Here is a 258,843-nt window from a genome sequence, read left to right on the forward strand (position 1 = left end):
CAAATTAACCCAACCAAGATGGCTGTGGCCATGGAGCGAGCAGGAGGCTTGGGTTTCCCCAGCAATGGAGGAAGCCAAGCTTCCCGCCCTGGCCGGCCCTGGCCTCTGCTCAAGGCTACAAAGTTTCAATTATAGAAGATAAATAAATCCCAGATACCAGGGCCTCCGCTTGGGTCGCCGAGGGGGTGTGGCCAGCCTGCAAACTACCACAGGACCCTTACCCAGGCCACCCCATGCCCCAAGCGAACCCCCACCCTGATCCAGGACACCCTTCAGGGCAAACCAGCCAGCCCCCACCTGGGCACCAGGCCTCTATCCTATCTAATAAAAGAGTAATATGCAAATTGACCATCACTCCAACACACAAGATGGCTGCCCCCTTGTGGTCAAAGATGGCTGTCCCCATGTGGACACAAGATGGTCGTCACAAGATGGCCAGCAGGGGAGGGTAGTTGGGAGGCACCAGGTCTACAAGGGAGGGCAGTTGTGGGCAATCAGGCCAGCAGGGGAGGGCAGTTAGGGGTGACCAGGCTGGCAGAGGAGGGAAGTTGGGGGCGACCGGGCCTGCAGGGAAGGGCAGTTGGGGGGGGACCCAGGCCTGCAGGGTAGGGCAGTTAGGGGCAGTCGGGCTGGCAGGGGAGCAGTTAGGCATCAATCAGGCTGGCAGGGGAGTGGTTAGCGGGTGATGAGGCTGGCAGGAAGAAGCAGTTAGGGGCAATCAGGAAGGCAGGCAAGCGAGCAGTTGGGAGCCAGCAGTCCTGGATTGTGAGAGGGATCAGGCCTAAACAGGCAGTCAGACATCCCTCAAGGGGTCCCAGATTGGAGAGAGTGCAGGCTGGGCTGAGGAACACACCCCCACCCCATGCACGAATTTTGTGCACCGGGCCTCTAGTAGAATATACGATGATAACTGCAACATTCTTAGTGCTTTTCCTTGTAATTCTTTAAATGTCAGCTGTCATAATAGCAATGAACTCCTCTTGATTTATTTCTCCATCACCATCTTTATCAAATTCTTCTATCATAGCCCAAAGTTCTTCATCGCTCATGTTTTCACCCAATTCTCTGGCAACACATCGCAAATTCCTCAGGCTTATTTTACCTGAATCATCATCATCAAATAGCTTAAATGCCTTCAATATTTCTTCATGTGGATATCTTTCCAATATCCAGTCTCACAACTTCGTTAAAATCTTCAAAGGAGCTTTTCCCTGTGGCTTCTCTGTCATAATCTTTAAGAATCTTCAGCACATCAGCTTTTTTTACATCAAACTCCAAGGCTCTCATTGCCACCTTTAATTCATGATAACCTATTGCTTCATCTTTATCCGTGTGAAATAGTTCAAAAGCATCTTTAATTTCTTGTTTCTGTTCTTCAGAGAGTTCTTTTTTTCCTCTTTGTTTTATCTACAAGTTCACTTCTCAGGGCTAAACTCATTTTCTCTTCAGACAGAGACGTTCCTCTCAGGAACGACTTTAACCCCTACTCAAGGTAGCACCACTACCTTGTAATTCTTAATTTCTGGAAAAAAGGCCCTGAATTTTCGTTTTGCTATGAGCCCTACAAATTATGCAGCTAGTCCTGGCTGCAAGCAGGTGAAAGTTTAAGGCAGTGGTCGGCAAACTCATTAGTCAACAGAGCAGCAAACCCCGGCTCGTGAGCCGCAGTTTGCCAACCACTGGTTTAAGGAAAAGCAGGATACTTGCACAGCCTTAAAGCAGCTTCCTAAACACTTGTCAATTAAAAGGGGGGAAATAGTAACTTCACCCGCGGACACCAAATTAACCAAGTGACCAGTGTTAATTACAGGTGCCCCATATGATGGGCTGAGAAAGCAAATCATTTCTGTTATCCTCCACAGAATGATAACACAGACATGCTCACATTGAGAGACATTCCATAAAATACCAGACTATGACTATTAAAAATTGTCAAGGTCATGAGGACAAGAAAAGACTAAGAAACTGTCACCAATGGAAGAAGACAAGGCAAACTAAATGCAAAATGGGATCCCAAATTTGATCCTGAGACAGGAAAAAAAGAGGATTAGCTGAGAAACCAGGGCAATTCGAATATAATCCACAGGTTTGTTAACAGTCCTCAGTCAATATTAGCTTTCTGGTTTCAGGAATTCTATTGTTATGAAAGGTGTTAACGGGAGGGGAAGCTGGGAGAAGGGCGCGAGGGAAAGTCTGAAATTATTTCAAATTTTTTTTGAACTTGAAAGCAATGAAGTGGCCAAAAGGCTGCCCAAGTTTTATTGGGGCTACTGCCCATGACTCTCCATCTGTGAGAAAGACACACTGCAGTGGTGGGAACCACGAGAAGAATGTGAAAGGTTATCAGAAATGGATGGAGGCATGCTCTTCCTCCCAGAGTATGCCTGCACTTTTCCCTTCCCCTCTTCTGCCCCCATAGGCATGCATCTCCCAAACTCTAAGGGTCCCCACTTGCAACCAGTGGAGCAATGAGCAGCAGTAGATCAAAGGGCTAACCCCCTGGACCTGTCCCTAAGGCCCCCTTTTCTCTGACTCTCCAGTGAGCTGACAGCAGCCCCACCTTTCCTCTAATGTTTCTAGAGAACCAGAGCAGCCCGCCCAGTCTCTCTCCTGTTGCTTCTTCTATCCCAGGCCCTTCCTTGTGTCACTGTCCCCAGCTTTAATTAACGTACTCTCAACGTCACCTGGACTCGTGTTATAAAATCTTTCCTGCAGGAAGTCAAGAATCCATGCACTACTGGCTGGCCCAAGGCAGACCCACTCCAGGCCGGTCCTTTTCCAGTAACATTCTCTGGTGACCCAGATGGGATCTTGTTTCCTGAGCCTATGCAACCCCGCTGGCTCCCTTCTCCTACGTCCATAATTGGGAACCCCACCAGTACCAACTGGCGCTGTTTCTCCAGCAACATCGCCAGAACATATGGTGCTGAGACTCGGAGCACCTGATCACCCTTCTCAGACACAGAAAGCCAATTTCTGATTTTGGTTTTATCAACCAAGACTTTGACTGGGATGTCATGGTGTACACTGTAGAGGGACATGCCTAGACTCTGGATGTCACCAGAAAGCTCTAAGAAATGGAGCTTGACTTGGAAGCTGATGAGGGCCCCTTGGGGAAGCGGCTGGGACCTTGCTTATCCACAGGGGTCACGCACTCTTTCCAGGTCTCACTTGCAGAGCCCACCTGCATCGCCACCTCCTGAAAAGAGACTCGACAATTTAACTGAACAGACTTATTCTCAGGACTAAATAATTGAGTCGATGAAATATGGGGCAATTACCAACTTTGCTTCTGGATACAACTCCATGTCAAGATGAGGATGCTTCGGGGATCCTGGCCCATCCCCCCTTTAGAAGGATCAGCTAATAGCCTCTCTGTTCCTGCTCACCCCTGAACCTGTCTCCAAGCATCCAAGTCCCTTGTCTCCCTTAGATCAGGCAGAAGACACTTCCATACCCTATGCAGGCAGGGACCAGGACCCTTGTCAGCAGAAAGCAGTTATTGAAGACAGAGCCCCCCCACTTCCCTCATCACCCCTAAAAGATTTCAGGGATTGCCCTAGCTGGTTTGGCTCAGTGGATAGAGCGTCGGCCTGAGGACTGAAGGGTCCCAGGTTTGATTCCAAACAAGGGCATGTGCCAGGTTGCAGGCTTGATCCCCAGAGTGGGGCGTGCAGGAGGCAGCTGATAAATGATTTCCTCTCATCATTGATGTTTCTATTTCTCTCTCCATCTCCCTTCCTCTCTGAAATCAATAAAAATATTTTTTTTAAAAAAATGATTTCAGGGATGAAAATCTCTGAGGGAGGAATGAAGCAGGAGAGTAAAACGCTAGGAACATTCCTTGGCAAGTGGGGTGGGGAGACTAAGACAACTAAGCAAACTGGCCCAGAAATTTACAGCTACATATGGAAGGTCACTGAACAGAAAGCTCTGTTGCCTAGCAACAGGTAAAACTGGCCCAGGACTCCCCCCTCCCCCCTAGATGGCCTTTCCTCCCCTGGTATATTGCTGGTCATGCAGTTTAGACCTCCTGACCTTTCCTCCCTAGAGATAACATCTAGGCCTCAATTGTATTTCCGTTCCAGGCCCAGAAAAGCAGCAAAACCAGGTGGGCAACACCAGGACCAGCTGCAATGCCTAGTGACCCTCCGCCCTGATGATGACCAACCAGTGGAGACCACAACCCTGAAAGGGCACACCTGGGAAAGCTCAGGAATATTCTATTGAGGTCCTTCCCTAAAACCTCCCCGAAACTCCTAGCCTTTAAAACCCTAAGACCAAGTGTGCTTGCTCTCCGCCTCCCAGGAGCATGCCTGCACCTTTCCCTCCCCCTCTCCTTCCCCACATGCGGCATCTCCTAACTCATGGGAGATCCATAGACCTGCAGCCAGGGAGCAATGGGCCGGGCAGCTCCTCCTGGCCTTACCCCGGAGCCTGTCTCTGAGGCCCCCTTTTCTCTGACTGTCCAGGGAGCTGATAGCAGCCCCACCTTGGCCCATTCTCTCCTATAACATTTCTAGAGAAAGCAGCCCCGCCTAGCTTGCTGTTGCTTCTTCTATCCCAGGCCCTTCCTTGTTTCACTGTCCCCAGTTTTAATAAATGTACTCTCAAAACACACACATACACACACACACACACACACACACACACACACACACACACACACACACAAGACAAAGAAAGAAAAGGATGGAAGAGCAGGCTCCAAATCTGATTGACAAAACAACGGCAGCATTTCAACAAGTAAAAGACACCTCCTACTGCATTCTCCGCTCCTCCACCTACTGGGGCAATGACCCCACCTCCCTGTCTCCCAGATCCTCCTCGCCCTGGTATGATGCCGGCACCCACATGTAGGGGCCCCCGTGATGACAATGATGGGCCCTCCTCCTCCTGGGATGATGCCAGGGGACCCGCTTCTGGAATGAGGCCACACCCATGCCAATGATGCCTGGGCCCCCAATGTTCAGACCTCCCACCCATCCCATGATGGGTACCCACTGGTCCAGAAATGACTCAACCAGACAGATAAGGAGAGAGAGAGCCTCTTTCTTTTCTTTTCTTTCTTTCTTTTTTTTTTTCTTGAGACAGAAGAAGGGAAGAAGAAAAGGTGGGAGCGAGAAAGAGAGAATGAAAGAGAGAGGGGGAAACATCAATTTGTTGTTTCCACTTATTTATGCATTCATTGGTTGCTTCTTGAATGTACCCTGACAAGGGATCAAACCCACAACCTTGACGTATGGGGATGATGCTCTTACCAACTGAGCTACCCAGCCAGGGGGAGCCTTTTTCTATCAGTTTACGTTACTTGTTCTCCTTCTCAGGAGAGCGTGGTGCTGTGACTCTGGGTGCTTTCTAACAGCCTAACAAGGAAGACTCACCGCCTCTTTCTATCAAAGAGAGAATAGTGTGTGTGAGAGAGGCTCATGTGCAGAAGTGACTGCTAGGATGGTTTTGTTTCTTTGTTGCTGTTGTTTTCATTTTAGCCTGGTCAGCCACTAGGATCCCTTCTTAGTAGGTGTCTTTTTTTCCCCTTTAGGATTCACAATTATGAAATATGAAAATGAAATGATCAATTCTTTCAGTTAAAAAAATAAAAATAAAAGCAATGACAATTAAAAACCAATGATAAAGTGCACCACACACAAAGCCAAAGACATGACAGACTGCAGGGAAGGAGGCTTGCAACGCGTCACAGGCAAAGGTCACATCTCCCCAATAGATAAAGAGTCTCTAGAAGAATGTCAATAACGCAGTAAGAGAAAAAGGAAGAAATCATTCAAAGAAAATAATACAATGGCTCTTAAATGTATAAGAATGTCATCAAACTCACTCATGCGAGAAATGCAAATTAAAACTACAGATACCAATTTTCACCTATCAGGTTGGCAAAAATCCAACGGGTCGATAATACACAGTAAGGCTGTAGGCAAAGAGGAATTTTCACACGATCTTTGTAATAGTGTAAATTGGCACAACCCCTTTAGGAAGGCATTTTGGCAGCATCTGTCAGAATTAAGACAAATCCTTTGACCCAACAGTTCCACTTCTACACTTCAGATTGACTTGTACACACCCAAAATGACCCTGTGCACCAGTATGCTCATTGCAACACTGTTTGTAATAGTAAAGTGGATAGAACTCATCAATACTCATCAATGAAGGACTGGTGAAATAAATAAGGTCCCTCCACAATGGAACATCTTGCACGTACACAACTATGAAAAAGAATGAGGACATTTTCCACCTACTAATGAGGACCACTCATTAAGGTGGCGGGCAGATAGTGCACGACATTCTGTGTAAAAAAGAGGAGAACAAGAATCTATAGCTGTATTTGCTTGTATTTTCATAAAGAAACTCTGGAAGAATCTATAAGAAACTAAAAACAGCGTTTCAGAGGAAAGGGAAGGCGGTAGGAACTAGTGATGGGAAATAAGATAAAGAGAGACTCGCACAGTACACGGGCCTGAACAATGAGAATTGTGAGCCGTGTAAATGTATTACTTGTCCAAAATTAAATTAAATACTACAAGGAAATTATCATATAAAGCATGATCACAACCAAAAATAAAATTACACCCTGAGCACAAGAGTCATTCTTTAGAATTAAAGATGTACTTTTAACTTTGTTTTGACAAGACAAAAGGCATGCATAAGACTCAAACATTTCAAGATAAGGTGAGTCATAGAAACACTCATAGTGCTGGACTAAGAAGGCAATGTGACAAAGTAAAATGAAGAGCGTGCCTACAGTACTGGATGCTGGAGAACCAGCTGACTCCCAAACTATGAGAAGTTGTAACGTACATTTTATTTTTATTCCTGTTACGTTACTACGGAAAAAGTAAAAGTTTTTGCTTGTCTGTTTGTTAAGTATAAGGAAGAGAGGAAGGAGGAAAGAAAAGAGGAAGGAAGGAGGAGGGAGGAAGGGCCAATGGGCCCCTTCGGAGGAATGTAAATTGGTGCACCTTTTCTGCAGGGCAATTTTTACAGCATCTATCAACACTTTGAATACACATGCCCTTTGACCCAGAAATCCTTTTCCTGGCAATTTACCCAGTAGATGCATTCCCACAGCTGTGTACTAGTAAAAGGCCATTAATGTGGCATAACGTACACTGAGTGGCCAGATTATTATGATCTCTGAACACATAGTAATCTGGCCACTCAGATTACTATGAAAGATGTACTTTTATATATATTTATGTATTTTAGAGGCCCAGTGCATGAATTTATGCATGGGTGGGGTCTGGCCAGCCTGGCCAGGGGGAGGGGACATGGGCAATTGGCTGGCCTGCCTGCTGGTCGAACTCCTGGTTGAGGGGACAATTTGCATATTAGCCTTTTATTATATAGGATATACACTGAGTGGCCAGATTATGATGCGTTCAGAGATCATAATAATCTGGCCACTCAGTGTATAGTTTATAGAGAAAAAATATGGAAGCTACCCAGATGAGCATCATCAGAAAACAGGTTAAGTCACGGTGTCCCCTCCATGCAGCCCCACCTGGGCAGAATGACGTGGGTGTGTCTGTGCGGAACTGGAAAGATGGCTGTGATGTTAGCGAGTGGAAAAACAACTATACAGAATAATAAACAGCATGGTTCTATCTATGTAGAAAGAAAATATAATAAGGGACAAGCATGGCCATAGGAAATGCCTGGGAGGATCCACAGACATCTGCCAGAGGTAATGGAGGAGCGAGACGGGGACAGGGGTGAGGGGAGGAGGTGGGAGGACCAGGAGGGAAATGATCACCTTCTTGAATAGACTGTGCTCACCATGTGCATGTATTACTCTGTTTTTATTATGATAAAACGCACATAACATCAAGTTTACCTCTTTAGCCATTTTTACGTGTAGAACTCAGTGGCACAAAGTATTGTTGTGCAACCATGCTGACCATCCAACTCCAGAACGTTTCAAATCCCCAAACTGAAACTCTGTCCCCACAAACCACCAACGCCTCGTTTCCTCTCTCCCAGCTCCGGTGACATCTAGTATTCCATCTTCTGTCTTTATAAATTTGTCCATTCTATACCTCGTGCAGGTGGAAACGTACAATATTTGTCCTTCTGTGACTGCTTTGCCTCACCTTTAATTTTTCAAGGTTCATCCGTGTTGTAGCATGTATTGGCATTTCATTCTTTTTAAAGCTGCATCATGTTCCATGTAGGTCTTTGCCACACATAATTCCCCCACTCACCTGTCGAGGGACCCTTGGAGGTTTCCACGTTTGAGCTGTTGTGAATAATGCTGCTGTGAACATGAGTCTCTGCCTTCAAATGTTCTGTCCACTAGAAACTGGAAGGGATGGTAGTTCTATGTTTAATGTTATGAGAACCCGCCATACCGTCTTCTACAGCAGCTGCCTTTTATACTCCCGCCCAGTGCACTGGGGTTCCGATTGCTCCTCATTGTGTGTATTACTTTTATGACTAAAAATGTGTTGAGCCCTAACTGGTTTGGCTCAGTGGATAGAGCGTCGGCCTGCGGACTGAAAGGTCCCAGGTTTGATTCTGGTCAAGGGCATGTACCTGGGTTGCAGGCACATCCCCAGTAGGAGGTGTGCAGGAGGCAGCTGATCGATATTTCTCTCTCATTGATGTTTCTATCTATCCCTCTCCCTTCCTCTCTGTAAAAAATCAATAAAATATATTTAAAAAATAAAAAAGTAAAATTGTGTTGAATTTTTTAGAATCTCACATTTTAACATCAATAAGAAAGTCTCTATTTTTTTCTAATTGAAAATATTGTTAGATTACAAATTACTGGAGGGCAGGGGCCTTTTATCTGTTAATGAATTAGCCATTAGTTTAAAAAAACAACCTGCAGTCAGTGGAGTCCTACAGGCTGAGAACAATGTAAGTAGATCATGGCTCATTCACTCCCCATTGAAGGCATGAGGCCGTGCTAGTTCTGTTTGTACTAAACAGAATGATCTCATGTGCACTGGGGGGAGCAAGGTGCCAAGCCCTGCAGGGGCACCTCCACTTGGTGTAGAAATCGGACACGTACTTTGGTCCTTCTCGCGTGTGTACATGGCAGGGACAAATTATTACAGTGTACACGCATGGCATTTCTTCCAAGGAGAAGGGGCTCCACAGGAAGACGGAGAGGAGAGGAGAGGAGAGGAGAGGAGAGGAGAGGAGAGGAGAGGAGAGGAGAGGAGAGGAGAGGAGAGGAGAGGAGAGGAGAGGAGAGGAGAGGAGAGGAGAGGAGAGGAGAGGAGAGGAGAGGAGAGGAGAGGAGAGGAGAGGAGAGGAGAGGAGAGGAGAGGAGAGGAGAGGAGAGGAGAGGAGAGGAGAGGAGAGGAGAGGAGAGGAGAGGAGAGGAGAGGAGAGGAGAGGAGAGGAGAGGAGAGGAGAGGAGAGGAGAGGAGAGGAGAGGAGAGGAGAGGAGAGGAGAGGAGGTCGAGAATTAAGGAGACAGAGTCTGGAAAAAAGAGAGGGCGGGGCCATTTGCGGCTGGGACAAGAGATGACCTTTTAAAGGAGTTTTGCAGGGGGACCATAGGAGGCAAGTGCCTTCCTTCCGGCCATCTGGCTCGTGAACCTCTGTTTCTGTTAGGGGAAACCCCTCTTAGAGAGCAGAATCCCCTTCGCAACAGGAGCAGAGATCCGAAGCTGCCTTCCCCAGTCACCTGGCAGGGAGGGTACGGACACGTGGCTCCACAAGGGGAGGGACTCACCCAGTGTTTGCAGCAGAAAGTGACCTGAAGCTGATGGTTTGGGGGGTTGTGACTCCTGCAGAGCCTCTCACTGTGAGAGACGGAGTGAGCACCAATGTTGTCTAACGGGAAGCAGCATCCTGACGGAGACACCTGTGCCGAGGGCCTGTCTCCTTATCGCCCTCAGACACCTTCCGTGCAGACCAAGCAAAGACCTGCACTGCTGTCAAAAGTGCAGCCAGCTGTGTGTTTCCTTTGAACTTATCACGGAGCCAAGGCGAGGACATGGGGGCCTGGTTCTATCGGGTTTAAACAACATGCACGTCGGACGTTGAAATGTTGGGGGCGAGTCTCACCAACCTGCTCGCAGGGGCTGCCTGAACAATGAGAATGGCAGGAAGACATTTCCTTCCATTTTACATGTTTCTGTACCGTTCAAAAAAAATGTTTTTTTACCGTATTCATATTTTATTTTTAAATGTTTCAAAAGTTTAAAATAATTATGTAAAAATGTGATTCATCTACAAATATAACAGAGTGCCTACATGAGGGAAATATACAGTGAAATACGCCTCTGGCACAGGCACAGCATTTCCAAGAGCAGGTGGTGAGGAACTGGCCGTCTGCTGAAGTGGGTTCTGAATCCTAAATGCTGGGCTGCTGGAACTGCACATGGTTCCCCCCACCCCTTATTTTTTTAGATTTTAGTTGGCATCTCCTGATGTTATTTTATGTCATTTGTGCAATAAGTGATTATTTTTAACACAATCTTAAACCACCAGCAGAAGAGTAGGTCTGCTTTGCAGAAGGCCAAAGGCAAAGAAGGGACAGGGGTGGGAGAAAGGGCCTCGTTTAGCAGGAAGAGGTGGGAGGTAAAACTAAGTACACACAGAGACCTTCCGTGGCCCAGAGGGTCACCCCCATTGAGAGGGGACTGAAAAGACCATCTCTTGCAAAATCAAAAAGAAGAGAGCACATAAGAAATTGTGGTCAAACCTCAGGGAAGGTAGGGGATGATGGAGGTAAGGGGGAGAGATCAACCAAAGGACTTATATGCATGCATATAAGCCTAATCAATGGACACAGACAACAGGGGGGTGGGGCATGAATGGGAGGTGGGGGGTAATGGGGGAATAAGGACACATATGTAATACCTTAATCAATAAAGAAATTTTTTAAAAAAATAAATTGTGGCACAAGTGTCCACTGATAAGTGAATGGATAAAGAAGATGTAGTACATATATACAATGGAATATTACTCAGCCATTAAAAAGAAGGAAATCCTGCCATTTGAGACTGCATAGATGAACCTAGAGGGCATTACACTAAGTGAAATAAATCAGACAGAGAAAGACAAATACCACACGATTTCACGTATATGTGGAATCTAAAGAACAAAATAAATGAACAAACAAAACAGAAACAAACTTATAGATACAGAGAACAAACTGATAGTTGCCAGGTGGGATTGGGATTGGGGGTCCAGGTGGAAAAAGTGAAGGAATTAAGAAGTACAAACCGTTAGTTACAAAATAGTCACAAGGATGTAAAGTACAGCATAAGGAATATAGTCGATAATATTGTAATATGTATGGTGTCAGGGTAACACTGTGTAAAGTATATGATTGTCTAACCACTATGCTGTTCAGCTGAAACTAATACAGAATAATATTGAATGTAAACTCTAAGTGAAAATTTTTAAAAAGTTTGATATACTCATTCAATGGAATATTACTCGGCAGAGAAAAGAGAAACACTATTGGGACCCATGGCAATGTACAAGAACGTCACAGACATTATGCTGACTGAGAAAGCAAGACATAAAACAGCACACACCACTGGATCAAATCCACATGAAGTTCTAGAAAAGGCAGAACTACGGTGACAGAAGCAGAAGGGACAGAAAGTGAATTTTTGTATATGATGGGAATTTTTGATAATTGATTTTGCTGGTGTTTATACTGCTATACACATTTGTCAAAACTCATCACACTGTATACTTGAAATGGGTGCATTTTATTATATGCAAAATATCTATAATAATAAAAGGGTAATATGCTAATTAGACCAGACATCATTCTGAACGTCTTTCCAAATGAAGCCGGGGCCGAGGGAAGCTGGTGCCAGTAGCTGGGGGTATTCTTGCACAAATTTCGTGCATTGGGCCTCTAGTATCTTAATGGATCTTTAAAAAGTGGAGGAGGGGATTTGGGAGAGAACCAGAATGTTGGGCGCATTTATGCTGTGCATACACTTGGTGTTTTATGAATGAATAATGGAGGGGGCAGCTCTGTTGTTACCCATTTGAATTCAGAACATGACTAGGCAGAAGTAACAGAGCCTGCCTCTGTCTCCTCACAGCTTCAGCCCAGGCACCCAGGGATGCCGGGCAAAGGTAAGTGGCCAGGGGGCCCCTCCCAGACCCCTGCATCAGAGGAGGAGGCATTAGATCATCCCTCAGCAGGGCCCACTGCCCGCCCGGGACTTTGGCCTCTCCCCAGGACAGCACCAGGTGTGAGGCTGGCAGGATTCTCCAGTTTAGTTTCAAGATTTAAAATCTTGAGTCATCCTTACAGGAAAATAGACAAGCAACATCAGGAAAATAATAACCATGAAGGCTGCGGTCAGCTCCACGTTCCATCTCCCTGTGAGGCCTCCGCCCTGTGGGTGGGGACAGAGGCCATGGGGGGCCCTGGCGCCTGCTCTCAACTCAGTTGCTCCCTCTTCCCTGAGGGCAGGAGTCCCCACCAGGTCCCTACCCATTTTTGATCACCTGACTGTCCTTAACACCTGACTTCAGAACACAGGACTGCAGGACAGGTGTGAGGAATGCCTTTCTTATCTGGTCATAAAGAAAAAGGAGTGGTGGGGAGGGAGAGGTTGAGTGAGTTCCAGCTCCAGCCAGTTCCTGGCCACTGGACTGAATGAGAAGTTGGGCCGTGGGCTGAGGGCAAGTTCATGTTCTTATCCAGGGAGTTGAAGGCTGCAGAGGGTTTTTGGTGAGAAGATTCTCAGAAGCCCCAAGATGATCTCAGAAGCCCCAAGATGAATACCAGTTGCAGCGAGATTAAGAAAAAAATCAATAGTAATGATTACTCAGAATAGCAACCTCCATGTATCTGTAACCTTCAGGTTCACACGGTGCCTTCATTTAAACTGTTAACTTGATCTTCACAGCCACTGTGCAGGCGGGAAACGTATTATCCTGGCTCTTCACTAAGGTCATGCTGTGACATTCTGTATCAACTCAGAAAGGCACGCTGAAGCTCTACCAGGGGTCCTCAAACTTTTCAAACAGGGGGCCAGTTCACTGTCCCTCAGACCGTTGGAAGGCCGGACTATAGTTTAAAAGAAAAAACTATGAACAAATTTCTATGCGCACTGCGGGCCCGGGACGAGTCGGCTGCTAAGCAGGACAGGCAGCGGCACCCGGCGGGCCGGATAAATGTCCTCGGCGGGCCGCATGTGGCCCGCAGGCTGCAGTTTGAGGACCCCTGCGAGGAAAGAGGAACGTTTGACGTGGGTGCATGGAACTGGTCACATTATTGAAACCACCCAGCACGTATCTGCGTCTTTGCGATGTTCACAGGGACACCTGGGAGGTCTCCGTGGAGAGTGGCAGGGCCAGGCTGGCGTGGTCTCTCATCTCACCCGCCCTCCCTCACCTCGAGGCTCAGCCTCTTCCTGGGTGACCCAGTCCCTTTCCTTTCTCCTGCGGAAATGCTTGCTATAGACCTAGGAGCTCATAGTTGGTAGGTAACTGCCTTCATTATAATAAAGTTTTTGGTAGAAAAACCACCTAAATTCATGGATCACATTGAGTAATCTCTTGGTTGGCCACACCCTGGGAAAACCAGCCTGCAGACCCAGCTGGACAGCAGCCCTCTGCAGGCAGCACTGGGCTTGAGAACGGTGGCGGGGGCGGGGGGGTGGCCCTCCAACAGGGGAATAACTTACATCCATCCTGCTTCCCAGGGATGCTGGGGACACTGCACTGCCTGGGCAGAGGCTGTCTTTGTATGATATGATATACGAACCATTGTATCGAAGTGCACATGTACTGTCATGGTATAATATTAACAACAACGTCACTCTATTTGTGGGTGACTCCTCTTCTTTCTATGGGGCATTTGAAGCCTCTCTGGGGGGCCAAACCTCATGGAACAGAAATACCCTGCACAGGTGAACACCATAGGTCGTGGGAGATGGGCAGGTGTGTCCTCAAGAAGGGCTCCAGGAATCTGTTGTCTGGGCAGCTTATCTGGGAGACCCACCCACCCAAGGCCCACAGCCCAGGCCATCCTGTGGCTGAGAGATAACTTGGTCTTCTCGCCCAGCCCTTCAACTCCTTCCCACTCTGAGCCCCATAGAACCGACACCAGATATCAAAGACCTAATACCAAAAACACATATGAAATCTATCTATAACTGGTATGTTGATCATGTGTTGAAATCATATTTTCAATATTTGGATTAAAGCAAATGCATTATGAAAACGAATTTCACCAGTGTCTTTTCACTTTTTAAAATGTGGCTCCGAGAAAAATTACAGTTGCATTGGGCTGGGATTGCATGTCCACTGGGTTGGTGTCGGAACAAGGAGGGCACGGAGAGTGCGGGTGACAGTCATCACAGCTGCTCCTCCACCTTCCCCTGCTGTCCCTGAGTGTGTGCACGCGGAAAGGCTGGCACCGGCACACTAACGGTCCTGAAGTTTTCAGATGTAAGGTTCTGGGACCTTTGCCCCAGAATCACCACCCACAGTGGGATAAAGAAATTGGACCTGGAGCAAGTTAAGTGTCGTCCCCTCATGGTCACCCGGCAGACAATCCTGTCCCCAGGAGTTTAGGGACCTCTGTCCCAGCAGCCACTTCCAAATGTCTTCTTAAAATTAGCTTTAACTCTGATGAAACTGTGTTTTTAACAGATGCTTCCTTCCCTTCAGACTCCGCCCAGCTTTCCTCAGCGGCCTAGTGAAAAAGGCCTCTGGTTGCCGCTCCATACAAGAGCCTGGGGTCGGCAGAGTCCAGCTAACGTGCCCTGGGCGGGAGAGCACCAAGCCCAGTGCTGCCCTCTCCTGGGACTCAGCCTGGTGTTGACCTGGGGACAAAGGCCCAGTGAGGGACAGCCATTCACATTGCCAACTGCAAATGGATATGAAAAATTAGCCCAGCCCAGTCAGTGTGGCTCAGTGGCTGAGCATCCACCTATGAACCAGGAAGTCACAGTTCGATTCCTGGTCAGGGCACATACCCAGGTTGCAGGCTCCATCCCCAGTAAGTGGCATGCAGGAGGCAGCTGATCAAATGATTCTCTTTCATCATTGATGTTTCTATCTCTTTCTCCCTCTCCCTTCCTCTCTGAAACCAATCCTATATATTAAAAGGCTGATATGCAAATCGACCAAACCGCAGAACAACCAGTCGCTATGATGCACACTGACCACCAGGGGGCAGATGCTCAATGCAGAAGCTGCCCCCTGGTGGTCAGTGCGCTCCTACAGGGGCGGTGGCGAAAGCCTCTCCAGCCTCCGCTGTAGGCGGGCAGTAAGGAGTGAGGGGTCCCGGACTGTGAGGGCCCTGGACTGCAAGAGGGATGTCCAACTGTTGGCTTAGGCTGGGGGGATTGGCCTAAGCCAGCAGGTGGACATCCCCTGAGGGGTTCCGGACTGCGAGAGGGCGCAGGCTGGGCTGAGGGACCGCACCCCCCCACCACCAGTGCATGAAGCTCATGCACCGGGCCTCTAGTAAAAACATATTTAATAAAAAGAAAAAGAAAAATTAGCCAAGTTTGAGCTCAAATCTTCAAGGGCTGTCAGCTCATCAGCAGCAGCTGGGAGGTCCTGGGAGCTGCCAGCAGCTGCGAGTCGAAGCTCATCCAGCCACATCTCACAGGAGGCACCACACAGTAAATTCTGTTATTTATTTATTTAACATTTTATTTTTATTGATTTTTAGAGAGAGAGGAAGGGACAGGAATAGAGGGAGAGAAACATAGATGTGAGAGAGAAACATCAATGGGCTACCTCCTGCACACTCCCTACCAGGGATTGACCCAAAACCTGGGTATGTGCCCTGACCGAAAATCGAACCAGCAACCTTTCAATGCATCGGAGGCCATCAACCAACTGAGGCACACCAGCCAGGGAAGCACACATACATTCTTATATATCACATATACTTGAGTCTGTTCAGTCCCAATGATTTGATGTCTATTTTTGGACTATATGGAAAATACCACCAAACTATTCTCACTGTTGTAATTTAACTGAGTGTTAACATTAAACTGAGTATTAACTTTTAATCAGTTTATGCTCTTGCTCGCCCAGTCTCTTTTTTTAATCATTCACTGAGGATACTTAACCTTAATGACCAATTAGGAGGGAAAGGAACGAAAGAGGCCCAATCAGACTCAGGGGAGCGGGAGGCCCCACCTTCATGTCAAGGAGCCCACACCGGGTGGGACAGGCAGGCTCCTGGCTGCCCAGGGCTGATAGGAGAAAAAGCGCCTGATCACGACTGGAAGCCACGTCCCCAGGGTCAGATGGTGAGACCCAAAGGAAAGGTGCTACAGAAAACAGACATAGGAACGGAGGCTGTGTTCTGGGGGTTTTTTGGTGGTGCTTTTTTGTTGTTGCTGATGTTGTTGTTAATCCACATCTGCCCTGCCCAGGGTGTGTGCCTGCAACCGAGGAACATGCCCTTGACCAGAATCAAAACACAGACTCTCTATCCATTGAACTGAATGGGCCAGGGTGAGGCTATGGCTTGAAATGCTGTTATGACTAAGTAGGGGAAAAGGGCATCATGAACATTTATGAACACTTATAAGGTATTCAGACTGCATAGGGGACTCGTCCTTGAAGCCCAGTGGTGGATCATATTTGCATGGACATGACTGACAGTAAATCCCTCAGGACAGGAAACTTATGTCCCCTCACCTCTGGGAAGGAGGGTCCACCTCTGCCAGGATTATTAGGACAAATAGGTCAGGGCAGTCTCCCCCGGAGCCCACAGCACAGGATCCTGGGGTTCTCAGAAGGGACCAGGTGGTAATTGCCAATTGTCTCTACACATCAGGGACCACGGCTCAGATCAAAGAAGTGATGGGCATCCCCAGGGTACCAGTTAGGATGGTTTCAGTTGCAAGAAACGAAACCTGGCTCAACTGGCTTAAACAGTGAAAGAAATGCCTGGGCCCAGGTTCCAGAGGAGTGCACGGGGAGGCCCGCCACCACAGCTCACTGATTTCTGAGGACCTGTTTCTTCCCTTGGCTTGGTACTGCCTTCCCCATGGCTGGCGGCATCCTTCGTAAAGGCCGGGACACCCAGAGGATACCTGGGGCTGCATGCTTCCCTTTGGGGTGTAATCATCACGTGGCAGACATTCCTTGCCCCGAAATCCCCAGCAGAAGTCCTGAGGGTCACCCTGGTGAGACCACACTTGCTCACATGTCATCCTGGAGTGGGTAGGACTGGCTTGTCTTGGCAGCTGGAGTCGGAAGGACTAAAGTCCCCACCAGAAACCTGGGGCTGCTGAGATATCACATGGCCATAGCACGGGGCTTCCTGTGGGAACGAAAAGGGAAACAGCCTGGAACCCGGGCCCTGAAGTCTGGAGAGAAATACTTGTGTCACTGGAGAAAATTGGTCCTTTATCTCTTAGACTCATAACATCATTTGTCATTTCTTCCCAATCTCAGGGCTCAAACCCCACCAGCCCCAGAGTAAGGCTATAGAAATGCAGGCCCAGGATATGGGGACCCATTTCAGGAACTAGAGCCCCACACCACACTGAGCCAGGTCCTCGCTGCCTGCTCCGCCAGCCCCTCAATAAAGGGGCACACAGCTCTTAGGGACAGGGGCCATGTAACAGTGTTTTGTCTAGGAAACCATTTGCAACTGTCACAGGAAGAGGTACCCAGTGACACAGGAGGCCCTCCAGGGCTACTGTTCCCCCCAACATGTGTCCAGTTCCTCGGCACCAGGAGGGCAGCTCAGGAGGAACCAAGCAAGGAGGCACCAACCTGGTGTCAGCCCAGCAGCTCTGCAGAAGCAACACCCCACACAGCCTCTCTCTTTCCAAAACATGGTTTTTATTGGCCTATCGCAGCGGTTTTGTGCTCACACAGATCAGCAGCTCTTCCCATGAACTCTGTGGTTTGACAGCAAGTTCTACAGGGTGGGCTGGGGGCTCCCTCTCTCACACAGGGAGTGGGGAGCAGGCAGACCAAGGCTCAGCCCATCAAAGTTTCTCTGCAGTCAGGGTAGACCAGGTGGCCAGAGACCACTGTGTTCACTGGGGATGCCAGAGTTGTGTGCTAGGCGTTCAGAAAATGCCAGCATTATCTAAATGCTTATAATTATGCTCAAGTCAGGCTGCGTTGAGTCCAACACTCCACCTTGGGTCATGATATGGGAGATCTTACCAAGACCCTGGCAATAAAACCCCACAAACAGGCATTTTAAGTGGGGAAATGTTTAAATACACATATTTTGCAATATCCATGAAGGATAAAGGACACCTGTCCCCAGTGTCTCCTTAGCTGCAGCTCTGGTTTCTATTGTTAACAAACTATCTCAAACGTTAGCAGCTGAAGCCCCAGCCCGGTGGTTCAGTTGATTGAAGCATCATCTCATGCACCAAAAAGGTTGCAGGCTCAATTCCCCGCCAGGGCACATACCCAGGGTTCAAACCCCAGTCCCAGTTTGAGTGCGTTTGGGAGCCAACCAGCTGATGTGTCTCTCACCTACTAGTATGTTCATCCCTCCCTCTCTCTCTCTCTCTCTCTTTCTCTCTCGTTCTCCCTTCCCCCTCCTCCCCTCCCACTCTCTAAAAATCAATGGAAAAATATCTTTGAGTGAGCATTACCCCCACCCCCAAAAAAATAATGTATTTGGCAAAAAATTTTTTGTTTGACAAATACCAAGTGTTGACAAAGGAATAGAATTGGAACTCTGATACACTGGCGATGAGAGTATAAAATGGTTCAATTCTGGAGAGCAATTTGGCAAGATCTCATAAGATTAAAGGTAAACATATAGTACAATGCAGCAATTCTAGTCCTTGATTTAGACCCAGAGAAACCCCTGCACAGATGCCCAGGGAAACTGATATGAGAAGGCAAATGGTAGCACTGTTTTTAATTTTCAAAAATTTGAAACCACCTAAGTGTTGCCCAGTAAATCAGATAAACATGTGTGTGGTCATGAATGAGCCACATACAAACATGGAGGAATCACACAACTACAATGCTTATAGTAATTTGTGTGAGAATGCATACAGTGTGAGATCATTTACATAGAGCCTGAGAACCTGCAAACTAGTAGTATGTATCACTTAGAGACGCATACATGTATCATCATAAAACTAAAAAATAATGAGCACTAAATTCAGTCAGTAGTTTCATTCCTCCTGAATGGAACCAGGGGAGAGCAAATCCAGGCCCTAAAATTGTACACTACGTGGTGGGTACATGAATCGTCATTATTTTATTCCTAAACTAGTGGCCCGGTGCATGAATTCATGCACATTGAAAGGAAATTAAATAGTTGGTCTTCAGACATATGCTGTCAATGATGATGCTTTCTTTCTGCTTCAGAGGTACGTTGTACCAATAGTTGGTCTTCAGATACATTTTTCTGGTGTTATGTGCGATTGGTGCCAGCAAGAGCTTTATAGGTATCACGCATATGCAAGTCAACGTTTATTTTTAAATTGCCAGTGTGTGTCATTTGTACTGGCTGGTCAGACGGTTGGATGGACAGTTGGTCACTTAGCCTTTTCTATATATAGATAACCTTTCATATGCCTGAAATAGTTCACATCAAATTGTTATGAAGGCCCACGTTATGCTAAGTGTGTAGCCCAGTGCTGGGGGGCAGTGGGGGTGCCGGATGAATCTGGTAGCTGTAAAACTACCCCTGCTGTGGTCTGCAACAGGGGAGCTGAGACGAACCTGTGGAGACCAACTTCCTGCTTGTCTGCTTCCTGTCCCTGTGAAGTCACCGCACATTGCTTCACTCTGATGCAGCAGTTCCTTCCTCTGCAGCAGTTGGTCCTATTTGCAGATTGGCAGCCCTCACAGTCAGTCTCTCAAAGTCACCAGCTGCCACATGCCCTCCTCAGGTATGGGCCCAGGCCAACCAACCCTTCCAAGCTGAGACACCAGCACCAGCCATGCGGCGTCGCTTCCCCAGAGACCTATCAGCCTCACAGGGTTCCCCTCCATGCTCCTAAAGTTGTTGTTGTTGTTAATCCTCAGCCGAGGGTATTTTTCCATTGGTTTTTAGAGAGATTGAATGGGAGGGGGAGAGACAGAGAGAGAAACATTGATGTGAGAGAGACACATCGATTGGTTGCCTCCTGCACATGCCCCAACCAGGGCCTGAGACTGATCCTGCAAGCAATGTATGTGTCCTTGACCAGAATCAAACCTGGGACCCTTCACTCCGAGGGCCAATGCTCTATCCACTGAGCCAACCCAGCTAGGGCCAAGCTCCTAGTTTTAATAACTCCAACATCTTGTCTGTTTCCCCTGCCTCCATAGTTCCCACCTCCATGAAACCTTAGTGTTTGCTTTGGGCCATTTCAGTTACCCAGTTAACACTTTCCACCTAGTTAACAACTCTTTGACTAAATTTTGTTAAACAGCCCTAACCGGTTTGGCTCAGTGGATAGAGCATTGGCCTGCGGACTAAAGGGTCCTGGGTTCGATTCCAGTCAAGGGCATGTACCTTGATTGCGGGCACACCCCCAGTAGGGGGTGTGCAGGAGGCAGCTGATCTATATTTCTCTCTCATCAATGTTTCTAACTCTCTATCCCCCTCCCTTCCTCTCTGTAAAAAATCAATAAAATATGTTAAAAATTTTTTTTTTGTTAAACACCTGTGATTTCCATCTTCTGACTGGATTCTGATGCAGAGGTTGGTACCAAGAGTGGGGCTTATCTCCCACCCTCTCATGTGTATTTTACCTAACGAGGCATCAGGACTCTTGAGTGAGCAGACTTAACATTACAAGCATTGACAGCTGGCAGCTTGGGGCCTGGGGTCTCAAGGCAGTCATCACATGCTGAAGGTGGAGCCCGCCTCCCTACCCTGGAGACCAGGGCACCACTGTAACAGCACCAGGCTTCTTACACTTGGGGGAGAAATAAACTGTCTTCTCTATTCTTGGTATTTTCTGTCACTAGATTTAACCTAATCCTAATTTATGCAGTGTCTTCTAGACTTGCCTTCAAAGGCAATCCATTCAATTAAATTCTTCATTTCAGATTTAAGAAATAAAGGTATCATTAAGAAAAATTACCTGTCATACTACAGTCAAAAAAGGTATCAGTGTCAAGGAATCAGTGTCAAGTTGAACGTTACCATATTAAGAAAAGTTACCTATATTTACTGGCATGATTAGATTCGTTAGTAAATGCTATTTATGAAGTATCAGGCACTGCACACTTTACGTACATTATTTTAATTAATCCTCATGAAAATCTGGTAACATAAGTACAATTATTATCACCAATCTTTGGACAAGGGAACTGAAGCTCAGAGAGATTAAACTTTGAATGGAAAGTGATTGCCAGATAGTGATTCTCCGTGGACACGACTGCCAAGAAAAGCCAAGTGTCACACCAACTTTATACTCACAAGCTGACAGTATTTCCAGAAAGCTGGCAAGGCCAACCACATGGAGGCTGATGGAGAGCCTGCCAGAAGCTAAGGTCTTAGCCCAAAGAAAATTACCTCCCTTCCAAATCAATAAGGAACACACAGGCCCATCATAGGACTCAACTAATGGGCAGTATTGACTAACGTTCCCAGAAGCTGGCTCCCCAAAATTCATCATTGAAATTTAATTTAATAAAAAAGCCCAGGAAAAGACATCAAGTCAATAGGCACTTGGTTCTCAAAGGCTGAAATCTGAACTCTAATGGTCTTTGTACACAGCACAAGGTCTCCCCGGGATTTCCAAAGGCCCATTATCCCTAATGCTAAACTAAAAAGCAGTTTCACTTTAGGAAACAAATTGGCAACTCAGCTGCCAACTATTATTTTGCAAAGCAGGACACAGTGAGTTGAAAATTATATTTTACCAATTAGCACAGTGAGAAACACTGCTGAGGCGTTCGCCCAAGCCTACAATTAGAAAGCATTTGCTTGCTTCTAGAAATAGAATGAATGGGAGGTAGGCGCCTCTATCTGGGTCTTCAGCAGTGTTACCCTGGGAGGGGAGGCCGAGCTGGAAATGCAGCCGTCCCCAGAACACCACCGTCTCGCTCCTCTGCAGCAGCAGCACTCTGCCTTGCACCCCAGCCTGTTTAGATGAGGTGAGGAAACCCGCATCCTGTCCAAATAGAACAGAAGGCATTTGCACAAAAGCCTTGATTATTAGAAAGGCAAAGGACCAATCAGCAGCTCTAGTGTCTCATTTTCATAGTTATTTTAAACAGCGGTTAATAGTCTGATGTCTCCATCTGCCACAAAGGTAACAGTTTGGGAGGAACACCTCGGCGATCTCCAGCTAGCGAACCCTTCCAAGCTTTCAGGCATCTCAGGGTCCCAGCTGAAACAGAGGGTCGTTAAAGAATTAGAATCTCAGCCTCTCAAGTAGCGGCAAAAGAACAGGGCTAAAGAGAAATGACTCTGACACCTCGGGATAGCTCAGTAGCCTTACTGAAATTTAGAGCGATGAGCAAGATCAGGTCTGAGACAAGAGAAAATCATTGGCAAAGATATTTGCAAATCGGCCTGGCTGGTGTGGCTCAGTGATTGAGCATTGACCCATGAACCAAGAGGTCACAGTTCAATTCCTGGTCAGGGTACATGCCTGGGTTTGGGGCTCGATCCCCAGTAGGGGACATGCAGGAGGCAGCCCATCAATAATCCTTTTTTTTTTCCCCCAGATATTTCCAAATTTTATTTCATCTATTTTTCTTACACAGATTCTCTCATCTTAATGTTTCTATCTCTCTCTCCCTCTCCCTTCCTCTCTCTCTAAAATCAATAAAAAACCTATTTTAAAAAAAAGATATTTGTGAGTCATATGTACTGCACAAACACAGTAGAGAGGGGTTAATAGACCGGGTGTCCCCAGGCCAGTGGATTTTATGGGAAACACCACAGCCCAGCTTTTAGTGAGCATATCACCTTCGGACTCTAAGCAGCTTTAAGTTGCCTGAAGTCAAGAGTAAGGTAGGGTGAGAACAAATCCTTTTATTTCCTTGCCAACCAGGAAATGAACTGTTGAAAGCCCCAGCTTACCAGTAGCCTAAAGCTTAGCCCAGCCTGCAAAGGCAATGGCAACTTGCCAGTAAACAAGAGCATGATTATATAAGCCACTGCAGTGGTTAACCAGGTGGCTCAACACTGACCTGCTTATTCTGACTCCATTGAACTTTTAGACACTAAAGGGGCTTTACCAAGGAAGCAGCAGCTTCATCTCTCAGAAACATTCTGTGTGTGGTGTGTTTGTGCCCACATGCACACATAGGTGCACACATGTACAGGCAAAATGCCTAAGAAGATATGCAAGCTATTGAGTTACCTTTGGGTAATGGAACAGGGAAATGGGAAAGCATGCAAGGCATTCTCTACCTTATATGCTTAATTGTTCAAAAATTTTTCAATTTAAACATTCCAATAAATTTTTCACTTAAAATGACTAAGCCCTAGCCCGTTTAGTACTCAGTGGATAGAGCGTCCGCCTGAGGACTGAAGGGTCCCGGGTTCAATTCCAGTCAAGAGTATGTACCTCAGTTGCAGGCTCCCAGCCCTGCTCGGGGGTATGTGGGAGGCAACCAATCAATGTGCCTCTCACATCAGGGTTTCTCTCTGTCTCTCCCTCTCCCTTCCACTGTCTCTAAAAAATCAATAGAAAAAATATCCTTGGGTGATTAAAAAAAATAAATGACTAAAATACCAATGAGTCAAGAATTCCTAGATAAAAACAGGTTGAAACATTTACCTTAAACTCCCCCTGAAACACCACCAAAATGGCCGTAAGGGACTATTTGTAGAGACACAGCTGTTACCAGACCAAGTGGGGGCCCCTTCCCCACTGGGTGCTGCTGGAGGTAGACTTCTTACATCCCGAGAAAAGGAATTTTCTGAGACTTGCACGGGAGGATGAGATATGGCAGAAAGCTTTATTTCCAGTTATAGAAGTATAATCTTACTAGGTTTCAGTAAAGCTAGAAGCAAAGTTGTTCAGAGCTTCCATTCCATGTGGCAGCCGGGTCCAGTACAGCATCAGGCTAGCTGCAGTCCATTAGTCCACTGTGTGTGGGGTCCGCGTGGTCATGGGCCACATGGGAGAATGCCAGGTAGCCGAGCATGAGCCATGAGCCAAGCATGCCAAGAGGAACCAAGAGAGTGAGTTTCTTTGTTTAGGGGATTATATGTCTCACACCCATTCTGGCCAATGACCTCTGTTCCCAGTTGTGACTGACAAGCACATTGTATTCCCTTTGTCATCTCGTCTTTCCTGGGGATGCATCTATATTCCGTTTCCCTCCCCGTGTTTTGCAGGGACCATGTCTATGTCTGGTCTTCCCTTTGTTCCTTTTCTATTACTAGTAACTAGTCAATTACAATGGTATCACAGTCATCAGACTAGGAGACAAAACCACGGAACTGTGGCAGCGGGATAGCACGTGGGAACAAGGGACCGACCGAGATGGCCGAGGCTAAGCTGGCCCCTGAAAGGCTGTCACTCAAAGTCTAGGAAGCAGTCAGGGCACCTGTGGTGACATTTAAAAACAAAACATTACCTTTAGACATAGCCTCAAGCAATATACAGGTCAGATGATGTTTGGTTTAAAATACTGCGGTAAAAAATGTTACTGTGTGAGGAAGAGAAGCAGATGCGAGAGCAGAATGCTGACTGTTGTTGGAGCTGGATGGAGGGCACCTGGTACCCACGGTTCATTATACTTTTCTATTTTCATATATATTTGAAATCACCACGCCTGTGCCCCATGCTGCAGTCAGGCATGGTCTTCCACGTAGCATCAGACTGGAAGTTTATTTTATAAAGGGTGCAATGGAGGGCCCATGGGTTGGGAAGCAGTAGGCAGAGTTGAGGACAAGTAACATAAAGGCCACCCTCGCTCTGCACAGTAGCTGTGGGTCCGCAAATGTGACCATGTGAGGTGGTCTAATAACCAACAAGTAAGATGGTTGTCCTATGAGCTTTAAAATTTTTTCTCAAAACATTAAATGACAGTTATAAATGTATACGGAAATCAAAAAATAGTTAGGCTACTGTTTACTTAGTACATTAGAAATACTGGGATGGAAGTGTTTTGTGATGGGCTTCTCACATCATACCTTTTTTCACTGCTGTGAACCATCTCTGAGAAGTCCCTGCGTGTGAAATCCCGTCAGTCACTTCCTCTGCGACATCTGCACCCTTTCCTCCCTCATGTTGACAAGGTCACCTTCGCCAACTTCCTCTCACAGCAGCAGCGCCAGCCTTTCCACAGTCAAATACAAGTCAGTTTCTGTTCAGTTTGAATTCTGCCAAACTGTGCATTACTGTCACTTTTTGCTACGATGCTTTCAATTTCTTCCAAGCCTCAGCTGAAGAAATTGTAAAATCTCGTCGTAGCAGCGATAGCCTGTCCAAAAGTCCATGAAAAGTGGAAATAACCTTAGTCCACTGGCCGAATTGATGAGAGTTGTGTTTGATGGTAAAAAAGCAAGTTTTGACCCTTTCGTTCAAGTCCCTAAGAAAATGAGGAGCTAACCCATCAGTGGCACTAAAGGCATTATCTCTGCAGCCCTCTCCATTGCTGGGAGAAAGCCAAGAGCTTTGTCATCTTGAGTGAGCAGAGTAACAGGGGCGCAGCAACCAGCCACCAACAGATGAGAGGAGGGACCTGGGCAGGTCACTGGTGCTGATGCGCATCTGCTCTGTAAATGTGCTTTCTGGACTGAAGAGCTAGCATCTGAGTTAGTACATGTGCCACAGCAACTGAAATTTGAACCACATTGCTGGGAGACTGGGTTATTTACCCAAACGGTGGTATAGAATTTGTGCATGTTGAAGCCACAAAGCAGGAACTACCTGTGCTGGAAACAGAAATACAGGGTGGGGCAAATGTAGGTTTACAGTTGCTTGTATGGAAAATAAACAATAATTAATAAGTAATAAGAATAAACTGTTTTGCATACTCACAGCTGTAAACCTACTTTTGCAGTTGTAAAGTGACCTCTTTCCCGCCAGCCCCACAGATTGGAGTCACACTAAAACCTGACTCTTCTCTGGGGTCACCCTTGCCCAGGGTTTCTCCACTTCAACACTTTTGACATTTTAGTCCGGGTCTTTGTTATGGGGCCCCTGTACACTGTAGGGTGTTCATAGCAACATTTCTCTGGCCAGTAGCATCCCCCAACTGTGACAACCAAAAGTCTCAATATTGCCAATATTTTGATATCTTGCCACAAAAATCACAACTAGTGGAAAAGCACTGCCTGAGACAAAGGCGCCACAGTCCCACCAGCACTTCAGTCTGCTCTTAAATGTGAGATCAAAGAGCACCAGGCAGCCAAGGAAAGCCTAGGCAGGACACAGACCAGAGCAAAAGCCAGACCCAAAAATGGGAACTACTTTAACAAATTAAAATTATCATTAATATTTTTAAAAAAGGTATTGATTGCATCCATGAAATAGGGCATAAAGGACAAGGTCAGAGAAATAAGAATGTATTGAGCAAAAAACTGGGAAATTAGGACTCGTTCAGTAGCTTAGGGAAAAAAGAAAAAGGTGTGGAGGATATCAACGTAAAGGGCTTCGAAGGAGTGAAGTGCTCAGTCCACTGAAAAGTAAACCACCTCTGCACTGTCAAGTCTGCCACACTATGGAGTAAATACCCAAAGCTCCTGGCAAGGAAGACGGGTCACACACACCAAGTCATCAGAAAGGATTCAGACTTCCACCTAACAGTGCCATCAGTTCTCTGAAGGGGAATTATTTCGAACCTAGACTCTATTCAAATTATCAATTAACTGTGAAGACAGAATAAACACACGTTCAGACATACAAGGTCTCAAAAGACTCTTCCTCAGCTCTTTCTCAGGAAGCTGCTAGAGGGCATTCTCCACAAAAACAAGGAAATAAGCCAAAAAAAAAAAAAAAAAAAGGAAAGAAAAATGGGCTCAGAAAATGGGAAATTTAACAAAGGAGGTAAAAGAAATGCCCAGATGAGGACGATTTCAGGACAGATGTACAACTTGTCCAGATGAGGTAAGCTGTGAGGGAGGCTTCCTTCCGCGATGGAGAGAGACCATGCCTATCGCTTTTGATGGTCCCAAGACAAAATCAGACAGACAACTGGGAGTTTTGAGATCAGTTAGTGACAAGAACAAGACAACAAAATGTCAGGAAGTGAGCAGGGCAGAGTCACTGTATGACTCAGCAGCTCTGCACTACCTTTCAAATACTCAGAATATTGATCTTACCAAAATTAAGACCCAGTAATACAGTAATGGAGGGGGGTTAGGGTCTGTGTATGTAGAAGGGAAGGCTTAACATCACTGAGACACAGAGGAGCCAGGGTTGAAAGTGGGGTGGGGGGGTGTGCAGGGAGGAGGGGCAGGGTTTAGGAAAGGAAAAAACAAGGATATTAGATCCATTGTTGTTACAAGCCTTATTGAATCACCTGACTCCTTAATATGCACATAACCTTGATTTAAAAATAACTCACCCCCTACCCCCACCCCTCCTTTCCTGAGCCACAGGGAAAATGTTGGTTACTATTCTCCATTTCACCCCAGGGCAGGCGGTCGGGCTCTGTGAGGTCATACGGGCTCCAGGAGAGGAAGCCAGTATCAAAACTCAGAGGGCCTCCTCCAGGACCCTCAGTTCAGGGTGTAGCACCAGGTTTCCTTTAGCACAGGCCTGGCCTCCTTCCTCAAATAAAGCCACACAAGGCCACCTCCAGCCAGCCCCGAAGACTAACTCGTCTCTCTGCTAGCGCATATTGTGAAAGACAGATGTTTTCCAGGCCCCTTTCATCAGCTGCAAAGTCAGGGTGAGACCTACTGCCAGTCTCAGGGCTAAATGTACATAAAGAGCTTAGTGGAGGGCCTGATGAACATTTACTTAGCGATTCTGTGGAGCATGTACCCAACCAGTGGTCTAATCCCTCAGGCACAAGTCTAATCTCACAGGCACAGTCTGGTTGCCAAAAAGCATCTTCCTAAAACTCGCTCTCAGGGCAGAAACCATCAACCTAGTTTGCAAAGCTACACTTTCCATTTACAGAGATAATGGTCAGGACTAAAGGAACCAATACTGAAAATTTTAAAATGAAGCTGAGCCGGCAATATACACACACACACACACACCTGAGCATTCTTTGTAATAGCAAAGCTGGAAAACAATTATAAAATAGTCCATTCAGTCCTAGCCAGTTTTGGCCTGCAGACCAAAGGGTACCAGGTTGGATTCTGGTCAAGGGCATGTACCTTGGTTGCAGGATCCTCCCCGGCTCAGACCCCGGCCAGGGTACGTGTAGGAGGCAACTAATCGATGTGTTTCTCTCACATCAATGTTTCTGTCTTTTCCTCTCTCTAAAAATCAATGGAAAAATATCAAGTAAGGATTAACAAAACAAAAAAACTCTGTTCAAACAGGGAACTTTGTGGATGTTAAAAACAGTAAAGAGATCTGTATGTGCCAATGTGAAAACGTCTAGGTTATGCTAATATAAGGAAAAATGCATACACCTAAAATTAATACATTATTGAATGTTAACTGTAGTTGAAAAAAATGTAATGTTTTTAAAGGGAAATATGCCACACTTCCAATAGTCCACATGGAGGATGTCATGTGTCGTGAGATCACAGGCACCGTAACAGGGAGGAGTGGGGAACTCGAAGTTGGGTGTAGGTGTCACTTGTTAATGAATAAGGCCAACTAATCAGGAGCCCCGATGCTCCACGTATGAACAAAAACATGACAACAAATTATCTAAAAACTGTAGGCCTTTTTATTCAGTTAAGAGGTAGACAGATGAACATGGAAGGCTGTCCCATCTAACTTGCCCGAAGTTCACACTCCATTCATCCATCCCACACTGCCAGAAATCTTAAAGAAACCACAACTGCCAGAGGCTTTTCTTCCTACTTCTTCATAGCAATAAGTCAGTCAGTCAACTGCTTGCAGGAAGTTACTAATTTAAATTCTTACTGTGCCCAAGAACCTCGTCCCCACAAATGCCACAAATGCCAGCAGAACCTGCCACTGCCAACAGAAGGGCAGAGTGCAAATGACTATTTGTCTAAGAGACTACAAAGGAAGCTTCAGATATGTTTTTGTTGTTAAGTCCCTGTGCGTGTTCAGGCAGAAGCTGGTGACACCCCCAAACAGAGCACACTCACTGTATGTCAAATGGCTCTGAATGGTGTTTAAGAAAACAAAGAAATCACAAGTTATCTTCAGACACAACATTAAAACATAATGGAATTGAAGCCGGGTACAAAAAGTAGATAAATATGTACAGGAAGTCACAGCCAATAGGAACCAGTGGAAACCTGGCTATTTAAATAGCTAATTTTGAGACAAGTCATATTTAGCACAAAAGCAAATGTAGCACAAGTAATACTTTCTCCCACAGCTCCCAAACTGTAAAGATTGTCCTGGGTCTCCTGTATCACTGTAATCGTTCAGAGGAGCAGGGATGCTGCAGTGGTCCAAACACTGGCACGATTCTCATTCCAAGAGGATGACATATTTGAAGAACGCCATGACAGCAGCGCTGATTACACCAGAAATGGGGACCGTGACAAACCAGGCCATGAAAATATTGCGAAAAAGTCGCCAGTCAACAGCCTTTTTGGATCGGAGCCAGCCAACGGACACAACAGAGCCCACCTAGGAGAGAAACAGGCAAGAGAACTGGTTACTAAGTTCCAATGGTACTCTGGTAAAGAGGCGCATGACGTAGGTAAGGAGCCCCAGACTGCTGAACTAGACCAAGCTCATGAGAGCTGGTGTATAACAGGTTAAGGAGATTATCTGTGGGAGGATGAAGGCAATATAAAAACCCAACCATTCAATTTATTAACTGGGATATATTATGGTAGGATAAGAACACTTCCTTTTTCCTTCTGAGCTACTGGAGTTTAATGACATGCACCAATAATAATTTATAAGTTACTTTTAAGTTGTAGGTTTTCCCAAGATCGTTCTATAGGGAGGCTATTAGCTGATCACCTGCTGAGAGATCTTGGAAGAAAAGAGTGACTCACAGGGAAGTGATTCTCCCTTTCCCTGAAGTTACATGATAGGCCACCAAGCAACCCTAGGGCTCAATAGGTTTCTTAGTGCTTCAGTCCTGACAGGCTCTTAATAAACTGCCCTTCAACCGTCACAGACTTGCTGGCTCCACATGAAAGGACTTTTGCATCATTTGGGGAAAATAAGTATTATCTGCTTAAATAAGAGTAAAGAAATTGTAAAATGTAAGGCTTTATATTCTTGACACATGTCCTAAACTTACAACTCTTCAAGATTCCACTGCATAAAAATTTCTAAACCAAAGTATTAAAAAAAAAGCCTAGCCCAGCCAGCGTGGCTCAGCGGTTGAATGTCGACCTATGAACCAGGAGGTCACAGTTCGATACCCGGTCAGGGCACATGCCCGGGTTACAGGATCCATCCCCAGTGTGGGACATGCAGAAGGCAGCCGATCAATGATTCTCTCATCACTGATGTTTCTATATCTCTCTCCCTTCCACTCTGAAATCCATAAAAATACATATATATTTTAAAAGCCTACATATTACCAGAACCATTCAAATGACACCGCACGTGACATAACACTTACTTTACAATGCGTGGTACTGATGGGAAGGCCAATGTTGGATGCAATTACCACAGTAAGGGCAGATGCCAGTTCAATACTGAAGCCACTGTGGACACAAAAAGATGACTTGTTAAGAATGAAACTTGGTTTTTTTGATAAGCTACTGCTACCTCAAAGTTAATGCCAACTTGCTGTGCCCCACTCATGGACCTCTTTAACTGACTATAATTCTTAAAATCTCCCTTCAATCAGGCCATGGGAATTCTCTTCTCCCTCTTCTCTAATATGTGAGGTTTTAAGGTTTTATGGAAGCCCATGAACAACATTCACTTTTATTTTGAAGACTTTTGTTAGATGTCCATCTTGGGTTCCAAATAAAACAAAAGGCACCCAGCCGGCATGGCTCAGTGGTTGAGCGTTGACCAATGAACCAGGAGGTCACGGTATAATTCCCAGTCAGGGCACATGCCTGGGTTGCAGGTTCTATCTCCAGTGTGGGGTGTGCAGGAGGCAGCAGATCAGTGATCCTCTCATCACTGATGTTTCTCTCTCTCTCCCCCTCTCACTTCCTCTCTGAAATCAATAAGATTTAAAAAAAAAAAAGCAACAGACCATCATAAAAAAACAAAGGCTGAGTGTATCTTCCTCAGAAAAAGTTATTGTTGTGAGACCACTGGAGTTGAATATTTGACCAAAATTAGGTTTAAGGGCCAGACAATAAGTAAAACCTAAAAAGTTCACAGCAACAGTGAGATCATCAAGAACTTATACAAACTGGGTCACTTTAACTAAAGAGTGATTAGTGTGGCAGCACCACAGCTGTGTGTACCTCAGTATCAAGACCCCCCTTCCCAGCTTACCTGGAGGGTGTGATCGGCGTCAGATCTTTGCCCATGGTCTGAATGACTCTCCTTCCCCAGACCCACAGACCAATGCAGATGCCAACACCACCATACAGCAGAAGCCATATTGGGGTTGCTTCTTTGGAAGATACATCTCTCCTTTCATAAACCAGATACAGGGCAACCAGAGGGCCAATGGCATTGCTGAAAGAAAAATAAGGGCAAAGATTAACTTTTCAGGCAGAACTAAAAACTGAGTAACTTAATAGCTGTCTTGAATGAAGCCTGGAGCTAATTAGCAAATAGGTCTGTTTCACAGAAAATAATGGAACCCATGTACACAAGAGGAGGAGGAGGAGAGCTACTCTGAGGGGCACCATGCATGTGGGGACTGTCTTCTCATAGGGAGCCTAAAGCAACTCTGGGCTCCTACAGTTTATGAATCACAGAACTAAAGCCAATAGCCTGCAAACTCTATGGTGTCACAAGGCAATGATGTTGTTTTCCATCTTACAGCCCAAAATTTGTTATCAGAGAACTGAGTCCCATCTCCATAGACAAAAAGGCTTTTCTGAACAATATCTGTTTACCACCCACAGAAATCTCTCCAAAGAAAATTTTGCTGCTTGTTTTATTAAGTCAATTAACTGCTACTACCTCATCCTACCTAGATATTCAGTCTCACAGATGGTATAAGCATCACAGCCACAAGCACAGACTTATAAAAATATAAGCAGCTTAAAAATAGAATGAGCGCTAAGATTCAAAGTCACCAACCTGACATCATTGCCACCATGGGCAAATGAGCCAAAGCAGGCCGTGAGGATCTGCAGGAACTGGAAGAGGAGAGACACTTCTGGTTTATCCTGGTCGTTCCATTCTTCGAGAGAGCTACTACTTCCTTTTCTGTCACCCAGACCCATCTCTGCCTTGATGCTCATGTCCATCTCAGAGGCTGAGTGAATGTCAGACACAGCATTGCAGTAGCTGGTGTAACTGTCCATTCGAATTCGCTTCTTGCTGTCTGCATTCGGCCACGTCAGCTTCTCCATCTCCTCACCTTTCTGCTCACCTTCTTTGGCACGGAATGAATCCAGAGGCATGCCACAAATTGCCATGGTATAGGAAGTGTAGCTATTGTTGCGCCTCAAGGGTTTGTCACCAGAGTCTCCCATGCAGTCGCCCACCTTGGCAAGATGCAGCTTGTGCAGCAGCTCTTTGTACAAGCCGGAGTCTTTGTGCACGGTGTGGTACTGATAGTGGCCACTGGAGTTGATCTGGTTACTGACGGCTTGGCTGAACTGAACAAGGTTCCCGTTAGGCAGCTGCACAGCACCTGGCCAAGACCAAAGGACTCATCAATACAAAGAGCATCAGGAGGCACCGGTGAGCCTCTGCACCAGCAGAAAAGTGAAACTGTTTCCCCACCGAGGAAATTCCACTCACCGTTCATGGGCCCATCCAGGCTGGTTTCCTCTTTCAGGTCCACACTGGGAAGCCGTTCTCGCTCCGGCGCTTCCTCCAAGTCTCCCAGCTTGAAGGAGACAGTCCTCTCTTCCACCACAGCCCGCAGGGGCACGGTAGCAGGCCCCACCTCAGAAATGGGACTCCGGATTTCAATGTCACCGAGAGTCAGCTTTGCTTCTTCGTGGTCTTCTTTCAAGCTATTCTTTTTTTCCATTAAGGGGCTTACCGAAGGACTAGACTTTATTTCTCCTAGAAAAGAAATTTTTGTTTGGTTTTGACCAAACCAACTTTTTCCACATCTCCCCTTTCCCCACTTCAAAAAAGTCCATCTCAACATATGTAAATGTAAAATTCAGAATAATCTTCCTGTCTGTTGTATTTGCTGGGAGGAAACCAGCAATGCAGGACGCTTAGTATCAGGGGCTGCAAAGTCTTTCAGTAAAGGACCAAACAGCAAAAGCTTTGTGGGTTCTGTCGTGTCCTTTCCTTTACAATCCTTTACACATAAGCCATGCTTAGTTCGCTGCCGACCTATTCTGTAGTGAAAGGTAACGCAAGCCAAGGCTGGCAACAGATTAAAATTTGAACTGCAGTTAAGTTCATGTTTTTAAAAAAGGAATTCCCCCAAAAGCCCCTCCATGAATTCAAGTGAAGCAACACAGCTCAGTGCAGGCACCTGAAGATGACAACTCTTATTTCCACTTCTATAAAAGAGAGATGTGCCTATGACTAAATTCCACAACCAGGTAGGGGTATTTTCTGTCTAACAAGCCAATGCCCAGAGTTTACATGCTCATTCATGCATCACAGTCAAGCTAGAGTAGGATATAAAACATTAGCGAGACTTGTATCATCTTCTCCCAGACTGAGGGGAAACGAGGTCAGCAAGTACTGAGAGCCTCGTTCCCACTGTGCGCAGGTGCTCAGTGCAGCTGCATGACACAGCACTGCTCCCAAGGCCACTGCAGCCGGTGCTGCCTCCCTTGCAAAGAGCAAACCACATCACCAACTGAGCATTTGCAAATTAAAAGGGCAGAGAAAGATTATATTAAGAGAACTCCACCAGTAAGGAAAGGAATACAAGATTTAAGACTAACCAAAATTTACTTAGTGTTTAATTACAGTACAACACTGTGTGCAGCAATGGCCTAAAAGAAGCCTAAATGACACTTGGAAATGTTCACCTCTAGAATTTGTGCTACAATTCTGAGAACTGTAAAGTCGGATATATACATTAGCCATAGCTTTGAATGTCTAAATATGAAGTTCCACACAGAATTAGGGTAAATGTTTCCTCTATGAAAGCATTTTGTACCTGACCCGTATTTTTCATTAAGGTACCCTTAGTATTCTCACTTAATGTAGTCTTCACCATCTATTTGTCTATTACCGGAAACTGATTAAGGTACAGTTCACTAATATATGCCCAGCTTGTGTCCACAGCATAGGTCCAACATTCCCTCTGACCAGTCTCAGATAATTTTAAGTCAGTAAGGATATACTTTGGTTGATAAACCCATAGCTTCAAATATTCATTTAAAATTTTTGACACTGTCAATATATCCAAATGGTGGAATTTTATAGGTGGCCAAACAAAAAGACGTAACACATTACAAGTTAAATTTTCTGCTACAATGTGATACTTACGTTCAATTTTCCTCTTCATCCTGGGACATACAAAGAACCAGACGATAAGGGCACAGAGAACTGCACATCCCACCGAGATGAGGATGGTGCCCCACAGAGGAAGTTCGTCAAAGCCCAGCACTAGGAGATAAAATGGTGCATCTTGAAAACCCCAGGGCTAAAGCCCTTGCAACAGTGTGTAAACCCTCCTGTGGGGACTCAGGTTCCCATCGCCCTTCAGCAACTGCCAGCTTTAGGTCCACAGGAGCTACTGTGCTCATGGCTATACAGACTTGGGAGGAAAATCTAGTTGTCACCTGACACCCACACCAGTCTGGCCCACTTTAAATACCTACTAGACTGACGTTTCCCAAGTACCTTCACAAACTAGTCTTTTCCCTTTCTTTGCCTTAGACAATGGGGATTACTATACTGAGAATCTACTAGCTCTGAAAATGGAACCACCCCACACCCGTCTCCAGATGGTGGCTGTGCACATTACATAGGAAGGTGCCACAGTCACATCTGTTATACTGATAGAATTCTCTGTGGACTTATCACAGCCATTGTACTATCCTTCAGCAAAATCCTTTAAAACAAGATTATTATCTCTTGGACCAGCCTTGGGCAAACTACGGCCCGCGGGCCGGATCCGGCTATTCTATCCGGTTCTCTTGCTCCCCTCCGCTCCTTTACTTTGAATTTATATTAGTTCACACAAACACTCCATCCATGCTTTTGTTCTGGCCCTCGGGTCCAGTTTAAGAACCCATTGTGGCCCTCAGTCAAAAAGTTTGCCCACCCCTGTCTTAGACTCATCAAACTAAGATACAGAAAACAAGGATATTATCTATCAAAAGATAAGAACAGTTCAAAGGAGTCTTTCACAAAAGGAAAATAACTTAGTGATAGTTGCACTCATAAGCTGTATCTTAGAAACTTGTCTACTTTTTCATAAGGCTCAAGGATCATTAATATTAGCCACCATCTGCTTACCACTGACATGTTAATAGGCTCCAAGCCTATAGTGTATTATTTATGACAGAAGCAAAGCACCATAGAATCTATTAAGCCTAAAAGATGTTATGATTTCTAGTTTATCCAAGAGCTTAGTCACTTATGGTTGTTGTGCTTTCTTTTGCTTATTATGAATTAAATTACTTATAAAATGAAAATTCCATTGGCCCCTCAAAAATGATTACTATTTTAAAGTCATATGTAAATTGAGAACCCTTCAAAATGCCAAGTTTTATAATGACTACAAATCTTTTCATTTCAATTCCCGCTATCAAGCTTGATCATGTAAAGTCACACAAACTATAAGATACATGAAATTCAATCAATATGATCACAATTTAAATTTGCCCACATTCCAAGTTTAAAAAGGGAACTGGAACTGGTTTTTCTTATAAATGATCCACAAAAGGCAAAACAAAAATATCCAAGTTCCTTTTTCAAAAACAACTGAAAATGTTGTTTCTAATTTCACTGAACTATGAGCTCTGCTGCTGCTACATAAACCCCAGTGCTGAAAGCCTCTCGGAGACTTCTTAGGTTAGCATGAACCACTCAATTTAAAGCAATGAAGTGCTGCATGCAGCATTTGGTAAGGTATCTAGTATGCTCTAAGGAAGATCAATATTCTCATAGGTCTTGTAGCTTCCGGATACTGTTCCAGTTCCCATTCCCCTCTCCCTGTGTCCTGGGCAACAACGTACATGTATTTCTTCCAAAGGACAGGAGCACTGACTTAATGGTCAAAGACCCTCATGCCAAATGAACCTAGGCAGCACAACTAAGCTGATCAAGGCAGGTAGAGCCCTGCCGACAAGTTACAAGTTGTCAATCTTTTCCAGTTGCTAAATTAAACATGCATCATAATTTAATCCACTAATTGCCTTAGCCCCAACATGAAGTAATATTTCAATTTTTACATTCTCACAAAGTACTTTTCCTCTTAGTTGCATGAATTCTTCCACATGCACTTAGACCAGGTGTTAAACATCCCAACTCCTCTCATTCAAGCAGGTTTAGGGAAGTAAATTAATACAATAAAAGTAGCTCCATTTGGCAGAGAAAATGAAAATAGCAAGCAAACCAGTGCTAAATGGCTGATTATTGAAGACCAGATATAACTAAGAACTCTTCAGCAGCCAGCAGTTCAGGCCAGTACCAATGCCAATATTTTTGGCATAGGTAGGAGAAAGGGAGGGAGACCATATTATCTTGGGTCCTGTGAAGACTAAAGAGTAAAGGTCTGTAGTGATTTAGAATCTGAGCAGGTCTCTTTGGTTGAAAAACTATCTAGGTTAACTCAGCATACACTAGCCTGCAGCCTTCTGAAATGGGTGCAGGCCAGCCACCTTCTAGGAGATTTCAGCCCTGTAAAGCAAAAAGGGGTAAATTGGGCATTTAATGCAAGTTTTGTAAACAACTTTAAATTCACATCTAAATATTTTGATATATACTTACAAGGTGCTCCAGTATACATGATGGAAAACAGGTTTATCCCAACTGTGCAAGCATAGAAAACTGGCAAAGCTCGCAAACCATTAGGAACTGGATCTGCCTGTAAAATAACGTTAAGATCAATACCCAAAAGCTGTGAAATTAACCCATGTCTATAGAACCTTGTAAAAGGGCAGGTTTAGGAATTCTGGTGCCAATAGCTGTTTCTCCACAGTAGTTCCCAAGCCAGTTGGGCTTGTCCTACACATCTGCTCCTGGAAGTCTGTTCATCGACCAATTTACAGCTACCTGAATTTAAGTTTATGTGCTTTTTGTTTTGAGTTTTTGTTTTATCAAAACAAGTCTAACTATACCAGTAATGTCCCGAAAAATCGGTTAACACTCAGGGTTCCAGATGTAAATCTGAACACACACCTGAAGGCATACTAGACATTTGTTAAGAGATGTCAAGAAACAGACCTTGATATGTTAGAACATTTCTTACCTGCAAAGATTTCTTAAAAATACACTATGTAGTAGAATATACCTATAACCACCACCTTATCTAGACATCTGATAAATACACATTAATGATTTACCCAAGTGCTAAGATAAAAACCAATTGTGCACCAGATTACCCCTCATTCATCAGACTGTGCCAAACACTATTCTTGGCACTGCAATACAGAAGTGAATGAAACAATGTCCCTGCCCTCACAGAACTGACATTTACATTCTAACACAGAATAATGTAAAGTACTGACAAATGCTATGAAGAAAAATAAAGACGGGTAAGGAGAAATGATGGACGGAGGGGTACATTTTAATTCAGGGAAGGGGGTGGAAGAAGAATCAGTGAAGCAAAAACACGAATATTTAAGTCAACAACCATGTACACACTTAGGGGTAGAGAAGGAGCCGGCTATCTGGCTATCCGGTGGGATGGGGGTGGGAATGGAGGGCTGGGGCAGAATATTCTAGATGGTGATGTCAGCAAGTGCAAAGGCCCTGAAACAAAACTTGAAATGTTTAAGAACAGCAAAAAAGCCAGTGTGACTGGAGACAAGAAGAGCTCCACTTACAACAAATGTGTATTAATTTTGCAGGAAAAGACGGAAGTCGAACACTTAAAGAATGAGAGCATGGATCTGAATACATGGGAAGGCTAACCTGTAAAGATGTTACCTATAGGTTTACTACTATCTTGATCACAATCCAAAGGAAAAACTTGGGGAGGAAGAGAAAGGTAAAGACCCAAAAGTTTTCCTAAAGCTTCCAGAATAACCAGTGGGAAGAGGGAGGCACTAGCTTAAGGTCAATGAAACAAGACAAAGTAAAGGTGCCACTCCAAGTCAGTAGAGATGGGCCCTTACTGAAAAGGGCTGAGTTTTAGCTCCCCTATCTACAGGTAAATAGCCAAAATAAAAACAGTGAGTAACATAGAGAACCTAGGGACTGTTAAGCTTCCCCGAGCAATGGGGGTCACACCCCAAGGGCAGTCAATAGGTTATGAACCTGAGGGATATATACATTTTTCTTTTAAGAACTATCCATGATTTGAAGAAAACTCTCCAAGGAACCTAAGACCCCCCCTTCCCCTGCTCCCCAATCAAAACCCATTAGGGTTCCACAGACTTAAGTAGGGACTTCTCATAACAGATTTTCAAATAATATTTGGTATTTTGATATCAAATCAAACTGTACTTGGTTGGTCAAAAAGGAAGTAGTCATGTACTTCTTTTTCTTTTTTTTAATGTACTTTTGTTGATTTCAGAGAGGAAGAGATAGAAACATCAATGATGAGAGAGAATCACAGATCAGCTGCCTCCTGCATGCCTCCTATGGGGATCAAGCCCGAAACCCAGGCACATGCCCTTGATTGGAATTGAATCGGGTACCCTTCAGTCCGCAGGCCAATGTTCTATCCACTGAGCCAAACCAGCTAGGGCTGTATTTATTTTTCTGTATAGCTCAATTACATATGCCAAAGTAATCAGTAATAAATTACCTGGAATGAATGACACTACCACTAGTTTATTATGAAATAACAGGCTCATGGTTTCAAAAAATAAAGAAGTTCATAAGAGTCTAGGTAAAAGGAAAGACCTGAGCAATCTATCTCTCCCTTTTACTCCAGACTTTTCAGTCACTCCTCTTCCCACTGGTTAAAAAGTAAAGAGGGCTAACAATTTTATGAAATACTTATTACCAAATGACCCAATGAACATTCCCTTAAAACTTCATCTGGAAATAACGTGTTTTATTCATTTATGTGGGATGCGAAAGGGGTCTCCATAATCCCCCATCTTCAACCAGAACAGTTCATGTTTTACATATTAAATGTTCCAGTAAGCTTTTGTCTAAAGAAAAAGGTTTCTCTGAGTGTGAAAAGATGTCCTAGATATATTCAATGTGATTCCTAATAGAAGGGAAGGAAAATGCTGAAAGACTTGTTTTAACTAGAATTTAAATACTCAACAGGAAAACCTCCCCTTCCCTTAATCCTGTGTATTGCCCAGTCCTTTTTTATTGTTGTTGTTAATCTTCACCCGAGGATCTTTTTCCATTGATTTTTATGGAGAGTGGGAGAGGGAAAGACAGAGAGAAACACTGATGTGAGAGAAACACATCGATTGGTTGCCTTCCGAATGAGCCCTGACCAGGGCACAGGCTAGGGAGAAGCCTGAAACCAAGTTACATGCCCTTGATGGGAATCGAACCCAGGACCCTTTGGGCCACAGGTCAATGCTCTATCCACTGAGCCAAACCAGCTAAGGCTATTGCCCAGTCCTTAACAGAATTACCTCATCTCCATTCTGCTTTTTCCTACTAGACTACTCAATGCCCTTGCAACAGACATTCAGAGAACGGAAACTTTTTAAAAAGTCATTTCAATGTCAACTTCCAAAACAAAATCTTAAGTTGGAAAATTTTAACAGTCAGGACCCCCAAAAGTTAATCCTCTAAGGATGATTTCTTGAGAGTTAAAACCTAACCAACCAGAAATATTCACACTCATTGCCTGAAAACTCATGTTATTGACAGAATGGACACAGAATATGTGCACAAGTGCATGCCCCAGGGTAGAGGGGTGGGGGAAGGGGGAAGTGAGGAAGTCAATTTTGATTTAAACACTATTTCAATTATTCTTGATCATGTCCACCCTCATACCCATACAACTTAATATAGCCCTGGCCAGTGTGGCACAGTTGGTTGAGCATCAAGGTCCAAAGGTCACAGGTTCAATTCCCAGTCAGGGCACATGCCCAGGTTATGGGCTTAATCCCCAGTAGGGAGCGTGCAGGAGGCAGCAGATCAATGTTTCTCTCTCCCTCTCCCTTCCTCTCTCTACGATCAATAAAAACACTTTTTTTAAAAGAAGTTAATATATCTAACTGAAGCTCTCAATAACTGGGGATAAAAGTACCTAGCATGCATTCCTCAAACAAGAGGTCTGGCATCTCAAAAATCTCTTTGTACCTCAGAGCACTACCATTCCCCACAAAGAAGACAACTTTGTTTTGTCCAGTATCAGATGCATCTGCTTCCCAATAATCAACAGAGACCCAGTGTAAACCTTTATATAAGCAGGAATCCCTAATAAGGGATTCTCTATCAATTCTCCTGGTTCACTGATGCGCAGAAAGCTGTGTGACTCTAATAATAATACTAAGACATCTGGTCTGAGACTACTAGCAAGCCTCCGATTTAAGCATCACATTGTCATATGAGACAGCTATGGAAAGTGGGAAGGTAGATGTAGTCATACCAGCTTGCAGTATAAATACCAAATTCGGAGACAGTTAATATCAATGAACTGTTTACTCTCAAATTATTCCAGGCTACAAATGCTTCAAGTTTTCAAAGCACTGAACTGCTTTATTCTTCCATACTAATGCCAGTCCGTTTCTATAGAGAAGAGGTACAATTCCGTCCCTAGAGAAGCCTACGACCAGACCAAACAAGTAGGTCTGAACATATTCTTACCCCTGGGGATAAAGCTACTTATCTCCCTTCACTCAGATTTCCTCTGCTTAGAAGCATTTTTAAGAACTTACAATGGACAGTTAAAAGCCATTTACTTCAGAAAAAGGACAACTTTGTTTTCTTAGAAAAATCCATTTATTCTCACTGTAACTCAGCCCAATGACAACACCCCTTGTTGTCCACCTTGGAGCGAGCATCAGACTTCTTGATGAAAGAAATGCTATCAGGTCCCTGAAAGGGCATTTTCAAGTGGATAGGAAATGAAATGGTTCTCTGGATTTTTTTTCTGGCCCAGAAAAACAAAACAGTTCTAAGGAATTAGAGTCTAAGTCACAGTGAGAAGCCGAGTTTCCACCTAGAAGTTTATAAACCGGTTATAAGGATAATCAGCTCTACTGAATTAACTATGTAGACCCAAACTACTCCATTTAAGTGGCACTAAGAAAAAGCCATAGGGGACACTGTGAATTGTTGAACCCCAAACTTACAATTCAAAACAGTCTACATGATGGGGGTTTAAAGTAGTAATCTGCATATAGCTGGGCAAAACCACCTTAAATACATTTCCCTGATTTTCCACTCCCTGTCTTTCCTATTCCTTGGCAAACCAAAGCACTCATTCAATTTTCCCTCCTGAACACCCTCTTGGTGAAAGCTTGCTTCTTTCAGAGAACTTAGCAACATACAAAAGGTGCACGGAACAAAGAATTTTCAACTTTCCAAGGCCATATACCTTCACACCAATTACACTGCAAGAATGCTATTGGTCTGAATACCAGACCCACTAAAGGTCATAAAAGGGGGAGAGAAAAATTACCTTACGAAGGATGAATGTCCGAACAAGGTAGAATAAAATTCCGGACATGATACCAGAAAGCAGCGGAGAAACAAACCAAGACATCACTGGAATAGAACACATTAAGAATAAATATCAGCAACTAACAAAAGTCAGGAACCAATAGGCACTTTAAATTTTAGTATTCTGTTCCCAGAACTTTAATCTGTCCCTCCCTTTTACACAATGCTCCCCATACACAATGCCATGGAACATGACAAGAATTAAGAAGCCACTCTGAATTAAACATACCAATTTTTACCAGTTCAGACCACTTGACACCTTTCTGTCCTTGTGCCACAAGGGTGAAACCAATGGTTGCGCCAACGATACAATGGGTTCCAGAAATGGGAAGCTTCAAAAACGAAGCCACTAGTTGCCACACGGCAGAACCTGAAACACAGTAAAGTTTTATTTAGTAAATGACAAAATTCCATTATGTATGCAGTGCATTCTGAAGGAAATCATGTGATAGGAATCTGCTCCCCCAACACGGAGGGGACAACATAGCACAGAACTTACCGAACATGGCACTGACCGAGCCGGCCATCAGCAGATGCTGCTGCGTCGTGTTGTACATGGTCACGTTGATCAGGCCCTCCCTGATGGTCTCACTCACTTTGGCCCCCAGCAGGACGGAGCCCACAGTCTCAAAGATGCTAGCTAAGATGCAGGCCTGCTTCAGGGTCACCACTCCCGAGCCCACAGCCGTGCCAAACGAATTCGCTACGTCATTGGCGCCCACGGAGAAGGCCAGCACGAAGGCGATGACGAAGCCCAGGACCAGCATCCACAGGTACTGCACCAGCGGGCCGGTGGCCGGGGCCACGGTGCTGACCATCAGCGTGGCCGCGGTGCTGGCCACCAGCGTGGCCGCGGTGGACGCCATCCCCAGAGCAGCGGCCTTAACTAACAAGAACTACGGCGCAGCTTTCAAGCGTGTAAACAGAATGAGTATGAGGTATCACAGACGCTCTAATAAATAATATATATTATATAAAATTAAATACTGTAAACTGCGGCAGACACCGGGCCGGCCACTGCTATACGCTGCGGGCGGGCATCTGCGGTCCGGGACGCCTCGAGTTCCGGGGGGCTAGCGGCGCGGCGCGGAAGGCCATGGCGAGGACGCGCGGGGACACGGGCTCATCCTGGGGGGACAGAGAACCACAATGGCGCACGCCCACAGCCCCGGGCTGGGCGCGCGGCCAGCACGTGGCGGGCCCCTCCCCGCGCCCGCCCACCCACCCGCCCTCCGTGGACACCGAAACAGGCCGCTCCCGCGCGCGGGGACCGCCAAAAAGGCCGCGGGCGGGCGGACGCACGAGGCAGGAATCCCGCCCGCCCGGAGAGAAAGCGCCCTTCACCGCGGCACCCCACTCACCACCGGAGACGAGGGCGGACGCAAACGGGGAGGTCCAGGCGGCGAGCACACGACGGGCGGGGTTGGAACCTCCGAGAAGCAGCGCAGTGCCTCAGAAACGGAGAAGAGGAAATTAGCAACATTCGCCAGCGGCCATCACTCTGATGGCACCCGCCGCTGCCGCACTTTATAACCGGCGCGTGGTCCACGTGACCCGTCGCGCGCGCGCGCCACCTCGGAGCTCCGCCCCGGTGACGCACTCTCGCCAGCCGGGCTGGCCCAGCGGGAAAGCTCGACGCCGGCGCTCATTGGCCCGTCGCGCGCCGGAGGCCACGCCCCCACGGGCAGCCGATCATTCCCGGAGGAGACGAGCGGCGGGGCTGGGCCGGGGGTTTCCGCCTTGCCGGTCCTTGCAGCCTGGTGACAGTGGGGGTCGTCTGTGGGGTTCTGAGGCCGCGGTCACGGTCGTTCCTGGTTCCTCCCGCGAGCCCCGATTTATGGAGCAGGTTGCGCCCCAATCCACACTTCGAGTGCATCTAACCGGCCGCGTCGGGAGGCCACACCTGATCGGTGATGCTGCGAATCCAGTTCCCGCACGTTGCCGCCCCTGTGATGCCCTTGGACAGACAGGCGCTGCCCCGTCCCGGAGAAGAGAGGCGCGTTGGCCTCGCTCCCGCATTCGCGCACCGGATGGAGGCAGAGTGGTCAATCCCGAGAATCAGGCCGTCCCCAAGAGCGTACGGGGGCGCCAGGACGCTCCGGGTCACCCACCACCGCGAACGCCAATGTTTTCTGGCGGGGGCGGGGCGAGGAGGAGGACACCAATGCGGAGTCCAGTGCCAGCTCCTGCTCGCTGCACTGCGTCACCAGGAGCGAGTCCCAGAATATCCGACTGCTCCCTCCCGAACGTGCATTTTTAGGATCAGTAGCTGCCTTGTGGCTGGAATTCGGCGTTCAGTAAATGCTAATTACTGTTTTCTCTTTACCTGAATATACGTGTTTTTGGATGTAGAAAAGATGGGACGCCATATTCTCTTTGCATCCCATCGCGGAAGATAAATTGACTTCTGATACCTACGTGGTCTGTAGTGTAGTTTTCACATTAATAACATTGGCTGTGCACATTTGGTGGCATTTTGTCATACAGCTTGAGAATCAGACAACCAATTATGCCATGGGAGAGTAAGGTAGTGGTCTCTTGTCAGGGTGGTAGATTAAAATATTCCAACCAGAGCCTTGCTGATTTGGCTCAGTGGATAGAGCGTGGGCCTGCGGACTGAAGGGTCCCAGGTTCCATTCCGGTCAGGGGCACATGCCTGGGTTCCGGGCTCAATCCCCAGTGGGAGATGTGCAGGAGGCAGCAGATCAATGATTATCTCTCATCATTGATGTTTCTATCTCTCCTCCCTTCCTCTCTGAAATCAGTAAAAATATAGTTTAAAAAAAATTCCAACCAGAATGATCTACCAGGCTTAGAATGTTCTAGAGCCCTCCCCCTTCCTTTGCCATATCTAGCAGCCATGCTCTGAAGAGCAGAAACAAAGACATAAATCTATAAGTCGTTGCTGTGTCTGAACCATCTATGGAGGCTTAAACTCCACCTGAGCATCCCCTGACCTACCTGTGGTGGAGTTGTAGTGAGTAATTTACAAAGTTCCAGAGCCCAAGGTCATGTCTGAAAAAGGAAGTGCATGTCTGGGATCACTGACCCTAGAGGCCAATTCAGATGTAATTCTGGCATCCTCCCTCCACCCTTGCTTCATTTGAAGGTTATGAAAAAGTTGAGCCCTAGCTGGTTTGGCTCAGTGGATAGAGCATCAGACTGAAGGGTCCTGGGTTTGATTCTGATCAAGGGCACATGCCCAGGTTGGAGGCTGGATCCCCAGTAGGGGGCTGCAGGAGGCAGCCAATCAATGATTCTCTCTCATCATTGATGTTTCTATCTCTCCCTTCCTCTCTGAAATAAAAACAACAACATATATTTTTTTAAAGTTGAATAAAAGGACTCATCTGTTAAAGGTCCTTAGAGTTCTGCCATTTAAAACAATTTTTTAAGCAGTTATTTATAAGGAACTTACCTAGAACTCTTCCCAGTATGTTTTTTTCATCTGTCCGTGGGTCTGTGGTATTAACTCCTTAAGTTGGCAAACTTGCTGGACAACCTCTGTGTGAGGCAGTGGGGCAGCCAGCCATTGGAATGTCCATGCAGGTGAATGAGTAATCCACCAAGGTGAGAGCAGTCCAAGCCCCTTAGGTGGGCTTGAGGGAGTGGGAGACTCAATGGGAATCCCCTTGCGTTACAAGTGAATTTTGTCCACGTCTTCAGGCTCTAGAATGATCCTATTCTCCTTCCTGGGACAAGTCAGAATGCCTCTGCCAAGTGGGCCAAGAGGGGAAGCGAGGTTGGAGGTGGGTCCTGACGGCCTCACTTGGGGGAGAATGCCATTAGAGACCTGGATTTGCCTTGGTCCAGATGCCTTCATCGTCCTCTAAGGGAGGAGAGGTGGGGCTCTGCCTGTGTAGAGCAGTTATAGTGCCTTGAAAGGGGGAAAAAAGAGGAGGTCTGAGGACACAGTGACCCTGGTTTCTGACCTCATGGCTGAACGTGGGAAAGAGGGCAGAGATCCTAAGAGTATGTTTCTCTGTTAGAATCAAGGTGTTGACACACCCTTTCTAACACCTTAGTGAGGCCATTTGGTCTAGTGATTAAACACATTGATGGTAAAACCAGACCACCTGCTCTGCTACTCACTAGTCATGTGACTATAGCCCCTTGTGATTTTAATGCCCCTAGTATTTTTGGCTGCTAGAATTAAATAATTTAATTCTTAGTTAACATATAGGTACTAGAGGCCCGATGCATGAAATTCATGAAAGAGTAAGCCTTTCTTCCCCCAGCTGCTGGCACCGGCTTCCCTCACAGCCCTGGCCTCGTCTGGAAGAACGTCTGGTCTAATTATCATATTACGCTTTTATTATTATAGATAGGCTTTAACCAAATGTTTCAAATGCTTTGGTTGTCACGTAGCTTATAGTCAAAGATTAAGAAAGTATGTTAGTCATGTTCTGAAGAACTGCATGTAAAGCAAGATCCAGAAGAAAGGTTTAACAGTAGACTTTGCTCCAGATTGGGGATGGGAACGCTGTGGAGCCAGACCAGGATCAAAGGCAATTCAGAGGCTGTCCCTTAGGACTGTGGGAGCAAGGAGGAGGTAGGGAGGAATAACCAGGGAGGAGAAGGTAGGAGCCTTTATACCCATCCCTGCCGTCCACTTGACTGCAGCCCCGATGAGTGAGGTAGTAATAACTATATGATGCAATTGAATGCCTACTGTGCCAGGCATTGCTTCAGGTGCTCTATGTGCATTACCTCATGTGACATTCTGATGATGTTCTTTTACCTTACTTTACAGGCAAAGAACCTGAGGCACAGACAATGAAGCAACCTTTAAACCAGGGAGGAATCTAGCAAAGTTCAAGTTTCTAAGTGCTTTTCCCCCTGGGTGTCAGTAAGAACAGAGGCAAATGTGATGCCCTTGGGTGTTAACTCTTAATTGCACTTAAGGTAACACATTTACTTCCTCTTCTTTCCTCCTTATTTTTGTTAATTTACTCTGTTGCTTTTACAGCCTATATTTTAAACCTCCTCAAACTGTGCTGGAATAGAAAAGGGTGTTTCTAGGAGGCCTGACTCCAAGATTGTCCCGTTTCCCAGTAAGAAGAGGGAGGAAGCCAGGGCACATGCCCTCTTCGGAAGCGAAGTTGATGCAGTGGCCTGACCATGTCTTAGAGTTACTGGACCATGTCTTAGAGTTCCTGTTCTTTTGAGACTTCTCAAAAAAGGAAATCTATCTTGTACCCACCTATGGTAAAATCCTACAGGCAGTAGGTTCAAAATACTGTCTCAAGGACCACATATCATCACCACCACCACCCTTTCCCACCTGCCAGGTGTGGCCGGCCTCCGTCTTCAAACATTCCTCACTCCCCATGAAACAGGACTGGGCACCCAGTGTCCATGGCTCTGCTCCAGAAGGTCCACTGAAATTTCCAGACAGAGAGAGCATGTGGGGGGAGGCGCTTTCAAGCACCCAGCCAGCCAAGCTATAATGCAGAGACTCACTGGTTGGAGTGGTTTCAGGCCAGCGTCCCACAGCAAAAAAGAGATGGGTTTTGATTGTGCCAGGCAAACTGGTCTGTTCCAGCAACGCAAGGCGTGGGGGACTGGCCCACCCGCCCCAGACTTTATGTGCCTCCTCCCTGACTGCTCATCGCCCTGGTCCCTGCCCTTTGGGGTTTGAATTCACACATTTGGGTGTGATGTGTCGCAGGACCCAGACAGATGGGGCAGAAGCACAGCTGTTAGAGCTTGAAACAGCCCGGTCGCGTCTGGTCCCCCTGAGCCAGCTTCAGGACAGCCCAGTGTTCCTGAACACATCTTTAGAACGACCTCTCTGGAGACCTAAACTGAAACCCTGTTTTCTCCAGCCCGGGTTCTCAGCTCATACCAGGAAAGGAGGGAAGAAAGGCAACTTGCTGGAAACTCAGGAACTGTGTGTAATGAAGATCTTGTGGCAGAAACAGGGAGGGTCAGCTCACTGCCGCCACACCCAGGACATGTGGTTTTAGGCTGAGAAAGTGAGTGGGTAGCAGGACGTGAGTCATTCCCACAGCCGGCCCAGGAGGAGGTAGAGGGTAACAACTTCAGGCACTCCATCACTTTCCCTAGTTCTTCTACTCACTTATTCATTCATTCAACAAATAGTCTGCTATTGGTTTAATCTACCAACAAGATTGACCAGCCCATGCCCTCACAAAACACAAACTCCTTCCACCTGGAATGTCACACTGAAGACCAGCCATAAACATCACCACCAAGGAGGCAAAGTCAACCTTTCTCTCCCACCAGACCGCCCACTCCTGAATCCAGCCACACAGCTCATCTTCCAGGACATCCTTACTTATCCTTCACTCTCCCAGCAAATATTTCCAGAGCACAAGGAATTGTGCCAGGGCACTTGTCCCACAGTCCACCCACGCTGCTCTCCACAGGACCCCCTACCCAGCTCAGAGTCCCTCACTCATCTGCACCCTCAGCTGGAGAAAGCTCTCTGAGGACAGCCCCTCGTGGTTTGATGGACAAAACTGGAGAAAAACTGTCTTGGGGGAGTTACCAGAGTCTGGGCCTGAACCTCAGCTTTGCAGGCCCAGAAATGCAGGTGTTTGAGGGCTCAAGGAGGGACTTGAACTGTTGGGAACTGCCTCATGGGAGACTACAGTTCTGAGCAGAATCTAATTTCCTCATTTTCCGTAGGGAAATCCCTGCCTCTGGCCTTGCTGCTCAAAGGGTAGTCTACCAGCCAGCAGCAAGGAGCTTGCAGAATTCAGGCCCCATCCAGACCTACTGAAGCAGAATCTGCATTTTGACCAGGTCCCCCTGTGATTCACATACACATTGCAGATTGAGAAACAATTGCAGTCATGCTTAATGACGAATATGCTCTGAGAAATGTGTTAACTAGGTGATTACATCATTGTGTGAACAGTGCACTTACACAGACCTGGGTGGTATAGCCTACTACACGCCTGGGCTGTATGGTGTAGCCTATTGCTCCTGGGCTACAAACCTTTAGCCCTTCACAGCTGGTGATGTAGGCAGAGCCAGGGTTCTTACCCATCTTACCGGGAAGTGAGCACCAAGAGCCCTCGGCCACACCGTGAGCAGGAGTCGCCTGGGCCTGGCACAGAGGGCTCTGGAAGGCACTCAGGGAGTGAGTGACCCCAAGCCCAGCATGCTTTGCACAGCCCTGTGTTGCCTCCAGATTTAAACTATGGGAGTGACTCAGGCCAGATAAGGGAGAGAGGAAGGAAGGAGAGAGTCCCTCACTCTCTGGGATGACCTCATTGCAAACATTCAGTCCCATTGTCCCTATAAGAATGCATATTTATCAGACTTATGTTCTATTTAGTTCACACAACGTGGTTACTGGAACTATCAGGCTCACTGATTTGTGCTTGTGCTAAAAACACCACCATACAGGAGAATATAAGTTCAAAGTGCCCCTCCTTAGAACCCCAACTTCCTAATTTAACCCCCAAACAGCTATTCACAGTTCTTGTGAGCTCATCAACTTAAATATGTGTAGATTTTTGTATGTCAATCACACCTCAGTAAAGTGGTTTTTAAAATTTTTCTCCCCTGGCTGCGCAGCTCAGTTGGTTAGAGCGTCATCCCAGTACCCCAAGATTGTGGGTTCAGTTCCCAGTCAGGGCACATACAAGAATAACCAATGAATGCATAGGTAAGTGGAACAACAAATTGATGTCTCTCTCCCTTTCTCTCTCTTCGTGTGTGTGTGTGTGTGTGTGTTCCTCTTCTCTCTAAAAATCAATAAATAAAATAATTTTTAAATTCCTCTGATGCACATAGACCAACACATAAGGTATGTATATATTTTCCTGTACTAGACGCCATTTTTCTTTTTCCATCAAATGAAATTGTGCTGTGCACAGGCATGCAACTTGCTCTTTTCACTTGCCCTTGTCTCAGAAGCTTTTGCTTGTCGTCATACACAGAGCTCCTGATTCTTGTCTCTTCACGTCTGCACAGCAGTCCATGAGAAGGTGTGCATGTCCTAGCATGAGGATCATGAGCTGGTTCACGGGCTCCGTGAATGTTTCCACTTGTGTGGCATTGCCAAACCATGCCAGCTTACACACCCAGCCTGTGTAGACGAGTTTCAAGGCTGGGGGTGCCCAGATCCTCGGGTCACATGTGGTCAGAGCCTTCTGCCCACTCAGCTCCTTTATCAACACCAGCCTCCCTTTTCACTCTCACTCGGAGGGGAAGACTTTTTCTTCCTCATCCCCTTTGTTCTTATCTTTCCTGCACTAACCAATCTCTCCCTTCACACTATCCCTCCCAATTCCATGAAGTCCTCTCCTTAGTCCATCCAGCACAGTTCAGCCCGGCTGCCAGCACCCCCACCCCGCACCCCCAGGTGCATGTTCGAGTTCTCAGTGAGGTCACCCTCACCGTTATATCCTGGCCATTGGAGTTCCTCCCTCCATAGGCCTGTTGGCACAGTGGTTGCTATGGGGCCTGCGTGGGTAACCAGACCCTGAAGATACAGACTCACTCACAACTTTAAGTCCATAGTTACTGGGCGTCTCAGCGCTGGCTGCCAAGAACTCGATGATTAACCCAGTCCTCACCCTCCTTTCCTCTGGGTTACCCACTTTCACGTCCCTTCTGTCTGCTTGTGTCTGACACCTACAAGGCCTGTCCCCACCTGCCATCTGAGGGCATCACTAATGTTCACAACCCCCTGGCCCATTTCTAGCTCCCAGTTCTGAGGGGCCCTGTGACAGGGAAAGGACAGAGGAGTCCACGGGGAAGGGAAAAGGCAGAATTGCTGGTGCTCAGGGTCCCAGAAAGAGCCAGCCTGGCCAGCAGCCTGACTTCTCTCTGCTGCCTCACTGCAAGAGAGGACCACAGGCAGTGGTGGGCCCAGAGCCTGACACAGACAGAGGGGTGCAGGGGCTTGCCTTTTGAGAAACCCAAGACCAGCATCTCCATCTCCCCTCCACCTCCTCTGGCCCTTGGCCCTTTCTCTTCACTCTCCTGTCTCCTCAGCAGGGGCAGTACTTCTCTCACAGCTGTTCCCTTCTGCCTTCAACACCCACGGGCTTCCTTTGGTTCCCACGTTCACATCTGCCTGCCCCCCACTCCTTGAGATAATGGTCTGTTCCTATTAACTTCCTCTCCACCCGCTCCCCTGACCCTAACACTAGCCCGTCCCCACCTGCAGCAGAAACCCCTGTCACCTCCAGCTCCACCACCATAAGGCTGTCTTGCCTGGGGGCCCCTGTGCAGCTGCACTCAGTCTTCTTCCCTGGCTCCGCCTACCACCCAGGGCCTCTCTCCACATCTCCCTCCAGTCTCCCCTCACCCGCTGCTGCCCTAGATCCCCATGTCCACCTCCCAGTCCACAGTTATAAATTCCAGCAAATGTCACACATTTAAAGCAGAGTCTCAGCTTCTCACACGCCTCCCCACGCAGCCTCCCATGACTTCCCTGTATCTCTAAGAGGCTCTGAAACTTCACGGCTCCCTTTTTTAAAAAATCGACTTGAGAGAGAGAGAGAGAGAGAGAGAGAGAGAGAGAGAGAGAGAGAGAGAATAGATTTATTGTTCCACTTACTTATGCATTCATTGGTTGCTTCTTGTATGTGCCCTGACCGGGGATCAAACTGGCCGTATTGGGACAACGCTCTAACCAGCTGAGCTACCTGGCAGGGAAGGAGGCCTTCCTTTGAGCCCTTCAGTTCACATGCTGCAGGAGTTGCCTTGTATTGTTTGTTTTTTGTTCATCTTCACCACAGGATATTTTCCCATCGATTTTGAGAGAGAGAGGAAGGGAGGGGGAGAGACAGAGAGAGAGAGAAAAATCAATGCCAGAGAGACACATCAACCAGGGCCAGGGATCGAGCCTGCAACTGAGGTACCTGCCCTTGACCGGAATCGAACCCAGACCCTTCTGTCCGTGGGCCGACGCTCTATCCACTGAGCCAAACCTGCCAGGGCTGCATGAGTTTTTACAGCCTTCAAAATTTCTCCCAGGTGGGTGCCTCTTGTCAGCTCCCACCGCACCACCTCTCCTGGTTTTGTCCTTCATCCTCACTCCTGAGCACACCCTGGAGGTGCCCCTGTGTGTGGAGTGCAGTCCAGCTCTGCAGACCTTCCCATCAGGAAACCCCCCCCCCCCCCGCCCCCCGCCACCCCGGCTCCTCCTCACCCTCCTCTTCCAGCACCTTCCTGCACACACCCTTTTGCCGGGACCACAGTGGGAGAAGACCGCTTATCTAAGCTCCCCTCCACCATATGGTGTCTGCCCTGAGTTGGGTCTGGCTGCCCAGCCCACCTGGCTTGTGTGCTGTGCTATTGTCAGACGGCCCGGAGCATCTCCGAATCTCTCCATGCCTGCCAGGACCAGGAGGCTCAGGGATGAGACGGGAAGGCAAGTACACAAGGTAGAAAGGGAGCGGAGCCAGGGAGGTAAGTAACATCTGGGAGGAGGGGGGGGTTGGGGAGGGCAGGTTAGACCAAACAAAACCCATCTGCAGGGTGAAGAGGCTGGCGTCCTCGCCCAGAGGCTGCCCACGGCTGCTCCATGGCCCTTCTTTAGGGTTGATCCCTCAGAGGCAGCAGGGGGTCCCCGGGGTCTGGCAGGCTGTAGAAGGGCAGGGTGACCCGATTTCCTTGGCCTGGAGTAGCGGGAGCACCAGCCCCGGGCCCAGCCGAGTCACTTCCGCTTCTCGCCCAGCACTGTTGGTGCCACACCTGGTGTCAGGTGCCCCCACTGGCTCTAGCATCCTGTGAGGTCTAACCAGCAGCTTTTCTCACTCACATTCTAAAGAAAACGTGGGCTCATGACTCTCTCAAAGTCCTCCTGCCGATGACTCTGAAAAAGCAGCCCAAGCAAGTCACCCCAGACTCTGGCTGCACACCCTTCACCTGAAGCATTTGCTGAACCACTGGACACACTGACCCCGGGACAGAAGGACACGGGCTGTTCCAGAGAGGGGGGACAGAGGACATGGAGGAGAAAAGCAAAGAAAGAGGAGGATGCAGTGGGGACCCTGATCAGAGTCCTCCTAAAGCTCCCCACTTGCTGCCCCGCCTTCTATGTCCAGTTCGGACCCCCTACCCCTGACCGCTCAGCTACTCCCCATCCTCCAGCTCAACCCCTTTGCAACCAGCCTCACAGGGGCCACATTCACCTGCTAAAGCCATCGCTTTCATGAAGTCTTACCCCCCCGCCCCCCAACCTTGGCCTGCAAGGCAAATCCAGGGTGGGGCCTCTTCTGCCCACCAGCTTCATTTCCCACTGATTCCCAACAGGAAAAATTTCCTTGGCTCCATCGGGCTCATCACCTCCACATCCCCTCCGTGCATGGAGCACACCTCAGCAGTTACCCCTGCCTCAGGAGTGCCACCTGTCCCCTAGTGCTCCGCAGCCTCGGGGGGAGCCACACAGTCAGCCTATTCCACAGATGGGCTCAGGCTCAGCTCAGCGCGAGCCTCTGCACTGCGCTGTCAGGCCTTCTTGCTTTCCTGGCGTGGAGGAGGTCAGCTCCTGGGAACAGGGCCGTGCTGGCTTCTGTGTGACACAGTGCAAGTGTGCGACTGAGAGCCGGGCTAGGAAAACAGTCCGGAGGAACAGTTGTTGGTCTTTCGTTTAGTTCTAACCTATGGAGCTGCTCAAGTTCACTTTACAAATTAAACATCTCCCCCGCTTGGCAGACAGCACAGTGCTGTCCTCCTGGAAGGCATGCGGTAGGCTGAAAGGACAAGACACCGAGTGAGCGGTGCCCGGACGCAGGCAGAGACCAGCGGGGACCTTCTGGGATGTTCTCACCTGGGTCCTCTCTGAGGTGGCAGGCCCGTTATCGAATCCGATGTGGGGCTGCCACCATCACAGGACAAAGGAGCACAACGCACATCCCCAGTGTGATGAGATTCATGTTTCCTGGCCTGTCATTGCTGACAGTGTTCCTCCCGCAATACTGACCTGTTGGAATGGCGGTGGCGGGCGGGGGCGGGGAGACCACCCTCCCACATGGTCAGGGCGGTCAGGGGAGGCCCAGCCAGAGGGAAAGTGCTCCGAGGCACCGGTTGGTGACTCCCCCCACGTTTGCAATGAGAGCTCCTCTTTGTGCTTGAGGGCCTGGCTTTCCACCTTCCAGGCCCAACAAGCACTTAAAAATAAATGAAAGGAAATTTGAGTGCATCCACCATGGATATTATTTCTTGTCATTTTTGTTTCTGTTACGTGTGTATGTGTGCGTGTGCACGTGTGTGTGCGTGTGAGTGTGTGTGCGTGTGAGTGTGTGTGTGTGTGTGTGAGAGAGAGAGAGAGAGAGAGAGACAGAAAGAGAGAGTCAACTGGGTCATAAGTAAAAAATATTTCTTACCGAGGGTTGTGGTTTAAAAAGTTAAACGTTGCTTTAAGGGGCAGACACCCATTCACCCAACATTACAAATATCAAAACTGTATCTCTTGTTCTGGGGTAAAGAAGAGCCTGCCTGTGCTCTGCACTTCAGGAGCTCTGAGTCGGGGGTGAAAAGACTGTGGCACAGGGACAGGATGTGGCAGCCACCTTGGAAAAGGGGTCCCAGTACTCCCAGAGGAGGTGGCCTTGGCTGGTCCTGCAGGGTGGCCGGGAGGAGAAACACAGAGCTGGTGGGGGAGGGAGTGGGCGTGTGGGTGGGGGAGGGCACAGGGACACTGGTGACAGAGATGAAAAGGTTCGATTGGGCCAGATGATGGTTTTATCCTCTGGGACGATTGCTGTCGTTTAAATGGGGACAATGAGGGATCCCTGGGTCAAAAGGCAGTTTCATTTTTAATTTTTGGAGGAAACTCCCTACTGTTCTCCACAGTGGCTGCATCAGTCTGCAGTCCTACCAGCAGTGCACAAGGATTCCCTTTTCTCCCCATCCTCGCCAGCACCAACTGTTCGTTGATTTATTGATGGTAGCCATTCTGACAGGTGTGAGGTGATACCTCATTGTAGTTTTAATTTGCATCTCTCTGATTATTAGTGACTTTGAACATTTTTTTCATATGTCTACTGGATATATATCCTAAGAAACCCAAAACACCAATCAGAAAGAATGTGTCCACCCCTATGTTCACAGCAGCATAATTTACAATAGCCAAGATCTGGAAACAGCCCAAGTGCCCATTAGTAGATGAATGGATAAAAATGCTGTTGTACATTTACACCATGGAATACCACGTGGCTGTAAAAAGAACTCTTACCCTATGCTAAGTGAAATAAGCCAGTCAGAGAAAGACAAATACCATATGATCTCACTAATATGTGGCATCTAATGAACAAAATAAAGTGACGAACAAAATAGAAGCAGAGGCATGGATACATGGAACAGACTGACAGCTGTCAGAGGGGAGTGCTGTAGGGGCCCTGGATAAAGGAAGGTGAGGTGATTAGCTAAAGAACATATATGCATAGCCCATGGACACAGACAGTGGTTGGGGAGGGCCAAAGGAAGGGGTCCGGGGCTGGGAGGTGGGCAAAGTGGGGGAGTGGGGGGATATCTGCAATATTGTCAATACTAAAGATTTTAAATTAAAATGTTAACATTGAAAAAAAGAAGTGAGGGATGATATGAAGGGTAGCACCTGAGGGCCAGTGTTTCTTTGTTCAAGGACTTTTCCAGGATTGTTAAAATATTCCTATTTTGATTTTCTTCAAGCTTCCGCCTGGTTGTCCAGCCAGGCCCATCTCCCTGCTTTCTCCCTGCTCTCGCCTCTGTTCCCTCTCACACTCCCTGCTGAGCACCAAGCCGGCTGGCTGGAGAGGGGACGAGAACAGGAGAATGTGCTTCCTCCACCCGCTCCTCACACCCCTGGGGCAGCTCTCCGGGGATTTAGAAAGAAACTACGGGGCGTTCTCAGCTCAGCAAACGGGGAGTGGCCTCTTCCTGCTGGTTAGTCTCTGCGGAGAAAGTAGAGGTGGAAGAGCAAAGCAGAGCAACGAAAGGAGCCCTTTCCTTTTCTCTCCCCCTTTGTAGACCCAGAGTACAGTGCCTGCCTCCCCTCGCAATCTTTGAGCCCAGGCATTGAGAAGGGATGGGCAAATATCGTCTCAATGTGCAGTTGCAAAGGGCCAGTGTTAGGGGCTGGGAATCCACCAAGCACACCCAGCCACATGTGGACACCTTCCTCCCAGCAGGGTCCCCCCACCTTGAGTCCCCGAGAGCGTTACACGGGTGCCCTCGGTGTGGTCCGTCTGCGAAGGCTGGTCTCCTTGGCTCCTGCACACCAGGCCCCTCTCCACACCTCTGCTTCCGGCGGAATCTCCAGCTTAGAATTCCTTCGCCCTTTCCCACACCTGCCTCAGTCCTGCCTAAGGTTTGGTTCAGATCTCATATCCTCCAGGAAGCCAACCCACACAAGTGCTCAGAATTCCTAAGATCTCTGTGGCCTTTAAATCTTACCAATAAGGGACTGATTCTTTGCCTTGGCTTCCGCTTCCCGATATTGTTTATCTCTGAGACTGTAGATTCCTGGAACCCAGGGACACTAAATCACACTTCTGTGCCTGCCATCGATCTCGGTACCGAGACCTAATACAGATCAGATACAAAATCTGAGTTCAAGTCCCTTCACATTCCTTAATCTCACTGAGGCACGCTGTCCTCCCATAAAACTAGGATAGAAACAGTACCTACCACTTGGAGATGCTGCAGATGTTAAGTGAAACCGTAAGAAAATGTTTAACGTGCAGCAAGGGGCCGATTGTTTTTACTATCAATTAGCAAGATAGGTGTCAAAGTGCATTCTTTTTTATTTGCTTATTTCTGTGTATACTCAACTTTAGGGTTTTGCCCATCCTTGTTTTATTTATCATTGAAACGTAAACTTCAAAATGTCTCCAAATATCAAGTCAGAACAAAAAGATATTTCAGCAAATATTCTTCCATTCCCTCTGTCCTCCCCATTCTGTTCCCAACGTGCCCTGCAGGTGGCTAACCTCATTCGTCTCTGTGTGTTTTTTCTTTCTTTCTCTTGTCACAGTAAGAAATGTCAAACCTGTAAGAGTTTTTATGAATTTATTTGAGCCAAACTGACGGCAACTTCTCAATGGGTTGAGAAAATGCTCCAGAGAAAGGCAGTTTTCTACCTTATTTTATACATTACAATCAAAGGAGGCCGAGGAGTTACGTGAAATCCCTAGGTGATAGATTAGGGAGGGGAGAAAGCAAAGCAGGGGAAACCTCTGGGGTTGCATAAAATGAATAGACAAATGCTTCCTTTATACAGGTGGGTACCAGATAGTTAACAGCTCACAATTAACATGATAATGACAACAACGAGGGAATTTGTGGTCTCTGCTCCGGTGCAGGTGGTTATGCTTTCAGGAGTCTGAATAAAAGGAAATTACTTTGATATTCCAAAGGTATGTTATCGTAAATGCAAAAAGAGACAACAGACAGGCTCAGTCGAAAAATAAAGATTGACCTTTGTTAGGGAAAAACACCGGCCTAGGACACAAACTGCTTTTTTTTAGTATTTACTTTTATATTTTTATTTATTGATTTTGAGAGAGAGAGAAAGGAAGGAAGAGAAACATCAATTTGTTGTTCCACTTATCTATGCATTCATTGGTTGCTTCTTGTATGTGCCCTGACCAGAGATCAAACCCACAAGGTCGGTGTATCCGACCACGTTGGAACCAACTGACTACCCCGCCAGGGCCTCATGAGGAGCTTTAGTTAGAAAGGTTTCATTTCAGACCATCCTCTGTGGCCACTTTAGGTCTCTGAGTCTGTAAGGCCGACGTGTAGGCCTCCCCTGAACTTGTCAGGGTTAGTGCGTGGCCCCTTTTTCATCCACTGTTTCTTTTTCCTTCAATGAAGGGGTAAATGCCCTTATCTCCTCCTCTGCAATGAGATTCTCGAGCCCGGAGTTTCAGGCCCCTTTGCACGCGCTGCTTTGGAGGTGCTGCGAGCAAGAGCTCCGGGACAATGGGGTTAGTCACGGTGAGGGTGAGCTCATGTCTTCACGTGGCTGGCTCCACCAAAAGCACTCGCTCTGGGTCCCCATGGTGTCACCCTGACTGGTAATGGGGCCACAGCCCAGTTCCCGCTCCTCAGGAGGCCGGGACTTCACTTTGCGCCCCCCTGTGGCGGCTGATCCTCCTACAGCGGGGACAGAGCCAGGTTGCCTGCCTGTGGGATGAAGTTTTTAAAAGCCACCTCATGCTGCACCCTGCAGGTCACACGGGATGGGCAACTCCCTCGTGCTCCTCCCGTCATTTCTTGGTGAGATGTGAGGGATCCCGGTTGAAGGGCTCCTGGGTGCTTCTCAGTAGGACCTCCTTCCAAGGAGGAAAAAACCCAAGTCAATAAAGGTTCCCGGCCACAGGGAGGTGGGCAGAGGAAGCGGGCGCCGCAGCGGCGAGAATTCACTGGAAACGCAGTGGACAGAAGGCCTGTCTCGGAGTCGCGCTGCCCACAGCCAGCTCGGAGGCTGAGTCACTGCTCGGAACAGTAGTGTCCTGTGCTCCAGACGCCGCTTTCTCCAAACAGGATCGGAGGCCAAGGAAGGAAGCGCAGCAGCCGAGGCTGGCAGACCTGGAAGCCCACGTCACCCCACAGATTGCAGCTCGCTGTTTAATATGAAGGGGAGACCTGGAGTCAGCGTCCCAACCCAGGCCATGGCCATGTGGCATTTTGCACAGTCAGAGAAGCAGTTGCATTTAGGAGCTTTTGCACATGGCTTGTCTCTCCCGTCCACTGCAGCCACCCTGCCCCCCCCCCCCATCTCACCCTAAGTGGGCTTCACAATTGAGGGTCCCTGTTGCCTTGCAAGTTATTTGAAATGGCGATCCCTGGACTAACAGCTCCCAGGTCCATTCCTGCTCTGGGGCTCCAGGAGTCTATCCGCCAAGAAACAGATTCTGAACAGAGGCAGCCTGCGCTGGGGTGAGAAGCAAACGACCCTTCGTCCCAGGATCCTCTCACAGGTGAGCATGGCAGGGTGCCAGGGCCCAGCATCTGCCAGGCAGGACCCACACAGCTGTGGGAGAATTCAAAGCAGCTTTTTCACAGCCTCCCAGAGGCTGTGTTTCTCTAGGGCAGCTGCTGCCAGGAAGTTGGCATCCTGCCCAACCTCCAGTGGGCATCCCAGGGGCTAGGTACCCATCTGCCCTGTTTCCTAAGTAGGCAGCTAGGAAAGTGGTTCTCGGGCCCTGGCTGCCCTCTGCCGGGCACACTCAGCAGCTGCTGCGGGGTCGGAGGCAACTGGAAAATCCAGCGGGGAGGGGCGCCTCTCTCCCGGCTCCTCCGCACCTGTGGAGGGGGAAGGCGAAGAGGGGGCCTTCGCTTTCCTGCCACCTTCCCGGGAGGGTGTGTCCTCTCCTGGTGGTATCAGTGTCTTCTAAAGGTCTCTAGTAAGACAGTTTCTGTAAGTCTTCTGTGTTTAACCAAAATGATTTTTCTTAGGGCCTCACACACCGTGCGCTCAGTAAATATTTATTGGATACATAAGCAGGTCAGCTCTTTCCTGCAGGAGAAACTGCTTCGGGCTTTGTTCCAGAGAGCAGTGACAGTTATCACTGAGCCTCTTCCGCAAATTCCTCTGTGGACAGGTGTTTCCGCAGGCTCTCCACACTCCAGGCTGCCTCTCCCAGGCATCGCTGCTGATTCCTCCCATTCCTCCAGTCCCCCGCTCCCCACCAACATACTTTCAAATCATGTCAGAACTAACTGTGTCTCTCTCGCTCTCCTCTTCTCTCTCTCTCTCTCTCTCTCTCTCATTCTCTCTTTCTCTCGCAACATGTCCTCTGTCTCTTTTGGACACCCGGATTCTCATCTGGCCTTTAGTTCATTGGATTTAGAGATATTCTCTCCTTCTGGAAGCAGCCAAAGGTCTGTCTCCCTGGCCCACCCCCATAAGAAGTACCTGTCATTACTTGTAAAGAAGATGGGCCAGTAGGAAGGGCAGACCTCTGGTTTCCATGGGGAGAGCCCGGGTCGGGGCGGCCTGGGCGGCCTGGCTCCGATGGAGCAGCGCAGCAGGATGCTCAGTAAACAGCAGCTTTTTCTCAGGCCTGTCTCAGGTCTCCGTCCCGCAACCTAACCGGCCACAAGCTTGCATTCCTTACGTTTTGTCCTTCTGTGCCTATTTCCCTTACAACTTGTTTTTCCTAATTAAAAATAGGAATCTAACTTTTTTGGGTTTGCTATATAAAATATAGAGTGTTAAAAAGTAAACTGAGGCATATTAAACATTTTAAGAGTGTGAGCAAAAGTTGATTCAAGTCAGAAGCCTCCCACTAAGCAGACAGAAAGGAACGGAGGAGCAGGGCAAAATGAAAGACTTTCATAGGCAGAAGGGAGGGAAACGAGTCCTAATAGGCAGAGACGGTCACTTTTCCTCGGGGAAGTCAGGAGATTCCTGGTTGACTGGTTTGAGATTCCTTTCTGGGAAAGCGGAAACTAATTAAGTCTTGGTTGGGGACATGGGGTTTGGCATCACTGACTATTTTGGGCCTATTGTCTTGTTCTTAACAATTGGTAGGAAAAATTCAAAGGGCTGAACAGCCAGTAAAAAGTTATGCCCACTCTCACTCCTCCCCCCATTTCTCTTCCCCCAGAAAGCCTGCTGCCTTTTCTTGTGGATCTTTATGAACACAGGGCTCCCCGGCGGGTGCTCGGGGAGCTGGCCCCATGCCACCAGGTGGGGGCTGCGACCAGTCATGGGGAGCTTCCAAGCAGGTGTTGGGGTGGGACTGCTCCCCTCATTTGCCTGGGGTTGACATTGAGGGCTATTGTTCTGGCTTTAACTACATGTTGCCAGAACACATCAGTGGTTCTGGGTGCGCTCTGTGGACTGGCAGCGCCAGGGCAGCATCACCTGGGAGCTTGGCAGAAACGCAGGTCCTCGGGCCCCACTCCAGGTCTGTGGGATGAAACTGCAGGGTCAGAGCCCAGAAGCCCGAGGTCTAACAACCCTCAACATGGCTCCACAGACACGCTCCCTGAATTCACATGCCCGTCAGCTATGGTCACGACACATTTTCTAGTCTTACACATTTTTGAAAATCTTCTCCAAATTAAATTCTAAACAAGGGATACCCATTAAATGTTAAGAAGTAAGCGATAAATCTTGTAGCTCAATTACCTGAAAACGAGAAGCAAGTCATTTGATCCTCTGGGCCTTGACTGTTCCACCTGTCACGTAAGAATATTCGTTTAACCTGATGGCTGACCTGGTCCTAAACTCCTTCCCTAAATTCCATTATTAAAAAAATGGCAAAATTTGGACATAAGTGAGGATTAATTAAAAAATGTATAAAATAAGTTATCAGTACACTGATAAATAGTGATATATACTTCTATTCCTCTTTACCCTTTCAGAAGAAGCGAATGCTGATGATGGTTGTTAGGCTGTAGTCCAGGCAGTAGGTACAGCACTTGGCATATAAACTTACTGCATCTGTGCCAACACCAAACAATCAGAAGACAGTTTTTGGCTTTAACCCACTGTGCGCCATAAGCATCTGTAGACGCAAGCGGTGGACCTTCCCCACACCCCACGCACATCTATAAAAAAAAAAATGTTTTCCCTAAGTGGCAGCTCTGATCAACTTTAAAATCATTTTTCATGAGAATTTTCAGCTGAAAATATTCAAGAACACCCGAATTGTGAGTACTATATTTATTTTTATAATATTCATTACAAATTGATTTTTTAAATTAAATTCAAAATATGGTGGCATGTGGGATGGTTTCCGTTTTGGACGCGTGGCAGTTAACTGGCTTAATTTACAGGTGAGCAAACGGGCTCAGGGCCCTCAACGTCTGGCCTGATAAGCACCTGGCAGAAGAGAGGAGCGGCCTGGGCTTGTTTCACTGGCAGCCACATGTGCGGATGTTGGTGCTTATCTGAGCCTCGCCCTGGAGCACTGTGATCCACAGGGCAGAGAGGCTCAGGGGAGCAGGAGGGAGACAAGTCTCAGCCTGAGCCCATCGCACAGACACTCTGCTGGCCTGTGTTGTAGTCTCACTTCCTGGACCAGAGGAATGAGGTCTATTTTGGTTAGAATGGCTGATTGGAGTCTTTCAAGGGGCCTCCTACAGCCACGATAATAACCTAAAATCAATTCTCTACCCTGGGGCACATTGCAGACATTTGTTTCACACAGATGTGCGGGATGCAGTGCTGGAGATTCGCAGCCTCTGCACTATCACCTGGCTGGTCAGTGTAAAAGGCAGCAGTACCGAGAATGAGGGTAAGTGAACACATATTCTGGGTGTGGATCTGCAACCCTGCCCACAGCACTCTGCAGTTTAGGGGTGGCACCTACACTCAAGGGGAGGGACTGTGCAGGGCATTGCAGCAGGGGTGGGGGTCAGGGGGCCACCTAGAACCCTGCCTTCTATCCCCCATAGAGCACGGCCGCAGCCTAGCGTGGGAACCACCATCATCCACGTAGCTGTCACTCGGCCCCTTTGTTTTGGTGTCACCTGCACGAGGACCACAGGGACTGGCACCTCTGACTAGTCATATCTTTCTCCATATAAGCAGTACACGGTCTAAGTTGGGGAAAAGGGAGCTGGTTGGTTTGGGAGCACTGTCCTGTGGTCCAGGTGTAACACCTGGCAAGGAGCTGGGCATGGCGCTGCTGCTCTATGGGGCTGGCTCATGCAAGCTTAGAGGAAGCCATGGTCCCACGAAGTGAGGCAGAGCTGGAAACAGGGTCAGAGGCTCAGAGAAGCGGGCATGCGAGAGGAGACTCCTGAGGACGGGACAGCCACCAGGCGCTTGTCCCCAGGAGGACCTGGAGAACACCTGTCCACCCGAGGACCAAGGCATGTGCTGTGAAAGGGGCCGCCAGCACCAGCAAGCAGCTCAGTGGCGGCTCCTCTCTGGACCAGGGCTGCTGGGGGGAGACGCTGTTACAGAACTGTGCTCCTGACCCTGAGGGGTGGCAGGGTCCTGAAGTAACATAAGCCTGGCGACAGCACTCAGTGCCAGAGACAGGTGCGTGGGATGACTGGAACACGTGGCAAGAGCAGAGGTCACACCTGGCGGCCCGAGGAGTCTGTTTCCAGCGAGAACTGTGAGATGGTGACAGACACCGTGCCCCTGGGACAAGACAGAGCTTATCTCTAGAACCAAAGGGGATCTGGGTGGACAGGAGAGGCTCAGGCAGCCGTCCCAGGAAATGACGGTTCGGTGCCTAGTTTTGGGCCTTTGACCAAAAGGAGGCCAGGCTGCAGGAGGAAGGTCCCACCTCATCGTGGCAAACGCAGTGCTGACGGCCCCTCCGTCCTTCTCCAAGGGCACCTGGGCACCATGTGCTTAGGGAACTGGAGGTGAAGACAGGGGCACAACCAGACATGTTAAGGACTATTGGATGTGAGTTAACACTAAAAACCAGAGATTTCAAGCATCGTCATTCCAGAGGCTGGGTAATAGACAGGGTCCTGGGCCAGGCCCAGGCAGAGCGTGTCCATGTTGGCCATGGATCCGCCTGGCGGTCACTTCCCCACCCACAAATCTGCAAGTGGGAAGGACATGGTTCTTGCACATTGTTGGCTGGCAAGGAAGAACTGTTGTAGAGGAAAGGTCCAATGGAAGCCTCTGAAACTGCTTCACAGACCAAAACAGTATTTCAATGGTGATACCACGCCCGGTAGGGTTTGGCACTGCCTAGTGCCCCCAGAAAGATGAGAGAACCCAGGGGTGGTGGCACCTCCCCCCACCCTTTGAAATCACATCAGCTCTGCACAAACAGAGTGGGCCCACCTTACCCACTCTCTGCAGTTTCAGTTACCCGCAATCGGGGTCCAAAACATTAAATGAAAAATTCCAGAAATAAACACTCCATAAGTTTTAAAATGCATAATAATCTGAGTAACGTGCTGTCCTCTCCCCCATGCAGCTGTGCCCCACTCCATCCTGCCCAGGACATGAGTCGGCCCTTTGTCTAGTGTCTCCACACTGTACGTGCAGCACAATAAGGTATTTTGAAAGAGAAAAACCACATTCACATAACTTTTATTATAGTTTATTGTTACAATTATTCTATTTTATCATCCGTTATTGCTGTTAATCTCTTATTTGTAACTAGAGGCCTGGTGCACAAAATTCATGCACGGGGGGATGGGGGGAGTGTATATCCCTCAGCCCAGCCTGCACGCTCTCCATTCTGGGACCCCTCTCACAATCCAAGACTGCTGGCTACCAACCGCTTGCCTGCCTGATTGCCCCTAACTGCTTCTGCCTGCCAACCTGATCACCCCCTAACCACTCCCCTGCCAGCCTAATCGATGTCTAACTGCTCCCCTGCCAGCCCGATTGTCCCTAACTGCCCTCCCCTGCTGGCCCGGTCACCCCTAACTTCCCTCCCTTGCCGGCCTGATTGCCCACAACTGCCTGCCCCTGCCAGCCATCTTGTGGCGGCCATCTTGTGTGTTGAAGTGATGGTCAATTTGCATATTACCTCTTTATTATATAGGATTAACCTTTATCATAGGTAGGTATGTGTAGGGTTCGACACTATCTGTGGTTTCAGGTGTTCACTGGGGGTCTTGGGATATGTCCTCCAGGGTTCAGGGGGGACCACTGTATTCTAGCAGAAGACAGTGGACAACTGCGAAGAATAGCTCCAGGTGGGGGTCCCTACCATCCCCCACTGAAATCACAGCCTGCCAGAGCTGGTTTGACTCAGTGGATAGAGTGTCAGCCTGTGGACCAAAGGTCCCGGGTCTGATTCCAGTCAATGGCACATACCTCGGTTGCAGGCTCCTCCCCTGCCTGGGGCCCTGGTGCTGGTCAGAGCTCATGCAGGAGGCAACCAGTCAATGTGTTTCTCTCACATCAATGTTTCTCTCTGTCTTTCCCTCTCTCTTCCACTCTCCCTAAAAATCAATGGGAAATTATCCTCAGGTGAGGATTAACAGAGAGAGAGAGAGAGAGAGAGAGAGAGAGAGAGAGAGAGAGAGAGAAATCACATCTTGAAGCGCATCCAGTCAGCTTCCGTAGGGTAGGTATGCAGGATATCAGGTGCCCAGTGTGGTCAGCGATCTGGCAAAAGGGCTCTTCTGCATTCCTCTGGAGGATCAGGAAGGGATGGGGTTAGAATTAGGGCCCTGAGAGCAAGTCTGGGTTAGCTGAAAATACCTTGCAGTGTCCAAGCAGGAGCACACCCGCTGACGTGTTTGCAGGAACGTTTTGCAGATGCACTGGGCTCCCTTGGTCGGTGATTTGTGTTCACTTCTGGTATTCATCGCTCACTCCCACCACAGGATGGACTTGAAGACAATGAAAGGGTTACTTCTGTGTGCCTTTCAGCCAAGACCTAATTTTCTCCCCTGCCTCAGGGCCTGATCCCACCTGCAGATCCCAACCATTCCAAACAGGAAGCCTGCTCCTTCTTCTTACCAAAAACTAAGCTGGGGCTGGGGTGGGGGGTGGGGAGAGAATACAAGGGGGGTCGGACCTCCAGCCTCTTCCTGTCTTCCCATTGTTGGGCCCTTAACTCCCCTGCCCCCATCCCTCTTCAGCAGCTTCCCAGGAATGTTTGACCCTCCACTTCTAAGGCTCCCAGCCTGTGTGGCCCCATTTAACCAGACACCCCCCTCCCTCCATTAACCTGCATTACACTTTAATGTGAGTCCAGCAGACACAGGTAAATGCCCCAGAGCTGCCCACCTTCCTTTAAAAGAATAATCTAACCCTTCTCCTGGATTTGGCTTCTTGCTCAATTTCAGGTCTGAGTAATCCTTCAGGCAGCCCCAGGCATGAGTTATGGTGACCTGGACTCTGGAAAGTGTCTGGTTATTTGACCACTTCTTCTGCATATTCCCTTTCTCTATCATTTGCCTTCCTACCATATGCCAGTCACTGTGCCAGTGCTGAGAATGTCAGGGTATACCTAGACCCACAGCTAACTTCTCCCCAGAAGATGATAGATGGAATATATCCAGTGTTCTGAGATAAAGACTGTGTCAGGGGTCCCCAGGACCACCCAGGCCCAGCAATTCATCAGACAACTCTCCACTATGGTTTATTACATAAAAAGATACAGCGAAAAATCAACGAAGGGAGAGGTGCGGGGAACACCGCGGGGAGGAAACCAGGCTCTCCCAGGTCAGTGAACTGTGACACACGTGTGAGGCATCCACCAGGGTAGTTCATTGGAGGCTCCATGGGTAAGACTTCACTGGGACTGGCCATGTAGCATGCATCCTTTGTCTAGCATATGCCCAAATTCCAGACTCCCAGCAGGAAAGCAGATGACCAGCATAAACTACATTGTACAAACAAGTAGGGGCTGTGAGCCACTCATCAGCCAGGGGACAGTGGGCGCCCTCCCGAAATCAAAGGTTGAGGTGCCACCGAGGGCCAACCTTGCAGGCAGGCCTTCCCAAGGACAGCAGTCTCAGGCCTGTATATTCACTCTTTTCTGCTCAGATTGCCAACTTGGGATTCTACACTCAACGAAAATATGCTTCAAGAATGGAGCAAAACAGAGACATTTTCAGGTTAACAAAATACCGTGTTTTCCCCCAAGAGAGCTTCAGTAAATTATAAAGGATGTACTTCAGACAGAAGGAAAGTGATCCGGAAGGAAAATCAGAAAGGCAGGAAAGCATGAAGAACAAGGATGGTGTGAGACACTTTATGATGTCCACTGGGCTGAAAATGAGATGAACAACACATGGGGGAGGGATGTCAGGTCAATGTATTCTAACATATATGTATGTTTTGAGGGACCATGGAGCTGTTACTTTATTTTATTTTTATTTTAAAATGTATTTTTATTGATTTCAGAGAGGAAGGGAGAGGGAGAGATAGAAACATCAATGATGAGAGAGAATCATTGATCGACTGCCTCCTGCACGCCCCCTACTGGGGATCGAGCCCACAACCCGGGCATGTCATCTTGACCGGAATGGAACCCGGGACCCTTCAGTCTGCAGGCCAATGCTCTAACCACTGAGCAAAACTGGCTAGGGCTGTTACTTCATTTTAGATAGTAATAAATTAATCATGAATGTCAACATATCTAGGGTAAAATTTACTAGGTTAGAAATATAAATCCCACACTGTACAAAGAAAACATATGAATTAGAAAAAATATTTAATCAATCCAAAAGAAGATGGAGAGGAATACAAATGGAAGAGAAGGTAAATATAAAGCACAATATAAGGTAGCCAAAATAATCCAACAGATCGCTGGTTATCATATAAATTGTAATAATATAGATGGAATACAAAGGACTGAAATTTTTCACTTCAGAAAGACAAAGATTTTCAGAATGGATTATAGAAAATAGAACTCTGATATTGTTGACAAGAAACATCTAAATATTTGATTTCCAAAAGATTTAAAGTTAAGAAATGCAAAAGGATATATTTAGACAAACTGACAAAAAAAAGTGTATATAGCCATGTTATTATCAGACTATTTAAGGCAAAAAGTATCACTAGCAATAAAGAGAATCACCACATTGTGATATAAGGTTTAATTCACCAGGAACACAGAACAAATACAAATATGTATGAACCTAACTAAACAGCATCAAAATACCTTACAGAAATACTTTAGAAAAAAATTGGACAGAACACCCTGGCCAGTGTGGCTCAGTAGGTTGAGCATCATCCTGTGCACCGAAGGGTCGCCAGTTCAGTTCCGGGCCAGTTCAATCCCAGGTTGTGGGTTCAATCACTGGTAGGGAGCATACAGGTATCAACTGATCTCACATCAATGTTATTGTTATTTTCCTCTCTCTCCCCCTCTTCCTTCCTCTCTCTCTAAAATCAACAAAAAACATATTTTAAAAATTGACAGGATTACAAGGAGGAAATGCATGATGCTGCCACTCATGGGATATTCTCCACCTCACTTTCTGTCAAACTTGATCATGATGTTACCATATCGACTAAGCTCTGCAGCCAACAAGCTTAACTTTTGGGGAGAAATAGAACAACAGCTGAGAAGTGACACTGTTTTGACTCTCACATAGAACTTTTATGGAAAAAGATTCTACAGAGCATATTTCACCAAAGGACTGCTATCTCTCTCTGACCGCACTACAATTAAATTAGAAAGTATTCACCAACAGAAAATTAGAAAAATGCCATATTTGGAGATTCATGAACTAACTTCTAAATAACTCATGTGCCAAAAAAGAAACCATAGTAGAAATCACTTAGTGTGCAAAAATGAAAAATAATGACAATACACCCTATCGCAGTCTTTAGGTATTTATAGCCTTAAATGCTCATGTATCCCATTTGAGAGGTTGTAAAAAGGACAAATAAATCCACAGAAACCAAAACCTTACTTCGTCCCCTAGTACCGCATTCATTGTTCGTGAGCCAGGCCTTTGGATCCAGCAGAGCCTCAAGTTGCCAGGATGGGACTCCCAGAGCTGGCACCTGGCTCACTATGAGCGATGAGGGGGGAGGCACGCTCACCTTTACCCCAGCTCCAGGACTGGGATACCCTGGTTGTTGGTCCAATGCATAGATTACCACTCTGGGCGGAGGAGGAGGTCCTAGCCCTGAAGGTTGATCCCAAGACCGTGCCAAGGCTGAGGATCTAGGGGGCCATTCTAAACTCCAGCTTGGCGGGACACTTTCAGATGGGATGGTATATGGAAGAAGTAGTGGGTGCCATTATTTGGTCTCGTTGTGTCTCATTCACACTCTCGAATCCCATGTTCTGAGGTGACACTACCCAGAAGCCCACGCTGGGACATCAGGCATTCAGTGAGCCTTTGCACAGCAGTGCTGGCAGAGGCACAGCCACCTGTGGGGCGGGTGTCAGTAACAAGCCACAGTCCCCTCCAGAATAGAAGAGGTCTGATGGAACCAAGTTGCCACCAAACGACTGGCTGGTATCCTCCCAGAGATGGCACCAGGTGGTGGCAGATAAATTTGAGCCAGGTCAGCCTTGAGGAGAGGGAGCCCACGCTGCTGCTCAGTGTAGCAAGTAAACCCTGGAGTTGTACCACACGGCGGCCACGTGAGGCCCCAGCTAAGCCCTCCTGTCTCCTGGGCTCTTGAGTGAGTCTTCACAGGTGGGTGTCCTGGTGGGCACTGACAGGAAACATAGTCTTCATGCCCACATCTGGTGCCCAGTGCATAGATTCCTCCTGAAGTGTCTCCCTTTGAACCGCTGTCTCTAATCTTCCCATCTTACTCCTTCTAGGTCCCTGACCAACTAGCTGAGCCATTCATTGCAGTTCAGAATTCCACACACATACCTACACCCTCAATGATATTTAAAAAGAACAATTCGCTAAATTAAATACTAGTATAGGGAGTACAGTTACCAGTTAAATTGTAGGGTTCATAATTTGAATATAAGGGTCAAGTAACCTGTACTCTCAAGTGGAAATTTATATCAGCTTAACCCACTTCCAATAAATATTATAAATAATGAAATGATGGCTCTGGCCAGGTAACGGTCAGTTGGAGTGTCATCCCATACACCAAAAGGTTGAGGGTTTGATTCCCGGTTAGGGCACATACCTAGGTTAAGGGTTCAATTCTGAGTCGGGGCACGGGAGGCAACCAATGATGTTTCTCTCTCTCTTGCTTTCTCGGTCTCCCTTCCTGTCTCTCTAAAATCAATAAACATTTCCTAGAGTGAGGATTAAAAAATAATTAAATGATGTAAAAGATTTGAAAGTAAATTAGAAAAATAAGAAAACGCTACGTAAAGTAAGTTAATAAAATATTGATGAAGGAATGGGAATAGCTGAGGTATGTATTTTCTTTCCAAAGAAGTGGATAGTGTTGGTGTCATTAGAATATTCCAGGCAACATTGGAAACACTTGACATGGGTAGTCAGACCGAATCCTGCCAACAATCAGACAAGCAAACAGGCTTAGGGAGTGTAAGGATCTTGCCTCCCCCTCCCCCAAACCCATTCCCTCCCCCTAGAAAAATCCTGGAAAAAATGAGCACAAAAATCAGATCCTGGTCTCTTTCAAAGCCTGTGCTCATTCCACTGGAAGCTACACTGTAGATACTGGGTTGGCACCTGCCCCTAATGTCTAAGGAGCAAAGTGGCCCATGGTCACTAGATGGGTATACTTTGGGCTGGACTTCGGTTCACAGTGGGTCCAGTGAGACCCTGGACTGATCTTACGTCCCCATTCACATTAGGCATCCTTCACTGACAGAATTTCCACATTTCTCCCCTTGACCCAAATAAGGGCTTTTGTGAAGGGACAGACCAAGTGGAAGCTCCTGAAACTGCTACCTGCCCCCTCACTACTGAGATACTAAATCAAAAAGTGACTCCCTCCCCCAGGGGAGTCCCAACTAATGGGGCCGCCTTCTACGACTCGGAAGATGATTCCTACCACATCTTCATTTAATACATGTTTGGCTTGAACAAAATCCAGATGGTAGCTTCTCACCAATGCAATTGGGGGTGATGCCAGTGCTCAGTGGGCCCAGGTACAAGCGGGAGAGTGTCCACAGAATAGGCAACGTCTGAGACGGACACCACAGGGCGGGGGGTGGCATCCTTCCTGCATGGGTGCATGACCCTCTCCTCACCGAGGCTGCTCTGGCTATGACACATGATGACCACCTATCAGCCCGCACGGAGCTATGGAACTTCTGGGAAGTGTGCTCAGTCCAGCCACGATGACACATTGCAGAGACATCCCAGTGACCAAGCTGCCCCACTAAGGAGCTTAGAGGAGGAGGAGGAGGAGGAGGAGGAGGAGGAGGAGGAGGAGGAGGAGGAGGAGGGGAGAGAGGTGGAGACTGAAGTCTTTGTGAGCTGACTTGTGTCCCAGGGAACATTTGACAACGTCTGGAGACAGTTTTGAATATCAGGAGTGTGGGTTGGGGTGCTACTGGTACTAGTGGTGGATGCCAGGCATACTGCTAAACATGGCACAATGCCAGGACAACAACCCCCAACCACAGGAATTATCCAGCCGAAAGTGTCGGTAGTGAGCAGGCTGAGGAAGCCATTGTGCTTACTGGCCCTTATGGCAGTTGAGTATTAGGGCTGGAAGGCTGCTTGTCATTCTAGTCCACTTTTGTATTTGTTTTAAATGCTCCCTAGTGAAAAATGTAATGAAATGCAGAGGCCCAAGGAACCAGAATTCTAGGCAACCTCGGTTCTTATTCAGACCTTCCAGGAATCCTCGTGCCTTCTGAAGCCTGGGAACTTGGCCAGACCTGCCAGGAGCCCTGGAAGGGTGTTTTTTCCGGGCCCAACAGAGGCTGCTGGTCCGCTCCACACTCAGCTCGTCTGGACTGGTCTGCTCGTGGTCTCTGTACAGCGCCAGTTGGCTGGGCTGGCGGGTCTAGGCTGCCATGTGGGCTCTGCTCTACTGGACCTCTCACCCTCCACCAAACCAGCCGCTGTCACAGGACAGTGGTGCAGGGCGAGACCGAGCAGAACGCGCCAGACTTCTTGAGGCCCTGTCCTAGCACGGCCTGGGAGTTAGATTCATCCAGGTGTGGTGAGGCCAACAGATCAGGAGACACCTGTCATTGAAAAGGCAGTTTGTGCCCTGGCTGGTTTGGCTCTGTGGATAAAGCATCGACCTGTGGACTGAAGGGTCCCTGGTTCAATTCCAGTCAAGGGCACATGCTGGGTTGCAGGCTCGATCCCCAGTAGGGGGCGTGCAGGAGGCAGCCGATCAATGATTCTCATCATTGATGTTTCTACTCTCTCTTTCTCTCCTTTCCTCTCTGAAAACCAATAAAAATATATTTTAAAAAAGAAAAGGCAGTTTGTTACTCACAGTTCCTAGGAGGAGGGGTCTGCAGGAGGATCACAAGCAGAGAGCGGCGGGGAGGGCGGGGGAGGAGGAGACCTTGGGAAAGGTTTGATCGAAAGAGTGGGTGAGACAGGGTAAGGGGGGTTAAGGAGGTGATGATTGGCCAGCTGGAGTGATTTTAGCAGGTCACAGTGTGGGGTGCCCCAGCTGTCTGTGCCTGACCCGGGCTGTTGGGGCGGATGGACTGGGTGGGTGGGTGTGGGGCACTGATGTCTCAGGAGTGTAAGAGTAGAACAGGCAGGGGGATGGGCTGGTTTGCATGTAAAAGGTGTGCTGGGGCCAGGGAGGGTGTTCCCTTGTCCCAGAGCTCCAGCAATCGGCTGGCCTGAGTCCACAGGCCCCAGATGCCAGGACATCAGACACAGAAACCAGACAATGTGGTTAATACAGACCCAGTCCTGGGACTGGGACTTCGCTTCCACTGCATCCTGTTGGCCAGAGCAGGTCACAAGGCCAGCCCAGATCCGAGAGGTGGGAAAACAGATTTCTCTCTCTATGGGAAAAGCGGCCGTTTCTTTGCAGATGGTGTGGGAGTGGGCAGGAGGCCTGAAGCAATTGCTGCAAACCTTCCATCACGGGACCCAGAGATGCACCCCCCACAGGCCCCTGTGCTTGGATGAAAGGGTGCAGTCAGGGTGAGGATGGGCAAAGGGAGGCCTTGCTGGCGTGGTGGCTTTCTCCAGCGCCACCCCTTTCCCGGCACCTTTAGGAAAGGGCTCGAGCCCTGTCCAGGGCGCCCTGACTACAGAGGAGCAGAGGCCTCTCTACCCCCAGGGCAGCGCCTGGCCCCAGGGCCTCGGGCAGTGGGTGTGGAGGATGTGGACCGAGAGCAGCAGCTGCGGATTCCTGGTCCTCCTGGGGTCTCTGAGTCAGGATCCAGGTCGCTCCCAGCCCCACTCGCCCTGGAGGATCCTGTGGACACTAGACTGGTGTCCATGGTGCTGATATACAGTTTGGTGAGGACACTGAAAGCAGGTCAGCTCTGAACGGGTTGGTGGGTTTTGCTTTATTTACCCTGAGTAAACTTCTAACTCAGGCGCAAGAAAGTGCCATCCTTTCATCTGAACTGGGAGTGAAAGAATAAACTTGTGTTACAGGGACCCTCCCTCACTTCCTCTCTGCACACTCCCAGACACTGCCATAAATGAGCCAGCAGGTGTCGCCAGTGGCCAAAAAAGGATGAATTCCCTCTTTCCCTTGGATCTGGTTTGACACTTTTCACTATTCCTCTCCCTGTTCTCTTATATGAGAACATAAAGCAAAGATTGGAATTTTATCCTGAATAACAAGTTATTTTACATAAAAATAACAGAATTTATGAAACCAATGTACATCACCTTTCCAAATTGAGAAGTTATAGAACAAATACTAATGTTATTGACTTGAGTGCTTCTTTAATAAATCTAAGCCTCGTTCCAAATAAAAAGCATTTTTGTAAAACTGATTAACAAGACACTGCTTGCTTCTAATGCTGGCTGAGTAAGCTCCTCTTGGAACAACTAAATTCCAGGTGATGTACGAAAAGCAACTGTCTGAAGGCATTGAAAAGCATCTGAAAGCAGGCAGATACTGGAGAGGAGTTTGAAATCGTTAGTCTGCTTGGGGTTGGGGTTCTCTTTATTTCCTCTCTTTTTCACTCTGCTGTTTCTTTCTCTGGCCTTGGTGTGTTACTGGAACATACTCTCACAGACCCTCTGAATCATCTGCAGTGCCGTGGATCTGTATCCAGCGTTTTACTGGTTGCTCAGGGTGTTCACTGTACACACATAACTCACCACAAAATTTTAAATTTCAAATCATTGGTTCAGATGAGTCCAGTCCATCTGCTTTCTGTTTCCTTAAAGAGACCTTTACTAAGATGCAAGGGTGTAAACCATTTATAGGTGAATGGAGCTGAAACTTCCCCCCAGTTTTAGTTTTAATTGGTGACTTTAGTTTTCTTATTATTTCAGGTTACTGGCTTTATCAGTTCCAATTATTCATCTCCAGATCTTGGAATATTATTTGATATTGGAATGTCTTATATTCACAAAGGATGTCAGTTAAAGATAAAGATTTCTCAATTAAAAAATGGGCAGAAGACCTGAACAGGCACTTCTCCAAAGAGGACATACAAATGGTCAAGAGACATATGAAAAAATGTTCCAACATCACTAATCATCAGAGAGATGCAAATGAAAAGTGCAATTAGGTACCATCTCACATCTGTCAGAATAGTATCATCAACAAATCAACAAACAAGTGCTGGCGAGAAAGTGGAGAAAAGGGAACCCTTATACACTGTTGATAAGAATGCAGACTAGTACAACCACTATGGAAAACAGTGTGGAGTTTCCTTAAAAAATTAAAAATGGAACTGCCATTTGACCCAGTGATCCCACTTCTAGAAATATAACCTAAGAAGCTTGAAACACCAATAAGAACATATGCACCCCTATGTTCATAGCACTATTTACAATAGCTAAGATCTGGAAACAGCCCAAGTGCCCATCAGTAGATGAGTGGATAAAAAAACCTGTGGTACATTTACACCATAAAATACTATGCAGCTGCAAGAAAAAAGGATATCTTACCCTTTGAGACAGTGCTAAGTGAAATAAGCCAGTCAGAAAGACAAGCATCACATTAATTCATTTATATGTGGAACCTAATGAACAAAATAAACTGACGAACAAAATAGACCCAGAGACATTGAAGTATGCTACAAACAGACTGACATATTTCAGAGAGAAGGAGGTGGAAGTGGGCGAGATTAACCAAAGAACTTACATGCATATAAACTACAGCTGGGTCAGAGAGACCCAGAACATCCAAAAGAAGGCCCAAGGCCCCACAGCAGCCTGCATTACTTCACAGCTGGGCCTCATCTGGGCACCCCCAAACCCCAAACATAGAAGAGGAATCTGTAGATCTCTCCGTAGCTCCTGCTGGGTGGCCTCAGACAGAGGCTAAATTAGCACCTCCTTAGAGATCCAAGAGCCAGTGAACCCATTGGTCAGAGTGGGACCATCCAAATTACAACTCCTCAGATCCATAAGGGACACACTCAGGGGGCAGACTCAGTGAGCACCAAAGTCCCACTGAAGCAAGTCTTGCCCCATAAGGGTGTCTCTAGCACAGAAGTTCTCCCATTGTAGACATAGCTGAATCTCACAGCCAATTGGCCTGGAGGTCAATTCCTCCCAGTGATACCAACAACAATCCAGGCTTAACTACAACAAGACTGTACACACAGCCCACAAAGGGGTGCACCAAGAGTGTCCACCTCAGGTAACTGGGGAGGCTGAGCCACTGGGCCCTATAGGACACCTACCACACAAAGCCACTCTATCAACACAGGGAAGCAGCCAAAATGCAGAGACAAAGAAACAGGTCACAAATGACAGAAATGGAGGAAAGCAAACTAGTGGATATAGAGTTCAAAACCACAGTTATAAGGTTTTTCAAGAATTTTCTAGAAACCACAGATAAATTTAGTGAGACACTTGAGGATATGAAAAAGGATCAACTAGAAATTAAGCATACACTGACTGAAATAAAGAATAATATACAGAGATCCAACAGCAGACTAGAGGATCCCAAGAATCAAGTCAAAGATTTGAAATACAAAGAAGTAAAAAACACCCAACTGGAAAAGCAAAAAGAATAAAGAATCCAAAAATATGAAGATAGTGTAAGGAGCCTCTGGGACAACTTCAAGCGCACCAACATCTGAATTATGGGGGTGCCAGAAGAAGAGAGAGAGCAAGATATTGAAAACCTAATTGAAGAAATAATGACAGAAAACTTCCCCCACCTGGTGAAAGAAATAGACTTACAAGTCCAGAAAGCACAGAGAAGCCCAAACCAAAGGAATCCAAAGAGGACCACACCAAGACATATCATAATTAAAATGCCAAGAGCAAAAGACAAAGAGAGAATATTAAAAGCAGCAAGAGAAAAACAGTTAGTTACCTACAAGGGAGTACCCATACGAATGTCAGCTGATTTCTTAACAGAAACTATGCAGGCCAGAAGGGAGTGGCAAGAAATATTCAAAGTGATGAATAGCAAGAACCTACAACCAAGATTACTTTACCCAGCAAAGCTATCATTCAGAATTGAAGGTCAGATAAAGAACTTCACAGATAAGAAAAAGCTAAAGGAGTTCATCACCACCAAACAAACCAGTATTATATGAAATGCTGAAAGGTATTCTTTAAGAAGAGGAAGAAGAAGAAAAAAGGTAAAGCTAAAAATTATGAACAACAAATACATATCTATCAACAAGTGAATCTAAAAATCAAGTGAATAAAAAATCTGATGAACAGAATAAACTGGTGAATATAATAGAATCAGGGGCATAGAAAGGGAGTGGACTGACAATTCTCAGGGGGAAAGGGGTTTGGGGGGTGCGGGAAGAGACTGGACAAAAATTGTACACCTATGGATGAGGACAGTGTGGGGGGCAGTAAGGGCAGAGGGTGGGATGGGAACCAGGTGGAGGGGAGCTGATGGGCACTTGGGCTGTTTCCAGATCACAATTTCCTTAGCTATGGTGCAAGGAAACAGAAAGCAGTATTCTATGGTGTAAATGTACCACAGGTTTTTTTATCCACTCATCTACTGATGGGCACTTGGGCTGTTTCCAGATCCTAGCTATTGTAAATAGTGCTATGAACATAGGGGTGCATGTTGGTATCACTGGGAGGAATTGACCTCCAGGCCAATTGGCTGTGAGATTCAGCTATGGGGGGAAAAAAGAGGAACAACCATAATAATCTGAACAATAAAGATTTATTAAAAATAAAATAAAAAAAAACCACAAAGAACTTACATGCATATATGCTTAACCCCTGGACACAGACAATAGTGTGGTGAAGGCCTGGGGAGGGGGTGGGAGCCTGGTGGAGGGGACCAAAGGGGGATAAAAGGGGACATCTGTAATACTTTCAACAATGAAGATAAATTATAAAAAGGGTAAAGCTTTCTATTGTATCAGTTAAAAGGGAAGTTTTGTTTTTAAAGCCTATATTTACAAGTAAAATAATTGATATTTTTGTGTGTAATAGAATTTTAATCCTTGAGGAATGGGAATGGCAATGGTTTTTGTTTTTTTAATTTTTTTGTTTTTTTTCTGTTTTGTTAATCCTCATCAGAGAATCTTTTTTCCCATTGATTTTAGAGAGCCTGGAAGACAGGGGCAGGGGGGAGTGAGAGAGAAAGAGAAACATTGATGTGAGAGAGACACACAAATGGTTACTTACCCCATGCATCCCAACCCGGGCCAGGGATCGAACCTACAACCCAGGCAAATGCCCTTGCCCAGGAATCAAACCCACAACCCTTTGGTGTGTGGGTTGAAGCTAATCATGAGCAACACCAGCCAGGATGGAATGGCAGTGGTTTTAATTTTATATATAGTGGGGCTTATTCAGTAGCACTTAAAATTTAAGTGTAAAAGGTGCTTAACCCCACTAATAACCGGAGAAATGTAAATCAGAACCACAAAATGTCACTTCCCCCTGTCAGAATGGCTGTTATCAAAAAGACAAGTAATAAGTGTTGGTGAGGAAGTGGAGAAAAGGAGACCCTTGTGCACTGTTGGTAGGATTGTAAATTGGTGCAGCCACTATAGAAAACAGTATGGAAGTTCCTAAAAAAATTAAAACTAGAACTAGCATGACTCAGCAATTTCACTTCTGGGCATTTGAAGAAACCCAAAACACTAATTAAAAAAAGATATATGTATCCATGAGTTTATTGCAACATTACTTGCCATAGCACAGATATGGAAGCAACCTAAGTGTCCATCAATAGACAATTGGATAAAGAAGATGTGGTACATAACTATAATAATCCTATATAATAAAGAGGTAATATGCAAATTGACCATCACTTCAACACACAAGATGGCTGCCCCCATGTGGTCAAAGATGGCTGCCCCATGTGGACACAAGATGGCCACCACAAGATGGCCAGCAGGGGAGAGCAGTTGCGGGGGACCGGTTTCCCCCAACTTCACTCCTCTGCTGGCCTGGTCACCCCTAACTGCCCTCCCTTGCAGGCCTGGTACACGCATGTGGGTGGGTGGGGACTTAACTCTGGGTCCTGTGGCATGCCCCAGACTCTGACAGGAGGAAGATTTTAATATACATTTTACTAATTTTCTTTCATCTCTGACACTTCTATTATAGAGAAAGAGGAAATAGCAATATTAAAATATTTCCTCTAATTAATCCCCTTTTAATGTGCACAAATTTCATGCACTGGGCCACTAGTAAAAGCATAATATGCTAATTAGACCAGACAGCCAAACAACCATCTGGATGTCATTCTAGACGTCCTTCTGGACGAAGCTGCAGTGGTGGGGGCCGAGGCAGAGGCAGAGGCAGTTAGAGGTGAGCAGTTAGGGATGATCAGGCAGGCAGGCAGAGTGGTTAGGGGCGATCAGGCAGGCAGGCAAGCAGTTAGGGACGATCAGGCAGGCAGAGTGGTTAGGGGCAATGAGGCAGGAAGGCAGAAGTGGTTGGGGCAATCAGGCAAGCAGTTAGGGGTGATCAGACAGGCAACTGAGTAGTTAGGAGCTATCAGGCAGGCAAGCAGAGGTGGTTAGGGGCAATCAGGCAAGCAGGCGAGCAGTTAGGGGCAATCAGACAGGCAGGCAAGTGGTTAGGGGCTACCAAGCAAGCAGGCAGGTGAGTGGTTAGGGGCGATGAGGCAGGCAGGCAGAGTGGTTAGGGACAATCAGGCAGGCAGGCAGAGTGGTTGGGAGACAGTGGTCCCGGATTGTGAGAGGGGTGTCTGACTGCTGGTTTGGGACTAAACCAGCAGTCGGACATCCCCCGAGGGGTCCTGGATTGCTAGAGGGTGCAGGATAGGCTGAGGGACACCTGCCTCCATGCACAGATTTCATGCACCGGGCCTCTAGTATACAATAAAATATTATTCAGCCATAAAAAAGAATGAAATCTTGACATTTGCAACAACATAGATGGTCTTCGAGGGCATGATGCTAAGTGAACTAAGTCAGACAGAGAAAGACAAATACTACATATGATCTCGCTTATATGTGGAATTAAAAAACAAAATACCCTCATAGATACAGAGGACAGATTAGTGTCTACCAGGGATGGGGGATGGTAAAAATGGGTAAAGGGGGTGAAAGGTAAAATAAATACACTGCATTACTGAGCAACACCAGAAAAGCTTACTATTGATTTGTGACAAGCAAAACAACACAAAAACCCACCCGTTTTAAAGAAAAATAAATAAAAAAGCTCAACTCTATGTCAGTTACATATATTCTGACACTAAATAGTGGCAACAAAGCCAGAGAGCCCACTGTTCTTACATCCATGGTCGTACACTGTCCTTTCATTTCTCTAAGGCAGATTCATCCGTCTGTGTAGTGTGGGCAGGACAGGAGGGGAGCGGGTCCCCCGAGTGGGCCCCAGTGGTCTCTGACAGTTGACAGTTGGACAAAGTTCTGAGCAGGAAAGGCCCTTGAATCGTTGAACTTGCTCGTTTCTCTGTCAGGGACACAAGGCTTCCTGAGCTCAGATGCTGTGGGTGGGATTTGAGCTCATCCCATCACATGTGTCACTCAGGGGACTCCAGCACCAGCTGCCACCTCATCAGTCAGGTGCAGGGACTTTCAGGAGCACTTTAACTGGATGGGGTTTGCACATCACCGTGAGCTCTGCAAGTCCACAGGTACTCCACTGTGTGTCCGTTTATTTCTTGTGAGGAGGGCTTTAGTCTACAGTGAGCACTAACATTGTTCCTATAAAAGTACCTGGTATGTCCTTTGAATTGGACTACTTCAGACTGTTTCATCTAGGTTTTTATGTCCTAGTCAGCCCATGAAAGAGGAGAATTTAGCTGTGGTTGCTTCTGAAACATTTTGATGCTGATGAAATTCCTATTCCAGCAAAGTAATTTGGCTAAATATTCCTTCCAAGTGGGTAACTTTGTTTTGAGAATCTAGATAACTCAGGTTTGTTGAATGCATGCTCTCTAGCATTTCAATAACTTGTGAGGAGAGGGCTTTGATTGTTAATTATTGTTGACTTTCTGTTCCTTTAGGGAGTGTGTGAAAGCATCATGTACAGTCTCATGCTAGGGAGGGAAGTGACACACAGAAAAAGGGATTTTAAGAGATTTTTGCACCACTCTTTGCTGAGCATGTTCTTCAGTGATTTCCTGTGGGATTAGCATTTGTCACGGTGAACCAGCCCGGTTCCCTACAAAGAGAGGGAAGAGAAGGCCGAGGTCCCAGGTCCTCTATGACGCTGCCTTTCCTCTGTAGGTGGGACATTGGCATGGTCCTGGAAGCCACTATAAGCACATTTACAACTTAAGACCGAAAGGCACACTGGAAGCAAATATTTCATTATGTACAGAATAAAAGATTACTATCCTGATATAAAAAGAACCCTCAAAAATTGAGAAGACAATCTAAATTATAAAATGGGCACACACACAGAAATCTAAGTCTAGGATATTAAACAAGAAATTCACAGAGAGATACAGATGGGCAGTCAGGAAGAGATGATTAAGATTCCAGATTTACATAAAATCAGGACCCTAGTCCCCCACCCCCACCCCCAGGCAGTCTGAGTAACTGTCTCCAAGCCACAGTTTTCCCCAATTTTAGAATAGTGATTATGATAGTTTCTAATCCCAAAAGTTTAATACAGGTCATGACCCCCCCCCCCCCCCACTCACCCTCCACCTCTGCTGGCACCACAGGGTGGACGGGACCTGATTTCATGAAGGACGTGGCTTAGTCATTTCCTGCTGTGGAGCAATATCCCCACTGGCCTAGTGACAATACACATTCGTGACTATCTGAGAGCTTCTGCAGTAAGGAGCAGGGCATGGTGTAAGTGGTTCCTCTGATTCGGGGCTCACAAGACCAGGATTTTGGCTGAGACTGTGGTCTCTCCTGAGTGTCTAGGAGGAAAGGAGATGCTTCCAATCTCACCCCGGTTGTGGGCAGAATTGGGTTTGCTGCAGGTGTAGGACTGAGGGACTGGATTTCTAGGGGTTGAGACTGCATCTGTGATTCTTGGGGCAGGAATCCTGCACCTGTGGGTGCAGGGTTTGTGTTTCCTCCAGCTCCCACTCTAGCACCCAAACTAGCCGTCCCTGACCAGGCTCTTCATGGACATCCACCCTCTGCCCTCTGCACAGGAGCAGACCCAGGCTCATGCAGCCCAGCCCAGGGCCCTGGGGCCACAGCAGGCAAGTTCCCGTGCCCTTGGCTGCAATGGGTGAGAATCTGCTGCCCGAGCTCCAGCTCCCAGGGATGTCCAGGACACATCCTTCCAGATGGGTGTCAGTGTGACTCATCTTCTGGGCAGCCCCAGGCCATCAGTTTCAATAAAAGTAATTGAGGTAAAATACATGTCACACAAAACTGACCATCTTAGTCGTTCTTACATCTACAGTTCCCTGGTATGACATATATTCGTATATTCTCACTGCTGTGCAACCATCCCCACCCCCACTTCCACAACTTTTTTATCTTGCAAAACGGTAGCACTAAGTCCCCACCCCACTCCCTCCCATCCTCTGGCAGCCACCCTTCCACTTCCCTTGTCTGTGAATATGAGAAAACAGAAATGTCATGAAAGTGGGATCGTCCATATTTGTTCTCCTGTGATGGGATCATTTCCCAAGCACAGTGCCCTCAAGATGCCTGCACTTGGTCCCAGCAGGTGTCAGAATCCCCTCCTTCTGAGGCTAACACTGTGGGAGCAGGTAGTGTTAGGTGGGGGAGGGGAGGACTGGCAGCTCCCCGCCCACTGCCCCTGTTGGCTCCTTCCTTGGAGGCTGAGGTTGTCCTGCAGGGCTGCAGGTTCCCAGCACCACATACCCATCCAGGTCTGGGAGCCAGGAACACACCTCCAGCTGCTCCTGGGGATGAAGTCCTAATCCTGGCCCCACAGACAGCCCTGCAGCTTTCACTCAGCTGGTTTCAATACTGGGCACAAGTCTAATTTTAAACAAAAGTTGAATTTCTAGCATCCAAAGATATTCTATGCATTCAAATATCTCAACCCAGGGCCTTCCATGAGGCAGGAGCAGCCGGTGACCTGGACCCCGAGAATGTCCTCCTGGCCTCTGCCTGTTCCACCTGAGCCTCCTGGGCAGTGTCTGCTCCCCTTCTTGGCTTCCAGGCCCAGAGCAGGGGCAGGTTCTGTCCTCAGCTCAGTGCTCCTGCCTTTCCCTGGAGGAGGCTTGGCTAAACCTAACGGACATCCCCACCCCCACCCAGTAGATTCCATCCTTCTCCAGAAGTCCCCAGGACTCTGAGAAGTTCTGGCCTAAAACCATGAACAGACAGCCACACATCTATGGCCCAACCAAGCTCTTCACATGGGCGATGTGAGGCCAGGGCAGGAGGGGACATTGGCAAGGCCTTCCAAAGTGGCACTTATTCTACTATTCATCCTGTTATGGAGTGCTTCCTACTGTTGGCCAGGCAATAGCCCCCACCCTCAGGTGCTTACAGACACTGGAAAAGGGTGCTTAAATGGGTTTAGAACATGTAGACACACACACACCCCTTGTGATATGCCAAGAGTTCCTTCAATTTTTCAAACATTAACTTTTAACACTCTCCATAACCTCAGAGAGCATAGGTTGTTTCTTATTGCTGAGTTTCTAATGGGGAAACTGAGGCACAAATACCAATGCTCTCAAACTTTGCACTCCTAAAGGACACATATTAACACCACACAAGGTCTGTGGAGCAGGCATCTGGACATGGTATGGTTGGGTACCTCTGCCTCAAGATATCTGTGAAGCAGGAGATGTGTTTCAACTAAGGTTCAATTTGGGACAGATTTCAACACAAGGTAACTCAGATGGTTTTTGTCAGGATGCAGTGTGGACAGCGAATCCGAGTTCCTGCCTGTTGGACGGGGTACTCTCTCAGTTCTCTCCTATGGGGACTCTACGTAGGGCAGCTCAAAACATGGGCGCTTGCTCTCCCCATTCCAGAGATATGACAGACGGACAAAGGCGCATATACAGAAAGAAAGATAGAGGCTGAGAGGAAAAAAGGGACCTCAAGAATGAGAGCACGAGAGAAGTGACAGGACCTGACATCCCATCACCTGGGCTGTACGCTATGTTGTTCAGAAGCCAGTTAATGAGCTCTCAGCGGACACACAAGGCTGTTCCCACCAGGAGGCTGGACTCACTCGAAGCCTCTGTGAAGGCTCCTAACACCTGGGCACACATAAGGAACTGGGTCTGATGCTACGTGTAAAAACACACCACTGCGAAGTTTTAGGCCAGTGAGTGACAATATCTGAATTTCCTGTCACTTCAAACCCTTAAAGGTGCAGACTTGAAAATGAGGCCGACATGAGCAGTGACTTCCCGAGATCTCAGGCTGGATACCTCAGGCCTATTTTCTCAAGTGTTCCATGCTGTGTCCCACTCGTGCTTGTCACGCTTCCACCTCTACGTTTGTTCATCAGATTCATGGGACACCAGCCCACAGGGGTTAGGGGCCTTGTCTCATCCACACCTGATGACTTCCTATGGAAATGGTGTCTAGCATCATCCTCATTGGGCAGCTTGGCAGACTGGGGGACGCCCTGGGAGGCACAGAGGCTTCCTCAGGGCACAGAACAAGTAAGAAAAAGGAGGTGTGAACACAGCTTTCTCTCCCAAGCCAGGGTGCCTCACACATTCCCAGAGAGCTGGGGAGAGGGCTGTGTTGGATACTGATGTACAGGTATGGAGATGACATGGGCCAGGAGGGTGAGAGGCCAACAGCCCACACGGGCCTTTGGGTGGCTCTGATTGGAGGAAGGGGCACAGGTCATGGAACATTGAAGGGGTGACCTCACTTCCTTGGTGAGAGAAACTGGAACCGTGGTAACCAGGTACCCACATTCCAGAGACAACTGCCTTTCCAGCTCACTTGAGTGGAGGGGGTCAGGAGACGAGGATGTCTCTGTGTTGCTTCCCGTTCTTCCGAGGCTCTGGGCAGAAGAAAGCCCAGGCTGAGAGATGTTTCTGTTGCTGTAGAAATAGGCGCAAGCGCTACCACCGATACCCCTCGCCCTCTGGCAGGAGGCACCCACAGGTAACCGAGGGCAGCCCAGGCCAGGCCCATCCAGGCCAGGCGCCAGCTGGGGTCACACCTGGGGAACCCCACACCTCTTGCCCCTCATCCCGGGTATGTGTGTGTGTCCGGGATGGTGAGGGACAGCGTGGGATGAGGGACGCACATCCTGGGCAGGAGCAGGTTGGTAGGTGTCAGAAGCCTGGAGGATGTGTCATGTGAGTGCTGGGGTCGGAGATCTGCTACCCGCTTGGTAGGGTGGGGAGGGGGTACTCAAGGGGTCATCAACTTCCCTCCCTGCATGGAGGTCTTTGCAGATGCCCCTCTCTGCCTGATCTGGGGAGCAGAATGGGTGGCGGGCATCTCCCCCACTGGCACTGCACAGGCAGGCCCCTGATGCCTCCCGGTCCGGTAGCGGGCTCTGTCTTTGCAGAGCTCCAACAAGGACATCCTAGAGGAGCTGCCTGACAGGTTCACTTATGCCATCAACGGGTACAAAGGACAAGTGCGGCAGGCCAGGAAAACCGTCCAGTGCCAAACGGAGGTGAGAGCTGGCCCACACCCAGGACCCTGAGGTGACTGGGGTGGGACCAGAAGTCAGACTCCAATCAGGGGCCTCAAAGATCTCACAGACCCACTCCCAACGAAACCTGTACCTTCAATCCTCCCGACCGGGTCCCTGGTAGGGTAGAAAAGCAATCTTTCTTCATGTGTTTGTTGGGATCACAGAGAAAGCATTTGTTGCTGTCTTTGCCTTATGCTCCTTTCAAATGATTAACTCCCTGCCCCAAGTAACCTGTGGACCAGACCCAGCTCCACTGTCCTTGTAGACCTTCCCCAAGCCTTAAACATCATCCCACTTGATAGTGCTGTGTATTATAAAAAAAAAAAAAAAAAAAAAAAAAAAAAAAAAAAAAGAGGGTTGGGGGTAAGGGAGAAATTAAGGTCTTGAATACATTTCTCTGCGACCTATCATCTCTCAGAGGACGACAAACCATTGCAGTGTGTCCAGGTCAGGAGCTGTGGCCTTACCCAACTCCATATCACCCCAACAAGGGCACAGTTTTCATCAGTGATTCAGGCTTTCACTGTTGCTAGACCTTGACACAAATCAATGCTTGCTGGCTCAGCAGGGCTGCCAGGAACATCCTCACTGTGTCCTGATAGACGAGGCCTGCCATGACACAGGACCCCAGATTGGGTGGAAGGTTCCTGGTGCCTCCTGGCTCAGTACCCACTCTGTCTCTGCAGAGCTCCCAGGAGGACATCATTGAGGTGCTGGCCCAGGGACCCGACTACACCACCTACAGGGTCAGGGTGCAGGTGCACCAGGCTGACGACACAGACCAGTGCCTGTCAGAGGTGAGAGCTGGCCTCGAGGATCTCTACACCCACAACCCCAAGACGACCTGGCAGTGCCCAGACACACACTCAGATCTGCGGAATGCCCGGGGACCCTCCCAGGGCTCCCCCTAGACTGTCCCACAGCCCCATGACAAAGGAATCCGACCCCCACTCCTCCCTCCAGCTACATGGGAGGGTAGAAGGACACTCCTCACATATTTGTAGAAATAGGAGAGAGAGAAATGTGGTTTGACTTCACAGTAGACTCCATGAGAGCTTGGGCATTTCGCTGATTTTGTTGTTTAAACTACCCTTGCCACTCAGCTCCACAGTCCTTGCAGACCTTGTCCAATAGCGGATGTCCTCCCCGCAGCGATGCAGCCCTTCAGTGCTGTTGGACATGGGCCTGATTCAGTGCAGCTGCCATGTCAGCAGGGCTGCGTGGAACACTGAAGTGTGTGGGAATGGACTGTGTTAGGTTGCTCGGGCTGCCATAACATAGGACCACACTGGGTGGTGTCAGCCGCAGACATTCCTTTCCTCACTATTCCGGCGGCTAGGAGTGAGAGAGGAGGCAGTCAGCAGGGCTGGTTTCTCCTGAGGGGTCTCTCCTCAGCTTCTAGATGGCCATCTTCTCTCTGTGTGTCACATGGACTCCCCTCTGCACTGCCATGTGTCCTCCCCTCCTCTTCTAAGGACACTGGTCAGATTAGATTGAGACCCACACCACTCAATTCACTTTACCTTGATTACTTGCTTGAAGACTAACACTCAAATGCGGACACATAATGAAGTTCTAGGGGTTGCAAAGTCATGGGATCAGGGGATCACAATTCAGACCACGGTACATGTAATGTCCTCAGCTGGAGATGGACGCCCACGGCTGGTGGAAGGACGTGCACATGTAAAATTTTAACGGCTGCAGGCAGATTCCAAACCCAAAGGGCTGTAGCAGGGACATAGCCAAAAGCAGTTTCTGACCATGGCTGCTGCCTTGCTCCCAGCCTGGCCCGGGGATTTCTCACTCATTGAAATTTTCACCTGTCCGATGTCAGGTTGTCCAGCTCAATCACAGTGTTCCTTCATTGGCAATTGCCTCCTGGGTACTTTGAGTCACCTGTCACTTTTCAGCCACCACATACATTTGCTCCTTCCCGAGTCCTCTGCTCAGATTACTGCCTGGCGATCACCTTTCTCCAGTCTGCAGTCTTCAAGCATTTGCCACCTTGCGGAATCTGGGATCTCCATAATGAGGGTCTTAAAAATGCCCTTTAATGTAAAAGGATGAAACATAACTTTCTCCTTTGAAGTCAATGGTTTTCATAGGCCATGTCTACCGTGTACACTGTTCCCACGCTGGGGAGGGACAAGGTTCCCACACCCTCTCCACCCATGTCGGGAGCAGGTAAGTCTCCAGTACCTGAGAGGGAATGTCATGCAGGACAGTTCCCAGTTCTGACCTGCATGCCCTTCACCAGACTTTTGATATCCCTCGGCCTCTGTGTTCTCATCTCTATAACGGGGAGGTTTCTAGAGGACTCACAGGGCCCGTGCTCTTCATATAGACTGTTCCTACGAGGGGGGTTGTTGTTCCTCAGCTAAGAAAAAGAAGGGGGAAAAATGGTGAAAATTGTATGAACATGCACGGAACTTCAGTGGCACTTTGAAGACCTAGAACCTCGTTCAGCCTGGGCACTCCTGTCCCTCCTCTTGCACGCGTCCCTGTGGGGCTGGGACCTCCCAAATGGGCTCCAGACCTCAATCCTTGTGGGATTCACGGTCATGCCACTGAATGGATATCCTTCCTTGTCCCACCCAGTGCACGGCTGAGGTAACTGGTAACCTACCTGAGTCCTGCAGGATGCAGGCCCTCCATGAAGGCACCTTGGAGCAAGTGGCCACATCCATGGTCCCAGCTTTCCCGGGGGGAAACGTCCCCCATGTCTCCACCCTGGCCTTCTCCAGAGCCCAAGAGTTCCTGGACGAGCTGTTAACTAGGTGAGCACACACTCGTGACTCTGCCCACTGCTAGCTGTGAGTCTTGAAAATGTCACCACATCTTTCTGAGTCTCAGTATGCTCCTCTGAAAAGTGGGGTGGTTGGGGAGAAACCTCATAGCACTGCTGCGGGGACAAGCCATGGCAGGTCCTACCTGCTCCCTGGCTCTTCGGTCAGGGTTGCTGGCATGCGCCGGTTGTTTGTGGCAATTATTTCACTCTGTCCCATGGAAAGAACGCTGACTCACCCCATCAGCGGCCTGTGGCATCGGAGTTAGGAAAAGAAGCAGTTGGAGATTTCACCTCGCTGCTCCTAGGCCTTGGTGTAGCCACATTGGGGATCTCCGGCGGGTAGCAGGGGCCCCAAGCCCACTCAGAGATGTATGGGATGGTGCTGGCTGGAGTTTATTTACTCGACAATGTGTATTAAGCTCCTACTACAGGCAGGCACGTTTGGAGACACTTAGCCTGACTCAAGGAATGAAGCAGACACAATCCCTGGGCCTCAGTTCTAGGCAGTGGGTCCAGCAGTCACGCTGTCCATCATTCACAGGGCCTGTCCACCATCCATCAGAGCCGATGCCATCAAGGTGTTTGCTACATCTGGAGGCACACCTCCTTATAAGGACCGGGGTGACACACCGCAGGACCAAGCAATAAAGTGAGTGATCTCTGCGTCCAGAAGGAGGGCCCCCTGTGTCAGCAGAGTGGGGACTGTGAGTTGGGGGAGTGCCTTGCAGAACCCTGACCTTACACATCTTCTGATTCCCAAGAAAGGCCCGAGCTCCAGTGGCTTCTATTCCAGGAGGACATGAGTCAAAGAGGACAGAGGATGGGGTCCCTGGTCTTGGAGACCCAGAGGGGAGGCTGGGCTGAGTTGTCCCTCAGAGTCTCCTTCCCCCCAAGACCCATCGCGCTCTGCCTGCCCCTCTCTCCATCCACCTCCCCTGACCACTGTGGCCGGGCTCAAACAGGATTGTGGTGAGCAGGCTGCTCAGGAGTCTGTCTCAGTCCTCAGCCCAGATGCCCAGGGGCATGGAGGGCTGGGGTGGGCAGTGTACAGGACCTTCAGGAGAGCTGCCAGTGGGAAGAAGAGTCTCACACAGACTCCGTGTTAAACAGACTCCGGATCCCACACCTGCTACAAACAGAACAGCCACACAGGGGCTGGGGGTGGCGTGGGGCTGTCCCCTGGATGTGGAGGGGACTGCACAGAGGCTCAGTCCCAAACAAGAGTGCCATGGGAGGGCAGAGTGGAAGGAAAGACCGGGACTCTGACTTTACTGCCCACCTGCCTCTCCCCAGGGCCATTGCTTCGATGGTGGGGACCTGGCTGGACCAGGTCCAGGGTTTGGGGCAGCCCCTTCCTTTTGCCTGGTTCGAGGTGGAGCAGGCCTTGGTGCCCATCAACTACCCTGCCTCACACCTGGTGGGCCACGCCCAAAATCTATGGGTACAGCTGGAGCATCTTGAGCCCACCGAGGCAACTCAGGAAGGTGAGGGGCACTGATAACCTGGACAGATAATCTGGGGAGGGCAGGCTCATGGGCTAGCGTTCCCTTAAAGGCAGAGGCATCTTTCCTGTCTGTGGAAAGTCCCAGGAAAGCCAGGTGTGTGAGTAAATCTGTCTCTCTCTCCTGCTCCAGGTGCACACCCAGAGCTCCAGAGCTCTCCAGAGCCCGAGGAAGGGCCTGCTCAGGGGCCAGAGCCTGGTCCAGCGAGAGGCCCCGCCCTGGCCTGGCCTGGCCTGAGGCAGTACCTGAAGCCATTATGGAGCCAGCTGCTGGCGGCGCTGGAAGCCTTCTCTGGTGCTGTCCTAAGAGTTCTAGGCGATTATCTTAAATAACTAAGAGGAATACACCCCAACTGTATATTTATAATAGTAAATAATGATAATTTCCAATAATACCTAGCTATTTATGTAGGCAATAATCCATTAAGTTAAATACTCTTTTGAATACATAGAAATAAAGTTGTTGATTAAAAACACGTGTAGACCTTATCTATTCATGTACATATACATAATTTCATATATATATATACACACACATATATATATGCACACATACACAATCATACATATGTACTCATATATGCTGACATGGAAGGATGCTCACTGTATAATACAGTTTTAAAATAATTTTTGAAACATTTAATTTTTTCTGATAATTAAGTATAAACTGATAAAATGAAGAAGAAAATCTGGAAATATATGCATCAAAATATGAACACTAGTGAACTGGAGGAAGTGAAGCTACTAGAAGTGACAGTTTCATCTCATTTTCTTATGTATAGTTCCTGGTTTTACACAAGGATCATATATCCAAAATATATTAACATACAGTAGAGAGAGGAATGGGGAGGCAGAGAAACAGCGATGAGAGGTGGATCGGCTGCCTCCCGCCCACCCCCGAATGGAACTGACCGCAAAACCCTGCCAAGCGCCCTAACTGGGAACTTATCCGGAAACCTTTCAGTGCAAGGGGAGATGCCCATCCAAATGAGCCACATCAGCCAGGGCTAGACTAAATATACATTTTTAAAAAACATACTTTGATTGATTTCAGGGAGGGCGAAGGAGAGAGACAGAAACATAAATGATGAGAGAGAATCATTGATCGGCTGCCTCCTTCACAACCCCTATTGGTGATCCAGTCTGCAACCCGGGCATGTGCCCTGACCCGGAATCAAACCAACCATGAACTCCTGCCTGGTTCACAGGCGATCGCTCGACCACTGTGCAACACTGGCCAGACTCAATAATATCTTTCCAAACTTTCCCAAGTGCCAATTTATATCTTGAAATGCTCTCATTAAAAGCCAAAATTACTTAAGGGGCTGCATTCCACTTCCCTCAGTGTTTAGCTTGATCTGCTATTTGAGCAGCAACAACCACCAGGCTAGCTGTTAACAATATTTAAAAGCACTGGGGATAGAAAGAGCATTGCTTTGGTTGCAACAGGAATGATTCAAAACAACTCCCTCCGCTGAACACTTCCTTAATCATTTTCCTTCCCCAGTGAGCCCAGAATTTCACTCACCAGTCAAACTCATCTCAGGAAGAGGCAATGGTTCCACTGGCACAGGACGGTACAGAAACAAGGTACACAGCCCTGCTTCTACCGGAAGGGCCATAGTTCACTGTCACCACTGGAACAATCTATAATTAAAATTAAAACCATTATGTCAAAAAGTTTTAAGCAGGAAAGGAAAAAGGAATGCCATTAGTAGGTGAGTATTTCAAAAGGAGGCATGCTGTGCAAGAGGGATCCATGCAGTGCTGTGGCCCCATCATCCAAAGCTCATCATTCTCACGTGAACACTCTTGCTCGGAGGGGAGACACATTCCCTTTCTTTCATTTCACACTTGCTTTCAAGGGAAACCAGCTGGTCTATACACCAAGCCAACACTCCTCCGTGGGTATCCAACGGGAGAAACCTAAACGTCTACGTGAATTTTAATTTTTACTTAATTTGAATTAATAAAAGTTTAATTTTAAAAAGTTATGTGTGGCGGCCAGGCTGGTGTGGCTCAGTGGTTGAGCGTCAACCCCTGAACCAGGAGGTCCCAGTTTCATTCCCAGTCAGGGCACATACCTGGGTTGCAGTCTAGGGGCTATGTGATCAATGAGGCTCTCTCATCACTGATGTTTCTCTCTCCCCCCACCCGCCTCTCTCTCCCTTCTGTTTCCCTTCCTCCCTCTGAGATCAATAAAAACATATATTTTTAAAAAGTTACATATGGGTAGTATGGGCCCTATTACACAGAATACTTCAAGACACTAGGAAACAGACTTGAAACAGTCATCCCTGAATCTCGGGACACCTTTCCTCCACACGTCCACACAGAAGAAATGTATGGGGCCATTAGTGTTCACAGCAGAAACAGGAAACTCACCATCAGACACTTCCCAACTGCCCTTCCCCTCACCTCCTCCTCCTCCTGGGCTGAGGCACCTCCTTCAGGAGCAGTCTGCCACTAAACTACCCCATGTCCCTTGCAATTTGGCCTGTTCTGGCCAAGGGCTCACGCAAGAGTCTCATAATTGATTTCTGAGACACTATTTTCCTCCCTGATAAAAAGCACAATAGCCAAGAGAGAACTATTTTCCTCTCTTCGATGCCGGGAGCTGTTGCCGCCACTTTGTTGCTGGCAGCTTACCCTGATATCATCGAGCAGCTGAACTCAATATTGGATCCACCTACCTGTGGATTGGTTATTTGGTGAGAAAAACAAATCCCTACTGTGAGTTTCATCAGTATTCTGCTGCTTATGCTTCTCAGCTTCCACACTGAATGAGATCCTTAAAACTCCTGAGGGTGGACAAGGTTGTAGCATTTCACGGTACAGCAAAAAAAAAAAAAAAGTATGGAAGCAGAGAGGAGGACAGAGGAAAGATGGGAGATGCCTGAAAGAACACCAGTCTTCCAGCGACTCCAGAGGGAAACGCTGGGACACGCGGCATGGCAGAGCTCTAAGCTGGGCTGGGAGAGTGTGATGCCAATGAGGATCTCCAAAGGGTGACCAGAGAAAAGGGGTGAGGGGGAGACAAGACTGGAAAAGAGGCTAAGGTCACATGATGGAGGGCCTGGACGGACACACTAAGGATTTTGGACTTATTTCTAAAGGCCATAGGAAACCAGTGTTAGTTTCCATAAGAGACGTGATCACATTTACATTTTCAAAAGATCCTTCGGGCTGCCGGTTGAGAATGGTTAGGGACCCAGCGATACTAGAGGTTGACAGGTCAGAGAGAACACATGGTATCAAGAGGCTCTGAGGCCAATGGGGCTTAGTACTCTCGGTGCTAACCCTGATGGCTTCACACTAGAATCCTTGTATCAGGAATGTCAAGGTTGGACGCTATCACACTCGTGGGACTTGACAGCTTATGTCTAGAAGTTATCATAAAGTAGCAAAATATGCCGTATCTGTTCTCAGACCAAGAGACTCTAAGAACAAAGGGGAGAACTTAGCAAAACCAAGATTTACGAAAGTGGTAAGGAAAAGGGTGTGGACTCAGTTTAAAGACAGAACAATAGTCCAGTGGCACAGACAGAGACGCACGTACAGAGAGAAAGTGAGAGAGAGGCTGAGAGGAAGGAAGGGACCTCAAGAATGAGAGCACGAGAGAAGTGACAGGACCTGACATCCCATCACCTGGGCTGTACGCCATGTTGTTCAGAAGCCAGTTAATGAGCTCTCAGCGGACACACAAGGATGTTCCCACCAGGAGGCTGGACTCACTCGAAGCCTCTGTGAAGGCTCCTAACACCTGGGCACACATAAGGCACTGGGTCTGATGCTACGTGTAAAAAGACACCACTGCGAGGTTTTAGGCCAGTGCGTGACAATATCTGAATTTCCTGTCACTTCAAACCCTTAAAGGTGCAGACTTGAAAATGAGGCCGACATGAGCAGTGACTTCCCTGAGATCTCAGGCTGGATACCTCAGGCCTGTTTTGTCTAGTGTTCCATGCTGTGTTCCACTCATGCTTGTCACGCTTCCACCTCTACGTTTGTTCATCAGATTCATGGGACACCAGCCCACAGGGGTTAGGGGCCTTGTCTCATCCACACCTGATGACTTCCTATGGAAATGGTGTCTAGCATCATCCTCATTGGGCAGCTTGGCAGACTGGGGGACGCCCTGGGAGGCACAGAGGCTTCCTCAGGGCACAGAACAAGTAAGAAAAAGGAGGTGTGAACACAGCTTTCTCTCCCAAGCCAGGGTGCCTCACACATTCCCAGAGAGCTGGGGAGAGGGCTGTGTTGGATACTGATGTACAGGTATGGAGATGACATGGGCCAGGAGGGTGAGAGGCCAACAGCCCACACGGGCCTTTGGGTGGCTCTGATTGGAGGAAGGGGCACAGGTCATGGAACATTGAAGGGGTGACCTCACTTCCTTGGTGAGAGAAACTGGAACCGTGGTAACCAGGTACCCACATTCCAGAGACAACTGCCTTTCCAGCTCACTTGAGTGGAGGGGGTCAGGAGACGAGGATGTCTCTGTGTTGCTTCCCGTTCTTCCGAGGCTCTGGGCAGAAGAAAGCCCAGGCTGAGAGATGTTTCTGTTGCTGTAGAAATAGGCGCAAGCGCTACCACCGATACCCCTCGCCCTCTGGCAGGAGGCACCCACAGGTAACCGAGGGCAGCCCAGGCCAGGCCCATCCAGGCCAGGCGCCAGCTGGGGTCACACCTGGGGAACCCCACACCTCTTGCCCCTCATCCCGGGTATGTGTGTGTGTCCGGGATGGTGAGGGACAGCGTGGGATGAGGGACGCACATCCTGGGCAGGAGCAGGTTGGTAGGTGTCAGAAGCCTGGAGGATGTGTCATGTGAGTGCTGGGGTCGGAGATCTGCTACCCGCTTGGTAGGGTGGGGAGGGGGTACTCAAGGGGTCATCAACTTCCCTCCCTGCATGGAGGTCTTTGCAGATGCCCCTCTCTGCCTGATCTGGGGAGCAGAATGGGTGGCGGGCATCTCCCCCACTGGCACTGCACAGGCAGGCCCCTGATGCCTCCCGGTCCAGTAGCGGGCTCTGTCTTTGCAGAGCTCCAACAAGGACATCCTAGAGGAGCTGCCTGACAGGTTCACTTATGCCATCAACGGGTACAAAGGACAAGTGCGGCAGGCCAGGAAAACCGTCCAGTGCCAAACGGAGGTGAGAGCTGGCCCACACCCAGGACCCTGAGGTGACTGGGGTGGGACCAGAAGTCAGACTCCAATCAGGGGCCTCAAAGATCTCACAGACCCACTCCCAACGAAACCTGTACCTTCAATCCTCCCGACCGGGTCCCTGGTAGGGTAGAAAAGCAATCTTTCTTCATGTGTTTGTTGGGATCACAGAGAAAGCATTTGTTGCTGTCTTTGCCTTATGCTCCTTTCAAATGATTAACTCCCTGCCCCAAGTAACCTGTGGACCAGACCCAGCTCCACTGTCCTTGTAGACCTTCCCCAAGCCTTAAACATCATCCCACTTGATAGTGCTGTGTATTATAAAAAAAAAAAAAAAAAAAAAAAAAAAAGAGGGTTGGGGGTAAGGGAGAAATTAAGGTCTTGAATACATTTCTCTGCGACCTATCATCTCTCAGAGGACGACAAACCATTGCAGTGTGTCCAGGTCAGGAGCTGTGGCCTTACCCAACTCCATATCACCCCAACAAGGGCACAGTTTTCATCAGTGATTCAGGCTTTCACTGTTGCTAGACCTTGACACAAATCAATGCTTGCTGGCTCAGCAGGGCTGCCAGGAACATCCTCACTGTGTCCTGATAGACGAGGCCTGCCATGACACAGGACCCCAGATTGGGTGGAAGGTTCCTGGTGCCTCCTGGCTCAGTACCCACTCTGTCTCTGCAGAGCTCCCAGGAGGACATCATTGAGGTGCTGGCCCAGGGACCCGACTACACCACCTACAGGGTCAGGGTGCAGGTGCACCAGGCTGACGACACAGACCAGTGCCTGTCAGAGGTGAGAGCTGGCCTCGAGGATCTCTACACCCACAACCCCAAGACGACCTGGCAGTGCCCAGACACACACTCAGATCTGCGGAATGCCCGGGGACCCTCCCAGGGCTCCCCCTAGACTGTCCCACAGCCCCATGACAAAGGAATCCGACCCCCACTCCTCCCTCCAGCTACATGGGAGGGTAGAAGGACACTCCTCACATATTTGTAGAAATAGGAGAGAGAGAAATGTGGTTTGACTTCACAGTAGACTCCATGAGAGCTTGGGCATTTCGCTGATTTTGTTGTTTAAACTACCCTTGCCACTCAGCTCCACAGTCCTTGCAGACCTTGTCCAATAGCGGATGTCCTCCCCGCAGCGATGCAGCCCTTCAGTGCTGTTGGACATGGGCCTGATTCAGTGCAGCTGCCATGTCAGCAGGGCTGCGTGGAACACTGAAGTGTGTGGGAATGGACTGTGTTAGGTTGCTCGGGCTGCCATAACATAGGACCACACTGGGTGGTGTCAGCCGCAGACATTCCTTTCCTCACTATTCCGGCGGCTAGGAGTGAGAGAGGAGGCAGTCAGCAGGGCTGGTTTCTCCTGAGGGGTCTCTCCTCAGCTTCTAGATGGCCATCTTCTCTCTGTGTGTCACATGGACTCCCCTCTGCACTGCCATGTGTCCTCCCCTCCTCTTCTAAGGACACTGGTCAGATTAGATTGAGACCCACACCACTCAATTCACTTTACCTTGATTACTTGCTTGAAGACTAACACTCAAATGCGGACACATAATGAAGTTCTAGGGGTTGCAAAGTCATGGGATCAGGGGATCACAATTCAGACCACGGTACATGTAATGTCCTCAGCTGGAGATGGACGCCCACGGCTGGTGGAAGGACGTGCACATGTAAAATTTTAACGGCTGCAGGCAGATTCCAAACCCAAAGGGCTGTAGCAGGGACATAGCCAAAAGCAGTTTCTGACCATGGCTGCTGCCTTGCTCCCAGCCTGGCCCGGGGATTTCTCACTCATTGAAATTTTCACCTGTCCGATGTCAGGTTGTCCAGCTCAATCACAGTGTTCCTTCATTGGCAATTGCCTCCTGGGTACTTTGAGTCACCTGTCACTTTTCAGCCACCACATACATTTGCTCCTTCCCGAGTCCTCTGCTCAGATTACTGCCTGGCGATCACCTTTCTCCAGTCTGCAGTCTTCAAGCATTTGCCACCTTGCGGAATCTGGGATCTCCATAATGAGGGTCTTAAAAATGCCCTTTAATGTAAAAGGATGAAACATAACTTTCTCCTTTGAAGTCAATGGTTTTCATAGGCCATGTCTACCGTGTACACTGTTCCCACGCTGGGGAGGGACAAGGTTCCCACACCCTCTCCACCCATGTCGGGAGCAGGTAAGTCTCCAGTACCTGAGAGGGAATGTCATGCAGGACAGTTCCCAGTTCTGACCTGCATGCCCTTCACCAGACTTTTGATATCCCTCGGCCTCTGTGTTCTCATCTCTATAACGGGGAGGTTTCTAGAGGACTCACAGGGCCCGTGCTCTTCATATAGACTGTTCCTACGAGGGGGGTTGTTGTTCCTCAGCTAAGAAAAAGAAGGGGAAAAAATGGTGAAAATTGTATGAACATGCACGGAACTTCAGTGGCACTTTGAAGACCTAGAACCTCGTTCAGCCTGGGCACTCCTGTCCCTCCTCTTGCACGCGTCCCTGTGGGGCTGGGACCTCCCAAATGGGCTCCAGACCTCAATCCTTGTGGGATTCACGGTCATGCCACTGAATGGATATCCTTCCTTGTCCCACCCAGTGCACGGCTGAGGTAACTGGTAACCTACCTGAGTCCTGCAGGATGCAGGCCCTCCATGAAGGCACCTTGGAGCAAGTGGCCACATCCATGGTCCCAGCTTTCCCGGGGGGAAACGTCCCCCATGTCTCCACCCTGGCCTTCTCCAGAGCCCAAGAGTTCCTGGACGAGCTGTTAACTAGGTGAGCACACACTCGTGACTCTGCCCACTGCTAGCTGTGAGTCTTGAAAATGTCACCACATCTTTCTGAGTCTCAGTATGCTCCTCTGAAAAGTGGGGTGGTTGGGGAGAAACCTCATAGCACTGCTGCGGGGACAAGCCATGGCAGGTCCTACCTGCTCCCTGGCTCTTCGGTCAGGGTTGCTGGCGTGCGCCGGTTGTTTGTGGCAATTATTTCACTCTGTCCCATGGAAAGAACGCTGACTCACCCCATCAGCGGCCTGTGGCATCGGAGTTAGGAAAAGAAGCAGTTGGAGATTTCACCTCGCTGCTCCTAGGCCTTGGTGTAGCCACATTGGGGATCTCCGGCGGGTAGCAGGGGCCCCAAGCCCACTCAGAGATGTATGGGATGGTGCTGGCTGGAGTTTATTTACTCGACAATGTGTATTAAGCTCCTACTACAGGCAGGCACGTTTGGAGACACTTAGCCTGACTCAAGGAATGAAGCAGACACAATCCCTGGGCCTCAGTTCTAGGCAGTGGGTCCAGCAGTCACGCTGTCCATCATTCACAGGGCCTGTCCACCATCCATCAGAGCCGATGCCATCAAGGTGTTTGCTACATCTGGAGGCACACCTCCTTATAAGGACCGGGGTGACACACCGCAGGACCAAGCAATAAAGTGAGTGATCTCTGCGTCCAGAAGGAGGGCCCCCTGTGTCAGCAGAGTGGGGACTGTGAGTTGGGGGAGTGCCTTGCAGAACCCTGACCTTACACATCTTCTGATTCCCAAGAAAGGCCCGAGCTCCAGTGGCTTCTATTCCAGGAGGACATGAGTCAAAGAGGACAGAGGATGGGGTCCCTGGTCTTGGAGACCCAGAGGGGAGGCTGGGCTGAGTTGTCCCTCAGAGTCTCCTTCCCCCCAAGACCCATCGCGCTCTGCCTGCCCCTCTCTCCATCCACCTCCCCTGACCACTGTGGCCGGGCTCAAACAGGATTGTGGTGAGCAGGCTGCTCAGGAGTCTGTCTCAGTCCTCAGCCCAGATGCCCAGGGGCATGGAGGGCTGGGGTGGGCAGTGTACAGGACCTTCAGGAGAGCTGCCAGTGGGAAGAAGAGTCTCACACAGACTCCGTGTTAAACAGACTCCGGATCCCACACCTGCTACAAACAGAACAGCCACACAGGGGCTGGGGGTGGCGTGGGGCTGTCCCCTGGATGTGGAGGGGACTGCACAGAGGCTCAGTCCCAAACAAGAGTGCCATGGGAGGGCAGAGTGGAAGGAAAGACCGGGACTCTGACTTTACTGCCCACCTGCCTCTCCCCAGGGCCATTGCTTCGATGGTGGGGACCTGGCTGGACCAGGTCCAGGGTTTGGGGCAGCCCCTTCCTTTTGCCTGGTTCGAGGTGGAGCAGGCCTTGGTGCCCATCAACTACCCTGCCTCACACCTGGTGGGCCACGCCCAAAATCTATGGGTACAGCTGGAGCATCTTGAGCCCACCGAGGCAACTCAGGAAGGTGAGGGGCACTGATAACCTGGACAGATAATCTGGGGAGGGCAGGCTCATGGGCTAGCGTTCCCTTAAAGGCAGAGGCATCTTTCCTGTCTGTGGAAAGTCCCAGGAAAGCCAGGTGTGTGAGTAAATCTGTCTCTCTCTCCTGCTCCAGGTGCACACCCAGAGCTCCAGAGCTCTCCAGAGCCCGAGGAAGGGCCTGCTCAGGGGCCAGAGCCTGGTCCAGCGAGAGGCCCCGCCCTGGCCTGGCCTGGCCTGAGGCAGTACCTGAAGCCATTATGGAGCCAGCTGCTGGCGGCGCTGGAAGCCTTCTCTGGTGCTGTCCTAAGAGTTCTAGGCGATTATCTTAAATAACTAAGAGGAATACACCCCAACTGTATATTTATAATAGTAAATAATGATAATTTCCAATAATACCTAGCTATTTATGTAGGCAATAATCCATTAAGTTAAATACTCTTTTGAATACATAGAAATAAAGTTGTTGATTAAAAACACGTGTAGACCTTATCTATTCATGTACATATACATAATTTCATATATATATATACACACACATATATATATGCACACATACACAATCATACATATGTACTCATATATGCTGACATGGAAGGATGCTCACTGTATAATACAGTTTTAAAATAATTTTTGAAACATTTAATTTTTTCTGATAATTAAGTATAAACTGATAAAATGAAGAAGAAAATCTGGAAATATATGCATCAAAATATGAACACTAGTGAACTGGAGGAAGTGAAGCTACTAGAAGTGACAGTTTCATCTCATTTTCTTATGTATAGTTCCTGGTTTTACACAAGGATCATATATCCAAAATATATTAACATACAGTAGAGAGAGGAATGGGGAGGCAGAGAAACAGCGATGAGAGGTGGATCGGCTGCCTCCCGCCCACCCCCGAATGGAACTGACCGCAAAACCCTGCCAAGCGCCCTAACTGGGAACTTATCCGGAAACCTTTCAGTGCAAGGGGAGATGCCCATCCAAATGAGCCACATCAGCCAGGGCTAGACTAAATATACATTTTTAAAAAACATACTTTGATTGATTTCAGGGAGGGCGAAGGAGAGAGACAGAAACATAAATGATGAGAGAGAATCATTGATCGGCTGCCTCCTTCACAACCCCTATTGGTGATCCAGTCTGCAACCCGGGCATGTGCCCTGACCCGGAATCAAACCAACCATGAACTCCTGCCTGGTTCACAGGCGATCGCTCGACCACTGTGCAACACTGGCCAGACTCAATAATATCTTTCCAAACTTTCCCAAGTGCCAATTTATATCTTGAAATGCTCTCATTAAAAGCCAAAATTACTTAAGGGGCTGCATTCCACTTCCCTCAGTGTTTAGCTTGATCTGCTATTTGAGCAGCAACAACCACCAGGCTAGCTGTTAACAATATTTAAAAGCACTGGGGATAGAAAGAGCATTGCTTTGGTTGCAACAGGAATGATTCAAAACAACTCCCTCCGCTGAACACTTCCTTAATCATTTTCCTTCCCCAGTGAGCCCAGAATTTCACTCACCAGTCAAACTCATCTCAGGAAGAGGCAATGGTTCCACTGGCACAGGACGGTACAGAAACAAGGTACACAGCCCTGCTTCTACCGGAAGGGCCATAGTTCACTGTCACCACTGGAACAATCTATAATTAAAATTAAAACCATTATGTCAAAAAGTTTTAAGCAGGAAAGGAAAAAGGAATGCCATTAGTAGGTGAGTATTTCAAAAGGAGGCATGCTGTGCAAGAGGGATCCATGCAGTGCTGTGGCCCCATCATCCAAAGCTCATCATTCTCACGTGAACACTCTTGCTCGGAGGGGAGACACATTCCCTTTCTTTCATTTCACACTTGCTTTCAAGGGAAACCAGCTGGTCTATACACCAAGCCAACACTCCTCCGTGGGTATCCAACGGGAGAAACCTAAACGTCTACGTGAATTTTAATTTTTACTTAATTTGAATTAATAAAAGTTTAATTTTAAAAAGTTATGTGTGGCGGCCAGGCTGGTGTGGCTCAGTGGTTGAGCGTCAACCCCTGAACCAGGAGGTCCCAGTTTCATTCCCAGTCAGGGCACATACCTGGGTTGCAGTCTAGGGGCTATGTGATCAATGAGGCTCTCTCATCACTGATGTTTCTCTCTCCCCCCACCCGCCTCTCTCTCCCTTCTGTTTCCCTTCCTCCCTCTGAGATCAATAAAAACATATATTTTTAAAAAGTTACATATGGGTAGTATGGGCCCTATTACACAGAATACTTCAAGACACTAGGAAACAGACTTGAAACAGTCATCCCTGAATCTCGGGACACCTTTCCTCCACACGTCCACACAGAAGAAATGTATGGGGCCATTAGTGTTCACAGCAGAAACAGGAAACTCACCATCAGACACTTCCCAACTGCCCTTCCCCTCACCTCCTCCTCCTCCTGGGCTGAGGCACCTCCTTCAGGAGCAGTCTGCCACTAAACTACCCCATGTCCCTTGCAATTTGGCCTGTTCTGGCCAAGGGCTCACGCAAGAGTCTCATAATTGATTTCTGAGACACTATTTTCCTCCCTGATAAAAAGCACAATAGCCAAGAGAGAACTATTTTCCTCTCTTCGATGCCGGGAGCTGTTGCCGCCACTTTGTTGCTGGCAGCTTACCCTGATATCATCGAGCAGCTGAACTCAATATTGGATCCACCTACCTGTGGATTGGTTATTTGGTGAGAAAAACAAATCCCTACTGTGAGTTTCATCAGTATTCTGCTGCTTATGCTTCTCAGCTTCCACACTGAATGAGATCCTTAAAACTCCTGAGGGTGGACAAGGTTGTAGCATTTCACGGTACAGCAAAAAAAAAAAAAAAAGTATGGAAGCAGAGAGGAGGACAGAGGAAAGATGGGAGATGCCTGAAAGAACACCAGTCTTCCAGCGACTCCAGAGGGAAACGCTGGGACACGCGGCATGGCAGAGCTCTAAGCTGGGCTGGGAGAGTGTGATGCCAATGAGGATCTCCAAAGGGTGACCAGAGAAAAGGGGTGAGGGGGAGACAAGACTGGAAAAGAGGCTAAGGTCACATGATGGAGGGCCTGGACGGACACACTAAGGATTTTGGACTTATTTCTAAAGGCCATAGGAAACCAGTGTTAGTTTCCATAAGAGACGTGATCACATTTACATTTTCAAAAGATCCTTCGGGCTGCCGGTTGAGAATGGTTAGGGACCCAGCGATACTAGAGGTTGACAGGTCAGAGAGAACACATGGTATCAAGAGGCTCTGAGGCCAATGGGGCTTAGTACTCTCGGTGCTAACCCTGATGGCTTCACACTAGAATCCTTGTATCAGGAATGTCAAGGTTGGACGCTATCACACTCGTGGGACTTGACAGCTTATGTCTAGAAGTTATCATAAAGTAGCAAAATATGCCGTATCTGTTCTCAGACCAAGAGACTCTAAGAACAAAGGGGAGAACTTAGCAAAACCAAGATTTACGAAAGTGGTAAGGAAAAGGGTGTGGACTCAGTTTAAAGACAGAACAATAGTCCAGTGGCACAGACAGAGACGCACGTACAGAGAGAAAGTGAGAGAGAGGCTGAGAGGAAGGAAGGGACCTCAAGAATGAGAGCACGAGAGAAGTGACAGGACCTGACATCCCATCACCTGGGCTGTACGCCATGTTGTTCAGAAGCCAGTTAATGAGCTCTCAGCGGACACACAAGGATGTTCCCACCAGGAGGCTGGACTCACTCGAAGCCTCTGTGAAGGCTCCTAACACCTGGGCACACATAAGGCACTGGGTCTGATGCTACGTGTAAAAAGACACCACTGCGAGGTTTTAGGCCAGTGCGTGACAATATCTGAATTTCCTGTCACTTCAAACCCTTAAAGGTGCAGACTTGAAAATGAGGCCGACATGAGCAGTGACTTCCCTGAGATCTCAGGCTGGATACCTCAGGCCTGTTTTGTCTAGTGTTCCATGCTGTGTTCCACTCATGCTTGTCACGCTTCCACCTCTACGTTTGTTCATCAGATTCATGGGACACCAGCCCACAGGGGTTAGGGGCCTTGTCTCATCCACACCTGATGACTTCCTATGGAAATGGTGTCTAGCATCATCCTCATTGGGCAGCTTGGCAGACTGGGGGACGCCCTGGGAGGCACAGAGGCTTCCTCAGGGCACAGAACAAGTAAGAAAAAGGAGGTGTGAACACAGCTTTCTCTCCCAAGCCAGGGTGCCTCACACATTCCCAGAGAGCTGGGGAGAGGGCTGTGTTGGATACTGATGTACAGGTATGGAGATGACATGGGCCAGGAGGGTGAGAGGCCAACAGCCCACACGGGCCTTTGGGTGGCTCTGATTGGAGGAAGGGGCACAGGTCATGGAACATTGAAGGGGTGACCTCACTTCCTTGGTGAGAGAAACTGGAACCGTGGTAACCAGGTACCCACATTCCAGAGACAACTGCCTTTCCAGCTCACTTGAGTGGAGGGGGTCAGGAGACGAGGATGTCTCTGTGTTGCTTCCCGTTCTTCCGAGGCTCTGGGCAGAAGAAAGCCCAGGCTGAGAGATGTTTCTGTTGCTGTAGAAATAGGCGCAAGCGCCACCACCGATACCCCTCGCCCTCTGGCAGGAGGCACCCACAGGTAACCGAGGGCAGCCCAGGCCAGGCCCATCCAGGCCAGGCGCCAGCTGGGGTCACACCTGGGGAACCCCACACCTCTTGCCCCTCATCCCGGGTATGTGTGTGTCCGGGATGGTGAGGGACAGCGTGGGATGAGGGACGCACATCCTGGGCAGGAGCAGGTTGGTAGGTGTCAGAAGCCTGGAGGATGTGTCATGTGAGTGCTGGGGTCGGAGATCTGCTACCCGCTTGGTAGGGTGGGGAGGGGGTACTCAAGGGGTCATCAACTTCCCTCCCTGCATGGAGGTCTTTGCAGATGCCCCTCTCTGCCTGATCTGGGGAGCAGAATGGGTGGCGGGCATCTCCCCAACTGGCACTGCACAGGCAGGCCCCTGATGCCTCCCGGTCCGGTAGCGGGCTCTGTCTTTGCAGAGCTCCAACAAGGACATCCTAGAGGAGCTGCCTGACAGGTTCACTTATGCCATCAACGGGTACAAAGGACAAGTGCGGCAGGCCAGGAAAACCGTCCAGTGCCAAACGGAGGTGAGAGCTGGCCCACACCCAGGACCCTGAGGTGACTGGGGTGGGACCAGAAGTCAGACTCCAATCAGGGGCCTCAAAGATCTCACAGACCCACTCCCAACGAAACCTGTACCTTCAATCCTCCCGACCGGGTCCCTGGTAGGGTAGAAAAGCAATCTTTCTTCATCTGTTTGTTGGGATCATAGAGAAAGCATTTGTTGCTGTCTTTGCCTTATGCTCCTTTCAAGTGATTAACTCCCTGCCCCAAGTAACCTGTGGACCAGACCCAGCTCCACTGTCCTTGTAGACCTTCCCCAAGCCTTAAACATCATCCCACTTGATAGTGCTGTGTATTATAAAAAAAAAAAAAAAAAAAAAAAAAGAGGGTTGGGGGTAAGGGAGAAATTAAGGTCTTGAATACATTTCTCTGCGACCTATCATCTCTCAGAGGACGACAAACCATTGCAGTGTGTCCAGGTCAGGAGCTGTGGCCTTACCCAACTCCATATCACCCCAACAAGGGCACAGTTTTCATCAGTGATTCAGGCTTTCACTGTTGCTAGACCTTGACACAAATCAATGCTTGCTGGCTCAGCAGGGCTGCCAGGAACATCCTCACTGTGTCCTGATAGACGAGGCCTGCCATGACACAGGACCCCAGATTGGGTGGAAGGTTCCTGGTGCCTCCTGGCTCAGTACCCACTCTGTCTCTGCAGAGCTCCCAGGAGGACATCATTGAGGTGCTGGCCCAGGGACCCGACTACACCACCTACAGGGTCAGGGTGCAGGTGCACCAGGCTGACGACACAGACCAGTGCCTGTCAGAGGTGAGAGCTGGCCTCGAGGATCTCTACACCCACAACCCCAAGACGACCTGGCAGTGCCCAGACACACACTCAGATCTGCGGAATGCCCGGGGACCCTCCCAGGGCTCCCCCTAGACTGTCCCACAGCCCCATGACAAAGGAATCCGACCCCCACTCCTCCCTCCAGCTACATGGGAGGGTAGAAGGACACTCCTCACATATTTGTAGAAATAGGAGAGAGAGAAATGTGGTTTGACTTCACAGTAGACTCCATGAGAGCTTGGGCATTTCGCTGATTTTGTTGTTTAAACTACCCTTGCCACTCAGCTCCACAGTCCTTGCAGACCTTGTCCAATAGCGGATGTCCTCCCCGCAGCGATGCAGCCCTTCAGTGCTGTTGGACATGGGCCTGATTCAGTGCAGCTGCCATGTCAGCAGGGCTGCGTGGAACACTGAAGTGTGTGGGAATGGACTGTGTTAGGTTGCTCGGGCTGCCATAACATAGGACCACACTGGGTGGTGTCAGCCGCAGACATTCCTTTCCTCACTATTCCGGCGGCTAGGAGTGAGAGAGGAGGCAGTCAGCAGGGCTGGTTTCTCCTGAGGGGTCTCTCCTCAGCTTCTAGATGGCCATCTTCTCTCTGTGTGTCACATGGACTCCCCTCTGCACTGCCATGTGTCCTCCCCTCCTCTTCTAAGGACACTGGTCAGATTAGATTGAGACCCACACCACTCAATTCACTTTACCTTGATTACTTGCTTGAAGACTAACACTCAAATGCGGACACATAATGAAGTTCTAGGGGTTGCAAAGTCATGGGATCAGGGGATCACAATTCAGACCACGGTACATGTAATGTCCTCAGCTGGAGATGGACGCCCACGGCTGGTGGAAGGACGTGCACATGTAAAATTTTAACGGCTGCAGGCAGATTCCAAACCCAAAGGGCTGTAGCAGGGACATAGCCAAAAGCAGTTTCTGACCATGGCTGCTGCCTTGCTCCCAGCCTGGCCCGGGGATTTCTCACTCATTGAAATTTTCACCTGTCCGATGTCAGGTTGTCCAGCTCAATCACAGTGTTCCTTCATTGGCAATTGCCTCCTGGGTACTTTGAGTCACCTGTCACTTTTCAGCCACCACATACATTTGCTCCTTCCCGAGTCCTCTGCTCAGATTACTGCCTGGCGATCACCTTTCTCCAGTCTGCAGTCTTCAAGCATTTGCCACCTTGCGGAATCTGGGATCTCCATAATGAGGGTCTTAAAAATGCCCTTTAATGTAAAAGGATGAAACATAACTTTCTCCTTTGAAGTCAATGGTTTTCATAGGCCATGTCTACCGTGTACACTGTTCCCACGCTGGGGAGGGACAAGGTTCCCACACCCTCTCCACCCATGTCGGGAGCAGGTAAGTCTCCAGTACCTGAGAGGGAATGTCATGCAGGACAGTTCCCAGTTCTGACCTGCATGCCCTTCACCAGACTTTTGATATCCCTCGGCCTCTGTGTTCTCATCTCTATAACGGGGAGGTTTCTAGAGGACTCACAGGGCCCGTGCTCTTCATATAGACTGTTCCTACGAGGGGGGTTGTTGTTCCTCAGCTAAGAAAAAGAAGGGGAAAAAATGGTGAAAATTGTATGAACATGCACGGAACTTCAGTGGCACTTTGAAGACCTAGAACCTCGTTCAGCCTGGGCACTCCTGTCCCTCCTCTTGCACGCGTCCCTGTGGGGCTGGGACCTCCCAAATGGGCTCCAGACCTCAATCCTTGTGGGATTCACGGTCATGCCACTGAATGGATATCCTTCCTTGTCCCACCCAGTGCACGGCTGAGGTAACTGGTAACCTACCTGAGTCCTGCAGGATGCAGGCCCTCCATGAAGGCACCTTGGAGCAAGTGGCCACATCCATGGTCCCAGCTTTCCCGGGGGGAAACGTCCCCCATGTCTCCACCCTGGCCTTCTCCAGAGCCCAAGAGTTCCTGGACGAGCTGTTAACTAGGTGAGCACACACTCGTGACTCTGCCCACTGCTAGCTGTGAGTCTTGAAAATGTCACCACATCTTTCTGAGTCTCAGTATGCTCCTCTGAAAAGTGGGGTGGTTGGGGAGAAACCTCATAGCACTGCTGCGGGGACAAGCCATGGCAGGTCCTACCTGCTCCCTGGCTCTTCGGTCAGGGTTGCTGGCGTGCGCCGGTTGTTTGTGGCAATTATTTCACTCTGTCCCATGGAAAGAACGCTGACTCACCCCATCAGCGGCCTGTGGCATCGGAGTTAGGAAAAGAAGCAGTTGGAGATTTCACCTCGCTGCTCCTAGGCCTTGGTGTAGCCACATTGGGGATCTCCGGCGGGTAGCAGGGGCCCCAAGCCCACTCAGAGATGTATGGGATGGTGCTGGCTGGAGTTTATTTACTCGACAATGTGTATTAAGCTCCTACTACAGGCAGGCACGTTTGGAGACACTTAGCCTGACTCAAGGAATGAAGCAGACACAATCCCTGGGCCTCAGTTCTAGGCAGTGGGTCCAGCAGTCACGCTGTCCATCATTCACAGGGCCTGTCCACCATCCATCAGAGCCGATGCCATCAAGGTGTTTGCTACATCTGGAGGCACACCTCCTTATAAGGACCGGGGTGACACACCGCAGGACCAAGCAATAAAGTGAGTGATCTCTGCGTCCAGAAGGAGGGCCCCCTGTGTCAGCAGAGTGGGGACTGTGAGTTGGGGGAGTGCCTTGCAGAACCCTGACCTTACACATCTTCTGATTCCCAAGAAAGGCCCGAGCTCCAGTGGCTTCTATTCCAGGAGGACATGAGTCAAAGAGGACAGAGGATGGGGTCCCTGGTCTTGGAGACCCAGAGGGGAGGCTGGGCTGAGTTGTCCCTCAGAGTCTCCTTCCCCCCAAGACCCATCGCGCTCTGCCTGCCCCTCTCTCCATCCACCTCCCCTGACCACTGTGGCCGGGCTCAAACAGGATTGTGGTGAGCAGGCTGCTCAGGAGTCTGTCTCAGTCCTCAGCCCAGATGCCCAGGGGCATGGAGCCCTGGGGTGGGCAGTGTACAGGACCTTCAGGAGAGCTGCCAGTGGGAAGAAGAGTCTCACACAGACTCCGTGTTAAACAGACTCCGGATCCCACACCTGCTACAAACAGAACAGCCACACAGGGGCTGGGGGTGGCGTGGGGCTGTCCCCTGGATGTGGAGGGGACTGCACAGAGGCTCAGTCCCAAACAAGAGTGCCATGGGAGGGCAGAGTGGAAGGAAAGACCGGGACTCTGACTTTACTGCCCACCTGCCTCTCCCCAGGGCCATTGCTTCGATGGTGGGGACCTGGCTGGACCAGGTCCAGGGTTTGGGGCAGCCCCTTCCTTTTGCCTGGTTCGAGGTGGAGCAGGCCTTGGTGCCCATCAACTACCCTGCCTCACACCTGGTGGGCCACGCCCAAAATCTATGGGTACAGCTGGAGCATCTTGAGCCCACCGAGGCAACTCAGGAAGGTGAGGGGCACTGATAACCTGGACAGATAATCTGGGGAGGGCAGGCTCATGGGCTAGCGTTCCCTTAAAGGCAGAGGCATCTTTCCTGTCTGTGGAAAGTCCCAGGAAAGCCAGGTGTGTGAGTAAATCTGTCTCTCTCTCCTGCTCCAGGTGCACACCCAGAGCTCCAGAGCTCTCCAGAGCCCGAGGAAGGGCCTGCTCAGGGGCCAGAGCCTGGTCCAGCGAGAGGCCCCGCCCTGGCCTGGCCTGGCCTGAGGCAGTACCTGAAGCCATTATGGAGCCAGCTGCTGGCGGCGCTGGAAGCCTTCTCTGGTGCTGTCCTAAGAGTTCTAGGCGATTATCTTAAATAACTAAGAGGAATACACCCCAACTGTATATTTATAATAGTAAATAATGATAATTTCCAATAATACCTAGCTATTTATGTAGGCAATAATCCATTAAGTTAAATACTCTTTTGAATACATAGAAATAAAGTTGTTGATTAAAAACACGTGTAGACCTTATCTATTCATGTACATATACATAATTTCATATATATATATACACACACATATATATATGCACACATACACAATCATACATATGTACTCATATATGCTGACATGGAAGGATGCTCACTGTATAATACAGTTTTAAAATAATTTTTGAAACATTTAATTTTTTCTGATAATTAAGTATAAACTGATAAAATGAAGAAGAAAATCTGGAAATATATGCATCAAAATATGAACACTAGTGAACTGGAGGAAGTGAAGCTACTAGAAGTGACAGTTTCATCTCATTTTCTTATGTATAGTTCCTGGTTTTACACAAGGATCATATATCCAAAATATATTAACATACAGTAGAGAGAGGAATGGGGAGGCAGAGAAACAGCAATGAGAGGTGGATCGGCTGCCTCCCGCCCACCCCCGAATGGAACTGACCGCAAAACCCTGCCAAGCGCCCTAACTGGGAACTTATCCGGAAACCTTTCAGTGCAAGGGGAGATGCCCATCCAAATGAGCCACATCAGCCAGGGCTAGACTAAATATACATTTTTAAAAAACATACTTTGATTGATTTCAGGGAGGGCGAAGGAGAGAGACAGAAACATAAATGATGAGAGAGAATCATTGATCGGCTGCCTCCTTCACAACCCCTATTGGTGATCCAGTCTGCAACCCGGGCATGTGCCCTGACCCGGAATCAAACCAACCATGAACTCCTGCCTGGTTCACAGGCGATCGCTCGACCACTGTGCAACACTGGCCAGACTCAATAATATCTTTCCAAACTTTCCCAAGTGCCAATTTATATCTTGAAATGCTCTCATTAAAAGCCAAAATTACTTAAGGGGCTGCATTCCACTTCCCTCAGTGTTTAGCTTGATCTGCTATTTGAGCAGCAACAACCACCAGGCTAGCTGTTAACAATATTTAAAAGCACTGGGGATAGAAAGAGCATTGCTTTGGTTGCAACAGGAATGATTCAAAACAACTCCCTCCGCTGAACACTTCCTTAATCATTTTCCTTCCCCAGTGAGCCCAGAATTTCACTCACCAGTCAAACTCATCTCAGGAAGAGGCAATGGTTCCACTGGCACAGGACGGTACAGAAACAAGGTACACAGCCCTGCTTCTACCGGAAGGGCCATAGTTCACTGTCACCACTGGAACAATCTATAATTAAAATTAAAACCATTATGTCAAAAAGTTTTAAGCAGGAAAGGAAAAAGGAATGCCATTAGTAGGTGAGTATTTCAAAAGGAGGCATGCTGTGCAAGAGGGATCCATGCAGTGCTGTGGCCCCATCATCCAAAGCTCATCATTCTCACGTGAACACTCTTGCTCGGAGGGGAGACACATTCCCTTTCTTTCATTTCACACTTGCTTTCAAGGGAAACCAGCTGGTCTATACACCAAGCCAACACTCCTCCGTGGGTATCCAACGGGAGAAACCTAAACGTCTACGTGAATTTTAATTTTTACTTAATTTGAATTAATAAAAGTTTAATTTTAAAAAGTTATGTGTGGCGGCCAGGCTGGTGTGGCTCAGTGGTTGAGCGTCAACCCCTGAACCAGGAGGTCCCAGTTTCATTCCCAGTCAGGGCACATACCTGGGTTGCAGTCTAGGGGCTATGTGATCAATGAGGCTCTCTCATCACTGATGTTTCTCTCTCCCCCCATCCGCCTCTCTCTCCCTTCTGTTTCCCTTCCTCCCTCTGAGATCAATAAAAACATATATTTTTAAAAAGTTACATATGGGTAGTATGGGCCCTATTACACAGAATACTTCAAGACACTAGGAAACAGACTTGAAACAGTCATCCCTGAATCTCGGGACACCTTTCCTCCACACGTCCACACAGAAGAAATGTATGGGGCCATTAGTGTTCACAGCAGAAACAGGAAACTCACCATCAGACACTTCCCAACTGCCCTTCCCCTCACCTCCTCCTCCTCCTGGGCTGAGGCACCTCCTTCAGGAGCAGTCTGCCACTAAACTACCCCATGTCCCTTGCAATTTGGCCTGTTCTGGCCAAGGGCTCATGCAAGAGTCTCATAATTGATTTCTGAGACACTATTTTCCTCCCTGATAAAAAGCACAATAGCCAAGGGAGAACTATTTTCCTCTCTTCGATGCCGGGAGCTGTTGCCGCCACTTTGTTGCTGGCAGCTTACCCTGATATCATGGAGCAGCTGAACTCAATATTGGATCCACCTACCTGTGGATTGGTTATTTGGTGAGAAAAACAAATCCCTACTGTGAGTTTCATCAGTATTCTGCTGCTTATGCTCTCAGCTTCCACACTGAATGAGATCCTTAAAACTCCTGAGGGTGGACAAGGTTGTAGCATTTCACGGTACAGCAAAAAAAAAAAAAGTATGGAAGCAGAGAGGAGGACAGAGGAAAGATGGGAGATGCCTGAAAGAACACCAGTCTTCCAACGACTCCAGAGGGAAACGCTGGGACACGCGGCATGGCAGAGCTCTAAGCTGGGCTGGGAGAGTGTGATGCCAATGAGGATCTCCAAAGGGTGACCAGAGAAAAGGGGTGAGGGGGAGACAAGACTGGAAAAGAGGCTAAGGTCACATGATGGAGGGCCTGGACGGACACACTAAGGATTTTGGACTTATTTCTAAAGGCCATAGGAAACCAGTGTTAGTTTCCATAAGAGACGTGATCACATTTACATTTTCAAAAGATCCTTCGGGCTGCTGGTTGAGAATGGTTAGGGACCCAGCGATACTAGAGGTTGACAGGTCAGAGAGAACACATGGTATCAAGAGGCTCTGAGGCCAATGGGGCTTAGTACTCTCGGTGCTAACCCTGATGGCTTCACACTAGAATCCTTGTATCAGGAATGTCAAAGTTGGACGCTATCACACTCGTGGGACTTGACAGGTTATGTCTAGAAGTTATCATAAAGTAGCAAAATATGCCGTATCTGTTCTCAGACCAAGAGACTCTAAGAACAAAGGGGAGAACTTAGCAAAACCAAGATTTACTAAAGTGGTAAGGAAAAGGGTGTGGACTCAGTTTAAAGACAGAACAATCGTCCAGTGGCACAGACAGAGACGCACGTACAGAGAGAAAGTGAGAGAGAGGCTGAGAGGAAGGAAGGGACCTCAAGAATGAGAGCACGAGAGAAGTGACAGGACCTGACATCCCATCACCTGGGCTGTACGCCATGTTGTTCAGAAGCCAGTTAATGAGCTCTCAGCGGACACACAAGGCTGTTCCTACCAGGAGGCTGGACTCACTCGAAGCCTCTGTGAAGGCCCCTAACACCTGGGCCCACATAAGGCACTGGGTCTGATGCTATGTGTAAAAAGACACCACTGCGAGGTTTTAGGCCAGTGCGTGACAATATCTGAATTTCCTGTCACTTCAAACCCTTAAAGGTGCAGACTTGAAAATGAGGCCGACATGAGCAGTGACTTCCCTGAGATCTCAGACTGGATACCTCAGGCCTGTTTTGTCTAGTGTTCCATGCTGTGTTCCTCTCGTGCTTGTCACGCTTCCACCTCTATGTTTGTTCATCAGATTCATGGGACACCAGCCCACAGGGGTTAGGGGCCTTGTCTCATCCACACCTGATGACTTCCTATGGAAATGGTGTCTAGCATCATCCTCATTGGGCAGGTGGGAGTTTGGGGGAGGCCCTGATAGGCACAGAGTCTTCCCCAGGACACAGAACATGTAAGAAAAAGGAGTTGTGAACACAGCTTTCTCTCCCAAGCCAGGGTGCCTCACACATTCCCAGAGAGCTGGGGAGAGGGCTGTGTTGGGTATTGGTGTACAGGTATGGAGATAACATGGATGAAGAGAGTGAGAGGTCACCAGCTCAGAAGGGGCTTAGTGTGGCTCTGAATGGAGGAATGGCCCAGGTCAAGGATCCTTGAAGGGGTGACCTCACTTCCTTGGTGCCAGATCCCCAACAGAAATTAGAACCGTGGTAACCAGGTCCCCAATTCTAGAGACAACTGCCTGTCCAGCTCACTTGAGTGGAGAGGATCAAGAGACTAGGATGTCTCTTTGTTGCTTCCCATTCTTCCGAGGCTCTGGGCAGAAGAAAGCCCAGAGTGAGATATGTGTCTGTGGCCGCAGAAATCCAAATCAGCCCCACCACCGACTACCCTGGGCCTCTGGCAGGAAGACCTGTCGGGTCACTGCGGGCATCCCAGGCAGGGAATATCCAAACCAGGCCATAACGTGGGTTTGAGCTGGGAAGGCCCACACTTCTCATTCCTCATCCTGGGTATGTGTTTGTTGGGGGTGGTGAGGGACAGCGTGGGATGAGGGACGCACATCTTGGGCAGGAGCAGGTTGGTAGGTGTCAGAAGCCTGGAGGCTCTGTCATGTTCATGGCCCAGGTCATGGCTCACAGGAAGGGAAGCTGAGTGTTGGGGATGGACTCTAATACCCACTTTTTAATTGGTGGTCTTCACGGGATCATCTCATTCCCTCAATGCCTGGAAGTCATTGTAGATGCCCCTGTCTGCCTGATCTGGGGCACAGAATGGGTGGTGCGCATCTCCCCCACTGGTAATGCCAGGCCCTTGATACCTCCTGGCCGGGGACTGGGCTCTGTCTTTGCAGAGCTCCAGGATGACGTCGTAGAGGAGCAGGTTGACAGGTTCACTGATGCCAGCAACGGGTACAGAGGACAAGTGCGTCAGGCCAGGAAATCCATCCAATGCCAAACTGAGGTGAGAGGTGGCCCACAACCCTGACCCTGAGGTGACTGGGGTGGGACCAGAACTCAGACTCAAATCTGGGGCATTAAATTTCTCACAGACCCACTCCCAAAGGAATCTGTTCCTCCAATCCTCTAGACCTGGTCCCTGGTAGGAAAGAAAAACAGTCTTCGTGTGTTTGTTGGGGTCATAGAGAAAACATTTTTGTTGTATTTGCATTTTTCTCATTTCAAATGTTTAACTCCCTGCCCCAAGTATCCTGTGGACCAATCCCAGCCCAGATGTTCTTGTAGACTTTCTCCAAACCTTACCCATCATCCCACTTAATAGTGCTGTGTATTTCAAAAAAATGGGAAGGGATTAAAGTATTGGATATTTTCTCTGTAATCTAACATTACACAAAACACGGCCAACCACTGAAGAGCGGCCCGGTCAGGAGCTGTGGCCTTACCCATCTCTATATCATCCCACCAAGGATGTCGTTTTCCTCAGTGATTCAGGCTTTCACTGTTGTTAGACCTTGACATGAATCAGTTCTTTCTGGTTCAGCAGGGCTGCTGGGAACATCCTCACTGTGTCCTGATAGACTGTATGGGTGTGGCAGGTCTGCCATTACACAGGGCCACAGATGTGGTGGAAGGTTCCTGACGCCTCCTGGCTCAGTACCCGCTCTGTCTTTGCAGACCTCTAAGGAGGACTTCATGGAGGTAGTGGCCCATGGGCCTGGCTACACCACCTACCAGGTCAGGGTGCAGGTAAACCAGGCCAATGACACCGTCCAGCATCTGTCTGAGGTGAGAGCTGGCCCAGGGTGATCTCTACTTCCAGGACCTCAAGATGACCAGGGAGGTCTGCGAATCCAGACTTCAATCTGCAAACTATCCCAAGACCCTCCTAGGGCTTTCACATTAGGGTGTCCACAGTCCCATGACAAAGCAATCTGGACCTCCACTTCCCCACCAGCTACAGGAAAGAATGGAAAGACACTCCTCACATATTTGTGGGAATTTTAAAGGGAAAAATATGTTGTTAACCTCACAGTAGGCCAGGATCACATGTGTATTTGCTATTCTGTGGTTGTAACTACTCGCCCCAGGTGACCTGTGGAGCAGTCAGCTCCACTGCCCTTGCAGACCTTCTCTAAGCCTCACTCATCATCACACTTGACTGGGTGGTTTGTCAAAACAATGGGAGGAAGCAAAGTATTGGGTACTTTTCTCTGCAACTTGTCATCTCACAGAGCAGGGCACACCACCCTAGACCCACTAGTCAGGAGCTGTGGCCTACTCACCTCCATATCATCCCATAAAGGATGCAGTCTTCCTCAGGGACACAGCCTTGCAGGGTTGGTGACAGTGACATGATGCACCTCTGCTGCCAGTTCAGCAGGGCTGCCGGAACATTCTCACTGTGTCCTAATAGACTGTCCCAGTTTGCCAGGGCTGCCATAGGGCAGAGCCCCAGATGGGGGTGGAAGGTTCCTGAAGCCTATGGGCCCGATACCGGGCTCTGTCTTTGTAGAGCTCCAACCAGGACATGACTGAAGGGCTGATCAAAGGGTTCAACTACTCGACCTCCTTCGAACTGGGGAAGGTGCATCGGGCCACATACAACATCCAGGGCTGGACTCAGGTGAGAACTGTCCTTGAGGGTCTCTACACCCACAAACCTGAGACAACCTGTCAGTGCCTAGAACCCAGACTCAGATCTGGGGACCCCGGAGGCCTTCCCATGGCTCTCCCTGGCATGTGCCTCAGCCTCATGACAGAGGAATCCGGGCCTCCACTCCTCCCTTCAGTTACATGGGAGAGCAGAAAGATGCTCCTCACATACTTGTGGAAATATTAGAGTGAAATAATATTGTTTCACTTCACAGGAGACCAGGAGCACATTTCCATATCGGTTTTTGTTGTTTAAACTACCCTTGCCATGATCCTGTGGAGCAGTCAGCTCCACTATCCTTGCAGACCTGGTCCAATAATGGAGGTCCTTTGCCCAGCGCTGCAGCCCTTCAGTGCTGTTGGACATGGGCCTGATTCAGTGCAGCTGCCATGTCAGCAGGGCTGCGTGGAACACTGAAGTGTGTGGGAATGGACTGTGTTAGGTTGCTCGGGCTGCCATAACATAGGACCACACTAGGTGGTGTCAGCAGCAGACATTCCTTTCCTCACTATTCCGGCGGCTAGGAGTGAGAGAGGAGGCAGTCAGCAGGGCTGGTTTCTCCTGAGGCGTCTCTCCTCAGCTTCTAGATGGCCGTCTTCTCTCTGTGTGTCACATGGACTCCCCTCTGCACTGCCATGTGTCCTCCCCTCCCCTTCTAAGGACACTGGTCAGATTAGATTGAGACCCACACCACTCAATTCACTTTACCTTGATTACTTGCTTGAAGACTAACACTCAAATGCGGACACATAATGAAGTTCTAGGGGTTGCAAAGTCATGGGATCAGGGGATCACAATTCAGACCACAGTACATGTAATGTCCTCAGCTGGAGATGGACGCCCACGGCTGGAGGAAGGATGTGCACATGTAAAATTTTAACGGCTGCAGGCAGATTCCAAACCCAAAGGGCTGTAGCAGGGACATAGCCAAAAGCAGTTTCTGATGATGGCTGCTGCCTTGCTCCCAGCCTGGCCCGGGGATTTCTCACTCATTGAAATTTTCACCTGTCCGCTGTCAGGTTGTCCAACTCAATCACAGTGTTCCTTCATTGGCAATTGCCTCCTGGGTACTTTGAGTCACCTGTCACTTTTCAGCCACCACATACATTTGCTCCTTACTGAGTCCTCTGCTCAGATTACTGCCTGAGGATCACCCTCCTCCGGTCTGGAGTCTGCAAGCATTTGCCACCTTGCAGAATCTGGGTTCTCCAAAATGAGGATCTTAAAATGCCCTTTAATGTAAAAGGATGAAACAAAAGTGTCTTTTTTGAAGTCAATGTTTTCATAGGCCATGTCTATGACACTGTCCCCACACAGGGGATGGGCAAGGTTGCCATCACTTTGCATCCATATCGGGAGCAGATAAGTCTCAAGTAGCCGAGAGAGAATGTTATACAGGACAATTCACAGTTCTGCCCTCATGACCTTGAGGAGACATGTGACATCCCTAAGCCTCTGTGTTCTCATCTCTATAATGGGGATGTTTCTTCAGGCCTCATGGGGACAATGCTCCTCATACAAACTATTAATACAAGGAGGTTGTTGTTCCTCAGCTAAAACAAACAAGCAAAAAACAAGAAACATGCCTAGAAGGTCACAATTGTATGAACATCTTCCACCCACGAACTTAAGTGGAACTTTGAAAACCTAGAACCTCATTCAGCCTGGACACTCCTGTCCCTCCTCTTGCACATGTCCCTGAGGGGCTGGGACTCCTGTGTGAGCTCCAGACCTCCATCCTTCTGGGAGTCTTGGTGATGCCGCTGACTGGATGTCCCTTCTTGTCCCACCCAGTGTGCCGCTGAGTTAACTCTGAGACTACGTGAGGCCTGCAGGATGCGGGCCCTCCAGAAAGGCACCTTGGAGAAGGTGGTGGGGTCCCTTGTCCCAGCTTTCCTAGCTGGAAACATCCACCCATATCTGCACCCTGATGCCCATCCACCTGGCCTTCTCCAGAGCCCAAGGGTTCCTGGACGAGCTGTTAACTAGGAGAGCACGGGGCCCCTCTGTGGCACAGTGGGTACTCTGCCCACTGCTAGCTGTGTGTCTTGACAATGTCAATACATCAGTCTGAGCCTCAGAATGCTCCTCTGGAAAGTGGGTGGTACAGGATCAACCTCATGGGGCTCTTGTAGGCACTGCTGAGGGGACAAGCCATGGCAGGGCTTCCCTGCTGTCTGGCTCTGCAGAAAGGGCTGCTGGACCAGCTGTGGTTGTTCCTGCCGATTATATCTCTCTGTCCCATGGAAGTCCAATAATCCTGCATGAGTGGCCTGTGGCATCTGAGTTTGGAAAAGCACATGGGAAACAACCTGTCAAGCACTTTGAGATTTCAACTAGCTGACCTTTCCTGGTCCTTGGTATAGCCACATGGAGGATGGCAGGAGATAGCAGAGTCCCAGGCCCACTCAGATGGCTAGGATGGTTCTGGTTGGAGCTCATTTACTTGACAATGTGCACTAAGCTCCTACTATAGGCAGGCACTTTTGGAGACACTGACTCAAGGAATGAAGCAGACACAATCTCTGACCTCAGTTCTAGTCATCACGTCAGACAGTCACACTGTCCATCATTCGCAGGTCCTGTCCACCATCCATCAGATTGGATGCCATCAAGGTGTTTTCTACATCTGGAGGGAAACCTCCACATAATGATCGGGGTGACACACCGCAGGAGCAATTAGCAAAGTGAGTGGTCTGTTGGTGCAGAAGGAGGGTCTCCTGTGTTAACAGAGGTGGTTCTTAGGCAGGGCAGGGCCTGGTAAAACCCCAATCTTACACATCTTCTGATTCCCAAGGGAGGGCTGAGCTCTGGTGGCTCCTCCACAAGGAGACATGAGTCAAAGAGGACAGTGGAAGGGGTCCCTGGCCTTGTAGACCCAGAGGGGAAGCTGGGCTGAGTTGTGCCTCAGAGTCCCATCCCCACTACCGACCCACCCACTCTGCCTGCCCCTCTCCACATACATCTCCCCTGACCCCCATGGGTGGACTTAGAACAGGATGGTGGTGAGCAGCCTGCTCACAGTTCTGTCTCAGTCCTCAGCCCAGATGCCCAAGGCTATGGAGGGTTGGAGTGGGCAGTACACGGGACCTTCAGGAGAGCTTCCAGTGGAAAGAAGAGTCTCACACAGACTCCGTGTTAAACCTCCTCGATTCCACAAATGCTCCAACCATGACAGCCACACAGGGGCCAGGGTTGGCATGGGACTATCCTCTGGATGTGGAGGGGCCTGCACAGAGGCTCAGTCCTAAATAAGGGTGCCATGGGAGGGCAGAGTGGAAGGAAAGACCAGGACTCTGACTTTACTGCTCACCTGCCTCTCCCCAGGGCCACCGCTTCTGTGATGGAAACCTGGCCAGACCGGGTACAATATTTGGGCCAGCCCCTCCTTGCCCCCCGGTTCATCCTGAAGCAGGCCTTGTGCTGCACAGCCTCCCTGCCCCATACCCGGTGGGCCTCGTCAGAAGTCTGTGGGTGGAGCTGGAGCATCTAGAGCCCACTGAGGCACAGTGGGAAGGTGAGGAGACTAGAGTCTGGGAAGATGATTAGGTGAGTGGGGCAGGGGGCAGTGGTGTTTCATGGGCCAGACTTCCCTAAAAGGCAGCCACATCTTTCCTGTCTGTAGAAATGCATGGGAAAGTGAGTCTCTTACAATAACCTGTCTCTTTAACCTGCTCCAGAACCACCTCCAGAGCTCAAGCACACTCCAGAGCCAGAGGAAGGGCCTGCTCCTGGGCTAGAGCCTGGTCCAGCTGTGGTAGTGCTGGAGCCATCTGGACTACCAGCTCTGATCCAAATCCCAACAGAGCCATCTCCATCCCCAGCAAATGACTACCCACAGGCTGTGACCCCTAAGCACCTTACAAGGGAGGAGAAGCTTCACATCCTGACCTTCCCTCCAAGACTGGTGGCCGAGCAACTGACAGCAATGGATGCAGTGAGTTTGAGTCTCTCAGAGTGGGTGGGACAGGCTTTCCCTCTGCCCTTGGTTGCCTCGACCTGCCTTTCCCTGATCCCAACTCCTATGATTTTGATGCAAATCGCACCTCCACCACTTTACCACCCATGGGTCCTGGACAACTTTCTCAACCCCCAAGCCTTTACTGTCCACCTGTGGGAAGTGGAGGTGGGCACCCCAGGCCCTGCTGCACAGAGTGGCTATACAGATTAAATGAGGGAGATGAGACAGAAAGCTGGGTGGTATTGACCCGGTTTGTGGGGAGGGGAGCTCGCTGTGTGCAGCCAGATCCATGGGTCGCCCATCCATATGCCCATGATGCTCAACGGCCTCAGCACTTATTAGGCCCCTGATGTGTGTTTAACTATAAGGGAAACAAACAGCTGTGGTTGTAGCTTCCACAGGTGAATGTGCACTGAATGGGGATTTGGACCAGAGGGGTGTCAGATGCTGGACGATGTCCCCTTGGGGTGAGAAGACTTGAACCACTTCCTGGAGCTTGGAGTCACTGAGTGTGGGCTGGAGGCAGATGCTCCTGTCCCTTCCCCACCAGTCTTGGGCCCTGGGTCATCCAGTGCTGGGTGCTCTCGGTAGACAGAGAATGAATCCCATGGACTCCAAGGCTCAGGGACATCCTCAAATTCTTGAGCTTCAGTCTTGACCAGTGAGCCCTTCAGGGACTGGGGACCCTGAGCTGGGGTGTAGCAGGGCTGGGTGACACTCCCCTTTCTTCCCAGGAGCTGTTCAAGAAGGTGCTGCCCCACCAGTTCCTGGGCTCCATCTGGTCCCAGAGGGCCAAGCCAGGCAAGGAGCAGGTGGCATCCACTGTCCGTGCCACTGTCACACAGTTCAATCATGTGGCTACCTGTGTGATCACCACCTGCCTTGGGGACCCAAGCATGATGGCCCAGGACAGGGCCAAAGTGGTGGAGCACTGGATTAAGGTGGCTAAGGTATGTGAGGGGAAGCCCAGCAGCATCCCTGTGCGGATCCTTGAAAAATGCCTCTGCTGCTCAGTCAGCTCTCAGGACTGTGGCCTGAGGTCTGAGCCCCAGCACAGCCTCCAGTTCCTCTCTGCCAGGGTCACTCAGACCTTGAGCCCACGATCCCCTTAGTGGGAGGCTCACTTCCTACCTGGCTCCTTCCTTGGGTTGAGTTGGGATCCTCCTCATTCTGACAGTTGGTCTTTGGGTGCTAATTGTGCCCACCCTGAGCAACTGTCCTATCAATAGGAGCTGTCAATCAAGGGTGCCTGAAGCTACAGCTGCAGCTCCCACCTCACAGCCCATGTCTCCTCTTCCCCAGGAGTGCAGGACCCTAAGGAACTTGTCCTCCCTGCACGGCATCCTGGCCGCTCTGCAGAGTGTGTCCATCCATCATCTGAAGAAGACATGGGGGAAAGTTTCCAGGTGCGTAGGCCTCTCCTATCAGTGGAAGCCTGCTAAGGTGTCTCCCATATGTCTCCCAATGTCCCCTCACCTCCTGGGAGGCAGCCAACCCTGGGGACAAAAACTGGTCTTGTGGGCCGGGTCTCTAAGGCTCCCTGGCCCCACAGGCCACTAACTCTGCTTCAGGAGTCAGTTTCCTTCAATTTCAGAGACTGCATTGAGCCAAATGGGAGATATTCAAGTGTTTCCATCACCAGAACCCTATGCCCAGCTGAAACCCAAACTGGTCAAAACAGAGCTGCTCCATAGAAATAGGAATGGGGATCCAAGTGATCAACATGAGAGTCCTTCCCCAGTCCCACTGAGACCTTCCTGCTCAGAGGAACCCCGTGAAAGCCTCACCGAGGCAGTTTGAAACATGACATTGTCAAAAGGAATTTGCCCTTAACCCTTCTTGCCCATTTTTCCTAAACATGTCTTTCCTCTTTCCCTCCCTTCAGGAGGCGTGCAGTTACAGTGAAAAAAACTGTGTAAGGAAGACAACTCACTGAGCAGGGAACAGTTCATCAAGGTAGAGCGAGCCTGGTGGTCTGCAGAGAGGAGGGCGTGAGGGATGGGGGGACTGCACAGGATGTGGCTTTGGTAGTTTGTTACTTAAAGATTCTCTGGAAATGTTCACCCTCTCGGTCCCAATTACCAGGAAGAGGCATCTGTTTGGTCCATGCTCAGGTGGAACAAAAGAGCTGCTTGGCCTCAGGTCCCACTGGCTGGACCAGAGATAGAGGGGTGTGCTCTCTGAGACTTCCCACTGCACCCCTATAGCACTTGCTACCAGTCAGTCTCCTCGTGATTGACAAGGAAGGGTGACCATCCCATGCTGCAGGCCTCCCAGGGTGGTCATGAGTTCAGGGCAGGAAAGGAGAGTGCAGAGCTCCCTTCCCTGTGCCACCTGGAGGGCTGAGGGTGAAAACAATGATGACAGGAATGACACTGAGTCCTCAGGAGAACCTGTGAGCTAGGTGGAGGTCACCCACTTTCAGAGGAGGGAATGGGTCAGGGAGGCCAGGCCCAGGCCCAATGTCACATACACCGAGTGAGCATTGTAGCTGGGAGGCATCCAGAATCAGAGCATGCTGGAGTCAGGGTGGCACTGGTACCAGCTGACTTAAGTCAGATGTCCAGGGTGTGAGTTCCATGGTGGTGGGGAAATGGGGTGAGGTGAGCATGAGCTCGATGACCCTGCCCTCCACCCTGGCGGAAACAGCCCTCCAGGTTTGCCACTCTGATGCTCTATCTCCAAGGATCCAAGAAGGGGCTGCACAAGAAGGTGAGTGAGCCTGTCTGGGGGATGCTCCGGGGTCAGAGGAGAAGATGTTCTGTGCTCCCCGCTGGAGGCCTCCAAGTCAAGAGAGGGAGGCTTTCTTCCTTCAGCCCCATCTCCTGTGCCCACAGAACCTAAAACCCTTCCTTAGACGTGACCAAGAGGAGGGCCTGGGGGAGCTGAGTGCAGGATGGACATGGGCGTGGGTCTGGCCTGGGAACACAGACCCTGTGATTTGCCCAAAGGAGATCCTGGGAGGTGATCAAGAGGGGTTCCTGGAGATTGAGGGAGGAGGCAATTGAGTGGAGGCCCTAAGGCACCTGGGCCGCTCCACATGGGAACCTTGGAGTGGCCAGGAGGCTGAGGGTGGGAGGCTTTCAGGAGAGGGCCTGTGGGGCACCTGAAAGCAGGGGCTGATCCCACCCTCACCCTCTTTGCCCAGTGTGTTCCCTTCCTCTGAACATACCTGACTCTTCTGCAGAGGATGGATGCCAGGATGAAGGATGATCTGGAGGTGGGTTAACTGGGGCCTGGCCTGGGGTGAGCAGGATTGACCTTGAGGGACAGAGAGCCCCATACTGAGCCCTGAGTTCTCTGCACAGCCTCCCATTGGAGCTGGAGCGACAGGCCCATCATAGCCATCTGTTACACCCTCCTTTGGAGCCCAGAGCCTGGCCTTGATCCAAGTCCTGTCTTTTCCTGTTTCCCATCCCCTCCTGGGTCCTGGTGGTAGTGTAACATGTTAAGGGTGGGCACAGGGAGCTAGTCCTAGCCAGGGGTTTCTTTCTGATGGACCTTAGATGTCTGCCTTTTAGGGGGGTCAGATCAACATAGAAAAAAAAGAAAACATGAGCAGCTGTGCACCTCCTGAGAAGCAGGGGAGGGGAGTGAGAATCAGAGACGCCCTGGCCAGCACACTCCGGAGCTCCACCCCTGCATCTTCCATTTATTGGGAGAGTTTGATAACAGCAGTGGGAGACAACTCCAGTTGATGACTGGGGGCATGGGAGTGGCATCAAGGATAACCTCCTGGATGAAGGGCTGTTGATGCCCATCTCTGAGCACAGGAAGGGCCTGGGTGGAATTAGGGGGAAGGAGGGTGCCCCTGTGTTCAAAGACCGAGGGCTGGGCCCCTGCTTCACTCCCATTCAGGCAGTATCTGCATTCTCTCCTTCCCTCTGGCCCCAGGTGAACAAAGTACTGGAGGAGATAGTGGTGCTGCAGGAGGCCGCCCAGAAATACAAAATACAGCCCAAGGAGCAATTCTGGGCCTGGTTCTGGGCCCTGGAGTGGCTCAGTGAGAATGAGAGGTGAGGCCAGGCAGGAGTTGGACATGGGCAGGGGTGGACTCTTTCTATTGGTTAGTCCAGAGAACCTGTGTCCATGGCTCCCTGATCCCCCACAGACCTTGCTGTGTAGCAATTCCTGGGGCTCCTGACACTGGGAGGGACACCTGAGGCCTGGGAACTCAGGTGCCACTCTGTCCTGCAGTTATATCCGGTCCTGCCAACTGGAGCCACAGTCCTAGGTGGCCAGGAAAAAACGCATCAAAGGAAGTCATTGGTTGACTGCAGATGTGGAAATTATTCTCAACATCATCTCTCTTATAGACTAAATAGAACTAACTATACCTATATTTACATTTATCCTTTCAGATATCCTCATAATACATGTAAATGTACCTGTACCCATAGTTATAAGTCATTTCTTTTGTTATGTTGATGTTTTGTAAAGTATTTAGTAATCTTAAAATTATTTTTGAAAAATAATATCTTCTAGTATCTTTTCTCCTGCTTCATCATAAATTATATAATTTGGCCGTAGTTAATGGACTTAAAATTATTTTGTTCTCTACTTTGTGAATGACTCTTTGATGATCATTGTTGTATAGGTACCTCTGAACATTTAACCAATTCATTTTTAATCATTTCCCGCAAATAAAATTTGTTTCGGAATAGCACATTTTATATTTTAGTATGTATGCATTTTGAATCATTTCATCAAATTCACTTGGAATTTTGATTGGAAACTCTTCAGAATTAGTAGGTTGGGTTAAGAGGAATTCATTCCCTGGATCCTTTATCAGGTATGTATTGAGCACCTCCTATGGGCCAGGCACTAGAAGCACAGTGCTCAACCAAAGAGCAGGTCCTGATGGCAGGTTTGCATCAAACAGTCAAACCAGCCAGCACATGCATAACGTGAAGTCAGGATGTGCTGCGTGCTCTGAACAAAAGGTAAAGCAGAGAAAGAGACAAATGGTGAGGAGGTAATGTTGTGTGTAGGATGATGTGAAGGTTTGTGGGATTGAGGTGATAGCTGAGGCTGCTTTGGGAATATGCATAGATGACCAGCAAAGTGTAAACATTCCAGCTGAGCCCCCAGTTTGGGCTCTGGTTCCAAAGTGCTCTAGGTGGCTCCTGATCTGAGGGAGAAAGTGTATGCAGCCTCACTCTTTACAGAAGGGAAGACAAAGCACCCAGCCCCTGGCCTCTCTGGACCCCTTACCATGAATTAACCTTTCACTGTGGTGCCTATTCTTACTTCACTGCAGTTCCTCCAGTGTGTCATCTTCCTGTAACAAAGCATAGGCAGCAGGTATTCCTGTGTACCTGGCCCTTAGCTATACAAGGACAGTGCACACTGTGTTTAATTCCAAATTCTAAATGGGCCACGTGACTTGCAACGGATCCATCCTCCTGTCTGCCCAGTTCGTGGAACCACACACTGAATGGGTCTCTCCCAAGCATCATCTGTGTTGCCCAGGAAACTACAATTGCTTGTGCTTCCCTTGAGATTTAGGGCATTTGAATTGACTCTCCTATAAGCACCCCCCCAGCCCCCATCACACTGCAAGAACTTGGCTCTTTTATTTCCATCATGCTGCTCCCACACTGAATGGCAGACAAAATGTCTAAGGGCTTAGAATGTGTAGTGTTGGAAGGTCATTATATGGTAGTGAACTAAGAGTTATGACTAAGATAGAGTGAAGGGGGTACCAGTGATGCAGATAGTGAAATCATCAGAGATGAGAGAGGGACTTAGGGGTCTGTGGATGATCACAGTCAGCAGGGCTGAAACAGTCTAAGAACATCACTGTCGCCCTAACCAGTTTGGCTCAGTGGATAGAGCGTCGGCCTGCGGACTGAAGGGTTCCAGGTTAGATTCTGGTCAAGGGCATGTACCTGGGTTGCGAGCACATCCCCAGTAGGGGGCGTGCAGGAGGCAGCTGATCGATGTCTCTCTCTCATCGATGTTTCTAACTCTCTATCCCTCTCTCTTCCTCTCTGTAAAAAATCAATAAAATATATTTAAGAAAAAAAAAAAAAAAAAAAAGAACATCACTGTCCCTCTGTTGGCCTCCTTCTCCTGGTGAGTGACATGCAGGGGTGACCATCCCATGCTGCAGGCCTCACAGGGTGGTCATGAGTTCAGGGCAGGAAAGGACTGTGCAGAGCTCCCTGCCCTGTGCCACCTAAAGGGCTGAGGGTGAGAACAATGATGACAGAATGACACTGAGTCCTCAGGAGAACCTGTGAGCTAGGTGGAGGTCACCCACTTTCCAAGGTGAGAATGGGTCAGGGAGGCCAGGCCCAGGCCCAAGGTCACACACACAGAGTGAGCATTGCAGACGGGAGCCGTCCAGAATCAGAGCATGCTGAAGTCTGGGTGGCACTGGTACCAGCTGACTTGGGTCAGATGTCCAGGGTATGGGGTCAGTTCTAGTGGGGGTAATGGGGTGAGGTACGCATGAGCTCAATGACCCTGTCCTCCACCCTGTCTGAAGCAACCCTCCTCGTGTGTCACTCTGATGCTGAACGTCCGAGGTTCCTAGAAGAGGTTACAGAAGAAGGGGAGTGAGCCTGTCTGGGGGACACTCCAGGATCAGAGGAGAAGGGTCTCTGTGTCCCAAGCTGGAGGCCTCCAAGTCAAGAGAGGGAGGCCCTCCTCCAGCCATGCCTCCTGTTTTCATGGAACCTGAAACACTCCCTTAGAAGTGACCAAAGGGAAAGCTTGGAAGAGGTGGGCACAGGATGGATATGGGGTTGGGGCTGGCCCTGGACCACTGACCTTGTGATTTGCCCAAAGGAGGTCCTGGGGGTGATTATGAGAAGTCTTAGAGAGTGAGGGAAGGCACAATTGAGGGGACAGGAAGGGGGGACAGAAAGCTGAGGGTGGGAGGTTTTCCAGGGAGGGTTTGTGGGTCACCTGAGAGCAGGGGCTCATCCCACCCTCACCCTGTTTACCCAGTGTGTTCCCTTCCGTGGCAAATTTCTGATTGACCTTGTAGATGTTGGACACTAGGATGGAAGATTATCTGGAAGTGGGTGACTTAGGGCCTGACCTGGGGTGACCAGGATTGACCTTTGGAGACACAGAGTCCCCCTATTGAGCCCTCAGTTCTCAGCACAGCCGCCCCTGAGACCTGGTGCAACATGCCCATCAACGTGATCTGTCCCCTTCCTCTGCAGCCCAGAGCCTGACCTAGATCTAAGCCCTGTCTTTCCCTGTTTTCTGCCCCCTTATGGACCTGGTGGTAGTGCAACATGACAAGGGTTGGCGTAGGGGGCTAGTCCTGGCCAGGGGGCTCTTTCCCATGTACTTGGGGGAAGGGGGTGACAACCAGAAAAGCCCTGGCCAGCACATTCCATCCCCTGTGTCTTCCATTTACTGGGAGAGCTTGAGAACAGAAGTGGGAAAACCCTCCAATTGGTGTCTGCGGGTAGGGAATGGCATCAAAGATAATTTCCTGGAAGAAGGACTGTCGATGCCAAACTCTGAGCACAGGTAATGCCTGGATGGAATTAGAAGGAAGAAGGGTGCCCATGTGTGCAAAACCCTGGACCCGGCCCCTGTCCCACACCTCACCCCACCTCAGGCAGTGTATGCATCCTCTCCTTTCCTCTGGGCCCAGAAGCAGAAAGTAATGGAGGAGATAGTGCTGCTGCAGGATGCTGTCCCAAAATATCAAATAGAGCCCCAGGAACAATTTGGGGCCTGGTTCTGGGCCCTGGAGCAGCTCAGGGAGAAGAGGTGAGTCTGGGCAGGAGTTAGGTTGGTCAGTCTAGAGAACCTGTGTCCTTGGCTCCCTGGTCTTCCCAGACCTTGCTGTGTAGCAATTCCTGGGGCTCCTGACACTGGGCGGAACACCTGAGGTGTGGCTCCTGGGAGCTCACAAGTGCCACTCTGTCCTGCAATTACGCCCCATCCTGCCTGCTGGGTCCATCGTCCTAGTTGGACAGAAGAACACTCAAGGTCAAGAACATTGGCATCAGTGAGTGTCCAGGTGGGCAGGGCAACCTGTTCCTCACCAGTGGGGCCACTGCTGGGTCCTCAGGAGACGGGGCCACTTCCTCTGCTCTACAAGGAGGAGCACTTGGGACTCTTCCTGGTGAGCCCTGAAAACCAGGAGGGAGGGGAAAACACCTCACCTTTCTCACAATTCTCCCCAATGCCTCTGTGTCCATGGGAGGGGCAGCAGGATTTTGTCTCCTCCTTTGCAAAAGTCTCGTGGGCTGGACTTCTGTCTATTTGCACCACCTCCCCTCGGCTGGGGGAGTGCAGCTTCCCCTTTGACGGAAAACTGCTTCTTGGACTGGAGCTGAAACACAGATGATGTCTCAGCAGTGCGGACAGAGCTGACCAGTGCAGCTCAGAGGGAAGCAGACCAAAGCAGAGCTATCTCGCCAGAGAGGGGCCTGAAAGTATTCTTGTCGTTATGGGCTGACACGTGTGAAGTGTGTAAGGCAGGCCAGCAGACTAACAACTGTAGAGAGCACCTGGGAAGGCACATGAGCATTTCTTTAATTATTGTCAGGTGAATCCAGTGGCGTTGCCTAAGCCATGTCCTGGAAACATGCTTTGCCAGAGGCAAGAGTGTTGTCAGCTTGACCTTCAGCCCAGGTGCCAGGGGTTGGGTTTTGTTACTTAACTCCAGCCAAGCACCAGGAATGAATACCACTCAGGCCCACCCAAGAATGCACTTAATCTCCTTTGTCTTGACTTTTAGTAAAACTTCCTGTTTTTTGCTGTATTAAACAAACATGCTGTATTGGCTCTGGGTCTCTGTACCTGTCCCTGTCAGAGGACAGTGGTCCCACCCGGCCCCAGCTTTTTCCTTCTATCTCTATGACTGTCTCTTTCTTTCATTTTCTCAATCCCCAGCAGCCCCTACTCAATCCCCAGCAGCCCCTACTCAGGAACTGGATTGCTCTCTAGCCACGCTGGACTCAGAAAAGAGAGAAATATTCACAAACAACTCAGCAAAATCTCATACTGTCATATGAGGCAGAATTTCTTCTTCACCAAGGAACCTTAATTTTTACTTTTTTAAATATATATTTTTATTTATTTTAGAGAGGAAGGGTGAGGGAGAGAGATAGAAACATCAATGATGAGAGAGAATCATTGATTGCCTGCCTTCTGCACACCTCCCACTGGGAATTGAGCCCACAACCCAGGCATGTGACCTTGGCTGGAATTGAACCTGGGACCCTTCAGTCTGCAGGCCAAAGCTCTATGCACTGAGCCAAACTGGCTAGGGCTTAATTTTTACTCTTAAGCGTTTCATCTGGGAACAGACCCACCCCCATTTCCAAGGGTAATGACCTCCAAAGTCAACTGATTGAGGATGTGTTTGGTCAAATAACTGGGTACCATAGCCCAGCCAATTTGACACACAACTCTCACCATCACAAATTGCAGGAATTCCTCATCTCTATGAAGCATTAGGCCCTTCCCTAATACAGGCTTTGCTAATATTTCCTCCATTCCGGGGGTTGTCTGTTTTCTCCTCCTGGTTCCTTTGATGCACAAAAGTCTGGCGCATGCATGAGATCTGTTTTACTTGTGATTTGGAGGTTCTATTTAAGATTTTGCCAATCGAAGATAATGCACGATATGTGCTCCTTTGTTATCTTTTTAGGATTTTATAGTTTGGGCTCTTCAATTTAGGTTTGCTTTCCCAAAGGTGGCGCTAAAGCTCACATTGGTGGATGCTTCTTCGCCTGAATACTAGGGCCAGCTTTCCTCCTGAGCACCTAGCCCTCTGCCTGAGCTCAGGTTTGCTGCAGCCCCTAGGTAGGACACAGAAGGCGCTGGCCACAGGTGGATGTTTGAGTGAAGCTTGCGGGACACTGGGGGTGCTGTGTGCGCATCAGGTGTCCATGTCAACGTGTCCAGAGATGCAGCTAGTAGGAAGATCATCCTTTTTAGACCCTTCCATGGGCCTCCCAGCTGCTCTTCCAGCCTCTTCTTGACCCAGTCATGCTGCACACTAGTAAGACCTCAGGGTGGCGCAAAAGAGAACTCAGCTTCATTGGTGGAGTCCTGCACAGATGGGAAAGCCAAACTCTTCTTCTTCTTCTTATTGTTGTTATTGCTAAAACAGTGCTGACACTCTCCCCCTAGAAACGTGGACACCCACAAAGCCTCTCTAGGTGATGGGTGCTTGTGTAAGACTGTTTCCAGGGGCTGTATGCCAGGGCTGAGCGGGGCTGGAGGTGGTTCAGAGGCATTGCTAGGTCCACGGAGTGGCCTGGGCCCAGGTCTGTCTGCCTGTTACCCTGGGAATGCACTGGATCCCACAGCTCCCATGACCTGCTCGGTGTCCCTGCATGGATGCCGAATTGTTCTTGTTCTCAGTGAATGGTTGTTGGGGGTAAAAGGGACAAAACTAAGGCATGTCTTATGCCACCATGGTGCTGCCTTCCTCTGAAGCTTTTTACCTTTGATAAACGCCATTTCTAAGTATAAACCACTGTTTACAAACCCCATAATATGTCAGTGATTTGTTTTCCCTCTTGAACAATCATCATACTTTTAGTATGCTCACATTGCAATGAGAGCTAAGAACAGAGTAAAGGTCATTGCATAAAACAGGAGACTGTGCATGGGTAAAGAAAATACGCTCACTGCATGTGCCTGACAAAGACTTGTATGGATCTCATGTACTGAATTCCGACAAACAACACACATAAGAAATGGCCAGTAGACTTAACATTTTGTGAAGGTGGTATGCAAATGGAAAATAAGCCCAGTAATTGTGAGATACATCGTCTTACCCACTAGAGTGCCTAACAGTCACAGAACTCATTTGAAGGATTTGAACTTGAATCTGACAGCAAAGGAAGTCATTGAAGGATTGATAGCAGAAGTGGAAATGATTGTGAAAATGATCTCATTTACTGCCCTTGCATTTTCATGGACTTTGTCCTCATGGAAAGTAGGTTTGGATGCAACCTCTGACTTATGGGAACTCTTAGCTCTTAGTAAAAATTTTCTTTAAGGCAATACTAACTATTGTTTTTAAGAACAGCACCATAAGTACCATACATTTTGCTGGGTTGTGTGTACATTTCCACATCTGCAATGCCTGTTTGAATGATAAGAAACTGAAAGATAATAGTGACAGAACTGAATCAGAGGCAAGTCCTCTGAGATACACTCCATAAGAAGCAAGAATATTTAAAACAGGAGGAAGGGTGAAAAGCACCTGATAGAGGCTGGTAGCTGTAAAATTTGAGATGCCCAAAGCAGGTTTCTAAGAATACCAGCACAGCTCTGGCTGGTGTGCCCTCAGCTGGTTGGGCATCATCCCATGAACTGAGAGGTGGCTGGTTCGATTCCCAGTCAGGGCACATGCCTGGATTGTGGCTCAATCCCCAATCTCTCATCTCCCTTCCTCTCTCTCTAAAACATCAATAAACTATTAAAATAAATAAATATACCAGCACAGCGATGGGAGTCAATGGGGCACCAGTGGGAGGATATTTCTGTGTAGTGATTTTCACCTAGTTTGATCAAGTTGCTTCCCTAATGCGTCTTGCTGTTCTCAGCCTGTCAGTAACAACTGTTGTGGCTGGACCAGCCCTTGTGTTTCTTATTATGATTGGAAGATGATTTTTGATCAAAAGCCATTGGGAACATTGTGTGTGGGGAAGACTTATTACTTACAGGCCTGGAAATCACACAGCACACCTAGGGCCACACAGTAAGGTTTGGGGGTGGTAAAAGGAGAGGAGAAAGGGAAGAACTAGGAAAATGTTAAAGTAAGGTAAGAAATGGAAGGTAGAAGCCTAAAAGAAGGAAAAGTAAAATTTGAAGATAAGGTAAAAGGAACTTGTATGTAGTAAAACATTTAATACAAACAATGAAAAACTTTAACAGCTGAAACAATGTAGGAAGTTGTGACTTTTCATAGCACATTAAAATAAGTTGTTTTTCTTAAACTATGTTAGAATGAGATGTTAAAGTGAAGAAAAACGCAAAATGAGGGTAAGGAGTAGCAAGAAGCCAGAAAAAATGGACAGATGAGATTGAATACAGTGGAAAAAGGAATAAATATGAAATAGTAGAGAGCAAGGCAATTCACAGTTCTATAACCATATTGAGAAACAAATAAAGCAAAATAGACCTGTATAGCCCTGACGGGTTTGGCTCAGTGGATAGAGCATCGGCCTTCGGACTCAGGGGTCCTGGGTTCAATTCCCGTCAAGGGCATGTACCTTGGTTGCGGGTGCATACCCAGTGGGGAGTGTGCAGGAGGCGGCTGATGGATGTTCCTCTCTCATTCATGTTTCTTACTCTATTCCTCTCTGTAAAAAATCAATAAAATATATATATATTTTTTAAAAATACACCTGTATAGAAAGAAGAAAACGTGTGGGATGAAGGAGGGAGCAAAAGAGATATTTGTGTGGCTGTGTCTTGCTGCATTAATCTTCTGGTGCATATGTCCAATTAGTCGAGTGGATTTGTCTCTGCATCGCGTGTCTTGCCATAATGCAATTTGATGGCCAGGCATGGGATTTTTTTTTTCTACAAGTACTATTTGGTTCAGAAACTATTACCCAACTTTTAGGTAAAACCTAACCTGCTTGTCTTTCCAGGTAGATAATCTGCACAAACTTCTTTATCCCCATCATCAATGCTTAAATATACTCACAATTTATATCTTAAGAGCAATTTCTTCATCTTTACAATAAAGAAATTGGACTATATATTATTTTTCTTTTTCCAAATAAAAATAGGTTTTTTCATTATGAAAATAATTCATAGTTATAGGTAGAAAAGAAAGGTTAAAATAAGTAAAAATCATGCACATACTAAATTGAAAATAATTATACGTACCTTTATACATCTTTTCAGATATTCTAAACATATATAAATATACATATCCACAATCTGAAAGCATTTTATAGTTTTTTGACAATATATTCTATTTCTAATATTAAAAATATGTCTGCTTGGCCGTTGTTGATAAGTGGTTAGTGTAGAGAGTGCCTGGGAAGGCACATGATCATTTCTTTAATTATTGTCAGAGGAATCCAGTGGTGTTGACAGAGCCAAGTCCTGAAAACACACCGTGCCAGAGGCAAGAGTGTTGTCAGCCTGACCTTCAGCCCAGGCACCAGGGGTTGGGTTTCATTATCTAAATCCAGCCACGCACCAGGAATGAATAAGACTCGGGCCCATCCAAGAATGCACATAATCTTCTTTGTCTTGACCTTTAGTAAAACTTCCTGGTTTTTGCTGTATTTATTGGCTCTGGGTCCCTGTCTTTCTATCTACTGTATTTGTGCCTGTCTCTTTCATTTTCTCAATCCCCCGTCGCCCCTACTCAGGAATCGGACCGCTCTCTAGCCGAACTGGACGGGGAAAAGAGAGAAATATTTATAGGTTAGAGCATCAACCTGAGCACTAGAGGGTCTTGTGTTCGATTCCCAGTCAAGGGCATGTACCTGGGTTGCAGGTTAGATCCTGGCCCGTAGGGGTGCATGCAGGTGTGCACAGCAATCACTGTGTCTCTTTCACATGGATGTATCTCTCTCTCTCTTTCTCTCTCTCTCCCCTCCCCTTCACCCCTTCCCTTCCAGTCTCTCTAAAAATCAATGGAAAAAATACCATTGGGTGAGGATTAACAACAATACAAAAAATTCTGAAAAAAATAGTATCTTCTAGTATGTCATAGTAAGTACCTCTGAACACCTATTCACTAAAAAAAAGATTTTAAAAATTGATTTTTAGGGAGAAAGGAAGGGAGAGGAAGAGAGAGAGAGAAACAGATGTGGGAGGGAATCGTCCATCTGCTGCCTCCTGCATGCCTTCCCTGTCCCCCATGGATCCTACATCCCAGGCAAGTGCTCTGACAGGTAATCAAACCAGCAACCCTTGCTACCCGGGAGGACGCGCAACCAACTGAGCCCGGTGCTGGCCAGGGCTATTCAATTATTTTTGAGTAATTTTTTTGCAAATAGAATTTGTTTCAAAAAATACACATATTCTAAATTTTAGTATGTATGAATTTTAAATCATTTGACCAGGTTTCCTTGGAATTTGATTGGGATCTCATCAAGTTTGTAGCTGGGAATAAGAAGAATTCATTCACTGGCTCCTTTAACAGGTATATATTGAGTGCTTCCTATGGGCCACGCTCTAGAAGTGCAGTGGACAATTCAGAGTTTGCAATGAGGGCACTTTTGCATCCGAGTCAAACCAGCCTGCAAGAAGCTACATAACGTGAAGTCAGGACCTGCCTCTTTGCACTCCTGCTCTGTGCCTTTCCTTGATGCTCATCCCTCCAGGAGCATCCCGCTCCGCCTTCCTGGGCCACGCGCGATGCTGTGTCCTCAAGCCCGGCGGCCCTGCACCTTTGGCCGGGGCCCCAGGGAAACTGGTCCCTCTCTCCGCCCCGCATTGGCAGCTCCTCCCCGAGAGGTGCCTCCTTTCCCGCCCCACTCGTTCTCCCTCCCTTCCTCTGGCTCTGGGACCTCCCCTTCCAGCGTCCCGCGCCTCCCAGCTCCATTCCGGGCGCCCGCTGCGGGGCGCCGCACTGTGTTGCTCCGCTGGCTGCGCCGCCCGCGGCTTGAAAAGAATTTCCAGACCCGCGGCCCGGGGATGGGGCGGGCCCCGCTGCTGCTGCTGCTGCTGCCGCTGCCGCTGTCTTGGCTCTTCGTCCCTGGGCTTCCGAGAAGGGGTGAGTGCACCGGATGGGGGTCTGGGAGAGGGGGCGCCGGGCCCGGGAGCTGGGGGAGGGGGCAGGTGAAGCCGGGGAACGCGAGGGTTCGGGGAGGAGGTCGATGTTGGGAGTTCCGGAGGGGGCGCGGGGCGGAGGGAGGTCAGGGGCAGGATAGGGGTGCGTCCCCCTGCTGGGCAGGTTTGCAAACACCCACTCCCCTAACCCCCCACTAAGGGCTGGTACGCTGAGCAGAGTGCAGGTCTCGCACTAGCCCAGAGTCAGGGTGCCTGGATGGGCCGTGTAGGCGCCTCTGGTGGAACCGGTGGGGGCCACCGAGGGCCCCCTTTCCTCCGGGAGGAGGTCACGCTCTGTGCTGTGAGTTCCCAAGTTTTCCGCCCAGAGGACCGCGCTGGACCCGCTCTGGCAGGAGCTCTGGGGACCGCACACCCACATCTGAGGGACTCGTGCCCACTGTGCCCACTGACGCGCAGGCTGCGGAGTTGGGGTCGCTGTTTGGGCGCGTGGACTAAGGCGGGACCTGGGATGGTTGGCACTCAGGCCGCTCCCACTGGGCCCTCATGGGCAATACTAGCACCCCTCTGCAGGACACCCCGTGGAGGTGCGGGGCCAGGAGAAAGGGGAGCATTCCCTACCCCTGTTAGTGGAAGAGGGGCTCCAGTGCTTGGACAGCATGTAGGTTTATCCCCAGCTCTGCCAGGTGTGCGCACAGGTATTCCAGTGTGGACGCTGGCTGAATGAGCACAGGCCGGTCTGCGGGGCCGGTTCTGCACCCATAGCTGGTTCACGGGTGAGGGGTAAGCAGGTGAGAAAGCTGGTTGCTGATCCACTTCTGGAACCAGGGAGAAACTTAACCAGGCCCTACAAAAAGACAAAGAAATTGGAGGAGGGGAGGGGAGGGGAGGGCGGGCGGGGGGGGGGCGGGGGGAGAAAGGTATGCTAAATAAACACATCCCAGGCATTTTTCCTTGGCTAAACTATTTCCATCCAGCCTCTGGGTTTGTTTGTTTGATGGTGTTTGTTTGTTTGTTTTACCATGAATATGGCTGAGTAGTTTTCACCTATTAGAGTAAAAGGTGTGTTGTTGTTTTTTAAGAATACCGAGTTACAGTTAAGCAATTTACTTAAAACTTTTCCTTTTGAGTTTTTTTTGTGTGTGAAAGCTCAGTTGGTCAAATGAAAAATTCTTAAGCAGTGCCTCCTTTTGCACATTCAGTTACATGGAAGCACTTTATAATTTGGGGCAATTTGAAACAAACATCAAAGAACTAAAACATGCCTGTTCTCCACCCCCCAAACCCTCAAAAATTCCTAGGCATTTCTGCCAGACTCATTTTTCATAATCCGCCAATCTATTATATTTTTCTGCTAGTGAGGGCTGGCCATAAATAGTCTTGGAGGTAATGAATGTGGTGAAAAGTATGTGAAAAATAGTTTTGGTGTCAGATATTAAAAAATAGTGTTTTTCTTTTTCTAAAATTAAAAAAAAAACTATAATAAAAAATCTTTGTAGTTGACAGTCAGCTTTAGTCAGATAAACGTGCAAGGACTGCTAAAATCCATCTAGCAGTGGCCAACTGGCGTGGGTTGAGCGTCACCTATAAACCAGGTCATTCCTGGTCAGGGCACATGCCTGGGTTGCAGGCGGGATCCCCAGTAGGGGGTGGGGGGGAGTTGCTGGAGGCAGCCAATCAAGGATTCTCTTTCATCATTGATGTTTCTCTCTCTCTGTCTTCCTCTATGAAATCAATAAATATATATATATATATTTTTAAATATATTTTATTGATATTTCACAGAGAGGAAGGGAGAGGGATAGAGAGCTAGAAACATCGATGAGAGAGAAACATCGGTCAGCTGCCTCCTGCACACCTCCCACCGGGGATGTGCCCGCAACCAAGGTACATGCCCTTGACCGGAACCGAACCCGGGACCCTTCAGTCCGCAGGCTGACGCTCTATCCACTGAGCCAAACCGGTTCCGGCAATATATATATTTTTAAAAAGGAATCTTAAAAATCAACCCAGTAGGAAGAATGAAAAATGTCTCCAATTTTTCTTGTTCTACCCTTTGCTTCTTTTCTTGAATTTACCTGGGAGATGTCTGATAGTGTTGGAGCTTACCTGTGAAAAGCTTAAAGCAGGGGTCCTCAAACTTTTTAAACAGAGGGCCAGTTCACTGTCCCTCAGACCGTTGGAGGGCCAGACTATAGTTTAAAAAAAAAAACTATGAACAAATTCCTATGCGCACTGCGGGCCCGGGACGAGTCGGCTGCTAAGCAGGACAGACAGTGGCACCTGGCGGGCCGGATAAATGTCCTCGGCGGGCCGCATGTGGCCCTGGGACCGTAGTTTGAGGACCCCTGGCTTAAAGGGTGGGATTCTCACTGGCAGAATTCGAGCAGAAGTCAGAGTGCTGTGCGAAGAGATTAAAAATGGAAATTAGAGTCTCAGTATAGTTTTAAAGATTTTCATATTGCGCGTTGTGGATCCAAGTGGTTTGTGTACCGAGACAGGAGGAGACCGGTGGACTGTGTGTGTAGGTGTAGGTTCTACACTGTAGAAGAATGGGTAATGAACAACTACCCATCACTTTAATCCAGGAATCCTCCCACCCCCATACAGACAAATACCATCCCTCCAAGCTACAGAGAGGCAGAGTGAAACTGCTGACCCAGGAGCATTTCAGTCCTTCCTGCCTGAGAGTCTCTAGTGGGGGTGCTAGTGAGCAGCAAAACCACCCAAACCAGGGCTCTTAGGTCCTGGAAGAGGATAGAGGAGAAATAAAAGTGGGTAACAGTGAGGGCATATCCGGGACCTGGCCCATGAGGAGGCTGTGTATGCAGCTAAACCCAACCTTTAGAACAAATTGGGCTTTAAAACTTCTTAAATTGTAGTGTTAACCTTCCACACTAATGCTGTGACATACAATATATAGTCAAGATTTTCCCAGGGAGAATTTTAATTTGTCCCATTGCTTTTGGCCTTCATAACAACAGCTTCAAATGTTTTTTGGAAGTAAGCAGTGCATATGTCACAAATAAATAATTTATAGAAAATTATTCTGATCCACTTTTTAAAAACTGATTTTGAGAGAGCCAGAGAAACAGAAACATCAATCGGTTGCCTCCCTCACATGCCCTGACCAGGGGATTGAACATGAAACCTGGGAATATGCCCTGAATGGGAATCGAACCCGCCACTTTTTGGTGTACGAGACGACACTACAACCAACTGAGCCACACTGGTCAGGGCCTGATCCACTTTCTTAAAGTGATGAATGGAACACATTTATTTTTTATATTAACAATAACTATGTTTTTCCATCGTATTTTTATTTATTTATTTATAATATTTTTATTGATTTCAGAGAGGAAAGGAGAGGGAGAGAGCGATAGAAACATCAATGATGAGAGAGAATCATTGATCAGTTGCCTCCTGCACGCCCCACACTGGGAATTGAGCCCCCAACCCAGGCATGTGCCCTGATTGGGAATCGAACCGTGACCTCCTGGTTTATAAGTTGACGCTCAACCACTGAGCCACACCAGCCGGGCTTCCGTCGTATTTTTAGAAATAATTTCCAGATAATCCTAGGAGCAGGGCCAGTGAGTTAGTAGCCGGAGTTGGTTCTGAACAGGTTGACTCTTTCCATGCCTGTGAATAGGGAACCTGCTGCCAGCTGGACAAGCTGAGCCAGGGCCTTGGTGTAAATGGGTCCCTCGTCACCTGCAAAGAGTAGCAGCCACTTCCCATATAATAGCCAGAATGAGATTTGAAGATGAGTCTGGCTGCGTTGGCCCTTGTTTAGAATTCTCAGGGGGCTTTTCACTCCTTCCCAGGGTTTGCAAGGACTCTCACTCCTGTGGACTCTTGTCCAGTTACTCCCTCCTGTTCAGGATGCTTCAGTCCCAGTGTCTCCTTCCTAGGGCTTCTGCAGTGGACGTGCTTGCCCTCTGGCCGAATCTTTCCCTTGATCTCTGCTTGCTTGCTCCTTCTGGTTTAGGTTTCAGCTCAGAGGTTGTGCTGAAGAGGCCTTCCCTCACTCCCTCCCCAGCCAGTCACACCTCTCTCTCTCTCTCTCTCTCCATTTTTAATTTCCTAATGACACTGCTCACCACCTGATGGTGGATGGCAGACGCCTAGTCCATCGCAGGTGCTCCGTGGGTGACTGTGGGTAATGTCCAGGGCCAGGCCTCCGTGGCTCACACGTGCTCCTCCCTGTCTCTCTCCCTCCTGACTTTCCAGAAACACAGTTGTTGAGCTCCTGTGCCCTTTTGGGTGTGGGAGGGTCTTGGTTGATGGAAAAATCGCCTTTAATTTTACTGTGATATCAAAGCAATTTCATTACTAGAAATGTTAGGACATCTAGAGAAGATAGATTTTTGGATTCTATTATCACTAATATAGCAATGTTAGCCTACTTTATATTCTCACAACTATTCCAACTGGGAAACAAGTCACAAGCTGCTGTTTTAATGTTGAAAACACAGGTTTAACAGCACCTCCCCAGGAGCAGGTTGCCCAGTGCTCAGGTGGTGGCCCTGAGTGCCTAAACTTTGGCCCATTTGTCACAGATTCCATCTTAACCCAGAGCACAAGGCTGTGCTTACTATGCATCTCAGCAGGAGGTTAATGGTTATAAAAACGGAAAAAAGCCTTTGGCCTGGAATGAAGTGCTTAACAGGGTCTTGGCTCAGGATCTGAGTAGCCAGCAAACCTGTCAGTCCTGCCTGGCAGCCTGTTTTCTCTCTGGTCAGGCGGACTCTTAATTTTTCATGGAATTGTGAGGAGGATGAAATGAGCTAATGGCATGTAATAAGTCCTCCAAAAATATTAACCGTTATTACCAATGGCTTCTTCCATTATTCTGAGCTCAAATTTTGGGGTAATAGTTTTTCCTGGACAGCCAGTGTTGGTGGAGTGGGGGGAAGGTTCTTTTCTCATTGAAATGTATCCTAAATTGCACCTTGAACTGTGAGGGCAGAACTGAGGGCAACGCCCCCGGTTCCCTGTGGGGCAGGGCCCGGGGGTGGGGGGGGGTGGGGGGAGGTCCTGACTTCTGAGTCCCAGCTGTGCTCTTCAGGATTTGGTTTCCTGGTAGTTCCGGTGCGGACCCACCCTTGGCCTGCCGTGACCGCTCCTGCCCTGCCGCCCCCTTACCTTCACTTGCTGGATTCAGACTTAACTCCGTCCAGGAATAGCTTCCTGTCATGTGCTTCTCTGCAAGGTTAAAAATGAAGGCCAATTCCTGCTCTACTCTCCCACACAACTCTGCCAACGTGGGTGTGGTTTTTGAGTGTAAACATCCAGATAATTCTTTTTTTTTTTTTTTTTTAACCAGCCCAAACCAGGTTTTTCAAGTGAAGTCTTCTGGCTGCAGTGGATGGAAAATGTGGCTTTGTCTCTTACATCAGCCTCTGGGTACCTGCCTGGTGTGTGTGTGCCTGGTGTGTTGTATGCCCACAAGCCCTCCTGACCGGATACTTCCTGTTGGTGGCAGGTGTGAGCAGGCTTCCAGGTGTACCTGGGGAAGCCCTGACCCTGCCTCTCGCACTCTGGGCATCTGCTGACCCCTGGCAGGAAGGGAACTTGCTTCCTTTATCCTTTCCTTGTTCAGGCCCCCCTGTGTCCAGCAGGCAATGGTTGGGAATCCCAAAGGATCTTGGGCCAGAGTACTGATGGGACCTGCCACCCTCCCCTTCCTCCCTTGGAGGAGGCCTGAGTTGGCTTCTTCTGAACCGTGGCTGTTGAACGTTGGCTGTTGAACAGCACATGTGGAAGAGCCTTGACTGCAGCCAAGGCCCAGTCTTTTTGTGAGTCTGGGCACCTGGGCAGCTTTTGTGAGTCTGGGCACCTGGGCAGCCTCCTTGGTAACTGTCATTCCCACTCTCTGGGCTTCTTTTCACGGCAGGACGCAGTGGGCCCCGGCCGCAGGTACCATGTTTTAAAGAGATAAAGAAAGGGTGATCAAGTCTTCAACGTTTCACTGAGAAACCTACACTCAATCTAAAGCATTTTATTTCATCCTTTTGCCCATTTCATCCACCGTCAGTGCTTCCTTCTTTACTTAATGGTAAAACGGATATTCCATGAGCATTGGGGTGGCAGGGCTGGGGAAGGAAAAAGGGTAGGGGAAATGAGGGAGGGAGGGAGAGAGAGAAACAGATGCTAACTTTATTTTTGGACAAGGTCATATAAGAAAATTGTTACACCAAAAGCTAAGAATATTTGAGAGACTTCTGGAGAAAGCCCAGTTCATATCCCAGTGCATGGGGGGTTTTATGCTGTTGTCCTCAGTCATTAGTGGTGTCTTTTGGGTATTTCTTAGTCGGTCCCTTCAAAGGTGCTTGCCTATCGTCTGCTGAGCCACCTAAGGCCCCAGCAAGGTCAGGTCACAGGTGATGCCTGTGCTGGCTCCCCAGGGAGGGGCCCATCCTCAGGACTGAGGTCTCAGGTTGGCACTAACAATCAGGCAAATGGGACAGATACGTTTTTTGGGGGGAGGGGTGTTCAGGTACCTCCACATTCGGGAATGGTAAACACCTTAGACTTTGCCTTAGCTGCGGCCTGGCCTCTGGTGAGACACAGGGGAAGCCTTGTTTTGGGGGAGAAGGGATTGTTTTGCTGTTTTAAGCCTTCAGGCTTGTTAAAGCTGCTAATAGACTGGCCTCTTTATGGTTTTGGAAAATGATCCTTTTTACAAGTCAGAACAGGCTGTCTTGGAGGAGCATATTAGAACAGGGACCCAGACTCACTGAATGTTGTTTTCTGTCCAGGGCTGACCGCTGACTGCACTCACGGCCAGCTGATCCATATTCATGGCACCCAGTTCGGCTGCATCTGTAGGCGGGTTTCCACTTGCCCCTGGCTGGCTGCCCCCATACAGGAAGGGGAACCAGCCTGTAAGCCCTTTTACAGCTCTGCCACGTGATTTGCAGATTTGTGGATGAAAACAATGTTCTTTAAAAATCTTTGGAGCAGCCCCGGCTAGTGGCTTAGTTGGTTGGAGTGTCAAGCATGCACCCAAAGATGGTGGGTTTGATTCCTGGTCAGGGCACATACCTAGGTTATGGGTTCTATCCCCAGTGAGGGCACGTACAAATCAATATTCCTCTCCCTTCCTCTCTCTAAATTCAATTTTTAAAAATAAAATAAAAAAACAAAAAGCCCAGCCGGTGTTGCTCAGTGGTTAAGTGTCAGCCAATTCACCAGGAGGAGTGCAGGCTGATCTCTAATATTAAAAAAAAAATCAATAAAATGGTTTGGAGCAAATAAAAAAAAAAAAAGGAAGCGTATTAGGATTAGCATTAAATCGGAAGCTTTCATTTAAGAAAAATAACCACTTTGGGAATACAGAGATGTACATTCTCATCCCAGTTTTGATGTTAGCTGGGAGGACAAGGAGAAAGTCAGCTGTGGATTCAGGGTTTGGGGTGCACATCTCGTTACCCTCCACAGATCCAGTTGCATCTCATTCTTGAGGGGTGGGGAGCCTCTACCCCTTCCCCATCAGAACCTGGCACTGAGGGTAGGAATAAGATAGTTACATTTATCCGAGGAAGGTGGCAAGTCCTAGACCAGGGTGACATCTGCAGGGCAGGACGGTTCCTCAGGCCAAGCACCCTCATGATTTTTGGACCGACAGGTGGCAGGAAGGTTGAGGTCTCTCACGTGAGCCACTCAGGGAGGGATCCCACCATGGTTATCTGGTGGCCAACCAGTCAACATAAAAGCCTCGCTTTCTCTTTTTGTCATTATATTTCGTCTTTCTCACCTACTCTTTTCCTTTATATTTAAGTCTTGTTATAAAATATTAAGAATACGTTAGAGGATATGGAGGATAATGAAAGTCACCTCTGTACTCACCACCAGCATAAGAAACCAGTTAGCAGCCGTACAGGTGACGTCCCCCTTCTCCCCTCTCCATTCTCACCTCCTGTCTCCCCTCCCCCAGAGAAAACCACTTCCCCACATTAGTATTTTATTCCCAGGCATCTCCTATCCTTTGACCACACAGAATTGTACTGGCAACACTCTTAACAGTTGTTTTATACCACGTCAGTTAGGGTTTCCACTTGGCTGCATGTAACAGAAATCCTCACTTCAGTAAACCAAAAGAGAGGTATTTCTCTCATTTGACAAGCAGTCTGAGGGCAGCCAGGCTGGGGTTGGGACAGAGGCTGCAGGATGTGGCTAGGGACTGGCTCTTCCTGGCTCTTTATTCTGCCATCTGTAGTGTGTGGCATTAGAGCTCACTGCCTCAGAATGGCTGCTGCACCTCCGGGCGTTGCATTTGCATTTCAAGTAGAAGAAAGCAGGAAGGACAAAAGACAAACCTTTTAATACGGAGTCTGTTCTTTTTAGGACACAAGACGGTGATAACTTTACAGGAAGCCCCATGCTGCAGACTTGTGCTTAGATTTCCCTGGCCCTCCAAGCTGCAAGAAAGAGGGCAAATCAAGTTGTTAGCTAGACAAGCTGCCTCCCCAAGTGAGATCAGGTCCCATTTGTAGGAAAAGGGGTGTGTGCATTCAGGGGGCTACTAGCAGCTGCTACCATGCCCAGGTTATACAATTTTACAGTAATAGTGTCCTTTCTTCAGCTTGCTTTTCCACTCTGTATTAAGTTTGCTAGATTCATCTGGGCAGAAAAGTGTTGCCCTAGTTCAGTGGTCGGCAAACCACGGCTCGCGAGCCACATGCGGCTCTTTGGCCCCTTGAGTGTGGCTCTTCCACAAAATACCACATGCGGGCGCACGTACAGTGTGATTGAAACTTCGTGGCCCATTCGCCGAAGTCGGTTTTCGGCTCTCAAAAGAAATTTCAATTGTATTGTTGATATTTGGCTCTGTTGACTAATGAGTTTGCCGACCACTGCCCTAGTTGATTTATCTTCATAGGCAATTATGTGACTACTAGAGGCCCGTTGCACGAAGATTCGTGCAATAGGCCTTCCTTCCCCTGGCTGCCGGCACTGGTTTTTCTCTGGCACCCGGGACCCAGGCCTTTGCTCCAGCCACAGCGAGGCTTGGCTTCTCCGCTCTGGCCACAGCAGAGAAGCCAAGCCTCTTCAGTCTTCAATCTTCAGTTGTCTTCAGTCTTCAGTCTTCGCTCTGCACCTGTGTATGCAAATTAACCCTCAATCTTTGTTGTGTTAATTTGCATACTCACTCCTGATTGGCTGGTGGGCGTCACAGCAGTACGGTCAATTTGCATCTTTCTCTTTCATTAGTGTAGATACCATAGTTTACTCACTCTCCTCTTATTGGACATTTCGATTTTTCTAAATTTTTGTATTGCCATGAACATTCTTCTTTTTTAATCCTTTCTTCACAGAGGTTTAATTTTACTATAATAAAATGCACAAATTTTAAATATAAAATTTGATTAGTTTGACAAATATATGTGTCAGTACCACTACTTAAGTCAAGATAGCCATGAACTTGCGTGTGTGTCTCACTGTGGACTGAGAAAGTTGTTAGGGGCAGAAATACTGAGTGGTAGGTTATTTGCACTTTCAGCTTCAATATACCTGGTATATTGCCAAACTTGTTATTCACAGTGGAGAAAGGCTTTCTTCCAAGTATTTCTTCCCAAGAATATTCTAACAGGTCTGGTGTACTCCTCAGGGCGGTTTGTGAAGCATGCTGAGGCCAAATTGGCATCACCTCCTGGCCCTCCCAGGCTTATCACCCAGCACCCATCCTGGTATATGGTTCTTTTTATATATTGCCGAATTCTATTTTCTGATGTTTCATTAAGGATTTTTTGCATCTATAATCATGAAGCCTGTTGATATGTACTGTACTGTGTGTAGTTTTGGTATCAGATCAAAGTAGCTTTATAAAAATAGATTGGGAAATGCCCTCTCCTCTTCTAGTTTCTGGAAGAGATTATGTAGAATTTGTGTTAATTCTTCTTTTGGTGTAATTCTCCAGTGAAACTGTTTTGTGGAGTTCTTCAAATTATGAATTCAATTTCCTTAATAGTTCCTGGGTATTCAAATTATCTATTTCATATTAGGTGAGTTTCTCCTGGCCGGCATGGCTCAGTGGTTGAGCATTTAGGTGAATTCTGGTAGTTTGTGGGTTTTTTAGGAATTAGTTTATTTCTTCTTTGTTGTCAAGTAGAATTGTTCATAGTATTTCTTTTCCTTTTGATGTCTACAGAGTCTGTAATGATATTCCTTATTTCACCCCCACCATTAATAATTTGTGTCTTCTATTTTTTCTTTGTCAGTTTTGCTAGAAATTTGTTGATCTTTTCAAACAACCAGCTCTTTATTTCATTGAATTTCTCTATTTTTCTTTATAAATTTTTATTTCTTATATTTTTTTATTTTTTATGCTTACTTAGGGTTTGTTTTGCATGTTCTGACCTCAGATTACTGAACAAATTTTCCTCTTAGCACTGTGTTAACTGTGTCCCACAAATTTTGATATATTGTATCCTCATTTTCACTCAGTTCAGTATACTTTTTATTTTCCTTGACACTTCCTATTTGAGCCCTAGATTATTTTAGAAGTTTAGTTTGCAGGGATTTGGAGAATTTCCAGTTATTGCTCTGTTTTTAATATCTGATTATTTCCATTGTGGTCAGAGAACACAAACTGTATGATTTTAATTATTTTAAATTTGTTGAGATTTGCTTTATGTTCCAGGATGTAGTTTATCTGCTTTATGTTCCAGAATGTAGTTTATCTTGGTTTATATCCCATTGGCATTTAGAAAAAAATGTGTATTCTGCTGTTGTTGGATTGAATGTTCTATAAATGTAGGCTAGCTTTTTTTTCTTTTTATTAAATTTACTAGAGGCCCGGAGCATGAAATTCACGCACGCGGGAGGAGGTGTCCCTTAGCCCGACCTGCACCCTCTCCAATCTGGGACCCCTCAGCAGATGTCCAACTGCCAGTTTAGGTCCAACCCCTGTGGGATGGGGCCTAAACTGGCAGTTGGACATCCCTCTCACAATCCAGGACTGCTGGTTCCTAACCACTCACCTGCCTGCCTGCCTGATCACCCCTAACAACTCTGCCTGCCTTCCTAATTGCCCCTAACCGCTCTCCCCTGCCGGCCTCATTGCCCCTAACTACCTCTGCCTCGGCCCCACCACCGTGGCTTTGTCTGGAAGGACATCCGGAAGACGTCCAGTCTATCAGATCTAATTAGCATATTACCCTTTTATTAGTATAGATTGGGGTAATAGCGGTTAATAGGTTTCAAGTGTACATTTTTATGATATGTGATCTGTATATTGCATTGTGTGCTCACCATCCAAAGTCAAGTCCTCTTCCATCACCATATATTTGGCTTCCTTTATCTCTTACTACTTCCTTTACCCCCTTTCCCTCTAGTAACCACCATACTGTTGTCTGTGTCTGAGATTTTTTGTTGTTCATTTGTTGCTTTCAGTTTTATATCCCACATAGGAGTGAAAGCACATGGTTCTTAACTTTTTCTGTCTGACATATTTCACTTAGCATGATATTCTCAAGGTCCATCTATGTTGTTGCATAGAGCAGTATTTCATCTTTTCTTATGACTGAGTAATATTCCATTGTATATATGTACCACATTTTCTTTATCCAATCATATATTAAAGGGTACTTCGGTTGTTTCCATGTCTTGGCCATCGTGAATAATGCTGTACTGAATGTAAGAGTTCATATCTTTGAAAATAAATGTTTTCAAATTTTTCAGGTAGATACCCAGAAGAGGGTTTGCTGGATCATATGGTAATTCTATTCTTAATTTTTTGAGGAACCTCCATACTGTTTTCCATAGCGGCTGTATTATGTTCCTTTTTCTCTGCAACCTTTCCAACACTTACTATTACTTGTCCTATTGATTACAGCCATGCTAACAGGTGTGAGGTGGTAACTCACTGTAGTTTTGATTTGCATGTCCCTCATAGCTAATGAAATTGAGCATCTTTTTATATATCTCTTGACATTTATATGTCTTCTTGGGAGAAGTGTCTGTTCAGGTCCTCTGCCCATTTTTTAAATTGGATTGTTTGGTGCTGAGTTGTGTGAGTTTTTTTGTTTTTGTTTTTAATATATTTTTGATATTAACCCCTTCTCAGAGCTGAATAGCTTCAAATATTTTCTCCCATTCAGTTGGTTGCCATTTTGTTTTGTTGGCAGATTCTTTTGCTGTGCAGAAGCTTTTTAGTTTGATATAGTCCCATTCATTTATTTTTGCTTGCTTTATCTTCCCTTGCCTTTGAGGTAATAAAATCTCGTCTAAGACCAAGGTTCATAAAATCTTGTCTAAGACCAAGGTTCATAAAATCTTGTCTAAGACCAAGGTCTATATGTTTAGTACCTATGTATTCTTCTATGTAATTTATTGTTTCAGTTCTTATATTTAGGTCTTTGATCCATTTTGAGTTAGTTTTTATATATGGAGACAAACTGTAGTCTAGTTCCATTTTTTTTGCATGTGGCTCTCCAGTTTTCCCAGTACCATTTATTGAAGAGGCTTTCATTTCTTCATTATATGTGTTTGGCTCCTTTGTAAAACATTATTTGCCCATAAACATGTGTATTTATATCTGGGCTCTCAACTCTGTTTTATTGGCCTGGGTGTCTGTTTTTCAGCCAACATAATGCTGTAGGATTATCATTGCTTTGTAGTATAGTTTGAAATTAGGGAGTGTGATTCCTCTGGGTTTGTTCTTTTTTCTCAGGTTTGCTTGGCTATTCAGGGTGTTGCATTGTTTCATACAAATCTGACGATTTTTTGTTCAGTTTCCATTTGGGATCTGGCCGGGTGGCTCAGTTGGTTTGACTGTCATCCCATGCACCAAAAAAGGTTGCACAATTGATTCTCAGTCAGGATACATACCTAGGTTTCAGGTTCGATCCCAGGTCAGGGAGGGTACTGGACGCAACTGATCTATGTTTTTCGTTCACACATCAATGTCTCACTCTTTCCCTCCCTTCCTCTCTCTCCCTTCTTCTCTTGTAAAATCAATCCAGGTGAGGATTTAAAAAATGTCATTTGGATTTTGATGGGGATTGCATTAAATCTGTATATTGCTTGGGTAATATGGCCATTTTAATTATATGGATTCTTTTAATCCATGAACACGGAGTGTTTTTCCATTTTATTGTATCTTTTTTTAAATATTATTTATTATTGCTTTCAGAGAGGAAGGGAGAGGGAGAGAGAGATAGAAACATTGATGATGAGAGAGACTCATTTTTAGGCTGCCTCCTGCACACCCCATACTGGGGATTAAACCCACAACCCTGGGCATATGCCTTGACCGGGAATCGAACCGTGACCTCCTGGTTCATAGGTCAAAGCTCAACTACTGAGCCACGCCGGCAGAGCTTATTGTGTCTTTTTCAATCTCTTTTAATAATCAGTGTATAGGTCCTTCACATCTTTTAAGTTTATTCCTAGATATTTTATTCTTTTTGTTGTAATTGCAAAGGAATTTTTTTCACTTTCTGAAATTTCATTGTTAGTATATAGGAATGGAGTGGATTTTTTAAAATTGATTTTATAAACTACAACTTTACTGTATTTATTGTTTCTAATAGTTTTTTGGGGGTAGTGTTTTTAGGGTTTTCTATATAAAGAATTATGTCATCAGCAAAAAGTGACACTTTTATTTCTTCATTCCCAGTGTGGATGCCTTTTATTTCTTTCTCTTGCCTGATTGCTCTGGCTAGGACTTCCAGTACTAGGTTGAGTAAGAGTGGTGAGAGTGGACATCCTTGTCTTGTTCCTGGCCATCGAGGAAAAGCATTGAAGTGTTCACCATTGAGGATGATATCAGCTGAGGGTGTGGACTAGCATTAGTGTCCTTGCTTATTTTCTGCCCAGTCTTTGATCAGTTGTTGAGAGAGAGATGTTGGATATCTCCAACTATAATCGTTGATTTTTTAATTTCTCCGTTCAATCCAGCTTCACATATTTTGCATCTCTTTACTCTTGTACATATAGTCATCCCGTAGTAACCATGGGGGATTGGTTTTAGGACTGCCCCCTCCCTTAGTATGCTGAAATGCATGGACGCTCAAGTCCTTTATATTAAGTGATGTAGCATTTGCGTATAATCTCCACACATCATCCCTTATACTTAATTTATTTTTATTTTTTAATCTTTACCTGAGGATATTTTTTCCACTTCTTTTTAGAGAGAAAAAAAGGGAGGTGGGGAGGGAGGGAGAAAGAGAGACACATCAATAGGTTGCACGCACCCTGACAGGGGGTGGGAAGTGAACCTGCAACCCAGGTACATGCTTTTGACCTGGAATCGAACCAAGACTCTTTAGTGGGCAGCCAATGCTCCAAACATTGAGCAACACCAGCCAGGGTATCCCATATACCTTAAATCATCTCTATATTACTTACAATACCTAACACAATGCAAATACTTCTTATACTGTATTATTTAGGGAATAATGAGAAAAAATAGTCTGTACATGTTCAGTACTGATGCAACCATCATAGGTCTAACTACATAGTATGTGTCAGCAGCAAGTGACCTTTTTTTTTCCCCTGAATGTTTTTAGTCCACAGTTGGTTGAATCCATGGATACGATACCCACAGATACAGAGGGCTGGCTGTATTCATTTAACTGCTATTTCTTTTTGGTTGAGTGACTGTTTTATCATTATGTAATGTGCCTTTTTATCTCTGATAATTTTCTTTACTTTGAAACTACTTTATCTGATATTAATATAACCATCCTGCTTTCTTTTGATGAATGGTTACATGATATCTTTTTCTATGCTTTTGTGTTCAACTTGCCTATCCTATATAACAAAAGGCTAATATGCAAATTGTCCCCTTGACCGGGAGTTCGACCAGTTGTTCGACCAGGGGACACAGCTGGCCTGCCAACAACCCACGGACCCTCCCCCCGGCTGGCCGGACCCCAACCATGCACCAATTCGTGCACCAGGCCTCTCGTATAATTATATTTGGAATGAATTGCTTATAAATAGCAGATAATTGGGTCATATTTTTTACTCTAGTCTGCCAATCTCTGTCTTTTAATAAGCATATTTTGATCATTTACCTATAATATTAGGTGTCAATGTTTTAGCAGTTTAAATGAAATATAGAATCCCTACCTCCTTTTATTTTATTTTATTTTTATGATTATTTGTTAAATCCTAACCCGAGGATATGCTTTTCATTAATGAGAGAAAGAGAGAGCAAGGAAGGGAGATGAAGAGAGGGAGAGGGAGGGAGGAAGAGGGCGAGAGAGAAAGAAAGAGCGACGGAGAGAAATCGATATGAGACTCATTGATTGGTTGTCTCGGTGCACTCATCAATGCGCCCTGACTGGGGATCCAACCTGCAACCTGCTTATGTGCCCTGACTGGGAATCAAGTCCCCGTGCACCTAACATTTGCGGGTTCAATTCCCAGCCAACTAAGCCACACTGGCCAGGGCTTGACCAATATCTTTTACTGATTTTTATGATTTTTCCTTCCTTCTAATGACTCAAGTTTCTTTCTTTCATTATTTCCTTTTTTTTTTTTTTTTTTAGACAAGTTCCTTTAGCATAAGTCTTCTGATGACAAATTCTCATAGTTTTCGATCTCTCTGTGTGCTTTCAAATGCCTTTTTCTTTTTCTTTTTTTGTCTTTAATAGTTAAAAGTTTGGCTATGATGTACCTTGGCATTGATATTTTTGGAGTTTGTCTTATTTTGGGTTCACTCAGATGTTTGATTCTGTAGATATATATCTTTTGGCAGATTTGGAAAGTTTTCAGCCAACATTTCTTCAGGTACTTTTTTAGCCTTGCCCTCCCTCTTCTCCTTCAGGGACTCAGATGATACAAATGTTAGGTCTTTAATAATAGTCCTACTGCTTCCAGAGACTGTTCCTTATTTTTCAGTCTCTTTTCTTTCTGTTGTTTAGAATGGATATTTTTCTGATGTTTTATCTTTCAGTTCACTGATCTTTCCTCTGTCCCTCCATTCTGGTTTGAGCCCACCCATTGAGTTGTTTTTTATTTTGACTACTGTATTTTTCCATTCGGTTCTTTTTATGTCTTCTATTTCTTTGCTGAGATTTTTTCCCCCTCTATTTCATGTTCATAATTGCTTGTTGGAGTATTTTTATAATTCCTTTAAAAATTTTTTCAGCCCTGGCTGATGTAGGTCAGTGGTTAGAGTGTTGGCCTGCCCATCAAAGAGTTGTGGGTTCGATTTCCAGTCAAGGGCGAGTATCTGGGTTATGGGTTTGATTTCCGGCCCCAGTAAATGTTTTTGTGTGTTTTTTTCTCTCTCTCTCCTCCCCACTCCCTCCCTTCCTTTCACTCTTTCTAAAAATCAATGGGAAAAATATTCTTGGATGAGGATTAACAACAACAACAACAAAGCTTTTCAGATGATTCTCTGTTGTCTTGGTGTTGATATTTCATTGAGACAAAATTTTTTATTAAAACCTAGAAATTTTGGGTATTATAAGACTTTGGCTCTTATTTAAGTCTTTTATTTTATCTTGTTTCCTCTGACCTGCTCTGGTAGGGAAGGAGGTTATGCTGCCTCTTACTGCCTGGTGGAGGCAGCATAGGTCCCAGCTCAGCCTCCATTGACATCTGAGTGTGGGAGCATCCTCGTCACTGCTGGTCACAGGTGGGGTGGGAGTTCTGGCTGCTTGCAAGGCCTCCACTGTTACCTCCCTGGCTGGGAGGTGTAGGAGAGCCTCGTTACTTTCTGACTGTTCCCTACCCAACCTCCCCTGATATCAGAGGAGGGGAAGGAATGCCCCCACTGGGCAGTGGGGAAAGCCCTGACTCTACTAGGCCTCCTCTGATAGCCACCACAGCGGGGACAAGGCAGGATGCCTCATGCCAGGTGGGTGTGGAAGTTCAAGCTCCCTACTTGGTGTTGACTAACACCAGCCAGTGGGGATGAAAGCCCCAGCTCTCCACTTGGCCCTCTCTGATACCACCCAGTGGAACTGCTGTCACCCCTTCACAGCCTGGTGAGGGTGAAGTCCAGGCTCCCCACTTGACCTTTGCTGTCCTCAGCGGGATGGAGCCATAGATTGTGGGCCAAGAGGAGAGCCGTTTATTATCTAAAAGTCTTCTGTCTTGTTGAGCTACCCCTTTCCTGGCCCTTGGAGAGAACAGACTTGCTTGGGTTTGTTTGTATGTTTGTTTTTTGGTCTCTGCCTATTAGCATTTCCCAAAAGGAAAACCCAGGGAATTCATCTTTATGGTGTTCTTGGGTTCCGAGGTCCTTCATCAGTCTTCCTCCTCTCCAATTTTCAGGGTTTTGAAAAAAAATGTTGTTTTATATATAACTAGTAGCCCGGTGCATGAAATTTGTGCACATTAAAAGGGAATCAATTAGAGGAAATATTTTAATATTGCTATTTGCCCTTTCTCTATAATAGAAGTATCAGAGATGAAAGAAAATTAGTAAAATGTATATGAAAATCTCCCTCCTGTCAGAGTCTGGGGCGCCCCATGGGACCCAGAGTCAAGTTCCCGCTCACCACCCACACTCCTTCGAAAATGCAGGAGACCCAGACCCGGCCGGCCCCACCTCTATTGGGTGAGACCCAGACCAGGCCAGCCCCACCCCCATCAAGCCCCACCAGGCGGGGGGCACAGCCTCAGGTCCCCCGGCTCAGTGCCCGGTGGGGGGCACAGCCTGAGGTCCCCTGTCAAGCTCCATGGGGTAGGGGGCGCGGCCTGAGGTCCCTCGCCCCAGCCAGGTGCCATGTAGCCTCAGGTCCCTGCTGTTCGGTCATGAAGTTACAGCATCCCAGCTAATTTGCATATTCCTCTATTGTATAGATAGCTGGTGTTTTTGTGGGAGGGATAGGAAAAAATTCATCTGTTTTTAGAGGCAATTCTTTGCCTTCTGTCCCTTAGGAAAGACAGACTATATTCTTGCTAAAGTGTTTGGTCTTCCCGAGATGGTCACATTTTAAAAGGAAATACTATTTCTTTAAAAGAATGACTTTTTATTACTAGGAATTCAGGTGTTTGTGAGCCAGAGGCTACGTGTTGGGTGTGGTTTGTGGAGGAAATAAACTCGGAGTCTGAGAGTCGCTCCTGGGACTTGGGAAGGCCATGCCTGGCCCTCAGGGAGAACCAGCAGCAGACTCCCATGGAGAAGCTGCTGCAGGACCCGGGCCAGAAAGTGTTCCGTCAGAGCCTTTCTCTGACACTTGGTGTGCTGCCAGGGGGGAAGGAGAAGGAAGCCCTTGCTTAAGTAAACACATATTCCTATTTCACTGAAGACTGAATAGCCTAAGGCATAATCGGTTCCATGTGTTCAGCATTGATAGTCCACGCATGACTAGTGGCACCTCTGAAATAAGACAGATCGGGTGTTTCACGTTCTGAAATAGTCACTGCCATTTATTGCATGTCTGTACACAGCAAGCATCGTGCACAGTGTTCTGTGTGCACACTTCTGCTCTCACCTCTGAAACATACGTAGGTGTCACCTGTCTGACCTTATAATGAGGAGGCAGAGTCTCAGACGGACAGGTGACTTGCACAAGGTCCTCTGGCCTTCGTGGGGCTGACCTAGGGCTACTCCTTGCCCGTCTGACCTGAGTTCTTGTACTCACCACACTCCTAAGCCGCGTGCGTTCAAACCTGGTTCTGCATGGGGATTCTCAGGCCGGACCCTCAGGCATGCCCAAGCCAAGGCGATTGATTCATTCCCTGGAGCAGGGGAGCTGGTCCTGGCGGTATGATAGAATCACTAGAAGAGATTTCCTAAAAGCCTGATGCTCAGCTGCACTGCTGGCCACTGAACTCCAGCTGTGCGTGAAGCCCAGGATCAGAGCTCTAAATCCTCCCCTGGAGATGCTGGTGTTCTGCTGGTTTGAGAGCTTGGAGGTCCCGGTGGGGTGTCGGTCAGGTTCTGGAACTCTCTTTTCTGGTTGCAGAAAGGACTGGGGGCTGCAGCCTGCTTGAAGAGCTTTCTTTGCAAAGCACTTCTATCGAGAAAATGTCAGATGCCCACGCCAAAAAGTGGGGTTCAGGCTGAAGGGGATGATGAGGGGCTGCCTAAAGCCCTTGGAGGCCCAGGTGGGACTCTGTTCTTTCTTTTTTAAAGCCAATGTGGCAAGTGGGTTCTGCTCAGAGGTCCCAGCACTTCACACGTTCCAGGTGAGGACTCAGAGAGCGGTGGGATGGCCTAATGGGTGTGCTGTGGTTCCTGTGTGCCCGCCCAGACCCGCTCTTGCCCTAACCTGTGAGGGCCAACAGTGAACCCCTAGGGCTATTTTTGCAAACTGATACTAAGTTAGATTTATTTGACTGAGTATATCATCCCACCCCATTATAACTGATCTGAAATGCCAGCATTCTGGGGCATCCTGTGTTTTCTTTTATGGCATCCTGTGTTTTCTTTTATCTGGCAGCCCCGAGCCTGCTGGGCTCCTAGGGGAAATCTGATGCCAGGACTGTGCTTTGTCCCTGTCTTCACTGTGCAGGCATCCCACTGGGTCCTCACTGGCAGCCCTGCCACCACAGGCAGCGGTGCCCCCTCGGGCACTGGCAACCCACACTCCTTTACTGTGAAGCCCCTGTCAGGACAGCTCACTCCAGGCGGCTGAGCTTAATCTCTCCAGCTACCACTTTGGGCACCTCGGGTCACGTGATCTCAGGCTGAAGGTTTTTAGAAAGTATTCTCTCATACATTATTGTCGCTGCTCTTTATCAGGGGAGAATTCTTGGCTTTTGCATAAAGTGAAACAACACTGAGTAGAAAGTTTGTTCTGGGTTTGGCTTCAGCCAGAGGGGTTGGGAGAGGAGTCCTTAAACAGGGACAGGGGAGTGGCCTAGGGACAAGCCGCAAATGGCAGACACCAATCCAGGCACTGTCTCTCTCCGGGGCCTGGGGTGTAGACATAAATGGGATTCCAGAGGCCACGAGCCTTTCTGTAAACACTGATCCACCCCAGAAGGGGCCTCTCTACTCCACTGCAGGCTGCTGGACAGCAAAGCCTGGCTGGCAGGCAGCAAGCTTGGAGCACCGGGCAGCGCCCACCCCTCATCTGCCATCCTGCTCTATGCTCATAAGCTCCACTGGTGAAGCAGAGAACTCCTGGGAGTTCAAAGACACCCCTCACTCCTGCAGCGCCCCCTCAACATCCCTCTCCCTGGTCTCCCGCACTGATGTTAGGTCTGAACTTCAGAGAGTTGGGCTCCTGCCTCTGCCCACCTTGCTATCTGAAAAAGAGCAGGCAGAGGCCCCTTAGGCGGGCCCTTCAGTCCCGCCCTCATCTCACCACTCAGTTCACGGGACTGGAAAGCAGGCTGAGGGCATCGAACACCTGGGGGCACCCTCCATCTTCCCAGGCTCCAGGGCCAGGAGTCCGCTTAGCGCAGCCATGGCACCTGCTGCTCTGGGCCCCATGCCTTCAGCAGCTGCCGCTTCCTGCACCTTCCTTGGGCTGAGATCTGAGTCTTCAGGGGAACTTAGGGAACTCATGCCAGGAGAGGGTGTGGAGGCCAGTCCTAGACAGGTTCCTCAGAGCCCGGATTCTTTGGCCGGAGGCTGGAAGTATATTTATTCCTCTCACTTTTGGCCGGCAGTTACCCTGCTCCAGTGTTGCCGTTCTCTGTGCTTTGTCTAACACACCTCCCTGGTGATCCAGGCACTCGCTCGCTCCCACATCGGCCGGGACCTGCACAGTGCGCTGGGGTCCTGTCATCCATCATCTCCATCCACGAGGGACTGTGATCCTGGCAGGGGAACAGGCTGAAGCACTTCCCCTGAGGACATGTCTCAGTGTGAGGGGCTGGGGGGTCTAACTGCAGAGCTGCTGGCCAACCAATGTTCCAATCCTCCTGCCACTGTTACTGGACGAAGCAGGGTGTCGTTTTCCCTACTGGGGGATGGGGGTAGAGTCCTTATGATATCTGGAGAGAAAGAATTTTCTGAGAGTCGCACAGAATGAGTGATTTATTTGCGTGGAATTATATCCTTGGGTTTCCAAAGTCTCATTTCCCTAAGTCCAGTCCTAGAAGAAGTGTAGGTGGGGTTTCAGTAAAACTAGAAGCACAGCCAGGGTCCAAAGTTTCCATTCCATGTTGTAGCAGGCCCAGGACTGCGTCAGGCTAGCTGCAGTCCATCAGTCTGTTGTATATATGTGTGTTTTTTTTGGGGGGGGTGGGGGGGCACGATTTGTGTCATTTGCTTTCCTCGCTCTACTTTTTGCCTTCTATAAAAGGGACATATATTTAAAGAAAAATAAAAAATAGGGATTTGGAGAAAGCCCCCCACTCCCTAGGGCCTTGGAACTCAGTGAATTGGCAAACATAGGTTTGCCAATGGAAGAGGCAGAGGTGGGCCCGGAGGGCTTCGAAGCCTGTAGAATAGAGTGCACATGGCTTAGGTAAATAGCAGGAGCATTCATTACTGCAGAAAGCACCTCAAACCAGAGAAAGATGGGGGCTGTATGGGACCCAGGCACTGGGCTTTGCCTTCTCCTACTGAGAGCACAGGCCCACACTCCATCAGGCTTGCTGGTGGTCCAGTCACCTTGACCTCCTCTCCCTGGAGTAAATGGACGCTGCAGCCCCAGCACACTCATCTGTCTGGGTGACCGCTCCAGGCTGACCCCCATTCCCCTCCACCACGCATGCAGAGGGCCCTGTCCCTCACTGCCACCTCCGTGTAGGGACCAGCAGCGAGTGTTCTCGGTTCCTTCCAATGAAACCGCTTCTCCTGCACCCGGATTTCACCCTGGGGCATTCCCAGTGCTATAGCCCTGAGAGTGCACCTGGTGTGGGAGAAAGGCGTGTGGACAGGACTCAGTGAGCAGAGCTGTGGCCTTCCGACAAGGCGTGTGTGCAGTCCTGAGGGACTTGGCAGGGAGGGGGCCAGAGGAATACATTCTCGGGGGCCTCCTTCTGCCCTCGGATCTCCTGCTTGTAGTAGCTCCATTATCCAAATAAGTGCTTAGCTGGGTGCTTTTTTTTTCTTTATTAGCTGGATACTTATGCTAGAAATTATTTGCTAGTGATGTGAATTACAAGTTTTAGTTGTTGCTATGCATTCTTTCTTTAAATTGTATTTATTTTTTTCTTGTTTTTAAATTTTTATTGAATGTATGGGGTAACATTAGTTAATGAAATTATATAGGTTTCAAGTGTACAATTCTGTAATACATCATCTGTATGTTGTATTGTGTGTTCACCACCCAAAGTCCAGTCTGGCGTCATGCATTCTTATTCACTGAATTTGGCACAGCCCTAGCAGCGACCACCCAACTCTGCACACCCGCACTCAGGAGCCCAGGAGGGTGTGACATCTTGAATGTGACAGGAGGCACAACCCTTGAGCAGGGATGGAGCCCTTGGTAAACCCCCAGTCACCACCCACAGAATGTCAGGCCTGCGTCTCCTACCTGCCTGTTTCACCAGAATCGTGGTATACATGTTTGAATACATAGCAACCAGCATAGAACATATGCTCCAAAAATGCCATTTCAAAAGCTAGAAGTGCAACTATTGTGAGCCTGAATTTTTAGAAATACTTTTGAGCCAGATTAAATGAAAACGTTTCTAGATCCATTCCAGCTGGCAAGCATTTTGCTCAAAGCTCCAAGTCATTCTGTAGCTGGTGGCATGAGCACACTTTGATCCCCACCCCCACACCCAGGGATGGGTCTCTTTGTGACCAGTAGCAGCCTCCCAAGGCTGTTGGCCAGATTTGTGGGACACTCTTGTGACTGGTCAGGTAGACAGTGATCTCAGGTGCCGTCCCTTCCTGCCATGCTGTTGAGTTGGGTATGAAGGACTTGGAGTGAGTCACAAAAAATCTTTTTCAATGGGGTGTGCGGTTCAGAAGGAGGCACTCCTAGCTGTGCCTCTGTGGTATGTGGATTGTTTTGAGCTAAAGGCAACTTTAGCCCCCTTTAGGCTCCAGGGAAACTTCTGCCCCTCCCTACACTACCTGGAAAAACTTGAATTAGGGCCTTGCCCATAATAAGAAGTTATCAGCCATAGCCTTTTGTAACCTGTTTCTAGGGCAGGACAAACTTCTATTTACTAAACATGTGCTCTTCTTATTGCCCTGCAATGACCCTTTGAAGCCCCCAAGGCACCTCACCTCATCCCTAGCTCAGGAGGCCTCACATACCCGTGTTCTCTTTCTGTCTCTGAACCTCGTGCATGTGGGTCTCGGACTCTCTCATGTATGCGGGTTCCCATACATATGTATGTGTTAAATTTGGTTATTGTCTCATTAATTTGCCTCGTGTCTATTTGATTATTAGTCCAGCCAGAAAAACCTTGAGGGTAGAGGACAGTTTCTCGTACCCCACAGCGGGGAGTATATTGCGTAACGTTAATGCAAAAACATTCAAAACTAAAGAATTTTGTGAGTTTATTTGAGCCAAACTGTCGACAATTGCCAGGAAACAGAATCTCAACAGATTGGGATAATGCTCCCAAGAATGGCGGTTTTTCATCTATTTTTATACATTAGAATCAAAGGAGGGGACATAGGTGGGTTACATGAAATCCATTGATGATAGATTAGAGAGGCGGGAGAAAACAAAGCAGGGAAACCTTTGGGATAGTATAAAGAGTAAAATTATAGACACATACTTCTTTTACTTAGGTGGGTACAGGATAGTTAGCATTGTATAAAGAGTAAAATAATAGACACATACTTCTTTTATTTAGGTAGGTTCAGGATAATTAATAGTCAACAACTAACATGATAACAATAACAATGAAGGAATTTTTGGTCTCTGTCCTGGAGCCCAGGGCATTTGGTTGTGCCCTGAGGGGTCCGAAAAAAAGGGAAGTTACAAATTACCCTGACATTTTGTTTTTTTAATATATTTTTATGGATTTCAGAGAGGAAGGGAGAGGGAGAGAGATAGAAACATCAATGATGAGAATCATTGATCGGCTTCCTCCTGCATGCCCCCCAACTGAGGATTGAGCCCGCAACCCAGGCATGTGCCCTTGACCCGAATTGATCCCAGGACCCTTCAGTCCGCAGGCCAACACTCTATCCACTGAGCCAAACCAGCTAGGGCAGTGGTCGGCAAACTGCGGCTCGCGAGCCGCGGTTTGCCACTCTGTTGACTAATGAGTTTGCCGACCACTGACCTAGACTCTCGATTCCAATAATTACAGGCTGTTGTTGTTCTTTGTGATTAAGCCCCTATCCCAGTGATCGGCAAACTCATTAGTCAACAGAGCGGCAAACTGCGACTCACGAGCCATATGCGGCTCGCGAGCCGCAGTTTGCAGACCACTGAAAGGCTAAAAATCACTGTTCTGTTTTGCAGCTCTCGCTGAGGTGAGGGAAGAAACCACGCCCCGCCTGCCCTTCCCCATCGGCCTGGCTAAGGTTGTGCCATCCTCCTTTCCTCTCTCCCTTGGGGCCCAGCCTTTGGTGGTGGTGTCACCAACCCCACCCAGAAGACTCCGCAGAGGAAATGCAGCCCTTCCCAGCGCGACGTCGGCCAGGTCCAAGCACCTGCCGCCTCTTGCATTTAATCACACGGTTGGCCACATAATGCCATCTGAACACAATGAGGTCAAGTTCAATTGCTCCATCAGCATACCTAACACGTACCAGGACACCCATATTTCTTGGTGGAAGGATGGGAAGGAACTGCTTGGGGCACATCATGCAGTTACTCACTTTTACCCCGATGATGAAGTTACAGCAGTGATCGCATCCTTCAGGTAGGTGTTCTTCCTCTTCCTATTTAAATGTTACGCTGTGACGATTCAAAAGCAAGTGCCTCCTCAATACAAAACAGTCTTGTTTTCTGCCTGTGCAGCTCCATAGGTGCATTCAGGGTGTAGTTTAATACCCAAGAGTCTGCATGGTGGGTCTCTTTCAATTGATCGTAGCCCCACTGGACTATAGTTAGCTCTCAGGTCTGGTGTAGGGGTGACAGCCCTCCCACTGCTCCCTCCCAAGCAAGGCATCCCAGGGGGGCACCGGCCCTCAGGGCCAGGGACTGGGAGGCAGTTCTCAGCAAAAACAGGAGCTGGTGCTCCTGTGGCTGGTAGGCCCCGCGGACCTAGTGACCTGTGATTTGTGGCGAAGGGAACGTTTTTGTGGTTTGTTTTCTGTGCAGTCGAGGGACTTGTGGCGGTTCCCATCACTGAAGCTGGAGGACTTTGCTTTCTTAGTGGAATTTTGTGTGTGAAGATGTAAAGGTCAGTTTGTATCCCTTTTGGTTCCTTGAGCCCTGAGCAGCTGGTGTTTGATAAGCCCCTGCCCACAGCTGTCCTGTGGGGGTCTCACACCTGCTGCTTCTGGCGGCCCTGAAATGGGACTGTACATGGGAAAGCAGCAAAACATATAGAAAATAAGGACATAATCTCTTAAATCAAACCATCAACTGGAAACGTTGTTATTATCCCCAGATCTCTGACACTCTGTGACTTGCTTTATAATCAGAAGACTTCCTTCAGCTCAGTATATACAAGGCTTTGCACATGGGTGACCATGGCATGCCACCTGCACCATTTGATCTGTGACAGGACACCTACCGGTGCATCATTGTGTTTATTTAAGAAAAAAAAAAATTTCATTTTTATTATCATGGTAACATGTACACAAATAAAGGTGACCATTTTAGCCCTTTTTGAGTGATACATCATTGGCACTAAGTACATTCACATTGTGGTGCAGCCATCACCACCATCATTTCTAAAAAGAACTCCTTGCCCATGAAATTCTAACTCCCCATCCTTATCCCCAGCCCCTGGTAACTTCTAGTCTATGTTCATTTTTTATTTCTCTACTCTAGGGACCTCATATAAGTGGAAATGTACAATATGTGTCCTTTATGTATTTCTTTCAAGAGGCCCTAGAGCTTAGCTGCTACGTATGAGCCATTTCTGAGCAGTCCAGCCCAGTTGGGCAGGTCCCAGGGACAGAGGGGCGATGTGTGTCCCTTTAGGATCTTGTCCCGGGGCCAGCCCAGGCGAGGCTGCCCTGCTGTGACGGGCTCTGCAGCTGCTGGCCCTGTGGTCTGCCCAGGTGGTTCCTGTCTAGACGCCACGGTCACAACCTGTATGGGTCCTGTGGTTCTACCTGGATCACATGTTTCTATTTGACCAGAATCTCATGGGACTTTTATACCTTTTTTAAAGCAGGGAATACATGTCGTAGAACATTTTAACTCTTTAAAATTTCTCTCTTGCATTCCAACCCCCAAATCTCTGCCAATGGGTATCTGAGTCACCCATTTCTTGAGTATCTTTCCAGAGACATTCGGTGCTTGGGTTGTGTGTGTGTGTGCCAGGCCCCAGTGTGTATGTTAATCTAATAGAGTGTTACTCACAGCTGGGGTGAATCAGTACCCATGGCTCACATTATTGGGGCCATATAAATGCTGTTTGCAGCTGAATCATGTCATAGATGGTAATCACGTTTATTTCTTAGAATTTTTGTTTTCCTGAAATTAATATTGTTTCCTTGCCTGTTCGTTTAATTTTCTAAGTGTAAATCACACATTCTTCTCGAAACTCTACAGGAAGACAGGCATTTCTTTGGAATGTGTCAAGATTATCAGCTCTGACCTTTTGCTTGGCGATGCCTGCCCTAGAGCCGTCCCCTCTCCTGCTCTGGTCTGGGGTCCAGTTGAGCCATTTTTGTGCTCCTCGTGGGGACCCTCACCCTCTGACTCCCAGCCCCTGCTCCCAGGAGCCCAGGCCCCTGCTTTCACTCCCTCACTTGGCATTAAGCCCATCCTCCACTAGCCTCCTGGGACCTGCATCTGAAAATGCCATGTTTTCCCTACCCTGACCTTGAGGTAGTTTGGCCTGATGCAGAATTCAAAAGGAAAATAATTTCCTGTGGTCACTTGAAAGTCATTGATGTACTCCTGCCTTTTCACTCCCAGATTTGTTCTTGCGGAGTCCAGTGCTATTCTGATTCACGTATGAACCATCTGCTCTTTCTTCTCAAGCTTTGGGGTCTCCACTTGATCTCAAAGTCGTGATATTCCTGGTGAAGCGCCTGATTGGGTCTCTCCCACTGTGCTGCCCACCATGGCGTCTGGTGAGGGAAGACCCATGTCTCCAGAACTGGGCATTTTCTTGAATCTTCACTTTTTCTGGAACTGTTCCTCAGTTGTTGGAATGCTTAGATTGCTATTCTGAACTCAGAGCCTTTCCTGTGGAGCCTGCATGGAGATTGTGCCTGCTGTTTGTGCTGGGGACAGGGCGGGCCTCGGAATACCACTCCTTGTCTCCAGCCCACCCTACCCTGCCTTCAGCATGGGAACCTTTCCTTGGTTGTCTAGAGTAGCACAGAGTTATTTGTGAAAAATCTGTCCTGTGCTATAGATACAATGGATGTGGACTTGCTAATAATTAATGCCAGCACACAGTCCTTCTCCCCAGACCATTGCTAAGCTCTTCCTGACATGAATGTGTCGACTTAAGAAACATTCAAACCTGTAGAGAATTTGTCTTTAAATAATTTTTTATTTTTCAGTTACAGTTTACATACAATATTATATTAGTTTCAGGTCTAAAACCCAGTGATTAAACATTATATAACTTACTAAGTGATCACCCTAATAAATCTAGTACCCACCTGACACCATACAGAGTTATTATTATTGACTATATTCTCTGTGCTGTACTTTACATCCCCATGACTATTCTGTAACTACCAATTTGTTCTTAATCCCTTTACCTTTTCACCTAGCCCTCAACCCCCCTCTCATCTGACAACCATCAAAATGTTCTCTGTATCTATGAGTCTGTTCTTGTTCTGTTTGCTTATTTATTTTGCTTTTTAGATGCAACATATAATATTTGCCTTTGACTTATTTCATTCAGTACAATACCCTCTATGTCAATCCATGTTGTTGCAAATGGCAAGATTTCGGGGTTTTTTTTTTAATGGCTGAATCATATTCCATTGTTTATATATATACCACTTATTTATTCATTCATCTATTTTTTTTAATCCTCACCTGAGGATATTTTTCCATTGATTTTTAGGGAGGGAGAAAAGAAAGGGAAAGTCAGAGAGAAACATTGATGTGAGAGAAACACATCGATTGGTTGCCTCCTGTGTGAGTCTCAACCAGGGCCTAGGCCAGAGAGGAGCCTGCAACTAAGGTATGTGCCCTTTACCGGAATCTACCTGGGACCCTTTGGTCCATAGGCCAGTGTTCTATACACCAAGTCAACCTGGCTAGGACTCATTCATCTATTGATGGACACTTAGGTTCCTTCCTTATCTTGGCTATTGTAAATAATGCTGCAGTGAACATAGGGGTGTGTATGTCCTTTTTTAAAAATATATATTTTTATTGATTTGAGAGAAGAAGGGAGAGGGAGAGAGAGATAGAAACATCAATGATGAGAGAGAATCATTGATCAGCTGCCTTCTACACACCCCCACTGGGGATCAAGCCCGCAACCTGGGCATGTGCCCTTGACCGGAATCGAAACCGTGACCTTTAAGTCTACAGGCTGATGCTCTATCCACTGAGCCAAACCAGCTAGGGCCTCATGACTTTTTGATTTAATGTTTTGGGTTTCTTCAGATAAATACCCAAAAGTGAAATTGCAGGGTCCTTCTTTGTCTCTTGTTATATAGCCTTTGTTTTAAAGTCTCTTTTGTCTGGTATGAGTATTGCTACCTCAACTTGTTGTTTGTTTGATTTCATTTTCATAGAATATCTTTTTCCATACATTTATCCTATGTGTGTCTTTTGATCTGAAGTGAGTCTCTTGTAGACAGCATATGCAAGGGTCTTGTTTTCTTATCTATTCAGTCACTGCATGTCTTTTGATTGGAGCATTTCATCCATTTTCATTTAAAGTAATTGTTACATATGTATTTATTGCCATTTTATTATTCATATTTTTTATCTTCTTCATTTCTGACTGGTTCTTTTTATGCTTTCCACATGTGTTCGTTTGTTTTATGCTATTGACGTTCTCACTAAGTTCCTTGAGCATCCTTATAGCCATTATTTTAAATTCTGTATTTGTTAGTTTGTTTGCCTTGCCTCCATTTCATTTAGTTCCTTTTCTGGATATTTCTCCTGTTCTTTTATTTGGGAACTGTTTCTTTGTCTCCTCATTTTGGCTGCTTCTCTGTGTTTGTTTCTATGTAGTAGGTAGAGCTACTAGGTCTCCTGGTCTTAGTAGAGTGGCTTTATGTAACAAGTGTTCTGTAGGCCCTAGTGGCCAGCCTCCACAGTAACCTGAGCCAGGGGCTCCAGCTGTCCCCCTCCCCCGTACCCCTATGTTAGCTCTGTGCACCCTTCTGTTGTAGTTGAGCCTTGCTTACTGTTGGCACCTCACTGAGAAGGATTGACCCCAGACCAGCTGGGACAACAGCGGAAAAGCTACTGTACTGCACAGCGGCTAACCTCAACAGTGCAAAACTTACTTCATTGAAGCTTTGGTGCTCACCAAGTCCACTTGTGAAGGTGGCTGGGCTGTAATCCAGTGTGACCTGAAGCTGTCCACTGGGTGCACTGGCTCTGGGGCCTCCCAGGAGTTGCAGGCCAAGGTCAGCCTCGCCTGTGCCCTGCCCAGGGCCATCTGGCAAAAGCTACAAAGCTGTCTAAAGATGGCTGCTACTTTGTGTTGGGCTTAGAGGTGTCCAGGAGAAGCCAAGCTGCAAACTGCTGCTGCCTGCCTCTAGTTTGGGGCCTGGGGCCACTTAGCAAGACATATAGGATACCCAGAGGCCAGATGATACTTGTTTGAAAGATTTTAGGAAAGTCCTAATCATGATCCAAGAGAGGTCGTTTGTATGGGAAACCACTGGAAGTGGCTTAGGTGGGCCCGAGTTGCGGGGGACAGCGCCTCAGGGAATCACGAGGGTAGGGGAGAAGAGGGTTGACGAGGTTGATGGAGACTCAGATATGGCTCCCACCTGCTGGCTTTGTCAGGGAGGAACCAGAAAAAGAGCAGATGCCTCTGCCAGCACTCTTGTCTGGGAGAAAGCTGCCTGATGCCAAACATTCAGTTCTTCCCTCTATGTCCCTGCTGCCCCAACACTGGAGCGCAGAGCAAGTGAGTCCTAGTAAATCCATTGGCAGGTCCTTTTAAAAGGACTATCTGGGACTCCCAACAGTCCTCCATCTCACTCAGCCTTAATCCCCACTGGTTTTTACATCCAGAACTTAGGGGGACTTCTCTTCCTGTTACTGGAATCTTGGGTTATGGTGCCTAGTGTGGGTCTGGGACCCCTCACTCCTCAGGAGGGACCTCTACATCCAAGGTATCCCTCATGATTTTTATTCATCACAAGTGGGTGGGGGACCAGCCTGTTCCACATCTCTGCCCCTCTTACTAGTCTCAATATGGCTTCTGTATCTCCATAGTTGTAGGACTTTGTTCAGCTAGACTTCAGGTCGATGATGGTTGTTCTGCAGTTTAGTTGTAATTTTGATGTGGTTGTGGGAGGATTTGAGTACTGCATTTACCTATGCTGCCATCTTGACTGGAACTCTGAGAATTTTTATAAGCATTTATTTGAGCCAAACTGACAACATATGCTGGGGAGCAAGATCTCATGATCCCAAGAGTAACAGTTTTACAGCTTTTTTTTTTTAAATATATTTTTAAGAGAAAGGGAGAGGGAGAGAGAGATAGAAACATCAATGATGAGAGAGAATCATTGATTGACTGCCTTCTGCACACCCCCTACTGGGGATCGAGCCCACAACCTGGGCATGTACCCTTGGCTGGAATCGAACCCGGGACCTTTCAGGCCGACACTTTATCCACTGGGCCAAACCAGCTAGGGCAGTTTTACAGCTTTTTTTAGGCATTTGAAATTAAGGAGGGAACAGATGAAAGATTACATGAAGCCTGGGGGTTGAGGTGGGAGAAACAAGGTAGGGATTGGGTTACAGGATAGTTAACAAGATTATGTGTTCTCTTGAGGATGGTTACAGCTTATTTCAAAGGTGTGATAACCTAGATGCACAGAAATAATGGACATGGCTTTCTTAAGACAAAGATAAAGCTTTTACAGAAAAAGTTACATGCCTGGGGCATGACTACTGCCAGTTAGGAATTTAGAATCAGAACATCCTGTAAGGTTACTTTCCGTAGTGTTAGGTTTAGGACAGGTGATGTGGGCTGTGAAAGAATTCACAACTGAGAGAAGAGATAGATAGATAGATGATAGATAGATAGATAGATAGATAGATAGATAGATAGATAGTTTATTTTACTTTCCCCAAAGGGATAGGGCCAGTACATTGCTAATCAATGCAAGGGCAAGGAACAGAAGCTGCCCCCCACCCCACCCCCGCCACCTTTTAAAGCCTTGGACAAGGAAAGGAGGGGGATTTTCAGGCTGTTGCTGTTGCTAGGTGAAATTGAGCATACATCAGGGGGGTTGACTTTATTAGTTCTTTAGGAGACAATCCGGGCAGCTGTCTAGGGAGGTGTTTTATCAGTATTTTTCCAAAGCCTGTAAAACATTCTTAGAGCAAAAGTTATGAAGAGTTCAAAAAAGGCTTGTTTGAAGAGGAGGGGGAAAGGGAACTTTCTACTAATTATCCCTGGGTTGTAAAGCAGCAGGGAGGAAGGGTATGCAAGAATGTAGCCTTGAAAGTAGCTTATCTTGTCCATCAGTTTGAACAGAGGGGCTGTTGGAATCAGAGGAGCTAACAGTCTTGGGGTTTAATTGCCAGGTGCTTCCCATAAATTGTGGAAGGCTAGAGCAAAAGAAAGGCCTTTTCTTCCATCCTAACGTATAGAACGCCCCCCCCCCCTTTTTTTTGTCCACAAATGGCTGAAGACAGAGTTTGGATCACGTTCCTTGAGTCCCCCTGTTCTAGTCCTGGCCTGAATTTTCCTCACTGGTCAGCTGAAGGTACTCCTGGACTTCTGCAGCCAGGGTGTGATGCTAACATGTTATTTGTGCCTGGTGGTTTCTGGGGCTCCCTGTCTGTGCCTCTGTACAGGTGTGCTTTGCATCTGCCTTGAGCTGCTCCCTGGGGCCCTGCCCTGTATCCCTCTCTGCTTGTCACTTTCTCCCTGGTTGCTGACTCCCTGAGTCATCTGGCAAGCCTGCTGCTGCAATGCTGCGGTCCCAGGCCCAGAGCCAGGTCTTCATAGGCACGGGTGTCCTCAGCCTGTCAGATCTTGTCATTCACTTGTGGAATCCCAGGCTTTGCCTGAAAACAGTGACACCTCTTTTAAAGTGAACTTGTGAACTGTCTGGAAAGGACTTCTCTGCAGTAGCTGTGACCTTAGCTTCCCTTGAAAATGCACTAGACTGACTAGAGGTTTCAGGAGCTGCTGAAACCACTATGCACAATCAGCCACTCGTTATGACTCACAGTGGGCCGCACGCAACTCCGGACACACACTTCTCTCCCTCTTTCTTCAGCCCCTTTCTGTCACCAGACATCCAAGGAGATGATCAGGGGAGCATCAGCCCCTTATTTGGATATACTTATCCTGTGAGGTCTCTTTCTGTCTTTTCTTGAGCCATTCAGCTCCTGCCCCCAAACATGGAGAGATCTAGTCTTGACTTAATCCTGGGTTCTCCCAGGTCCAATGTTCATTCATCAGATGTGTTCCAGATTTAATTTTCTCCTACACAGCAGTGAGGGGGAAGGGGAAGAGAGTACACCTAAGTCAGTGGGGTGCCACTCAGATTGACACATCAGGAAATGCAGGTGACAGGTGACAGTCACACTCCTGGGTCCCCCACTTCCGACTGACACCACTCTTGACATAGAATTGAGTTGCTCTGTTTAGCATAAGCTAGTAGGATTTGCAAAATGACATTGTTGGAGAGAAGTTATACATATATATATATATATATATATATATATATATATATCCTCACCTGAGGATATTTTTCTACTGATTTTTAGAGAGAGTGGAAGAGAGAGGGAAACAGAGAAAAATATCGATATGAGAAAAACACATCGATTGGCTACCTCCTGCATTTGCCCCAACCAGGGCCCGGGTCTGGGCCGGGGAGGAGCCTGCAACCGAGAGGTATGTGACCTTGACCAGAATCATTCCCAGGACCCTTCGGTCCACGGGGCAAGGTTCTATCCACTGAACCAGACCGGCTGAGGTGAGAAGTTATATTTAAAATGTCCAGTGTGTGTTCTGACCCAAGGAGACTGTGGCTCCTCAAGGCCTTGATGGTGCTGTTGCCCCTTGGTGGCTGCTAATCGTTGCCTAGGTCGGTGGGGGCCCCCTTTGCCCTTGCCTGCCCCCCTTTCTCTTTTGAGCTTTAAGCCTCGGCCTTTGACAGGCTGAGGGATGGGTTTTATTTTGCTTTGAATAAATAATTTGTATTGGGGTGCAAGCTTCTAGGCAGGTGGACCCTCCATGCTTTTCTCTTTTCCCCAGTCACGTCTTTGCTGTGTCTGAGTAGCGGAGAGATCAGTGTCTTTGGGCCAATAGACACCCCTCTGTGGGAGAGCATCTGAGAGCGTCTCCAAGTGTCCCTCCTCCCCTCACCCTTCCTACCCCAGCTGAGTGCAGGTGTCACATGCTGCGTAGTTCCTGTTTGTAAACACGCTGGAAAGGTGGAAAGCAGGACTCTCAGTCTCTTAGAACAAAGGCCACCTCTTAATGTCAGAGATTTTATAACATACTAGAGGCCCGGTGCACGAAATTCATGCACGGGGGGTGTGTGTCCCTCAGCCCAGCCTGCACCCTCTCCAATCTGGGACCCCTCGAGGGCTGTCCGACTGCCCATTTAGGCCCGATCCAGGTAGGATTGGGCCTAAACGGGCAGTCAGACATCCCTCTCACAATCCAGGACTGCTGGCTCCCAACTGCTTGCCTGCCTGCCTTCCTGATTGCCCCTAACCGCTTCTGCCTGTCAGCCTGATCACCCCCTAACCACTCCCTTGCCAGCCTGATTGATGCCTCACTGCTCCCCTGCCAGCCTGATCACCCCTAACTGCCCTCCCCTGCAGGCCTGGTCCTCCCCAACTGCCCTTCCCTGCAGGCCCGGTTACCCCCAACTTCACTCCTCTGCTGGCCTGGTCACCCCTAACTGCCCTCCCTTGCAGACCTGGTCCCTCCCAACTGCCCTCCCCTTGCTGGCCATCTTTTGGTGGCCATCTTGTGTCCACATGGGGGCAGTCATCTTTGACCACATGGGGGCAGCCATCTTGTGTGTTGGAGTGATGGTCAATTTGCATATTATTCGTTTATTGGATAGGACTAGAGGCCCGGTGCACAAAAATTCGTGCACTCAAGGGGGTCTCTCAGCCTGGCCTGCACCTTCTCACAATCCGGGACCCCTTGGGTAGGGTCCCTAGGCCTGGCCTGAGATCGGGGCCTATTGGGGTTTTCCTTCCCCTGGCTGCAGGCAACTGGCCCCACCCCCACCACTGCCACTGCTTGCCATCTGTGCAGCGCTGCCCTTCCTCCCCTGCCACCAGTGACCTCCCTCTGCAGGCGACAGGCTGGGGGGCGATGGCTTGGCTGGCCTGGGCCTCCCTCTTTGCTGGGGGGCAGGGCCAGCCCTGTGAGGGCCAACTGGCTACCTGATTGCTGCTAATTGCTCTCCTGCCTACCTGATCAGCCCTAACTGCTGGCCTGCCTACCTGATCGCCCCTAACCACTTGTCTGCCTACCTGATCAGCCCTAACCACTCTCCCTGCCTGCCTGATTGCCCCTAACCACTTGCTTGGGGGTTGGGTCAGCCCGGTGAGGGACCGTCTGCCTACCTGATCACTCCTAACCACTTGTCTGCCTGCCTGATCACCCCTAACCACTCTGCCTGCCTGCCTGCCTGGTTGCCCCTAACCACTTGCTTAGGGGCAGGGCCAGCCTGTGAGGGGCCATGGTGGTCTGGTCGCTGGTCGTTTCCGTCGTGATGCCTCTGGCTTTTTATTATATAGGATAAATTCTCAGGGCATTTGCTTGAAATTTCTTGAAGCAAACAATAGAAATCAATTGCAAAGTTCTAAGAATCGCAGAACGTCCCAACTCTGATGGCATTGCATTGCTAGGTCAAAGTCCTTGACCTGCCCAAACTGCAGTTTCCATTCTGCATTACCTGTACTCCTTCCTCACCTTTGCTTGTTTCAGAACGGCAGCTTGCCGATAATTGTCAAGGTCTCCTAGAAAGTGCCTAGACTGGAGCGGCATCCACTTTCCTTTGAAGATGCACACATACCATTTTGTCTCATTTCCAGCTGCTTCTTTCACCATCTAGTATTTTTGGGATGGTCGTCCACTGCCACATGCCCAGCTTTCAGAGCTGAACAGAAGCTTTCCACTGGACAATTGTGGATTCAGACCGAGTCTACCTCTCCTTACCTGGAAAATAAAGTTTACAAAAAAGCACACATCTATTTTATAACATTCTAACAATAGGGATAAAGTGTCTAATGTGTGAATGATGCTTAAAGGTGATGGATTAGTACAATAGCAAAGAGCTTATCCTTTTTGGGCGAGTCTGGTTTTTGGGGAGTTGGGCCCTTTAAGGGGGTGTCACCCTAGTTTCCTACGCGAATCGTCCGCCTGTCCTGGGCCAGGAGGCGGCGGCCCTCTAACCCTGAACTGACAGCCACACGCTGCCAGTGCTGCCAATCCGCACTCTGGAAGGAGCGAGCCTGCAGCACGTGAGCGAGTGAGTGAAAGCAGCACCGCCCGCAGGTGGCAGGCGCAGCTGAAGCCTGCCGTTCCCTGCCTCTCTCTCCTTGGAATTCCTCCAGAGGAGGCAGGCGAGCTGCATGCGGTCGCGCTGCTCCTCTTTGTGCGTCTGTTCCCCAAATAGGGGCTCCCCATCCCCCACTGCCCGTGCCCCTATGTGGGCTGGGCACTCCATCCACACACAGTACCCCACTGTGGCATCCAGACTGGATGAAGCATCCCCATCCTTGCCCATTGCCTCCACAGCCTGCTCTCAGCGGCTGCCCACCCAGGACTGGGGGATTATGGCAGGGCTGAGGGGACTGGGCGCCGCCATCTTGTGGCTATGGGCACCACCATATTTGTGATGGAGTGATGGTTAATTTGCATATTACCCTTTTATTAGATAGGATAGAGGCCTGGTGCACGGGTGGGGGCCCGCTGGTTTGCCCTGAAGGGTGGGGGTCCTGGATCAGGATGGGGGTTCCCTTGGGGTGTGGGGCGGCCTGGGCAAGGGACCTGTGGTGGTTTATAGGCTGGCCATGCCCCCCGGAAACCCAAGCAGAGGCCCTGGTATCTGGGATTTATTTATCTTCTATATTTGAAACTTTGTAGCCTTCAGCGGAGCCAAGCCTCCTGCTCGCTCCATGGCCGCAGCCATTTTTGTTGGGATTTATTTGTCTTCTATAATTGAAACTTTGTAGCCTTGAGTGGAGGCCTGGGCCTGCCAGGGTGTGTGGAAAGCTTGGCTTCCTCCATCACCAGGGGCAACTCAAGCCTCCTGCTCTCTCCAGCTCCGTGGCTGCCGCCATTTTTGTTGGGATTTATTTATCTCCTATAATTGAAACTTTGTAGCCTTGTGTGGAGTTCAGGGCAGGCCAGGGCAGGAGAAAGCTTGGCTTCCTCCATTGCCGGGGGAAACCCAAGCCTCCTGCTCTCTCCTTGGCCGCAGCTATCTTGGTTGGGTTAATTTGCATACTTGCTCCTGATTGGCTGGTGGGCGTGGCTTGTGGGTGTAGTGGAGGTATGGTCAATTTGCATATTACTCTTTTATTAGATAGGACTAGAGGTCCAGTGCACAAATTCGTGCACAGGTGGGGTCCGGCCGACAGCGGGAGGTTGGCTGGCTGGCCTGCCCCAATTGGGGCCTGATCAGGGCTGGGCTGGCTGGGGGGAGGGGCTGTGGGTGATTGGATGGCGGGCTCGCCCCTGATGGTTGGGGGGCCAATTGGGGGCAGGGCCAGCCATGGGGAAGGGCTGTTGGTGGTGGACCAGCCAGCCCCGCCCTGAATGGGGTGGGGGTGCCAACTGGGGGCCAGCGGCCCGGGGAAGGGCCCATGGTTGGTTGGCCAGCCAGCCCCACTGCCTGATCGGGCCGGTTCACTGGCCACAGTGGACATCATAGCAACCAGTCGTTATGGTCGTTATGGCCGTTATGGTCACTGGCTTTTTATATATATAGATTGTCCAAATGTAATACAAGAAGAACAAAAGAAAGGTGATTTATAATAAAAGAATATGAATGTGAACTTGTTAAGCGGGGGATGGCCACACCAGGTCTGCAGAGACTTGCACCCTGTCTCCCCCCACCGCCCACCCCCCACATGGCAGTTGCAGATGCAGCCTGGATGTCAGTGATCCCTTTTCCAAATGATGACTAGTCCCTGCAAAGTTCCCAACAGGCCACAGGGCCATTGCTGCTCTCTCACTAGCCTCCCCCCTGCCTCCCATTTTCATGGTAATTACAGTCCTGGGAAATTAGGTGGGTGTTAAAGCCAGACAAAATACATGTGTGTATTTAAAGTGGAATGGGTTCTGGTCTCAGAAGGTCATTGGGGATATGGAACAGTTCCTTCTGGCCCCTAAAGGCCATGGAACCCCCTAGTTATAGTGACCACCCCAAACAACCCTACAAATTTGCACTCCAATATAGAGGCTACCATAGAAGTGAAGACAAGTAACAGCACAGAGTAACTTGTATTAAAGAATTGGCCACTGTGGTTGTGGGTGCTGACTTTGCAGTCTTGGGTCCCAAAGCAGTTTGGAGGCAGAATTCCTCTTCCTCAGGAGACCTCAGACTTTGCTCATAGGCCTTCAATGGACTGGATAAGGCCCACTCTTATTATGGAGAGTCATCTGCTTTAGTCGGAGTCTGCTGATTTAAATTTAATCTCATCTGAAAAATACCTTCCCAGAAACATCTAAAGTGGTGTTAGACCAAATATCTGGGCACCGCGACCTAGCCATGTCGATATGTGAGTTGAAGAATGTTCTGTTTCTGTAGTAGGAGCTCGAAGGGTAGTCACCGTAAATATCTTCCTGTGTTTTCTCTGAAGCATAATGAGGGTGCAGCGGTCAGACAGTGGGGCGTATACCTGTAAGACGAACATAAACAGTGAAGAGATCGTGTCTGACCCCATCTACGTCGAGGTACAAGGTAAGTGCAGAGGCCACAGAGCGGCCAGTATTAACTGCTTTGCACATAACACTGCAGCTTGGCAGGCCCATTTGTGATTCTGTGCAAACCTTGCAGACCCATAAGCACTGAGATTGTATAACTTCCTTGTCCTGAGGTTATAATGAAATGAATTCACTTCTTAACATTTTAGCTCCATCCTAGGCACTAGGACTAGGACTGAGATAAAAGAAATTATTGACTTCCTTGTCCTGAGGTTATTTACAATTTTAAAAGTTGATGACTTTTTTTTTTAGGAAGCAAATGCATTCTATTACCCGGCTCTCAGTGTTGGCACCAGGTACCACTCCCTGGCCAGGTGGCAATTTGCTTGTTACTCAGCATCTTCTCTTGTCTTGAGTCTGTGGATGGTGAGAACAGGGAGGGGGTGGTTTTCCTGGAAGGGTCAGTAGCTCGGTCTGGGACTCCTTTCAGGGCCCTAGCGTTTGTCAGGTGTTTGGTTCAGTGCAGTTCTGTGATATGACAAGGCATGAGATGGGTTCAGTGGGGCTGAGAAGTGAGATGTGAGATGAGGAGAAGGCAGTCTCTACCCTGGAGGCACTTGAACTCCAGTGGGGTGTGTGAGCTGATGCACAGGTGAGCTGGGCCACGTGAGCCCAGGTCCCTGGGTCTCCGGGTGTGCATGCCTGGTTCGGCAGTGGCAGGGCCTGGCAAGAAAGGCTTCAAGTAGGAGGCATCTTTATTGTCACCACCCCAGTGGTCGCTCCCCACCCCCCAGGTGCTGCCCTCTGAGATCCCTGCATCCTCGCCTAGCTCTCTGAGGTTCGCATGAGCAGACCATCAGAACACCTTTCTTTCCTGCTTTTTCCTGACCCTCCTCACCACAGGCTGTAGAGCAGGTGATTAGCTTTCTAGGGACTTTTAACGGGAAACGTCTTCCCCTAAAAGGCTCTTCTGCTACCCATTCTTTTGCCAACAGGAGCCTGGTGCTCACTAACGCTGCAGGCGGCCTGGGGGAGCTAGGCCCTCAAGAGTCTCTTTTATTGCTTTGTTCTCAGGTCCATCTCAGACTGGACAAGCTAGTATGTGTCAGAAAGAGTTGGGGGCGGGGCCTCCGCTTTTTGGGGTGGGGGGGAGTCCTACATTTGCTGTTTATCTGGGAAAAATATTTAGAGGACATTTTACTTGTCAGAATCTCAGAAAAAATGCCCAGGGCAGGGACATGTTAGGTCCAAACAGAGTTTGACAAAACTCTGAAGCAGGAAAGAAGTTTTGCCTTTACCACTCCCACATCATTCCTGTTGGGACCAGTTCGTTTGCAGTCCCAAAAGAACACAGTGTAAATGTGTGAGGACAGTTAGCTTCAGCTGATAAATTTTTGGCACACGCCCCAAATAAGTGAGCTATTTGGGTTCCTCTGAGACATTCCTGAAGTGCCCTTCCTTATTACGGCCTTGATCCTGGAACTACAGTTGGAGATCTTGGCTGTGACTGTAACTGTGTCTACAGTGTTTTTCTGAGACTGCGTTTAGCCCTATACTCATGCACAGATTTTAAAATTCCTGACACCCATCTCAAAGCCTCACACACAGTCGGTTGTCCTTAAAAGCAGGCAGACCTGTTGCGTGGCTTGGTTTTTACTGATACTTTGGTGAAGAAGACTGAAAACCTGCCAGCCTGCCACAGTGAGCTGGAGCTGGACTGGAGATCAGCCTGTTCTCTTTCTCACCCAACTTTCAGGGGAGAACTGGCCTTTCAGACCTGAGATGGCGTAGAAGGAAATCTCCTGTGACCATGTTCGAGTAGTTGCCATTCCCCGTAGGCTGTGCCTTTGCTTGTGGATTTGAAACATTCCTTCCCTTAACTCTTCTTTGGCAGGACTTCCTTACTTCACCAGGGAGCCCGAGAGCATGAACGTCACCAGAAACACTGCCTTCAACCTCACCTGTCAGGCCGTGGGCCCACCAGAGCCTGTCGGCATTGTCTGGTTTCAGAACAGCAGCCGTGTGAGTGAACAGCCAGAAAGATCCCCGTCTGTGCTAACTGTCCCTGGTGAGTCTGTGCCGATTTCTTTGTTTCCTCTCTAGTAGTGGGAGGGAGCACACGTTTGCTGAGCACTGCCATGCTCCAGGAGGAGGAAGACCAGTGTGGCAGCCGGGGGGGCGGGAGGGGGAGGTAGATGGGGAGGCAGACAGGGGCAGCCAGGAGTCTCGGGGGGGCGGGAGGGAGAGTTCCCAGGTCAGGGGTGGAAAGTGGCTGAGTACACTGAGAGGGTGTCCATGGATCAGGTGGGGAAGCTGGCGAATGCCCCAGGCAGGGCAGTGGAGCCGGCTCACGGTCCCACAGCAGCTGTGGCCTCACTGGATGGCCGGTCTGGCACCCCAGGAACCACTGATGTGAAGACGCAGTGAGGTTTGACAGCCGCTGGCTTTAGCGCCATCTGTGTGATGGTTACCTCAGACTTTGCTTCTTCTCCATGGGTCATGGGGGTTGTTGTGGGCAGAGTGAGTCATCGTGGGATTGTGGCTGCATTGGCGGTCAAGGGTCACCTTGATTTCTATCTGAATGGAAGTGCCCGACTTTGTCCCAATCCCTCTGACCATGTTCTAGAGTCAGCACCATTGGTGTTCCTGTGCCACGAAAGCTAGCGGGCTCCTCTCTGCACCTCCCATTGCGTCCTTCTGCCACATCTGGCCAGGGAGCCCTGCTGTGGGGAGGAGAACCTTTCCTCTGTCCTCAATAATAATCTGGTCTAATAATCAAATAGTCATGAGGCCGGTTAGCAAAAGAATTATGACCAAGTTTAATACATACTTATGTACTAGTGGCCCAGTGCATGAAATTCGTGCGCTCGGGGCGGGGGACAGGGAGGTCCTCCAGCCTGGCCTGTGTCCTGTCACAGTGCAGGAGCCCCATGATCCAAGAGGTAGGCTCTGCCCACCCATCCGGGGCTCCTCGATGGATTGCCCCAAAGAGGTGAGGCTGGAGCGGGGGAGGCCTGCAGACCCCCGGCTGGGCCTGCGGCGGTGGGGCCTCTCCGAGCACCTGCGGACCCCTGGGCCGGTGCAGGGGGGCGGGGATGCGAACCTCATGTCTCCAGGACAGCACAGGGGCGGAGGCTTAGCCTGCTCATCGGTCGTTATGTGACGGTGTCCTGACCAATTTACATATTATCCTATTATTAGATAGACTAGAGGCCTGGTGCATGAAATTCATGCATGGGGGGGGTCCCCTCAGCCCAGCCTGTACCCTTTCCAATCCGGGACCCCTCAGGAGATGTCCGACTGCCGGTTTAGGCCCGATCCCAGGGATCCGGTTTAGGCCCAGGGATCGGGCCTAAACCAGCAATCGAACATCTCTCTCACAATCCAGGACCACTGACTCCTAACTACTCACCTGCCTGCCTGCCTGATCGCCCCTGACTGCCCCCCCCTGCCAGCATGATCACCCCTAACCACCTCTGCCTGCCGGCCTGATTGCCCTAACTGCCCCCTCTGCTGACCTGGTCACCCCCAACTTCCCCCCTGCCGGCCTGGTCACCCCTAACTGCCCCTGCACTGGCCTGGTCACCGCCAACTACCCCCCCTGCTGGCCTGGTCGTCCCATGCAGCCTGCTGTTCAGTCGTTTGGTCGCCCCTCACTGCACCTGCTGCCGGCCTGGTCGCCCCACGCAGCCTACTGTTCGGTCGTTACTGTGAGGACGTCCTGACCAATTTGCATATTACCCTTTTATTAGTATAGATGGGAACCGGCATGCATGAGAGCCAGAGACCCCACATGCAGGAGGTTCCGAGACAGAAAGGGAACACAGGTATATAGACATCCTGAGCCAGGGGCAAGGTGAGGTGCCTCGGGGGCTTCAAAGGGCCATTGCAGGGAGAGCGCATGTTCAGGAAAGAGAAGTTTGTCCTGGCATATACTAGTAGATAGGTCAGAAGAGGTTGTCTCTGATTGTCTCTTCTTATGGGCAAGGCCCCTAATTCAAGTTTTCTAGGTAGTGGAGGGAGGAGCAGAAGTTTCTTTTGAGCCCACTGCTAAAGTTGCCTTTAGCTCAGAACAATCTACATACCCAAAAGCACACCTTGGGGTGACTCGTTCTGAGCCCCCCACCCCCTAATCCTTCCTTTCTTCATGCATTCAGGACTTCTGTGTACAGAGGGTGTTCCAGGCTCTGAGAACGCGGTGGGTGCTTCTTCGCACCTCACTGCTCCTTCTCTGCCTGTGGTAGGAGTTCTGAAAGTGTGGCACCCTGGTGCTCAGTCCCAGACCCACTTCTGTTCGCCCTGAGAGATGTTCCCGTGGGCCCCTGGCTTTAGCACCATCCATGTGATGGGGACCTCAGACTTTGCTTCTCCAGCCCAGACCTCTTTCCTGAGCTTCAAGTTCATGTAGCCAACTATCTCCTTGGCATGTCCACTTGCTGGCTAAGTAGGCATCTTAAAATGAAATTCTTGATCTTTCCCCAGATTTGTTCCGCTCTGAATTTCTCATCTTAGTAAGTGATACCACCATTTTCCAGTCCTTCCTTTTTCTCATTTTTCATGTGAATGCATTAGCAAGTTGCATCAGTTTTGCTTCTAAGGTACATCCAACATTGTCTTTTCATTGTCCCTGCTGCAGTGTCCTGGTCATGTCACCGCCAGCCCTTGCCAGCTCACTGCAGAGGCTTCCAAGCTGGTCTCATTGCTTCAGCCTTGTCCTCTAATCCTTCCTCCTCGTGGCAGACCCTGTCACTTGCCTGCTGAAAATCCTCCAGTGACTTCCTTTTGTCTTAGCCCGGAGTCCTTGCCTCCACCCAACACTGCAACCCATCCCCATCCCACTCTCTTCTCTGCTGGCTAAGCACCAGTCACACTGGTTGCCTTTCATGTCCTCCTTCTTGCCTCAGGACCTTTGCACTCTCTTTTGTCTGCCAGGGTTCTCCCATCTGCCCTTCGGTCCCTGACACAACTCAAATATCACTTCTTCAGCGATAGGGTTCTCCCATCTGCCCTGGTCACTCTTCACTGTTAGGTTTTTGCTACCTTCTTATTGGCTCCCAATCATGAATTATTGTGGACTTTCTTGCACAATAAGAAAGTACTTGTCAGTCTATAATGACCCTGTTTACTTATGATGTCTTCTTAGAGAATATGCTCAGTAAGGACAAGGTCTTGGTCTTTCCCAAGGCAGTGCCTGACCCATAGTAGCAGTCACTAATATTCATGGCAAGACTGGATCAGCAAGTGAATGCCAGCCCCTAGGTGTTGTCTCTGAATCACTTTTCTAACTCCTGACTCCACCAGGAGTATTATGGTTTTCTCTGTCTTCTACGGCTGGGCAGTAGTGCATTATTTTTTTACCGCTGACAGTATGAAGGTGCTACACTGTGTTATTATCCATTTGTTTGTTGAACATTTGGGATGTTTATGGCTGTTGGTTATTGTGAATAAAGCAGCTATGAATATTTAATGTGCAAGTCTCTTGGGGAACATATATTTTTATTTCCCTTGGATAAATAGCTGAGAGAGCAATGGCTGAGTTGTATCTAGGCATATGTTTAACTTTTAAAGAAACCAAGACTGCCCTACTGCTTTGGCTCAGTAGATAGAGCGTCGGCCTGAGGACTGAAGGGTACCGGGTTTGATTTTAGTCAAGGGCACATGCCCAGGTTGTGGGCTCAATCCCCAGTAGGGGGCGTGCAGGAGGCAGCCGAGCAATGATTCTCTCTCATCATTGATGTTTCTATCTCTTTCTCCCTCTCTAAAATCAATGAAAATATTTAATAAAGAAACCAGGACTCTGTTTTCCAAAGGGTTGTACCATGGTGCATTCCCCACTTTCCTGTTGCTCCATCCACATCCTCCCATCACTTGATAGGGTTCGTCTTTTCACTTTTAGACATTCTAATGGATGTGAAATGGTAGATTATTGTGTTTTCATTTGCACTTCATTCCTCTGATGTCTACTTTTGGATTGGATTTAGAAAAGACTTTTGTGCTTACCCTTTTTGGTGAAGTGCAACTTTGGGTCTTTTGCCTATTTCCATATACATCTTAGAATCAGCTTGACATTTTTTACAAAAATTCTGCTGTGATTTTTGTTTGCAATTGTATTGAATTTATAGATCAATTTAGAGGAAGATGACATTTTACTAATATTGAAATTTCCAGTTCATGAACACAGTCTGTCCATTTACTGGTATTTAGGTCTTTAATTTCTCTCAGTGTTGTTGTTTTTTTAATATATATAGTTTTTGGGGTAGAGATATTAATGTCATTTGTGAAATTTATTTTTAAATATTTTCTGTTTTTGATGCTGGTAAGTAGCCTATTAGATTTCATTTCCCATTTGTTCGCTATTAATATATAGAAAATAAATGGACTTTAGTGTGTTGATCTTATACTTACAACCTTGATACATTCACTTATTAGTTCTGAGTTTTTGTTATTGTAGAATCCTTAGATTTTCTAGAGAGATCTGCCAATAGACATAGTTTTACTTCTACTTTCCCAGTCCTTACCCTTTATCTCTGTGGCTTATTTCCTGTTTCCCTGGCCAGGACCTCCCCAGCATGTGCTGCATGGAAGTGGTGACAGTGGACATCTCTGCTCCCCATAACTGAGTGATGTTAACTGCGGGTAGATGCCCTTCATTTGGGCCAAAGAAGCTTCCTCCTATTACCAGTTGGCTTAAGAAAAAAAAATTGACTGAATGATTTACTGATTTTAGGTGAGGGACTGGTGCGGGGAGAGATCAATTTGTTGTTCCACTTATTTATGCATTCATTAGTTGATTCTTGTATTTTTGTATGTGCCCTGACGGGGGCTCGAACCAACAACCTTGGCATATCTGGATGATGCTCTAACCAACTGAGCTACCTGACCAGGGCATAAAAATTTTAGTTTTATCATGAAGGGTGTCAGATTTTGTCAAGTTTGTTTTCTGCATCTACTGAGATGCTTGTATGGTTTTTCTTTGTTATTCTCTCAGTATAGTAAATTACATCGATTTGCTTTTCAAATGTCAGTTTTGCATTCCTGGGATAAACTCTATCTGGTCTTGACGTATTTTGGTGGATTTGACATTGCGTGAATGATTTTCAAATTTTTGTTTTTTTTCTGTTTCACCCCAAATCTGGGGTAACACTGACTGGATAAGACTGCTGTTACTTCTGACGCTGACAACTTGGAGTGAGTGCACACTGCACAGGCGCAGGGTCAAGTCCTCCACAAGACTACCCTCACTTTACATGCCAGCCACAAGTCTGGGGTGACGGACTATAGTTCTCATGACCACCTCCAGTTGGGTAATTTGCTAGAATAGCCCAGTGTTAACGTATGAAAACATTCAAACTGTAAAGAATTTTTGTGAGTTTATTTGAGCCAATCTGTCGACAATTGCAGGAAGCAAAATCTCAAGATATTGGGATAATGCTCCCAATGGTAGTTTTTCACCTATTTTTATAAATTACCATCAAATGTGGGTATGTAAATGGGTTACATTAAATCCGTTGGTGATAGGTTAGGGAGGTGGGAGAAAGCAAAGAGGGGAAACCTCTGGGATTGGATAAAAAGTAAAATGATAGACACGTGCTTCTTTTACATAGTTAACAGTCAACAATTAACATAGTAACAGTAACAATGAGGGAATTTGTGATCTCCATCCTGGCGCCATTTGTTGTGCTCTGCGGGGGGGTCTGGAAAAAGGGAAGTTACAAGTTACCCTGACATTCCACAGGTATGTTGTTATCTTAGATGCAAAAAGACAATAGGCTGGTAAAGATTGAAGTTGATCTTTGTCAGGGAAGCTACTGGCCTAGGACATGACTACCAACTATTAACTGCTTTTTAATTAAAGGTTTAATTTTAGACCATCCTTTGCAGTTACTTTAGGTCTCTGAGATTACAAGTCTGCCACACAGGCCTTCCCTGAGTTGGTTCGGTTAGCATGTGGCCCCTTTTTGTCCACACCAGAGAACTCAGAAAGTGCTAAACTAACCATTACCAAAGATGCACACAGGGTGAGGTCTGGGAGGGTCCTCATGGAACTAAGGTGTGTCTCCCCCGGGCACATCTGTGTATTCACCTAACAGGAAACTGTCCTGAGCTTCAGGGTCCAGAGATTTCGTTGGGGTTTTGTCACATGGGCACAACTGATGAAACCATTGGCCATGTGACTGAACAGTTTCCAGACCTCCCTCTGCTCCCTAGAGGCTGGAGGTTGGGCTGAAATTCCCAGCCCTCTGGTCAAGTGGTCAGTCATTCTGGTGACCAACCCCCATCCTGAAGCTATCTAGGGACCCACCATGTGTCACCACTCCGGTCAGGAAATTCTAAGCAACGAAAGCCAGTCGAATTCTTTATTCTAAAAAATGCCTATTCAGGAAATTGGTTTATGAGTTGTTTTTGTAATGCCAGTTTAGGTATGTGGGTTTGTTTACCTCATAAAACTAGTTAGGACTGCTCCCCCCTCCTCTCTTTTCTGAAAGCATTTAGTCACATTGGTATTACTTTGAGAAAACATTCCTAAGGTTCAGTGGAGGCTGTAACCTCCTGTGTTTTGGACACTGTTTCTGTAATGCAATGCATAGGTTAGTATATTGATTAATGTTGAGTCTGAGGCTCATTGAAATCCCCAGGTCTTTTTGCTCATTAAATTGCTGCAAAGCCAAAGCTCTCCAGCTCCTTGCCTATTTGTCTTTGAAAGCGCATCCTTTACCCTTATAAAAGTTTAACCCATTGTCCCAGCCTACTGAGCCCATTTCCAACCTTCATTCATTGGATTAGCAGATTTTCTCTCTGCTTTGTGCCAACTGCCGTTTTGTTGTTGATGGAAATCTAGATTCTGATCTAACCAAGAGCTAAGCCAGAGGCCTGTTAATAAAAGCAGCCTCTGAGTTGACCTCAGTTCATTCATTCAGTTCTCTTGGCTACTGTTCAACCCATGATAAGTCTGCTGACTTTTATTTTCTCCATTTATTTCTCCATCTTGTGTTCTGAGACATTCCTTGATACATCAGTCTAGTAACTGTCACAGAAAGACTGGAAATCAGTTTGGAATTCATTTTGAAATCAGGCCTGACTTATTGGTGGTGGGCTGAACTCCTGGATAAGAGAGTTTTCGGCATCACTATAGGCACCAACTTGATACCCTCTTTTTTTAAAAAAAAAAATCTTTATTGTTGAAAGTATTACATATGTCCCCCTTTTTTCTCCATTGACCCCTTCTAGCCTGTCCCCGTACCCCGCACCAGGCCTTCACCACCCTATTGTCTGTGTCCATGGGTTATGCATAAATGGTCTTTGGTTGATCTCTTCCCACCCACCCTCCTATCCCCACCTTCCCTTTGAGATTCAACAGTCTGTTCCATGCTTCTATGTCTCTGGATCTTTTTTGTTCATTGGATTCCACATATAAGTGAGATCATGTGATACTTGTCTTTCTCTGACTGGCTTATTTTACTTAGCATAATACTCTCCATGTCCCTCCATGCTGTCTCAAAGGGGAAGTGATTTTAAGTTTTACTGTGGATTTCCATCTCTCAGTGATTCGGTACTTATCAGAATCAATCTCATTTTCCTTTTGAAAATAGGACAGACTCTGTCCATCTCTGTTTATGTAGAACTTTTCTTCTTCTCTATGTTTTCACAGAAATTAGATGTGTGTTTCTGTAATAACATCTGCATATTAATTATCTTAACACCGAAGGCCACATGTAATTTGTCTCAGCTCAGAGGTATGATTTATTTCCAAGTGGCTAGATACATTCTCACTACTGCCACCTATTTGGGATTTCAAGTTCTTTGCAATCTTTATTGTACTTTCTCTAATTTGATTTCCCCCCCTTTCGTAGAGAAGATTGGTGCAAAATAGGAACTGAGAAGTTTATATCCCAATAATGTGCTTTTCAAAATAACCTTTATGTGTAACTGTGATTGCACGAAGCTACACCTGTGATAAATTTACATAGAACCATGCGTGCGAAAACACGAGCCCAGGTATAATTGGTGAAATCTGAATACCTCTATGGCTGGTACCAGGGTCAGTTTCCTGGTTTGGCTGTAGACTCTAGTTAGGCGAACTGTTCATACTGGGGACATAGGCTGAAGGAAACAGAATTTTCCCTGTATATTTTTTTTAAATGTTTTTATTGATTTTTAGAGAGAGAGGAAGGGAAAGGGATAGAGTGATAGAAACATCAATGAAAAAGAAATTGCATGCCCGCAACTGGGGATTAAGCCTGCAACCCGGGCTGGTGCCCTGACCAGGAATCGAAATGGTGACCTCTTGGTTCCTGGATAGATGCTCAACCACTGAGGCATACCAGCCAGGCTCCCTGTATATTTCTCTACATCTTTCTGTGATCTATAATTAATTCAAAGTAAGATGATTTTAAAGCTTTAGTTTGCATAACTATTAAATTATTTTGTGTTAAAATGTAGAATAATCAGAGAAGTATTTTTACAGCTTTTTACACAATTACAATGAAAACATTGATGTATTTCATTCCTAATTTTTTTTCTGTAAGTATATGTGTGTGTGTATATATATGTGATTTTCCTTCAAGTGAGGATGATAATACTTATGCAGATTAATTCCAGCCCTTTTACTACACAAATAATATGTGAACACATATTCACTGTAAAACATTCAAACCATAGACATAAAGCAAAATGTGAAAATCTCCCTTTTTTCTCTATACTTTCACTACCCTATGCAGTGGAATCTACTGTCAACCCTGCTCTCAGGCTCTTCCCAGTTCTTAAAGTATCCTTATATATGTGCATACACACGAACGGGATACACACATTCATGGCCAAGCCACGTAGCTCTTTCTGAATGTCGCTACTCAAGGGCCTGTCTCATTTGTGGCAGTTGCCACAGTGAGTGGATGGACCGTAATTCACGTAACCATCCCCTTGTTGATGAACATGTAGGTTGTTTTAATTTTTTTCTGTTGCTTATGTAGACATCTTTGTACCCGTATGTGTTTCTTCTCTGAAAAGCTTGCTGGACACCCCGACCTTGTCTTTGCAGTGAGAGCACCTCTTCATAACTCTTGTACCTCCCACCGCATAGTGCAGAACCATCTGCGTGTCTGCCCCTAAGTTATGAACCGGTGTGATTATCATGTATTAATTATTAATTAGCTTAGCCCCATCACCCCACACAGTGCCTGGCATAAGAGAACTGTGTGACTGAATGAATGAATTACTGAACAAACAATGAATGACAAACACTCCCATGTCTTAGGTCCCTTCACTGGAACAAAGAGACACAGTGATAGTAAAGTAACTTGCATTAGTATAATTAGTTTTGCAACTTAGTCTTATCTCTTTTCTCATATATCTCTAGCCAGTTCTGTGAAATTAAAATATATTTTTGTTTTTCTTTAAAATATATTTTTATTGATAGCAGAGAGGAAGAGAGAAATAGAAACAGCAATGATGAGAGAGAATCATTCATCAGTTGCCTCCTGCACGCTTTCTACCCTGGAACAAGCCCACAATCCAGGCATGTACCCTGACCTGGAATCCAACCGTGACCCACTGAGCCACACCGGCCGGGCAGTACAGGGTTTTTTACATCCATTTTGTAGACGCAGAGGGAGAAAGGGCCCAGGGTGCAGTCTTCTGACACAGGACTTGTGCTGGGCCATCAGTCAGACCCAGTCAGCCACTCGGGCTGTGCCCAAGCACCTCAATTTTGTAATGTTGGACAAGAATGACATAGAACATTATCCTTACTTATTCCTGGTTTTGATTTTTCAGGACCTTTGGTGTGGTACCTGAGTCCTCCCAGTAGTTCAGGCCTTTCTGACCTGAGATGCCTTTGGAGATTACATGCTGATGTAAAGCCGGGTGTTAGCAGGGAGACGCAGTTCTGTCCTTTTTTTTTTTTTTTTTAAATTATTTACTGTTGAAAGTATTACACATGTCTCCTTTTTCCCCACAGTTCTGTCTTGAAATTAGCCCCCAAGTAAACCTTTCTGATCCCTGACAGAGAATTCTGCGACCTATGGAAGTGCTTGAAGAGCCCTGATTGTGGAGGCTGCTCAGAGCAAGCACGTTTATGAACAGGAAGGTCACACACCTTGTCCCTTTGATACCAATTTTTTCTCTAGTGATGTAAGAGCTATCTTTAAGAGACAAAGGCAAAGAAGGCCTTTGTCTACAGGACGTTATTCTGAGTTAACAAGCCAGTCTGAAAGAATTCGACACTGTAGGATTCCATTTATATATCAGCCTCAGAATGACCGGGTTATAGTGATGGCAGACAGATGCTCTTGCCGGGGTTAGTTGGAGGAGCATGTTTCTAAAAGGAGTAGCAGGAATGAGCTTCTTTTTGTTAATGGAACAGTTCTGTTTCTGTACACAACCTGTGATAAAATTGCACAGAGCCATACACTTCTCCCTCCCCAAACAAAACGAAAACTGGCGGAATCTGAATCAGGCCTGTATTTTAGTTCATGGTATTGCACCAAGTCAGTTTCCTGGTTTGGGTCAGAGTCCCTTGATTATGTCAGATCTTATCAGCAGGGGAAGCTGAGTAAAGGGTGGACCGGAACTCTGTACTATTTCTGTAATTTCTTATGAATTGAAAATTATTTCAAAACAAAGGGTTTGTGTGTTTTTTTGGTCTTTTTTTTAAAGAACCACTTTGTTAGGGGCAGAATTCAATCCTCCACACCCCCAAATAGCAGGACTGTAAAAAGCATTTGATGCATGGTATTTAACGGTGGGATATATTGATTATGCAGGGGTGGGCAAACAAAAGCATGGATGGAGTGTTTGTGTGAACTAATATAAATTCAAAGTAAAGGAGTGGAGGGGAGAGCAAGAGAACCCTCCGCTCTTTCGGCTCCGCGGGCCGGATAGAACAGCCACCAGCCCGCGGGCCGTAGTTTGCCCACGGCTGGACTAGAGGTTCGGTTCCCCAGCTGTGACATAGAGACTAATGCCACTTCACTGCCATGTGTTCCTAGGCAAGCTACTCCACTGCTTTATATAAAGTAGGGGTAATATATGTCTACTTCATGGACCATTTATGGGGATCCAGTGAAATAACGAACAAAAAGTCCTTGGTACAGAAGCAGCATACAGGAAGGACTCAAATGTGACCCAATGTAAATGTTGCATGCAGTAGTTCCTAACTCACTGTCAATTGTGAGCTACCTTCCTAAGAAGTGTGGTGGACTAATGCTGATCCTTCTGTTCTTAAATACTCGTTTTATATTTAAATCTACATTTAGAAAACAGCTAAGCTAGTTTTTGTTTCAGTTAGGTGGATATACTTAGCAATTAATATTCATTGTAATAACAACAGTAATGTTACTGAACTCAAGGGGTTTGACCAAACTTGGAGTACTGTTATAGCTACCTCTCACCAACACCAGAGAGGTGTTATCAGACAGGACATCCCCCCACCCCGGCCCCTCCCTCCCCCGAGTCAGTGGGAGAGGGCTGTTCCCAACCTTGATCCTTGCTTTCTCACATAAATGAATTTATACGAGAGTCCTTGACTCTGTTGTGAAAAGCCAATTTATTAAAGCAATTAAAGCATGCACCTTTATTGAAAAAGCAAAGCAAGCAAACCTGACTTATGAAGCACAGACGGCTCTCGGCTAATCTGAAGAGCTGGTTGGGTGGGGGTCTGAGGTGCTATGTACCTCCCTGTCTATAGGTCTCAGAATTCCTCTGCTGACTATTTTGGTACAGATTAATTCTCAACATCCCTTTTTTTTTTTTTTTACTTTGTTGTGGCCTTCCCAGAATTCATGAAAAGCACCTGGCAACTTTGCCTTGCCAAGCCTTGAGACTGCTGGCTTCTCTGCTTAGAGGGTAAAACTGCCCTTTTTTTCTTTTCCCCTCACCCCCTCCCTTTCTGCATTCTCTCATCAGGGAGGTTTTTAACCATTTGCTCTGTGTCCTTGACTGGGGAGGATAATGGCTGATTAGTTACAAGCTGGCTGCAGATTGCCCTGCACCTTTGGCTTCCTTCTAACTTTCCTGTCTTAGTTTCCCTATTCCTCCTGCCCTGAATCCTGTAACAGTACTACTCTAGGTAGTTTTATTTACTTGCAGCAAGTAAAGACAAGGACTTCATTTCCAAAGCTGCTCTCCACAAGGGAGGCTGAGCCATTGCTTAGATGTATTATTTGCTCAATTGCGTGTTGATTTCTTCTTTGTAGTTTGGCTACATTTATCAAGTTCCCCCACACGCCTCCAAGCTCATTCTGTTTACAGCTGGTCTGCAAAATACCGTGCTACATTTTAACATTTAGCCAGAATAATGTTTAGTAATAACATTTATAACTGCCCTGACCTTGAGGTCCTTGTCCTATCTAACAGTAACATAACTAGAATTTATGTAAACCAGTTCATTCTCACAGTGCTTTCTGTAAAGATTTACTTTGAACCTTATAGCAAGGCATGATAGGCATTTTTAATACCATTTTACAGATCATAAAAAAATTGGAATGCGTTAGGGACCCCTACATGCTTAATTAAGTTCTAGTCTTTATTTGGCAGCTGCACGATCCTGATAAAACACGTGAGGTCATGTCTTCTGCTCAGAGCTCCAGGTTTCCCACTCACTGAGAGGACAAAGCAAAGGCCTGTCCCACCTGTTTTTCTGCTAGACCCTTCCCTCGCCTCCTGTAAAAGCTTGGCGCATTCCCTCACCCCAACTTTCCTCAGAGGCCATTTCTCAAGGAGCCAGTCTGATCCACATATTGAAAATCACAACCCACTTCTCCACTCACCTCTAGCCCTCTGATCCTCTTCTATCACCTTGAGAGCTCACTTACTTACAAGGTTATTATTTCTCGCCCTTTCCCTCCATGAGAACTTGAGATCCGTAAGGACAAGGGCCTTTGTTTTATTCGTGGGTGCACCCCCATTGCCTGGGACAATGTCTGGCACACTAAGTGAATGAGTTCAGGGCAGACAGTGAGTTCAGAGTGAGTGAGGGTAAGCTCCTTCATTGATGCAGCATATATTGTATTTTTTAAAATTTTTTTATTTTTGCCTCTTTGGCTAGAAAGATAGACACCAGGGGAAAAAATGAGAGGATGGGATTGCTTCATCCAGAACTCAAAAGAATTGACCTAACTGTGCTTAGAAGTTGCTTCCTCAGCAGTTCTGTCTTCCCTCCAGGGAACATCCTGTTACTGAAAGTTCCTTAAAATATCTTTCAGACTTTGTGTCAGAGGCTTTTTTTTTGTTGCTTGTTTTTTAACCAGCAGAGAACCTAGCAAGAGGGGCATAAGCCACCTTGGGGTTGGGTGAGATGTAATGGAGTAAGGGGGGCTCATAGGCAGAGGATAAGGCTCAGAGGCCTGGGGCACTCGGGAGAGTGGGTGGTGGGGCGGAGACTGAGGGCTGGAGCATGTTTTCCCTGGAAAGCCACAAGGGTTTGGGTATAAAACATGCAGGGCTATTCCAGTCTGGTGGTTATTGTGCGTCCAGACAGAGGACAGGGCCGTGTCTCCTGCGCACACCCGTTGCTATGTCCAACCCAGGCTGAGAAATGAGTCTCTTGTTGGGCATCTCGTGCCCAAAGAAGTGTAACTGAATACAGAAAGCAAAGAAGGCTGTATCTGGCCTGCAGTGCCCACCTGGTTTTGGAGAAAGCTCACTGGTTGGGACCAGCTTCCACGCTCTCTGCTGGCATCTGTTAAGCGTCTGATGAGAACTGTTGTCATCAGTGGTTTGGCTCCTTCTGAAAGGGGGTGGTGCCTGGTGCCAGGGATTTTGCTACAGATGGTTTTCCTGACTTTGTGTTCACTCTGTAAGGAAACACAAAGAGGGAAATGGACTTCCCGCTTAACCTGAAGTCATGCCCTGTGATAAGCAGTTTCAGTTCCTGCCTGGATAAACCCTGCAGGCCTGAGGGCGGTTGGGGAACATCTCGGTGAAACCCACCACCCTCCTGATTTACGGGAGGGCCAGCTCTTCCCCTATGTGACTTGTACTTTGTACTCAAGTGTTTACCAAGAGTCTTGGTTTTAGCCTGCAGATGTCTGTTCAAATGCACACACACACACACATGCATGCACGCGCACGCGTGCAGCCACCTCCTGTGTCTTCTGATTGAGCCAAAGCTGATTGATCTAAATATAAGTCAAGTTTTGCAAGTTCATGGAGCCTGGGGATATATGGGCATCTTATCTGAGAGCTTACGACCTGGAAGGTTAAAGTGATACTTCAGCATGAAATCCAGTGCCACAGGCCGACTGAAATAGTGATTGGCAGCCCGGCCTCAGGCACTGACTTGGAGAGGCCAGTGTCTTCATCCTCACCCAGGATGTCTTTCCTAAAACCCAAGCCGGACAAAGTGCCCAAAGTCCAGAAGCCGGGCTAGCTCTTCTGTTCCACATCCTGCTTCCCTATCATTCATTGCTCCCTCACTTTACAAAGGGAAAAAGGCCCCCTCAGACTTATCTCAAGTCATTGTGAGGGCCTCGGTTCTCCAATGCTTTGGTCTAAAGGTCACTGTAAAATTCGTCTTAAAAATGATCGAGAACCCAAGAGTTCTGCCTCTTGATATGTGCTGAATTTGGAATTAAAACGGAAAACTTTTGTAACAAGAATACACAAGCACATATTCCAATAGCTAATAGAGCTAACGACCTCACACAGCGTACAGCCTCTGGAAAATTACATCCGACATTAAAGGAGTTTTCCTTTAGAATGTCAGGACATTATTCAGGGTGGCTGAAATTCCATCCTTTGCAGCCATTTAAATTAGGAACAGTCTGCCCTAACTGGTTTGGCTCAGTGGATGGAGCATGAGCCTGTGGACCGAAGGGTCCCGGGTTCGATTCTGGTCAAGGGCATGTACCTTGGTTGTGGGCACATCCCCAGTGGGGGGCGTGCAGGAGGCAGCTGATCGATGTTTCTCTCTCATTGATGTTTCTATCTCTCTCTCTCTCTCCCTTCCTCTCTGTAAAAAATCAATAAAATATATTTTAAAAAAATTAGGAACAGTCTAAGATGCAAACCTCAAAATGTGTGAGAGGTTACATATATTTTTCAAACTTCTTTGGGGGGAAAATCAAGCAAAAGGTACAAAGACCCCAGAGGCAGGGCTGCCACAGGTGCCCTTATATAGCTGTAGCTGACGGGTTTCAAGGAAACACTTCTCTCCAGGGCAATCAATATTTCCTAAACCACCACACAAGCCATTGGTGGTTTCATCCCTCTATTGAGAGGAGGTGGCCAGCTGGGGAAAGAGCCTGGCTCCTACGGGAACTGTATTTTCTTGGCACCTGCAATTGTCGGGAGAAAAGCCCAACCATCCAGGGAGGATTTTCCTCCAGTCTGATGAAAATACTCCTCATCTTGGAAAGGTAAAGCCCCCAAGATGTCTGTTCGATTCTGACATAACATCTTAGAGAGGAAGCGGTCACCACAGGGTGGTAGGACTGAGGCCCCTCGGTCCGCTGGTCCTCGAGGGGCCGTGTCTGGTCAGCAGATCTCAGTCAACAGGACAGATTCCCATCTGGATGGCAAACAGCGGAACCAGCAGGGATTTCTCTCTGCACTTGGAGCCACTCAGGAGAAGCCCCAGCACAAAAGGGATCCGATTTCCATTTCTTCCTAGATCTGCTGCCAGACAGGGTCTCCGCCTCTTGGCTGAGCGTCTCTTGGTTCATGCCTGGCAGCGTGGTCCTTTTTGGTTTTTAAAACATTTCACTTCTTTGTTCATGACAAGCTTTGAATTTTATAGTTACCAGACGGAACGTTCCCTACACAAGTAGATAGATAGAAGAAAACAAAATAAACTGTTCAGGCAAGAGGCAAGTGGTGGTGTGTTTTCAGGAATCCTGTTTATTTGACTGCCTTCCTCCGGTTTGTGATGTGGACTCTGTGCCAGAGACAGACATAGAGAAGTTTCCAGATTAAAGTAGAGGGCATATATAGCTGTGGTTTTCTTTAAAAATAACCTTTTCCCTCTTTAGAATAGTGTTAGATTTGTAGAAAAATTGTGAAAGTGGTACAGAGAATTCCCACCCCCCACTCTCTGCTTCTACTGACATCTTACCTCAGTGGCACGTTTGTTACAATGAATGAACCAATACGGATGTCCTGTTACCAACTAAAGCCCGAAGTTGGTTCAGACTTACTTTGTTTTTACTTAACCCCTTTGCTGTTCCAGGATTTCATCCGGGATTTAGTTTCCATGTCTCCCTAGGCTCCTCTTGGCTGTGACAGTTTCTCCAACTGTTTTTGTTTTTTAATGGCTTTGACAGTTATTTTAAAATGTATTTTTATTGAATTTATTGGGGTGACATCCTATATAATAAAAGCCTAATATGCTAAGTGTCCATCGACCAGTTGGCCGTTCAACCAATCAAAGCGCAATATGCTAATGATATGCTAAAGCTGCTCAACTGCTTGCTATGACATGCACTGACCACCAGGGGGCAGAGGTTCTGACCTGAATGTTAGCTTGCTGCTGGGGTCTGGCCAATCGGGACTGAGAGGGATAAGCCAGACACGCCCTGAAGCCCTCTCACAACCCCTCCCTGGCTGGCCAACCTCCCGTGTCTCTCCCCAGCCCCGATCATGCACCAGTTGGGACCCTCAGCCTGGCCTGCGCCCTCTCACAATCCAGGACCCCTCAGGATGTCAGAAGGCTGGTTTCAGCCTGATCCCACAGGCCAGGCCAAGGAACCCCCACTGGTGCACAAATTTGTGCACCGGGCCTCTAGTTGGTTAATAAAAGCACATAGGTTTCAGGTATACAATTCTATACTACATCATCTGTATATTGTATTGTATGTTCACCACCCCAAATAAGTCTCCTGCTGTCACCATTTAACCCCTTTACCCTCTATACCTCCTCTCACCCCCCTTCCCTCTGGTAATCACCATTCTCTTATCTGTCTGTGAGGGTTGTTTTTTGTTCAGTTTTACTTTGCTTTAATTCCTTGACCTTTTCCACCTAACCCTCCAACTGTCCTCCTGCTGTCAGAATGACCATTCTGCTGTCAGAATGACCTTGACAGTTTTGAGGACAGAGCAGGTTTTTTTTTTAGAGTGTCCCACGGTTGGACCTGTCTGAAGTTTTTTCTCATGAATAGACTTGGGTTATCGGTTCTGGGGAGGAAGACTACAGAGGGGAAGTGCCATTTGCATCACATCATATAGAGGATGCATTCTGTCAGCGTGACTTACTACTGGTGTTGACCTTGATCATCTGGGTGAGCCAGTGTTTGCCAATTTCTCCACGCTAAAGTTTCCCTTTTATTTTTCTCTCCACACTGTCCTCTTTGGAAGGAAGTCGCTGGGCGCAACCTGCGCTTAAGTAGGGTGAGTGATGATCCCTCCTGAGGGCAGAGGACCCACGTTCATTACTGGGGAGGTTTGTCTGGTCTCCCCCTTTTATTTAATTATTTATTATATCCGTATAGACTCGTGGATATTTGTGTTATACTTTGCGTTACAATCCAATGGCACTTCACTTATTTTCTTGCTCCAGCTGTTCCAGTTGTGGCCATTGGCAATGCTTTCAGTTGCTCCCATGTCTCTGCCGCACCCCCATCTCTCTCTCTGTGTGTGTGTGTGTGTGTGTGTGTGTGTTATATTTTGTCCCAGACTCATCTGACATGTTCTTAGCCCCACCTGAGAATCAGCCATTTTTCCAAGGAGCCCATGTTCCTTTATTGGAAAATGGAATTTGACCAGGGTTACCTCTCTTTCTTTCTGCTTAAAGTTAATGAATCAGAGGTCTTCACACCTTGGAAATGTTAAAAAAAAAAAAATTTATTTAGCGCTGTTATCTCTGTGTGGTAAAAATGCCTCGCGGTGGTATAATAATTCCTTACGAGTTGACTGATTTTTACTAAGGACTCGTTACAGCAGCTCATCTGAAATGTTTTAAACTGGTTTTTACACTGCTGTTTTTGGAATTGTGAAGTGTCCATGGTGTCCTGGGTGGCTATGCCACAGGGGACTATCTGGGGAGCCTCAGAAACCACTTTGCTTAATATTGGGGCCAGCAAGTCCCACCTCCTCATAGAAATCTAAAAATTGAAAACATACTACTTTGTTACCTAATGCCTCGTCATCAGGGAAAATGAAAGGATTTGAATGGAGGAGCTGCCTTTCAGGCCCCTGGTTGCTCCTGGTACCTAGGGCTTAATCCCAGGTGTGTTTTTATTTTTCCCCCCAAAACATCAGAACATTTTAAAAATTAACTTTGCATTTAAGACTTGAAGCAGTGAACCAAGAAGTAACAGCACACCCAGACACCCGCAGGGCTGGTCTCACGCTCTCCTTCCCCTTCAGGTCTGACCGAGACGGCGTTCTTCAGCTGTGAAGCCCACAATGACAAGGGCCTGGCCGTGTCCAAGGGCATTCAGGTCAACATCAAAGGTGAGAAGCAGGGCCAGTCCCTGGGTGGAGTGGTGGGGCGGTGGCCCGGGCTTCCCCACTGACTGCCTTTGTGATCTTGGACAAGTCACCCGACCTCTCTGGCTAGTGTTCCCCTCTGTAAAATGGAGATCATTACACAACCTACCTGGTCTTGAGGCTTAAATGAGATCACACCAGCCAAAGTGCTCACAACAGTGTCTGGCACATAAATTTGGTAAACATTTGCCAGTTTAGCTATGCGGGGTCTGGAAATAAAATAGGCTGAAATGTTTACCATGACCATCTTAGCCCATCTTCACTTCCCTCTTCCAGCCTCAACTAGTCCCCATTAGCCCTTGAAGAGAGCCTGGGTTGGGGCAGCTGCGGTCCTTGGTCCAGGAATGGGCTCCGTCCCTCCCAGGGCAGCTGGGGTGAAGCAGTCCTCCAGCTGCTGCCCTGAGGCGGGTGAAGGCCAGGCCAGGGTCACTCTCCTGCGGGCCCAGCCTCCTGTCTTTCTCTCCTCACCTCCTGTCCCTTTGCTTCTGCTAAGCTGGGGCATGAGGTAATGGAAGGCCCCAGCTGGTGGAGACATTCCAATCCATTGCACTGCCTCTTCCTCCTTTTTCTGTGGGATCAGAGGCATTTAAATCTGAAACCTAAAACGGAAAGGAAAACCTAAAACCTAATAACAAAAACATAAATACTGTCTGTTTATGCCTCTTCAGATCACCTTCCTCACCCGCTCTCACAGAAACTCAGGCAAGTTTTGGGTTTCAGTGTTTGTTCTTAATGAGAGGCCTTTTCGGAAAGTTCACCCCAGGAAAACCCGAGCGCAGCGCATGTGGGCGCCGAGGGATGGGAACTTCCTTCCTCCGGCTCGAAGCCCATCATTACCATTTTCAAAGGACGTGTTGGAATTTCAAAGATTCATGAGTGGGCATACATTTATAAAGTCATTGTCACCAGGTATAAGCATCTTAAAATTTAAAAACCCATGAAAGATGAAGCACTTCTTTAGGTTTGCTTCATACAGACACTCAGCTAAGATTTAAAAAAAATAAATCCTGTTTCCAAAACTCAGGCTTTTGGCTCTTATTTATTTAAAACTTTATGCCAAACCAAGCCTCCCTTCTTCTAGTCTGTTGTTAACTGGAGCATCTGGGACCTAACTCTGATGTGGAAAGGCCGGCCTTTTAGGGCAGTTCTACAACTGCTCTATTAACAGGAGTCGAACAGAATGCTTCTCTTTCCCCTACTCAGCAAGCTGCATGTCTGCTGGTAAAACTGGAACTCCTGAATGTGGCACCCCATGTGTGCTTAACATGGCCCAGCCCTCCTGCCCATCCTGTCCTCACTTCCCCCCTTCACGCCTCCCTACACCTCGCCCGCCCGTGTCACCTCATTTAATCCTCCCCACCGCCCGGTGGAGCAGGGCTGTTACTGTCCCAGTAACAGAAGAGGGAACTGAGTTTTGAGAGGGCTTTCCACTGTGCCCGAGACCACATCGCAGGCCAAGTGACTATCAGACACCCAGCCCCTGCCGGGGCTCACACTGGTCTGCTCGCTGCCTCCACAACCAGCCTCCTGTGTCCTGTGAGCAACATGAGCGCTGGCGTCAGGCAGACCACAGTTCAAGCGTCCGTGCCCCTGCTCTGTGGCCTTCGGCTGGCTTTAACTTCTCTGATCCTCAGTTTCCTCATCTGTAATGAGGACGGTAAGATGACCCCTCTGCTAGGGTTCTAATAATAAGGAAATGAGGTGGAGGCCATGACAGGGCACATGGTAAGCACACAACATCATCTGGCACTATGTTTTATTATGTGTGATTATTAGTCCCCCTCCCCCCCCCACCACACACACACACACATACAGAGCACAGGCAATAGGTTCTTTTACTTGAACTGACTCTCACCTGCTTCCTTGGCCTGGAAATTTCTACCCCCTACACACACACACACACGTGCACCCCATGCTCTGCGGTACCCCTCTCTTCTCCACACTGGGCCCTCTTAGCCTCTGCTCACATGGGTCTCCCCAACTCAGGCAAGAGCCCCGCTAGGACAGGGCTGTGTCTCTTCTTCCCATTTATTGCCCAGCAAGGTGCCTGCACACAGTAGGACCGTGGACGCGAGCTCAGTAAAGGAGCTGGGCCTCTGCACATCCTTTCCCAGCTGAAAGCATTCCCTTCATCAGTGGGCAGAGAAGCAGGCCTGGGTCCCCCTTCCGTGGCAGGCAGAGCACCCCGTCACAGGAAGGCCTGTCTTCAGGCTCACACAGTCAGCCGCAGACATAGGGTGGCTCCTCTTGGAAACTTGTGTCTAATTTTTCTAATCTTAAGAAATGGGAACTGGCATGGTACTGATGTGTCTGTTTGGTCGCTTGGCCTCCTGTGGTGTCTAATGGCGTTTGTGTGTGTCTTTTTCATGTAGTCCTTCCCTCCCCACCAGCTGAAGTCAGCATTCACAACAGGAGCTCACACGGTGTCCTGATATCCTGGGTCCCGGGCTTCGATGGCTACTCCCCGTTCAGCATCTGCAACATTCAGGTAAACAAACCTCCAGGATTCAGAGGGAAGTGCCCGCTTGGTGCCCTGTGGGTCTCCCTCCCTTTTTCTCCCTCCAGCACCTCCGTTGAGAGTCCTGTCCTCCTCCCGGCTCACTGTGCACCTGCACACTCCAGAGCCTGCCTCCTTCCTGTGCATGGCCAGGGCCAGCCAGAGGGAACTGTGAGGCCAGGGAGAATTAATTTTTAAGGTTCAAAAATGCATCCCTAAGGTAGGACTGGCTTGTGACCAGGAGTTCAGGAAGCTAGGTACTCGTAATCCTGGCTCTTCCTGGGCTGGTGGCCATGAATGTAGCACCTTAGCCCATGGTCCCCGGGAGACCTGGGCCTCACAGGCTTTGCAAGTCTTCACCCATTTTAACCACTACCTCCAATGGTAGAAAAGAGAGGTTAGCCATCCTGCAGTGACTCCATGCCAAGAGATATACTCTGCTCTGTTAGTTTTATAAACATGGAAAGTAACCCAGCTGTTTCTTTCCCAAGTGCCCCAGCTCAGGGGCTTTGCAGACTCCCTCACTGAAACCCACACCAGCTCTGCAGGCTCAGCCCCAAGCGGCAGGACCGAGGTCAAGCCTGGGAAGCTTATGCCACAGGCAGTGCTCAGACCCCTCTGTGTGTCTGGAGAGACATTGCGTGTGGGAACAGGTAGTGAGCACATGTGGATTGTTTGCTGAAAACAGGAATGTGATCTGCCTGGTACTTGATCATGCAGTAGGGTCAAGAATTGTTCTTAGTCTCATAAATGTCTCGTCTTATTAGTAAAAATCATGTCAACCTGACGGGCTATTTACACCCACTCACTGTAAGGAAGTGACTTCTAAAGAATTTTGTGTTGACAACCGGATATGGGTTTTTGTTTTGTTGGTGTTTTTTAAAATATATTTTAATTGATTTCAGAGAGGAAGGGAGAGGGGGGGAGAAAGATAGAAACATCAGTGATGAGGAAGAATGATTGATCAGCTGCCTCCTGCAAGCCCGCAACCAGGGCATATGCCCTGACTGGGAAACGAACTGTGACCTCCTGGTTCATAGGTTGACGCTCAACCACTGAGCCACGCCAGCTGGGCAACAACCACATATTTTAATACCAAATGGAATTAGTCTCCCTGCTCTTGTTGCCTCCCACTATTGTCTAACTGCTGCTCCTGCTTTGAAGAGTGAACACATGTATTATCTTTAAAATAGCCTGCCCCTCTCCCCGCCATCCCCAGCCTTGCTAAGTTCTTGCCCTGCTTTGTAAACCTCCCAAGTACTGGTAAGTGTTAGGTCCTTATGTCTACAAAATCCTCACCAGGGCTATTTTTAACAGCTTTTTCTGGAGATATGTTTCACATACCATAATATTCACCCATTTAAAGTGTACAATTCAGTGGTTTTTCCTCACAGAGTTGTGAAACCATCACCACAGTGTAATCATGTCTGAATTCACAAGAGATACTGGGCTGTAGTTTTCTTGTATTGGCTTCTTCTGGTTTTGGTATCAGGATGATACCGGCCTTGTAGAATGAGTTGGGAGGTGTTCCTCCTTTTCTGTTTCTTGGAAGAGTTTGTGAAGGATCGCTGTTCATTCTTTAAATATTTGGTGGAAATCACCAGAGAAGACATTTGGTCCTGAGCTTTCTTTGTGTAGGAAGTTTTTTGATTACTTATTCAATCTTTTTACTTGGTATGGATCTGTTCAGATTTTTCTATTTCTTGAGTCACTTTTGGTAGTTTGTGTGTTTCTAGGAATTTGTCCATTTCCTCTGGGCAATCTGATTTGTTGGTATTCAGTTGTTCATAATATTCAAATTATAATTTTTCTCTTCTTTGAGGCTAGTAGCAATTGCCCCTTTTTCATTCCAGCTTTTAATAATTTGAGTCTTCCCTCTTTTCTTTTCTTGGTCAATCTAGCTGAAGATTTGTCAATTTATTATCTTTGCAAAGAACCAACTTTTGCCTTTGTGAGTTTTTCTGTTCTCTACTTCACTCATTTCTGCCTTAATCTTTACTTTCTTTCTTCTGTTTGCTTAGTTCTCTCTTTTTGTTGTTGTTTCTTACAGTGAAAGGTTAGATGATTGATTTTAAATTTCTTCTTTTTTTATTATGGGCATATATACTATTCATTTCCCTCTAAGCCCTGTGTTAGCTGTATCCCCTAAAGTTTGGTATTTTTCTGCTGTTCTTCAGTTCCTCTCAAGTTTTTTGTCATTTGCCTTGTGGTTTCTTCTTTTCTACTGGTTATTTAGGAATGTGTTGTTTAACTTTCACATGGTTGTGAATTTTTCAAATGTTCTTTCTTTGTTGATTGCTAATGTTATTCCCTTGTGTTCGGAGGATACACTGCTATGGTTTCCATTCTTTTAAATTGATCAAGGCTTGTTTATGGCCAAGCATAACTTCTGCTCTGGGTGGAATGTACTCCATGTGCACTTGGGGGCAGGTATATTTGGCTGGGGCTGGGGCTGGGCAGTTGTTCTGCATCTGTCAGGTTGAGATAGTGTATAGTTCTGTTCAGTTTTACTGTTTCCTTGTTGATCATTTGCTTGGTGGTTCTATCGATTATGGAAAGTGGGGAATTGAGGTCTCAACTGTTATTTTTGAATTGTCTAGTTCTCCCTTCATTTCTCTCAGTTTTTGCTTCATGTATTTCAGGGTTCTGTTTTGGGAACTACGACAGCCTGTTTCCTATTGTAGGGCCATGACTGTCCCCATATAGGGACATAGCTGAGGCATGGACAGCCCCTTAAAAATGTTACCAGTTGCTGAGCTGTTTGTAGAGTCCAAGAGGACATGAGGCTCCTTCCATACAAGGACGGCTGCCTTCAGGGGGACTTTGCGGAAGCACTGCCCCGCCTTGAGAGAAGGGTCTCAGGGTAGACATGAAGTAGAGTGGGCTGGTTGGAAAACAAGGTCGCCCTGAAGGTGGAAGGTGATGACACACAAATTTCACCTGCTCTGTCTCTCTCTTTCTCTCTCTCTCTCTCTCTCTCTCTCTGCACCTTGGCTTTGGGTGGCCATGGCCTGAGTGAACAATCACGCTTTGAGCACCAAGTTGCAGCCTGCCTCGCCTGCCTCAGGTCCTGTGGCACCGGCATGGTTATTCTGTCTTTGCCCCACCAGCCAGCTCTGCCTCTCTTCACCTACTCTCCTTTCCATCTCGGGTAGGGTGACCAGATTTAGCAAATAAGGAGAAAGTAATCTTACAAGTTAAATTACACGAGTCATTTTGTGACATACCCATACATATAATTATTTGTAGTTGACCTGATATTCAAACATAACTGGGTTTTTTACTTTTTCCTGCAGTCCTAACAGGATTAGTCAGGTTGGTTTGAGAAGTTATCATTTATATTCTGCAGATAAATGATATATTCCCATTTCTAAAGGGACCAAGGATAGTTTTGTAGCAGGTTCCCAGTCCATTACAGTTTTAAACTCTGACTCGGTAACAAATGAATGTTCTGGCCGAGATTCAGATCCACACAGAGGAGGACACACCCTCTTGCTTCCTGTGGTCCTGACGTGAATTCCTTTCTTCACCCATTTTTGGGCTGCATACTCCAGGTCTATTTTTAACGGTCCCACGTACTTCTTGCCATCTCATTCCCTCTTTTCCCCCAGGACCCACTGAGAAGGCCTGTTATGGAAACCCTGTCCTCTCCCAGGAACGGCTCTCAAAGCGCATCTTGTGCCTGGAAATGCTCCACGCGTTGCTCCCCAAATGGTGGATGGAGAGCCACAGGCTTCCTCCACCTTGGTCTCCAGCATTGGTCACCAGGAAGGAGGTGCATACTCTAAAGTGAGGAAACAAAGTGACTTCTGCCAACAGCCAGGACCCAGATGAGCATGTAGCTCACTGAGTTTCTTCTGGGGGCTCCTGAGGCCAACTGGGGCTTCTTGTCGCCCAGTGGAGTCTCCAGTTCTTAGAGGGGAGGTGAGGCCCCACCAGCTCAGTATCATGTAGCAGATCTGAAATTCCAAAATGTTATTTGGAATGCCTCTTGGCCTACATTTCGATACCTATATCCTGTAACAACAGCCTCGTGTATTCACACCCGTGATTGCTAGCCCATTACTATGAGGAATAGATACAGGGTTTAAGATTTTTCCCCCAAGTTGCTCTTGGTTACTTCTTTTTTTAATTTAGTATCGTTTTGTCTTTTCTGATTTATAAGTACTCCATATCATAGAAGTTTTGAAAAGTGTGCAGTGAAAAGATACCCAATCTCCCACACCCTCACTCACAGACAGGAGGTGTGCTTACTGGACAAGTGGGAGGTTTTTGGTGGGAATCCCCTCTCCTGCCTGTGCGTACAGAGGACGCCTGGAGAGGGATGTGGAGAGACCGGTGGGATTTATGAAGGATGAAGAGAAGGAACTCAGAGAAAGAGCTGATGTTTTAAAGAGCTTTAGAGAAAAGTTGGTTGGGTGAGGTGCAAATGACCCTTTCCTATGTCTCCCCACTAAAAAATGTCATAAAATCTGAATTATCTGTGTATGCTTTGGGAATGAATTTATATTGGAGTGTAATGAGAGGGGGGAATAATGGAAAACGTGTCCTGGCAAGTGTGGCCAGTTGGTTGGGCATCGTCGTCCCATGCACTGAAAGGTTGCTGGTTTGGTTCCTGGTCAGGGCACATGCCTGAGTGGCAAGCTCATTCCCCCAGTAGGGGCCGTGCAGGAGGCAGCTGATTGATGTTTCACTCTCACATTGATGTTTCTCTCCCTTCTGTTCTCTCTAAAAATCAAGAAAAAAACTTTTTAAAAAATTAAGAACAATGGACAACACTAAAATGTTCTTCAAGGAAGAGCAGAGGGTCCTCAGGTTGCACAATGAAAAGAAAAGCAGATTAAAACAAAATCCAGTATCCCACCTTCTAAAGTAGGATTTGGGAAAGGTTTTCTTTAAAAGTCTAGATAGTAAGTACAGGGTGTCCCCACAAAAATGTATATACACAACGGATAGCTCAATTTTGAAAATGAAATGTATTTTAATAAACATCGCCTTTATTATTATTCACTGTCTGTACTTTTTTAAAAAATATATTTTATTGATATTTTTACAGAGAGGAAGGGAGAGGGATAGAGAGTTAGAAACATCGATGAGGGAGAAACATAGATCAGATGCCTCCTCCACACCCCCTACTGGGGATGTGCCCACAACCAAGGTACATGCCCTTGACTGGAACCTGGGACCCTTCAGTCCGCAGGCTGACGCTCTATCCACTAAGCCAAACCGGTTAGGGCACTGTCTGTACATTTTTGGGGACACCCTATATGTTAGGCTTTACCACCCTGTGTCAGTTGACTTTGTTGCATATCCTGTGAAACAACTGAAAGAAATTGAGACTTGAGGTGGTTCTGAGAGAGGAGGGGCTGTTTTATAATGTGTTATAATAATTGTAATATACCGGTAATCATTTGCTCTGTCGCCTACCACAACGAGAACGCTTATTTTAGGCCTTTTCCTCAGGTCCTCAATTGTTGCTCCGGCAGCATGAGTAACACTCAGTAATGCTGGTGTGTGGCCCGGAAGGAAGCAGGTACTTCCCTCCATGGAGAGGGAGGGCCACGTGCACAGGATGCCTGAGAGCCCCACGTCTGACATTCCCGCCACTTTACTAATGCCCGGTCCACGTCTTCACTTTTCGTTTAGGTCAAGGAAGTGGATCCTCTGAGTAATGGCTCCGTCATGAATTTTAACACCTCTGCTTCTCCACCTCTGTATCAAGTCGAGCAGCTGCAAGCTCTGGCTAACTACAGCATCAGCGTGTCCTGCAGGAATGAGATTGGCTGGTCCACCCAGAGCCCTTGGATCCTGGCCAGCACGACCGAAAAAGGTAATTCCTGGTGTTCAGAATATTACTTCTAATGGCATGTGATTAAGTCCTTCCCAGTGGCCTGATTTAGAGTTTAAATTTTGCTTTCTTGGGTCTTTGTCTCTGGAGGAGAATTTTATGGAGGTGGCCAGTGAAAATGGGAAAGAAACTTATAAACTACATATATGTAATATTCTCTTTTGCATAAAAAGGTAATAGCAGCACACTCTTTATAGCATATATTATTGTTAATTAAAATATAGTAATATAAAGTGTTACTACTCATAGTATCAAACTCAAGAAAACTAATGAATTTAAAGAAGGCTAATGTTCACCAAACCCTATGTGCCAGGGACCATATTAGATGCCTTACATGCATTATTCATTCGATCCTCATAGGAGCCCTAGGGAGTAGATACTGTTACCTCTGTTATCTTACTCATTACATCTTTAAACTTCAAAGAATTTTCTGTGTGCTATCGAATTCTGAGATTTTTTTCCTTTCCTATGAATAAGTAGTGAATTCTGTTAAATTCGAGTCACACAATTTTCATCCTTTCCCAATTAGAGCTCTAGATCACTCAGAACCTCTTATGTGCCCTTAACTCCAGCCTTATACACCCAGTGGTCTAGTCTTAATACAGACAGAGCAACAAGTCCAAATCAGACATTGTTAGGGCTTAATCCTTGCACAAATGAAACTCTAGTGCCAAAATTGTGAAATACCTCCTTTTCTCAAATGAGGAAGAAAAACCTTTGAGAACAGTTTTTATATGCTGTGTTACACTTTCATTGAGTTCAAAATACTTTCTGATTTCTTCTTTGACCCCTTAGTTAGGTGTATAACTTAGTTTCCAAATATTTGGGTATTTGGGGGGTTTCTGGAGATCAGTGTGCTGATTTCTAATTTCATTCTGTTGGGGACAGAGAACATAATCTGTATCACTTGAACCCTTTTAAATTCATTGAGACTTGTTTTATGGTCCATAATATGGTCTATCTTGATCAATGTTTGGTGTGCACTTGAAGAGAATGTGTATTCTGCTTTTTATTAGATGGCATCTACACTAATAAAAGAGTAACATGCTAACTGACCGTACCTTCATGATGCCCACCAGCCAATCAGGAGTGAGTATGCAAATTAACCAAACAAAGATGGCAGGTTAATTTGCATACACAGGCGCCGAGTGGCCAGGGGGTGGGGCGGAACACCCCAGCTGCTCCGGGCCTCTGGGCAGCATGGTAAGGCGGAAAGGCGGCTCTGGGCTGGAGCAGAAAGGCCGCTCCGGCCAGAGCGAAGGCGGTGCCGGCAGCCAGGGGAAAGAAGGCCCATTCTTGCATGAATCTTCGTGCATCGGGCCTCTAGTATTCTATAAATATCAGCTTGCTGAAGTTGATTGATCATGTTTTTCAAATGGTACCTACTTCTATCCATTATTTAGAAAGAAGCGTTGATATCTGCAGTTATACTTGTGGATTTATCTATTTCAGTATGCAGTTCTTCCTTTAGGGAGTATAAACTTTGGTTTTGCTTTTTAATTTATTCAAATATCTGCATTTAAATTGGGGATATTTAACTAATTAAAATGTGTGGCAGGATCTCTCTTTTCCGCATCCAGCACGGAAAGAGAGATGAACCAGTTCTGAGTAGGGGCGGCTGGGGATTGAGAAATAAAAGAAAGAGACAAGACACAAAATGGAAGGAAAAAAACTGGGAACCAGGTGGGACCGCTGCCCTCTTCTGCTGGAGAGACAGTCGACCCAGAGCCGAGGCAGCGTGTTTATTTATATTCCAAATACCAGGGGTTTCACCAAAAGCTTAGGATCAAAGGAGCTTGGGTGGACCCAGGTCCTATTCATTCCCTCATTCCTGGTGCTAGACTGGATTTACATACCAAAGCCCACTCCTGACACCTGGGCAAAGGTAAGAGTCAGTGCTGATAACACATCTGCCTTTTTGGTAAATGTGTATCCAAGACGCGGCTCTGCCTGTTGCCTTGGATTCAGCTGACAATAATTTAAAGAATGCCCATATGCCTTCCCAGGGGGCTCTCTACAAAAATGTAATGTGATTATTTATATTATCTTGCTTACAGCAAATTTCATTTACATCTTTAAACTCTAGGTTTAAAGGTTGAGTTTAAATCTCATGTTTTTATTTTTCTGTCTGTAGCCCTCCTTTTCTTCTTTTGGGTTAATTGAATATTTTTATTCTGTTTTCTCTCTTTTGTTTGCTTATTAGCTATAACTCTTGTTTTCTGTTTTTGTGTGTGTGGTTGCTTTAGGGTTAATGTTTAACTTACCACCGTTTACCATCAAGTGATGTTATACCCCTTCATGGATCATGTTGGACCTTCAAATAGAATACTTCCATTTGCTTCTCTGATATTTGCACTATTGTTGTTATCTTACTTTTACAAAATATGTTATAAGTTCATGCTACATTGTTACATTTTTTGTTCAAACAATCAGTAATTAGGGTGACTTACATAATTATAAAAAATATATAACTATCCACAAAGTAACCATTTCTAATTTTATTCATTTTTTTATGTAGGTCCCATTTTCATTCAGTATCATTTTCCATCTTAAAGTCCTTCATCATTTCTTGTAGTACATATCTGGTGAGAAATCGAGCTTCTGTATGTCTGAGAAAAATATTTTTACTTTTTGATATATTTACTTTGCCTTTCTGAAAGATAGTTTTATTAGATATAGAAGTCTAGGTTCACATATTTTTACTTTCAGTACTTTAAAAATGTTATGTCACTGTCTTCTTTCTTGAGTTATTTCTGATAAGAAATCTACAATCTTTATTTGTTCCTCTGTATGTAATGTATCTGCATGTATTTTGTCTCCGGTTTCCCCTTCATCGTTGACTTTGAACAATTTAATTGTGGTGTGCTTTGGTGTAATTTTTTTTACTTGTGCTTGGGGTTCATTGAATTTCTTAGATCTATATGTTTTTGGTTTGCATCCAATTTGAAAACATTTTAACCATTACTTTTTCAAATTTTTTTTTATTCCACCTCTCTTCTTAGAGGACTCAATTACATGTGTATTCGATCACTTGAAGTTGCCTCATAACTCATGATATTCTGTTAGTTTTCCCCCCTGCTTTTCTATGTGTGTGTTTTTTTTGTTGTTGTTGTTGGGTTTTTTTTGGATGGTTTCTATTGTATTTTCAGGCTTACTGGTCTTTTATTGTGCAGTATCTAATCTGCCATTAATTTTATCTAGTGTATATTTCATTACTCACATTATAATTTTTGTATTTTATTTGTATTTTTCATGTTTCTACTTAACTTTTGGACCATATGGAATGCAGTTATCACTGTTTTAATGTCCTTGATAATTCTAATATCTATGTTATTTCTGGGAAAGTTTTGATTTATTTATATTCCTGCTATGTAGAAGACTTTGCAATTTCTTTGTGTAGCTGGTAGTCTTTGATTGCATTCCCAACATGGTGATTTTATTTAACCTTATGGAATGCTAGATATTTCTGTATTCCTATAAGTATTGAGCTTTGTTTTGGGACATTGTTAATGTATTGGGAAAAGATTGATCCTCTTGGATCTTTTAAAATTTGTGAGGCAGGACAGGAACAGTGCTCAGTCAATTACTAACGACTCTTGAGACAAGACGATTATGTGTACTCTGCCTAGTGATCCTGGTACCATTAGATTTTCCAGTCTGATAGCTGAGAATAGACAGTATTCCTAGCCCTGAGTGAGACCCAGGCACTGTTATCTTTAATTCTTTTATGTATTTCTTTTCCTGTCTCCATCCAGAGAATCCACAGCTTTCTCTTAGGCATTTGTCTTTCTTGGTTTACTCCCTCATTTTCACGGAGCACATTATCCATTAGCTCCAGGGAGAGTATGTAAAATATTAAAACTATGGGAACTTGCATGTCTTCATGTCATACTGGATTGATAATTTTTCCTAATATAGAATTATTTGTTGTAAATTATTTTTCCTCAAAATTTAAAAAGTATATCTGCATTGTTTTTAGCTTCATGAGTCGTTATGGAGAATTCTGATACTTAATTTTTCTATTTGAACTGTTTAGTTTGATTTTTAAAATACTTTCTCTAATCATGGTGCTGTGATGTGGAATTTGTTTGCTATCATCATTTATTTGTCAGCCACCATCAGTGGTTCTTTTGATCTAGAAATGCAAGTGCTTTGGTTTTGAGACTTTAAAAATATATATATTTTTATTGATTTCAGAGAGGAAGGCAGAGGGAGAGAGAGAGAAACATCAATAATGAGAGAGAATCATTGATTGGCTGCCTCCTGCACGGCCCCCACTGGGGATTGAACCCGGAACCCGGGCTAGTGCCCTGATCGGGAATCGAACTGTGGCCTCCTGGTTCATAGATAAAAGCTCAACCACTTAGCCACATTGGCCAGGCTTGAGACTTTTTCTTATACATTTTTTTCTTTGAAAATGTTCTCCTATTTTTCTGACCAGAAATTGTATTAGATAGTTGTTGGACCTCTTTGCTTCCTTAATTTTCTTTTCTCAGGTTGACCTTTTTTCTTTAATTTTTAGTCATGGAAGTTTACTTGATTTCTCTTCTAATTCTTCTATTAAACATTTAATTTTTTTCTTATGTTACTAATAGAGCTTTCTATTTCATTGACAATTCTTTTTTTCAGTTCTCAAGTATGCCAGCCTTTACCTATCTTTGGGCATGTTAATTATCAGGTTGTTTGTTGTAGTTTTCTCTAGTCCCCTATAATGGCTTTATCTCTTCTGCGCTCTCTGTCCTGTGTGTTGTTTTGTCCTGGACATTCATGAAGGAGGCTTCCCTGACCTTTCCTGATCCCCCAGTGTCCACTCCTTCTAAGAGTAGAGAACCAGCAATTTGATTGGACACTGTAAGTGTAGGTGGGGTTTGTAGACGTCTCTGTCAGGTGATTGGTCAGTGACCTTAAGTGTTTAGGTTAGCATACTCCCAAGTATCAATATTGCTTTTCTATCCTCTGGGACTGCTCACTTTCTCTAGAAAAGAAGTCTCCTGTTTGCTGCCTCATGAATAGAAACATGGCTGCCAATGTTCTAGCAGCCAGGTGAGGTGGCGTCTTCTCATTCAGGGCACAGACTTTCACTTATTTTTCCCCACTTGTCAGTCTGACCTCTCATGGTGCCTTCATTCTACGGGTGCCCCTAGTCCAGAGGCTCTTCAGTTCATAGAATAAGGTATCCTGTCTTCTGTGGGATTTGAGGGGAGTTCCTGCCAGATGTGTGGGAATAGGTTGCAGCCTTGGGCAAACTACGGCCCGCGGGCCGGATCCGGCTGTTCTATCCGGTTCTCTTGCTCTCCCCTCCGCTCCTTTACTTTGAATTTATATTAGTTCACACAAACACTCCATCCATGCTTTTGTTCCGGCACTCCGGTCCAATTTAAGAACCCATTGTGGCCCTCGAGTCAAAAAGTTTGCCCACCCCTGGAGAGCTATCAAGGGCTAAGTTCTTCCTAATCAAACTTTCAGTCTTCCAGTTTTAGTACCTGGGCCCACTGCTTCTGAACCTCTCTCCAGGTGCTTTTGGGAGGATCAGCTTGCTGAGTTCATTATACCTTCTTCGTTTCTTTTTCATCTGTCCAATATATGTTAAGATTTCTCTTCTACTGTTGACTTCTCTTTACCTTATGAGTTTATACTGTTTTAAATTCCTTCCTTTGGAGGGAGCAGGTATAAAGACATGTATGTTGAGTGGGCCATGTTTATCCATAAATCCTACAGCAGATTTGGAAATATGTGATTCATTTCCTAGGCACAGCTCAGCTGTATGACATGTCCTGTGCTGAAATTCCTTCTAACTGCTCCTGGATTCAGCAGAGGCGAGGAAGGTTACAGTACCCTTTTGTTTTCAGGTGTATCAGAAATATATTATTTAATCTCCCCTAGGTACTAGTACAGGCAGTTTTGGTCTATAGTATTCCAATTGTCTTTATACTTTCTCTCTAAATAAAACACTTTTTAAATTTCTAAAATGGATCAGTAATGCATACTTGTTGGCAATTTGATCTTTACCTCCACTAGATATTTTTTCATATCAATACACGTGCTCTACCTAATTGGTTTTTGCTGACCAGATTCCATTGGAAAATGTATCAAAATTTCTTATATCACAATTAGCATTATATTTATTCCTTTTTGTTTCTATTTTGTTTCAATGAATATAATACTATCTACAGGAGAATTTTTGTAGATTAAAATACTTGGTCAAAGAACATATTTTCAGTTTTAATAGATAGAGCCAAGCTCTTCCCTTCCAAAAAAAGAATATAGTAATGATCTTGACCTTTTCCCCAAATTATTTTGTACACACACACACACACACACACACACACACTTTCTATTCCAAAGTGCTTTAACTTTTATTATCCTGTGTCCTTGTGAGAGATAACAGACATTTTGGGTATAAAGTGGTTGTATGACTTAGTAGAATTTACTGTGAAACAGAGAATGAAGACCAATGCTAAGTGCTACATTTTACACCTACCCCAGTAATTAACATCTGACCCTCTGACCTCCAATAATGAAGTGTCTGACACATAAAGTAATTTCCTGATTGGTTAGTTCTGTTCAGCCCATCGGTCACTGCAGCTGTGCCGAGTTCCCTGCCCTGTACGTCTCTCGGACCGGACCTGATCTCCAGTCGGTCGGTTGACCTTCTGCCCCACTGGCTTCTGTTGGAGAACCCAGTTCAAGTGTGTCTGCTTTGCTTCTCCTGGCAGAGTCCTTGAGCGCCACTCGCCATCTTCCCTGCCTTCCTCTTCCATATTCTTTCAGTTTGGAAAGTGCTGACTTTTTAAACTCATGTACTATCGCAATGGTCCTTCATGGAGAAGAGGGTGGAAATCTGCTCTTTGTCTCTGTCTCATTTGAGTGCTTTCCTAGAACATTCGAACATCGAACATTCAGAAACCAAAAAGGGAATGAGTATCTGTGTGCTTTTCTTTCTGGTTCTTCATCCTTCTCTCCTTGTCCTTTTTAGCCCCATCGGTATCACCTTTGAACGTCACTGTGTTTCTGAATGAATCTAGTAACAAAGTGGACGTCAGATGGATCGAGCCTCCAATTGAGCGGCAGGATGGGGACCTGGTGGGCTACAGGATATCTCACGTGTGGCACAGTGCGGATGCTTCCGTAAGTCTGAGCGCTGGCAGAGCGCGCTTGTCTCCTCGGATTCGCTGGTTTAGAACTGTTTTAGACGCTTTCGTTTTGCTGTGAGAAGGCCAGGTGTTACTGAGTTAGACAAGGCACTTTTTAGTGGGTTATGAAGAGTGTCATAAAAATTGGAGGTTACTGAAAGTTACATCTTTGGGCCTTTCCTCATTCATCAATTCATTCATTTATTGAGTACTTATGTGTAGAACTCACCTGATTCTTACCTTCAGGGAGTGTGGCTCTTGTAGGAAGTCGTGGAAACTACCCAGGTAACCACAGCAGACGGTTGAGAAGATACAGGGCTTAGCAGGCCAGCCATTTATAGCCTCTTGAAATTCCAGGGACACTTTTCTGAAGAAGACTGCCAGGGAAGAACCCAGCCACCTAGAAAATAGCAAAGGGTAACCTGACTCTGAAGGAGAGGGCTCAGCAAGCAACAGGCCGTCTTGACACAGCTCCATAGAAGCGAAATCAGACACAATTCTCAACCGACCAGAGCAAAGCAGTTGGCACAGCACAGCAGAGAGCTGGAGCATCAGCCTGGTGGCACGGGTTCCCTGTCCCCAAGCTCCGTGGAGCTGTGCCACTAAGCATCCTCCAGTCAAGAGCTCGGCACACTGAGCAGTGAGAACAAACAGCCGATGCTCTCTGCAGGTGCATGGTGGTCTCGCTGCGGCCACCTTGACCGACTTCACTGCCTACGTGACCAACCCCAGTGTGGCTCAGGGTCAGGGGTGATTGGCCTTTCAGTTTGGCCTCCTCAGCAAGGATGCTTGGGACAGTGCATATGCCTCGCCAGTAAAGGTGGGCTTGGAATAATCTTGACATGTGACGATGAAGGAGTTCCAGATGGAGAAAGATCACGTGAGATGAGGCATAATGTGACAGCTTTGGGGGATCATGACTCACTCAAGGCCCTGAAACATGAATATTTTCAGGGGTGTGGTGTGAGGGGAAGCTGGACCAGGAGTCCTGGCCATGTGTGCAGGGCCCTGGACATTGGCCAAGGTGTCTGATAGACTTTGGCAGATGGCAAGGGAGCCAATGAGAACCTTGAACTTAGGAATCCAGTTTGAGAGTTGTATGTTACGAAGATGGCTGATAGGACTAGTACTCTTTTACATATAAGAAAATTGAATTTGTTAAAAGTAACCTTCAGATCTGCCTCTTTCCACCAGAGCATACTGCCAACTGGCAGGTCACTCAGCAGCTTCTCCTGCTGCTCACTGAGAACGTGGAGAAGAGCCCGCACCGCCCAGCAGTGTGACTGGGGAGGGACACACTGGCTGGGAAAGGAGGGCCAGGGTGGAGCAGGGCACCCTTCACCCTGAAGGCACCCTTGATTGCTCTCCCTAAGCTCCTGATTTAAATACTAACCTCATCTAAAAATACCTTCATAGCAACATCCAGCTGAGTATTTGACAACATATCTGTATTTGACCATGGATCTGGGTACCATTAGCACATAAAATTAACCATCAGAATTGTCATGAGTGTTGATTGAATATTAGTCTGTGCTGGGAACTGGGGGATACGTGGAGATGTCAGAATGTCAAATAGTTCCTGCCTTATCGACAAGGATGGCAAGACCCTTCGTAGTTCAGTAAGCACTGTCTGGTGTAGATAATAGTTTCGTTGCATAATAGCAAAAAAAGGCAGAGGGTCTACGTGAGAAACTGTGACTGCTCCCTAAGCTCCAGCCAGTGCCCTTCCAGTGGGAGTGAGTTTTTTAGGCGTGACTCCAGTCGAGCCAGAGAGACATCCTGACTTGGTTACTGTGAGGTATAAAGATCACAGCTGTGTTGAGAATACTTGACCAAAGTCAGAAGTGTGGGGGATGCAGCTGAGTGATGAGGCCTGGGGGGCCGTGGGGCTCAGGTCCCAGACAGGCCCCCTCCTCACTTGGGAGAGGGAGAGGGCTGAGGTCACTCGTACTCCTTTGTGACGGGGTAGACGCTGCACTGGGTTCACCACCAGGACTATCTTTACCACCATCACGAAGAGCCTCCTTGTTTTGTGTTTCACATTCCCGATGGATGTAACCCGGTGACGGGTCAGATTTTTGGCATCCCTGTGGCATTTGTACAGGGCATCACATGAAAGTAACAGCTTCTTGGCAGGAGAGAGGGATGGGGAACAGCTGCGCCCACAAATGATGTCTGAGCTCATTTCAGTCATTTTCAATCTCACATCATCCAACTTTTACCAAAACTGCTATTTTCCAATAGGATAGTTGAGACTTGTTCTTTTTCTTTTGTTGCCTCAGTTTACCTACCAGGAAGCAGACTGTTGGATGTAATAGGTGATTGAAGTAGAGGATACGGAAAGAAGAGGACTTAAGAGTCCATGATTTCTCATGTCTCATAGTAAATGACTGCAGGCTGTTACTTGTACCAGTCAAACCCTGCACTAGAGTTGCAGCCACAAGAGAAGGAGCTTTGCATTTCCTGGTCTTTTGTCCCAGAGCATGTGCAAGGTGCCTGTGGATTATTGCATTTGCACCCTGGCTGGGACAGGGGCATCAAATCTTAGAGAAAAATCTCCTTTTCACAAAGCTCAATTCTTAAGATAGTACATGAAGGCACAATCATTTTGTTTTGAGTCAATGGGAATTTTTTCTTTCTTGGTTGGCAGAAGATAGTGATCATTGGCAGACATTTACGGGCAGGTCCTTTTTTTCCCTCCTCTGGCGTGGATGATAGCTTCTTTATTATTTATTATTATTGTTGTTGATTACAGAGGAAAAGAGAGGGAGAGAGATATAAACATCAATGATGAGAGAGAATCAATGATTGGCTGCCTCATGCATGTCCCCTACTGGGGGTTGAGCCTGCAACCCCGGCATGTGCCCAGCTGGAAATCGAACCATGACCTCCTAGTTCATAGGTCGATGCTCAACCACTGAGCCATGCCAGTTGGGCTGATAGCTCCTTCTTTAGTGGGGGACTCGAGCTGAAGGGGCAGGAGTGCTGAAAGCCCTATGGGTGACACAGCATGGAGCTTAATGCACTCACTGCCACTAACACTCAACTGGGCTGTGCGTTCTTTTCCCCTTTGCCCAGATCATCCCCTCTGCAGTGAGAACAGTGCTGCCAGTTAGGGCTGTGACCTTTCCAATCATTACCTCCTTCCAGATGCTGGGTCATCCCAGTGAGAAGGTCACTTGCATTGAAATCCTGCTGTACGTTGTGCATTGTGATGGTCTTGTGACAACAGAAGGGTCTGTGGTTCACTTTACTTTAGACAAATCCTCTGATGCAGCTGAGCTTCCAGCTCATGAGCTGCAACAGGAGGCAAATAAAATAAAAGATCAGCCAACCCTGGGAGGAGCCTGACCGATGCATCCTTCGTCTCTATTTCTCAAATACCCTTAATTTCTAAGGGGCAAGAGTTAGACTTCATCTCTCCTGGACTTTTATGTCTATTTCCTTCACCAGGTTAGGGAAGTTTTCCATTATTTTTTTCACATACTGGTAGGTTTTTAATTCCTTGCTCTCTTTCTTCTCCTTCTGGCACCCCCATGAATAATGGCACACTTGAAGTTGTCTCAGAGGCTCCTTATACTATCCTCATATATTTGGATTATTAGTTTTTTCTTGCTGTTCTGATAGGGTGTTTTCTGCTTCCTTATCTTCCAAATCTCTGACTTGATCCTCTACTTCATCTACTCCTCTGCTGACTCCCTGTAATGTAGTCTTCATTTCTATTAGCATATTCTTCATTTACGACTCATTATGTTTTCTAGTTCTGTTTTTATGTTCCTCTCTCTTTGTTGAAGTTCTCACTAAATTCATCTATTCTTCCTCTAAGTTCATTGAGCAACCTTATAACCAGTATTTTAAGCTCTGCATCTGGTAAATTGCTTGTCTCCATTTTGTTTACTTCTTTTTCTAGAGTTTTGTTCTGTTCTTTCTTTTGAGATGTTTCTTTGTCTCCTCACTTTGGCAGTCTCTCTGTGTTTGTTTCTGTGTATTAGGTAAAGCTGCTGTGTCTCCCAGGCTTGGTAGAGTGGCCTTACATAGTAGGTGTCCTGTAGGGTCCTGTGGCACAGCTCCCATGATTAATCGAGCTGAGCACCCCAGGTGCACCCCCCGTGTGGGCTATACACCTTCCTATTATAGTTGAGCATTAATTGCTTGACACATCAATGGGAGGGATTTACTCTCTGGCCGATTGGCTGCAAGGACTGGCTGTAACCACAGTGGAGGATCAGCCATGCAGGGGCCCATGCCATCAAGCAGGACTTACTTCACAGGGACTTGGGTGCCTGCTGAGCTTGTCTCTTGAGTGTGTTGCTTGTGGAGGTGGTTAGGAGGTGCTTTGATGTGATCTGAAGCTGTCCAAACGGTGTGCTGGGTCTAGGGCCTCCCTGGTTATGCAGGACAAGGTCAGCCGCTGCCTGTGTCCTGCCACGGGCACTGGCATGAGCTAATCTGCAGATGGCTGCTACTTGTACTGGGCTTGAAGGTGAATGGGAAAGTCTTTGATGAGTGTGGACTAGTGTTTCTTATCTCATTCTCATTCACATAAGGTATCAGTAGACCTTCCATGAGAAAAGAATTCAGTGAGTAAATCAGTTTATAAAATATTACATATTATGTCCTTTCTTGAAGAGCCAAGTGTCTACTGGCAAGTTCAAGGCTCTCTGATGTTCTGCAGTGAAGAGATATGTTTAACTTTGATGTGGGAATTGCCCCGATGTTAGGCACTCAATTTGATCCATGTCATTCTTATAGAGCTCACTGTTGGGGGATTGTGGCTCTAATGCTGGTTTTGCTGTGGTTGGAAGGGTAAAGGTATAGATCGGAGGGAAGTTTCATGGCAGATTATTATGGAGAACCAACTTCTTCAAAGCCCCAGGAAAGCCCCACTGTGTTGGAGGATTCCTTCACTGGCCTAGAACTCTGCCTCCTGACATGCTGCGTTCCTGGGTGTAGGCAAGTGCCCTCCCTCTTCCTTCCCTCCATCCTCCCTCTCACTCACTGTCAAAGGAGGGAAGAGCATTTGAACTGGTGTCATTTTTAGATATGAGGAATAGGCATGGTTCTTGTTAAGCCAGATAGAGGTCTCAAACACTTTAATCAAGGATCCATCAAGGGTGTGCATTTTGCCTAGAGGAGAAACCAACTATGTGTCAGATGAATGTTACAGTTTGGGGAATAGGACAGCCTTGAATGATACAGGACAGCCCTGAGAGATACTACAAGGTCATTTCTGTGAGAAGGATATATATATGGAAAGAAGAACAAATACAGCACCTTGTGGGACATGGTATAGGAATTAAGAAATAGCCTTTGTGCCAGATCACGTGCTAAGTGTTTTCCACGAAGGAACTCACTTAGCTCTTGCAAAAACATGTTGAGGAAGATACTCCTCTTCTCAATGTTCATTTGAGGAAATTGGAGCTCAGAGATGTTGAGTAACTTTCAAAGCTCAGGGTTGGTAGCACTGGGATCAGAACCCAGGTCTGGCTGACTCCAAAGACTGTATTTTTCAGAGCCTCACTGCTCTTTCCCAGATGCCCTTGGTTTTCTTCATACTTCAGTGTCTTGTTCAAATTCCATAGTGTGGCCTCTTAGCAGAAAGAAGTAAGGACAGGACGCATTTGAAGGTGAGAGTTTTGCATTGATGCCTGTGAATTTGAACCCTTTTGAACAAACTACCTTTGTTGTTGTAGCACGACAGAAGCTTTATCTGCTAATCCTTGCCCCACTGAATGGTACAGTTCTTTGAGGCAATAAAAAGGGCCATATTCTCAAATAGAGTTACAAAGATAGGGTTGTGCCTTCTCACAGAGTAGAACATATTAAAGTCTTTTGATAACTGAATACAAGCACTACTACGGTCGCGCTGATGAGCTAATGCCCACGTAACACACAAAAGACATCCTGTTTCAGAAGACATGCTCTTACATTCCCCATCAGGCCAGGTCCACGGGTTTTATCGGCCAGTAAAGTTGTAATCAATGTTGTACTATACTTTCGATTTCATTTCCTGAAAACCCTCTTATATTTTAAGTCCTTAAGGATACGGGCGTGTGTTGGTGAGAAGTGAAAGGTCATTAATGAGAACTATGCAGTCTGCACAGCCTGTGCCCGTGACCAGACCAACTCGTGCCAGGAACATGGCCCCACCTTCTGCAGTCGGCACCACTGAGGGGGATCTTGCACACAGGGTGGCTCCTGCCTGTGTGGGATTTCAAATGGGTTTCTCTGTCTGCTTTAAACATCAAAATTGAAATACTGGAGGATATGGATATGGTCATGCCCCTCTTTATACACTTGGCATTAAAACAATGAATAAGTGACATCACTTTTTAAAAACAGTAATATTTTAAAACTATATTGGAGGTTACCAGGCAGCCGCCATTCCAAGCACTTTACATGGATCATTAGCTCTTTACTCATTTAAGGGACAGGAGGTGGAAATGAAAAAGTCACTCCTCTGAAGAAAATTTTACCCTTTGCAACAGCATGGATGGACCTGGAGAACATGATGCTAAGTGAAATAAGCCAGTCAAAGAAAGAAGAGTCGTATGATTTCACTCATGTGGAGTTTAATGGACAAAATAAACAAACAAACAAAAAACAGAGACAGACTCATAGATAGAGAAAAGACTGACAGCTCTGGGGGTTGGAGTGTTGGGGTGGGTGGAGGAATTGAGTAAAAAAGAAAGAAAAAAGAGGGAACTCATGAGCATGGACAACAGCATGGTGATCGCTGTGGTGGGGAGAAGGGGGATGGGTGGAGGTGGAAGAAGCATAGAGGGGATAAATAGTGATGGAAAAATAAATAGATAAATAGGTAGATTTTTAAAAAGTCATTTCTCTGGGTTTTCATAGTCAGTAATAGGCCCTAAACCAATAGGTATCACAAAGTACTTTGATTTCCAAAAGGATAATTCTGTTGTTAGGATTTCTCTCCTTCTTGGGGTTTAATTTTTTGTTTTGTTTTGTTAAGCCTCACCAGAGGATATTTTTTTCCATTAACTCTTAGAGAGAGCGGAAGAGGAGGGGGAGGGAGTGATAGAGAAACATCCATGTGAGAGAGACACATCTATCGGTTGCCTCAGGCACATGCCCCAACTGGGTTGGGATCCATCCTGCAACCCAGATTTGTGCCTTTGACCAGGAATTGAACCCGAGAATCTCCAGTGTGCAGGCCAACACTCTAACCACTGAGCCATGCCAGCCAGGGCTAGGGATTTAATTCTTTCTCAGTTATGCATTTCCTCTTATTTTGAGCTAATTTCTCTCATACATGATGTCTTGTTTTTGAGTCTTTGTAGACAAAAAGTACCCGTGTTCCTGGTCAGGCAGAAGATCTTCTACGTTGAAGAGCTGTCAAGTGCTAAACTCGGAAGTAGACACATTTTCCTTGCAGCCTGCCTGTCTCACGCAGGGCAGGGCTGCAAGACCGTGGGCTTGGACCAGGGAGTTACTCTCCGTGGTGATTTTCTGTCCTTCACAAATTAGAGAATGGCCAGCTAACCCATCATCAAAACTGGGTTTGGTACTGACTTGTACAAGTAGTAAATAAGTCCTGCAAATCTAATGCATGGTACGTGAACACAGACAACAATATCCTACATAATAAAAGGCAAATATGCAAATGGACCCTAATGACAGAACGACCAGAACGACTGCTCAACCAGTCACTATGAGGTGCACTGACCACCTCTTGGTCCCTTTCCCCAGCCAGCAGGCTCCAATTGCCCAATGGTGAATGGGGAACTGGGGGTGGATGGTGAGGGATGCGGGCGGCACCATGCCAAGGCCCCCGCCCTGCCAGTTGCCCCCCACACAGGGCGACCCACAGCGAGGGCAGGGCTGGCGAGCGGGCGGAACAGCCGACCTCTTGGTTCCTCCCCGCGGCTGGCAGGCTCTGATCACCCAATGGCGAGTGGGGAACTGGGGGTGGGTGGTGGCAGGGGGGCGGGGCTAGCCATGGGCAGCCAGGGAAGATGGCCCTGATCGCAGGCCAGGCCTAGGGATCGTACCCATGCACGAATTTCGTGCACTGGGCCTCTAGTTGTATTATAATCACCATGTTTGCCAAGAGACTAGATCTTAATTATCCAGCTACTAAAAAGAAATTATAATTATGAGACATGTTAGAGGTGTTAACTATGGCTACAATGGCAATTATATAATAACTAGTGGCCCAGTGCATGAAATTCGTGCACATTAAAAGGGAATTAATTAGAGGAAATATCTTAATATTGCTATTTGCCCGTTGCCAGGGTTGGGGACGCGAGCCTCATGTCCCAGGCCCGTTGCCGGGGCAGGGACACAAGCCTTATGTCTCCAGGCCAGCACAGGGGGTAGGGACGCAGCCTGCTGATTGGTCATTACAGGATGGCATCCCAGCCAACTTGCATATTATCCTATTACTAGATAGATATATGTATCAAATCAACATGTTGTACACCTTCAATTTACCCAATAGTACGTCAAATATATTTCAATTTTAGAAAAAAATGGGTTTGTCATAAATAAAATGTTCTGTTATCTCAAAAATTGCTAATTATTCATTTGTTTACTTCACAAAAACACCTATGGCAAGTCTTTTTGCAGCAATAGAGTCCAATGGGATAAAAAACCCAAACGTTTTCAGTCTGTGTTTTCCCTTTTCATTGCTTGTCTGAGGGCTTTCCTGGGTCCCGGTGGTCACTGCCTGTCAGATTTAGAAACAGTCTCTGGGTCGCTGACCCAGGTCCCCACTTGGTCACGAGTGATGGGACTGTCCTCTCCTTAAGGGCTGAGCTTGTTCCACCCTGCACGATGGTTAGAAGTGACTGGCATGAGGCTGAGTGAACAGAAGATGAAGTTACCCCCAAAGCAGGCCCCTCTGTTCACTGGCGACCCATGACATCTGCGGTCCAGGTGACCTGACAGTTCTCTCTCCGTGAAATCAGATTTCCAGAATTCAGGGATGAAGACACAAGGGAGCTTCAACCCCTGTGTTGCTATTTGAACAGCCAGCCCAAACCTGACAGTTAGTTTCCTGCCCCAGAGACGTCATTGCAGTCAAAGTTTGGAAGCAAAGGGGGAAGTGCTGTCTAAACACTTAGTCCTGGTCACTCTTCCAAAAATAATTCCTCCCTCCACCCCCCATGTCTAAATGACTCATTTACATGGCAGTGGCTTTAAAACAAAATAAATAAAAGTAAAACCAGATTTTGGAGAATTGGGCAAATTGTGCATTTGTCACACTGGTAGGGAAAAAATAGTGTCAGTAACCTTCTAGATGGAGGTTTTACAAAATTCTTACAGTGGCCAGGAACAAGCCCACTTGTCCTGGCTCAGGGGAGGCTGGCAGGTGAGCAGGGGCAGGTGCAGTGGCACCTGGGCACGTCCTGTGGTGTTGCAGAGGGGCCTGGGGCCATCCAGCTCTTGTCATCTGGGGGCATCGGCCACATGCCCCTTCTCTTCCAGAGGCATCTGCAGTGCCACCCTAAGTGCTGTGCCCTCACAATGGTGGTTGCTGCCAGCCCGTCCTGCATCCCTGTGTCCCTGTCTCCCTGCACTTTGGTTCCATTGGCTGTGGCCAAGCGAGGAAGGACGCTGTGGAAACACGGCCCCTGGGATGTGGTGGGAGGACTCCCGCAGGAGGAGCTGTGGCGGAGCAGGCGGCGTGCCCCGGGCAGCTCAGTGTTTCATTTCCTTTACTTCCTTGTCCGTCCCCAGGAAGAGCTGTCTGAGGAAGTCGGCCAGGATGGCAGCCATGCTCAGATTCCTGTTCAGGTCCACAATGCCACGTGCACCGTGAGGATCGCCGCCGTCACCACAGGAGGGGTCGGGCCTTTCAGTGACCCCGTGAAAATATTCGTCCCTGCACATGGTGAGAGCCGGGCTCCGTCAGCTGCTGGAGCAGTCCATCCAGGCCACACAGATTGCCAGCTGTGGGATGGACAGCTGGGTTAAGGCTGAAACGTAGAGACCAATTTGCCATGGTAAAGAAACGCGATAGGATCACACCTCAGCGTGAGAGGCCTCCCACTAACGTGACTACGAATGGTTCTAACTTAGTAGGAGGATCAGTCCGCTCAGGATTTGACTTGGTTTCCTGAATGTCGTTAAATGAGATGTGCCGACTGAATGTTGGCAAGGCAGTGTGGCCAACCCTTCGCTCTCTAGAACTGATAGTTGGTTTGCTGTTTTTATCAGTGCTGCTTGTCCCATTGCTGCCCATTCAGGCCTGAGGCGGCTTCATGCTCGCTCAGTCCACAACATGCAGGGTTTCTTGCAGAAGCTGCCCTCAGACGGCCCTGGGCTCCCTGAGCTAAATGCCCGGCCCTGCATTCTGGCTCCTGCGTGTTGTTGGAGTGTTCTTTGGCAAGGTGTCAACGTGTACCCCAAGTGGCCTAAACACTGTGCTTGCTTCCACAGATGAGGGGAGCCCGCTTTGTTCTGACTGTGTCCGGCCCTGGGTTGTTTGATATTAAACTGATGTCATCAACTCCATGCACAGGCATCTGTATCAGTGTGACCTGTGTGTTTACAAGTCCTTGCCAGCACAGCTTTTGTACTCATAGCAAAAGGGACTTGTGAGCAGACTGGTGAGTCTCCAACGGTCTCCTCCAGTGACCCTCTCATAGACTCTCCCTTCAGTGCAGAATTGGAGCCATATATCAGGTCCGGCAGCCCATAACCTCTGCACCTGGGACCATTAGTAACTGGTGATGGGGATGCCAGGCTTATCTGCCTGGTAGAAATTCCGAGTCAACAAGATTCAGATTCTAAATGCACAGGTTAAAAAGTCAGACTTGAAGTCCTGGCCGGTGTTTTCCAGTGGTTAGAGAACCAGCTCGAGCACTGAAGGGTCATGGGTTCAATTCCCGGTCAGGGGCACATACCTGGGTTGCAGGTTTGCTCCCTGGCCCCAGTTGGGGCGCCTGTGGGAGGCAGCTGGTTGATGTGTCTCTGTTGCATCAGTGTTTCTCTCTCTCTCTCCCTCCCTCCCTCCTTTTCTTCCACTCTCTCTGAAGAATAATGGAAAAAATACCCTCTGGTGAGGATTAACAACAAAAAGTCAGAATTATAAAAAGCTTTGCTATACTGGCAGTCCTTGCTTTGCACAATTCCAATATGCATACATTTCAGTTACCATTGTTCAGTGAAATAACTCCGTTCCTTAACAATATGGTTCAAATGTGAGTTACCATCGTATATTAACTGTGAGACCTGCATAAAACACACTTCACTGCCGGCTCTTCAGTGCACAAATCCACATAAGTAACAGGCACATAAGTAACCGGTATGCTACCTCTCAGAGTCTGTCCGTGGCTGGTCACTGTACTTGCATTATTCAATTCACTCACATCCAAGACATATCACCATGCTGCCCCCTTCCATAACTGACAAACCCACGTGACGTCTTAACAAAAATGGATTCGTGAAAGAGAGTTGGCGAACAAAGATGAAAGTGTAGTAAAGAAAGGAAAAATGAGTTGCAGTGAAATTTGAGTTGAACGTATGTGGAATTATGGAAGAAAGAGCTCACGGAGTCTAGATCCACAGCCAGGGACGCAGAGGAGGTGAGCTTGCCCACATGGATGAAGTGATCGTACCCAAAAGGAGAGAGGTGTTCCAGACGGAGGTACCCCGGCAAAGATCTTCACACGAAGGAACTCTGAGATGGACTGTACAGCCTTGAAAGCACAAAGGATAAGTTGTTGGAAGCAGATCCAAACTTAGAATGGAGTGCGACAACGCGCAGGCACAGAAAGTAGATTCTGTCCACGTCACAAGTTACACACTGGAAGGAGGCCACACCACTCTTGATAAGTGTTTACAAAGAAGTAATCGTGCCTAATTCTCCATGTTTCCCGTGTGTTAGTTACAGGGTACCAGGTGAATGTTAATTTGACCATTTTCACTTCCGTATACCTTTGTTGCTGACATGGTTACCATTGATGCCTGAGACCCCTACACAGTCTCAGGACTGCCTGTGTTTGTGGGTCACGGAATCTCGAGGGACTGGTTCTAAAGCTTACGATTACCTGCTCTTCCCCACTACCAGCCAGTGTTTCCTGTGTTTCGGATCCCAAGAGGTGTTCTGAATTGCTTCCATTGTTTTTTTTAACCAGGTTGGGTGGATCTGGCCCCCTCGTCAGCTCCAACACCTGGCAGTACAGACCCCGTGCTCATTGTCCTCGGCTGCTTCTGCGGATTTATTCTGATTGGGCTGGTTTTGTATGTTTCTCTGGCCATCAAAAAAAGAGTCCAGGAGACGAGGTTTGGGTAAGTGTCCCGGTTGAAACATGTTTTGTTTGGCTCTGGCCTGTGTTGCTCAGTAGTTAGAGCACCGGCCCATGCCCCAAAGGGTTGTGGATTCGATTCTCAGTCAAGGGCATGTTCGATCCTCAGCCCTGGTTGGGGTGCATTCGGGAGGCAACCATTCGATGTGTCGCTCTCACATCGATGCTTCTCTCTCTCTCTCTCCCTCCTTCCCTTCCACTCTCTCTAAAATATCAATGGAAAAAATATCCTCGGGTGAGGATTAACAGCAATAAAGAAATGTTCTGTTCAGTGGTGTCGATGAGATAGATGGTTATGCCAAATGACAATGCTTGTCCTGCCGGCCCCCTCCTCAGTATGCAAACTGGGAGCCCTGCCTGTGCTCACTCTGGGCGGGCAGCGTCCTCACTGAGGCCAGTGCTACAGAGGCAGCCACAGGGAAAGCCAGCCCGGTGGGGTCTGCGCAGAGAAGACCACCAACAGGCCTTCACTGCTCAAGCTCAGTTGCTGTTAAGTGAGCACTTTTATTAGAAGCCTTTGAACTGACCCTAATTACGAACAAAAATAAAAGAGAATATGTATGTACAAATAAGAATGTGAGAAGGAAATTCACCAAAGCATTAGCAATTCTGTAATTGTGGGTGATTCTGTGGTTTTTTTCTTTCCTGCGTTTCACACATTTCTGTAGTGATCAATTATTTTTCCAATAGAGAAAACCTTTATATTTTACATTCACGTTTTTAAGAAGCTCTTTTTCTTATTTCCTATAATCTGACTTTCATAACCAAACAGGAGGTGAATATCAAGAACACTGAGAAGCCACGTGGAGGCAGCAGGGAACGCAAGGCTGTGTGTGCCAGCGTTGTTTCTGGGGCTCGTTCCCCCAGTGCCTGTGCAGTGCGTTTGGCTTTCCCTGAAATCCAGCTTGTCACTCAGGGCGGAGGGCAGCTTGGAGTGGGACAGGATGAGGAAGGGCGGGAACTGTGCAGCCTGTCTCACAGCCCCACCCCCTCAGCACCGTGCACTCGCTCTGACACTCCCCGTGGACATGGAGGAGGAGCTCAGCTGTGGAGGCTAGTCTTCCCATCCTGTGTCCATCTCAGTCCTGGTGGTCAAGTACCCACAGTACTTAGCAACTCTATAACTTGAGTATGTAAACTCTAAGAATGATTGTGTTAAAGACACTGACAAAATCTCACCTAAATCCTTGGCATTGGGTTGATTAAAACACACCCCAGATTCTAGGTACAATCTGGGGGCTCATTGCAGAGACCTTGTGCAGAAGGTGCAGGAGTAGCTCATTGAAGACCTACTAGGTGCTGGCACTGTGATAGCCTGGGGTACAGTGGTGAACAAAGCAGGCGCTGCCCCTGCCTTCATGGGACCCACAGTCAGTGGGGAACCAGGCAGCAATCACACAAATTAATATAAAATAGCAACTGTAGCAAGTTCTCTGTCACAGGACCTTCATGAGTATAGAATAGCAGATTGGACTGTGCTAAGGCCGGAAAGACCTCCCAGCAGAGCTGATGATACCTGAGTTAGAAACTGAAGGAAGAGCAGGTGTTGATTGGATGAGAGAAGGGAAGAGCACTTCAGCCAGAAAGAGCAGCACATGTAAAGGCCCAAAGGAGCAGCACCAGCCTGCAGGTGTGACGTCCGGGGTCTGACATTCATTCTGTCACTTGAACAAGTCTTACTTTATCCTTGGCGTTATCTCTATTTTTTAAAAATATATTTTATTGATTTTTTACAGATAGGAAGGGAGAAGGAGAGAGAGTTAGAAACATCGATGAGAGAGAAACATCGATCAGCTGCCTCCTGCACACTCCCTACTGGGTATGTGCCTGCAACCAAGGTACATGCCCTTGACTGGAATAGAACCTGGGACCCTTGAGTCCGCAGGCCGAGGCTCTATCCACTGAGCCAAACTGGTTCAGGCACGTTATCTCTCTCTAAATGGTCTCTGAGGTTATTACCAGTTTAATTGCTGTGATTCTGAATTGAGGCTTTCCGACTCAGTCATTAATGGAGCGGTGCTGAGTCTAAGATGCTGGTGTCCTCAAGCACTAGCGGCACTGTGCAGTATGTGTCATCAAGTGGGCATTTATCGCTATCGCTGAGGAAACAATAATTGATATAGAGGGATACATAGCCCGGCTGGCATGGCTCAGTGGTTGAGCATCGACCATGAACCAGGAGGTTGTGGTTTGATTCCCAGTCAGGGCACATGCCCGGGTTGCAGGCTCGATCCCCAGTGTGGGGCATACAGGAGCAGCCCATCAATCTCTCTCATCATTGATGTTTCTATCTGTCCCTCTCCATTCTTCTGTGAGATTAATAAAAATTTTTTTTTTTAAAAAAAAGAAGGATGCATAGACATATTTTCTTAGACCACCTCAAACGTAGGCTCAGTAAAGACAGAACCTCTGAGATGATGGCCAAAGCTCCTGGTGGTGCTGAGCTCCAGGGGCCTGGTGGGGGCCCCTAAGCGTGCAGCTGAGGGGCGCTGGAGGGGTGGGCGCAGAAGCAGAGGGTGCTGCTTTGCCTTCTGAGGCTTAGCCAAGCATTTAGGAACAGCACATAGCAGTGTTGCTCTTCCCAGTCTTCGGAAGTTCAGTAGCTTTTTGCTTCTTCCGAAGTCTCCCCTAGGCACCCTCTTTTCTTGCTTTTCTTTAGGAAGAAATATTTTCTAGGACAGGACATGTAAAAATATTTTGATTCTGGTTTTAAAATACATGAAGGACAAAGTGCTGGAATGAGACCCCACTCATAACAGCATGAAAACTATCACCTTCTTAGGAATAAACCCAACAGATGTGCAAGAACTTTGTGGAAAAAGTTAGTAGACTTTACCAATAATGTGGAAGAAAAATAAGTGGGGAAGTGTGTACCATGCTCATGGATGAGAGGGTTGTTTTGTTGGAGAGATCGTTTTTTCCTCAGGTTAACCATAAATTCTATATAATCATCATGTCGATTCCTGCAGGGTTGTTGATAAATGGCAAGCTGATTTTAAAAAGCACTTCGAAGAGTGAAAGGAGCAGTGACAGCCGAGGCAGTCAGATCAGCCCCTGCTGTTGCTATAGCCCAGGGTGGGGAACGCTGTTTTTGCCAAGGGCCATTTGGATATTTATAACATCATTCGAGGGCCATACAAAATTATCAACTTGAAAATTAGCCTGCTGCATTTGGTCAGACATTTAATTAACTCACCCCTAATGCCTTGGCAGGGCCAGACCAAATGATTTCATAGGCCTTATACGGCCAGGCGTTCCCCAACCCTACATAGTCTGAGATGTCTGTTTCTTTCACCAGGAATGCCTTCACAGGCGAGGATGTGGAACTGGTGGTCAATTACACAGCAAAGAAGTCCTTCAGTCGGCGAGCCATCGAACTCACCTGTAAGTTGACTTCCATTTCTCTTTTTCGGCAAAAGTTAAAATGGTTAAGAGCAAAGAGGGAACAACAGAATCGTTGACAGGTTTCTCACAAAAGCCAAAGGCATCCAAGAATCGATGTTGTTACCCTGCAAGATGTATTCAGCAAGCGGCAGATAGGTAGTCAGACAGGACACTGTGCCTCCTTGCCGGCCAGCTTGCTGGAAATCTGGGTGAAGTCGATGAGGTGACAGCCTCCAAATGCCTTGACAAGTGGTAGGAGATGTGGGTAGAGGTCAGGGATTTAAAGGAAGCAGCAGAACACCTGACCTGCTCAGAGCTTGACATTTCCTGGCCCCCAACTCAGAACGATATGCTGACGCCCTTGGTATCAATTGTGGTTTGGGCTTTGCTGAATCAGAGTGGGAGTTCTTCTCATTGAACAGGGCGGATAAACACATAGTTCTGTGTTCTCGAATAATTCCAGAAATTGTGTAGAAAATATTATAGGCATCTCTCACTGACACCAGAGAGGTGTTACCAGCCAGGACAGCCCCCCGAGCCCGTGGGAGAGGGCTGTCCTCAACCTTGATCCTTGTCTTCTCATATAAATGAATTGGCGTTGTGAAAAGCCAATTTAGAAGAAGAAGAAAAGGAAAAGAAAAGCCAATTTATTAAAGCAATTAAAGCATGCATCTTTATTGAATAAAGCAGAAACAAAGCAAGCAAACCTATACATCTGGCTCATGAAGCACAGACGGGCTCTCAGCTAATCCGAAGAGCAGGTTGGGTGGGGGTCTGAGGTGTTTATGTACCTCCCTATCTATAGGTCTCAGAATCCCTCTGCTGACTATTTTGGTACAGATTAATTCTCAAGGTCCCTTTTTTTTTTACTTTGTTGTGGCCTTCCCAGAATTCATGAGAAGCACCTGGCAACTTTGCCTTGCCAAACTTTGAGACTGCTGGCTTCGCTACTTAGGGGGTAAAACGGCCCTTTTTTCTTTTCCCCTTTTCCCTCCCTTTCTGCATGCTCTCCTTAGGGAGGTTTTTAACCATTTGCTCTGTGTCGTTGGCCTGGGTCGGGGGGGGGGGGGGGGGGCGGGGGATAATGGCTGGGTAGTTACAAGCTGGCTGCAAATTGCCGGGCACTGTTGGGCCTTGTTTTAACTTTCCTGTATCAGTTTCCCTATTCCTCCTGCCCTGAATCCTGTAACAAAAGTATGTGCAAAGACTTTCCAATTTAAGCTTCTGGATGTTTGCTAAAACACCAAAATAACAAGCCAAATATAAGAATGATGGTATACAGGTTGTGGTGAAATAAAAACTTGTGTGATATAGAATGTTACAATTTCCTTCCTTTTCTAATCTAGAAGTTTGACTTTTAGATGTTATATTTCTTAAATGTTTTTATTGATTTGAGAGAGAGAGAGAGAGGTGTGAGAGAAAGAAACATCGATTAGCTGCCTCCTGCATGGGCTTGATCTTTGAGCTCACAACCCGGGCCTGTGCCCTGACGGAGAATTGAACCGTGACCTCCTGGTTTATGGGTCAACACTCAACCATTGATCCACAGCAGCTGGGCAGATGTTCTTACATTTTAAAAAAATTTTAATTTACACCAATTTTTTTTTCTATATTGGAGGACCATTTGGGTAAATTTTTTTTTACCAAGAGCTTAAAATGTCCAGATTGTCCACATGGTTTTTTGTTGTTTTGTTTTTAATATATTTGTATTGATTTCAGAGAGGAAGGGAGAGGGAGAGAGAGAAACATTAATGATGAAAGAGAATCATTGATTGGCTGCCTCCTCCTGCACGCCCCCCACTGGGGATCGAGCCTGCTACCTGGGCATGTGCTCTGTCAGGAGACAATCGAACCATGACCTCCTGGTTCATAGGTCGACGTTCAACCACTGAGCAACACTGGCAGGGCTGTTGTTTTCTTCCAAAGCCTTGCTCACTGCCTTTCTGGGGCACAAACAGAGTCATTTGCCAAGTAGTCGTTGAATGGGTCTCCCTCCCCTGATTAGTGTTAGCAGTTAGCTCTTACTGCTAACACTTCCTGTCAGTGCTGCACCTTATTACAGAAGATCTTGCTCTCCAGTCCTCCACCAGGTACTGAGATTCGCACTGTCAATGTCAGTGTGATGAGGCTCAGGTACCATGGCAGTGTGTGCTCTGTTTCCTGGGTTTCTGCGCCTCCTTCCCTGGCAGGGAGGAAGGGAAGGGCCCCAGGCTCCTTTGTGACCTGTCCTTAGGGTATAACAGTAAATACTCCACTAGGAAATACCTACTGACTTCTCTTCCTCACTTCGAGTCAGGGGTGAACCTCCCCAGTGGGAATCTGATTGCCAGTTGCTGATCCTGCACATGGGAAGGAGAAATGTGGTTGTGATGTTTAGACATTTTCAGAATTCATCTTGCCTGAAGGATTCATTTTATTTGCTGTAATCATAGTAGAATTAAGTGTGATATTTTATTACTGGCATTTGGGGGAGAAGATCCATGGGATATAAAATGGAAAAAGCATTTAACTATTTTGTGGGGCTTTATATGTAATTTTATTTATATTCCAGTGAAGGGAAGCACACTGATAGCTCATCTGTCCCCTGTCACTTCCTTCCTAGTGAGCAGCTTGGGAGTCAGCGAGGAGCTGCAGCGTAAGCTGGAAGATGTTATGGTTGACAGGAACCTTCTAATTCTTGGAAAAATTCTGGGTGAAGGTAAACAGTTTAATCCTTTTAAAATATGGGATAAGAAAGTAAGCAGTTCACAGTAATTTTTTAAAATGTGTATTTGTTAAATAGAATACCATTTTGTGACTTTAAATGATAATACAAAGAGTTCTATTTTATTATTTAAAACTAGAAGCCTGGTGCATGAATTCGTGTATGGGTGGGTTCCGGCTGGCCCGCCCCATCAGGGTTGGGGGGGGGGCAGTTGGGGGCAGGGTCAGCCTGGGGAAGGGGCCACGGGCAGTTAGCCGGCCAGCCCCGCCCCCTGGTTGAACTCCCAGTCGAGGGAACAATTTGCATATTAGCCTTCTATTATATAGGATGAAAAAGTGAATAGTGATTTTTGAAACTAAGATTGGGCATATGGATGGGGCTCTGTAGTTCCTAGCACACACAGTAGGCCTTGAAAATATGAATTCCCTTCCTCCATTGAAAAGCATGTAATCACTGGTTGGCTTCCTATATAATTTAAATTCATTCCTCTAGTTCTCAAGTTTATAATTTCTGGCACCTTCCTGGTTAAGTAGGGACAAGGGTGAAAATACATATTTAATCTGTCAACCTGATATTCTGATGTTAGGATGAATGATGATGGTGTTCAGAGTTTCTACTTTATGAATTTCAAAAACATTTCCCATGTTGTCCTGTAATAAAGTGACGACCTGAGCGAAGTCCAAGCCAGCCTAGGTGCTGACAAGCGGGAGGGTAGTGCCTGGCTTCTGCCCTGGGTTTCGAGTGTGGATGGCCTGGCAGCTCTGCCTGCTGCTGTGTCTGGGTCCTCTCGGGCCACGTGAAAACGTGGCTCTGGCTCTGTGGTCAGGAGAGATTTTGCACAAGGTCCACATAGGTGTTGTTTTGCTTCACAGGAGAGTTTGGGTCCGTCATGGAAGGAAGTCTTAGTCAGCAAGATGGGACTTCTGAGAAAGTGGCCGTGAAGACCATGAAACGTGAGTTATCTGTCACGCACGAAACCCATTCTAGGTGTGGACAGCTGCTTCGGCGTCTGGTGCTCCATGAGGCCAGGATGGAGTTCAGAGGTCGTGATCTCGGTCACCGATGTCTCAGGAGGCCATCCAGAGCACTGCCTGGTCACAGAGGGACCGTTTCTATAATGAGCTCTTCACACCTGCCCCATTGAGTCCTCACACTCAAGGCAGTAGCATGTCATCCCCTCTCTCTCCCTCCCTCCTCTCTCCCTCTCTCTCACTAATAACTCCAAGTAAGGCATGAATTTCTGGGCAGGGCTGGCCTGGTGGCAGCATGTGACCCCACGACGGTCTCAGTTTGATTCTTCAGGTGTTCAGCTGGGCACCCATAAAGGAGACTCGATGGTGCGGCATGTCGCCTGCAGCTGTCTCCCCCGTGCACTTGGAGGGAGAGGCTTAGTGCTTAGTACATTCACGTTCTTCATATTGCTTCCTCGTTTACCCCCTGTACAAATCCAATACTATTTTCTAAAATTTAAATCAACTGTTTACTGGGCATTAAAGTGTAAGTTAGATTATTAGCATGTCTTGAGACTTTTTAACCAGAATCAGGGGTTGAAGTTTTAATTCATTTATTAAAAGTAACCATCATAACCAGCCAGTCACGTGGGCTGGTGCTTTTTGCCTTTTGTGTATCTGATAATGGCCAGTCTTTATGGAATACTCACCGTGTGCCCAGGGCATTGCAGCCACTCCCCACGTCATCAGTACATCAGGGCCTGGACGTCGGAAGGGCTGGGAAGCAGGTGCAGAGTTCTGCCTGGCGCTGAATCCAGCCCAGAGCCACACTCAGCACTAGTCCTGCCTTCCATTATTTGATTGGAACCTCACAGTGTGCCTGTGGGAAGACTGCTCCCATTGTCCCCACTAACTGAGCAGAAGGTTTAAGGACCTGGCCAGTTGAGCAGCGCCTGGAACCTGTATCCCATCCAGCCTTGGCTCTGCTATTTTTCAACTTAATTAGATTAACTTCATAGGAATTGGATCTGTGCTAATTATCAAAGGTTGAAAGACTCGTCTTTGGCCTCCAATGGCAGGCTCCTCTGCATTTGCCCGGATGTTGGTCCCTCGGGGGAGGGGTTCACAGGCAGACCCCACCCCTTCTGTTCCACCCACCCACCTGCTTGTTTGCAGCAAAGGCTGAAGGTGAGGGCTAAGGGCAAACAGTTTGCAGGCCTATAGAATTATTTTTCACTTTTTTGAAATTTGTTTTTATAGGAAGATTAACAGATCCTAAACGCATAGGATGTACAGACACCTGGCTGGACGCTCTATCTTTGTGCCTGTTAAAGCAGATTCCCTGAGGCACACCTGGCTTTATGTGTGTTTTGGTTTGATTTTAATTGTGGTAAAATACTTGGAACATCCTAAACCATTTTTAAATTCAGAGGCATTAAGTATGTTCATATTATTGTGCAGCCGTCACAACCATCATCTCCCAAATTTTTTCGGCTTAACTAAACTGAAACTTGGTTGGTTAAACAGCCCTTGATCCCCCAGCACTCCCCTTCTACTTCTGTCTATGAATTAGACCGCTCTGCATACCTCATACAAGTGGATCACACAGTGAGTCCTCTTGTCACTAGCTAATGTCACTTAGCACAGTGTAGATTTTTAAATGTCTCTCTCAAGTTGCTTTAATTCCAGAAACTTGGTATGGAAGTGTCTCTAGTTCACAAGGCAGGGCTGAGCAGCCAGACTCAGGCACCATGATTGAGAGAGGCACGTGTTCCTTCTTTCTTTAAGGCCAAACTGATGGCAACAGTTTGGATTTGATGTTAGTTTTTAAAACTAATATACTTTAATTATTAGAGCAGTTTTAGGTTTACAGAAAAACTGGGCAGCAAGTACAGAGTTCCCATGTGTCCTCCCCACACACAGCTTCCTATCATTAACCTCTTGCATGAGTGTGGTGCAGTGTTTACCGTCAACAAATCCATATTCATAAATTTATGACTGACGTCCATAGGTTACATTAGGGTTCACCCTGTGTTGTACATTCTATGGGTTTGACAAGTGCGTAATGTCATGTGTCCACTGTCACAGTGTCCTACAGACGTTTCACCACCCTAAAAATCGCCTGTGCACCCCTTCTTTATCCCCTACCCAGCCCGACAACCACTCATGTGTTTACTATTGCTACAGTTTTGTCTTTTCCTGGTTTTACTTTGAGAGAAGAAAATTGCTGTTGCCCCTCCCCTTCATGGAGCATGTTAATTGTGCCTGAGATTTCCCATCTCTTCTTCCAGTGGACAACTTTTCCCAGCGAGAGATCGAGGAGTTCCTCAGTGAGGCCGCATGCATGAAAGACTTCAGCCACCCCAACGTCATCCGACTCCTAGGTACCTGGAGAAAGGCAGGCCTAGTGGCCAGAGGGGCTCGGCGCACCCACTCTGCGCCAAAGGGAAACCTGGTGTAACCCACAGTGATTGACAACCTGGGGTTTCTTCACCCAAAAGGCTTCTCCTTACTGTTCACATTGTTGGAGGCTTATGGTAAAAGTGGGTAAAAATGGGACATGATTTAATGTCAGAATTTGGCTTTTAGCACCATTCGCTAAAAAACACCAAATGGGGAGATCAGGTTCCAGTGGTTGCTGTTTAAGTGACACTGTTCCGAGAGGGAGAACAGCCTGAGAATAACAATGTTCTGACGACTTATTTTTGCTGCCCTGCAATCTAATACATGCGAAATTCCTTGGGGAGCTTTCAAAGTGTCTTTGACACTCAAGGGAGATGTGAAAACTAATCTTTGGATATAATATTATGTCAAAGAAATGAGTGTTACTCATTTGCAGCTATCGGCTTCAGCAGACAGAGAACAATCGTGCTTTGTAATTGCACCAAAACGTGCAGGCGCTCTGCCAGCGCGGTGTCAGGTGACAGGCTCTCCTTCTAGAATTCCATGGTAGATGGGTTGCAGCCTTTCCCGTGCACAACTGTTAAAATTTAGGGATGTGGATTCTACCTCAAAATACTTTGCGTAGTTGAAGCATTTGGCTTCAGTGCACGTCTTCATACGATTAAGTGTTTCACTCTCACTTGAGAGGAGTTTGCTTCTTGAATTCTGATGCAGTCCCTGCCCCTCACTTGGAATCAGTGTAACGAAAACTCCCCAGGTCTCTGCAGGGCTCTGCTTGTTATAGACTAATTTTTGAGCGCTCTCATGCAAAGACTGGCCCTAACCTGAAAGAAAAAAAATACCGAGATGTGGACCCAGTGTGCGTTCTGTATTCTTGAACTCGGTGTGTGAGTTACGAGCGTTTGTTTTTTTAACTGTTCACTTGGGTGCACGTGGTTTCAATTTGGCCCAGGCTCCTGCCTGCTTTTTCCGGTCACTGCTAACAAGGGCTCTTTGTAAGGAACTCTGCTCTTAATTTCAGGTGTTTGTATAGAAATGGGCTCTCAAGGCACCCCGAAGCCCATGGTGATTTTACCCTTCATGAAATACGGGGACCTACATACCTACTTACTCTATTCCCGACTGGAGACAGGATCAAAGGTAATGAATTACCCGTTGCACTGCCTCTGGACGCTTGACAAGGCCTGGACAAACTCAGCGTCTGACCTTGAATATAAAGGAGGGAGTGCAAGGACTTGAGCCTTTGTGTGGTGCTCCCTGTGCACCCTGGGGGTTGAAATGGGATATCCAACTTCACAGCAGGCCTCCCCACGTCCTGTTATTCCTGTTTATGGGGGGAGGAAGTCAGCTGGGAACACATGCTTGTCCCCCTCACAGTGGAGCCAGGGGGGGGGGCCTTGTGATGTCAGAGTGGCCTCTTTCTTTTGAAGTTGCCTCTCTAGCTTGTTCACTCTGAAATCCCTGGGTGCAGGACCTGTCTCAGTTTTCAGAGGGAAGGTGCCCTGAACCGTTTTTCAGAGACACTGAGAGTGAACTTACTCCCCCATCTTTCTTTTTTGTTTTGTTTTGTTAACCCTCACCCGAGGATATTTCTTCCATTGATTTTTAGATAGAGTAGAACTGAGGGGGGAGGGGAAGAAGGATGGAGAGGAAGAGAGAAAGAGAAACACCTATGTGAGAGAGATACATTGATTGGTTGTCTCCTACACATGCCCCGACCAGGGCCAGGGATTGAACCCACAACCCAGGTATGTGTCCTTGACCAGGAATTGAACCCATGACCCTTCGGTGTGGGGCTGACTCTCTAATCACTGAGCACCACTGGCCAGGGCCCATTTTTCTTTTTATCCTTGGAAACGGAAATCATGTTGGTTGCTGTAACTTTATTGTAAATCTTAAAATCGGGTACTGTGATTCCTCCAGATTTATTCTACTTTCCAGAATTGTTTTTAGCTTTTCTAGTTCTGTTGCCCTTCCATATAATTTTAGAATCAGCTTGTTTATAACAAGAGAAACCAGTACACAGCATTTTACTGACTAATGAATAGTTTCTATTTGCAAAAATACAAGTATATCTCCAGTGTTGGAAAGTAACTCCCATGTATACTTTTGCAGCCATAGGTAATGCTGGAAGTCACAAAGTGCATAGAGAAACTGGAACATCAAGATTTCATTCAAGTCTTTGCTGTCTGTTCAGTCAGTTGGGGGAATAAACACGTTCTGTTCTGCTAGTGCGTCAGGACTAGGACTCGGTTACGTAATGTGCTCCTCCAGCAGGGCCTCGGTGCTGTCTGTCCTCACCCTCCCCTCCATGAATACAGGCTATCATTTCCTTTATTTAGATCTTTATCGTCTTTCATTTTGTACTTGTCAGAGTATAAGTTTTGCACTTCTTTTGTTAAAATTATTCCTAAGTATTTTATTTTTTATTCTTTTGTAGATAAAATTGTTTTCTTGATTTCATTTTCAGAAAGAGTGTTCATTTCTAGTGTATGGAACTACACTGATTTTTGTATATCGATCTAGTGCAGTGGTCGGCAAACTGCGGCTTGCGAGCCACATGCGGCTCTTTGGCCCCTTGAGTGTGGCTCTTCCACAAAATACCACATGCGGGCACACACGTACAGTGCGATTGAAACTTCGTGGCCCATGCGCAGAAGTCAGTTTTCGGCTCTCAAAAGAAATTTCAATCGTTGATATTTGGCTCTGTTGACTAACGAGTTTGCCGACCACTGATCTAGTGTCCTGTAACTTAGTTGAACTCATTTATTAGTCCTACCACACAATTATCTTTTTTTAAAATAATTTTTTATTGATTTTTTTTTTTCTTTAGAGCGAGAGTAAGGAAGAGAGAGAAACATCCTTTAGTTGCTTTCAGCACACACCCTGACTGGGTATTGAATCTGAAACCTGGTCATGTGCCCTGACTGAGAATAGAACTGGTAACCGCTCAGTGCACGGGATGATGCTCAACAAATAGAGCCACACGGGCAAGGCCCACACAATTATCTTTTAAATAACTTTGGTCACAGTTTGCAAGAATGAAATCATGGTTCGAGGAAAAAAATAACACAGATGAATAGTACCTGATACCCATTATGCCTCCATGAATGTTAGTAGACTTGCTATTTCTTATACCCAAATCCTTTCCTGGAAATTAGCATCCAGAAAATTAAAGCCCCAGATATACAGAACACAGCATGGGACTTTCCTCCCTGGTCTGTTTACGTCCTCTTTAACAAGTCCATTATGTAAAGCATAATTAAAGCACTTTGTGTATACAATGTGTGGCCGACACAGGTCTTGGCACGGAGATATAAAGCACTAAAAATTCAGGGCTTTGTTCTCACCACATTGGAAAACCCGTGCCAGATGGAATGAGTCGTGACAAATCCATTGTGCTGGGGAGAGGGTGTTGTGGATGGACCTGCTTGTGGTGGCTGGGAAGTCCCTGAATGCTTTCACTCACGCGCAGTGTCTGCAGAGAGCGCTACTTCTGTCGTCAACCTCAGAATCAGCTCCAACCTGGATGGTCTCTAACACAGCAGCTCGTGTGCTTTCACGCCGTGGAAAAAACGCTAGGCTGCTGGCATTACAGGGGGTCCCAAGGAACAAAAAGGAAAATTCCTGGGATAAGGACCCAAGACCATCCTAATTTCTCTCTAAAAGAAAACTATCTTTTCAAGACATTTCAAAGAGATAGCAGATGTGGGTGCACAACTGGACAGCTACTTTAAAGTGGGCTTTTTGTCTCAAAACATTAGAACCCCCCACCCTCAAAAGCCAGATCCCCCACCCCCCGTGTGGCATGGGTGCTTGGTCCCACCGGCACTCAGGACACGGAAGATCCCACTGGATCTCATGACATGGGAGACGAATGTTATTCACTGTCAATACTTTTAAATATGGGGAGAAGAAAATGTGATATTTTCCAAACAGGTTTAGAGTTTGTTTTTTCATTCCTCTTTTAAAACCTTATTTGTGCTATTAGTGAAACAAATGAAGTTTGTTTCCATGTCTCATGGCCACACATTTCAGAGATAAAAATGCTGTTTTCCTGCAGACGGAGATAACTTGCAGATTTCCTTGTAAAAAAAAAAAATAATATTAATAATAATCTTTCTTCTTGCTTCGTCCCCCAGCACATTCCCGTGCAGACACTGGTGAAGTTCATGGTGGACATTGCCCAGGGGATGGAGTATCTGAGCAACAGGAATTTCCTTCATCGAGACTTAGCTGCTCGAAACTGCATGTGAGGGTCTGGGTGTGTCCTGGGCGGTTAGACTTCATGGTGTTGGTGTTCGTGGTGGGGACACAGTGGGTGGCCTGTCACTGTCACAGTAGGAGGAGAGAGAGTTCTGGAGATGGAATTCCTGTGTCTCTGATGCATGACTGGGTTTGTGCCTGCGGGTTTTCAGTCCCTGCAAAACTTCCTCCTGTGACTTTATTTTCACACTCTCACGCCCTAGGAGGGTGAGGTAAGACCTTTGTGACCCCTGTTCATTGCCATCAGCTGGCTTTGGGCCCAGTTACATGTAAGTCAGCTAATCATGCAGACAGTCATGGAAACCATAAAGGTCTGTCCCTACATCCTCACGATGCTGCCTTGTGAAGACGCCCGTTCTGTGGACACGCCGACCAGAGCAGTAAGGACAGACTAGAACTTGGAGCTCAAGGTCTCCCCACGTCTTCATGCTGAAGCAGCAGAACCATTTTCTGCGGTAGATCTTGAAGACAGTAACTGGGTCTTGACTTAAGTTCACTGTTGCAGGAAGAGGGAAGGTTCCTTAAATGTGTTGCTTTTATTTACTTTTCTTGGCTGGAGAAGTGACAGTGGTGCCTGCCCTCACTCCTCCTAACCAGTGCTCCCCTCCCCAACTCCCTCCCACTTTCACCTCATTTTTGAAAGCCCAGAAGGGTCTTGTTTTTGTTTTTTAATTTAAACAATTTTTCTACCACAGAGGGAGACCTATGAAAATCGTTTTTTCCCCCATCAATGTTTCCTTAACGTTTTTCCTATCAAGAAAGGTGACCAGCTGTCAGTTTGCCCAGAACTAAGGGCTTTCCCAGGACAAGGCATGTCCAGTTTTAAAAGTCGGTGTCGGGCAAACAGGGACAGGTCATCATGCTACCTCCAGACCCCTCATTTCTTCTCTTCCTTCTCCTTTTTGTCTAGGATCTGTTTTAATAGGATGAGCTATCAATGTGATTGTATAACTTTATTTTTTTTTTATTTTATTGATTTTTTACAGAGAGGAAGGAAGAGGGATAGATAGTCAGAAACATCGATGAGAGAGAAACATCGATCAGCTGCCTCTTGCACACCACCTACTGGGGATGTGCCCGCAACCAAGTTACATGCCCTTGACCGGAATCGAACCCGGGACCTTTCAGTCCGCAGGCTGACGCTCTATCCACTGAGCCAAACCGGTTTTGGCATGATTGTATAACTTTAATTTTCTGAGTTACTCCTCAAGTATTACCTGGCTATCTCTGCGGGGAGTCCTGGATCCCCCTCTTGCAGGATGTACTTGCCCACCTTCCCCAGGCTGCCAGGAGGCTCCCTTGGACCACAGAGCCAGTGCTGCATCCATATGTCAGGCATAAAGGCTGCTGGGACACTCGTTGAGTGACCAGAGGCCCTGGGTTTGAGCTGGGCTCCTTCTACGCCTGTGCAACTCCACTGTTCCCTCCTGGTGTCTCCATCCTTGTGCACAGAGGGCCTGGCTGGGTCAGATTCCCACACAGACGAGCAGGGTGCAAAGTTGTCTCTCTGCTGCTCCCCGTCACGTGATGGGCCGTTGTTCCCCAAGCAGGTGGGGCCTGTTTCTTTGGGCTGCTTACTGTGCGTGTGACGCAGACCTGTGCTTCAAGGCTTTGCCTGTCATGGACCTAAGGACTCAAACTCCTCTCTGTAGGTTGCGCGATGACATGACTGTGTGTGTTGCGGACTTTGGCCTCTCTAAGAAGATTTACAGCGGTGATTACTACCGCCAAGGCCGAATTGCTAAGATGCCTGTGAAGTGGATCGCCATCGAGAGCCTTGCGGACCGAGTCTACACCAGTAAAAGTGACGTGGTAGGTACAGTTTTACTGGGACCTTGAGTTTTGCAGAGGAAGCATGCTGAACGAAGTGACTTAGCTGGTGTTGCCAAATATTTCACTGTGATAAACTGAGGGCCGGGTGTGTGCTCGCATCTCTTATTTATTGGTAGGCACCGTAATTCAGGTGCAACTCCAGATTCTGGTGAAGTCTCCTGACATTCAAAAGATCTGTCTTTGCACAGGCCCTTAATTTATTCCCATTTTCCTCTGCGACACTATTATGACTTATTGCCCACAACTAAGCTATCTCATATTCATATTAAATTCAGCAAGTTCATTCAGTGGCTCTGTGGGACCAACATGATGTACAAAAGGTGCTGTGTGGTTACGCCCTCAACCAGAGACGAGGAGAGAAAACACTTGACAACAGTGGGACTGAGCATCGATTTGGCAGGAGGCTCTGGCTGCCCTTGTCAGATTTCCCGTAACAGCGTTAGTAGCAAATGGGCACAGTGACGTTCCAACCACGTTACTGCCGTGTTGGGAGAGCAGCATGTCTCAGTCATAATTGTCAGCTTTGTGCACAGTCATCAGGGCTTTAAGGAAATGACCTTTCCCAATGAAAAAGTCCATTCAGACTTTCTGAAAAGACTCAGATCTTACTTCTTGTTGCTTTGTTCTCAGTGGGCATTTGGCGTGACCATGTGGGAAATTGCAACTCGGGGGATGACGCCCTACCCCGGAGTCCAGAACCATGAGATGTACGACTATCTCCTCCACGGCCACAGGCTGAAGCAGCCGGAGGACTGCCTGGACGAACTGTGAGTGAACCGCTGGATGTGACCAGGCACCCTGCGTGGGCTGGCCAGTGGGTCTGCAAAGACCTAGGGACACGGCCAGACAGGGGGACGGGGTGCTTTTAGCCAGGCCGCATGTGCAGGGGTGGCACGTCCAGGCCAAAGCCTTTCTGGTATGAGAGGTGGTGTGTGCACATGTTCTGCAGGTCTGCAGGCACCCCTGGGAAATGCATTCTAGATAAATGGGTCAACTTTACTGCATATGAGGTACCTGGTCACCTGCCCTCTTGTGCTGCCGTCATCCTTCTCTTCCTGTACAGTATTTCAGACAGACAAATCGCAGTAATATCCTAAGTCAGGAAATTTAGAAACCTAAGCCTGTGGCTCTGAGGTCAGGCTGGTCATCAGAATTGTGTGGGGGACAGTCTAACAGCACGATTCCTCAGCCCCATGCCTGGACGCTGAGGTTGTGGAAACAAAGTGGGCCAGAAGTGCATGTCTTAAGACACTGGGCGACCAGGTGCTCCGACCGGCCTGAGAGCCCCAGCTCAGCGTGCACAGCCCGTGCGGGACAGGCCCCTCCTCTCTAGGGTGGGTGGTATGGGGAGAGGCCCGGGCCTCTGAGTCACTGAGGCCAGGTGCGGCCTCCACCTACCCACAGGGGAGGCCATCGCAGCTGACTCGACTTATGTGCCTCAGTATCAGCCACAAATAAAGTCCAGTCGCATATTCTTCAGAGCTATTGGGAGGGTTGAAGAAAGTGTGTGGAGCGCTCAGCCTGCAGGAGGCACAGAGCAAGTGTCACATCGTGGTGCCGATTCATAACGTAACATCACACCCACCAACCTGCCCAAACACCTTGCTGACCTTCTTCAGCTGACTTCTTGTGGCATTGCCTCTACCTCCCTAGTGTCGAGTCTCTTCCCCACCTAACAGGGGTTACCGACATTATCTCCGTATTCAGCAAGATTTCAGGACCTTGGGTCTGCACAGGTTCAGGCTTGGAAGGCGGGTGGGTGGTGGGACCCCCCACTATGTCACACACACTCACTGTGGTCTTGCTTCCTCACTTAGGGGAGGGCTAGGTTAGGGGGCATGCAGGCTCCCCTATCTCGTCCAAGCCAAACAGAAAACTTTTATTTTTTTTAACAGAAGAAAATCAAATTTTAATACATGTGCATGGAAAACTCACATAAGCAGGAAAATCCCCAGAAGGAAACTTGATGGATCAGAGCCGCAGGCTGTTTGGTCGTGGTGGCTGCTGTGGTTATAAATTACAATATTAAGAACAGAAACAAAAAATGTTAAGCCCTTTAACAACATTGTGAAATTCTAGTTCAGTTAGATCTGGGGTTTCATGGTGGTTTTTGAAAGAGCCACGTGAATGAAATGTTTGCTTCTAAAAAGGAGGAACCATTTCAGCCAGACAGCGTTGAATGAAGCATTTTGTGGCTCTTTTTCTCTTGGCTTCCGTCTTGCGCCACAGGCAGTTGGTCTTTGCAGTGATTACCTTGGGTCTTAGCAAGGTCTGAGCTGTGTCACACTGTGGTTTTCCAGTGTTTTACGCAGAGCCAGACGAGGAATGCTGACCCGCGTTTCTGAGTATTTTTAGGTGAGAGTCGCAGAGTCAGCACGCGCCGCGTGGCCAGGAGGTCAGGCGGATCAGGCGGCCCTGTGGTCCCCACCCCAGCTGGCTCTGCACCTCAGGCTTGAACCAGGCCTTCTTCTTGGGCCCCTGTCCCATCTGGATGCTGGTCAACATGATATGACGTGCGCCTCTGTTTCATATCAGGGATGTTTTCTTTTAAAAACGAGACACACTTCTGAGCTTCTCATCTCATTTGCTGTCTAACCTTAGCCGAGGTGAGTTCATGCCTACGTTACTTGCCCCTGAGTCTTTTTCAAGTCAGTTCTAAGACGTAAGGGTGTAAGTAACGGAGCCCACTGTATGTCCTGCCCTCTGAGGCTGCCTCTGCTCACGGTGTCACCACTCCAAGTGACCAGGCGGCAGGCCTGTTCCCCTGGCCCAAGAGGCCTCTCTGTATGATTCCTCGTAGTCTCGTAGGACATTCCTCAGCTGAGCTATGACCTCCTGGCTGTGGCCCTCAGGCACTCCCACCACTGGCCGCTGTGGTTCCTGCACCAGCCCTCATTCCCCTCTGATACTTGGGAGCCACCTTGTTCTTTCTTTATTCCACTGGGTCCCATCAACTTTATCCCACTGATGTCCTTCAGAGTCCCCCTGCCCTCTGACCCCACCCTAATACCATCAAATCAGAGAAGCCCAAGCTGGCGGGGCCTGGCATGAGGAAATGGTGGCACAGTGGCATCACAGTATGAACTGAATAAGGACCGCAGCTCACACCACCTTCTCCCTCTCAGAAACCCTCCACTACTTACGGATCAGTCCCTCCACTTCCACCTGTGGCAGCTCAGGCCCCAGGCAGGAGAGCAAGGGGGCTCCTCCCTTCGGCCAACTGTCAGCACTCAGACCCTGCCCCACACTGCAAGGCACATGTTATTTCTCTGAGCAGATGGGAGGCGCCCAGCCATCCTCAGAGCCAGGGAGAAGCAGGTGCCTAACAAATATGGATAAATCCAGAAATCTATAAATTTTTAAAATTTGTATTATTGCATCTCTTTAACTCCTTTGTGAAAAGTTGTGGTAAAATGCACAGAACATAACATTTACCATCTTAACTATTTTTAAGCGTGCAGTTCAGTCACAGAAGTGCATCCATGTTGTACAGCCGTCACCACATCATCTCCAGAACTCTTCATCTCACAAAACTGAAACTCTGTCCCCCGTGAAACAGTAATCCCCATCCGCCACTCCCCCAATCCCCACAACCTATGTGACTACATCTTTTATGAAATCTCAGTAGAAAAACAAAAATGACCATTTACAAAGGCAACTACCAAACTAGCTTTTTCTTTTTCTTCTTTTTTTTTTTAATCCTCACCCAAGGATATTTTTCCATTGCTTTTAGAGAAAGTGGAAGAGAGAGTGAAAGGCAGAGGGAAATATTGCTGTGAGAGAAACACATTGTTTGGTTGCCTCTTGCACATGCCCTGACCAGGGCCCAGGCTGGGGAGGAGCCTGCAACCAAGGTATGTGCCTTTGACCGGAATCAAACCCGGGACCCTTCAGTCGCAGGCTGACACTCTATCCACTGAGCCAGACTGGCTAGGGCTTATTTTTTCTTTCCATCTCTGAGATTGAACTTGTTGACCTTGGTCCACCACTGCAGAATTGCCCTTTGTGGGAGGGGCCTCGACACTACACACACTACCATATATTTACTAGTCATATTTCTATTGTTACATATTTTATAAAGTCTTGAAGAAACATAACTTTAAAAGTGATATTGCTACCATTTGAATATGAAGAACATAGATTATATCAGTGATTTTCAACCTTTTGCCTCTCACAGCACACATAAACTAATCATTAAAATTCTACAGCACACCCAAAAATGTATTATTTGCCAATCTGACAAAAAATATAGGTATCATTTTTATTCATTTACACTGGATGGCTGTTGTTGGGTTGGCTGTTGTCAGTTTTTTATTTGTCAGTCTAGGAGAAAAGAAGTCAGTGTCCCTGGCTCAGTAGTCAGGTATTGCATGTTTTATAATATTCTTGTGGCACACCGGTTAAAATCGCTGGGTTATGCAAATGCTTTTCCAAAGACGTGGGATAAATGAAGGTAAATAATGGGGTCTTCATGGCTTAATGAAAAGGGGAGTGTCTTCTAAGGGCAGAATTCCTCAAAGCTCATCTCAGACTGCAAACAGGCAGGGCTCTGTGGAAAACAGGAAGCCATGCAAATTGATTTATACCATAAAAACCTCAAAAATGGAAACAAAAGCTGTTTGCCAAGTCCCAGTGGCCGACTCATGAAGGTAAAACAAGGAGAGTCGGAGAGCTGAGCTGATGTCCCAGTGGGAATCCGGCTCATCAGGGAAACGGAGCTCAGGGTCCTGCACTCACAGGCAACGCGCCTGCAGACCCTGCCGGCCAGGAGCTCAGGCCTTGCTGATAGGGGCTGAAAAGTAAACAAATGCAGGTATGGATTGTTATACGTGTATGTGGGTGAGATCTCTTGGTACGTGTGTGAATGCTAGCAGAATTACCCACAGTTCTACACGATGGGATTACATGTGAATATGGGAATTGCATATTTATGTTCACAAGATAGCAGTAATCTGTCCAGCTGGCGTGGCTCAGTGGTTGAGTGTCAACCTATGAACCAGGAGGTCACAGTTTGATTTCTGGTCAGGGGACATGCCCAAGGTCATGGGCTCGATCCCGAGCGTGGCAGCCGATCAATGATTCTCTCATCATTGATATTTTTATTGCTCTCTCTCTCCCTTCATCTCTGAAATCAATAAAAATATATATTTTTTAAAAAGATAGCAGTAATCTACTACATGTGTCAGATGATTAGCATTGGAGTCATTTCCTTATCTAGCAACATGAATGTCAATTTCTCAAAAAAGGAAAGAGTCCAAATGGTAGTAAAACTCACTCTTCCTAATGCAGTCATCTGTCTTTTACTGTGCTCACATCAACGTCCCCCCTTTGTAATTCTTAATTACACAGAGAATGAGGACACCACCCTGAAAAGAATCCTCTCCAGGACACAGCAGAGGTCATGAGGAGCCCCAGTCATAGGACTTGTCCAGCCAGAGACCAGTTCCCCTGCTGCCCACATAGCAAAGTAACAAGGACAGGGCTGTTGACAAGAGTAGGTGCAGTAACACACACAAAACGCCAGTCACAGTGAGGCACACACTCTTTTACCACCCCCCGCCCCCGGCCCTTCTAACAGCTTTCCTGGTGACAAACCCAGCTTCATGTGCAGAACAGGAGTCAGCACACTTTTTCTGTAAAGGGCAAAATAGTATTTTTCATTTTGAGGCCATGTGGTCTCTGTTGGAACTACTTAACTCTGCCATTGCAGTAAAAGCAGCCACACATAAATAAAAGTAGCTGTGTTCCAATAAAACTTTATTTACTGTGGAGAGCGGCTACAACGTTCAGACAGGATCAAGCCTCAGACTGGTAGCAAAGCCACTTACAAGTCCCAGCTTGGAGGGCAAAGCCCTCCCAGCACAATTATAGCCAAAGGCTATGGTTATAAGCTTGACCTATAGTCCGACCCTGCAGTCCTAGGTAGCTAAGGGATGTGGGCTGTGGGAGGTGCAGCAAGTGCTGCCAAAACCAGGCTTGAGTGCTGCCAAAACCAGGCTTGAGTGCAGTAACAGGAACGAAGTAGATTTGAAACTCACGAGAACATTGTAAACATGTTGACCACTCCCCTTGTTTTGCTTTGTGTGATCTGACTATAAAATAAAGGTCCTGCTTACAGGCAGGGTCACTGTTTCCTCATCCAGGCACAGGTCCTACCTAGTCCTAACTCTATTCTCTTGTCTGTCTTCTTTAATCATTCACCGCTCCTCCTCAGGGTCACCTCTGGCCATGCTGGATGCGGTTCAATTTACAAAACAGATGGTGGGCTGGACTTGGCCCATGGACCATACTATGTCCTGTATTCCTGGAGACAGAGAAGCACTATCACATACCCTTGGAAAGTTGATAATAAAAGTTGAACAAATATGCCACAAGGAAAACCTCAGTAACTTCCAAAAAGTAAAATTAGTGTGGATTAAAATGTGATAAAATTGTCCTCACCGAGTAGCTCAGTTGGTTAGAATGTCAACCTGATACATCAAGGTTGTGGGTTCGATCCCCGGTCAGGGCACATACGAGAATCAACCAATGAATGCCTAAATAAAATGGAACCACAAATCAATGTTTCTCCCTCTCCCTCCCTACCTCCCATCCTCCCTCTTCCCCTACTTCTCTCTCTCCCTGTAAAATTAATTTTTTAAATTTCTTAAAAATCCAAGACAAGGTGAAAACAAGGGGTGGACTGCACAGAGGGCTGGGCGCTGTGCCAGGAGTTAACTTGCCTTCTCTATTTGCAGGTATGAAATAATGCACTCCTGCTGGAGGGCTGAGCCCTTGGACCGACCCACCTTCTCCATGTTGAGGCTGCAGCTAGAAAAGTTCTTAGAAAGTTTGCCTGAAGTGCAGGATAAAGCCGAGGTCGTTTACATCAACACGCCGTTTCCAGAGAGCTGCGAGGGCCTGGCTGAGGGCCCCCCTCTCGCTCAGCTGGACATGGACATCGACCCCGACTCTATCATTGCTGCCTGCGCCACCAGCGCTGCCATCAGCGTGGTCACAGCCCAAGTCCATGAGAATGGACCTCATGAGGGAAGGTACATTCTAAATGGGGGCAGTGAGAACTGGGAAGATGTGGCTCCCGCTGCCCCAGCAGCAGGGACAGCGGGAAAGAACGGTGTTTTACTGGAGGACAGGCACATGAGGAGCGGGGTCTCCTGGTCTCAGTCCAGCACTCTGCCCGTGGGGAGCCTACCGCCAGATGAGCTTCTGTTTGCAGATGACTCCTCGGAAGACTCAGCAGTCCTCGTGTGAGGAGAGCCGGGACATTCCCAAACCAGGGAGATAGACCCCTCTGCCTTAGAGACCCAGGTACGCCCCAAGTTTCTGGTATCCGTCTCCCTGCCACCGCCTGAAAGCACCAGATGAATGTTGTTCAGTACGTCATTAAAAATGCATTAATATATATTTATTTAAATAGAAAAATATGTGTATATGGTGGAAAGAGACATAGATACTATATTTTAATAAAAGATGACTTATTTTATGTCACTTATCTTGCAGATTTTAAAATTTAAGCTTTAACGGCCTCATCTCTACAGCTGCTCCTTGATGTTAACATTTGCACAGTTGTTGTTTTCATTTTCCTGTTAAATGTAAAAATATTCGTAAAATGAAATTGCTTGACTTTGCTTCTGGTCTTATGAAGAATCCGATACTCCTCTGAATCATCTGTTTGAAGAGATGACCTTTTGCTATGTAAAGTTTTATAACTGATTGTTTGATACAACTTCCTAATAAAATATGAATGAGGAAGGATGTGTGTAACTTACTTGAGACTTGGAAAGACCAGGGTTGCTGGCAGCCTTGTGGCTTTGCAAAGGAATTCCCTTAGTGCCTGACACTCGATGCACCTGCTCTGGCCATTCTTGGATGTTTCCTAAAGATAAGCAAAATCACCCTGGAGAGACCAAAGTTGAAGGGCGGAAAATTATTTAAAGGGTTGAAAAACACACTGTGAGTGCAGAGAGTTAAATGGATTGTGGAAGAGTGTGGGACAAGTGGAGGGCTTTCCTTATGGGAGGCAGGCAGCCGGGAGCAGGCCTAGCACTCAGCAGCCCGTTTGCATCCTGGCTACTCTGTGTCACAACAGTCATTGTTTCTTGAGCACATTCTGTGAACTGACCTGTTGAATCTATGCATCATGACTTGGGTGCCAGAGCCATCATGTGTGGGCCATGAACTGGGGCTGCAAAGGCAGAGTGGCCTGGGGTGTACCGCATCTAGAAAGGGGAGAAGCAAGGATTCAGAACAGGTGCTAAGCACATGATTTGGGGGTCTGCTCCAGAGCCTCTTGACCTTATAACTTTAATAAATAGATGGCACTTACTGTGTACCAGGCACGGCTCTCATTTAGTCCTCATAACAACCCTGCCAGATAGGTACTATTCTCTCCACTTCGCAGATGGGCAGACTAAGGCAGGAAGAGGCTACCTTACTCGCCTAGTAAGAGCAGCAGCCGGATGTGGTCAGTCGATCTCTCAGCCCTCGGGGCAGCACCGCTGGGCCAGGACTTCTGTTGTCCTCAGCCATGTCACCAGCCTGAGAGGTCAGCTTCTGTACCAGGCCCAGGGGTGTGGCCCTTAGTCTGGCTGCCAGCCCTGGTGCCCCAGTCTCCAGGGTGAGTAGCTCCCCCATTACTGTGAAATGCCTGATACTAGAAAGCTCTGAGGGCAGGAAAAGAATTTGCAAGAGAATTACCAGTATCACATTTTGTCAGTAAAAAAATAATAATTTCTACTGTTGTGATTTTTTGAATGGTTGTTTTAAAAAAAAAATTAATAAAGCCCGACTCATGTGGCTCAGTGGTTGGGCGTTGACCCATGCACCAAGAGGTCACCGGTTCAATTCCCTGTCCATTGGGGCATATGCCCGGGTTGCAGGCTCCATTCCCAGCATGGGTCCTGTGGGTGGTAGCCGATCAATGTTGATGTTTCTCATCGATGTTTCAATCTATCTCTCCCTCTCTAAAATGAATTTTTAAAAATCAATAAAAATGTTTACATCTTTTTGCACAAAGTTTCTTGTTGATGGTGACTATCAAGAATGTGAATAAGTCATCATTAAAGTCTTAATCAGGAGCTGACTGGTTCTCTGTGTGGAGTTGGAGCCCATGTCTGCATGGGTTTTCTCCAGGGACCCAGTTTCCTCTCATGTCCCAGAGATGTGCACGTGAGGTGAACTGGCGCGTCTACACTATCCCCGTGTGAGTGAGTGAGTGTGTGTGTGAGTGGCCAGCGATGGAAGAAAGTTCTGTCCAGGGTGGGTCCCGCCAGGCTCCAGCCACCACCATCCTGAACTGGAATCGGCGGGTTGGGAAATCATCTTGTTTTTATTCTCTTAAATGTGTGTAGAGCTCCCATTTATTTTAATGTTTAATATTAGGAGCATTTTGGATCTTTATTTAGAAGTCTGGTGATGTTTTTGTGAGCAGAAATAAGACATAGGAACTTAACTCTTAGCCTCTGATAAAGATGGTTTCATTGTATATCATTTCACGTCAAGCCACAGTTTCTAAGAACATATTGAGGATGTTAAGTGCGGACTTACTGTGCTCTTTAATATCTACTTTTAATTATCTAATGTAAACAAGTATGTAATGAATAGCTCATCGGATTCCATAGTGCCCCAATCCTGTGCCATTTGCTCAGTGTGTGCTGCGTGCCCTGAGGAGGGCTGGGACGCTGGACCGAGTCTGCCATGGAGAGGGGAGGAGTGGGCTAGCGTGGCTTCTGGCTTTTCTTGAGAGATCAGCACACAGATAAGTGCCCTCATCCAGCCCCCACAATGCGCCAGGGCCTGGGTGACACGGGTGTGAAGAGCAGCACCTTCACAACCCACTTGCTTTTCCCAAGAGGAGAACGAGCCAGACCACCATCGTTCAGACATCTGAAATCTCACTGAGAACTTTGCAACCCATGTCCTCTCAGTCACATTTGACTGTCTGAAAGTTTTGAAAGAACGGACTTTCAGGGGCCCCAATCTTGTTAAACTGGTAGTGTCTTCTGAGCATGAACTAAAAATAGCCTTTCAAGTTCTCTTTTGTGTCAACTCAAACTACTTTTGTAAGGGGCTCTTATGGGCTAACCGTGGGGGAGCGAAAACATTGTCTTCACCTGGGCTGGGACAGGGCCAGAGGCCACTGAAGAAGGCAACCCTCCTGACCTGCAGATGGAGACTAGCTCTGCCTAATGAGGGTTCTTTTCTTTTTCCTCCCCTCCCCTTCCCTCTCCTCCCCTCCCCTCCTCCCTTCTCCCTCCTCTCCCCTCACCCTTTTCCTGACTTTTCTTACTGAATTGGAAGAAGTGAGGGTCAGGGTCCCAGGAGCAGGGACACCACCAGCGGCAAAGGCTGCTGGGAACCGGTCCTTCAGGCTGTCCTTGCGATCTGGGGTCGGTTGCTTGACACTCCTGGAGCCTGCGTCTCCATGAGTGCTCGGTGAGCACCTTCTCCCGCACCCCTGGGCGGCTGTGTAGGACAGGGGCAGGCAAGCTTTCTAAGAGAATGTTAGACTTGTTAGAGGCTTTTCCAATTGGTGGCTTCTGCCAAGTTCACTCCTTATGGTGTAAAAACTCACCATTTGTCAGATTAGAAATATCTTCCCTGATTATGTTACCAACTCACTCCAAAGTAATACAAACTAACTGGAAAAGAAAAGAATTTCACTGTTGTCAATGATGCATGCAGCTAGACAGTTGGCAGAGGGAAGGAGACTGGCCCCCATCGCTCACCTCAGATGACTATTGGGCTCAGAGTTGGCGACTCCAGATACATCCATGCCCAAAGATGCCCCTTCTATCAGTCCTGTGAGCCACAGGGCCCATCCCTCCCAGATGTGGGTGATGGAAGCAGTGCTGGCTTTATCAACAGGATTTGGGAACCTTAGGGGAGTCAGTGCCCTCTGAGGAGGGGGACACTCTCCCTCTGCCTCCACCAAGCAGAGGTTCCCTGCGCAGGAAGCAGGCCAAAGCCCCGTCTCTTACCTTACAAATCAGATTGATTCTGGCCAGACTAGTCCTGACTCAAACCAAGACCTTTGTTAACTTCTGGTCATCAGCAAAAGCCAGCTGGAACTTCTGCTGAGTCAGTGGGAAAACAACCACCGCAGAATAAATCTGCTACAAAAGCAACTTAATTTCTCTAAAGACGTTTCGTTAACCTTGGCTGACAAATGGAAAACAGGAAGTTGTGTTTTCTTTAACGAGCATTTCAGTAATGCACACTGTTTTTATGCATGAATCTTATTTTCTCTCTTGTAAAGCTCGAAGAACAGAAGTAAAACGGCCCTTCTGTCCAACTTTAAAAAGCATGTCTAAATGACAACTTATTTGTATTTACTAGTGAATGTAATGATTACTGAAACTAACTCAAAGACCACTGCGTTAGTATATTTTTGTATATAATCTTTTATTGAAATGGATTGTACATACAGATATTTGAAAGAGAAATTTCAGTTATATATAGTAACTCCTACTACCTCTTACGGACACAATAATTTTAAACTGATTCGTGGGCTTATGGAGACTGCATAATTATAAATTCTAACCAGAACAGCAGTCACATGAGGACACACAATCAACTCACCCACTCACTGACATTCATGGAGGAGAAGACTGTTCTGGACGTTGGGGTTTGCCAAGAACAGCTCCCTGGGCCTTGCTGTGGTTAGTCACAGCCCTGGCAGGGCACAGATGGCTTCCAATGCACACTGTCTTTTAAAGAATAGCCTCAGAATGGCCCTGGCATGCACATTTTGTTGAAGTTCATTAGTACCATGGTGAAGCAGATCAGGCAAGCCTCGGGTGCTATTGGGACTCTAACAAACCTCAGAACTAGAGACTGGGTGCTCTCCCTGGAAGCAGACTCTGCGGCCCCGCCCCATAGGATGTAAAATAGAGAGAAAAAGAGAAAGGTGCCCAGGTTGGAAAAGTAGTAAACTGTCTTTATTCACAGATGAGATGGTTCTGTGTGTAGAAAAATCCCAAGGAATCCATGCACAGAGAAGAGAGGTAATGGATGATCTTAGCAAGGTCACTATGCAAAAATCATTGCATTTGTACTATGAACAATCAAAATATGAAATTAAGAAAAAAATTCTAGTCACAATAGCATCCAAAAGAATAGAATATTCAGAAACAAACTTAACATCTGAAGTGTGAGACATACACTGAAAACTACAAAACATTGCTGAGAAAAATTAAAGAAGCTCTAAATAAATGAAGAGACAGTTCATGCTTATGGATTGAAACACCCCAAATTGCCAAAATGATAATCCTCCCCAAATTGATCTATAATGTCAAGGTAATTCCAATTAAAATCCCTGAAGCTATTTTGTAGAAATTGAAAGCTGATCCTAAACGTATATGGTAATGCAAAAACCAAAACACTTTGGAAAAAGAACAAAGCTAGAAGACCCAAACTATGTGATTTCAAAACTTTCAAAGAAATGCAGCTGTGACAATGGCTATCCATCAGCCAAAAAAAAAAAAAATACACAGAAATTAAGTTGAGATGAATTATAGACCTAAATGTAACAGCTGAAACTATGAAACTTCTAGAAGAATGCATAGGAGAAAATCTCTGTGACCTTGAGTTAGGCAAACACAATCCATAAAAAGTAAATGGATAAACTGGACTTTAAATTTTAGAATTTTGCTGCTAAATATACTGTTAAGAGAATAAAACGACAATAATGGCCCTAGCTTGGCTCAGTGGATAGAGCGTTGGCCTGTGGATCAAAGAGTCCCGGGTTTGATTCCTGCCAAGGGCATGTACCTTGGTTGCAGGCTCCTCCCTGGCCTGGGCCCTGGTTGGGGCACATGCAGGAGGCAACCAATCGATGTGTTTCTCTCACATAGATATTTCTCTCTGCCTTTCACTCTCCCACTCTCTCTAAAACAATGGTTCTCAACCTTTCTAATGCCGCGACCCTTTAATACAGTTCCTCATGTTGTGGTGACCCCCAAACATAAAATTATTTTCGTTGCTACTTCATAACTGTAATTTTGCTACTGTTATGAATCGTAATGTAAATATCCGTGTTTTCTGATGGTCTTAGGCAACCCTAAGGCAACCCTGCTAGAGCCTAAGACCATCAGAAAACACAGATATTTACATTACGATTCATTAACAGTAGCAAAATTACAGTTATGAAGTAGCAACGAAAATAATTTTATGGTTGGGGGTCACCACAACATGAGGAACTGTATTAAAGGGTCGCGGCATTAAAAAGGTTGAGAACCACTGCTCTAAAAGATCAATGAAAAAATATCCTCAGGTGAGGATTAACAACAACGACAAAAAAAGACAATTACGCTCAATATCATTAGCCATTTTGGAAATGCAAATTAAACCACATAGTAAGATACCACCACATGCCCGCTGGGTATAGTGAAAGAAAATACCAAGTGCTGGCGAACATATGGAGACCTGGGACCCTTGATACATAGCTACTGGAGAAAATAGAGCTAGTTTGGAAACCAGTTTGGCAGTTTCTTAAAAAGTTAAAAATAAACTTGTCATAATCCCAAGGATGTCCAGTTCTTAGAAACTACCAAACGAATAAAAACATATGTCCATAAAAAGACATGTATGTAAATGCTCACAGCAGCATTATTTATAACATATTTGAAAGAGAAACAACTCAGATGTCCACCAACTGGTGAGTGCATAAACCGAGTGTGGTATATCAGCCAATGGTTGGAACACTATTAGCAACAGAAGGGATGAACTACTGATATGTACTACTACATGGTTGAGTCTCAAATACATTTTGCTAAGTGAAAGGAGCCAGATGCTATAGACTACATACTATTGTGTAATTCATGTTGTGAAATGTCCAAAGAAGGGCAATGGAAGTGTTCTAAAACTATATTGTAGTGATAGTTGCAGAACTCTGTAAAGTTTACTGAAAACTACTGACTTTTAAGTTACAATGGGTGAATTTTATGGTATGTAAGTTACACCTCAATAAAATGTTTTTTTCTAAAAGTATTCTTCCTCATTCAAATATTTGAAATCCTCCTGAGAAGGTTAAAGGCTAATTCTTCCTATAACACTTTAAGTTGAACTTTCCCAACATTTAGAGCCTTCCCAGAGAGGCAGAACCAAGCTGTGTTGTCAACCTGAAGCATAGTAACCTCTATTTTGTAAAACTACTGTTTGAAATTCTCTATTTAGATAGTCCCTTGTTCTGTGAGTTAACTCTGCTATTTTTAGACGGTCCCTTGTTAACTTTGCTTTTTAGCTACTTGAATAATAGGGAAGATCAGCTTAGCTGTCTGACCTTGTAGGCTAGTCATCTAACGTAAGGGACTGATACTCCCATGCTCTCATGCCAGGTGTTTTTTTTAACTGAATAGAACTGTGTTATACTCAAGACTACAGTCTTCCTGTGAGGTATCTACTAAGCATACATAGGGCTCTTTTATAAAAAGAAAACTCCTTCCTTGTTGCTTTGCTCAGAATTTGAGAGACATATTCCTTTGAGCCTGCCGGCGTAATAAAGCAGTGTAACTCCATTTCTCTAAGCACTGCTTGGTTTTTTTCCGGTCTTCTATAACACTCCTTTATCCCGTGTCTTTCTGAACATAGTGAAAGGCAAGCTCTCCTAAAGACTCCTAAAACGATCAACAGATGATTTTTCATTTTTGCTTAACTCTTCAAAAAATTAGATAAAACTTGCAGTTTTTACAATATTTTAAATAAGGACATGTTTCAAATATGTAGAAAAGTGTACAAATAATATGTAGGAAATTAAAGTAGGCCACCTCCAAATGTGCCATTGTGGCATAGGATTATTTTGAGCTGGAGGCAAATGAGAATCAATACATGCAGAAAGAAGCCTTCTCCAAGCTTCCCTTAGCTGACCCAAAGCAGAAACTTCTGGAAGAAAAAAAAAAGACTGCCATACATTTTCTCTCCTGGGGAAATTTTATGACAATAAAGAAAATGGCAAGTCAGCTTCAAGATGGACCCCCACAGCTTTGGCTAGTTTTCCTCAGTGCTTAGAGTGTTGGTCTGTGGACCAAAGGATCGTGGGTTTGATTCCCAGTCAAGGGCGTGTACATTGGTTGTAGGTTCCATCCCCAGCCCCCAGTCTCCCTCATATTGATGTGTCTCCTTCACATCAATGTTTCTTTCTCTCTCTCCCCCTCCCTCCCTCCCTTCCACTCTCTAAAAATCAATGGAAAAAATATCCTCAGGTGAGGAAAAAAAAACCAAAAGATGGACCCACACAAACAGATCTTATTCTATTAGTTTCCCCCATGTATTTACCTTCCCACAGTTTGTCCCCCTTGGAAGCCTGTAACCCCTTTTCTTTTGTCATTGTCACCTCTCTACAAATGTATTGGTCTTTGTGAAGATGCTATATAAGCCCAAGTTCTAACCAACCTTTAGAGTTACTCATCACTGAGTTCTCCCATATGTACACGTTAATTATTTGTTTTTCTCTTGTTAATCTTTTCTTTTGTCGGTCTAATTTACAGGGTCCCAGCTAGAGAACATAAGAAAAAAGTTTTCCTCCCCTACAATAACAAACACTCATTTATGCCCTGCTGCAAATTCACCAATGTGAACATGTATCTAGCAAATGCTCTGTGTGAACTTGAGTGTGTATTCTACTGTTTGGGGCTAGAATGTTCTATTGCAATTAATTAGGTCAAGTCGGTTGATAGTGTTGTTCAAGTCCACTATGGTCTTACAGATTTTGGATTTCCTTTTTCTGTTAATTATTTAGGAAAGGCTACTCAGATCTCTGACTACAATTGTGGACTTTTTCTAAATTTCCTGCCAGTTTGTGCTTTATTCATCTTAAGTTCTGTTATTAGAGGCATAATTGTATAGGATTATTATGTCTTTTTGATTAAGTGACCCCTCTCTCATTATGAAATGAATTTCCCTAAATCCCTCACAATATTCTAAGCTGTGAAATCTACTTTGTCTGATGCTAATATAGTCACACTCCAGCTTTCTTTTTTGTACTATTAACATGTCATTTTCATGCTTTCAATTTTAACCTATTTGTGTCTTTAAAGTACCTTTCTTGTAGGCAGCATATAGTAAGGTATTGTTTTTCTCAATTTAGCATTGATGCTTTTTAATTAGGACCATTTACATTTAATATGATTGATATAGTTTGTTTTGAGTCAATCATCTTGCAATTATTTGTTTTTTGTCTTATCTGTTATTCATTCCCCTAACCTACTTTTCTGCCTTTTAAAAAAACAATGAAATATCTTTTATGATTGTATTTTATCTCCTATCTTGGCTTATTACTGATAACTCTTTTTGTTCTTCTAATGGTTGCTTTAAGATTTATAGTAATATGCTCAACTCATCACAGACTATATTCAAGTGATAAACTATTTCAAATATAGTATAAAAACCTTACAATAGAGTATTTCCATTTCTCCTTTCCTGGGCCTTATATTATTGCTGGATGGGTGAGCTCATTCACTTTATTCACATGTAGAGGCAGAACGGTTCTCTGCTGAAGATGTAAGGAGGTCCTTCTGTACATCTCGGGATTCCTTCTGTGCACCTCTCTCCTCATATTCAATCTTGCAAACTAGCTGCCTTTCTCACATTGGACTTCCAACTTGGTCTTCTAAACTCAGGGAGTCTGCCAGGCTCAGCTTTGGTTTCTCCATCCTGTGTTGTGGCCTGGAAACTTTTTTTTTCTTCTTTCTCTCAGGGATAACTGTCCTTCTTCATTGCCTGATGTCCAGTGTCTTGAAAATTATTTCATATATTTGGTCTGTTTTTTTGTGTGTGGTTGTTTTAAGCAGAACGGTAAATTTGGTCCCTGTTACTCCATCTCACAGCAGTTGATAATGTAGTTTTTGTTTGTTTGGGGTTTGTTTTTGTTTTTTGTTAATCCTCATCTGAGGATATTTTTCCATTGATTTTTAGAGAGAGTGGAAAGGAGTGGGAGAGACAGAGAGAAACATCGATGTGCGAGAGAAACATTGACTCGTTGCCTCCTGAATGTGCCCCAATCAGGGCCAGGGATCAAGCCTGCAACCAGGTACATGCCCTTGACTAAAATCGAACCCAGGCCGAAACCAGTTTGGCTCAGTGGATAGAGCGTCGGCCTGCGGACTGAAGGGTCCCGGGTTCGATTCCGGTCAGGGGCACGTGCCTTGGTTGCGGGCACATCCCTGGTGGGAGGTGTGCAGGAGGCAGCTGATCGATGTTTCTCTCTCATCAATGTTTCTAACTCTCTATCCCTCTCCCTTCCTCTCTGTAGAAAAATCAATAAAATATATTAAAAAAAAAAAATCAAACCCAGGATCCTTCAGTCCACGGGCTGATGGCCTATCCACTGAGCCAAACCAGTTAGAGCAGTCGGTAATGACTTTTTTTTAAAATTTCTTTATTATTTTTTTTAAATATATTTTATTGATTTTTATACAGAGAGGAAGGGAGAGGGATAGAGTCAGAAACATCGATGAGAGAGAAACATCGATCAGCTGCCTCCTGCACGCCCCCTAGTGGGGATGTGCCCGCAACCAAGGTACATGCCCCTGACCGGAATCGAACCTGGGACCCTTGAGTCCGCAGGCCGACGCTCTATCCACTGAGCCAAACCGGTTTCGGCTAATTTCTTTATTGATTAAGGTATTGCATATGTGTCCTTTTTACAAACTTTTTTTTATTATGGAAAATTTCAAACTTACACAAAAGGAGGCAGGATAGTCATATAACTAAATGCATGTATCCAGGCTTTAAAGAATGATCAACTCATGGCCAATCTTGTTATATCTGTGCCCCACTCTTTTCTCTCCCTCTTATATTATTTTGAAGCAAATCCCAGACATCAGGTAAGCTAAGGTGTGAACATTTGAGGCTGAGTTTCTGCAGTGGTCCCTGTCAGTGCCTGGCCCATATCACTTCTGTCTCTTCACTTCCATGTACCTGAGCTGACTTCTAGCTCTCACATCTATCTGCATCTCTTTGCTTAAGTGCTTTCCTCAAAAGTGGGGAAAGGGCTCAGCCAGTGTGGCTCAGTGGTTGAGCATTGACCTAGGAACTAGGAGGTCACAGTTCCATTCCCCAGTCAGGGCACATGCCCAGGTTGTGGACTCAATCCCCTGTAGGGGGCATACAGGAGGCAGTCAATCAATGATTCTCTCTCATCATTGATATTTCTCTCTCTCCCTCTCCCTTCCTCTGTGAAATCAATAAAAAATATATTTTTTTAAATGTTGGGAAAGGTTCTCTGCCTGCTCATAGGCTGGAACTGCCAGTGTAGCTGGTGCCCTCCTGGGAACAGCCCTCACAGAAGGACGTACAGGTGTGAATATATAAATACTGTGCCTCAGTTCCCTCATGCCTCGTGAGAGAGAGTTATGGGTCATGTGCTTCTCACCTTTCCTATCAGTTTCTCTGTGGGACTAGTTCCCATTGTCCACAGTGGTAGCTGACTTGGCAATGCCCCATTATTGTCTGCATCCCCCTCCTGTCACATTTGTCACATCAGTGTGCTGAGGCTATCGTTACAAAGTACCGCAGACCAGATGACTTAACCCACAGAAATGGATTTTGTCACCGTTTTGGAGGGTAGTAGCCCGAGATCAGAGTGTCAGAGGTCCAGATGTTGGTAGGGTTGGTTTCTCTTGAGGCTTCTCTCCTTGGGTGTGTAGACAGTGTCTTCTCACTGTGTCTCATATGGTCGTCCCTCTGTATGTGTCTGTGTCCTAATCGCTTCTTATTAGTGTAGGGCTCACCTATATTATTTCATTTTTACTTTATTTACCTCCTTAAAGGCCCTTTCTCCACATACACTCACAATCTAAGGTCCTGGGTGTTGGGACTTTAACATATGAATTTGGCGGACACAATTCATCCCATCGCATTTCCCTACTAGTGTTTACTGCACCTCCCAAATAAACTACTTCTACTCAAGCCCTTATCTCAGGGTCTGCTCCTGTGGGAACTCAAACAAAACGAAGAGTTCTTTTTTGTTTGTTTTTGTTAATCCTCACCCAAGCATATTTTGTCCATTGATTTTTAGAGACAATGAAAGAGAGGGAGTGAGGGGAAAGGAGAGAGAGAGATAGAGAAAGAGAAACATCAATGTGAGAGAGACACATTGACTGGTTACCTCCTGTACGAGCCCCAGCCAAGGCTGGGATCAAACCTGCAACCCAGGTATCTGTCCTTGACCAGGAATCAAACCTGAGACCCTTAGGTGCATGGGCTGGCACTCTAACCACTGAGAAACACCAGCCAGATTCAAATGAAGAATTCTTGAACAAAATAACCACATTAGCCCTAACACACACTTGATACCCACATTCAGAGCTTTAGCCGTTCTGCTTTGCATTATTGACTCTGTAGGTGTGCATCTCCTTGTAGTGATGGCACAGCCCATGCGTTATTGATCTTATCCCTCCCTATCCAGGCAGGGCCTTGGATGTAGGAGATACCAAATGCTGCTTCATTGGTTACGTCAATGATATTAGTTTTAATGTGCCTTGGAAACTACATGATAATAGAATAGCAAAAAAATCTAAATTGTAAATGAAAGTAATTGCTCTTTAATAAGGTAACATCCCTGCTAAGTCTATTATGGGCAATCTGCACAAATATGCAATACCCAGCACTGAGTGAGGCACAAATGCTTGTTGACTACATTAAGGTTTTAATTATTTAAATTAGAGGCAAATAAGGTACAGCATCACCAATTGCAGCTAGGAGCTGTAAACTCTGGGTTAAAAAGACATTTAGGGTAAACACTATTATATACAATATATTCAATCTGCTAGTGCCACCTGTTGGTGAATACTGGCTAGTGTTCTATAAACAATTCTATTTCTTAGTGTTCTTGAATTTGACGATTGCATAAGCCTTAGTAAACAATGAAAATTTGATACACACAAAAATTATATGTTATATAATTATAAGTTTCTTCAATTTTCACATTTATATATAAACTAGAGGCCCGGTGCACAACATTTGTGCACTGGCAGGGGGAGGAGGGGTCCATCAGTCTGGCCTGCGCCTTCTCATAATCTGGGACCCTTGCAGTCTGGGACCCTTCGGGGGATGTCCACCTGCAGGCTTAGGCTCACTCCCCACAGGCCTAAACTGGCAGGCAGGCATCCCCCGAGGGGTCCTTAGCGCTGCCTCGGAGTCGGGAGAGGATCCCACCACCACCACTGTGCTCTCCAGCCGTGAGCCCGGCTTCTGGCTGAGTGGCACTCCCCCTGTGTGAGAGCACTGACCACCAGGGGGCAGCTCCTGCGTTGAGCGTCTGCACCCTGGTGGTCAGTGAGCATCATAGCAACCGATTGTTCTGCTGTTTGGTCGATTTGCATATTAGCCTTTTATTATATAGGATGAGCCTCAACTCAAAACTAAAATCAGCCCTGACTATGTGGCTCAGTTCAGTTGGTTGGAGCATTGTCTCATACACCAAAAGGTTGCAGATTTGATTCCCAGTCAGGGCACATAACTACATTGTGGGTTTGATCCCCAGTCAGGGCACATATGGGAGGCAAGTGATCACATGTCTCTCTGTCTGTATCTCTTTCATACATATCTTTGAGTGAGATTTTTTTTAAAAAAAAAAACCACACATCTATAATCATTTTAACCCTCCTATTGATATCAATGGATAGATCTTCCAAACACAAAATCAATAAGGAAAGAGTGGCCTTAAATCACACACTAGATCAGGTGGATTTAATTGATATCTTCAGAGCATTTCACTTCAAAGCAGAAGAATATACATTCTTTTCAAGACAACATGGAACATTTTCTAGGACAGAGCACATGTTAGGACACAAAACAAGTCTCAATAAATTTAAGAAGATTGATAGCATATCTAGCATCTTCTCCAACCATAATGATATGAAACTAGAAATCAATTCCAAGAAAAAAACTGAAAAACACATAAAGACCTGGAGGCTAAATAACATGTTACTAAACAATGACTGGGTTAACAATGAGACCAAGGAAGAAATCAAAAGATACCTTAAAATGAATGAAAATGAGAACACAACAACCCTAAATCTATGGGACACAGCGAAAGCAGTCCTTATTTCTTGTACCTCAAGAAACAAGAAAAATCTCAAATAAACCTTTAACTAGACTCATCAAGAAAAAGAGAGATATAACTTAAATAAATAAAATCAGAAATGAAAGAGAAGTAACAACTGACATCAAAGAAATACAAATGAACCCAGCCAGCGTGGCTCAGTGGTGACCTTGCCAAGATCATCGATTACCTCTCATCTCTTTACTGTGCATGGATTCCTTAGTTTAACATTCGTTTAGAAAAGTGCATACCTAAGTGTACAGATTGGTACACTGAACTACTGTGACCAGCACTCAGATCAAGAAGAAAAAAAAATACACATTGCTGGCCCCCGGAGAATCCTTCTCATCCCCATTCAGTCAGTAACATCGCCCCCTCCAGGGGCATTTCAAAGATCTGAATTACAGAACCCCAAAGGCCCCAGCAGTACTAATTGGAAAGTACAGAGCAGGCCAATATGAAAATAATGGCTGAAACTGGGAGAGGCCCTGCAGAAGCCAACTCACTTGATGCAATTCTGGTTTCTAACACCATAGATTGGTTATGCCTGTTTTTGAACTTTTTGTAAGTAAGTGGAACCATAACCATATCATATGTATCCTTTTGTGTTTGGCTTCTTCAGCCCAATGTATTTTGTAGGATTCAATCATGTGATTGTGTAGAGTTGTTCATTCATTCTCATCACTGTATTCAGTTGGATGAATAATTATCTATTCTGATGGACATTCAGGTTGTTGCCAGTTTGGGGCTAATACAAATAATACTATTAGCAACATGGCTTATGGATGAATTTTTAAAACCCTTAAAGCTCATTTGCATTCATAGTGTGTCTTAAGGGTATTATGTCATTGTCTTCTGGTACAAAGCATTATCATCAAAAATTTTTATCACAATCTGATTTTTTTTTAAATAAAAACTATGTTTTTACCTCAATGCACAAAGAATTTTTTTTTCAAAATGTCTCATAGTTTCCACTTGAATGTTTTATTTTGTTGGTCATTCAGGGTCAATTTCCACTCCCTCCCCATATACCCTTCATTATGTAGATCATTTTATTTCAAGAAAGTTTTCTTGAATTATACTTTTTAGTATTCTGTTGCATTGCTTAATTCAGGGTCTTCTATTTTATGACTGTTGGCTTTGTTTTTCCTATCTTCTACATCTGAAATGTCTTCATGAATTCTTATATCACCTTCATTTATTTTAGATTTTAATATTTATCTTTTACCTTCTATTTTTAATACTTATTTTTATCCACCCTTGTGTTCTTCTAGTTTAGTCTTTATTTCTGAAATATTTATTTCTAATTTTTTCCTGAATTCTATCACCTCTTCCCCCTGCATGAGAAAACGTATCTCCTATCATTTTGCTAATTTCTTTTAACTCACTCTGAGATAGTAGGTTGCAGTTTTAGCTCTTTTGTGGCACCTCTTTCTGGCAGGCTTTCAATCTCTGAAGGAATGTACTGTGCTCCATATTCTCTTTTATCTTATAACTAGAGGCCCAGTGCATGAAATTTGTGCATGGGTAGGGTCCCTAGGCCTGGCCGGCGATCAGGGCTGATCGGGGCCTTCTGCTGCTGGCCAGGGCCTTCCTTCATTCCGCACTGCCCCCTGATGGTCAGCACACATCATAGAGACCCAGTCTCCCGGTCAAATTCACAAGGGGACACTTTGCATATTAGCCTTTTATATATATAGATTATATTTATTGATAACTGTACACACACACACACACACACACACACACACGCACATTTAACTTCACTATTGCTTATCTTATGTGAAATTAATTTTCCTGAACTTTTAGGAAGTATTGAACTGAATACAATTTCTTCTAGCTTCACCCTCTATAGCTCCCTCTTGTTTTCATGAACTACTTTAATGGCCTTGAACGTGCTCAGATCTCTTGGCTCTGTTCACCACACCCACTTTTATCTGAACCTTCCTTTCTTTTTCCCATATTGTCCCTGTCCTGCTGAATTTGAATTCTGCTTTCAAAGTTTGTCTTCATTGTGGAGCATTGTTTTGGATGAAAGCGTCCATTTGTTAGATTCAACATATAAGACCCAGAGTCCTGCAGGACCTTGCAAACCTTTGCCCTCACTTGCAAATCAGATTCTAGGGAGCACCCTGTCTGCTCTGGCTCTGTTCTTGGATTGGCTGTGAGTACCTGCTGGGGATTTGGGATTTTCCTCTCAGGTCCGTCTGGTATCCCATTGTTCCCCCTGCTTCCTCCCGTCCAGATGATGATAGCACCTACTTGTCTTTGGAGTTTTATGGGGATACTTTGTCTTGATTTTGTTGTGCAAATTGACTGTGCATTTTGGACTATACTACCTTAGGGGAAAATCCAGGTATACTAATAACTACACCATCTCCACTTCCACCATCTTTCCAGAATGGTGACTGGGTACTGTGTAAAGCTCCTCAGTGACTTTCCAGCACAGCCAGGGGTGAGTCCCAATTGCTCTGATGACCCTTTCATGACCCTTAATTCCTTAGGATTCTGCCTCCACTGCTCCTTTCCTCCCACTGTTCTGGTCTCCCTGGGCAGTCTCAACCCTCTTCAAACTCTATCTACATGAGGATGATCACAGAATCCCAAATGCTTTTCCTGACATCAGACTCATATCCACTATATGGACATCCCCAGGGGAGCTTGAACCTAACTTGTTCACATTCTCTCCCCCTTTGGGTGTTCCACAGCTCACTTGTTCCAGCCAGAAACCTTGGTAGCAGGCTCAACTCCCCTCCTTCCTAAGCCCCAATATATAATCAATCACCAGGCTAATCCATTCTTATGGCTACTTCTGAGGACACTGTGACTTATTAACTGGTCATAAAAAATTTACAGTATTCTTAACTAGTCCTTCCATTGCACATCTTAACACAGTTTTCATATGACAACAAAAATGACCTTTCTGGACACATCCTCTTCCTTGCTTAACAACCATGACTGCCTGTCTGATGTTCTTAGACTAAAGCGCTATCTTCCTGAGATGGCTTAGGAGGATCTGTATATTCTGATTCTGTTTAAAAATTGTCTTTCCCATGTCCGTCTCACACCAAAATCTAATCACCTACAAAATCTTTCAATTCCCCCAAGGCTGTGGCACAGGCTGTTCTTAACTAAAACATCTTCAAACCTACCCCTGGCTTCCCACAGCTAACTCACCTTTAACTTCTGTAGGTGCCTAATGTCATTTCATGTCCTTTCTTCCCACCTCACCTACCCTCTAAACCTCTGACACCGTTATTCCCACCCACACAGAAATGATCGCACTGCTTGCTGGGAAAGGAGGATGCATGTGCAATCTCAAGTACAGACTAGAACCTCAATAATTACTAGCTAAAAGTAGTTGGGGTGACTGATAAGGCAGCTGGGAGCTCTT

General features: G+C 47.1%; 2 protein-coding genes and 2 pseudogenes across 5 annotated transcripts; 2 read left to right on the plus strand and 2 right to left on the minus strand.

Annotated features, from left to right (window-relative positions):
- Nucleotides 1–944: 944 nt before the first annotated feature.
- LOC308256164 (centrin-3-like) lies at nt 945–1,438 on the minus strand (annotated as a pseudogene). Its single transcript has one exon. The product of its transcript is annotated as a centrin-3-like (transcript).
- Nucleotides 1,439–2,230: 792 nt separating this feature from the next.
- On the plus strand, nt 2,231–5,035 carry LOC308256660 (U1 small nuclear ribonucleoprotein C-like; annotated as a pseudogene). The gene is made up of 2 exons: nt 2,231–2,378; nt 4,700–5,035. The product of its transcript is annotated as a U1 small nuclear ribonucleoprotein C-like (transcript).
- A 23,616-nt stretch (nt 5,036–28,651) lies between these two features.
- Nucleotides 28,652–43,235, minus strand: SLC20A1 (solute carrier family 20 member 1). 2 transcript variants are annotated; one of them, XM_080686236.1, is made up of 11 exons: nt 43,082–43,235; nt 42,220–42,848; nt 41,950–42,090; nt 41,680–41,765; nt 36,900–36,996; nt 34,449–34,568; nt 32,781–33,050; nt 32,112–32,670; nt 31,353–31,538; nt 30,514–30,598; nt 28,652–29,558 (listed from the first exon to the last, which is right to left on the minus strand). In XM_080686236.1, exons 2-11 carry the CDS (start codon nt 42,584–42,586, stop codon nt 29,397–29,399), a joined length of 2,073 nt encoding a protein of 690 aa, XP_080542362.1. In that variant the 5' UTR covers nt 42,587–42,848; nt 43,082–43,235; the 3' UTR covers nt 28,652–29,396. The 2 variants fall into 2 exon arrangements, with proteins under 2 accessions (XP_080542362.1, XP_080542363.1); XM_080686237.1 differs by lacking the exons at nt 28,652–29,558; nt 30,514–30,598; nt 31,353–31,538; ... (1 more) ...; nt 32,781–33,050; nt 34,449–34,568 and adding an exon at nt 36,641–36,809.
- Nucleotides 43,236–132,579: 89,344 nt separating this feature from the next.
- MERTK (MER proto-oncogene, tyrosine kinase) lies at nt 132,580–243,418 on the plus strand. Its single transcript, XM_080685870.1, has 19 exons — nt 132,580–132,737; nt 157,003–157,405; nt 170,629–170,729; nt 172,587–172,760; nt 190,988–191,074; nt 193,483–193,598; nt 199,254–199,437; nt 206,432–206,583; nt 216,294–216,447; nt 218,696–218,849; nt 222,165–222,250; nt 224,853–224,948; nt 225,827–225,907; nt 228,196–228,288; nt 229,329–229,447; nt 232,450–232,559; nt 234,226–234,385; nt 235,037–235,173; nt 241,144–243,418. The coding sequence occupies exons 1-19, from the start codon at nt 132,659–132,661 to the stop codon at nt 241,655–241,657; spliced, it is 3,000 nt and encodes a 999-aa protein (XP_080541996.1). The 5' UTR covers nt 132,580–132,658; the 3' UTR covers nt 241,658–243,418.
- The last annotated feature ends 15,425 nt before the right edge of the window (nt 243,419–258,843 follow it).

Source organism: Plecotus auritus (assembly GCF_963455305.1).
Source record: "Plecotus auritus genome assembly, chromosome: 8".
Taxonomy (NCBI): domain Eukaryota; kingdom Metazoa; phylum Chordata; class Mammalia; order Chiroptera; family Vespertilionidae; genus Plecotus; species Plecotus auritus.

What these genes read in the sequence shown, in the direction of transcription:
- SLC20A1 (XM_080686236.1), bottom strand. Translation starts at nt 42,586, where the DNA reads ATGGCGTCCACCGCGGCCACGCTGGTGGCCAGCACCGCGGCCACGCTG. An exon ending in CCTGGATGGGCCCATGAACG is followed by an intron (nt 32,671 to 32,780) that starts GTGAGTGGAATT and finishes GGTCTTGGCCAG; the next exon opens with GTGCTGTGCAGCTGCCTAAC. An exon ending in CATGGTGGCAATGATGTCAG is followed by an intron (nt 31,539 to 32,111) that starts GTTGGTGACTTT and finishes TTTTTCTTTCAG; the next exon opens with CAATGCCATTGGCCCTCTGG.
- MERTK (XM_080685870.1), top strand. Translation starts at nt 132,659, where the DNA reads ATGGGGCGGGCCCCGCTGCTGCTGCTGCTGCTGCCGCTGCCGCTGTCT. An exon ending in CATCTACGTCGAGGTACAAG is followed by an intron (nt 170,730 to 172,586) that starts GTAAGTGCAGAG and finishes CTTCTTTGGCAG; the next exon opens with GACTTCCTTACTTCACCAGG. An exon ending in GGCCAGCACGACCGAAAAAG is followed by an intron (nt 199,438 to 206,431) that starts GTAATTCCTGGT and finishes TGTCCTTTTTAG; the next exon opens with CCCCATCGGTATCACCTTTG.